Below are 232,009 nucleotides of genomic sequence, written 5' to 3' on the forward strand. Positions count from 1 at the left end.
CCAGAGAAGCAGCTCACTGCCTGTTTAATAACATTTTAATTTCATGAGGGACAACAACATCCAAAAATCAGATGCTTTGTGAATGTTTGAGTATTTTAGGTAGGATAGTTTTGGCATAACCCAGGTAAGGGGCAGCCCCCTGACCACAGGACTAGGAGGCTCGAACCCCGTTCTTAGGGAGGGGTTAACCGAGAGGCACCTGTGAGGTCTGGATGGGGTGAAGGAGGCATGCATGAGACAGATGAACAGAGGTGTTTTTATTAAGTATATACAGCTAATTTCAGTAATGTTCATGAGTTGGAACAGCTGGGTGAGGTTAATTCCAAACTTCAGCTAATAACATCCATGTAAGAAACATAAAACAGATTATAATTTGTTATAAACCACACAATTTGTTGAACCCAGTGTTGACTTCTGAAGATGATGGACACTCGGGGAGGCCTGAATTCCATGTACACATTCAGAAAGCTCAGTTGGTATGTCTTGAGCACAGGCAGAAAAATTCACTCTGGCCACCAGTGACCCCTACGGGCTGCTTTCCCACATGCAAGACAAGAGTGTCCACGAGACAAAGCTGGAAGAAGGAAAAAAAAAATAAAACAGATCTTGCCAACCATTTCAGTAACCTTTTCCATTTCATATTGTTCCACTGAACTGTTGTTCCGCTGTTCCTTTCTCGTAATTCAGTGCAACCTAGACAAGGCCACGTTGATACATGAGTCATTGCAGCTTTTCTACAGTTCATGGTGTGGATCTGTCTACAATTTTTTCAGCATTTTCTGTTTAAAAAGAGGCTACACACTCACAATTAAGGACATTTTTTCTCACAACTGCACATCATAAATTAGCTTCGAAATAAAACAGCACTTACTGTTACATAATCCAGGGATTTCCTTTTAAAACAACAATCCAAATTAACTAACTTTCATTTGTCATGCAACAAATGCAAACACAGTATTTTCTCTGTGTGTAAGGTTTGACCTGTCTGCAAGCTTTTCCTTCACAAAAAAACATGCTGTACAGAGCCACAAAGAATCTGATAGGCTGAACAAGCATATCCCTGTCTCACAAATATGGAAATCTGTAGAAAAAAACAAAGGTGAACTTTAAATATACCACTCCTAAAATGTGTGCTTCTCTAATACCATGTTGGGTACATAGAGGAGGTGTTTTAAAGTATAAAAGGGTGCTTGTGAAGAACAGTAAGCAGATCAGATAGAGAGAGAATTACTCTGTCACTCAGATCTCCAGGAGGCCACTTTGTTGCTAAATAAACCTCTTTCAGCTCTTCACTGAAATGCGCTGTGACACAAAGCACCGGTAGTGTTCTCGAAGTACATAGAGAAATCTACCAACCTAACCAGGATGTTTTTAACAGGTGGGAAGAATCACTTTCTGAAAATCCCATAATCACAGGGTAGTATGAAGGCACCTCCCAGCCAGGTCCCCAGACCAGAACCCACTCTAGGACTGTGAGGTAGCAGTGCTAATCAGCATGCCTCTGTGATGAATAACACACAATAATCAAGTACACCACATTGTACTAAACAACTTGTTACCCATTGCTGAAGCCCAGCAGAGCAACATCTGCAAGAACCTTCCCTTGCAGCCGAACACTGGGCTGCATAACTAAAACTGACATGTAGCTCAAATTCGCACATATGAAATGGTTGGAAGGTAGAGAAAACTTCAAGATTAATGGCCTGTGGTGTAACAGCTGCAGTGGAAGTTGGTGGTCAGCACACCACAGAGAGGCAAAGAGCCACCTTTTCAAAATGTTCCTGTCCATAGAAAAGAAATGTGGAACAGTTAGGGCTCTTTGAGCAAGATCTTCTTACCTGGCCTAAAACCTCTCTGAAGAAGCAGAGCCATAACAAGGCACAAGAATGTTGAGCCAGCTCCGAAACTGCAGGATAAATAATAAAACAGTTTTCACAAAGGCAAAAAACAAGCTTCAAAATCAAACTATGGTTTTTCAGCTATTTTAACCCCAAATCCAATATGATGTTAATACTTCTGCCTTTGCCCCGAAAGATGATAATCCAGCTTCTAGCATTCTAACAGCAATTATTAAGAAAATAATTTCCTCAAAATAGAATCTAGTTTTTTTTTGTGGGCTAATGTTCCTCTGGTTCTACATAAAGCTGAAATGTTAGAAGTGGGAAAAAAAACACAATACTGCCTCTAGGAATGATATTTTTGAACTTGAGTCCTGAAAAGACCATCTTTAAAAAATAAGCTCATTTATTAATGTCCACTTCTTTATTGATGTCTTTTGGATCGATACACCCAGAATACGTGCATTTGTATTTTCTCTGAAATGAGAGGCTTACAGACTCCATAGCCAACTAATTCAAAAATATCTATAAGAAACTGATTAACTAAGGCATTTTTTCCTAATGCACATTAATTACCTTTACAGAGATTATATAATGTATTGTCCATAAAAATGGGAGCATGTGAGCTCAAGCATGCCTCTATTAATGCCACCCTATGCTTATCTGTGAATGATCATCAATGAATTAAATCCACACCACAAACAACCTGAGAATGCTAAGTAATTAATTCAGACATCTGCCAAAGAGAATTGAAAGTTACGGTCATAAGCCTAGTCCGATCGCTGGAGTTAATTAATGTAAGGTGTTTGTAGAGGTGGTTCAATTAGACAACTTCCTCTTGAATGATTGTATTCAATGATTGGACCATTTCATTGTGCAAAGGAGTGTGACAAAGTAAGTTTGAGAACTTGGTCTTTTTTCCAAGAATATGGAGAAGAACATGGTCCCTTTGTCCCTTGGTCCCTTTTCCAAGAATATGCAAATCGGGGGTCAGCCCAGGCCGTGAATAATTCACAATTGTGTCCTGTGTTCTGTGCGTTGCTTCTCCTCCGTGGTCCCTATAGAGCCAAGGGGAAAACAAAACGCAAGCCTCACCTCGCCACCCACCCCCTCCAGTTTATTTCTCCATAAAGGATTCCAGGAAGAAGGAGGCTTTGACTGGTCTCGAACAGAAAAGATGCTTTGAGAGTGAGATCTCTGGCGCTGAGGTTCCACCCTTCAGTGAGCCGCCAGCCCGAGAGGTTTCCAAATTGAAATACCACCCTGAAAATGAGGCGATCAGGACATGTCTGGCCTCCATCTGCTCTCTATTGCTACAGTCCTTCCAGGGGCAGAAGCAAAACTCGAGGGAGGCATTTTCAACCACTCTACAGCTGAATGATACAACACTGCATGTTTCATTATTATTTATTATTATTGACAATATAATGAATAAAATTAAAAAAAGCTAGCAATGGCCTCATTATTGGGTTACAGTGAAGTGAAATTTGAACTCATGCAACGTCTTATCTTTCACAGCAGCAGTAGAATCTTCCAGAAGCTGCACAGCAGTTTACATCTGTTGATCTAAAACTGTAGAAACGGAAGACGAAACAAAAGTACAGATGAGATGTTTTGACTTCTGTTTTTTTTTTTAACATTATATTATAAAAACTGGCAATAGAGCCCGGAAATGCTTAATATCTAGGTCTCAAATCTAAGGCACTTAAAAAAAATTCCCTCTTAGACATCTGTGGGTGCTTTCTTGTGTAATGTTATCTTCATACACACAGTGATTATTTTCAGTGCACATGAAAACACTAGCCTATCACTTCCAGTACAGGTCAGTGATAAAATACAGATCCTTAATTTGATAATTCAGTGAATTACCACCAAATAAAATAATTTAACTGTTTCTCATGACATAAACCTATGGTGCAGCATAGATAGAAGGGTTCTGTATAGGGGGAATGGGGCTGTCAAACATATACTTTAAGATTGCTTATATGAATAGTAGTTTGGGTAACAACAAACTGAGAAGCATTAAAAAATGTATTTTTAGTACTCAGTACTATTTTGATTTATAATTCATTGCTGGCTCAGAAATCACTGAAGTAATTATACATAAATCCTTTATATACATAAAATATAATCCTACATGAAATACTACTACTAAGCATTGCAGCACAAAGGTGTTCTTCAAAAGCATTTAAAAAAACCCTGCTACGACAGACAACAGCCATCACCTCATCAAAGTAATATTAGCTGCCTGTCCATTAACACCTTTTAAATACTTCCTCCATCGGTCCAGGGAGCTGAAGCTCAACCAAAGACCAGCTTCAGCTGCCCCAGGACTTCATAAACACACACAGCAGGTCAGCAGGGAACTTTCCGTTCCACCACAGCTCTTCGAAGAGCAAAAATAAACCTCACTCAGAACAAACTGCCCTCATCGCAGTCACACAATCCATTTCACAGAGGTCTTTTCATCGGTGGATACCTCAGAAAACACATTAGGAGCCATGCCTTGTTTTAAAAAAAAACATTCAAAAGTTTGCACTGACTGGCGTGTGAAACAAATAGTGCATTTGCTGAGTTTCGAGAAAAAAAAAACATACATATTACAGCTTGCGTGTAGCACTCTTCTTTGAAACATTCCACAGTGCTTTTATGCTAAAAACACTTTCAAAATCAATTAGCTTCACACACAGGCAAAGAGGAAATACACTTTACTACGCATTTCAGATAATACGTTGCATATTACTGCTTTCCACAGCTTGTGCAGTTTGGAGAGCTCCCTTATGTCTGCCAGTCACCTGAGCTTTCAGTGAATTGTCAGAGAGAGGTGAGCACCTGACTGTAAAAAGGAACGCTCTGTCTCTATTGCAGCTGATTAACTTGTCCTCGTTCAAATGTGTTTGGGCATAAAAGGGACCGAGCTGAAAGTAAATCTTTGACAGAGATTAACTTGATCCATTTGAGCAGGTTCAAGTATGTCATGTAAATGTTCTTATCTGCCCTCCAACTCAGAAGAATTTGGCCCACTCCTGCAGTCACTAGAGCCAATGGTCACAGACTGAGCTGAAATATTACCAGCTGACACATTTCTCTGGTTTTCTCCTTTGGCGAATAGTTAGGATGGTGATTTTATTCATTCGGTAGACGCTGGACGTTCTGCACCATATGAATTACAACAGTTCAACAGCTGGAGGACTGGATGCTCAGACTAAGCCCCTCACTGGCAGTGTGGAACTGGCCTGAGCACTGCAAGGCAAGGCGCTGCTGGGATCACTACACATACGTGACTCCCATGGCTGGGCTGCGCTGTGTCCGTGATGAAGGCTTCAGCCTGTCTTCCATCAGACACTGAAGGACTCCAGACCCCAGCAGCAACTCATGGGCTTGGCAGGTACTGTGTATGCCAGGGATACCCAATGCCAGTGTGAGAAGGCCGCCGTGCCTGTGGGTTTTCGTTAAAAACCCTGGGTGAACTGAACCATAGACTTCACTGGAATAGTTACAGTTGCCCAGGTTGTAAAGTTCTACCTCCATAAACGGATCAAGAAAACCTGCTGGAAAACAAAGAATAATATAGCATGGGATAAAAAAAAAAATCCCAGAGCTTCAGTGAACCAAAGATCTATGCAACTTTCCCTCCATTACCATCCCTTTCTTCGGATGGCTGATCCCTTTCGAATGGCTGTTTAAAGCCTGCGCACATTAATAGCAACACAATCCTGTCTGCCGGGGCTCAGCAGAATTAACAAAAACCCAATGCAAACACACGGAGGCAACGCTGGCTCTTCTCCTCCAACACGCTAGCGTGCACAGGAACAGTTTGACGGATTCGTGGGATTTAAGCATGTTTGAGATGTATTAGGGAAAAGCGTCTGCAGCCATATAAAGGAAGGAATGGCTGGTCCTCCTTTGGGGGGCTGATAACGGCAGCAGAGACTCAGACCCGCAAGGCGAGCGAGGGCCTCACCCCTGGCGCAGTCTGCCGTGCAGAGGGAATTACGGAACACCTTAAACACCGGCCAAAACCCACATTCTTCAATTCTGCACCGCGCTAAAAAACAATATTATGAAAACATTCCACCCTCCGTTTGGCTCAGCAGGCTGCCTGTTAATCGCTTACAAGTGTCCCTTAACGCCCCATAAGGTAATTCAAACAAACACGAGAGCCCAGGCCCTGCCTCCTCCTCCCTTTGAAACTCGGCTCACCGTCCAATCTGTGCACCTTCCACAGGGCGGAGGTGCGTCTCGCAGGATCGCAGGACAATTTGGCAGCCTTTTCACAGAGCAAACCCTGTCAGCTGTCGTCAGCTCCAGCACCACTACACTGGAGACAGCAAACCAGGTTTTCTGTCTTTCTGATTAGGAAGAGGAGAGGGGAGAGTTTCTGAATCGCATTCAGCAGCTGTCAAATAAAACATTCACGGGGGTTTGGTGCAGAGATCTGGTACGAATAGTCAAATTCGGATATAACCATATCCACTCCTATACCGTTGCATGATGTTCTACAACATATAGTATGGATGGTTAAGTAACATAAGTAATTCAAGTACTCATGCATTGGCTTTAAGTAGAGTAAAACAACATTGGTCAACTAAAACAGACAACAGTAATCACAAACATACAGTAATCAGCTACAATAAACAACACAATGTCTGTATTGCTTTGCCTCTGTGATCAGCACACTCCACTGTAATGAAAAGGGTAGTGAAACTGTCAGTGAGCTCACACAGAACCTGGAGCGTTTGTGACAATATAAGAGCAAGACCATGTTGAAACGTGGATGGTGGGTGGTGGGTACTTGGGCAGGGGGCAGGGGGCAGGGAAAGGCTCACTCACTAGCTAGATTCGTCTCACGACCTTAGTGTGTTGTAGGGCTAATTTGAAAGTTGTGACTAACAACCTTCGGCCCCGTTTCATGCCGCTCCGCTGTTCATCCAAGCAAGACCCTGTCAGCCTGTCCGAATCGCGAGTAAGCAAATTCGCGAACCTTATTATCGCATACGCGGAGACCCCACTGACTTGTCAAAGTAGTCTGACTATATAAATGAGTCAGGAATGTGGCATTTCGAATACCTACCCCCCCCCCCCCCCCCAAAAAAAAATGCTTCCAAGCCTTAAAACATTTTTCTTTCCTCCTTTTTTCAAAATTGCTGGAGCAAATGCGTTAACACAATAACCAGGGCTGTACAGACAGGAAAGGATTGACCTTAATACCGAGATGATAAACAGGCTGGAAGTACAATTGTATCAGGCCTGGCGCCACAGCGCAGAGTGAAAGGGGTCATCAGACATCACTGTGACGAACTCCGGGAAGATTGATGAGGATGGATTTCTCCCTGCCACTTCACCCTGATTGCTCATTTAGCGCTGGCTGGAGCTGCAGTAATGGGAGAGCCGCTCCGCCGGCGCTCTGATCACACATTTCGGTTCTCTGCCGTCAAACACCACAGTCTCGGGATCGTGATGAATGCGGTGTCTGAGAAAGCAGGGGTACTCACACCAGAAGAGAAATTGACAAATCCGTCTGTTCAGACTCGCAGCAGCTTGCTTGATAGAGGCTTCTCGTGCAGGCAGCGCCGGTGATGAAAAGGACGAGACTGATTTGGAAAAAAATATTGCATTGAGCACACTGAAGCATCTTCACCTGCCTTCTTAATGGCACAGGAAACTGGAGATGAGTCGCGGCTCTACATCTTATCACCTGAAACATGACAGACAATGGCTGAAATCTATTCTAAAGATGTACACTACCCAGACTATGAGCAGCTGGGATGAAGATGATAACATCAAAGATTTAATGCAAGGAAGACGATTTGCACTCGAGATGAAAATAGCTAAAACAGATGCTGAAGTTGCTCTAGATTGCTCTCATATATTTACAGTGGATTTTAGTCAATTTCTGAAATTGAATGAATAAGGGATATTATTTTTCAACAAGTCATGTATGACACAAAAGCCAATACTATTTAAACCTTTTTGTTTATTGCACATCCTCTTCAATATTCTTCCATATTCTCTTGTAGAAGTCCCTCCTGACAATCCCGAAACATATTCTGTGGCAGATGGATGTTGTGGAGTGGTTAATCGTGCACGCGGAAAGATAAAACCGTGATCTCTGTGGGCCTCAGTGTGAAAATTGGGGGTCATAGTAAACATCTGAGAGGAAGTTAAGAACCCTTTTTTCCCTACCAATCATCCGTTACCACTTCACCATCAACATGCCTTATTTGCTCTGCCTTTCTATTGCACTACCACTTCAAAAACCAGATGCCATCTCTTTGCCCAAGTGGGTTAAAGCCAAAGACATTTCAAAATCATTTGCTTTATGCAGGGCTTGTCTAACCACTGAAGCTTCATTAAGAGCACAGGGCGTCATTGTTTTATTGTTTTTCTTCCTCTTCACACTTCCGTGGAGATACTGTAAGTCTTAAACGAAAACTGAGTTATGCTAGTAGCAGCAACAAAGGACTACAACGAGCACACCTTATTAGGAAAGCAAACTGGTTATTAAAACAAGCCTCTGATATTTCGTAGTCATTTTTAAGGTGAGACCATGTGTCTTAAAAAAAGTGTTTAGTAAGCTTTGCAAAATATAACAGTGATACAAGTAAAAAATGCTTATTATTGGAAAATCTATTAACAGAACGCTGCTAGAAATAGTAATCCAGACTGCTTTACTCTGAAGTTGACTGTGGCTGTTCTGCTGGATACAAAAAAACATTTGTCAGCTTGTTTTATTAGCTCCCATCCATTTACCTTGTTTTTTAGCAGCGATTTGTCCGTTTCCTTTTTGAGGGGGCATTTACCTGTTCTGCTTATGTTTTGTGATTGTACAGCAGGTTCAGACAAAATGGAGGCCTCGTCTGGACCCTATTTCCCAGAAAGCTGTTGTCAGTGAGCTGCTGTCCTCTGTCACCTGACCAGTTGCTGGAAGACAATTTGTCAGCTGACAGTTTAAAAACCAGGTGGCAGAGGGAAAGGAGAAGAAAGTGATCGACTATGGTATAAACTTGTAAGACTACTGTATTGCAAGTTCGGTTCAAGACTTATACATTCAAGAGTCTCAGAGTGAGACTGAAGTTTTGAAGGATTGCTTGTTTTGAGGCTGGTAAGAAGCTTAGCTTCCTGGCTGTGCTAGTGAGGGGCATTGAAGAAGTCCTGTGAGCCCAAACAGTTTAGGCTTTTGTTTTAGTTTTCTGCACTAAGAGAGCACTTGGTTTGTAATTTATGTCTGCATTTGTGCATCATACGTTTTCCCAATTTTAAGATCCTGTTACGGCATAACCAACTGGGGTGTCACACTAGGTAACATGCATCTGAATGAGGTCCAAACATGAACCCAGGTCCTGGAGGGACAGTCAAGACAACCTAACATTAATAAAAAGCATAGTCACAACAGAGCCCTCTGTGTTGAAACAATAGAGAAGTAAGCAGTCACTGCTTTCAGTAATGCAATGAGAGAGCAAGGTTTTGATAATGTTTTAAAGCACTGCTAGTTCTTTAAATGGACACTTGTAACTCGTTGCCTCTTATTGAAAAACACAGATGCTAATATAAAAAAACATAACATCGGTATCGTGTCATGCTCTGTGGTAGTCCAGCTGCGTTTGTAGGAAAAGAGTAGCACGTTAATACTGATGTATGTTTTCAGTTATAACAGCAAAATTACGTTTTTTTTTTGCTTCATCTGCCAGTTCCATTCAGAATAGATCATTAGTGTATGGAAGATTTTGCATAATATCAGTAGCTAGCAGGTATGGATACTCTTATTGGTGTACTGGAAACATCAATTACATCAGCTGTGAGAGTCTCAGGAGAAGCATGAAAATCTTTAAAGTGTTATAGTTCTCCCTTATTAACATTTAATAAATAAGTTCAAGTGGAAAGTTACAGCACCATGCGGTGGCTGCAAAAAACAAGTAAAGGTTAATTTCGTGCTGAAAAGTAGAAACAAACCTTTGGCCACTGAATCTTCCTCAGGTTTCAGGGAGAAAAAAAGACAGTAGCAAGGATGTAAAGCACAGGAGAACAAAGAACGGACAATTTACAGTATAACCAAGAAACTTTAAATATGAAAAACCTCAAAGTCTATTTTGCTTGCAATATAACCAGTGTGAAGCTCAAAAAAGCACAATCTTAAAGGACTGCATAGATTTCCTGTATCTTACATTTTTCCTGTATAAAACATCTAGATAGGAATTCATAGAACCCTTATTGTCTGACATTAACATTCTTCTGAGAGAAATGGTGCTGTTAAACATCAGAGCTGATAAAGGACAAAACTGGCTGTTGCATATCTATTACAGTCTGCAATCTTCACACAGCTGAGGGAGGCAGGGCCATTTTTTAGCTGCTACAAGCGTGAGTATAGATGTGGTGCACAGCAACTTTCTTTAAAGTTTTCTTCTTTACCCGATAAAGTCCTCTCTTTAGGATTCAGAATTGTGGCTGAAATATAAAAATAAAGTGAACTGATGGGGGCAAGAGTTGAACTGTAAAAAGTAAGTAGGTAAATTACTGTGAAAATATGCCTGATCGAATTCAGCAAAATAAGATTTTAACTTATTAAGATATCATTGAGCTGCAATGTTCTCCAAGTGTAACCTGCCATCCAGTCTAATAGTGTATCATATTGCCACACCTCAGACAGTATTATTGTTATAACTGGCATGGGTCAAGCCTCAGAGCTAGGGCTGAGCCAAGGTGGACCCAAGACATTCACATCCATCCATCTTTTAACCACCTTATCCAACACAGGGGGGCGGGGAGTTGGAGCCTGTCCCAGAATGCAATGGGAGCAAGGCAGGATACACCCTGGATGGGACACCAGCCCAACACAGGGCGCGCACAGACACAAACACACCCACTCACAATGGGGTCAGTTAACTGAGAAGCCAATTAACAAAACAGTACGTCTTTGAACTTGAACTGTGGGAAGAAACCCATGGGAACAGAGGGAAAACATACAAACTCCATACAGATAGGAAAACATACAAACTCCAAACCCAAGGTCTCAGTGCTGCGAGGCAGCAGTGCTAACCACTGTGCGACCATGCCACCCCAGTTTTTACATCTGTGTGGCAAACCCCACATTGATGTCGACATGAGTTTATGTACGGATTTTATAACCCATTCATTGCTTCGATCTCTGGACCACTTCTCCAAGGACATTCTTTCTTAAAATAAAAAAAAAAACAACACAGCACTAACCTTGGGCAAAATTTTGGAAAGACGAGCAGAATCTCTTGGAACAAACAATTTGATACGGTTTCAAAGCGAAGTCAAAAATATCTGATATTGCTGATCTCCCTGCCAAAACAATTTTATCCCTCTGGACAGGAGATGATTGTGATGAGCCTTGAATAAGTCAGAAACACAATTCAGCAACACCAGCCCTAAACTAAACAATCTGCCTTAGAAGAAAAACAAACATTTAATCTCTCTCCAGTGGTTACTTTAATTAAGAGTGAAAGAAAAAGCTGAGAAATGAAACATGAAACTACCGGGAAAGCACACCACAAAAACACAAAGTACAAGATTGCAATATATTTAGTATTAAAAACTATGCACGGATTGAATTGATTTGTCTGTTGCCTTTCTCAAACCTGACTAATATTTGTATCCATATACACACCGTTGCTGGGTGTTTTACTGAAAGTTGGAACTTCAGTGTGATACCTGGGATTTGAGCTCACAACCTTTGAGTCTGCACTAAATCTTAGATTTTAGAAATACATAAAAATATATATGGTATGTAATAATGTCATTATTAAGATGGGACATCATAACATCATAATTTCCCACTGATAATAAACTGTAATACCAGTACAAAAACACATAAGCAGAATACATTTAACAGAAACATGACAATCCAAAATGAAATTGTAAATTTGGATACAATTGCATAGTAAAAAATAAAAGATAAAAAATAATTTTAGATTTAAAGTACACTACAGCAATTCTCGATATGTTACTGGCCCCACCAGATTGAGTTTATCAATAGTACTGAACTTCAGGGATAAAACAGATGTGGAGCACCGAGGAAATGTCTTGCTCCTGTGAAATTTTAGACCACTTATATGAATAACCCTTTTGTCGTCTTTAATGTGTCTGCAACGTTTCTCCCTTGCTTCTCGCACATCTTGTATAATATTTGCATTACACGCTGCCACTGACTCCAAATTTAGTTATAACCTAAATTCAGTGTAAGTGAGAGCTGCCTTCATTTATTTATACAAGTACACATTTTCAACAGTTGCTGGAGAAGGTTCTTAGAAGACGAATGAAAATATTATTGTTTAGGCTTGAAAGCAAACAAAATGTTTTTGGAAGTTCTTATCACATATAAAATACTGAAACAGCATAATATGATCAGAGCTTGAGAGAGCTGATTTTGTTCCATGCTTTTTACAAGCCTTGTAAATAATTGTTGTGATAGGTGACATGTTTTTGCTACCAGCAAAATAATAGATTATTGTGGTTAAATATACAGTTTGACCTACAAAAAAACAATTTCCTTGTTTTGGAGTGATTTTTAAAGGAGAGATGCACTCATTTCACACTGACAATGTCTGCCCGTTTGCAACATTCACACCTATTAATGTTCAAGCTATTTAAAAAAAAATGATCTTAGTGAATGCCAATTCAATACAGAGATAATTGAAGAACAGTTTCCAGACTCCGGGATTCTGTCTGAGTACTTCAGTGGTTAACTTGACCCCAGCTTGGAAGCCACAGCCCAAAGCAGAGGGACACACTTGTAAGAAAGGGAATATCAAGAACAGAAGAAGAAAATAATTTTGCCACAGTGGGATTAATCACCCAATGTATTTTGGAATTTCTTTCCCACTTCAAAGAAACAGGCTGCTATAGAGAAAAAAAGGCAGAATTGAACTCAGTGGACAACCCTGATCATTAACACGCACTGACTCGCATTGTTTTACTGCCTTTGATGTCTTGGTGGTGGGACAAGCTTGAAATTCATTTCCTTATTCTAAATCAAATACAAAGTCTCTGAACCGGTCTTTTTTCTTTGACAGACAAGCTGGAAGGTACAGTACATAAGTTAAAGGGTGTCTTATGACATCAGCTCAGCTTTGTGATCTTGAGCTTTTATTTTTTTAATCCTTTTCATAGCTAAGCAGGGCACTGACACCAGCGCTAAATTGCTGAACTTCAGCTGAACTTTGTCCAAGACCCTGCTATAATCTGTAAAGGTTTAATTCAAATAAAATGTTGGCGTTCTCGTTTCTAACAATCAAGTTTTAAAAAAAGGCCCCAAAATTTTCAGTGAAGCCGAAATCGGTCATTTTTTCAGTTTTTGCCAGTTTGGTTATGTGCAGTGTACTTTTAGTTACCAAAGAAAGGTTAACACGGACAGCACTGTAACAAAATGCAAATTTTAGCACCTATTTTCTGTTATTCCAGAAAACCTTCCAGTTGTGAGGCCAGAACCCTAAACACTGTTGGACACTACTGCCCTTTTCTGCTCTTACCAGTCTGTTTTATAAAACCCACTGTACATCCCAACCTTTCACTGCGAAGACTGTTGTGTTATTTTACTGAACAGAGGCGGCTATGGGTTTTATCAAGATGTACTACAACGTCTGCAATTTTGTCCTTTTCTAACAGGTTATTAATTATCTCAAATCTTCTTAGAAACTTGAGTCTTAGTGCCAAGATCTCCAGCCAATCTAACTTAAAAGCCAAGCTCATCTTTAATTTCCTTTTGTATTACATAGGCCTAAATAATTTTAAGAATGGTAATACTGTTTAACATCATGTAGGTGTAACAGTTTGAGAACTTTATACAATCCATTAAATACTCACATACTGGAAATTGTTAGAAATCATGTGATGAAATACCTAGGTAGGTTGTAAACAGAATTAAATCTTTTCCTTGTTGGCATGTGATTATTGTTATACTAATGCAGCAATTATTTTTTATTGCTTAATGAAAGCATGTTGTTACACTAAATGGAAAATGAAAAGAAAAGGTATTTTAAGGATGAATTTTTAAAGACGCTTTTTTTTTCCGAAGAAGAGAAGCTGTTGCTACATGACAGTATGTTAAAAGTCAAAAGAGATTATACCTTCAAGACGATAAGAGCCAAAATCCTGCCCCTGCCCACACATTTTCTTTTAAATAATCAAGATTATTCTAACTTTCAAATCAAAAATCGATCCTAAAAGTAGGCAAACAGCCATGGAGCCAGACAGAATCAAGATTCTGTGCTGTACCCTGTGAACGCCATGAAAGCTGCTCATCACCTGCAGCTACAGGGCCGACAGATCTGTCATGTTTTTCTGGGAGCTGGGAATTAGGTTTTGGCAAGAGAATTTCAGGGAAGGGCACAAATCTGTTGGCCTTTAAGCTCACAGCCTGGAGAAAAATTAGATGATGTAGCAGCAAATGGTATTCTAGACAGGACTGGCAATCTGTCAGGCCGTCGTGCAAAAGTACTTTGGAAGTCCAGGCACACGTGCATGACTCGCTTCACTATGCTAGGGATGCAGCTGTGATAAAGCACATAAACTATTCTTTTTTTCCCCAAGATAAGCAACATAATACTATTCATTATAATCAACACAGTTCACATATTTCTGCCTTAAAGAGATATGTAATCACAGCAATCATTCTGACAACAGACCAAACCTAAACAGCTGCCAGAACAGTGCTGGCAACTGAATTATAAAAAGTAAAGTGAAAATGAGAAATGAGCCCACAAAAAAAGTGTACATGAATTCCCCTTCAAAATGATTTGCTGTATTATAAATTCTTTCAAACATTCGCATTGAAAAGACATTTTCAAGTCAAACTATGCACTGATATGAAGAAATAAGAGCTTCAACATTTCAACATCCAGTATGATTTTTTTTTATTGAACTGACTTTAACAATAAGTGTAAAACATTCCCTACACAGCTTTCTGTTGAGGCTGGGGAAGGACAGTGTAAAAGAGTCGACTGGACTGGTGGAGGTGCATGCTTGGAGACTGGAGTCTCCTGTGTTGGTTTCGCAGAAGACAGCTCTGTTTGTGCCCTGTGGAAACAAAAGACCACAGCTTTAAACAGACTGATCACCAGAAGCCTACTGTACCTAAACTTCAATTCAGGAGCGAATTACTTTAATAGCACAGGACTATGTCAACATAGATAATTCTGGTTGACATATTGAAAAACACAACAAAGCTTAAGAAAACCTAGGCTATAATATCTGGACTATTTATACATTCTTTATTTTTTATAAAATATACTGGCTTAACTAAAAATTACTAAAATAGCTAAGATCGATTACCTTTCAATCACCTAATTTTTTATGCTTCCAGGATATAATACTTTTACTCAGATGTTTGTCCATTATGAAAGATTTCAAATTATTTTAATTTCTCAATTCTACAATTGCAATTATTATTTCTCTATTGTGCTCATGGAGTCTATCTTAACTAAAGTAAAGTGATGACCATTTGCATTCTGTGAAGTATTTGGCAAGGACTGCTGAAAAGCTGACAAACTGTTCTCTACTTAGCTGCAACAGCCAAGACTTAAAGATTACAAAAACAACACTGGAGCCTTTGAATGCCAAAAGTTTGACAGATAACCAAAAACCTCTCTTCCTCCGAGCTACACAAATTGACTAATTTAGTAACAGCTCTTCTGCACTTGAACCTTTGATGTCCTGGGGAAACTCAGAAGTAAGATCCCAGGAAAAAAACACTTTAAACAGGCTGATAATTCCAAAAAGAGTTTAGAACGAAGGACCCAATGAATGAACCTGCATTTCAATAATGAATCTTTCAGTTGTTTTTTTTACTTTAGCAACAAGATCATGAATAGTTTTATCTTATACTGAAGAATGTTTAGAACCAGTAGCATTATTTATATTCCACAGTCATTTATCTGTGGAGCAGAGAGAGCCAAGGGATCATGCATTAAGATCTGTATTCTGAGACCTCCTGCAATACCATCTAGGGACAAAATGAGATAATGGAGACAAAGCAGCCCTTCTCCTGATTGACGTGTTGGCACTTTTTGCCAGAAGAAATAAGAGTAGATCCTACCGACAATCAATTTAAATGCTGTTTTTCAGAACATGGTTTGAATTATACTGTGTTTCTTGGCAGCCTGATTGACTTTTACATGCTCTATCTAACTGTAAAAACAAGTGGTTATCATTAGAGAATCAGGTTCTAAGGGTTTTTAAGCAGGGAAACTGTTGTGGTATAGTACGTGTTTCTCTAAGGGAGTTGAGAAATGAAACTCAAGTGGAGGCTGGAGCGTTTGGACTAGTTACATCACGGACATAGATAAAACATATGCTCCAGGATCTTTTTGCATTAGTAAAATACACTTTAACTACCTTTTTTATCCAAGAAATGAATGCTGACATTCTAATCCGCGGGCAAGACACAACTCAGAATGAGTTAAATGGTACACAACTGAAAGTAAATCAACCCTTTGAGGTTTTAGTTTTCTCCAACACTTCTACAATAGTAACAGAAGGCAGCTTTTCAGAATGAAGCACCCTGAAGTTGCAGCACCTCTCAGCTGTCACTAACAGTTCAGTGGGCTTGGCAGTAGTTTGGCAGAACAACCTGACTATCATCCTGTGAAAGAGTGTACCTGAGAAGCAGCTGTTATTCATCAATGTACTCAAAGGGCTCTGGAGCCTCTGGTTCCTGCTCTTCCTCCTCAATCTTAGGGCCATGGGCAGCAACTGGCTCCACCAGCTCCTCATCTTCCTCACTGGTGTCCTTCATGATGATGATCCCGCCAGTGTGCAGCTGGTGGGAAACAAGAGATACGCACAGAGTGTTAGGGGCAAATACACAAAACAAAACCCCCAAACACTTGTTGTGCACAGGGTGTATTTTAATTTTAAGTTAGAATGTCAGTTTCATTGCACACCAAGCCCAATACCCTGTTTAGATGAGGTTCTATCAAATGAGACTTCAGTGCAGTATGCAAGTTTGGGAAAAATGCTGAAGATCAGCCGAATGACCTTTTGTTTCAGCAGTTACCTAATTTGTTTTCAGACAAGAGGCCTCAAGTATGTCCTTACTGCAAACCTCTCAGGCCACATATGGACTGCTATTGTTTAGAATTTACAATGTTTTAACATCTTCAAGGAATTAAAGTGATTACAAATGTTAAAGGTTAAGCTGAATAAGCAGAATGTAGTAAACCCATACTGAAGGACTTAAAAGCGGGTGGAATACACAAAATTAAAAAAAGAACAGGAATAATCTCTCCAGGTTCTGCAGGAAAATGAAACTTCTTCTGCTTTCATCGTTACAATATAGAATTTGATTCAATAATTAATTCAATGAACATACACTTGAAATGTCTATAATTTCCGAGTCTCTCAAGGAACTGCTTTGTTCCCATTTCAGAAAGCTATTTTAGTTCTTGTATGGTTATTAAGCCTACAAAAACACTTGCCAGTTTAACATAATTAAACTGTCTAACTTTTTACACATTAAAAGGCATTCTTAAAAGACAGCAGAAATAGATTATTCTTATTCAGCTAATTAGTTTCTTTATGTCACTTGCTAAAATTCAAATCAAAACCATTTTAAGGGGCCCTTTAGATGCAAGTCACTTTTAAAAGGCTAATACCCTGGAACAGAAACCCATAACCCTATTCTCTATTAAAAAAAATCCTCTTTGACATTAGGTTCTTAATTTGGGCATTCACACAGCACCAATTTATGCATAAAAGAAACATTAGCTGAGGGGTCCTGACCCCCATTTCCCTGCCAAGAATAAAGAGTTTAGATCTCATGATTGTAATTAGCATTGCAAGATGCTTTCCTCCCCATCCCTTGCAGCAATTATTTATGTTATCACTTCACATCCCTGTTACACCCAAGTTTATATACAGAACCAGCTATAGCACTTGGCGTGTACCACTAAGCAGATGACTACTTCTGGGTATACACAGTGATAACGGCTGCTTCACCGCTGCTCCATTCTCGGCCTTGTATAACAGGCACACACACTTTGTGGACCACTTTCATGCTACAGTATGTCTTCTATCTGACCCTAGTCGTCACTACATAAAACTTTCCTGCACATAGATTGCTGGCAGACCAATCTTGAGAAGCATACAATATCTAAATATATTAAGTTGTTCCTACTGTGCCTACGTGACCTAGTGCCTGTCTGCACCAACAACGTGTGTTGGGACAGCAGTGCTACTGTGGGTGGGAAAAACCTACAGGCTTGAAGGGCTGGTAGCGGCAGGTCTCAGGCATGGTGAGCACTTTAAGCTGAGCAGGCATGACCCGGGCAGGGTTCTCCAGTAGCTGGAAACTGGGCTCTGGTTCTTTCTTCTTTTCTTTCTCTTTCTCCTCGTCTTTCTTCTCCTTCTCCTTCTCCTTGTCAGCTTCCGTCTCCTGCAATTCCAGAGAACCAGGGCTCATGAGGAAGCATCGGCACTTCTTACCGTTTAAACCGTATTTTACAATTCGGCACAGTAAGACTCTGACACAAACTGGAATCTAATAAAGCAGGCAAGGAAATAAGAGATGGAAATAATGAGGGGCCCTATTTTCTTTTTCATGTCTGGCTCACATCTCTGAAATAATATATATTTTTTTAAATCTGTTTCAAATTTGAAACACGAAAGCTGCAATTTGAAGGTTATTTATATACCTACATTCTATGCAAACGTCCATCAGTAATACCGACACCCAAATTACACCACGTTATTCCACGAGACCAGCAAGAACGCAGTTCTGCCTTTCAGTGTTCTTAGCTAATTGGAGGGGGGAATATAATACAATTATAATGTCAATGTCAGATGGCTTAGTGTCAGAGGTCAAAACAACTGTCAACATTTAACCTGGCATTTACGATCAGGAAAATATGGCAAAAATACTCTTTTCATGTCAGAGATGTCAAAAATGTGAAGCCAGAAGTAAAAAAAATAAGCTTCATAGCACAAGACTGAAGCAGAGCCTCAGTTTCAGGCTGAGCCACAGGACTGAGAACTAAGTTTTGGGCTGTTATGCAAGAATGTACCAACTACACAGGAAATCTTACACTCTGCATTAAGTCTGAAGAGAAGCAGTGTAATTGCTTTAATAAGCTCACAAGCATACGAATCACAGAAAGGGTTTCTAGCATTTGTGCAGATGTACAGATGTAGGCAGGGAAGGTTTAACTGCACAATGCTTAACACGTTTTTTTGCATGGATAAAATTTAGTTCACCATAGAAGGAATCACAACCATGCAAGATCAAAGTAAAATGCGGTAGAGATTGTCTCCTAGTACCTTGTGTTATACAACCCCAGAGATCTCAAGTCTGCAGGCTGCTGTAAAGGATGCTAGACTAGTGCAGCTTCAGTGGATTGTGAGTATCTATAGCACTGCACTGAGAACAAGCCTAGGTGTTCATTGTTTCCCTTGATCTTCCACAAGAAACAGCCAGATGACACTGGTGTGGAGACGGTGATGTCATTCACTGGGCTGCAGGACTGTGGTGTGGAGAAGCTTGGAGTTTTAATGAGATGTATTAAACAGCGGGTCAGCATTATCATTGTGCCATATCAACCACACAGCACTCTTACATTGCTGTTGTGAGATAGAAGGCATGGTGCTTGTTTCTTAACTTACGTGTAACTGAAATACAACACCAGCCTTCCTGAAAAGAGCGAACTCTCCAGGCATGGAAAAGGTCATATCTGATATGAAAGCAATCTGACTACTTCATTTAAAATGCAGACATGACATTATGCAGTATACTGAATTTAATGTTTGTAACAGGTGTAAGAATAACTTATTTAAACAGTATAATAAATATAAAATGTCACTGGCCCCTCATTTACCAGAGCTTATGCAAGTAATTAAAGTGTGTATTAATCTGATTTTTATATCTCAAAAGCATTTAAGTAGGACTGAATGGCTGAATGCAGTTGACAACTGCTCGCTGTAACCTGATGTGTTTTTCAGTTCAAGGGTTCATTTTCTGAAGTCATGGTTGGAATATTCATATCGGAGGAGGACTTCAAATTCCCTACCAGAAAACAGAACCAACAAGTAATGTCCAGATGCCAATCTCAACCTGTACAGACTTGAACTGATGAAAGATGGATATACACAGAAAAACATGCAAATATTCACATAAAAACTCATGCAAGCAATGTTTATATATAACAACTTCAATAAAAAGACCTACAGTTTGTTAAATGTGTCATTCACAGATTTTATCAAGAAAAGGGAAAGCTACCATTAAAACATGTGAAATGAAGATTTAATTGCAATACATCTTTTAAGCTTCAAATTGAAGCATTACTCCAGTACAGACTGCTGGACACCTCAATAGTACATTTTGCACATGCACAACAAACGTAAAGGTCTCCTATACACTGCTTTATAGCTTATATAAAACACTTCTGCTGATCAAGATGCCTAATAATATATGACTTTTAATTAGAAAATAGATTTTGCAGTTCCATTTAAATGCTCGACTTTTCAAAAAACTCTGAGTAAAAATGTTCACTAGCAGCCTGCTAACTCTGAAATGCTCCACGTGATTAGAACACATCACTTCCATGGAAGCACATACCACATTTAAAATGCTCACCAGGAAAAATAAAGCCGCTTAATAATAATAAATGACACTTCTTATCGATCTGTCATTTTGGGACAGATCTGATCTTAGTCACTTTTACTGTAATGACCACAAAGCCGGAAGACCAGAGACTTTGTGGGTGCAGGGGGGCAGGGCTGCAGCAGGGTGCAGACAGTGCATGGGCCCTTCTCAGGGCCTTGGGTGGGGCACGCAACAGTCAAGCAGCTTCCATGAGGGACATCTGGGGGAAGAGCCCCTCATGAGGGGATTCAGCTGGGACAAGTGGGGTCTTTTCCCAGTGTAACAGCCCCTAGAAGGCATTCTTCCCACATTCACTGAGTCTGGGTGAATATCAGGGGCAGTGTGCACCAACTGTTCCTTAACATTATTCATCTTCTGCCTGGTATGCGATTTCTCTAATAAACCTGCTGAACTGCATCAAAGAAACGTGGTTATATCACGTTACACTTAATAAATGTCATCATTATAATTATTTTTTTGTACAAAACATGTTCCCCAGGAAAAACAAGTCTGTTGCATAACATTTTAAATGGGTTTTGTTTGTCACGGGAAGAACAAATTACGTTGGCATTTCTTGAATGTCTTGGCCACATCGCACATTAGAGTGCTGGAAACGTGCCAGAGGACATTTTACATGGCAAGCGCTTCAGAATTATATATCAACTGTCCAATGAACTTCAGAATGCAATCTGGTAATTAAAAAATGGGGCAATTAAAACAAGCAGGTATCCTTATAAACAGACAATTTTATCATAAGCTTGTAAAGTTTATGAGCCTTTTAATCTCAGCTCCTCGAACAAATTAAAAAATCCCATGAAGGTGTGTTTATGTGAAGAATATGTTGTCTGTTTGATATAACTCATGCTGAAAACCAGACTATATTATTAAAGGGAGGCCAACTACACCCATTACGTACCACTTCCATCTTCTCCTCCTCTTTCTCTTTCTTCTCCTTCTCCTTTTCCTTCTTCTTGGCTTTGGCTGTGATGGAGAGCACGGCAGTGGAAACCTGAAAGAGATCGACAGAGTCAAACAGCCGGCGGAGGGTGGACCACACCCGGGCCCTATCCTCGAGGGGTCAAAGACGAGAAACTGGCCAATGCAGCACATTTAAACACTCAGGGACAAACAGGCACGATTGTGAAACAGGCTTGATTTTCTAAAAACTTTTCACAAATATTTTGGAGTTCCATGCAGCAAGGAAACAATGTCAACGTCAGCTAACAGAAAGAACTTTTTACAGTATACCGGAATATATAATGCATAAAATCGACCTAATTCTGCTTCTGTGCAATGCTACAACATGTGCATATGAAAATGGTCCAACAACCCTAGGAAGGACGGTCATACTCTCACCTTCTCCTTTTCCTTCTCTTTGGGCACTTCCAGAGCAGGAGGATATGCGAACGTAGATGGTTTACAGTTGGATCTGTACTGTACTTTGGGCATCTGTAAGATTGAGACAACTTATGTGAATCTTTATCATATCCAGCAATATAACTCATTACTCACATACACCAAAAGTAATCAAAAGAGTTCAACTGTCAATATGTTCAGATCTGTAAGTATTTTATTTTAAATTGCAAAATGTGTTCTTATTTACACTGCAGAACACTGCACAACAAAACACCGGATGATGCATACAACAGAATAAATGCAGAATTAAATTGTTAAACCACAAACTTTTTCATTAGCAGTGACAGCAGAGTTTTATTAGCCCTGATTACTCTTCGCCGTTTCCAGTACAAAACGATAGAATCGTTTCCTTCCTTTCAATGCCCTGTAAGTGGTCTCTGCAGCCGAAAGAAAGAGGATTGTAAATGGTTTCAGTCTACGCCACCAGAGTGACATTAACAACAATAAAACAGACCGGCACACAAAATGGGCTTATTGTTAGAAAGCAATATCTTGCCTCAACAGGCCAGACCATACTACTTCCAATAAATCAGCTGCAGCTTTACTTTTACTATAATCACAGGAATATGAAGACATTTGCAATAGAACTAGGAAATATACATAGACTGGGTGACAAAGTCCAGTAGCATTTCAGCAGTTGCTCGACAACTTTCATCTAAATAATCACTGCATTTGTTGTCCCATTTTTAGGGCAAATGGGTTTCTTGTAATGCCAGCTGAAATTGTCATTTTTTATGTCCACATTGACCTTCCCCTAACACAGGATGGTAATAACTAGCAAAATAACCCTGAAAAAGTTTAGAAGGCACCAGACAGGTATTACTGAAAAAAGCAATTGCCTCGCAACGTGACCTTTCAACAGGAGGAAATGTGGCGCTGTTGCTTCACATATCAAATTGGACAAATTGTATCAAATTGGACACAGCAGGGGAAAAAAGCTAAAAAACATTTCAAAGGATGAGCTGCCATCAGTTACTGCCAATACAGACAATCTGAAAATGTTTTCAAAGCCTTCATTTGTACCGGTATAACACTCTGTGATTAGACTTTAGATTTTTTAATGGAAGTCTTTCATGGTGAGAATTCCCCATTTGTTTCTTATTCAACAAACTGAAAAAAGGTGGATGTTTCTTCACCGATCCAGGCTGTCAGTGCAACCTCGGCCCTACCTTCAGGTCTTTGTTGAGGCCGATGATGGCAGTCGGAGTGAAGGCCAGGGACAGGAAGTGAGAGAGGGGGAACCAGAACCAGAACTGGGTGAAGACCAGGATGCCCACCACAGAGGGCATGTGAGTGTGTCCCGTGCGAGACTGCAGAGAGATGGTCACGTTGCGCCCGCCTGTAGGGGAACAGACAGCAGACCTGAGGCCTCACGGACGGTAAAGAGAGCAAAGGGCCAAGCTGCCTCACTTTATGGTAATCCTGGAAATGGCCTTGTTTCACCAGATTACCCAGCGGCGGCCACAAACCATCAAAAAGCTCTTATCCAGCCATTATTTATCCGTTTCTAGTTAAACAAAACAAAGACATTTTGCAAATTCGTTTTAGCCCTTTTACTTATCCTGTTCATTTCTGAGACAGCAGAGATAAGTTTTCATTTAAGGATGCATGGATGCGTCAAGAGCGAAGGTTAAAAGGGGGAGATAAAAAAATAATAGCAGCTCTTCCGTTAGGAAAAGGGAGGAAAAGGGAAAATGGGCTCAACTCAGGGAGGGAAGAGGTGTGCAGGGTGAACATAAAGAAGAGAGACAGGAGCCAGGAATATAAAACAAGGAATGAGATGGATCAGAAGCCAAAACATTAATTTACCAGTTGTCAGGCTGACAATTTCTATTATTTTTGAATACCTTGAATTGTGAATAAGTCACTAAGCACCAGAAAACAAGGAAGCTGATAATACAACAGGGCTTATCTTTTCTGTCGCATATTTTGTTAAAAGTTACTTGTCTGAAGATGAATGGAAATAATCTGTCATAGGCAATGCTAATTTGTGACCTTACTTAAATTACTTCATATCATTTCCCAGCCTGTAATCCATATTCTTCAGCTCTTGAGCAGACAACCGATTCTTTGTTTTATGCAGCAAAAATATCCAACGTCCTCAACAGCTAAACTAGCAGTCAAATGTGGTTTTCTTCAATATATCTGTGAGCAGGAAATGTCGAGGCAAATATGTTTTGATGTTTACACTTGGTTTCATAGTCACAAATACTTTCAGATTCAAACTATTTAAAAACAAAAATACCGGATGTACAGTGTTTATTATCCTAATTAATGGTATGCTTAATATGCAAGTGCATTTTTTTGGTTTATTTTTGTTCTGAATCATACCATTTGAATCTGTTACATTTTTAAATTTAGACAATATTAAGTTCTCTACAGTCAACCTACTGCTGCTGTAAAATCAGGCACACTAATACATCCCTGACAATGCTTTCCACTAGTATGCTTGAGACTTTTTTATCCATATAAAACACAGATAAAATTATAATTACGTTTTTTCAATACTGAGAGAAACGGATTGCACTAGTCCAGGAAGAAAAGGAAAAACTATTTCCATGTCAGTATACTTCTATAATAATTAACTAAAAAGAAAAAGCATAAAAACATAACAGTCTTTGCATGCATATTTAATGAAAAATAGAAATACAGATTTTGGAACATGATTAAATGTTTGGCATTTAACAGTCATATCATATATCACTGTCCTTGATGCATACATAAGACACAAACCCTAAACCACCTCATTAGTGAGTTGTTAATTGGGCAATTGGGTTAAACAGGTGATTTAACACTTTGAATATTAAGCCTGGAGAAAATCAAGAAATAAAAACAATGAGGAGCCAATATGCTCCAATTACGAAGACAAAAATGCCTCTGTGCTATTGGTATATCGATGGCTAGACTGATGCAGTACACTTTTGCTCAGCATCAGAGCCAGTAATTCTAACCTGGCAAAACGTAAGAGCCCAACAGTCTGTTAATGATAACGATCTGGGAGATCACGACTCATTTGCCAAGATCAATGTGGCAGTGTAAGTTCTAGTCGCTAGAGAACTTAACCTGTAGTGACTGCTGGCAACCTGACTGCACAGTGCTACTTTGATCAGGTCTCACTTTCTGTGGCACCAATGGCTAAGAGGCACATATTTTTCAGAGCACCAAAAGACAGGACACAAGAAAAAAAAACATGAAACACCTGGTGCAAACCATGAACTATAGATACTTTTAAGCTGGGATTTACTTTATTTTTCTTAATGAGAATAAAGTTTCTAATGTGTCCATGAAATGCTTGCTGTACTCTACTAAGAACTTGCAAGCCATACAAAATGGCTGTCTCTGCAAAATAAATAAGTCAATTGAAAGCACACCCTAGACAGCCAGCCCACTGGCTTTCTGAATGCAACAAAGTCAGCAGACTTTAGCAAAAACAAAACAAAAATGAAGCAAACCACTTAAATGCATTACTTAACTAAAAGCATAAGTGATAGAATTTCTTTCATATAAAATTACATTTTGTGGTGCCAGATATTTCTATTTCTACACTGACAGACAGCAAAGTCTTGCCATTCTGGCATGTTGATAGTAAGTCTACTCGCATAATTTTACAGAATATCTTATGCTTCAGTAAATTAAAGCTTCTGAAATGCCTAACCTGCAGATTACTGAGGCACAGATAAATACACTGCACCGTCTTGTCTCTCATGTATGGTTCTGTCATTTAATTGGCTGAAGAAACAGCAAATACAGAACAAAGTATCATGTTCATAGTGATTGATTCTGAGATTGAAAAGAACAAATAATTTAAAATATTGTGCGACTCAAACAACGTGTAAACCATTTAACAGGCCTACAGGATTGTACCTGCCTTTCCCAAAAGCAATATCTACCCAAGGCTCAAAATGAATCAAAAATATGATCTACCTGCTAGTTGCAAATTCTGAATACATTACTGGTTGCTTTCCATTTTTTCATGGATGGTTGCTTTCCATTTAGCAGGCTTGTTATGTCTACCCAATTGAAAGCTGCCATTATGCAAAGAGCATGGAATTAGCTGTCAAAGTTTTAATTTAACCTGGGCCCAATGCGATATACCAGTTCTCTTTTAAAAGGGTCTTTTTTATGGTTTCATCCTATTCGCCATGTCATTTATGTGCCATACTATGGGGCTTTAGGATGTAATATATTAAGTGATATGCACAGCTGGACTTTTGTCACACCTGTTCATTGACTGTTTAAGGTCTTGTTCCATGTTCCACGCAACATGTTCTAACTCAAAAAGACAAACTAAAAGCAGCGTTCGATCAAACAGAGACTGTTGGCACACTCATCCCTCCACTACTGGCTTCTGCAGACACAAATGTGTATTTATGTGCTCAAGCCAAAACACTTGTTTAGCTAAGAAAAGAGCAAAAGGCAATCTTATTTTAAGATCTTGCCTTACTTCTCAAATGGCATAGTGGTATGTGTAGTTCTATTTTGCCACTTATCATTACTTTAATCAGAAAAGAGCAGAAATTTACAAAATACATAGTATTAATGTTGATTATGTTTTAGGATTGAATTTTCCAATGACCAAGTCTTAAGATCATGGAGATACTGATTACCAAAGATATGTGCTTTATTTTTAGATGTATCTTTTTAATCCTTTGATATCCACAGCAATACTGAGTTTTAGCTCAATGCCTCTGAGAAGAAAAAAGCTTCCGGACATATATATATACATATGACTGTTTAAATGTGCTTTTTTCTCAAAATTCAGAAAGTCACTGATGGAAAGAGTGATGAAAGACTGCAATACCCCTGGGTTTTCTCAGGATTTCATACAGGTGTACATCCTAACCTTATCGTGCTGGGTGTCACATGCATATTTATCTGAAAGAGCGTCTGGAATATGTGTGTGCACATCTGTGCTGGGGCCAGCCTTGTGGTGTGAATGACTGCTGATATGACAGTATAGATTTCTTGAGCCAGGAAGGTTCACAGAGAAATAACACTTTCTGTATGTTACACATCACTAAGGAGATAGTCACAAGTAATTGCAAAGCAGTTTTAAGAAAAAAAAATGCCACTTCACCAATGTTTCTCATTTGGTTACTAAAAAGCTTAATTGACCCTGTTATCCCACCTGCTTGTTTCTTGGCAAATGGCAAATAAATAAGCTTTAACAAAATGACAGGGCACATCATTCCCCATGCTTCCAAGGAAGTGCTTTGTATTCTCAGCCCTAAATACACCTCCTCTGAATATCCGGGGTACATTTACAAAGTAATACAGAATATGCAAAATACTATGGATTTGTATTAATACAATTAAATACATTAAAAGGATTAAATAGATTTTATTTTCCCCATCGAAAATCTCTGGAAAAACACTTACCAGCATCCAGAATACCCTGTGCCAGGATTGCCCCAAACTTGGCCATGACATCGTCGTGCTTGTCGTTGATGACCTTTGCGTAGAGTTGTCTGAACTGGTTGACCTATGAGGAGATAACAGGATCTTAAAGTAAGAGACCGGTAAAGCATAGTATGACCATAACTGAACAGAGGACAGGCATAAGTCTGGGGTTAAAAATGCAATGCATTTTATTAAAAAAACAAACTACTCTGGCAAATTAAAACAAGCTATGGCTAAAAGAGCATTTATTTTCCTTAACTTGGCTTAGAACAATTCAGGCCAATAGTTTTGCAAAGAACAGAATAGGGAAAACCTTCAATTTTTTTTCTCTTTGGTCTACAGGTTATAAAATATACAGACATACACAGAAAGCATTAACAGGCATGCAGACCAAAACCTTCCCTTTTCCATACCATCAAACCTAGATATCTTTGGCACTCCATTTTTAACAATTTGAACTCTGTATGTATAGCATTGCTTCATACAACAAATCTTTAAACATTTCTTCAAATAATTATTTCTAAACATCCCTTTGAAGTGCACTTTAACGACTCAGCTACATTCCTGTGTTACAGGTTCTTTAGCTATTACTCGTCAGTCTTCTTGAATCCATTCTGTCAGCAAATAGTTTTACAGTGATAGTTGCTGTCATGTCCATTAAGTGAATCTGGTTAGCTTCAATGTGTTGGACAAGGCTGAGCTGCCATTCGGTAATTTAACTCACATTAATTGTATTCTTATTTAAAGCCATCTTAGGAAAAGCTTGAAACTTGGAAGGATTCCAGCAAAACCACTCATGCTGGTGGCTATCCCAGCTTTTAGTTATTTCAGACTTTTCCTTCATGGCGAGAACTGCTGATAGAGTTACCTACCATTTTAAGGCCAATCAGTGTGTTCTTTTTTTGAAAGGCTCCACAGAACTGAAGCATCAATTACTTGGAGCACAGCAAGAATGGGTTGTCTAACACTCATGTTTCCTGACACTGACTTCGAGGAGTGCACTGTCAACATTGTGATGAAACATTTAGGGCCGTAAGTGCTTAACTGCATAAATCTCTAGTAGTACGCAAACAGCAGCAAACTGTTTCATAATTTATCTTTGACGTTACTATCATCAAATGCCTGATGTCTGTCTACGTCTACTGTAGTGTCTTGGACGTGTTTTATTGTGTGGTGACAAGAATCCCACTTCAAGGACTACAACTGGACCATCATGTAAACAGCTTGCAGACAAGAGACAGCGGGCGGCTTCACATTCCATACATTGGGTGTAAGCAATCCTGCTCCTAATGCCAAATATTTGTGCCACAGTAAGAAACAAAACCCATCAGGCTGTCACTAACATCCGGCACGCATAAATATAATACTTTTAAAGAAAGGCCTTATGAGTACCTTTGCACTGCAAAACAATAGCAGATCAATGTCTTTAATAACAATATTGAATTTTCATATAAATAAACCATGATAATATGAAAATATTTACTCAAGAAGATTAAAAGCATTTAAGTACGAAATTGAAGTATTTTAAGGAATGAGACTTCAAAAAGACACAAGTTCTTATTTAAAATGGAATCTAGATTTATACAAGAAAAGTCCAAACAAAAAGCAGAAGAATGAAAAAAAAAAACAGCTTTAGAAAAGCTTCTAAAAGCAGTTTCATAAGCACATAGCCCAGGTCCCTGCTGCATTTCAATGCACGTCCACTAAGCACCCATATGTTTCATGGTCATTCACATTTGGGTTGTGGAACTGCACAACTGGAAAACACAGCACCCAAAAACAGCTCCAATCCAGCATAAATATAAGAGTCATTTTAGATAACGGGGACAGATATTTTAGATCATAAATCCCAGACACCTACTGTCATCTCAACAGGTCCAATATTTGGTGTTATACTTGTGTATATAAAGGAAAACTCTAAAGCAGGTTTTGGTCTGAAACATCTGTTATTTCCTGCTGTGAATTATAAAGATTGATTTTTTAATACACTGAACAAAGGTGTGAGGTAGTGAGAGGTGGCTAAAGGGCAAAAATGTGACAACGCCATCCTAGGATCCATGAAAATTGCAGTCCCAGTCAGCACATCACATTCATGTTTTGCATTTTAGAGGCCTGTTGCCTTAATAGATCTCTTTTAAACAAAGTCACCTCTCACTACCTCCCAAAATGCTACACTATTTTCTTTATCCCGATTTATTTTCTTGGCATCTCCTTGGTATGCAGACTGTTCGTAGAAAAGATCGACCCATCTCTTCTCTTCTGTGAGTGGCAGTCACTTACCTTGGGACATGTGATTTCTGTCTGCTGGATCATGATCAAAGCAGAAGCAATGAGAGCTCCCTGCCTGACGTAGTTGACTGGGTCATTGGTCATGGGCTCCAGGAGGTTAATTGCTTCCTAAAAAGAAAAATTGAGACAAAATAAGATTACTAAACATCGCTTCTGTTTCAGCTGTGCTTTGTATTAAAAACCAGAGTACACATTCCCAACATGCCGAAGTACATATAAAGATGCATGTTTTAATTTTGAAAGGCTGCATCACGTTCTGGATCAAGTAAATGCCACAAAGACATTTCCACTTTTAAATGATTCGCCTCACTAAAGGTACTTCTCAACTTGCTATGTGGTATGATCCACACCTTGCAAAAGAATACAGCACTTTTGTAGCGCCTTATTAACCCCATATTCATTTTCATATGAAACATTATATCTATTTTGGTTAACTGTTACTGCTAAGCGGTCTTTTGCTTATGTTAAAGGAATTAAAATAAAGGTTTCAAAAAGGTAAAAAAAATACAACGCATCCACAAATATATAAAAGGTGTCAGTTTCACAGTAATGCTGTAAAATCCCATGTGTGCTGTTCTACAATATATCAATCCAGTAGGGTTTATCATTTAAGAAAATACCATGATACAACCTCATATTATTTTTAATTTTGAATTGCCAATTAATCTTTATAATGTCTACCAAATTTGGAACTGCAAACTTCTTTAAGAAGCAATGCCCCTGTACTGGGTAATATAAATCAGATTTGCTCTTAGAAATTTCTGATTGTCTCTAGGGGTCGAGAAGCAATTTTTTCCCAGGTGATTACTGTCCTTTTGATTCGAGGCAACAGTTTCGAAAGCCAACAGGATATAGCAGGAACATTTTTAATCAAACCACAGCAATGAAAATGTAAGAAATAATGAACGCATGAAAAGGGAGCTTAAGTTGATCAAGTTACAAACCATCCATGAGAATAAAAAAAAACTGAATACTGTGTATCGTACAGTTAGATGGTTTGGGTCATAGGTATGTGGTTTGGGGATAAGGGATGGAATATCTGAAAAGAAAAGAGAGAGGCTAGAAAAATCCATCCCTCGGCAGGGAACATGACTGCTCTCCAGCCTTTTTGGGAGAACCTGAGCATCGAGAGAAAATTCCTAAACATGGTGAGAATATGCCTGCCTCACACATACACCCCATGGTCAGGAAGAATAGAACCTTACAGAGCAATTTAAAACACAGGACTCACAACCATTACAGAAAAAATGCTGTTAAATATTCATTTATACAATAGCCTTTAAGACGATGGAAAACATTTTGATTTCACATTCATCTTACCCCCATTTGAACATAATAGTATTCAAAAACAGTGTTTTAGCCTCTGTAAATTACATTGGAAGGCAACCAGGGGAAAAAAAGTGATAAGATTGGGCTATATCTCTAGCAGAAAATAATATTGACATTCAGTCTGATTTCTGCCTGTTTTTCATTATTTTCATTTATGTGAAAATTGTGGATGTCTAAATAATATTAACTTAAAAACACAATTTGTCATTATTTAGGACATATATTGGGTTTAATTTTTAAAAAATCATCTCATCATTCCTTTTATATAAATCTATTTTAAATTAAAAAATACCAGATTAGTTCTAAAACCGTGTCTATATTTTTCAATCCAAAGTGAAGTGACCCATATACTTGCTTTGGCTCTGATATCTGAAAATGATCACGCCTGTGATCAGACTTGGCAGAATACACTTCCTCTCAGTGTTGGTGAGTGTTTTTTTCATTCGCTCTGTGATGTCTTCATGCCACAGGACTAAACTCTCTAAAGCAGCTCTTAACTACTACAATGAGATTCTGATGGAGTGCCGGGTTTAACAAAATCAAACAAACTATGATTGAGGCTCTCTTAGAAGGTAACCGTTCCATGTACACACATTTAATCCCTAAACCATCAGCTTCTCCAAACATCACAAAGGTTTGCCACAAGGAAAGAGACTGCAGCAATAAAATAAAGAGTCTTCCAAGGATTTCCAGGAACAAGTGATATTCCCATTTTTTTAAGAACGTCTGGGTCGTCTTCCTTGTTTCTCAGGGATTTATGGTAAATGGATTTAATGGCCATTTAAAACACCCAAATATAAATAAGAATGGTCTATATCAAGGTCAGTACTACCAAGCAATAATAAGATATGATTGAACTAGGCAGGCGTCTTATAACATAGCATCTCATAGAAGTCGCGGACATGGCATTTATTAATTAGTGATGCTGGCTCCCTGAGTGTTCTCATCTCCAATTTTACATCCCCAAATACTGCTTATGATGCTGCTAAATTACTACATACACAGTCCCACCTCTCATTAACAGACTGCAGAATTGGACAAAAATGCCAGCACATGTCAAATGAGTTCTCTGCAAGAAGAGGAAGAGGAAGAGGGCTAAAGAGTAGGAGCTACATGAAAGATTTGGCTCAAGTGCACCCATGGCGTATGGCCATGATCCAGCCTGTCATGTCCAAAATGAGAAGATTGACTTGTCATGTCCTCAATAACAAGATTACTCTTACTCTGTGACTTCTTTATGGCTGAGATGAGAAGGGTCAGGCTTCATCATCAGTTTCATCCTGGCAGTTAGCAAGACACAGCTGGCAAATTCTCATTCAAACGTATGAGAGCAGCTGGTGTGGAAAAACGCCTGTGCCAGACCCAGATGTCTGGTGCTTCTTGGAAGGGCAATTGTTTCTTTCCTTAGGGGCTGGGAAAGTGGTGGAGGTCTGAGACCCAGTGGCACGGATCCAGGTAAGTGGACTGGAGGTTTGCAAAATATAATCAATCTCCTCCCCTGAGCTCCCTGGTCTACATATAGCAAGTGAGTTCAAGCATCTAAAGGTTTTTTTCACACCAAAAAGTAGAGATGTGGAAAGAATTGCAGTTTATTGTCTCACTTGCTTCTAAGAACTGATTGTAATTCAGAATAATTTTCTGCTGATTGCGAAAATAAACTCTGTTTATTTCAATGAGAAGTTATATTGATGGTGGCTGCAGCGGTAATAAGACTTTGCCACAACTGCGCAGGAGAAAAGGAAAGAATCAGAATCTTCACATTGTTTAGATAATAATTAGAATAATAATTCCTTGCATTTCTGTAGCACTTTCCCTCTCCAAGGATCAGAGCCCTTGACATGTAGGAGGTGACCCACTTTAAACACCAATGAGGTAAAGCCCCCTCCTGGGTTCTACACAGAAGCCATTAGATACGAGCAACTCCGTCACATAGCAGATCAGGTAGAGAAGTGAGACGTTGCTTCAATTGAATTGAAGATAAACTTAAAGGCCAGAATGCATCAAAACAGAATTCAGCAAAGATACTGGGATAATGCTCCCCCTGCTCTTTCCAAAAGTATTAAAGCGATCTTCAATAAACTGTACCTCGGTTTAACTCCTTTTTAATGGGGCACTTGTTTTTGAAATTCTGATCTGGGGGGAAGAGCACCACTTACTGCTCCACCAAGACTGTGGCAATAAAGAGAAAGAGAAAGGGCTCACCTTGTTTCCTGTCCCAGCACAGCAGATGCCCAGGGCCATAGCTGCTCCACAGCGCACATGAGGGTTATAGCTCTCTGACAGCAGGGAGACCACACTGGGGCACTGCTCTGGAGTCCTGCAAGAAGAAACAAAACACACCACAAGCATTCACAAGCAAGTCCACTTACACCTCTGCGCAGCTGAAATGCACCAACACATTTCTGACAGATAGAAACTCCAGTGGGATCCCTCCCTCTTTTCCATATGCTAATATATATATACAAAAAACTTGCTTTAAATGGAGTTATCCAAGGGTACGTTCTTAGGGACTTTAATAATGGCTTGAGTCCATTAGATAATTTCATACTTTCATCCCACATTCACTATTGTAGGTGCAATTATGATGACAACCTACTAGTATTCCCTATATCATGCATCATAAAACAATGTATTTATAAGACGTTTAAAGCTGAACAACAATTGCTGACAAGTTTATCATTGTTAAACCCTCTGCATTTCCCAAACTTAACAAAAACTGGAGCTTGCACAATATTAAGCAAACCTGTTACAGTTGCTAGAATATCCTTACCTCCACCCAAGGAGTCCATTCCTAAAATGGAAGTTAAAAGCTATTGCTGCTATTTTATCCTTTATACTGTCCTTACAGAACCAGCCTTTTATAACTGTACACATCTCAAGCAATATGTTATCTTTCCAGGAAAGTCTACAGACTATTGCAAATAGAACTAAATACTCACACTTAACAGAATTACAAAGTTTAATTGCACAAAACCCCAAACCTAAACTTCCACGTGAATGGAAACATCAATTTCCTATGTTGAAAGAGAATAGCATAGCAATCTCCACGTATCTTCTTTAAAATCCCTCTAAATCTGATATCCTGTATATAGGAAAAGGGCATATTAGGTGCACTTAAAAGTAAAGCTGTCCAGGATATGAGATGCCATACACCCCTGTTCTGTACTCATTTACCACCTCAAAAGTCAACATAAGCACATGCCTTTTGAAGGATTCTACACCACACTCCAGATCAAAAGGACAGAAAAGGCACCTGTACACACAAGGAGACCTTCACCCCCATATGAAAAGTGGAAGTTACAGTATCTGCTCAAAGCAGCTCTGTGAGCAGACAGCTGGGTAAGGTGTGGAACAGCGGAAGCACATGGATGGGCCTTCAGCACTGCATGCAGAGCGATTCCACCATGACCTCTAAGGGCTCTAACACCACTCCCCTTACCCCATATCGCTACGCATCTGGAATTCATTTCCAGCTGCCAGGAATCCTTCAATACGAGATCTTCCCGGTTTGAATTAAATCAAGACTTAAAAAAAAGTCACATCTTCATTTATTCGCCTCAGTTCAGAAAGCTTACACATTTCCCACATTTTCACAGGTCGAGGCAGAATTGTCAAGATGGTGTATTTATGGTGTACTGTGCTGAATTTATCATGTAACCTCTTTCCAAGTAGCAGGGCTAATGCCATTAGTGCACAAATCTAGCGGAGATTTAAATAAGATAAACCAAGCATAAACCTATGCTGGTTTAGCATATTTTATAGAAACGTTTATTAAAAAACATTTGAGGACTTAAAACAAAAATGAATTTAGCTAATACTCCATGTGCTCAACAACAATTCACTCAAACACGCATACTGGAGTGGGGTAAAAAAATGAATATATAAGTTCTTGGGAATTTTACTTATCTTCTATGTGTGCCGGATAATCAGCTATGCCAGGTTTGTTATTGAGAAATACAGCTGGCACTGGGTTTGCTTCATGATGACTTGCAATTTAAGAGAGGCACAGTCTAGAGCAAAACCCACAAGTGAATTATCTGAATTCAAAGTGAATTTAATGTGGTTTCTTTGTAAGCTCTGATTTGGAAGTTAGGATTTAGGGAATATGCAGGTCACTGTGGTCTGGTTCTTTTATTCCAGCACATACATTCTGAACAAGAAAGTAACAGAGGCCACAGAATGATTGGGGTTATTAATGAGCTGTTGTAAAAGCATAGAAAAACAGAGCTAATTACTCTATACTAACAATTATCATGTTGTAAACACAACATTTAAATAGCCAAGGAAAAAAGCATGAGAACTGAAATTAAAAATTGCTCTGAACACAAAAGTATTGCTACCGGATGTCTGACAGTGCCACTAGCTCTTCTCTTTCTGGACAGGAAAAATTAAAAAGGGAAACGGAGATGACTGTCAATGAAAGTGTTTCTGAGATGCTGCAAACCAGAATAATGGCTTAAACAGCATGCTTGACCTTTTCAATCCAACTGTGGAGAAGGAGGGGATTTAAGAAACTAATATTTAAGAAAATATAAAGAAAATACAGTCCTGCTGTGTAGACAAAACCAAGCTACTTATCTTTACATATTACTTGCATTTCTTCACAGAACAAATTATCAAGGCAGGTTATAGGATAATATGAATAACTTAAAAACAACTGTGAAACATGAAAGTTGATACAGCAGACAAACATTTCACATGTCTTATCCACAAAACCATTTGCTGTTGCATCAACAGGTCTTGTGAACTCTACATTTGAACATAAAGGATTATGTCTAAATATGATACCATTGGTTGTCTTTGGACAGAGATGGTATATTTAAGTAGTTATAAGTGAGAAAAGGAAAAAAAGCAGAGAATATAACTCATAATGTCTGAGTTTAAAAGCATAGAATATATTTACAGAGAACAATTACTTTGATAACATCTAAAGAGGAGAAGTTAACTCGCCATTAGCACTATGTAAATAGGGAGAAGTAATTGTTTTTCTTTTGCTGCTCCTAAATAAGAGACAAATTCATTAAGAATCACTAAGAGCACGGTAATACTGTTACTAATAAGTGGCACGCAAAGCAGGGCTTTACAATTCCAGAAGACAGTACCAGGACAGAGCTATTTAACAATGGATAATTTGGATGACTCCCAGGAGATGGTGATATTCATCTTATGTCCTTGATATCAGATGCTTAGGAATCTTTGTAATCTGTGCAATCCCAGGCATTGAGTTATCCTTAAAGAAATGTATTACAGTCATCAAGAACAGCAGGTTTTTTTCTGTGTAACTCCAAGCCAAATCCATTTTGTATCTGGATAATCTCATCATTTCTCCATTATGTTATTTTTTTTGTTTACTTTTCTGTACAAAACTTTCACCAACAATAAAAAGGCTAACAATCTCCAGAACCATAACTAAGTGAATGACATACCTATCTCCTAACAAATCTGTCAAACACTATATACATAAAAACAGAAGTTACTGAAGCATATTATGTAATTATGAAAATAATGATGAACATCAATAGCATTAGATAATTCACCATCAATTAATCTCTTTTAATGTAGCATACACACATTTAGAAACTGCCTTTTAGCCATTAGTGTCTATTTTCAATTACCCACCAAAATAAGTAGAAGTTACATGCTGATAAAGCATGAAGAGATGAAACCAAAGAAAGACTTCACTGGATTTGTCAAAGATAATGTCTACTGCATTAAGAACTTTACCATTTTTGAGTTCACAGTATTTTCACAACACAGCCTAATGTTTAATTTTGTTGTGTGAAGGTTTTGACTTTACAAATTAGGCAGATTTGATCAGTTTCTGTGTATAGGGGTTTTCTACCCACCATCTAAAAAACTGTAACACAGCCCACTAGATTTGGAACGTTCTTGTTTTAAAAGAAATAATAGCAAAGGCAGTTCTTAACTATGTTAATTAAAAATATATACATTATTATACAAAGAATAACTATGAAGAATAACAGAGAATAATGAATTGAAAGGAAGCACTGGACATAAAAACATTCTTCAAATGTTAACATTATATATTTGAAAACTTCTTTATAAATGTTGTATGCAAGTCTGAGTATAAATTATTTTGTCAGATTTAGATCCATCAGCTTTCCAGGTATCAGAACTCGTTCACCCAGCACTGTAAGGAAGCATTACAAACAAATGACTTAGTATGAAGGAACTGAGCTCATGTACCAAGTACACTGCCCTTGGCTATTTGATATAGAAAGCACATGAAAACATTTTTTCCAGACAAGGTAATTCACCTGAATGTTCACTATCCATTAAGAAAACAAGGAATTACCTAATAACTTCTGTAATCACCAGCCAATGCAATGAATCAAATGGCCTTTTTACATCAGTCTTTACTCATTGCCTAATGCTACCTTTTTCTATGAATACTGCTCATTTGTAATACACTTACAATATATTATCAAAGTTTAAACTGAGATCTCAAATTATTTTTCCTTTGCATTTAACTCACATCAGAGAAAATAAAAAGTGAGACAAAATGAAAGTTTAAAATTTCCAGATCTAAAGAATCTTCTAATTCAATAGGAGTCTGTACCTTTGTCAAAATCTAAATTGGGATATTTTATAAGCAAAGTGGGATTGAGACAGAGTTTCAGCGACATCCTCTATTGTCAAACAGAGCACGTGACTCTTACTGTCAAACTTACTAAACTTACTATCTCAGGTCCCTCGAACACGAACCAAGTTACCTACAACTCTTCAGACTGGATAAAAAAAAACGAAAACAATAAGAGAGCAAAGGATTAGCTTGTAAACATATCTAGCAGGACAAAAAAACTGTTCCACTTCATGACATTATCCAATAACCAGGATGTAGGGACTCTCACCTTTCCATTGATATCTTACAGGCTGTGTTGTGGCCAGTCACTACCGGGGTAATCTGTGCCCTCTTGCCCCCCTTAACCCTCTTTCCTCCCCAAACCACCACCTCCACCCTTGCTTATCCCAAGAGCGTACGGAGCAGAGAGTGACAAGTATACACAGCAGGTCTGCTGCGCCGAAGGAAATTACCTCCCAGAGCTGCTGGCACGCATCCAGCTAAGAGACACTCATCTGTTTTCTTGCAGCCTGAGTCACAGGCAAACTAAAGAACGAGAGGGAGGGCAAAGAGAAAGCGCGAGTGAACTGGAGACAGAGAGAGAGAGAGAGGGCGAGTGAGGGAATGAAGAGGGAGAGAGAGAAAGGACCACAGACAGACCGCCGCAAGTTTTAAACCTGAGCCCGCCATAGGTGATGTAAAGTCAGACCACGATCATTTACGCAAGCAAGGACCGAAAGTAGCCCTTTAAGGATGGAACGTACAGAGAGGAGACCCCGCTTTTAAAAAAAAAAAAGGTGAAGAAAAAAAGCTCTTAGAACTTGGATTCTTTTCATTAAAAAAAGCTGATGGCTTCATGGATTTCAAAAACACAAGGAGTTACCGTCTTGACTGATACAGGGAAGCCAGAGGTAAAGAGGCAATCCAGGCAGTGACGAGGGAAACTCTGGAGTGATTAAGTCAAAACAGATTCTACTGTACAGCACCTCTGAATGAATTTTAAGGAATGGCCATTGACCAATGAGGAATGTATGAAAGGTACTGAAGCAATAATGGTAACGGTAAGGACATTTTTTTGACCAAATAAATACCTTTGCTCAATGAAAAATTATAATGCAACTGATTTATTAAACTTTGATGTTTTAAAAAATATTAGTGCTGTATTCTTACATCATTTCCAGAAAGGAATTCCAACCTCTACAGTTAAAAAGGTAGATTATATAAAGCAGTAATTATGTGTAATGAGAACCATTGTATTTTTTTTAGAAACAGCATCAAAACAACTGCAAAAATACAGACAGCCCTGTTTCTATTCTGAGTAAATCAATTTGCTTTGCAAATCACTTGCAAAACTGCTCTCTATTGCCAGGTGAAAATGCAATGGAAGTCAATTACGTAATTAACTGGAGAGTGAAATGATTTGTGTTTCTAAAATCTTTTGAGTAACATCCCAAAATAAAAAGGGGATAAAGTATAATTCTTTAAATTGCATATTCTTGAAACAAAGAAAGTGAATCAGTAAGAGAAAAAAATTCTCAGCAACTACATATAGTACATTATGTTCGACTCAAGATTTTCTGGTTTGGTCACAAGCACTCTTAAAGACATTACTTATTTCCCCATCAGGGCAAGTAATTTTACATGCAGAAAGCAGGCAACTATAAATACACACAATAAAGTTGATGGAATGGTATATTAGACTGTAAATCACATAGGATTAACTTCTGTGAAGAGAAAATTACTATATTATATTAATGGGTCAAGGACTTAAAGAGGCCAAATTCGTTCTCACCCTGCAGAGTAAGATATTTCTTACAATAAATTCTGGATTAGGTGGAAAAAACATTCGTTTTCAGATATCAAACAAAAAAGGAAAATCACTTAAAAAGTAAATCTGCACATACTGTATATTTCAGCACACCTGTTCTTAAAAAAACAATTAGGTTATAACTGAAACTTACATTAAATAACTGAAAATTTGTATTCTGACACATTGTATTCTGATTAAATCAACTATTATAGTAGTTTACTCTGGGGGGTGAAAGTCTAAAAGAATGCCAAAGGATTCTGTGAGTAGGGAAAGAAATTAAGGTAAAAAAAAATTAAATAACCATGCTGTTAGATGGGCTGATTCTTTTTTTGAAACAATGTTTAAGATAAAATGTTAAATATAACATTATATTTAATAATGTTAATCTAAAAAGAATAAATCACCAATGAAAACAAGACTGTAAAGACTGCAATAAAATGCCTTCCGACATTACACATAATTTAATGGGACAACCAAAACCAAAAGTTTAATTTAAATGAACAAAAAAGGATGCCTTACTTTCAAGTTAGATATTACTAAAAATGACCTACCACATTTTAAGCACATTTTTTGTGTTCCATGGTTCTGAATTAAATTGTGGAATTGTGAAGAAAACAACGCACAGCGCATTTTGTTCTTGAGCTGTTCTAAAAGGTTTTTTTTTTGCAGTACTGCTCATTATTTATTACCAGCACCACCTCAGCTTTTTTTAAAGTGCTAATTAGCTTGAACACATTGTTCAGATAGAAAAAAATAACACTGAAGGACTTGTAAACTGAATTCAAATGAGGTATCCCAGGTTCATATCACACAAGCAATTTTTAACAATTACATGAATATTTTGTTTGGATTTAACATATTTAGCTCTAACTAGAGTGAACGATTTTGTCAAGCTTCAGTACAAACAGTGAAGAAATGCTGACGTGGCTACTCCATGTACTAATAATGTCCATTTCTATTTAGGAAAACTGCCTGATCAAGAAACACCTTCCATATACTGTTCAGCACTGTACATGAAGGCACCTGGAATAAAAGGAATTTAATCATTTTGTCACAGGCAGTACACAACTTGTCCGTGCCTTATTTTTAAACACTGTCTAAATGAGAAGACGTTTCAGAGCTCTTGCCTGTGGAAGTACAGTACAGCGAAGGATTATTATTGAGCGCCATGGAGCTACATGTTGAAGAAGAGGGCTACTGATTAAGAAAATAACACGATAACCAGAAGAACAACCTGTTTTCCACATCACCACCCTATTCTATAGTCACATGATAAAAAATCATGGGTTCCTTATTGCTGGAGTTGTAGCGACCCTGTCTCTCCATCTGCCCGTGGGACCCTGTGACCATGCTGGCCAAGCTCCAGGTTACTGTCGCACCAGCTAAGACGAGGAAACACACGCGGAACATCGACATGCCTGACCAAGACTGCATTGCTCCTCTACAAGGCACGCATGTGCAGAGTCCCTACCTGTTGGCACTGAACACTTCAGGGCTAGCCAACAGCTCTCTGCCTGACATGGGAGAGGGCTCCAGGCAGTTGCAGTTGCGCTGGCCCTCTTTGCTCATCATCATGCTCATCATCCCCACAATAGGGGGCAACATCCTGGTCATCCTGGCTGTCTCTCTGGAGAGGAAGCTACAGAATGCCACCAACTTCTTCCTGATGTCTCTGGCAGTGGCCGACTTGCTGGTGGGGCTCTTTGTGATGCCCATCGCCCTTGTCACAGTGCTTTTCAGTAAGTAACCCTCCTTAATATCACCCCCTGTTGGACTGTAACAAACCAAGGCAGGCAGCCTCGATAAGCCTAAAGATCAGTATCAGTAATATTTCCTTCCCCGATACCTCTTGAATTCCCTTTAATCAAGTCAGACCTAGTGGGGATTTAAGAATCCATCGTGGGCAAGGATATATAATAATTAACCCATTGTAATGAAGGACCCAGGAAACCACAGGCAAACGCAAACTCTTAAGAACTAAAAAGGAGATCTTCTATATTTTTTCAAATTATCAAATTTATAGAAAACAAAATTAAGAAAAACATCACCTTTTAAATGTTAAAAATCAAGTAGTAAGAACAAAATGAATGAAATTTACTCAAGCGGTGAGATCATAAATATTATAAGTATTGAACCATAATGTTGAAGGAGATCTGAAATTTAATATGAACAAAGACAGAAATAGATTTGAAGATATCCGAGATCAGATAATGCAGATTGTTGACACATGGCAAAGGATTCTATGAGAAAAGACAAAGCATAAAAGTGAAAGAAAATGACATTATGTAAGAGAACCCAAATAAAATATACTATTTGTAAAAACAAAAGAGATACTGTCTTCACGAACCCCTCAGGCCCCACCCACTACCACTGTAAACAAATAACTTCTTTTACATGAAGCAAGGGCTAAACCAACAGACAGTACAGCAGATAATTCACATGCCTGTTTGACATTTTAATTAAATGTCGAACTTCCTGAGCACTGTATAAAACTAATAACTGAAAATGACATCAACTTTTAATCAATTCACCCACTGAGCACAAACCTATTAAACCATGATTTTCTTACAGTGGCAGCGTATTAAGACTTTTCGGAAGTCTTTGCCTCAATTATAAAAAAGGGCAGATGAATAAAGAAAATGTGTGATTTTCCCTTATTAGCTTAATGTAGGCTGTGCAGAAGCTATAGAGCAGAGAGCTAAAGTAATATATATACCCCATCTTCACTTAACAAAGCTTTAATTAGCCAATGCATTACTCATTATGATTACTATAATTTTGCACTAAAAATTTTAAGCTTAAAAAATAAATTTACATACAGTTACAAAACCAGTTCAGTCAGTTTTTTTGTCATTAATCAGTACTTTGAAGAGGTAAAATATCCATTAGGATCAATTAAATAGTGTTAGTGGTTATCACTAGGCTGGAGAAACAGACCGAAGACTGAGGAAAGACGACACGGCAAAAAAGTTGTACGCTGAAATGGATTTAAGCAGATATATTTTCATACATTAATAATCTCACGTAATGCCAGTCTATCTTTTTGAATAACCTTTCTGCCAATGTATAACTCGCCATATATATAGTGCCGTCAGTATAACAACGGACCTACACTTCCCCAGTCTTGGAGAAATACTGAGACAGAAAAGTTGTTTTATTACATCATATTAATGTACATTTCCTTGTGAATATTTTTAGATATTGTCCACTGTTAAGAAAATCTGCTTAAAAATGTGGCATGAGGTCTGTCCACTGAACGCACTACATCAAAAAATTTTAATAATGTTACAGGCAAGAGTACATAAACCTTCATCAGAACAAAACTGTAGTACCTACTGAGAAGTATTAAAATGCTATTAGGTCAAACACCCCATTTTTGTGCATTTTAATGACTCTCAGTACTTGCCATATACATTTTGCAACATATAAAAATGTGACATACTGTATATTTGTAAAGGCACAGCCCATCCCAATGTGCTAACGGTCTCTTAAGAAAACAAATTCTTTCCTGAATGAAACATACTATGGTGGAAAAATAAGCTGAGACTTTAACAATTCTTTTAAGAGAAAAAACAAAAGAGCAGCTTTATATACTGACATTTTTAATCAAATAAGGAAAAGTGGTTATCAGTCATCTAGTGCTGATTAATATTGTAGTTTTTAAACAGACTTGTAAAGATAATTTACATTATTTCTGAAATATTTCTGTTCATTAATGGCTCATTACTATTATAGTCACGTATTTCTGGATCAACATCACAACAAAACGTCCCGAGACAGATCAGTATTTTTTGTCAGATAAAATGGTAATCAAAACATGTAGATGCAAACATGGTTTACATTTCATATAATTATAGATAATTAAAAATTATACATAATTTATGACTAATCTCAATAATTTAAATTGTTCTTGTACACAGTGAAAATCTACATGACTTCTTTTGCAATTTATATTTCAGAATTGCCTGTTTTAACTTCTACTGGATGTCTTGAATATTTTCCTGGTTTTAGAGTTTTCTTAACATGCATTCTTTTATTAAAACTTTATCATCACGGTTTAAGATGACTTAAGTATGCTGTTTTAAATAAGTGTTGAAAATCCCCATTTCCTGTTTAAAAATACATAAAATATAAATATAAAATATTTCAAAGCCAGTGCAATTACGATTTCAAGAGTCAAAAGCAAGCATAAGCACCAAAAACTTTTCGGCACAGAAACTAGATTCCAAATAGCATCTTTACTCCATTCTTGTGTCTCTGCAGATTAGTTTAGGCGTATATGTTTTTTGGCACAAACATTTGTCTAAAACCCTCTCATAACTTTAAGAAACTGAATTACCTTGAACATCTGCAAGGCACATGGTGATCTGGCTTGCTGGCTAGTTAAAACGTTTTGTCAGTACCTTGAAAAGTACGATGATAGTGAGACGGATTTGGGGTGCTCGAGCATGCGGCATTTCTGGCTCGGGTGGAGCCACCTTAATGAATCTCCCATATCCAAAACCAACAGTGGCTTTAGACAATGTCTTTCCAATATTACTACACACAGATGGGTCTTTGGAAATATGTAAATGATAGAACCATTTCCCCCAAATGACCACATCCTACTTTATGCTTATCTGAAGAACACAAAGGCTTTTACACCCATGAACACTCCATCTACTGTAGGTGGCATGGTGGTGCAGTGGTCAATATTGTTGCCAAGCAGCGCAGGGGACCTGGGTTAAAATCAGGACATGGGCTGCTCTCTGCGTGGATTTGTATGTTCTTCACATGTTCCCACTGTACAAAAACACACTGGTGTGTTAATTGACTTCTAGGAAAACAAGCCCTGGTGTGAGTATGTGAGTCTGCCCTGCAATGGACTGGAGTCCTGTCCAGGCAGAACACTGCCTTGCTTTCTGGGATAGGCCCTGGCTCCCATGCAACCCTGAACTGGGCAAAAACTGTAAAACGCTATTGCAAGCAGCCCCTTTAAATCCTCCTGAAACTGCCACAACAGCCACATGCACCTTAAACAAAAATACTCTCTACCTTCTAATTTAACAAAGTGCACAAAAGAGTGTGGCACACTCTTACAAGTAGACGCAGTAAGAATACACAGAGAAAAACACTGCTCCAGTGTGTGACCGTACTTCCTGATTCCAAGAAATGGCCTCAGGTTTCACGTGTGCCAAGATCTGTGATGTGGACTTCAATGTAAACAGGCTGAATAATTTAACAATAAGAAAATGCAATGAAGCGTCAACCTGTTTCAACACACCCAATACAAAAGCTATTGCTTTCTTAATTTGAAGATGCACACCTCTCTGGAACTTGTCATGTAAATGTCCTGGAGAGCTCTAGTGTAGTGCTTCATTGTCATTTTGATGTACCACAGAAACCTGCTAGAGAGTGAGGTTAAATGACAGTCATCCTGTAACAGTAAAGCAGAGTGCTGGCCACCTGGCTTGCTGCACTGCCACCCCAAGAGAAAGCTGTTCTCTGTAGTAACTCTCCCAATTACCACATCAAAATAGAACGGGGATGCCACCAGATTTATTCCTATTTAAAGAGGTATCGGAAAGAGAAGTCATCTTTTCACAATGAAAATACGATTTCTTTGGTGTTTGCCACGAAAATGTACTTTAGGAAACCCAGATAATAAAGAACTATACCAATAAAGAACAAAAAATCAAGATGCAAGCTTTTCAGCCCAATTTTTTCAGAAGATATTTATGAACTGAAGGAATGCTTTGAATGCTTTATAAATCTGTCAGCTTCGGAGAAACCCCGAGCACTGACATGGCAAATATCTCACAATATTTTGGCACTCCCTAAAGACTGGTGATAAATAAATCACAGGACTTACAAATTCATTGTGATTGTCCCTCAGTACATTCTTGAATTTAGTAAAACCAATTTGGTTGTGGGAGCAAAAGGTAACTTGGGAAACAAAATTTTCCCTGAATTTTTCTTATAATAAAAGAGATAAAAAAGAAAAATCTTTCAATGATTTTATTTTTTGGCTGTCTAAACAAACTTACATTCTTAGAGAACGATGTTTCTATTAAAAATAAATGTAAGTTAGTGCATATTTGTGACATTGGATTTGACATGCTGCCTTTACTGAAGGAGCCAGGAGCTGCAGATTATTTGAATAGATCCTCATTTTATGAAGCTTAGAGCATATTAGAAGCTTCTATCAATATTTTGTTTTTATGAGTAACATCGCACTGCATTAAGATTTAATACTGGAAATTTGGAATACGTTTTTGTTCTAGGAATAAGCTGCTAGTACAGAATCTGCTACTTCCTATTAAAACTAAAAAATAATCAGTTCTTATACATTAGGCCATTAGTGGCATTACTATACACACAAGGCTCTGCACATTGTATCTCACATTAGCCCAGCGGCTGAAGCTAATTAAAGTGTCCTGTAAAGCCAGATTACTTTAAAAAAATTACAATTATTTAACTTCAAAGATGATAAAACACAGTCCTTGCCTATTTTGCTACATTTACTGTACAGCAAGAACGGTGCACTCTAATTAGGAAACCAGAGGTTTCCTCTCAAAGGCTACAATTTGTACAAAGTTAAAAACGTAAGAGGGCCAAACACTACTTCTTATGGTTGATGTAAATGACTTCAGGTCACACCCTCAGTACTGTATTTGCTACAGAATCTGAATGCAGTCTTGTAGCGAGCTGTCACTCGTGAGATCTTAATTAAGATATTTCATAATCTGGAAATGATCATTCAGAGCTCCCTCGCTTCAAATGTTAATCTTCCCATTTTCTAACTCCACCGCCTCAAAACTGTCACTATGTAACCTGCTACAACTTGCTAATTAGGAGCAGGTTAAAAAACATTACTCCTCAGGTATTAAGCACGGAAGATGTAAACAGAACAGGATCTAGATAAAAGCAATTCCTGGAAGGAAAAGTTGCCAGCTGTACTATCCCCCAGGCTAGGTCTGACCTTAATGTGTTAAAATGAACAGATTATTTCCTAAGGCTTTGTCAGACAATGTCCCCCCCACAAAACACCAAAATAAATTTAAAATAAAAAAAACACGCTGAAGTAAAAAAACACTGCTTCTGCAACACTGATGTGCCAGCTCTTGTTCAGTACACACAGATGTCTCTAATTAAGGAGGCTCCACAAAATATATACTTAGGAAAATACAGTACGTTTCAGAGTTTATTTTAAAAATTCCACTGTACACATTATTGTATTGAGGGTGAAAGCCTTGGAGTTCGTAGTTAGATAAGCTTCCTCACCACTGGCTGTTTCTCGCTAGGACAAAGGCTAATCCCAATGTAATGTTAGACGAAATAAATTTAGCTGAATTTGTAAAGCATTTCCATAGACTATTGTTTTCTTCTCTTTACCCTTGAACATTTAATTCATACTTACAAGAATTAGGAAATTAAAAAAAAAACATTAGTACTATTCCGAATGCCTCATGTCTTGAAGGAGAGTGTTTCTAACATTTTTGACAAACTCTTTCTTCATTCATTTGCTCCTATCAATTGGTCCTACCCATTTTACCCACTAATGTTACTTCTGTGACCCTAAATAAACAATGCTCTCTGGGAACTTTGGTAAGCGACCAATAATCAAGTTTGCCATCTACTGAGCTTTCAGCTCCTTAAAAAGTAATAAGAAGTAATAACAGAGGTTGATTTCCAGTAAATTCATTCTTTGAACACACGACTTATAAAATAAACAGTGTATTAACAATACAGCAGTCTTAAGCCTTGGGTATTGAAGTTAATCTATTCACATAGTTGGCATGCAGAAGAAACATTCACAACATGTTCTGCAAAGAGCCTTAAAGACAGTTACACAAAACAAGCAGAACAGTCAGAAGAATTTACCATATTTTTCCATTTTGGAAAATTCCAAAATAAACTAGCTTATTTTTTATTAAACATAGGATGGTGATTAAAAAAGTCAAGCAAAATAATTAGAAGATATGAAACATTACAATAGTTAAACTCCTACAACAGGGAGACTGACATGGATTTCCATTATACAATTTGAATTAGTTCAAGTTCAAGTTTATTGCCTTTATACTCATATACAGGTATAACGAATTGCTATTTAGCTAGTAGTACAAAAAAACAACAATACAATTGTATAATAAAAGAAAGACAGAGACAACAGGCAGTGTGCAAAACAACAAAAGGTAACAGGTAATGTGCAAAACAACATCAGATGTGCAAAAACAGGCATCAACAGAATGAAATAAAGGATAGAAAATTATGGGGAGTGAGCTTTTTGACATGTGAGGTAGAGGTAGATTTCAATGTGTGTTTGGGTTTTTGGTAAGAAAGAAGGCACTGTGAGGTTCAGATCATGGGTGAGAGGTAAGGTGAGAGGTAATATGAATGCTAATATTTTTAGGAGTGGTAATTATAGTTTCTATGATAAACCAATATTTGCTGTCACAAACCCACAGAAGCTGGGTGCAGTACATGTCTAGACAACAGAAATCGTAACGGCTCCTGCTTTGAATGTTGTGATCTAAACAGCAATAAAACTGTCAATAATTTAGCTGGGGCAATAAAGCCAAATATAAACTGTTACTACATTTAAATAACGAAGAACAGGATGGTTCATGATACAACTGTTTTTATACTACCAAAAAAAAAAACCCTCAAAAGTCAGTATTTAGGGTGTGAATGTCTACAAGCAGTTTACGGCAATTAAAAAAAGTGTTTTTTCTCTGTACTGTTAACATACTGATTGTGGACCTTTTGCATTTCTCCAACCTTAGAATGAACCAAACGTAAATCTGGCTAGGAGCTTACTGCTAATTTAGGACTCTGCAACAAAGCAATGCTCTCTTTCTCTCTTTCAGACTCCAGCTGGCCCCTATCCAGGTTCCTCTGTCCCATCTGGTTATTCCTGGATGTTCTGTTCTCCACAGCCTCCATAATGCACCTCTGTGCCATCTCGTTGGATCGCTACATTGCCATCAAGAAACCCATCCAACACAGCCAATATAAATCCAGAGCAAAAGCTATGGCAAAAATTGCAGCCGTTTGGCTCATATCCATTGGTAAGCAGACCGACAAGGCTGAATGCATTCTTGAGCTCGTGTCAAACCAGACGTAGTTTATCAGTAAAGAAAAAGAAAACACGTTTTTCATCCCTGCTCAGTGAAGTCACAACACTCTTCCCTTTGGCAAATAGAAAACAACATTTTTGTGGAAGACATCAATGACATATCATACTATTCGTACTATTCCAAGCTTCCTGCCAGTCATTTCCTGACCATTCAATCTAAGCTCATGTTGAAGCCATTACGAGAAAACATTGGCACAGTTGCCATGGCTGGAGTTGGACTTGGTATGGCAGTAAAATCTTTGCAGCAGCTCTGCATATGAAACTTCTTAGGAAGGAGAGTTGACCTCATAACACAAAACAACTGGAGTGATTGCTTTTCAAATAAAAAGATTAAAAAGCACCAGAAAACACCAATGAGGATGAGAAGTCACTGAAATACAGAGGCACATTACCTGTAGAAAGTAATTCCCATTCAGTCTTCTTTCCATCTGAGAAGAACACAAAATTCTGCCAAGAACACAGCTTGGTAGTAGTGCTTTCTCAGAAAAACAAATACAAAGTAATTCTACATTTCAAAATTGGATATTTGGAAAAACTACAACACAGTTAACTTGTCAGGGCTAGTTTACATCCAGAACTCCAATAAAAAGTTATGCTTACCAACTATAAAGTTTCTGCTCCTAAACCGATTATCAATGTCAAGATGAAGCTCCTGCCTCTGTGGTTTAGAAAAGGTCATTTTACAATCCAGAGAGTTGCATGCAGCATCACCTCCACAGTTCTTAAATCAGAATTAAATCTGGTTCTAGCATTAGTCTTACTCAGGCATGCACATAATCATGAGGTTCACTCACAGCAGAACTGCAAAGTTCAACAGCAGTTAAAGAGTTCAGCTTCCTACAGATTTTAGTGCACTTAAAATACTGTATAGAAATACTGTTAAGTTACTGTTCCTTCATTTTTTATTTGATGAAAAGAAAGCACTTGTGCACTCTTATACAGTAGTTCTAGGCATTAGTTGATTGGACCAGATTCCGGGTTCCGATGCATTTCACAAGATCACACACAAGGTGGTTCTTTCATCTGTGCACACAAGTAAATCCCACAGCTTTTCTTTGTGCAACAAAATCAGAATGTCTTCCACTCCCCTAACTGCACAAGCCTTGCTTGAAAAACTTATTTTTGACAGTAACATATGAATTGGCTCAAGCATTTTCTAAGCATTAAACTGGGTTAGGCTTAGTAATGCGCATTGTAATGTATTTTTTAGCAAAACTTTCTCACCCTCCTGCACTGCAGAATTTCTTATTGCTTAGCATTTTATGCCTTATTTTGTCTATTTTTCACTGTTTATGTTGAACTGCATCTTCTTGTGGTTATTGTTTAAAATTTTATTTAAAATTTATTCCACGTTCTTTATGTTAAGTTAAAAAATGACAGTAGTGTGTATTGTTAAAAATGTTAAAGAAAAACGTGGTCTCATCCTCCTCTGCTGCAGAATTCTTATTGCTTGGTGATATAAATACTAAGGCTTATTATGTGTGATCTATTTTTTCCGCCATTTAAAATGATCAGAAAAACAAATTCTGCAGAAGTAATACATTCAAGCTAATAATATGACCCATACAGAAAAAAACACCTTCTTTCTTGTGAATCGGAACTCTCGATTCCCTCACCCTATTCTTACTGAACCAAAGGTAGACGGCGCGTTTTCCAGGAACACGCGAACAGTATCGCGTTGGACCAGACGTGCCTGTATCTACACAGTGGTGTTTATGGCGAGGCTACTGAGGGTATGCACACAGCAAAGAGCAACTTCCACAAAAGACAAGGCAGCTTCACTTCATCTCACTATTACAAAGCCATCTTTGTGAAATCACGGGAAGCATTATAGTTTCAAATATTGTGAATACTCAAGATGCACAAAAAATGCATATCTGTAAGGAGTGTTTTTCACTCACTAATAGTATAACAAAGTTAAAAGAAATGAGGAAAAGAAAGCAATACTAAAATCAAAGTACATGTCAGCCTTTCAGGATAAATGCAAGTTTCAAGCCATGCCATGCTTATCGTAAGAACAACCAAATTCCAACACAAACACTACGAAATGTGAGAACTGCATATAAAGATAAGTGGGTAAGACTTATTGCTGAACCAAGCAATTAACAAAAAAAACTTGACATTTTAGTTTGGAAAGTTAGTGGTTAGGTCTCTGCACTCGTAACAGGTGGGAGGTTAAAATACCAATACTAGTCACTGCTGTTGTATGACTGAGCTACCCAGATTACTTCAGCTAACCCAGCTAAATATATGGGTACCAAAATGTGCATGGAAAAATATGGACATACAATATGTGACTTCCCACAGTAAAAAAATAAGGCAGACGGTAAATTTGCTTTTCCATGTTAGAGCTGAATTAACACAAGACAGAAATTAAGCTTTTATTTCTACAGATCAAATCTTCCTATTCTCTCCAAGCCACTCACTCTGAATTCAAGAATGACACCCATCACTCATAAAGAAAATCAAATATTAAGTTAAGCACGCATATAGGCCTGACTCCAAAAGACATTTTACTATAGCCCCTGGTGATAATACAATTCTATAAGCAAAAAAAGGAACTGGCATTCTTCATTACTCTTCAGCACTGGCTGAGCACTGAGTATTTCTAAACAATTACTTTTAATTTAATTTTTAAATATTAGCTTCTACAGCAACATATAAAAACATATAGCAACATATAAAACACACTGCACGTTTTATGTGACAATAACAAGCCAGGCAGTGCTACTGGCAGGGAATTGGAGGAGAACAAGGTGAAAACTGTCCTGTGGCTGCAAGATTTCACAGTACTCTAAAAAGCTGTTGTTCGTCTTGGCATCGGCCACATGTTCTAGTACAATACATTCTATAAAGCCAAAGGAGTACTGGAACAAATTGTATTTTAATCAATTAAATCTTGATCAACATAATTAATGTCCTTTGTCTTTTCACCTTTTTAAACAGTCTTAACCATACTGTCTTTGAGTGACCTTTTGAAATGTTTTTTAACACTCATTAATGGTAAGCAATTAACCAAATAATTAATTACACACTGCTTTCCCCCAATTCAAATATTGCTGGCATAGGCTGAGTAGGATCCCAGATACAAAAAACGATCACTAACAAATTTCTCTTTCATGTTTGATGAAAGCAAAATCTTGGTTAGTAGCCATTATGTTCATATAAACAATTAATTAAAATGCTTTCAGATAGGAAAATAAACTTTCTGTGACAGTTTATGAGCATGCCATAAGTCCTTCGGTTTTTGACTGCACAAAAACCCCACCTACAAGGCAAACTATTTGTAACCAGACACCAGTTCCAGTCCACAGTACAAAAAAGGAAGAAGCTACAATGGTTTCATATGATAAAAAGTGAAATTTACATAAGGTTCTATTTTAATCCCACATAATTCCATTCAGACATATCTGTCTTGTCCATGGGCTTTAAAGAAATGAGAGAACTAAGTTACCGAAAAGGCTTTGTAAAAATCAAAATAAATCTTATTTGCTTTCTCCTAGGTATTGCCTTACCCATTCCAATCAAAGGCCTTAAAAATGATCATAACACCTTCAACAACGACACCTGTCTACTGAGGATTGACTGTTTCAGGGAATTCATCCTCTTTGGCTCTTTGGCAGCCTTCTTTGTTCCCCTGACCATCATGATGATTATTTATCTGCTGACCATTCAGGTGCTGCAGAAGAAAGCCTATCTGCTCAAGTCCAGGGCATCCCAGCGCTTCTCCAAATCAACAGTGTCTACTGTCTTCCAAAGAGAGCTACCAGCAAGCTCATCCCCAGAGAAGGAGAATGTAGCCATGCTTGATGGCTCCAGAAATAATCAGATTCCAACCAACACAAATGCTGTGACGGGGGAGGAAATTCCCATCAGAAGAATGTCTGCAATGGGCAAGAAGTCCATGCAGAATATCAGCAATGAGCAACGGGCATCCAAAGTCTTGGGCATTGTCTTCTTCCTCTTTGTGGTCATGTGGTGCCCATTCTTCATCACCAATGTTACTTCAGTTCTTTGCAACTCATGCACTGCTATTGCTGGCAGGCTGATGGATATCTTTGTATGGGTTGGCTACATCTCCTCTGGTATCAACCCTCTGGTGTACACGCTCTTTAACAAGACATTCCGGAAGGCTTTTAGTCGCTACATTACTTGTAACTATGGTGGGACTAGGCCTCCTAAAGTGCATCGCAGGACACCGGCCCGGATTTCCTTTCGCTCATCTGTGACAGAGAACTCAAAATTTTTCATGAAGCACGGAATGAGAAATGGGATCAGTCCTGTGACATACCAGAGTCCATTACGGCTGCGGTCTCCACCTATGCAGTCTTCTGCGGCCATTCTTTTAGACACGCTGCTTCTAACTGAGAATGAAGGTGGCAAACAGGAGCAGGTCAGCTATGTGTAGCTCAAGATGTAGTGTCTTTTAGGCTTAAAAGAAGGAAAGGCTAAAGTCCTTTAGAGTGAAAGCATTCTTGTCGGTTTGTGCACTCCATATATCAAAAGAACTGCATGAATACATTATGGATGTCAGTCTCAGTGTTACTTGTCACGACATTCTAAGGACAAGCGGCACTTAAGCTAATGTGATGGAGCTTTAACTTAATGTCACAGGTTTCTGTAGACAAGAAACAGCCAAAACGAAGAGCCTTAAGAAGAGCTCTTTACTATTAAGAAACAAGGTTGCATTTTAGTAGCAATCGAAGCAAGGTATTAAAATGAAACTTGGAACTCTACATGGTTCAAACTGCATAATTCCCATAATATTCAGTATTTACCTGGTTGAGATTTTATATCTGAACAAGACAAAGAATAGGTATTCGCCTAAATGTATCTATCTATACTGTATGTCACAATCTGATAGATCTTTCTATACAAATCCTTTCAACAATCACAGGACACCAACAGGCTAATGATTGCAAGGAAGACTCAACCACAAGAATTTGCCTTTCCAGTGCACTCCTCCTGTTGTAATAAGATTTTCAAAAAAGTTTACGTGCCTTTTTGAACATGTTTTCTTAAATGCTGGAAAACATCAACAGTAGTTAGATGACCCCTTCTTATCTTTGCTTTTTACTGAGATACTGTTATACAAATATGATCAAAAGCAGATGTTTCCAATTTCCATACAAGGAATAATGCCAACATTTTTTCATATTTGACTAAAAGTCAACTTTTATAGACATACTTGTCTGAAAATAATGCTTTAGTGACATTATAAATATAAATATTCTGTGTAGAGGAGATATCGATTCAAAATTACACATAAAATGTGGCAATGTCGAAAACCAGATTCTGCGTTTTATTTTGTCTGTCCCAATTCAATGCCAGAACACTCACATAGGCGATTAGTTTATTGTAGCCAATTTCATTAGGAATGAGGAATTTCAAGACAGCAGAGATGAAGGGCAAAAAGGAAATGTTTCACCCCAAGTCTTGTAGTGTGTGTAATCAACATTCACAGATAATTGATCTGCTCTAAGAGATCATATAGAAGATCTGCTGACATGCAGTTATTGTATGATTATTTACAGTAATTATAGACTTAGATTTGGGACCGTGTTTTAATGGTGCAATGCTGTTGATTGTTAAAGTACACAAAAATAACTAGACACTCTGTAATTACTGTGCCTAGGATTACATATTTTTGGCTGCTTAAGTACTGCAAGTAATGTTAGTCAAAAATCACATTTTTTGCCAGCTCTTTACACAAACCCTTTTACCAAGTCACTCTTACCAAATCAACTTACAGCAACAATCTCAGTTCTCCAAAACTGGACCCAGGGCCTCCTTATAAACAAGTCCGGGTGAAACACAGCAGAGCTCCACAGAAAATGTGTCTGCTGCATGCTTTAGATCACGATTATGAATCAGCACAAATCCAAACAGTACATTTTAATTTGAAACTGCTATACTTAACAGCTGTTCTAAAAAAATGAATACTATACTTTTTTCATAAACAATGTCATGTGTTAGCTTTCAATATCAATCAGAAAACAGGTCAGGAAACTCACGTAAAATTATACATTTTATACATAAGGTCTATGGCCAAGATTGGACAGTTATTAACCCAGTCTTTAACCTTAAGGCCTTTTTTTGCACTAATGAAAATGAGAAATGCTTTAAAAAGTGAGGATGATAACATTACCACACTCATTAACCATTCTTTGAACTTTGATCAAGCCATCTGTGTGAATAATGGAGAGCAAAAGCACACTAATGGGACCATTTGCAGAGAGATTCCATAATCCCACAAACACAAAAAACATCTTTTAAACAGCATCTGTAATTTTTCAGACTCCAGGCTAAATGGTGAGCAATCCCAAAAACAGGTGAGTATCAAATATTAAAAAAAAAAATGGAAATCAAAATGGGAGCAAAACTGAAGTATTATAGTATTTATTCAACGAGTATGATTCAGGATAAGGCAGCAGCTCAATATTAACTATCAAATCTCAGTTAAGGCAAAACTTGCACATGATGAACAAATACTAGCATGTACTGTTTGAGAAACTGACAGCTGAAAAGTTATTTCTTTTTATTATAAGTGTTTGACTTTCCGGAAACGGTTCTCACTGCCAAATGAAACTGGTCCAAAGATGTGTAAAGCAGAAGGTGAGAAGGAAGATCTAGTGCCACCACTAAGGCCAGGAAGCAAAAAAGAGGAGTTACAAAAACAGTCCTCTGACTGACCTCCCCCCTTCTCCTTCAAAAACTATCGCCACCTTGGCAGTCAACATGAAAGGACTCCAGCACCCTGCAGAACTGTAAGGAGCCTGAACCCAGGGGAAGTTCCTCATTCCCGCAGTCCAGGAGGCTCTCTAAACACTGGGATGATTTAGAGCAGGTTTATCTTACAGCCCATTGATCATATGAATATCGCATGCCCTTTTTTGGACTTAAAAAGTCCCCCAGTTCCTCCACTTGGCCCAGTGCATTGTTTAGTATTCCTGTACTGCTGAAGGGGTACATTTACATAGGAAGATGATGAAGGATGGGGTTTTATAAACAGATAAAAAGAGGAACGCGTGACTCAGAGGTTAACCAGAAGCACAATGCATTTCACTGCTTCACTACCTTTCAGCACTCACTTGAAAGCATGATGTGCCAAGCTGAGGAAAATGACATGGAAAGAAATCCGGTCTATTCAATTTTCTCTGAATCAGGGATTACAAGCCTGTTTTTACTTCCATGTGTGGTCCGTTGCTACAAGACTAGACACCCTATAAAATGCCCTTCATATAGTAAAGTTCAATAATGAATAGCAGCTGTAAGACTCTACTGTTTTAAAATCTAAACGTAACATATTAATTACCTTAATCTTTTAGGTCACTCTCAAGGCATTTATTTAATGCTAGTTATTGGATTATACTGTAGTTGAACAAGGATACAAGGCATGCTGAGAAAAGCAATTTCCATTATTTCTTTTGCATGTTTTTCAACCTTTAGAAGAACTTGAATGTAAACATTAACAACAAATCAAAGATGAAAATAAGCCACCTATTTAGTCCTTTGGTTCTTCTGAAAGGGTCTTGAACTCTTTTATGAATAACCCTAAATTCTAAGAGTACTGAAAACAAGGCAAATACAGAGTAAGAAAAGCATAACAGGGAGTTTAGTGCCTGAATGATCACTTTTAAATGTTTTAGTTTTGTCTTCCATTGTATGACTGACCCTGTATTTGAATATATAACAAAAAGCAAATTGAGTTTCTTTACCCTTACAGATTCTGGAACAGTCAATATGATCTTTCACAGTATGAAATGTATGTATCATTTAATCTTGTATACTGGCATCTCGACAGGCCATTTTTGCCAAACAGAAATAAGAAGCAAGAATGTTCCTTTTCATACGAAAGTGCTCCAGCAGTCAAGACGCTTTTTTCTAATTTCTATGTACAGTAATTGAAAAAGCCATAGTAAAACAGTTTGTAAGTATTGAAATGATTATGAGGCAAACGTCAAGACACTACATACTGCTGTGGCCATAATGGGAGAGAAATATTGCTCTTGCAAAGAAACAGTATTCTCATGTCAGCTGATGTTGACTTTCTATGGAAGCCTAATCCTACACAAAGAAAACTTTCAAAATCTGTGCAAGTTTTTTTTTCTAGGCAACATTTCAAAGCAGGTGTGGTTTCCACCCCTTTACCACAGTAATCCAAACCACATTTCTAATGTCTCAGTAACAGAGGTAAAGCACTACAATTTAACTGAGCTTGAAAAACGAAGGTTCACTGTGAGCTCTATTACAGGTTTATCCAATGAAAAATGTATTTGAAAAAACTAAGACTTACTTCAAAGAGCATGAAGTATGCATCTTCAAACATATGATGCAACAAACTACTGCCATAAAACAGCATAGCTTTGTGGTAGCATTTATACAGTATATTGTGGGGGCTAAAATGATCATTTTGTAGCTTTCCTGTACAGGCAAAAGAAAAAAAAATAGTACTAAACATTGGTAAAAAGACCTACTGCCATATTGATCAAGAGACAAGAAGCATCTCACATTCTAAGAAAATTAACTAAAACACCATAAGATATCAACAGAGATCAATATAAAATGATAAAGGACTACTGATATACTTTAACTATTTTATAGCTTTTAATTGTAACAGTAGTAACTGATTCATTTAAGCAACAATGAGATGCTTTACATACAAGGAAGCATTACAAAAGAACAGAGGAAAAATGAATGCACTGGTTCGGTACAGACATGGAAGTTTTGTTGTTCCAAAGAAAAGACCTGACCTTTTGACCAATTATTCAAATTATGCAAACCTCCAGTGCTAAATGAATTTAATGAATATTTTTCATTAGTAATATTTTGAACACGAAAACAAAACAGACTACTTTTCATGTCAAGATTGACATGAAAATGACAAAAAAAAGCTAATTGCATTTCACAAACAATAACATAACAGTGCATGGAAGGATTTTTTTTAACATAAAAGTATTTTCATTATAGATATGCCTAATTTAGAAACACCAATAGTTTTTCAAAACCTTTTGAAAAGGAGAATGTGGAAAGGTAATCCTCACAAAACAGAGGAGCAGCACGTGTCACCATGACATCAGTGCAATCCCTTAGAAGTCCAGAAAGTCAAAAGAGTCAATGTTCTTCTGAAAGGACCCTGGCAGACTACCATCAACCCTATCCTACCACTTGAGGAATCCTGAATACAGCCAGCCAGTGGCATGATGACTCAGGCATGACTTGCGGATACAAGCCATAGGGTTCAAATCTGATCTTGTCAGTTGAGCGAGTCAGTTTCTTTTCTGATTTCACTATACAAGAAGGTCACAAAAACACAGCATTAACTTCAACTAAGCAACACACGCAAGACAAAGACACGGAGTGGAAATGAGCATAAAAGAAACTGAAGCAGTGTTTCAATCTAAATCTACCAAACTCCACAAAAAAAAACAATTTTTTGTATATAAACCTGTCAAAGTTTTTACTATCAAAACATATACTGGAGACTTTCCATCAGTAGCTTTTCTAAACTCCCATGCTGTTGTAAGTTAAGACATTTAGTATCCTCAGTTTTGCAAGACTAATGGCATTTGACAATTTTCAGTTTTTGAAAACTGCTGATGTCTACTATTAAGGTACTGTGAATAGTGTATACAAATGCAATGAACGTACCGCTCATTCATGTTAAGTACAGCTGTCATAAAGGACATCTGTTTTTGTCCATGAAGAGTTTATTCAATAGGGTTGCTTTTCTCACACATAGAAAGGGACTAAATATTTTAGTAGAAGGAAGTGTAAAAAATTGAAAATTTCAACAATGACTAAAATATTTGTGAGTAAAATGAAGAGAAAGTCATAAACAACAATCAAATTGAAGATGTAAAGACAAAGACCAACATTCATATTCTGCCCTTAGGAGCACAACTATTAGGCAGAATGTCAGTCCCTATTTTCACTAGTCCAGGGATTCTCAATCCTGGTGCTGGAGGGCTCGTGTGTCTCCAGGTTTTCCAAGTCTTTTTAAAGCCCCAGAACCCAAAGAGGTGGGAAAGCTGTTAAACTGGTCCTATTAAGCTGTTGACAGGTGAAGATGTTAAGAGGCCAGCTGGAATGAAAAGCTGTAAACACACAGGAATCCAGGAACAGCACTGAGTCCCTTAATTAGCTCATTTTGTAAAACGTTTTTAACGTTTCTCAAAAACTACTAACCCATTCTGGTACCGCACAGACCTGTTTCCATCTGGGCCAATACTATAAATCGCAACGAACATGGTCTGTTTTGGTTAGAAATAAGCACTGCCAATCCAGCTTTTATCAAACACAAACACGTTAAAGATGCCAATAAAAATTACTGGGCAGCAAAGCCCAAACGTTTACTTGTTCAGCTCCCCATGTTAGAACAGATCACCAGAAAGAATGTCACAAATGAAAACGAAAGTTTCAAAAGAAATCACAGAGCGGGCAGAAGGAAAACTGCATGTTTATGGCAGCCAAAGGTGGGTACAGTACGACTGGCACGCGGCACTGGAAAATCCATATCCATAAATCACTCCCCTGAGAGGAAGTGATCAATTCAGCTGTTTGTTTTGGGTGTTAAAAGAAAGACAAGAATATAAACTGTGGTACAAAACCATGTGAAGACACACTGTCAAAACGTATTTGGAAAATATTCCAAAACCATGGGAGGAATTTTCCCTTTGTGTATACACAGATGGGCCAATTCATCAAACCTGACACGGTACGAGTCAGAATGTTGACTTAGCAGAGACGCTCCGTGGGCACAATGAGAATGACAGCAAAAGGAAAAACAAGACTGTACCTGAACATAATAAAACCAATGGACTCCACTGCCGCCCTCCTGACATCATCGTTCACATCGCTCACCTACCAGAAACACAAAGGAATAGTTCAATCCGAAACAGGTCGTTTGACAAATTAAAATACAAAGGCAAATAATCGCATCTTCACAAATAAAATCTGAGATTTAGTACACGTAAGAATCAGACTCTTCCCTTGATTTGACTTCCAAACACTGCCATCTACAGAGAGAGAAAAGAAAGGCATACTCTCTCTGTATACCAAGACTATGGAAAAGCAGAAATTTCACTGACACTAAATAATTACCTATTTGTTATTGTAGAAAATTTAAAGGCAGAATCACTATACCCCATGTGAGGAAAGCAACGAAACACTCCGGTTATTATATAGCTGTGAAAATTCTAAAATGTTCTTTGGTTTCTATTTTCACTAGTAAAGAATCACACACCATATTATACAAATATCTGCAAACAATCGTTAAATATTAGCCCAAGAGAGAAAAATGATTAATTTGAGGACAAATCTCAAATCATAAGAATACACATTCATTAAAAAGAAAAGGTGAATGTGAAAAGTTCAAAAATCAACATACCAGATATGTGTTCATGATACAACATTGTTCTGTGCTTAACTACATTAGGACTAGCAGCACTAAAACTGGAGCTAATTTTACCTTGAAGGCCTAGAGCTTGTGGAGAGCAGAAAGAACCAAAAGGCTTTTTGTATTTACAGATAACTGGACTGTAGCTACATTGTTCCATTCTATTACTACAACATGAAATTTCCAACGTTTAGAATGAAATTAGTGCTGAGAAAAGGACAGGATATCAGACAGCGCTCAACAGAGAAGAATAATCACTGATTAAAAGGCGACAATTAATAGTTGGCATGAAGGAATGGATTATTTTCATCAACACTGCATCTGCTACTTTGATCAGTGTTCCTGGTATGGCTTTATGCTTTGATCCCCAGTATTATCACGGCCAACAATTGCATTACAAATACGCATATTTTTCCTAAACAATAACTGCAGACTCACAGCAACATGAAGCAGACGTCTAATGGCTTTGTTGTTTCCAGAGCCGCAGTACGCCATGCCCACGGTGTACATTCCTGAACGTCGAAGGATAGGGTCCTGGGAAAAAAATGGTAACATTATTGCCTTCTATGCAGTAGTTCGAATTATTTTTAATGAAGAAAAACCGTTAAGGTGGTCCGTGGAAAACCAATTAAAAAGGCCGAAAAGAATATTTAATTTGTTATAGTTGAACTTAACAATGCGGAAAAAAAAAACTTTGAAAGGATAAATTTTATATTATAAATATAGATGACATAACTATAACTTTACATTTGATTGTAACCCAAAAGCATATCGTGTAAGGAATAAGAATAAGTTTCATAGCAGTTTCACTTCACTCTAGATCAGGCAGCAGGATGAACTCTACAGCAGCAAGTGCAACTTGAGAGCTCAAAGCCAGACTGCATACTGGAGCTGATCTGGAGGCCTCCAGGCCAGTCTGTCTATATACAAATATGGCCATCACAGGAGCCATGTGTACCTTATCCCTGCACAGGCTCTCGATGAGCGTGTCGGCCTCCTCCATCCTGCCGTACATCACCATCGCAATGCCCACCGCCAGGCCGCGCAGGATCTTCTCGTGCTGCGTCTCCTGGGCGTACCCCACCATGTCCTCGATGGCCTGGGCCGATTTCGAGCCCAGCATCACGAGCCCCAGAGCCAGGCCGGCCGCCTCTCCTACACAGCACGCATGCAGTCAAAAAGCAGGATCAGCTAAAAATTCCTTATTAGTTTTACTCTTCTATGGCTCTCTTCTACTTGGTTTTCCTTTGGGTCATAATTCTGCTTTAACTGTACTAAATAATGATACTAACAATGCCCAATACCTGAATAATACTTACAGAAAAAGTTCTAAGGGATAATCAAAACTAATCTTTTAAATCTTACAAACATTTGGCAAATCTAACATATTTCAGATAATGGTAATATCATTTTTCATTATAAATTAGTATACAATATGAATCAGGCAGTGCTTCATAGGAGGTCCCATACTAATAGAAAGCAACATCACTTTGACAAATATTTACAAAGGTAGAACAGAACTTGTATTTGTTTTATCAAGGGACAGAAAAAAAAAACAATCTGAAGATAGGTACACCTTTGACCTTTGACACACCTCCGCATTAATGTTTTCTTTCTAGGATGCATCAAAAACGTTCATTTTTTTGTGATATATAATATTTGAAGGGGGAAATCCGGCAAAAAATATTAATCAAGGAGTCCACACTGAGGTGTGATTTTGGTGATCAACACTGTGGCATTAATTAAATGTATTCTTTGGCTTTTTAAACCTATTTCTATATAAAAATCACATCCCTGAGTCTCATACAAATATATATTAATATAGAAGCAGAGAATGTGTTTCTCTTTATAAAGATTCTTAATCAAGTAGCACATGTATTAAGAAATTGTATGATTTAATTATATTAATATTTTCTAATAACCTGGTGTGACTATGTCCAGTAGAGGAATGTATGGACAGATCTATACATTTCTTTCCAGTTTTTTTAGGCATGTTGGGCCTGGTGTGGACCAACATGTGGCAACTCCAATTGTACCACTTTATTGAGTGTGAATGGAGCTTGAATGTGAACATTAAACCTTGGTAAATCTTCTCATTAACTACGGGTATGATCATCCTAATCACCCTTTCTGAGTAAGAACATGGGAAATGCTAAAACCATTTAATGACACAATCAACACGGTAGCATAGTTTTGTCTTCAGTTCTGGCTGGCACTGAATACCTGTAACAGCGTCATCTTGGTACAGGTTGGACTTGAGCAGATCATAGACATCCTGGCGAGCAGTGCCAAGAGCTGCCAAGCCCAGTCCCAGGCTGCCCCCATGACGGACAATCTGAGGGGAAAGAGAAAAGGACTGAGAATTAACAATACGACAAACAGGGCAACGAACGTCAAGGCTAAGGCTACGGTGCAGCAGGTTGTTCCTTTCACGTTTTATTCTTGAACAGCACAAAACGCTTCGAAGGAACATACTCTTTGACTCCCCCCCCCCGACACTCACATCATTGCTGGCATTCTTCAGCTGGCTGAGCAGGTAGTCGATGATGTCACCCCCGTGATTGGCATGGATTAGCCCCAGTGCATACAGGCCCCCCCCCTCCTGATAGGCTGAACCTGGGGAGGTGTCCTTAGGCAGGTAAGTGGCCATTAACTGCAGCGCCTCCTTTTCATGACCCTGAGTACACAACACACACAGCTTTTAAAAATAAGCAACAATGCACTACACAATAATAAATAAAAAGCAGAAGTGTAGCGCAATATATGGTTATTGCTGCAAAAGTAGGTAATTGTTTTTAGATTATTTTAAATAAACCTGACTTGATTATTATCGATTACTATTGGTGCTCAAAAATAAACAGGGCCACTCCTGAAAGAGCATTAAAAGTGCATAGTAAAAGGCCAGAAAGCCACGAAGATTATTCTGAATTACAAGTACCATTTACTTGGCTGGTCTTGATTTTTTTTTTTATTTTGTATCATGATATGAAAGTCCTGAAAGTTCTAATGATCTCTGTCTTTATAAAGATAAAATAAAATTGTGTCAGTTGTACAGGAGTATGGAGTCTGCAGGAAGTGAATCAGAGTGTTTGAGATTTAAAATGTATCTGCCAGGGAAGATCTTGTAGACTGCTGATGGAAATAGCTTCTCATAAAACACATATAAAAAAATATCTGTGAAGACTCATGAATGCTAGAAAAATGTCACTTGCCCTGTGGATGACTCCTAGGCTGGCTGTGGCAGTAAACTTGGCCCAGTTGGTGGCTCTGGCTAACCACTCCAAATTCTCTCTAAATCAACAGAAGAAATAAAGTCACATGATTCAAAGTCAGAAGACCAATGCTTTGCGAATTTACCTCATAAAAACTGATATCATACTAAAAGATGGATGGCTTCAGTTCTTCCAAGAACCCAAGAAACAAAGCATACATATTCTTTGCAGAAATTAATGTAAAAAAAAAAATCCGCTGTCTACATGTCTTTGCCTGTCTGAAAATATAACAATCCAGAGTAGGTCTGTAGAAAAGACACCATCAAGACAAACTGTGGAAAAACCTCAACCTAAAAGCAAAATGTCAGCAAGCTCATGCACCTGAAAATAAGGCATCAAGAGCCTTTGAGTACAGTAGAATTGCAGCCAAGTTTAATGGAGTGGAATTAGCCTGATCTGCATCCATAACTGGACTTATCTTTGTAAGATCAACTGATTTTCTTAATTGCAATATCTTACAAAAAAGGCTGCCATTAAAGACAGATAGTCAAATCTGGTTGACTTCCCAGTGAAATGAGGGCTTGATATGCTATTGTACACTAAAGGTACTGATACATTAAGCAATGATACATGCTCATACCTGAGGAACTGGTCGCTGGTGGTTCCCGTATGCATGAAGGAGTTGGCTATAACTGTTGCCGTGTGGCACACAGAATTTCGGACCGCATCCTGTTATAGAGATGTTTGAAGATTTTCAGACGTTATACAATCAAGCACACAACACAGGGGAATATCATACTCCCTTCTACAAAATAATATTCTAGAAAAAAGAAGGTAATACTGAAAAGATTAAATGTCTATGGCAAACGTAGTGTCTATGTTACATGTCTGGGCTTTCTGTTGAAGCTTTCCAACTACATCTAGCTTCTTGAGTACAACAGAGCATCAACCTACAACTCAAAAAGCACAAGAAGTTTTAGGATATTATTACAATCCTTACCTTTGTGTTTTTTAGAATCATCAGGTCTGTGTTGTTGTTCCTGATGAGGAACTGAAGGTGCAGTTCAATTGCCATTTCCCCACTGAGTATTTTAATCATCTTTGAGTTCTGGTCTTTCGGTTCTTCCTTCTACAAGAGACAATTCTGTCACCAGCTACACAGCAGAAAGACAGTTTCAATTGTCAATAAAAGTTTACAAATAAGTGGGCCTAAATATGATAAAAAATACAGGATTGTATACTGAATGCATTACATTAATACTCAAAACCTTAACCATGGTAAAAGTTTACTCACAGATTCTGCCAGCTTTCCAGCAGGAGAGCTACCAGCTTTATCATCTGTTTCCATGGCATCGCTGGAAAACAAAAGAGAACAATGCATGGTCTACAGACATCAAGCATGAAATTAAAGGGAAATGTGGTCAGGCAACTCATGGATCTAATGATCTTTGAGAAGGTGTGAAAATTTAAGTTTATCCACTGATAACAGATGCTTCTGTATACTAACATTCACAATCGTGCTCTGTACATAAAGCAGAAATGATTAAAAGTAGATGACTTTTCTCTCAGATATAAATACCAAATAGGAGGAAAAAAAACACATTTGCAGATGGTTTGAGTACAGATCCACTGCCGTGTAATAAAATACATATCCGAAAAAGATATGGTGGAGTCAATCTCCTGTTAGACCATCTCAGTTACAAGGTCCACTCTCTCACTGCCCACCTGTCTTTTTCAGCTGTGGGCACGGTGCCAGTATTGGTGGATCCAGGGACAGCAGGGATGGGAGTACCCACAGTGCGCAGGTTCTGAATGACGGAGGAGAGGAACTGTTGGCTGGCACTCTCATACAAGTCAAAGCAGATCTGATAGGCCATCAGCAAGTTATCCTCCTTCACCAGCTTCTCCAGGATATCACTCACTGCCTGGGGGTCGTCCAGGAAAATCAGACACTGCAAGGAGATGGAGCAAGTTACTACACAGGATTACTTCTCTCCCAATCAACCTCAAAAGAAATACAGACACATTATCTATGAGAAGTAGGTGACATTCGATTTTGAAATGAGAATCTCTTCTCAGAAGGAGTACCTGGCAAACATTGATGAAGTCAGGTTTCTCCAAGTTCATGTAGAGCTTGACTAGCACTCTGAGCACCTCATTGCGAAACTGTTTGTTCTGCATCAGCGACATGCAAACCTTCAGGCTGTAGGCCAGCAAGCCACTGACATCATTCTGAATTGCAGAAAAGGGCAAAAGACACATGGTTAGTTTAGAAAAGGGTTAAATCTGAGCTTTAAATCCGTGTTGTAGCAGTGAAGTATCAAAAGATGTAAGCAAATTAAAACAGTCTTCTAAAATAAGCATAATTTAAAACTAACTATATAAAGAAAAGGGCAAACAAAGTTAGATTATGCACTGGTTTGAAGTAAATTTATTTCAGGTAAATTGTAGAGCCTTCAAAAGATGTCTGTTTGGGCATCATTTACATGGCTAGTCGTGATTTTGTTAATTTTGTATCATGATATGAACTACCACTACTACCAAGAGGAAAAATAATTTCCTTTCCCATCCCATGCACATCTTTACTAGAAAATGTTGGGAGAAGTGCAGGGAATACACATATCAATACCACTGGAAACGCAACAATTAAAATATTAGAACTTATTAATATAGTTTACCATAGAACTCCAATGCAACAAAACAATAAGAAATTACAGATTGTACTCCATAAACGATCACTAGGAAACAAAGCTGTAATAACGTTGTGTGTCCTACGTTAGAGAGACTAAAAAGTGTAGGATGCTACAGTTCAGCCAAGCGCAGTCAATGCTTACAGACTCCAGGATGGTCTTCTCGAAGATGTCCAGCCGGCGAGTCTCAAGGGCAATGCCAATTGCCTGTTTGTACTTATGGTCACCCAGGCAGCGCAGAAACATTTTGTTAACAATGCCCTCCAGTCGGGGGTCAATGCTTTTCCTCTCATCATCCGGCAGCTCTGCATTCTCCACACGCTGCTTTGTGTAGTAGTCAATACATTTTGCTGCATGAAAGAAGAAGCAATGGATTGAACTGCCACTTCCCAGCACTTCAGCTATGACCGCCAAATGCAGTTATACACTTGTAATGTATAAGCGTTAAGTGGAGGGATTCCTTTGTACAAGTGTTTCTTTTACGTCTTAATATTTTATCTTGTTTCTGGAAATATTCAAAGTGGCCCACTTTGACATAACTGTTACAGGGCAGGAAACAATTTAACAATTCAAAACAACTGTCCTGGTGTTACAACTAATTAGAATTAATTCTGAAATTCCACCACCTTTTCAAAAGAGACAAAGGTAAATCAAATATGCAGAAAGAAAGAGTAATAATAGGACACTTCAACATTTTCTAAACATTTACAGTCTGGTTCATCACACACTTCGATCACTATCATTAACACTTCGGAACTCACCGATGATAGTCTCCACATACTCAGAATCGTCATTGACATTGAACAGGTCTCCAGCTCCCAGAGCGTAATTCAGAGACTCTTCAAACGCACCCAGATGGTAGAACACTTTGGACGCTACCAGTGCTGCAAACTCCCTGCTACGGAACGTCTCATCTTCATAGAGAACCTCACTTAAAGAGGAACATAAAATGATCAGACCAAGAAATGTATATTTTAATTATTACACTGTAGCTGTAACAAACAACATATCTAGTGATAAGTACCCTAGTTTACACCCAAGGCACAATTAACTAATCAGACATCAACGGGATAGAAACAGTTAGCTCAGAGGAAGGTTTAATTATGTAACAAGGAAACCAGCTCCAAGCTTGTATAATGTAATATTCACGGCAAATAATTTCAGATGTATTTTTATATAAAACCTAATGATAATTGGAAAGGCTAAGCGTGCAGAATGATTTATGTATTTAACCATTCTTGATATGGCAAGAAAATGACATTTAGAGAAGAGACAAGTTAATCTGAGAATAACAAAGGTAGATGAGACCAAAAAAAAAAAGATTCTTACATTTTACCAACAGATTCTGAAATCTCAGCCCAGAAATCATTGACAATGGAATTCAGCTTGTGCAGAGCAAACTCCTGTATCAGAAATATTCAGGAAAACAACATAGGATACTTTCATGACATGCACAACACACTGCAGATTTCACAGAACTGCCTTTGGCAGGTTTATCGTCTCATACGATTATTATAGTCATGAGGAGAACAGTTTAACTGTGCTATACAATATAAATATGAGTCCTGAGGAATTAAATAAAATTCATAGTAAATTAAAAATCACAGTACAATTATATTAGAAGTTGGCATCATTAAAGTTCAATACAGTCCCAGGGCTAATATATGTGATCGATTCCCATAGGTACTAGAAATGAAGTTCAGTACTCCTGCTTATACACAACTATTATACACAAAGTGTAAAGATCAACAAGAACAGTGTGTTTCCGTGATTCTCAGATCAATGGACCTCTGTTTTTTTACAGTATATGCACAAGCTTATTTCTGCAAATAAGGTGTACTTAAGGCAAACAGTTCACCTTGAGCTGAGGCTCCTCTTCATCCAAAAGAGAGATTATTCCAGCTAAAAAAGGAAAGGAAATGTGTCTGAGTTGACAAATACAGCTACCAAAATGTTTAACACTAAACTGTAGAGAAGTGGATCTGAACACATGAATGACCTTTAAGTATACCACGTTAGTAAACAATCAATCTTCTGCTCCAGTAAAGGCATGTAAGAAGGTCATCGACAGATTAGTTACCAATGATAGCACTGCAATACTACTGGAAAAGGAGGTATAGCCTCATTATGTCTAGACGAAAAAATGCAATCTTTACAACAAATAATTGTATTTATAAGAACAAGACAAACGAATGTATGAAATCAAGTCTGTACACAATCTTACAAATGTTACGCAAGAGACAACTGCTCTACATATTTTTAGCTCCTTTGACCGATTGTCTAGAAATGCCATCCTATGATCGTACGAATGAAGTTGGATGGTAGACTACATCTACCACAGTTAGAATATACTCTGGTTGCACATCTGTACACAAGGTACATAGGAACCACAGAATCAGCGGGACGCGCTGAATTTCCTGTAAACAAACACAACTACAAGGCTACTAAAATAACTCGTCAGCTGCCATGTGGAAAGTGACCAACATTGTAATGGGAAACACAGTTATGTGTGTTTAAACAGGTTTGTTTACAACACGCGCAAATACACAAAGACTAGAAAAAAAACATTTTAGTAGTGAACTCGGATGGTCGTATTGGTACTTTTCCGACACACGGCGGACAATCGTGGTACGTTTGTTTTTCTTGTTATTCACTTGTTCCGTGTTATAACGAGATCAGCAACAACTGATTGTTTGTAAAATGTCCCATTAAGGGTTAGGGGGTCCAATAAAAATATTTTACATTGTTGTACTACGTTTCATAACGAGATACTGTTCAACTTAAAAGGCAAAACACACTTATTTGCATCGCTCAGTCTTTTGACTCTGTGACTCAGCTAAATCTACCGGGTCGCAATCAACTGCTTAAGTCACATCTGCATCCTCTCCTTACCCGCTGAAGTTATCATGTTTGCTGAAAATCCCTTATTACTCCTCCGGTCTCGACTCTTCAAACAATAAAATGTCTTCGAAGAAAAAAAGAAACACTTTCAGTCAGCAATTACTCGTCTCCCGCTACCTACTGTGCGACACTTTTCCTGCTAATTTTTGATTCACAAAGAAAGTCCTTTGACAACCGGGGGCCTTCCAATATGTTAAGACTGCCCAAAACTGTGCCAGATTATTATTAGATATACCTCATTTAAAATAATGAGTTTGATACAAAATTAATATATTATTCTAACAATAGTCACATAAAATGCAAGAATAAGCATTTTAAGATCACATTTAACACTTTAAGAGACGACATTTTATATTTTTTTAAACGGGCATATTCTTTTCACTTCCGAATACTGCTGACCAATAGCTTAACGACTTTTTTTTACTAGCGGTGATGAATTCTTAACATCGCCCCCTACACAAAGGAGGGTATCTGTTCCAAAAGTAAGGTATAAAGCTGTTCTTGGTTATTGTTTATCCTGCATGTAAACAAAAAGACATCAAGTAGAATACGCTACATAAAAACAGCTCTAGAATTTAACGTTTGACATATTAGTAGTAAGTAGTCCGGTGTTTACACGCACTATTTACAATATTCAGCTCTTAAATTCTCTTTCAGTTATGAAATCTTTTCTCAAAGAGAAGTACATTTCACCGGAATTTGACAACCATACCCAGTTCAATTTGTAGCCAAAAAAAAACTAATTTAGAATCTCCAGTTCCTCCTTTAGAATAAAGTAAATGTTTGGTAAAATGACACGTATATCTGTTTCACTATACCCGTTGCATAGCTTTTTTATATCAGTACTAAATTAGCATTTGACAATGTACCTTGGAATGCTTCATTGTTTAACACTTTCCCCTTTAGAAAATGGAGATAAAATAGCAGAGTCATACAATAATGACTCATTTTCAACTGCCTGAAAAGTATGACTAGCTTAACATTAACAGACCCTATAAGGCACCTAATTTCTCGCTGTTCAAATGGATTTTATCGTCCTTATAAGACATATTTCTGAAGATTAACTGATGAATTCAAACACTTCAAATATTAAGAAATACATTGGGAAATTTCTGTCAGTGAAACATTTTCATTGTAGAAAGTTGAATAAAGCACAAAATGTAAAGGGAGCTTCTAGTACTAATGACATGGAAATTAACTGATACCTTAAAGCTGCTAAGGCTAAAGAAAGCCATAGTTATGTCTTAAGCCATTAAACCTGTTGTAAATTGTTATAGGTTGTATGTTTAGAAGTGCTAAGCAATGAACAGTGAAGTGACATGGGTATAGCACTCAGGATAACTGATTTCCAGCATTAAAAGCATAGCAGGAGCAAAGCTGGTGAACTTTTAATTTATCACAAGTTTGAAAAGGAACAAACAAGACACCTTTAAAATGTGAATTTCATTTAATTACACCATTAGCAGCATTTTATAAATTATTTAAAACAAATTGATCAAATATTAAAACAATTTTATTAAAACAACACAAAATAATAAATCTTGAGACTATGCAAGTAAAAATAAAAAACTGCAAAATAGCTATATAATCTTTTATTAGTTGAATCCATTACTTCTATCCCCACATAGATTGACAAAAAGCAAAATAAAAAGGAAATGTTCACAATAATTTGGAGCTAATAAAAAAGATTGTCTGTTTTTATAGCACTGATTATTATTTTAGAATGCAATGCTAGCATAAACTTCACTGGTGTTACATATTACTGGGTTAGCATTATATCGTACTGTAAGATTACTAAAGATTAAAAAATACAAATGACAATATACAATGTTCTTCAAGTATAGAAGCATCAGTAATTAAAACCTAATCAAATATATAGTACTTTTACTGTGTTTATATTTTTAAAATAAGATTTAGTTATCTTAAACTTCATCATTTTTTAGTCTATATATTTTTAAAGATACATAAATATTTACAATAGGTAAGAACAAAATAAAGGTTACAAAGGTTCATTCGGTTCAAAGGCCATTAGGTTCCATATATATCAAAATGAAAATTTATCTAAAAAGCCCTGAGTATTATCTAAGAGTAAATAAAATTACTTTAGGTGCTAAATACATTAATCCTAATGGATTCACGCTCTTGATAAACCATAACTAAAACTTCATTTAACAAGGAAAAGTGCAGGTCTACCAATATTTCAATATTTAAAAATTAAAATGATAATGTATGAAAGGGAGAACTGAATATGTCATTTCCATAACTGTGCAAAAACAATTACATCCATTTTCTAAATACATGATGTTCAAAATTATTTTCAGTATTTTACTTATCTGACAGCAATTTGCAATTTGCACCAGCGATCATTGTAAACTAACTTTGAGATGAATCAGTTTTTCAGCTGATATCAGAGAAATTAAATTAAACTCAATATTTTTTCCTACAGGTATCTCAGTTTCAATTAATTGACCTTGTTAGAGAAATTGAGATACAGTACCAATGTGCTAAGAAAGCTGCAGAACAAATCCCTAGAAACTAGTCCTTGACGGTTTCACAGGTTTATCGCTTTCCTACTAAGGACTAACATCTGTTTGAATCCAAATCTTCTTTGCATTTTAAGATTTCAATATTTAAGTTGTACAGTACTGTATTTACTGCTTAAAACAACAGTAAGTAAAATACTGTATCGTGTAATATAGACTAAGACAGCAGTGTGGAGCAGTGGTCAGGGTTCTGGAGTAATTGGAAAGTTGTGGCTTCAGATCCCAGGAGAGACGTACTTCACCTAAATTGCTCCAGTAAAAATACATTTCCAGCTGGGAAAGTTGCTTTGGGTATAAGTGTCAACCAAATAAATTAAAAATACAACATTTTGTAAATATGGACAATGTTGACAGGGACACAGATGAACCACAGAAATGAAAGCTCATTTCTAAAGGGGCTCCTGCCCTTTGTGATTGCCAGAGATTTCCCAATCCTTCATTAATATTTCTACATAACACACTGGCACGTGTGATTACTCCAGGAGATGTGGAGAAACTAAACAAGTCTCCTCTTCATGAAGACGGATGTGATGATGCATTTGTAACAGACCAGGGAGCTGCAGACAATATATCTGCTGAGGAGTCTCCTGATCTTACACACACTTGAAGGACAGCATTAACCTTGTATTTGTCCTTTATATCCAGCCTGATTCATTTGAGTTGGTCTTTTTCTTCAACTTCTCCTGATGAGAAGAAATACAAACAATCAACCACTCACTAAGGTCTTATAAGACTGTCATGCCAAGAAATCAGTTTCCAGTTACAATTTTCTGAGAACTGCAGCTATTTTGTCTGTAAACTGGCAGTGAATGCCTTGTAAACGTTAGTATCTTAAGCTGAGGTCAACACTTTTACCCCAAATCACAAAAGATTGCTCATTGGCTCAGTTTTCCGATGTCAGTTACACTGTAACTGGGGTTGTCTTCAGGCCTGGCTCTCAAGACTGTTCACCATGGAATCAATCTGTCGGAGGTCAGAGATGGAACTTGTCAGTGGGATTCCTTCTTCCGTATCCCTTAGTTTACCTAAAGGAAAATCCAGAAAGACAAATAATTCAGGAATGTCCATTCTTCTCACGCAAACTGCAAATGCCTGGATATGAAGAAAAAAAACAAGGAATGATCTAAATCACAGACCTCGACTCTAGCTCGCCTCTGCATTTTAAAAGAAGTACAGTACATTGGCACTTTTCTGTGCCCCTAAAACACTAAAAATGTAGCGTGGTTGGTATACAATTTAGAGAAATATAAAAGAAAATACAAGCTGCACTCTGCAGTCTATGGCTAGAATTTGAAAGGCACTTGTGAGTAAATGTTGTAAGAGTAGACTAAGGAAGAACACTCCTCTAAGCAAGATAATGCCAAATTCCTTTCATTCTTATTCGATTTTTACACGGCACCCTGTTTTTAAATTTTGACATGTATCAACTGAAATATAATGAATATCAAGTACAATTTCCTTCTTTTACGTCCCCGACAACGAAAAAAGCTCGTATCGCTTTGTTCTTGAAACATTATTAATAATGAATTGTCTTAAATCAAGTGTTATTCATTTCTTTTTGGAGGCAATATACAATATTTGTTATATGTGTATTTTGTATGCAGTAAATCACATTTAATACAGTACAAAGCTAGAGTCGAGTGCAAATTAAACCTGAGTGGTTAGCGGAGATTTGTATAAAACTTTCACGTTCTCCGGAAGAGTAAACCACATTGGCACAGTTCATGTTCCAAGAAAAAAAAAAAAGATTTTCCCTTTAAGATTTATCCGTTTAGAACAGTAATATCTATTTTTTTTCTTTCGAGAGTTTTATAAAGTATTTTTCCTTACATCCCTCATACATATTTCATGCATTCCCTGGCACTACATCAGCCGGTACCAATAAGGATATATTATTATCCTCATTATCCTCAACATATTATTATACTCATGCTATTTTTAACCCGAATGTAATACTGCACTGTTTGCAATACACCCAAGACAAAAACTTAATACCTGTGCGAGGAGACGCTTGCACTGCTTTGCAGACGTTTCTCTTGATCTCCAGCATTCCGTCCCCTTTGTTGGGTATGAAGTGCCCGACCCACACCGAATCGGGGGACTGTTTTCGGAACACCGTCCGCATTGAGCGCTCCAGAATCCGGACCGACTCGCTGGTCTCTGCGGTCTCGCTCCTCGAGTGAATCAAGCCGAGCACAGCTGGCAAGTCGTCCGCTCTCCGGCTACGAGCTTTCACGTCCTTCAGGATCTCCTTCAGGCAGATTCGGTTTGCTTTGCAAGACACAAACTCGTGCCTGAAAATAAAGATTATAACAGGCGAGTCTATGGCCCGCTCTTTGGCCTGACAGGCTTTGCCAATTTTCCAGCGTGCCTTTCTGCCCTGCTGAGTCCGGTCGCTATCCACCCCAGGGGTCATGCGATTGAACTCCGATCCTTCCGGCCTCCCAGTAAGAGATGTTTCGTCCTTTTCGGGAACGTGTTTTTGGGACCTAAAACAAGCTACACGGTCGTTTCTTGTAGCGTTACTAACCGTACCATTACTGTTATTGTCAGGTATGCTGTCAGCTCCGCATCTACGCATAGGTGGCTTATAAGCAGAAGGAAACATGTCACTTAAAAACTCTTCCAGCACCGAAGACATTCCTTGCTGACAAACATCACTTACCAGGAAAATCCTCTCTCTACCCCCAATTTCGCCCAAAATGTGCTGAAACTCAGTTTCTTCCATCTGCTGTTGTGCATCTTGATTTGCAAAGTCTTTCCGTGCCGACATTCTGAAGTTGATAACCTCGCCACAAGCGGGCAAACAATGATCACTATCCGTCAGCAAGAGGTGAAATGAAAGTTTGGCTCCAAAAAAGAGTAAATTCTGGCGGATCTTTTAATTTAAAGAACACTTCTCCCATTAGATGAATCCGTCCACAAGACAACCTCTTAGACCTCATTACCTCGGGGGAAAGGGGTGGGCGGTGGTGCAAGACCTGATACCATTGGCCGTATTAAGAAGAGGCGGATTCGTGGTAAACTGGAAGACTATTTAGCTACACAACGCGTGACGTTGCCCGTGGCAATAAAAAAGAAATGCAATATGAAATGCGCATCTATATTAAGAGTGAAGAGATAGACCACAAGAGCATGTAATATTTTGAAATAGAAAAGATACGATTATCGAAAAGGACCCACTGTGTTTCAAACTGCGTCTACATTTGATTTATATACATACATTTTATCAATGGGCTTCTTTATCAAACAGAAGAAGGAGTTTGACAAAGAAAAACTAAGTTTTTAAATGAATTACAACTATGTATGCATCTAGTCCAGGGCGTATTCCTGTCTTGCGCTCTGTGCTTCCAAAAAAAGTGGCGAATGTATGTAAAAATATACAAATAATGGATCTTTGTAAGTCCTTCACATAGAACCATTTTTGTGATATTAGATTTCGCTACAATATAATTTTCGAGCGTAAAGCGATGTTCTTCACGTACTAATAAATGACACGTTATTTGTCAACAGAATTCGATACGAATAACTGACACTTTTAAATTGTGCTGAATATTTTATTACTTTATTATTTTCGCTGTCGTTTATAAAAATACAGATAGAAATAGGCTGAACTCTGTCGATCTTATGTCTGCTGCCTCCAGCAGCTGACGGAAAAGGTGGAGCGGGTATTTCCGAATAGCCCTTCCAACAAAATGAATTTTAACACATTGCAGACTGTTAGATCTTACTTAAAACGGTAATCATGTTCATATTTAACAAAATCCCTTGTTTTTCTTCTGCCGATAGGTTTATGAATCAATTATAAGAGAGCAAAGAGAGTCTGAAATACTTCAACGTTAGGGAACATCATTTCTAATCAGGATTTCCTTTCCCGTGTTATATATACTGTACGCGTCTGCCTATCACACCACGTGATTTTTTCTCTACACTAGGTTGACAAATAGAAATACCTCACTGTTTGCATTTACTGTTTGTTAAACATACCTGTGTATCTTGTATAAACAACAGGAAACATATTAGCCATAAGAAGGACACGGTAATTGGACAACTATTTTAGATGCAGTACTACCTTAATGTCTGCAAATGTGTGCCTTTCAAGAGATACATTTAAGCAGTAACGTTATTTTTGTCGTGAAAAAAACAGGATTGGATATCCCTCATTACAATTACATTGCTTGATGCCCATTCAATTAGCAATTTAATGAATTGCTAAATTGTCTGAAGACACTTTTCTTACAATGTGAAGTGAAACAACGTCACCTAATTTAACAATGGAATTTAATCACCGAGTGTGTACGTATTTGAACAGCTTTAACCCTGCTTATGTGATGTAATAATTATAATAATTAATAATTGCTTACACTTATCTAGTGCTTTTCTTGACACTCCACACGAAGCGCTTTACAGGTAATGGAGACTCCCCTCCACCACCACCAGTGTGCAGCCCCACCTGCATGTGTTTAAAGGAGTAGTAACTGCTACTCTTACCTTGCTCTCCAGATTGTCCTGGGAGGTGAAAAGTAACAAATCAAGCAAAATGATGGCTCAGTCATCATATAAAGTTAAAGCTGAACAGGTGTGAGCCAGGCCAGGATGGGAGACCTCCTGGGAAAGCTGAAGTTGCTGCTGGGAGAGGTGTTAGTAGGGAACACTCACCCTGCGGTCTGTGTGAGTCCTAATGCCCCAGTAAAATGATGGGGACAGTGCACTGTAAAAAAGGCACTGTCCTTTGGATGAGACCTACAACATAGGTCCTGGATATAGTCATTAAAAATCCCAGGGCATTTCTTAGAAAGAGTAGGTGTGTCCTGGCATCCCTCCCAATCATACCAATCATTCCAATCATGGCCTCCTAGTAACCCCCATCTATGAATTGGCTTGATCACTCTGTTCTCCTCCCCACTGGGAGTTGGTGTGTGGGGAGCACATTGGTGCACTTTGGCTGCTGTCACATCATCCAGGTGGATGTGGAGTCCTGATTGCCAAGTGTCCACAAAAGCGCTATATAAGTGTAAGAAATTATTCATTTATTATAGACTAATAAAATGTAAAGAACAAACTCTTGACATGTAAGACAAGAGGAATCGGGGTGGGAGGGTGGAGTTGTGATTAGGACTGCAGGCCCTGGGTCCAACAGAGAACACCACTGCTGCGAACTTGAGCAGGGCCCTTCCCCCACACTGCCCCAGCAAACCCAGCTGTGGAAACGGGTACCACGTTTTGTACAACTTAGAAAATTACTGCCTCTTTAAGTTATATTGGATAAAAACATTTCCAAAATAAATTAAAATTAAAGACAAAGCACAGAATTGATTTTTTCATGTTTCTGGAGAGTGCTCATCAGTTTGGTTCAGTTGTCCATACTTCGGCCTCACAAGACATCTGGCAGAAAAGGCCTTCCTATTTATTCCAGGACTTGAGAGAGGGCCCAACTTCAAAATGAACAAATCCCAACAAAAAAAGCCATATAAAATAAAAAAAAACTTATGCTGTTACATTCTGCTTCAAATCAACCGAGACAAGGAAAAGAGTAACTGTAAGCCACTGTTAGATCATTTATAAACTTTGTGTCGATTTCAACACTGTATCAACATATTTGTTTCAGTGACTGAAACACCCCGTGCTTGATCCTTTGAACTACGTTTGATAAGGTCTGTCTCTTGCTGAATGAAATTATGTTTACGTCAACATAACCTGATACTTTTGTTTAGCCTTCAGACTCAGTGCCTAAAAAATAAGCACTGGATCAAAAAAAGGGTTACAGAGTATCACTTATTGTACTCCACAAATTATATCACCCTAATTGAGGTATTCACCAATTATCTGTACTTATCTGTTTCCTATCAACCAATTCGCAGTCCAAACACATATTTTGCAACATGCCTGTAATTTGAAAATTAATCTAGTGTGAAGAATATTTGTCAAAAGCTTCCCAAAAATCAAAATATACCAATTAGATACTGTGTGTACTGTAAATACATTATTGCTGTTATTTGTTGTGGTGGCAAGCTTTCTTATAAATATAGATAAGGAGCAAAATGTTTTTATAAAGCTTACTTGTTCTTGTCAATTAAGAACCATCAATGATAACAAAACAATACGTATTTCAATATTACCGTTAACTACAGTTTACGATTTATTTTACTGTAACTATGACTAATAATAAATAATGAAGTTATCTCAATGCCTTGTGTTATTGAAGCAATTAACGAAGTACTATAACGTTTGATATTGATTAAAACAACGTTACCACTTTTCCAAAATACAAGTTTGTATTCGGCGCCCTCCAGGGACGAGAAACCAGCGTTTACACAACGTGCGGCTGAATTACTTTGCAAGAAACACAAGGAAGCGAAAACACAAAAGGTCATCATTGTTATACTTTTGCTTTCGGATCAAGGCCAGGAAAGGCAGTTTTTTTTTTATTACACCAGAAAGGTAGATACTCAGGTACGATTTAAACTCCAGAAGTTTGTATTTAAGATCATAATAATGAAACGTTTTAGTTTAGAACAATACTGGCTCTCTTTTGGATTCGTTTTCATCTGGAAATTGTAGTCTTGTGTAAATACCGTAATACGGGATTTAATGAAGGGAATTATTTAAATTCATGCTCGTTAGAGAGCGAGATATCGCAGAGTGTTATCTCTGCATTTGTTCATACGTGTACAGCTACTGGTTTTCTGTGTTTGATAGTTTGGTACTTCACTGCTGACGGCCCTTGTCGGAGCTACTTGTTTACTTGTTTGCTTTGCTTTCTTGTTTGAGTAGCTCAGAATATTTCGAACATCAATTAAGATCAGTTTTATGTATGTCTCACTGCACTGCAATTTTTAGAAGTACATTTACTGTCTTGTTAACACTTTGTCAAAACATTTCATGTACTATTCTTCCAGTTAGACAATGAGCGACAGTGATATCAGTCCGTTCACCGTGATCTGTGTGGGATCGAGTTTCGCTTTCTCCGCGCTCTTTTATCACTTATACAAGCAAAAGAGAGAAGAAATTCAAAAGCTTAAGGTAAAGTAGCAAAGTGCTTTTAATTTACGATTGTGCCAATAACCGCGTTGTCTTCATGCACTGAACAATATGACATTTAAAAGTAGATTTAACAGTGACTGGAGAAATGGGTGTTTATATGTGTTGCATTAATTTCCCACAAAAATAGATTTAATTTGGAAAATCGTTGTTGTGCATATGCTCTATCTTACGTAGCCTGAATTTGAAATTGGCGTGGCAGTACTACATAAAAGATATTCATTAATCAATTTTTCTTTCTTTATAAGGCGATACCGAAGTTTCAGCCTAATGAAGAGTTACTAAAGATTGTTAAATCCTCACAGCACAAATATCTCCAGTATGTTGCAATTGAAGGTAAATTATTTTATTGCTGAACCATACTAGCTTTAGTCTGCGACCACATTTCCTTCAATTATTTTTTTTGTCCGTGCTGATATTGTAACAAGACCAATTCAGTATTTTCATTAATTCCCAAGTATAAGATCTAGACCTAAAACATTGAAACCCTCAATCCCAGTTCTGGCTTCCCTTTTATCTGACTTCAGACTTAATTAACATTGAGTTTTTAATGTCATGGCCTATTTACCTTTGCTCTTGTTGGTATGTATTTTATCCACTCTCTTTAAACACAAGGAACCCTGCTGAAGCTGGTTGGTACCACACTTGGAAGATTTGATTTTGGAAACATTGGTATAGTATAACGTAATGTAGCACTGTGGGAAGATAAATTTGAAGCTGAAGACACTCATGACTGTACCAAAAAATACATCCAATAATTTTCAATGTGGAATCACAAGGCAAAGGTGGTGAGAACACAGCACCCCTGATGAAAGCCGCACAGTATTGTGTAACACTGGCCTTCCTTATCGGCCTAGTGGCAGTAAGGGCTGCTGTTTGTGTTCCAGGACATGTTCAACCAGATGGTGAGCCTCTGGCCAGCCAGTATGTCCCACGATGCTTTGGGGTGATTCAGAGGGTCGCTGTGCAAGAGCACTGGAAAGTGTGGAACTCCATCATGAAGACATGGTCAGTACACAGGGAAAATAATCCACCCGTCAGGCCCTTTCAGTTTCAGCAATGTCCACTACAGCCTCATCTTTCTGTGTGAAAATGGTTCTTCCTCTTCCAGTTCTTTTTATTTTTGCTGTATTGCAAGCTTTATTCCAGTTTTTGCAAGCCAGCTAATTACCAAAAACCAGGTTCAGATGACACGAATTAGTCTTGTTCCTTCACATGCTTTCCATAAACATTTAGGACCACTTTCAGGAAAAAGGGGAAAAAATAACTGAAACTTTGAGTGAAAATGTGCCACTTCCCATAAATATTTTTCAAAACCTGAAGATAAAATGTCTGGTTATCTGACATTAATTTAAATGTTAAATTCTGCAAATAAAAACAAATACGGCGAAAGTTTTATCACTTGTTTGTCCTCTTTTTTTTTTTTAGATTTTTATCCCCAGGAATCAAACATCTAATGTTACTGCAGGTGCAATTTGTGATACTAATAAATAAACAGTTGTAGTTTTCCCAGTGTTAGATTGAAACAGAACCTTGCTCAGTTTATGGCGTAAAACTATTAGACCACGAATTAAAAGGCTTTGAGAGGTGAATAACACGGCTTTAAAAGTCAGATTGAGAACTGAATTGAAAATATAGCAGATTTTTGTAAAAAAAAAAAGCTTTGTTCTGACGTTTTGGCGCCCTGGGCTTACCGCTGCTCCTCCTTTAGGGCTCACACGAGGAAGAACCGCAAGGAGTCAATGAACACCGTGCCCTTCAGCCTGGCGTCCTCCAGCAGCGCAGTGGCGGTGAGGGTGACGTCTCCGCTGCAGGCCTCGGGCCTGCACCTGGAGACGGTGCACCAGCGCGTGCGCGAGCCCCAGGAGGGCCTTGTGGACCTCGTGGTGCAGGGGCTGTCCGGGGAGAAGCCCGCCGGGCTGGAGGAGAGCGAGGAGCTGCTGCGCGTCGGTGCCATGGCGACAGGGTTCGGGGAGCTGGTCCTGGAACAGGGCCAAGTGCTGAAGCTTATCCCTCCGCGGGACGGGAGGGAGTACATCCTGGTTGCCACGGACTACAGAGGCTTTTTGCAGAAGCATGAGGGGTCAGCTTCAATGTGGAAAGTGCTGACCGCTGCCTTTGGGATTGCAGGAGCTGTCCTCCTGGCACTGGCCATTTATAAGGCCTACTGGAAGCAGAAAGACAGGAGGGCTGATTAGTTCTTCCGGGGGAGTCTCGTCTTGAAAGAGACACCTGTGAGAGTTGCAGTGATCTCCTAATCTTCTTGGCAAGGGGCAGTTAAAACCCAGACCTTCCAATTTTGCTAATGAAAAAGAGCTTCCAATCAGTATGGTTAATCAAGCCATTACAGAGATGATCAAAACAAACTGCTGTAAGTATATGGATTGTAAGGCCCTGTATTTTAAATACCTCTATTCTAGATCTCTTCCTGTCATTACAATACAGTATATAGTCTGGAGAAGCAGCATCAATGCTGGACTAGATCAGGACCCCAAATAGAAAGCAGTGAAAAGTTAAATGCTTATAATCATCATTGTAAAATTAAGGGTTTCAGAGAGGTAGTGATGTACTTGGTGAGCCATTCAACGGAGCCTGTCTGAGTGGATAACACCTGTTAAGACAGAAGAGCTCAAGAATATTGGTGCATTGGGTGTTTCACATGTCTGGAGTCACTTGCAACTCTCTAAGAACTTCCCAGTCATTGCTTATAGAAAATCAAAAAAAGAAATTATCACTGATTACTCACTGCTTTTTGAGGGGCTGGATATTTTTTTTTTCTGGTAACTGCCTCATACGGTCACTATCCTATTCCCTCATTGAACTTGTGCTGATTGACAAGGCTGCAAATCAAGTTGGATTTTAGTGAAAAGATGGGTGTTCAAAATCAGACATTAAGCTTTAAGACACTTGTGATTCTGAAAAACGGTCACAGCAGAATAGGGGTAACAGATGCAACTCAATCTAAACCTGAACTCACAAGAACTGTTATGTTTACACTTTTTATGCATTTAAGCGATCAAAAAAGATAATGCAAAGTGTTTTTTAAAGGAAATGCACAAATAAAAATTCTAAACAAAACTTAAAAGTGTTTTTTCCAATAAAAACATTTATCAGCTATTCTGCTATCTGGTCTTTATCCTTGCCTTACCTAGTTTCCAGACTCCTTCCTCGACCAGCTGTCCGTTAAAGGGCTCAGTGCTTTGTCACTTCTGCTTTGCCATCATTGAGTCACAGGGAGTGAAGCCTCAGCAGCTCACCTTTTCCTTTATTTGATAGTTTCTTGGGATCTTATCAGCCCAGTGTATTTCATCAGCCCCATAAAAGCCAGGATGAGTGATAATTCGGACACACAGGACCTTTTGACTTGATGAGAACTTAAAAGAGTTTCTTTGTTTATAGTTATTTAACCTTTCAGTGCTCCCATGTGTCAGAGACTTCCAGAGGCAATTTCCTCCTGGAACGTCCCCTTAAACATTTTGTAATAACTTTGTAGTATAGGCAGTCCCGTTTCAGGATTTAAATTCAAGCTAAAATATAATGAGGCATAGAAAACACACCAAATGCTATTGGCACCAGTATTTAGTTGTTGTCATTTTATAGATCGAGTACTGCTTCTACTGGGCACAGGTAATTGAGAAACATTGTTGTGAGCTGTTCTTAAAAGGATTCATTATCCGATAGGTTTTTCTCATGCATGTACTGGAGCATGTTAGTACTGTCTTTGTCAAATACTGTATTTTAAACAAATGCTGCCAACACTGAGTAATTTTAATCATTATCTCTGTGCTTAGTCTAAGGATCTGGAAAGTAACTAATCATTATGGCTAAGATAGAAAAATTATCTTCTTTGCCATCAAATACTACATTTGCGTGAGCCACAGAGACCATGTGGTGCTAATTGTTCTCCCATCTTATAAAACTTGAATCAAAAACCAAACACGTCAATCAAAAGTTCAAGAGTCTGACCTTTTCTTACATCAGGGTAGCGGTAAAAAAAAGGCTTTTTGACTTATTCCCACCTACCACAAAATGGATAACAAAGAAATGCATTGTTTTATGTAACTATTTGCATTTTCAATGTATTTTTCCCCTGAGAGTTTTTCTCTTCATGTCCTGACTGGCAGCTCAGGAAACACTGAAGAGCCCATGTGAAAATGGAAACAAGGCATAAGTTGGTTTCAACAATGACTACAACAAGGCAGAGGAAAGTGAGAAAGCAGGTCAGGGGCACTGTCACCTTGTTCAACAAATCTTAATGTTGGAGGCTTCCGTTGTTAGCAAATCTCTTTCAGAATGGAAAGCAAACCCGGTCTTTCTTCTGTACCTAGTTGATATATAGAAAAGAGCGAGCATTGATCAGGACGTTATTAAAATTGTACATTGTGCCACCCTTCTTTTCTTTTGTTGTAGTACAACATATTGGTGCTACAAATCATTTGACAAAACAGGGTCAAAACAGACCACTGTAAACATAGTGAGATATCCCTAATGCATAATTATAATAGATTTAAATTATGTTAAACAGTTGTTTACATTAGAGCTAATGTAAGTTAGCTCTATCATTGGAAATTAACTGTAAATACAAAAATACAAGTTAAAACGAGTCTGCTGTAAATTCTGTTCCTTCACTATTAGATTTTGTCATTTTTACCTCTCAGTCCGTTTCTATGGAACAAGTCATTATCCATTTGCCCTTTTATTGGTTCACCTAGTATCACCTTTTTACTGGCTCTGCAGAGTATTTTTGATCTCTCATTCATGCAATTCATCAGGAGACATCTTTCAGATCTCCCAGCAGCTCAGACAACATGATCAATGTGGAATAAATGTCTGCATTCAAGGTATGTCCAATCTGTGGTGATAATGAGCATCAAAAAGTAAGTTATTATTCTACACCAGACCGTTGCAGTGAAAAGAACAAGTCACTTGATGCTGTGTACAACTCGAAAATGACACACGAGTACTTTGCAAAAGGGTTTTAATAGTGAAGTTTAATATATAGTATTTTTACCACAAAGAAATGGCAAACACAAAATTCAAGTAAGAATGTTTGAAAATAATCTATAAATGCATGACCCAGTGCCAAAGAATATACTTAGTATGTGGTTTTCAGAATTTTGCCATTTACTCGATACATCCATCCGATTTTGAAATGATCAATTTTGTTTTTCAGGTGTCAGAGAACAAGAGAAATCAGTAGGGAGACTCTTCTGAGCTGCCCACCTCCGAGCTGTTTGCTTGTAACGCATCGCAGGCAGCACAGCCCCATACCCCCATGCCAGAGGGTCAGAGCTGAACTGTGGAGAAGCTCCTCCCTCACACAGTGCACTGCAAACCTCCCAGGGGGGCCACAGGGGTAGCTGACATTGCCGAGAATCCAGGGCACCCTGGCGACTCCCACCCTCCCCTCAGTACTGCCATAGTGCACCGCTGCTTGGGAAATCCCAGTCACTGCTGGCTGGTGACATGACCAGGCTTGAACCCACAGAGCTCAACTTGTGCATGGGAGGCCTCCACTTTAACTTGAGTATTTTTAGCATGCATGTGTTTTTATAATGCATTACCTTTGCGGCATATCTTTTATTTCTTTTACATTCACGGATATGGTCTCATTAGAAAGGAGAAGTTGAAAAATGTCCCTTCATTAAAATTATAATGTACACTTCTCCTGAGAGCAAAGCTGAAACTCTCAATCCACTTTCCTATACAAATGGAGCAGATTGGAAGAACTATATTTCATAATAAATAAATTAATTCATGAAGCACTGAGTGAAGAGCTATTTTCATTCAAGACCACAGCCCAAGCATTCCTTTGACTGCTCTCCTCCACTCTGTCACCTGTGACCACACAGACACAGAGACATTATGCTGGTCCGGACAGGACACAGCTTCTGGCGGTAGGAATGACTTCACTCCCCGTCCTCTTCAGAAGATTCATCCTCTGCTTCTTCCAGCCACTTGATGAACTTCAACAACTGTGATGACAAAGGATCATAAGTGTACCACTTGCTGTACCCACTGAGGCATTGAGTTTCAGAACAGAACTATATCTTCTAGCAATATTAGGGGATTGTTCTAGAATTACAAAAAGTTTTATTTTTCCCCATAAAAATATATTCTATTTGCATTTACTAAAACGACTTCCAAGTCATTTCATCACCATGGTTTTTAGAATCGCAATTATTTAAGATGATGTTGATCAGAATTTTTTATTACTAAAAGGGTGCTCTAAGTTAGCACCCAAATACCTATCACTGTTTGTTTCTGTTAAAACATCACTCATTTCCTTCAATGCAAACATGAACTGTTGACTCTCTCATATGCGCTGTTCAATTCAACTGTGATGCCTGTGTTACTCTCCAACCCCAGCCCACTTGCATTTCAACTGCACATCCCTGATCAGGATGAAGATTGTTGTTCAACCTGAAACCTTTGCTCCCATGGTGGCACAAGACCTGCTATTTCCTTTGCCAACTGACTCACCCCCTGGTTCTTGCGCAGCTGCCTGCCCTTTTCTGAACTCACACCTTTGGAGAACCAGCGCAGTATGGCTTCCTCAGCTAGAATTTCCTGCTGGTAGGCATTCATCAGAACCTGGGAGCAAAAAAAGTGCAAAAGAAAATGACCTAAAGAAAAATGCATTGCCAATGGATCAACAAAGATAAACAACAAAAATGGAATAGAATTTGCATTGCAACTGAATGTGAATCTAAGCATGCATGCAGTTCAGATAAATCTCCACCCAGTAACATAATGAGCCAGAACTTTTGCTTAATAATTTACAGTCATATAAAATCATCATAACCCAGGTGAATTGTACATGATAATCTTTTCTGTCTGAATGTGATATGTACTTGAAATTTTCAAATGTAAATATTGTAATAGTAAGATTTTATGCAAAAAGCTTTTCCTCTTATACCTTATTCTTATAAGGTAGCATGCAGGCGTGTTTTACTAGTCAGACAGAGGAAAATATTTGCACAGAGACATACAACCAGTGATAGGTTTCAGTGTGAAATTCATTCTTTTCCAGATTACAGCATACTATATGGATGCAGTAATGCAAAATAGACCCTTTATGGTGTAAAAGAATGACTGAAGAAATACATCTGATGGAATTTCATGATCTTAACAGGAAACTGCAGCAAGTTCAGGGAATTAATACAAAGAAACAATTCCAGCTCAAACGGTATAAAAAAAGTATTAATGATAAAAGAAAGCACAAGGGTGTTCTAAAAAAAGAATAATATTAAGAGTCAACAGACTCACTTTAAGCATCGCTCCCCAGTGAGTATCATACTCCAGGAAAAATTCCTCAATGGCAGCCAAGCAGTCCAGGTGGTCTTGAGCTCTTTTGACGTAGTTTTTAAAGACAAGGGCCCATCTCTTTAAGAGCTGAAAAGATAAAAACAAATCTCAAAGCACATCTTGCTACAGACTACAATTAAAAGGGGACTGCTTGGATTCCTTTGGGGTTCCTTGCTCAGCTTTTAGGGTCTGAAATCCAGCACCTAGGTAAGCATCTTAAAATTGTTGGAGGATGGTTATAGGTTGATTGAATTCTTCACTTAGCTGCAAAGCAGTTAATGACTCATGGGGTTATAGGCAACCTGCCACTTTATAGCCCCTGAACCCTAGCATATACTATTTTATAGCACTGTGCACAGTGCCATCAAATCAAATGACTTCAGTTTTCAACACAAATCTGTTTTCAGCTATATATCACACTTAAAGCTTTTAAGTTCTCTTGACACCTTGATACCTCAACCTGACAAATGCTTACAAAATGAAAGCCTGATTCGATCATTCACAACTTCTTGTACAAAGGTTAGGTCCGTCCGAAGTCAGGGATGAATTAAATTGTATCCTGACAAAAATATTAAAGAAACACACCTGAATGACTTAAAAGAAGGGTTTTTGATGGAACCAAACACTAAAAGTTTAAGAATTCAGAAAATTCTTAAAATTGTAAAAGCCAACTAATTTATTTCATTTTTCACAATTCTCCTTTGCAGCTATACATGTTGCAGACAGGCACGCCATGATTCAGTTTGTGACATTTGCGGATGTTCAGTGTTGGTCACCTACAGGAATGAGCCGAGAGCCGTACTGAGAGGTGGTTAGCTGCTGCCCTTCCTGCTGGAAGGGAAATTCCAAGACCACTTTAGTGAGTATTTGCATCACCTCCTTCAAGGTGATGTTATAGGCGTATCTGTGGAATAGAAAAAAAGGTGGCCATTAGTTGTTAAAAAGATAACTCCACTACTTGAGACATGATTTCAGGTAAGTGTGATTTGGTTACATCCTTTAGACTGTATACTATCTAATGCTTTACCATTTTTTTAAAGCCATAACCCTATACTCAATTCTAAACACATAAACAGAAAACTTTACATGACCATTGGCAATGCAGTATATCTCTAATTTTGACAGCACCGTAAGTGTAAAAAGGATTCTGTTATGTCACAGGAGTTCAATGAAATGTGTATCTCCAAGAATATTAAATATTACCCCCTTTATTTCACATCTAAGATGAGGAACGTACACTGTTTCATGAATTATCTGGTATATCTGAGATCTGAAAGGGACTGGGGAGGAAGGGAAACTGTCTTACTTTAGAGAGTTGATCTCCAGAACCAGGTTGTCACAGCTGATGTTCTCTTCTATTCCTCTCTGAAGAGTTCCCTGTACCTCTGCCTGGAAAACTGCCATCAAAAACCACATGACCACATTTTCTCAATGCTGCTGTTTGAGAAGACCAGCTCACATCATCAGAACCATTTTCAATCACCTGCTAACATCACTGGATTTCAGACCTACAGTATATCATCATTTTAAAATGAAAGAACACGTAAAACATATCACAATGACTTAAATTAAAACCGGACCTTGGCAACTTTAAAAACTTGAATGACACAGGGAACAGAGCTACCATTGTTCCCAGAATTACTTTGCAAATGGTATTAAATAACCTTATCCAGTGATAATCCTACATAAGATGTGCATGGAAATGTAGTCCATTATCTGATGGATGAAAAGATGATAAACTGTTGGAAGAGAAAGTTTTTTTTATGTTATTATTTAAGTTATTTGAGTTTCAACAGAAGGTGAGATCTCATTTTAAAAAAAATAAAGTTTTAGTTTCACATTATTATAGAATAGGCTGAATAGAACTTTCAAATATATACAGTACCTATTAATCCAAATCTGTTAACTTTAGAGATGTTCAAAGATTATACAGTTGTATAATTTTTTTTTTACTGGAGCAATTTAGGCGATGAAACTTAAGAAGTTATTCAAGGGGAAACATAATAAAATCAAACATCTTCCGAGATGTAAAACAAATACAAAATCTCAAAGCTGCCCACTGTGAACTATGACCTTTCTGTGGCCTCTCACCTTTGACATCATCCAGCTCAGGAGATGCACCCCGGCTGTCCAGGTCGTGAGAGCCCTCACTGACCTCACTGTCACTCTCACTCTCCGGGTCGGGGTTCAGCACCATACCTGCCAAGACACTCCTGATGAAGCACAGCTCCAAAACACTCAGCAGTTAATGTAATGATTAACGACTGAAGGTTTCTTTTTTAACAAGCAGCATACCATAAATTTAAGCTGAAAATACTGCTTTTCACAGATTCTGAAAAGTAGTGAGGCTGGCATATGCAACAACACATGTTTACTTTTTAGTGATTAAGTTATTTGGTAATGGGATTATTCTGCATGTTCAAGTATTCACTGTAGATAACGTCATGGAACACTGAGTAACTCAATAGTTTACTGTTTTTATGTGAAATATGAATTCCTACCCCACAAAGACTGGGACAACTCATCTTCTTCTGCCTCTGTCAGGTTGCTTGATCTCCAAATGTAACCTTTGCCTTCTGACCCAACCTCGGCAGCACTGAAAGCTTAATGTAAATTATGTTTAAAGCTAGTAGGTTTTCTTTTTGAAGAAAAAACAATCATACATATCAGAAAGACATTCATTCACAAAGTGCCCAAAAGTTCAATTCCCTAGTAGGTTTTGTAAATATGTATTTTGGAATTATCTACTTTTCAAAAGCAATATGCACCCATACCTCTTTTTATGAATGCAATTAGTTCTCAGAAACCCTATTGTACAGCAAAAATGTGTACGAAGAAAAACCTTTTTCCATTATTTGCAATTATTTATCATTTCCAAATATTATGGAACCCAAAATGTCACCCTTACTCTTACTTTCTTCACCAAAAAAATGACAAAAAAAACAATAACTACCATTCATACTTTGTTTTACGTAGTTAGACATCATTAATCATACCTAGGTACAGTACTGTACAGTAACCACTTCGTTTGCTTTATGTATTATTACACACTCACAATTTTCTTAATATCTTTAGGGTCTATGATAAAGTCTAAATCACAACGTTTTTTACACAAAAAGTAAGAGCTCACACAATAATGAACAATGCATGAAGCAAGAAGCTGTGAACTGTATCAAACATGCCTCTCATGCCACTCTGTGCCAGCTCTCACCGATACTAGTCAGTCCAATGTGATCCGAACACTCAATACGAAATGAGTCTATATGATGCCTTCCTCGTCACTCTCAACATTTGGTGGAGGTTTTGAAAATTTTCTTTGTAATGCTTCTTTGTAGTTTTGAAATTGACTTTTGTTATTCGAAATGCGGGTGAAAATTCCTATAATTCGTAGTATTGCATTTTCATAAAAAGAACATTCATAAAAACAGGAACTGGTGTATACAGGTTAGGTATTGCATTACCATGCTGGCTAAAACAACAATATCTATGGAGGTGCAGTTCTGAATCTTTCAGTGTTACCTTAGGCTTTACAAGCGCAAAGTGTAACGATGTGTAAGGGTATTACAAAAGTAAAATCACACTTTCCTAGCCAGCCTTTATCTCCTGCCACAAACAGGACAAACTTAAAAACCAAGCTAGCCCACAATACAGCCCATCTATTTAACCAAGACTTTATGTACTAATCTTTCTGACAACTTCTAAGGCACAGGATTTCTGAAAATACATTCTAGGAAATAAATAAGCACACCTATTTTGTGTCTCTCTCCATTATCCACACAATTAAAGAGCCCAAGGTTTTGCATACATACTATACATATGCATTTCTAAATAAAAAAAACTTTAACCAAGATCACCAAAGGAAAAAGATTACCTTTTAACTTTGCTTTGGCTTGGCTGCTGCTGACCTCTGCTTCATCACTCAGGAACTCGTCTTCATCCTCCTCATCCTCCTCGTCAGGATGGTGCATTGACACAACTGTGCCTTCTGGGAGTGTCACACTGGGCCCAATGACCACCTACCACAACGAAAATCACAACCCAAAAGGCTCACCAATAAGAATTAGATCTCCCCAGCATATTATAATCCACTATGTTACTTCCATTGAAAACAATAAGTAAAAAAATGGCATTTTCTTAGAGCTACATTTTCACATACTCCATCATGACAATCAAGATTAAGAATATCAATCCAAAGTGAAATAGCGCCTCTCCCTGAATCAAGAAGAGCTGCACTTGAAAGATCTTCCAATATTTTGTCAGATCTAGGCATTCAGTATCTTAAAGATCTACAGACACAGTAACTGCTGGCAACTACTCAACTAAGATGCAGGTGTAGACTCACATTAAAAGAAAGGACACACTGGCGATTCAAAATGACATTTTCCTTCACTTCCACGTTATCGCAAAGAACCGACTGCTTGATTTCTGAGTTGCTGGCGATGCAGACGTTATTCCAGATGTAGGCCCTGTCCAATACCACATTGTTCCCTAGAAAAGGGCAAGATATGGATTAGACTATAAGTGGGTGCTCTTACATGAAATAATAAACACAGTAGGCAAGCTTCAACACTAACACAGACGGGTATTTCATTTATAAGTAACTGAGAATGCAGAGTGTTATAAGTAGCTCAGTTACACGGCTCTGCTTGTGAAGTCACATTTGGCTAGTGACATGACCCAGATTCGAGCCCAAAATGCTTGGATCACAGAGCATTTACTGATTGAGTCGCCCATATTAAAAACTTGAAACTATCCTTGAAGATTTTGGGACCAAACCCAATCTATTCTCGCATCAAATTTACGTGGGGGTACTTCAGGCAGACATAGCGCTACATTTAAAATAATTAAAGGGGAACTGCAATGCCATTGTAATATTTCGGGGTTAGAAAGAATCAGCATTGATGAGTACATTTCAAGAGGCAATAAAAGTAAAATGTAGTGAGCAGGAAGGGCAGCTTCACGTCACAATTCATGGGAACTCGAAGGCGACTTACAGTACCTTCACAAAGTTCACGATTTTGTGCTTAATTCATTTTTTTCTCATTTTGTTTTTCTATAATGGCAATGAATTTATTTTGTGACCGAGATTTAAAAACTGGTCTGAGAAACTGGGACCGGTGGTCGCCTTTGAACTGCAGGTCCAATAACTGCAGCTTCCTTTGCTCACAGCCACGTTGTTTAAAACTTCTCTGGGTGCCGGAATATATCTAACTTTGATCAGTTCAAGCCAGCACCCGTCAACGTTTCTGGTAGCAGCCCGGCCCGGAATGGGGGGGGTTTGCAGTCGGCGCCGTACCGATGGTGCAGCCGTTCCCGATGACGCTGTTGGAGATGTGGCAGTTGGTGCCGATGCTCGTGCCCTGGCCGATCAGCACATTCTCTTCCATGTGGCTGCCGTGGCCCAGGCTGACCCCTGCGCCGCGGTACACGTTGTGCCGGGAGTGAGTGCAGGCCTGCCCCTCCTGGTCGGCGAAGTTCACCTCGGGGGTGAGCGGGAAAACCCAGCGCCGCACGATGTCCGAGGAGACGGTGTCGTACATCAGCAGGTTGGACACTCGGGCTCCGTACTCATCCCCGGTCACGTGCATGTGGATCTGGTTTCCCAAAATCTGGAATGCCAGAGAGGCACAGACTGGAAAAAGGCCATCACTCGCCAGATTTGCATATCAAGGAATTTACAGTGGTGTGAAAGTGGCAGCTCATCTGTCTCACATGCAGTGTATTGCGTCTGCTTCTGGGATAAAATGATTATGAAGGATCAAACTGAAACATAAATTGTTGTACAAACTGATGTGAGAGCGATAATTTCCCCCAATGCTTCTATCCCCTTCTGGTCAATTACTGGATATCAAAAATTAAAACATGTTTGGTTTCCAAATTAATTTCAACTTTATAAAAAATTGTTTTCTTAAATTTAGAAGCACCAAGTATTTTGTTAATCTAGTTATAGAACAGCCAACTGTGTGTTTGCGTGTCAGAGCAGGACTAGGAACCTTGCAACTTCAGGTGCAGGAAAGGTGTGTCCTGAGCTCTTTTACATATGGACTCAAAACCTTCTTCTTCAGAAAGGCTTTTATTTAACTGATGTCTGTGTCTAACCTTTTGCATCTTCTGCTGAACTCCAAAGCCTCCTGTTTCTCCTATCTTCATTACAGTTTTTGTTGTTTTAATTTTTTCTTTTCTGTAAAGCACTTTGAGAATAGGCTAATTAAAAAAGTTATTATTATTAAAAATGTTACCTGATGGAGGCTACATAAAAATCAACTCATTAGTATTTCATAGGAAACTTTTGCACAATGTCATCAATTAAAAAAATAAAAAATGTTTTTACTTCCAACCTGGCACCTGTTATACTTTTCCCCGGCTAACACTTGAGATGATCACTAGTCTTTGAATCATACCTCTTCGTTGACCAGGATTCCACGGACAAAGTCGTTTCTTGTCTGGTAGTCAAAATTGTCAGTGAACAGCTCTGCAACCTGGAAATGAATGCTGATTTGGAGCAAATCAAGCAAATTTGACTTTTGCGAGTGATGTCACCTGCATGGAACACGTCTCTAGTTTTCTGTCTTTTCTAGAAATGTACAAACCTGTGGGGAGCAGATACTAATGTGGCAGTCGAGCAGATCATGACGAATTTCAATCTCATCACTTCCACCGTGGAACAGATTCTTGGAAACAAAATACAGGGTGGATGAAACACTCTGACTTCTGCACTGTAACATTTTATGTTTAAGTAATCAATTAAAACAACATACTGTTAACTATCATTTTGTTTAAAAAATATATTTTCAATATTCTGCAATTTATATATTATAGGATACAGTTTTAAATTTTTACTTTTAGAAGACTGGAAGTGAAGCTTCAGACTCTTTTTCTTCATCACCTTATTAGCACTGCTAACAACTGCTTACCATTGGGAAACGGAGTTTCTTTAGCCCATGAGTCTTCTGGTAGTGAAGAACCCGCTTGCTCTTGCTGTCCACAGCTACAATAACATCGTCTTCCTCACAGCGTGACTTGTGACCGGGCGACGACTCCTTGAAAATCATGGTCATCACAGACACGTTCTTTTCTGCCTTGCGACGATTCCTACGCAGAAGAATGATTGTGGTTCATTTGTGACTTGTGATCCACAAAATAGAACGGAAGAAAACACATCATAACTAATGCAGTTCTGGAACGCAAGAACCGTGCATCCCTCTTGAGTGAGGAAAAGCGGAATGAAACTCACTTTTTTATGCAACAGCCAACTTGCTATGAACCTACAAGAATCCGGCTCCTGGAAGTCTAGCATGTCAGCAGCTCTTCATTCCAGCTCAACTAGCAAATGCCTCAAGCAGCTCATCATTGGCCAATTTAACAACTTCTCGCAGTGCTTCAGGTGACGCTACCGTACGCAGAGAAAACCAGTACAGACACCTGCCCTCCAGAACCAGACATGGAGAGCCCTGGCCTACAATCCATCCATACAGCAGCTCTACATGAAGCTACATACACCCTCAGGAGTTCAGGGGCTCTACCTGTGTTCCTGCAGGGCTTGGGTGACATCGATGTTGGACACCACGTCCCCATAAACAAGAAGGAAGTCACCACGGACGAGAGACTTGGCATCGACGTCCCTCAGCACGTCCCCCAGGGAACGGTACAGGTCTGACGTGATGACGTGTACTGTGTTTGGGGAGGTCGGGCGGCACCATTTTGACTTCCTAAGGAATAAAGATGGAAATAAACACAACAGATACCAGACAGCTTTCTGCAGAGTGACAAACTTAGACGGGAACTGCAGTCCCCATTCCTCAGGACTGGTAATTGAACCTCAGTAACAAAATAAATTGACTGTGTTTGCAAAATTTGACCAGTTCTGAAACAAGCACAAAATTGTGAACTTTAAGAAAGTGCTGGATAGTTGCCATGGTGTGGCAACCCCCCAGTATCCCCAGGGGGAGAGAGCAAGAGTTCCCACAAATTGCCATGTGATGCGGCCCTTCCTGCTCACTAGTCTCCACAATGAATATTGTAATGGGATGTACGAACATATAAATACAGGTTGTACAGCAGACATTTAATTGCAGAAATGTTCCAAAGTGATCTGCATGCAGAGTTAACAGGTACTGTAAGTAGTATTTGTAGCAATATCGTGAAGTGGATAACAATATTTCTGTTGGATTCAAATAGATGTGTTCACAAGTCCGCATGATCACAACATCGTAGCGCTGCTTCATCTCATCGGACGTTTTGTTGCCTTGTTCTGAATTACAGAATATGGCACTGCGCACACCTGGAAATGTTATCTATGTTGTGATGTAAATTGGAGCTTTAACACGTTACTGTGTATATTCTACTTTCATTGGATCTTGAAATGCACTCATCAATGCTAATTCCTTCTAATCCCAAACTATAAAAATATCCCTACAGTTCCCCTTTAAGGTTGAATTTAAACGTAATATGTAGTTCCTGTGGAAAAAAAAAGCCATAAAACCTCACTGCAGATGAGTACAAATCAGTCTGAGATGTTGTGAAAACAAATCTCTTTTTACAAAGAAGGGACGTTACTCACAACAAGTGCTCTTTGATTTTATTCGACATCCAGCAACAAAAGACAAACGTTTCCTGGACACCAGTGGCGGTGAGGCATTCCAGTGTATAGTCAATCATGGCCACATTGGCCAGTGGGAACAAAGCCTGAATGACAGAAAAGCAACTGTCAAACAACCACTTCACATAAAGCATAAAGTTAAATATTCAATATTAAATATTCAGTAGACAGTAGGATGATTAATACAATTCAGAAACCAAACATAGTTGTAGCACTGATATATAAGAATGTCAGTCAATGTTTCAAATATATTTGTTTTTCCCCCCCCAAAATCAACATTATACCACTTTACAATCTTAATACTATAATTAAACATACTTCTGGGAAAATGAACATTTGCTATACTATCATACCACTATTATGAATTAATGTGAATTCGTGTGAATGTAATCAGTGGTTAAGGATCCAGTTGCCGTTTCCTGAGTAAGAGATAAACAATACCCATACAGGGAGATAAAGTGAAAGCGCAACATAGTAATTTAGTAAAATACTACTGGCATGAAAAACGTACGCAGGATTAATGTTATGAGCGTTTTAAACATAATTCTAAACCTAGAGTTAGTTTAGACCCAACGGGGTTTGAAAAAAGAACATTATATTTTGGACTAGAGCAAAAAAAACAAACATTATATGCTGTCCCGTCACAATAATTACTTAAAATTAGTTACAATGAAGCAACATGTTAACGGGATACAGTTTTACATTTCTACTTTTAGAAGACTTTTCTGTTGTTAGTTATGTATTTGTGTTGCACCTGTCCCTATACATAACACGAATAAATAAATTAGAAGGTATGGGACGGAGTAATTAGAATATACAGAAATAAGAGAAAACAGAGCACTTGCTAAAGTACTGTAAGTCAGTGCGATGAATACTAGGCGATGAAAACCTGATGTCAACAGTTATACGTAATACTTTTATTTAAAAATCAAGAAGCGTGCAGTCAAAAAGTAAAACACAAAATGAACGTTGTTGAGAAACCAGCTTTGCATTTCATTTCACACACAGCCATGTGCACACGCCACACTGACCCTGGGCTGATCTTTAGAAATGGGGAAAAATCTCCGGGTGAAGCTGTCGGCTATCAGAACAGCCTGAAGCGGCTGCTCCTCCTCTTCTTGCCCGGCAAGACCCTTTCTGTTCGCGCTGCCAGTCGCAGAGTTGGCACGGCTCTGTTTCCCAACTCTACCTGCCATGTTTCCTTGCTCGTCTCCTCTCCTGACGATCGCCAAACTACGGCAAGCGCGATGGGACAAACGTTGCCTTTGTATATGTGAAAGGGGAATACCAGAAAACTCATTTGAGTTTCTTTTTGTAGACCTTGGGTTAAAATAAGTCACTTATTTGTCAGACCAAATGCTAAACATTTAACATGATAACTATAAGATTGGGTAAAAGATATTGGGAAATATGTACAATGCAAACAACATACTTTCTTTTTTACTTGTATAGGCTTTGAGGATTATAAGATACTAAATGAACTACAACTAAAAAAGTTAAAATAACTACAATATCTTGGTATCAGCGTAATAATGTGAAAAAAAAATGTGTGGGTTCATATATTGATAAGATCATAATTTAATTTTAAATATTCTGTGCCACATATACAGGGCAGCATGGTGCTTACATGTATTTACTTATAATTGCTTACACTTACATAGCACTTTTCTGGACACTCCACACAAAGCCCTTTCAGGTAACAGGGACTCCCCTCCACCCTCACCAATGTGCAGCATCCAGAGTGATGCAGCCACTACATAGATGGGGATTATTAGGTAGCCATGATTAATAAAGGCCAATGGGAAATTTGTCCAGGATGCCAGGGTGATGCCTCTACTCTTTTCAAAAAACACCCTGGGATTTTTAATAACCACAGAGAGTCAGGACCTCCGTTTTACATCTCATCCAAAGGACAGCACCTGTTTACAGTATAGTGTCCCTGTCACTACGCTGGAGCATTCAGACCCACACAGACCGCAGGGTAAGCACCCCGCCTGGCCCCACTAACACCTCTTCCAGCTGCAACCTCAGTTTTTCCCAGTAGGTCTCCCATCCAGGGACTGACCAGGCTCACACCTGCTGAGCTTCAGTGGGTTGCCAGCTGCAGGGTGATACAGCTGCTGTATGCATGTCCTCCCTCTGTCTGTGTGGTTTTTCACCTTCTACTCCAGTATCCTCTAACCTAACCAAGACATGCAGGGCAGGTTTGATTGGGTGTCATAAAATACAATATCTGTTTTATTTATCCCCAGGGAGGGTTTTCAAGGAGCTTCATACTTTTTGTGTTTATTCCCAGTAGGGTACTACAGAGAATTTTTTTAATTACAAGAATTCTTTCTTATTATTCCAATAATATGAAATCCAATACACTTTCAGTAGTTTTCTTACTTTAATTAAGTAGAAAGTGAGTATTTAGCTGTAAAGTAAACCACGTAGGTCCTTTCCATGCTGAAAGGTAAAAAAAGAGACACAATGTTTTGGCTGTTGGAGAGAGGAGAAGAAGGTAGCAGAAAATAAGGCATAGGAGGAAAAAAGAAAGAGTAGTTAAGACGGAGCGGTGATCAAGGAGGAATAGGGCATGTTGCAGGTGAGAATGAGTATCCAAACTCAGGATGAACAGATGGAGATGTGTGAAAAGCCAAAATCTGCAAAAGAATAGAGGGGATTTAAAGGGGGCAAAAGGGGGCAGGTGTGATCCTAATTTCAAGATTATTTTGGTTTCGGATGTCTTTCTGCAACAGGAGTTGGACCCTTACCCCTCTGTGAGGACCCAGACAGAGAGATCAGTGTGATTGTAGCGGAGCTAGTTCAGACACGGTGACGTCATTGCCCTCACTGCGCGTAGCAGGGACCTCAGCTGCCTGGGCTGAGGGAGGTCTCCTTTAGCTCATGCGGCTGGTTCCCTGTGGCGTTACGCCAGTGACTCAGGTTCGCGCCCCAGGTGCTGTGGCACGAAACGGGGTGGCGGAGGGCACAAGCCCGTGTGGAACCACGACGGTCACATGATCATGGCTGTCGGAGTTGAAACGGGGAACTACGAGTTTGGAGAGATCTTTGATCCTTACGGCCCTGACATGTTCCCTGAAACGGTCTCCTAGTCTCCTTCCTGCCTCTTCGGCATTCGGAATCGGCATTTTCTGCATTAATGAGGTTGCTGGAAATACATGATGTCATCTGAGTGAGACGGAACTGTCCAAAGGGGCCTTGATTGTGCATAGTATTGGATATGTATTTGCAGGAGATGCAGCTGGTTCTGTTGCAGGGGAAAGAGTCTGGTGTGAATGGTTGCTGTGGGAGGTTAAGGGAGCTGTGAAGAAGAAGATTGTGCAGATGAGGTGGTCAGGGATACGAGGAGGTCAGTGATGGGGAGGTCAGGAAAGAGGGTAACAGCAGAGGGGTCATCCTGTAAGATGGGTAAGTTGTTATTAATGGTCCTGGGGATAGAAAGGGTGTTGGGGTGGTAGGGCATCACCACTGAAATGCAGATGTTCGGTACTTCCTATATGGGTTGATGATCTGAAGACCATTTTGGCTCGAGTGAGAGTCCTGTCAATAACATGCATAGGGTATCCTCTGTTAATGAAAAAGAGTGCATTCTGAGGGCTTGGTTATGGAAGTCCATGTTGTCTCTGCCTGAGGTGCCCGAGGAACTGTGAAAAGGCGAGAGAGTTTTTAGTATGTGTGGACTGAAAGGAGTTGTACAAGAGATAACTACGTGAGCCAGTGGGTTTGTAATCGACAGAAGTAATTGGTAAGGGAATGGAATTGGTCAGATAAAACATGTTTCAATAAAGCAAAACAGAATGCAATATAGACGAAGAAAAGTTAGGGAACTAAATTAAAGCCTTATGATGAGATCTTAATAAAGGTTTAAATTACATTCAATTATGCGCTTGCTGTAGACAATAGTAAGTCAGGGTAGTAGTCTGAATCCTAAAATTGAGTATCTCTTGCTCAGAGTTCTAGGTTTATATGAGTTCTGCCCCTGCCCCCACAGAACGAATGTAGTTCAGTCCAAGATGATGCTGCTGATCAGAAGAAACCCTTATTGTAGTACAGTACAAGATCAATGGACATTCAACCACTCACTCTTTTGCCAGCTGCTTCATTCGATTCAGTAAGCTCGCTTGACACACACAGGCAGACACACACACTCACAACCAGGGTGTACAACACAAATAACTCACACCTGGAAGAAACTCACACAAACAGGGGGAGAACATACAAACTCCGCACAGATAACATCCCAGGTCTGGAACTAAACTCAGGGACCCCAACCACTGTGCCACAGTGCTGGCCTTATTTCTACTATTTATTCAAATATACTGTAGTTAATTGACGTAGCTACATTGTGCCTGTTTATAACAAAGTACAGTATATGCAAAGGATGGATGTAATTAATTGAAGACTGCTTTGTATTTGCTGGAACAAATACTTATGTAAATGTACTTATTTCATACAACCAATGAAATACACTGGATCAACCTGAACTGAATTTAATTTCATCCAGACCTCCTGAACAAAAATCTTCTGAGGAGGCCATTAAGACAGGGAAAGCTTCCGTCTAATTCCTTTCAAGGACAGTGAAACGTTGTTTTGCAGGTGGTCTCCAATGATGCTCTTAATCTGAAAGAAATTAGACCTCGTTATTTCCTTTTTTTAAAACTTTTTATAATCAATCTGGGATTGGAAATTATTTCCTTATGTCTCCTTTACAACGTCTATCCAGAGGGAATGAACATGGGGCAGACAAGCTCCTCTGACCTCCATCAGAGACAAATGGCAGTCAGTGCAATGATCTGACTGCAAGGCTGCAGGCAACCAGCCAGACACAGGAGCTGCTGTTCCATTGAGAGCTGAGCGAGTGCTGGGTGGCTAATCACAATGATTCCTGAGATGACTTTCTGCCAATTGTGCATTGTCACTTAGTAAGTCACAGTGAGCTAGGGATGAAATCCGGGCTCAGGTGTGTTACTTGTGGGTCATACAGCTCAATGTGAGCATCATTATTGGTTGAACCAATCAGAATACTGAAGTCTCAATGTTCTGAGGGCATAAGAATTAATAAGATTTTAATGAATAAAGTCTGATTCATAATTCAGTAAAATCATTCAAATATAAACCAAATCCACAGAATTTTCAATAAATAATTGTAAAATCTCAGTATTGGAGCAGATGGCAATTCTGTAAGAACCCCTACTCTCTTATTTATACATTGATAGCTGTGTCCTTTAAGTTAGTTCTATCCCTTTACATTTAGCCTAATTTAAAAGTACGATGTTATCATATTTTAATTCTATTAAATTTTAAGCAATATGTCCTTGGACATCCAACTACTACATTAATGCTCTTTCTTGTTTAAATTGCTGTTAATGAGGTGTTAAAACAGCACCTTCTAATTAAACTCATTGTGTTAGAAAAGATTGTTAACCTTCATGGACCTATGTTTGGAAACTTAAAATGTGAAGCTTCCAGAACAGGTCCATGAAGAGCAGCTTTGCCAGCCACCTCTGCCTCTACAGACTGCTGTACTTACCCCATTTAAAATAAGCCTTTCTGCTTCTGCATCAATGTTTGAAAAAGCAAGAAGAGTCAACTCCATCCTTACAGAGGCAGGCGTCACCACTGTTATCACAGGAGAAACAAACAAGTATGCCATATCATGAAAAACTATAGAACAAAAATAAAGGAACTAAAAATGTTCTGATTTATGTTCAGAGCTTTTGTTACACTACTCCATTAATGAAACTGTAATCAAAAGCAAACATTAAAATGGTAATAATGGAAAAGATTATAAAACAGATTTATATCTAGCAGCCTAAAACATACATTTATTATGAAACCAATATGATTTAATGCTCAGGTTCTACTACTAAAAATAATAAAAGGTGTTACCTGGAATAGTAACTGTGGTTGCTTTCTGTGCTGTTGTTAAAGGGAATGTTGTGGTTGCAGTTGAAAACGTTGTTGAAGCTGGAGATGGTGTTGTAGTCATTGTTATAGTTGTAGTTGGAACTGTTGTTGTTATTGGACCTATTGTAGTTGTAGTGATGGTTGTTGTAGGTAGAAATGTTGTTGTCGTTGGAGTTGGAGGTATTTCTGTTGTTTTTGTGATGATTGTAGTTGGGACTGTAGTTGAAAACATTGTAGTTGTAGCTGTGGAGGTTGTATTTGGAGCTGTTGTTGTAGTTGGAGCCTCTGTAGTTGTAGCTGTGGAGGTTGTAGGTGGAACAGTTGTTGTAGTTGGAGCCTCTGTAGTTGTAGCTGTGGAGGTTGTAGGTGGAACGGTTGTGGTCGTTGGAACCATTGTAGTTATGCTTGGAAAGGTTGAAGGGAGAACTGTTGTTGTAGGTGTGATGGTTGTATTTGGAGCTGTTGTTGTAGTTGGAGCCACTGTAGTTGGAGCTGTGGAGGTTGTAGGTGGAACAGTTGTTGTAGTTGGAGCCATTGTAGTTGGATCTGTGGAGGTTGTAGGTGGAACAGTTGTTGTAGTTGGAGCCATTGTAGTTGTAGCTGTGGAGGTTGTAGGTGGAACTGTAGTTGTAGCTGTGGTGGTTGTAGGTGGAACTGTAGTTGTACTAAGAGCCACTGTAATTGTTGTGGAGTTTGTAGGGAGAACTGTTGTTGTAGCTGTGATGGTTGTATTTGGAGCTGTTGTTGTAGTTGGAGCCATTGTAGTTGTAGCTGTGGAGGTTGTAGGTGGAACTGTAGTTGTAGCTGTGGTGGTTGTAGGAGGAGCTGTTGTTGTACTAGGAGCCACTGTAATTGTTGTGGAGTTTGTAGGGAGAACTGTTGTTGTAGCTGTGATGGTTGTATTTGGAGCTGTTGTTGTAGTTGGAGCCACTGTAGTTGGAGCTGTGGAGGTTATAGATGGAACAGTTGTTGTAGTTGGAGCCATTGTAGTTGGATCTGTGGAGGTTGTAGGTGGAACAGTTGTTGTAGTTGGAGCCATTGTAGTTGTAGCTGTGGAGGTTGTAGGTGGAACAGTTGTTGTAGTTGGAGCCATTGTAGTTGTAGCTGTGGAGGTTGTAGGTGGAACAGTTGTTGTAGTTGGAGCCATTGTAGTTGTAGCTGTGGAGGTTGTAGGTGGAACTGTAGTTGTAGCTGTGGTGGTTGTAAGAGGAGCTGTTGTTGTACTAGGAGCCACTGTAATTGTTGTGGAGTTTGTAGGGAGAACTGTTGTTGTAGCTGTGATGGTTGTATTTGGAGCTGTTGTTGTAGTTGGAGTCACTGTAGTTGGAGCTGTGGAGGTTGTAGGTGGAACAGTTGTTGTAGTTGGAGCCATTGTAGTTGTAGCTGTGGAGGTTGTAGGTGGAACAGTTGTTGTAGTTGGAGCCATTGTAGTTGTAGCTGTGGAGGTTGTAGGTGGAACTGTAGTTGTAGCTGTGGTGGTTGTAAGAGGAGCTGTTGTTGTACTAGGAGCCACTGTAATTGTTGTGGAGTTTGTAGGGAGAACTGTTGTTGTAGGTGTGATGGTTGTATTTGGAGCTGTTGTTGTAGTTGGAGCCACTGTAGTTGGAGCTGTGGAGGTTATAGATGGAACAGTTGTTGTAGTTGGAGCCATTGTAGTTGGATCTGTGGAGGTTATAGATGGAACAGTTGTTGTAGTTGGAGCCATTGTAGTTGTAGCTGTGGAGGCTGTAGGTGGAACAGTTGTTGTAGTTGGAGCCATTGTAGTTGTAGCTGTGGAGGTTGTAGGTGGAACTGTAGTTGTAGCTGTGGTGGTTGTAAGAGGAGCTGTTGTTGTAGTAGGAGCCACTGTAATTGTTGTGGAGTTTGTAGGGAGAACTGTTGTTGTAGGTGTGATGGTTGTATTTGGAGCTGTTGTTGTAGTTGGAGCCACTGTAGTTGGAGCTGTGGAGGTTATAGATGGAACAGTTGTTGTAGTTGGAGCCATTGTAGTTGGATCTGTGGAGGTTGTAGGTGGAACAGTTGTTGTAGTTGGAGTCACTGTAGTTGGAGCTGTGGAGGTTGTAGGTGGAATAGTTGTTGTAGTTGGAGCCATTGTAGTTGTAGCTGTGGAGGCTGTAGGTGGAACAGTTGTTGTAGTTGGAGCCATTGTAGTTGTAGCTGTGGAGGTTGTAGGAGGAGCTGTTGTTGTACTAAGAGCCACTGTAATTGTTGTGGAGTTTGTAGGGAGAACTGTTGTTGTAGCTGCGATGGTTGTATTTGGAGCTGTTGTTGTAGTTGGAGTCACTGTAGTTGGAGGTGTGGAGGTTGTAGGTGGAACAGTTGTTGTAGTTGGAGTCACTGTAGTTGGAGCTGTGGAGGTTGTAGGTGGAACAGTTGTTGTAGTTGGAGCCATTGTAGTTGGAGCTGTGGAGGTTGTAGGTGGAATAGTTGTTGTAGTTGGAGTCACTGTAGTTGTAGCTGTGGAGTCTGTAGGTGGAACAGTTGTTGTAGTTGGAGCCATTGTAGTTGTAGCTGTGGAGGCTGTAGGTGGAACAGTTGTTGTAGTTGGAGCCATTGTAGTTGTAGCTGTGGAGGTTGTAGGTGGAACTGTAGTTGTAGCTGTGGTGGTTGTATTTGGAGCTGTTGTTGTAGTTGGAGTCACTGTAGTTGTAGCTGTGGAGGCTGTAGGTGGAACAGTTGTTGTAGTTGGAGCCATTGTAGTTGTAGCTGTGGAGGTTGTAGGTGGAACAGTTGTTGTAGTTGGAGCCATTGTAGTTGTAGCTGTGGAGGTTGTAGGTGGAACAGTTGTTGTAGTTGGAGCCATTGTAGTTGTAGCTGTGGAGGTTGTAGGTGGAACAGTTGTTGTAGTTGGAGCCATTGTAGTTGTAGCTGTGGAGGTTGTAGGTGGAACTGTAGTTGTAGCTGTGGTGGTTGTAGGAGGAGCTGTTGTTGTAGTAGGAGCCACTGTAATTGTTGTGGAGTTTGTAGGGAGAACTGTTGTTGTAGCTGCGATGGTTGTATTTGGAGCTGTTGTTGTAGTTGGAGCCACTGTAGTTGGAGCTGTGGAGGTTATAGATGGAACAGTTGTTGTAGTTGGAGCCATTGTAGTTGTAGCTGTGGAGGTTGTAGGTGGAACAGTTGTTGTAGTTGGAGCCATTGTAGTTGTAGCTGTGGAGGTTGTAGGTGGAACTGTAGTTGTAGCTGTGGTGGTTGTAGGAGGAGCTGTTGTTGTAGTTGGAGCCACTGTTGTTATAGCTGTGGTGGTTGTAGGTGGAACTGTAGTTGTAGCCATGGTGGTTGTAGGTGGAACTGTTGTAGTTGGAGCCATTGTAGTTGTAGCTGTGGAGGTTGTAGGGAGAACTGTTGTTGTAGCTGTGATGGTTGTATTTGGAGCTGTGGAGGTTGTAGTTGGAACAACTGTAGTTGTAGCTGTGGTGGTTGTAGGTGGAAGTGTAGTTGTAACTGTGGTGGTTGTAGGTGGAACAGTTGTTGTAGTTGGAACCGCTGTAGTTGTAGCTGTGGAGGTTGTAGGGAGATCTGTTGTTATAGCTGTGATGGTTGTTCAATACAAACACACATATGTCATTCATGTGAAGTATAGTGAAAGAAAATGGAAATATCAGAAAGAACAGGAAATACAAGATAAGACATTGCAGAATGAAAATGACCACACCCTGATTATTATCATTTCTACAAATTGTAATAGCTTAAAACAAGTAATTCTCGTACAGTATAATGTAATTCTCAATAAAGTAAAACAGTGTGATATTCCTGAAACAAATTAGATGGTTTAGGATTTCTAATCAAAACAAGTTACAGTCACACAGTACTGCTTAAAGCAAGCAGTGGAAATACAAATTAAGATATAAGAAAATGTATTAACCATTACAACAGAAAATTCTCAAGTCTAAGTTTTAGAAGTATTTTTCTGCCAACTATCCTTAAAAAATTCACACTCTGTTGTTTGAAATTATACCTGCGAGCACTACAGGTATTCTGTAACACACCTCAAGATGTCAATGGGGATAACATCAAGGCACACAAGATTCCCTGTTCCAATTTCAAAACTTGTTATTTCTAATATATATAAGTAATTCTGGCTTTCATATGTGTTTAGACTTCTCCCACAGATGGTATTCCTACATGTATTACATAATGTTTTAACCAAAATGATATAATTGAAGTTGTCAAATAATTTCACATTAAAACAAAACAGATTTTGAGTATTATTAAAAAGTATGGATTGCCTCAATTCATTAGCTGCTCAAATGCACTTTCTAGAAAACACACGCACATGCATATATGTGCAACTAAATCTACTGTATAGCTGCAAACAAACTACTATTCTATGTGTTATTCAATGTTATACTTTATGCTACAGTATGTTTACATGGAATGGAAAATAAATTGTTGTATATGGTATTGTAGTTGTGTAACATAGAAGAAGAAGAATGTTCTAAATAAATCCAATTAAAACTTGTTCTGATATGCTTATTTACTTATCTCCAGAATAACTAGACTTTGAGATACATTTACTACACTACCATTTTTCAACTTAAAAATGTTGAAAACAACCTTAAAAAAGAATATCTAAAAAACATTACCTGAATGTGTTATATATTATTAATATGAAATGTTTTCAACATAATACAGAAATACAAAATGAGTACTTTATATTATTGTAAATATCTCAACCTTATTTTATCCCCCGGCACTGGGATAATTCATTTGAGCTGAGAATGAACAGGCAAAAATCAGTAATAATGAGATCTCATCTCCACGGTTGTTTCTGACAGTTTCACATATATTTACATTAAATATCATTTTAATGCATAATTATCCTGCTAAACAGGTGTCATCCTGGTAGAATTGTGAACCTGATTCAGTTATAAAAATATTATAATCACACCTTACCTGAATTTTGTCCAGAAAACAAACAAAGCTCAAAAACAAATACAATTAGATAAAAAAATGTAACAGCACCCCTTCTGGAAGACATCATTGCCTTGGAAAGCCTGATCTAAGAATGGATCTGAACTGGCTGAAGGGTGTGTGTTTCACTGACACCACCGGGTTAGTGTTGGTTACAAGAAGTGGGTGTTACCAGCTTGCCTGCCATGCCAGTAATGGGCTTTTGTTTTTCAATAACTGTTTCAAACATGAGGTCAATTGCAAACATGTTTAGACAGACCTACTGTAGGAACCAATATTTGCTAAGCTCGCATTTCAGGAACTGGTTTTTCTTCTAACATTCTGGGGTGATGACATTTTATGCCAAATGAAATGCGTATGAAATCAACACTTTGCCTCTATAGATAAATTTTCTACTAACGCACTTAATATGTAGTTAAAAATGAATAAATTCATTAAATTAAAAATAAGGATAATATGTTTTAGGAACAGTTTGCTTCTCACGATGAAAGAATGATCCCAGATCAAGAGATATACAGTATAATGTGTCAACTATTCTGTCCCAAGGAATTTGAAAAAATCATTAATAATTTGCATTGAACATGTGATAATCATTCATATTTGCCTACTTTGTATATCAAGCAGCGCTGATATGTTAAAAATGCATGAACAAAAATTCCCATTTATACAGTTCATGAATTTTTGTTAGCTATCTATTGATCTCTGAGCTTTTTGGTCTAGGACAACTTGAGTCAGTTTTGTATTTCACTGTTTACATTTATACTTTTTTTTCTCAGTTTTTCAATGGGTAACCAGTATATATGAAACCTAATTTCAAACATGTTTCTTCAGATCTTGTGGACAGTATTTGTTAAACTTGGATTTCTTGGAACTGAGGGGTTTTACATTCTGGGCCCTATTCACAAAATATTGGCATCACATTTTCAGGCTCACTTATGCCACTCTACAACTTAAAGAGAAAATCTTTGCAGTGTGGAATTATGGAGATGTGTTTTTTGGGCGGTATATAGTAGTTTAGATTATACAATAAACTAAAATGTTGTGGGTTTCAATTTGGTGAAGTTTTTATTTGAATATCTTCCCTTGTAAACCAGTCCTTTAGACCAGCAATATCTGTAACTGATTCTTCTTAGTTGGTCAACAGCTCTGGAAGAAATGAAAACATCAAGCACTGGGCATCAAGCAAGAAGATAAGATTTTTTAAAATACTCCTTTAATGGTGGTATTCAATTTGTGTTCTTCCTTGTTCAGTAGAGGTTGAATATTTATATCACACATCTGAAGAAAAGAGGCTATGACAGGCAGGAAAAGCAGATTCAGACCAAGGACAATACAGAATGTTATTATGTGCGTTTATTTATTTAGTTTGGACATGTCTGACATTGATATAGTACAAATACAGAGCATGGTATTAGATGCATTGCAAAAACATGTGTATTAATGTGAGGGTTTTAATTTACTGTAGCAATCAGAAGTTGTAACAGCAAATTCCAGGAGTACTTGAAGACTTTTAGGAATCAAACACAATAATTTACAGTCTCACAAACAGATTCTAAATATACAAATGACAATTAATTGCTTTAAACCAGATACATGCATAAGAACAGCTAACGTAATATAATACATCTGTGAAACAACCTGCTGTGATACAGCCGTCTGATTGTTCACCCACGGATTACAAAGAGTTAATAACTTCAGAGTTTAAACACATCGACTATAACATATGATATGGCCTATCTTCCAGGTTTTATCAGTCTCATATAATGAGAAATAATAGTCTGTACACAGCAGGCTTCTTGGGTCCAGCTGCAAGGTAGCCAATCTGCCCTATATATCATTAGATGGTTCAGATTGAATGTAGCTTTATGATGCTTCTTATCAGAGGAGCCTAATACCACATTCTTCTGCACTTCAAGAGAGGCATCTACTGTAGCTGCTTAGTAAAGGCAACACAAAGATGATTAGAAATTAACAATTAATTTTAAGAGATATAATATGCCCTGATGTTACATGTCTTAGCTACAGGCAAATTTCCTGGTGTGGTCATAGATGACAAATCATACCTAAACCTAACATAAATTACAATCCATGCAGTTAAAGCCTAAGTGCAGAAATCTGTTTTTAAAATTAAAAAAAAACTTTGTTATTTACATTTTATGAGGATTTCACAACTTTAACTTTAGAATAAAATAAGTTATCTGTGATGTTCAAGCATGTTTTGCAAGCTGGTCAGACTAATCTGTGTTTGAGAAGCAGGACAGAAAAAGGAAAAGCAGAATTACAAGTTGGTTTGGAGAAGAGTGACTGTGATAATGAGAACAAACAATACTTATGTAGGAATCCAGCTTGACAGTTACCTCCTACTATCTTCGAATAGCAGGTTTCATCTGGAATGTTAATGTTGTATTAGAAAAATGCGAGAGAGACATTGTTTCGAACAAACACAATGTATGATGTATACTGTATAGGTCAGGTATGTATTATCAATAGTTTATGGTGTCAAGAGTTTCCGCAGGAACATGAAATACTACACTCATGCCAGATTATATTGAACTATACCAATTTGTCCATTTAGGGATGGCATTTTAAAAATAAAAATATTCATTATTCTGTCCACTAGCAGCAAAGCAATGTTTTAAGAGATAAATATTGTATGCTTTAGCTGAAATACCTTGCAGTTCCTCCATTAGAATATTTTAAGTTGTGATCTTAATTAGTCTTTCTTCTTATTCCTTTGACAGCTATATTAAACTTCATGGTCTCAATGTAGTTCTGAATCGTTGCATTAAGCTGCAAAAGATTTAAATCACATATATAAGTGGATTTTCATGAAGCTGTTTTAACTGAAATCATTGTATTCAACTTAAAGGTGTGCTTATTGGAAATTGAAATATTCTGTTTTCATGTGGAATAAAAGTTGTTTGTTGAGTGACATAACATTGTCATTTTTATATAACATTCTATATTCACATAACATTTTTAGGACATAAAATGTGAATGACATAGCTTTTTACTTTTTTGTGAATAGATAAATAAAAATAAACAAGTCACAATGACGATAAAAACTAGAAATGCCTGTAAAAACATTTTGAAATGAAGCAATAAGAGAAGCTAGCTCAGGACAATTCCGACCTTAACAGCTGCTTATAAAGTGGTGCATGACTTCATCAATTGCAGATTATTTTAATGCACTGGTCTCTACTGCTTGAAATAATATTACCAGCAGCATACAGTTCAGTGATGTCTGTATTTTAACAAGTACTGGATCTCAATCAGCTTTTTGCCTCACATTTTCCAACACATTTTTAGAACACATATTTAAACCATTGTTTAACAACAACAACAACAACAACAACAACAACAACAACAACAACAACAATAATTAAATTCATAAAGTGCCTTTCCAAACCAAACAATACTGTACTTAGGGATAAAGAAAAAAAACTTCAATAAAAGTTTAAAAAAATAGCATTAAGGTTTATACAGATATGTTTAGGGCAATCAGACATAGGCCCTGGTATGAAGGTAACTTTTGGTGCTGAATGTGCTCTTTTGGTTGTAACCTTCCTTATGTTCTTAAGCAGCACTACAACAACACAGTGAGAAAAAAAAGAGGAAATCTGAACTTACCTCGTGTAGGAAGACTTCTTGTACGCTATCAGTAATTTCGATAGAACTCTGGACTAACAGCTGAAGTCTTGCTGTCACTGGAAATCCTGTAAACATGAAAAAAATGGGGGGAAAACAAATTGAAAGGTTTAATAATCCAAACGGTTTTTAAGATGTGAATAAAAATAAAATACAATAGCATACTGTATGTGTGTGAAGACAAACTGCTCTGAGGTTTACCTAGAGCATCATTAATCCTCACTGTCATGAACCCTTGTCTAACTAGACCTCTTTTGCCAGTTATAATCTTAGCATACTGTGAAGATAAATTGCCACTGCCTTCGCCCCAGTTGGTAGATGTTAGGAGAAAAGGGCTTTAAATACTACTTAGTCACATTCATTTGCTGAGACTGGTTGGCTAGTGTATAAAGTGTGTGTAGAAGGGAGGCTTGTTTAATTAGAACAATTTTCTTTCTTGTATTCTTTTACTTAATCTACCATGATTGCGCGGTTTTATTGTTTATTGTATTTTTCTGTATTTCAAAATCAAGTAACCATGGTTCACATGCAAACTAATATTAACCCACAAAGGAGCAGAAAATGTGTATTTGTAGTTTTTACTCATTATTTAGAAATCATTCCAAGTTTATCAGAATACATTACAACCACATCCGGTTTGTATTAATATGCACTTTTGAAATTATATGGAACTATAAGACTGTCATACTTGAGTTTTTTATACCTGGTGGTGCTGTTGTTCTTTCTGTAATTGCTGTGGTTGTACTTGGAGATGTTGTTGTGGAGGTTATAGTAATTTAGACTAAAAACACCTGCCTCTGTGAGGTTCCTTGGTCAGGCAGTGAATTTCAAGTTAAGACTCAACCATGAAAACTCAGGAGCTTTCTGACTCACAGATACAGTCATTGACAAGCATGGAGGAGGAGAATGGTGGAAAGAATATAAAAGTCTATGAATATGAGCAGTCTGTCTAACCATCAAGAAATGGAAGTTGCAGCTTTCCAGCGGTTACTGCCTAGATGTCCCTCCAAACTGAGCACCTGGGCAATGAGGAAACTGCTAAGAGATGCCACTAGGAGGCCAACAACAATTTTGAAACAGCTACAGAGTTAATTTGAAGGGAATGCTTCTTCTCTGGAGGGAGTGAAAAGCTTGCCAATAGGGTGTAAAGATAGATGGAGCATAGTTCTAGCAAAAACCTACAGAAAACTCTATTTCAGACCTAAAACTGGGACGAAACTTAATCCATTTGGATATTAATCCAAACTACAGGACAGGAGATACTGTAAATGTAGCATAAGAATAAGTGAGAGTATTAGAGTGACCCAGTCACTGACTTTAATCTTAGAATCTGTGGAAAGGCTTAAAAACTGTTGTTTCACAATTGCTCAAGCAACAAGACAAAGCATGATCAAAAGAATGAGCAAAAACTGCACCACGATAGTATGCAAAGTCAATACAGATTTACCAAGAACAAGTTGCGTCTGTAATTGCTGCCAAAGGGCTTTTAACAAATATTTGTTGATTGGTCTGAATATTTAAGCATTCAAAGCTGAATTATTTTCCTTTCCTTTTATCCATCCATTTTCTAACTGCTTCATCCAATTCGGGGTCATGGGGGGAGACGGAGCCTATCCCGACAAGTAACTTGTGCAAGGCAGGATACCAAGGTGGTGGTGGAGGAGAGTCCTCATTACCTGTAAAGCGCTTTGAGTGGAGTGTTATTATTATAATATTATAATATTATTATTATTATTATTATTATTACACCCTGGACAGGATGCCAGTGCATCATAGGGCACACAAACACATTCACACCTAGGACTAAAATTTAAGAGAAGCCAATTAAACGTCTAGCATGTACTGGACAGTGAGAGGAAACTGGAGCACCCAGATAAAACCCATGTGAACATCAAACTCTGCTAAGACAGTACACCAGGTCCAGAATGTAACTCAGGGCACCAGCACTGCAAGGCAACAATGCTAACCACTGCACCACGGTGTCGTCCTTTTCTTTCTTTCAAAATAATGTATTATAAGCCCCAGAAAAACTTTCAGAACTTTGAGGAACACATTGATGTAAAACAAATGTGTTATAAACACTGCTTGATGAGACTTACTTGTTGATTCTGAAATTGAAAATAGAGGCCCTACAGTAGCATTAAATTAAGTCAGTTAATAACAATGTTAATAATGTTTCTTTATTAGCCCTATACAATTTCTTGCATTAGGAATGTGTCTTTTCACATACCCCAGCTTTTCTCCAGGGAGACACAGACACAGAGACAGGGAGAGAAGCTTGGGGTCAGATTGCCATTGTACGGCGCCCCTGGAGCAGTTGGGGTTAAGGGCCTTGCTCAGGGGCCCAACAGAGTAGGATTCCTCTGCCGGCCGCAGGATTTGAACCAGCAACCTTCCGGTCACAGGCGCAGATCCTTAGTCACAGAGCCACTGCTCCACCCCGTTTGGTTTGGTTGATTGAGAAAAATATCATTGAGGTTCGGACCTAATAAGTTCTTAATTTCAGAGATACTGCACTCACCTGTAAATGTTGTGATGGACACTGGAGACCCTTCAGTAACATTGTCTGCAGCTACGGCAACAACTTGCAGGGAGTAATTGCTTCCAGGGCTCAGCCCAGTGATCTCAACTGATGAAGTGCTCACTGTCAGAGACTGAGCAGTCGGTCCACTGACTTCAACTCTGTAACTCCCTACATTTCCAGATGGAGCTTTCCAGCTCAGAAGCAGGGAACTTGTGGTGATGTTACTTACAGTCAAATTGATGACGGGACCAGGCACTGAATGAGAGAAGAAAGACATATTGGAGGATGAGGATTCTTGAAATTTTTGACATTACAGAAGATATCTAGATAAATTGATCATGTTGTTCCATTATATAAACTGCCAGGTGAATTGTAAGACATTTTCTAAGAAAAGCCTGGTTTTAAAAAAGCCAAGATATTTCAGTACTCTTGATCATCACTTTATTTAATATAATAGAAGATAGAAGGGTGAAGTTAGATTTAAAATGATATGTCCTTCTTTATGTGCTTGTTTGTGCATTTCTTTTTCATCTATTTTATGATTAAATCTCAGAATTACAAAACTGATATTAATGAAAGTGAATAATGACTGAGCTTTGGACATTTATTTAACATTTTTCACTTTGAACTTATTGCTCTCACCTGTAAATGTTGTGATGGAAACTGAAGCCCCAACAGTAACATTGTCTGCAGCTACAGCAACAACTTGCAGGGAGTAATTGCTTCCAGGGCTCAGCCCAGTGATCTGAACTGATGAAGTGCTCACTGTCAGAGACTGAGCAGTCGGTCCACTGACTTCAACTCTGTAGCTCCCTACATTTCCAGATGGAGCTGTCCAGCTCAGAAGCAGGGAACTTGTGGTGATGTTACTTGCAGTCAAATTGGTGATGGAACCAGGCACTGAATGAGATAAGGAAGATAATGTTTCATGTCATTGACTTTTCAGAAATTACAGTATATTTCAAAATTAATCTCCTGTACGTGAGTGAAATTGTGGTGATGTTAGTTTTGAAAAAAGTTAAATTTGTTTTGGTTGTAGTTGGCACTGTTGTATTTCTCAGGGGAGTGGTTGTAGATGGTCTTGTGGTTGTAAAACTATTGGTTTTGTGGTTGCATTTCAAGGTACTGTATAAAAGTTGTAATTGTCCTGAAAACTGTTGTGGCTGTAGTTTGAGCTGTTGTGGTTGTGGAAAATGGATTTGGTGATGGGATGTCGTTGTTGCTAATACCATGGCAATTGTGGTTGCTGCTGTATGTGGAGCAGTTGCTGTCAATGTAGTTTGAACTATCGTTATGGTTGGAGGTGCTGTAGTTACAGTTGTTATTGTACTTGGAGCTGTTATTTTGGTTGTCATGGAAGCACTTTTGTTTGAAATGGGAGTTGTTGTGAATTTAGCTGGAACTGCTGTTGTCAACAAGGCAGTTATGGTTGGCACTGTGGTAGAAGGCAGAGCCAGAGAAGTCACTGGAGCTGTTGCTGTTGTTGTTTTTATAGGTGTATTAGATCTCTTGCTGTGGATGGTTGTGCTTGAGGTTGTAGTTGGAAGTATTATTGTGGTTGCAGTTGTTGCAAGTATTGATGTACAGGGAAATGCTGTGACCCTGTTGAAGTTTTTGGAGAAAAAATAGATTAATAGAAGAGAAGAAAAATAATTAGGAGTTTGGAATAGAAGAAAAGTACATCATTATATCTATGAATATTCTATCCTTTCATACATTATTATACATTTCATAAAGTTACCTCCTTTAATGTATGGTTTTGTGCCTCAGTTACAGGATAAATTCTACCAGATAAATAAATAGAACCTCACTGTGCCGGAGGCGAAAACATATTCCAATATGTATTACCACTCAGTTTACCCTTACAAAAGGGGTGTATATTTTTTTGGATGAATTTCTTGGAAAGCAAGTTGTTGTTAGGATCTCATTTCATTCCTCCCTTTATTCAATTATTCCTAATTGTAACAATATACCTATGTATACTGTACATAACTAAAATACGTTTTTTTTTAAAGCTGTACACAATGTTTAGGTGATTAATGATTACTGCTTCAAAAATATTTAAAGGAATCTTGATCTTCTAAAGCAGCACTGCATTTAGATTGCCCCATTGTTGAATATTGAGTTTTAATTTATAAAATATATTTTTAAACTTAAAAAATAAAAAGATAATATCCTGCATTCATCCTTGTTTTTTTCTGAAAACACAAAATGTTGATGGAAAAAAAATACTAAATCATATTTTTTCCTTGTCCTCTGGTTATTATAAATATTTTAACTTGAGTTCAGTAATAAGCAATAATTGTTCTATCACGGTTTCTACTTGGCACTGAGATGTGTAACCACACATACAAAGCATTTGTCAACTAAATGTTGTTCTCCATAATAAACCATACTCATCTTTGTTGAATTGTGAATCAAATCAATTATAAAAATGTCAGGATTGTACTCCACCTGCTGTGGTTTGTCCAAAAACCAAATGTAGATTATGTATAAAAACAGTGCTTCAGATTTGCAAGGCATTGTCACTTCAGAAAGACCATTGTAACAGTGATTATCTTTCACAGATGAGTCTGAAGAGGCAGGAGTTTCCAGGTTGACATTTCCTAAAATTGATTTTCTTTACAAAATGCATGTCAAAGATCGCCTCACAATTTTCAAGTATGGTTCTTGAGTTGTTATTAAAAACGGTGAGAGTGCACGTGAAATCCTGAAAACGTCACTGAAGGTAAGTGTTACAGTTCCGCCATCCGGCCACCAGAGGGCACCCCAATGCCTGCTCCGACTGCGCAACCAAGGCGCAGACGTCTGTGGCCAATCGTTACTCGCCTAGAGTCCCTAACTCACCGCGCCCCCCCTCCTCCAGCCTACTACAACCCTGCTCATGGTTCAAACAGTGTTCAGTATTGTTGCATTGTTGTCACTTCTTTGAGTGCTAGTTTAAGACTTTCGTATATTCTTCCCTGGTTCCTGTTTTTGTCTCTTACTCCTGTTTACCTTCCTGTTCATTGTTCACCTTTCCTTTGCTCCTGGGTTGGTTTTCTTCAGTTTGGTGTTTTCAGCCTTTGATCTTTTGTTTTCTTCCTGGACTGCTGACCTGGGTTTTGGATTTTGGCCTGCCCCTTGGCTCTGACTTTTTGGATAGTGTTCCTGGACCTGGATTCTTGATTTCTCCTTCTGGCTCTGGACTCCCTGCTTGCCTTTTGACCCTGGCCTTGGATTACCCTCATTCACTGTTTTGGTTCTTTGTGACCTTGGAACCTGCATAGGGTCCATTCCTTTGGACCAGCCTAACAATAAGCAGCATCAAAGGCAGAGCCAGACCAGTTTTGCTCCACTAACGGTATCTGGAGTCCCGTTTCATTAATATTAGTATTTCATTAACAATGTAATTGGAGGGATTACAAATTAGTGGCAAAAAATAAAGGATGTACAGATTCTCCAGAGACAATACAAATCTACATGACTATAAACAAATGTTTGCAGGGCTATGAAAAAATAAAAGTATTTTCATCCTGAAGTTATGGGAAATACTGTGGCATGTGCACCTGTTGAATGTACAGGGACACATAACTTCTAATCAGCAGACAAGGGCTCTGGGTTCATTTGAAACCATGAGTAAATTGATATTGTGACACTGATAGCCAAAGCCACTTGTCATCTCACCTCTTGTAATTCACACTAGCTGAGTCACATTATTTTTTTGTGTTGTAAGTAGTCTGTCTTATCTCATCATCCAGGGAAGACTGAGTGTATGTCTTGTTTCTGGTGGCCTTCCCTGGTCTGTTCTTACCACATCAGCAACTTAGAGATGACACAACACACTCTTACGTTGACACTAATTTACCAAGGCACCTTTTTCCCTTCCAGTGGTCTTTTCCGGTCTGTTCTCACAACACCAAAAATTCTAATCATCACAACTCATTACACTCTTATCTACACTAATTAATCAGAGCACGAAGTATTGACTTCATCTTTCTCTTTGTTTCACTAAACACTCCACCGGTTTGGGTACTCCATTGTTGAGTATTTACTCTGATGCACTTCTTCTCTCTTCACACACGCTTTTTCCTGCCGATCCTGTTTGGCCAGGAATGCTTCTTCATAACCATCCCTGACATCACTGACAACAGTAGCTGGGTTTGCTGTTTTCTTGGCTTATTCAAAGATGGCATGTCTGTCTACAGCTCTAATGACACAGGTAGATGCTATAACTCAATCCCTGTGCTATCTACTCTCGCTTCCTTTCTAGACAACTAAAATTAAGTCAAGAATGTGTAGCAGCAAGACATATTAATACACTAACTTGAACTTGAACTTGAACTTTATTGCCATATGTAACCGGTACTGGTACAATGGAATTCTTACTTACAGAAAGTCTCTCGATTGTAAAACAAGTGTAAAAAACAAAACAAAGTGCAAACAGTGCATCAAGACAATATACAAACAAACAGTAGACAATGTGCAAGTAAACATGTAGACAGTTTGAATGTAAACAATAAAGACGTGTAAACAATGACTGGAGATGTGCAATAGATAAGAAATCATAAAGAGGTAGATGGTGATGGTGTGGGTGTGGTCCGAGGGGGATGGCTAAATGTGTTCGCCAATCTCACTGCTTGTGGATAGAAGCTATTGAAGAATCTAGTGGTAAGTGTCCGTATGCTCTTATATCTCTTGCCTGAGGGCAGTGGGGTGAAGAGCTCATGCCCGGGGTGGTGACTGTCCTCTGTGATGGTCAGAATTCTACCACGGCAGCGGTCCTCATAGAGCTGTTTAATCTCGGTGAGACCGCAGCCGATGATCTTCTGGGCCATATTGACCATTCTCTGCAGTGCCTTTCTTTCGTGCGAAGAGGTGTTGCCGTACCACACGGTGATCCCATTGGTGAGGACACTCTCGATGGTGCAGCGGTAGAAGTTCACCAACACATGTATTGGCATCCCCCATCGCTTGAGGCACCTCAAGAAATAAAGGCGCTACTGAGCCTTCTTCATGATAGAGTCAGTGTTCACAGTCCAGGTTAGATCTTTAGAGATGTTAATTCTCAAAAACCTAAAGCTGGTGACTGTTTCCACTTCCGTTCCATCAATACTGAGTGGGCTGTGAGTATGTGGCCTGTGTCTCCGAAAGTCCACTATTAGCTCTTTCGTTTTGTTTACGTTCAAGTCCAGGTTATTGCTATGACACCACCTAAGCAGCTGTACGACTTCATCCCTGTAAGTGGACTTACCTGGTTTACATGTAGGAACATAGTCCTGGCAGCAGTCTGAAAAATGAATGCATGCTTCATCGCAATAGCAGCGTTTTGCTGGACAGCACTTAGACTGTACACATGAATTGTTCTGGCCAGGACAACACTTATAGCCATCACAGTGACCTGAAAAAACAATATTTTGTAATTATATGAATAATGTCTGAAGCAGAAGAAATGTACCAGAACACAGATCTAGTTACTAACATTAGTACGTGCGTATGATCATCTTCTGAAACAAGGGTGTTACCTTATTTACTACATGTAAAAATATTGTGAAATAATTCAACTTGGCAGAGGGTTATTGCGGAATTCTGAGGAATGAACAGCCCTAAAGATATTTCCACTGACTATATCTGCATCTCAAATTAGTGAAAACATTTTTCAAAACAGTGTTCAATTTCAAGATCTTATATTCAAGAAAGAAAAATATGTTTTGAGGTGTTGCACTATTTAAGTCATTTCCTTAAATCTAGTTGTTATATTTATACTTGTACCTCTTGCAGATGCTGTTGTTTCACTGTTGTTTACAGTTGTTGAGGTTGTAGATAGAAATAAAGAGGTTGTGAGGGAAGATATAACTGTAGATAGAGGGATAGTTGCAGTTGTGGGGGCTGATAAGGTCGTGGTTCTTGAAAACGGAGACGAGGCTGTGATGGAACGTGTAGTTGTGGAAGGAGGTGTAATTGTAGTTGTAGGGGGAGTTGAGGTTGTAAGAGGCGATATAATTGTGGTGGTTGAGGGAAATGAGGTTATGGAGGGAGGTGTAGTTGTGGTTGTGGAAGAAGATGAGGTTGTTGGTGGAGTTGAGGTTGTGGGGGGTGATGGAGTTGTGGGAGAAGATGAGGTTGTAAGAGGAGGTGTAGCTGTGGTTGTGGGGTTCATTGTAGTGGTGAGGGGAGACGTGTTTGTAGGAGGAGATGTAGTTGTGGTTGTGAGGGGTGATGAGGTTGTGGAGGGAGGAGTAGTTGTGGTTGTGGGGTTAGTTGTAGTTGTGAGGGGAGATGTGGTTGTAGGAGGAGGTGTAGCTGTGGTTGTGAGGGGTGATGAGGTTGTGTAGAGAGGTGTAGTTGTGATTGTGGGGTTAGCTGTAGTTGTGAGGAGAGACGTGGTTGTAGGGGGGGAAGAGGTTGTGGAGGGAGGAGTAGTTGTGGTTGTGGGGTTAGCTGTAGTTGTGAGGAAAGTTGTGGTTGTAGGAGGAGGTGTAGTTGTGCTTGTGAGGGGTGATGAGGTTGTGGAGAGAGGTGTAGTTGTGGTTGTGGGGTTAGTTGTAGTTGTGAGAGGAGATGTGGTTGTAGGAGGAGGTGTAGCTGTGGTTCTGAGGGGTGTCGAGGTTGTGGAGAGAGGTGCAGTTGAGGTTGTGGGGTTAGTTGTAGTTGTCAGGGGAAATGTGGTTGTAGGAGGAGGTGTAGTTGTGGTTGTGAGGGGTGATGAGGTTGTAGAGGGAGGAGTAGTTCTGGTTGTAGTTGTGAGGGGAGATGTGGTTGTAGGGGGAGGTGTAGCTGTGGTTGTGAGGGGTGATGAGGTTGTGGTGGGAGGTGTAGTTGTGGTTGTAGGGTTAGTTGTAGTTGTGAGGGGAGACGTGGTTGTAGGAGGAGGTGTAGCTGTGGTTGTGAGGGGTGATGAGGTTGTGGAGGGAGGTGTAGTTGTGGTTGTGGGGTTAGTTGTAGTTGTGAGGGGTGATGTGGTTGTGAGGGGTGATGAAGTCGTGGAGGGAGGTGCAGTTGTGGTTGTGGGGTTAGTTGGAGTTGTGAGAGGAGACGTGGTTGTTGGGGAAGATGAGGTTGTAGGAGGAGGTGTAGATGTAGTTGTGAGGGGAGACGTGGTTGTAGGGGAAGATGAGGTTGTAGGAGGAGGTGTAAATGTAGTTGTGAGGGGAGACGTGGTTGTAGGGGGAGATGAGGTTGTAGAGGGAGGAGTAGTTGTGGTAGTGGGGTTAGTTGTAGTTGTGAGGGGAGACGTGGTTGTGGGGGAAGATGAGGTTGTAGGAGGAGGTGTAGTTGTAGTTGTGAGGGGTGAAGTGGTTGTAGTGGGAGATGAGGTTGTGGAGGGAGGAGTAGTTGTGGTTGTGGGGTTAGTTGTAGTTGTGAGGGGAGACGTGGTTGTGGGGGAAGATGAGGTTGTAGGAGGAGGTGTAGTTGTAGTTGTGAGGGGAGACGTGGTTGTGGGGAAAGATGAGGTTGTAGGAGGAGGTGTAGTTGTAGTTGTGAGGGGAGACGTGGTTGTAGGGGGAGATGAGGTTGTAGAGGGAGGAGTAGTTGTGGTTGTGGGGTTAGTTGTAGTTGTGAGGGGAGACGTGGTTGTGGGGGAAGATGAGGTTGTAGGAGGAGGTGTAGTTGTAGTTGTGAGGGGAGACGTGGTTGTGGGGAAAGATGAGGTTGTAGGAGGAGGTGTAGTTGTAGTTGTGAGGGGTGATGTGGTTGAAGGGGGAGATGAGGTTGTGGAGAGAGGAGTAGTTGTGGTTGTGGGGTTAGTTGTAGTTGTGAGGGGAGATGTGGTTGTAGGAGGAGGTGTAGCTGTGGTTGTGAGGGGTGATGAGGTCGTGGAGGGAGGTGCAGTTGTGGTTGTGGGGTTAGTTGTAGTTGTGAGAGGAGACGTGGTTGTTGGGGAAGATGAGGTTGTAGGAGGAGGTGTAGATGTAGTTGTGAGGGGAGACGTGGTTGTAGGGGGAGATGAGGTTGTAGAGGGAGGAGTAGTTGTGGTTGTGGGGTTAGTTGTAGTTGTGAGGGGTGATGTGGTTGTGAGGGGTGATGAGGTTGTGGAGAGAGGAGTAGTTGTGGTTGTGGGGTCAGTTGTAGTTGTGAGAGGAGATGTGGTTGTAGGAGGAGGTGTAGCTGTGGTTGTGAGGGGTGATGAGGTTGTAGAGGGAGGAGTAGTTGTGGTTGTGGGGTTAGTTGTAGTTGTGAGGGGTGATGTGGTTGTGAGGGGTGATGAGGTTGTGGAGAGAGGAGTAGTTGTGAGAGGAGATGTGGTTGTAGGAGGAGGTGTAGCTGTGGTTGTGAGGGGTGATGAGGTTGTAGAGGGAGGAGTAGTTGTGGTTGTGGGGTTAGTTGTAGTTGTGAGGGGAGACGTGGTTGTGGGGGAAGATGAGGTTGTAGAAGGAGGTGTAGTTGTAGTTGTGAGGGGAGACGTGGTTGTGGGGAAAGATGAGGTTGTAGGAGGAGGTGTAGTTGTAGTTGTGAGGGGTGATGTGGTTGAAGGGGGAGATGAGGTTGTGGAGGGAGGAGTAGTTGTGGTTGTGGGGTTAGTTGTAGTTGTGAGAGGAGATGTGGTTGTAGGAGGAGGTGTAGTTGTGATTGTGAGGGGTGGTGAGGTTGTGGAGGGAGGAGTAGTTGTGGTTGTGGGGTCAGTTGTAGTTGTGAGGGGAGATGTGGTTGTAGGGGGAGATGAGGTTGTGGAGGGAGGAGTAGTTGTGGTTGTGGGGTCAGTTGTAGTTGTGAGAGGAGATGTGGTTGTAGGAGGAGGTGTAGCTGTGGTTGTGAGGGGTGATGAGGTTGTGGAGAGAGGAGTAGTTGTGGTTGTGGGGTCAGTTGTAGTTGTGAGGGGAGATGTGGTTGTAGGGGGAGATGAGGTTGTGGTGGGAGGTGTAGTTGTGGTTGTAGGGTTAGTTGTAGTTGTGAGGGGAGACGTGGTTGTAGGAGGAGGTGTAGCTGTGGTTGTGAGGGGTGATGAGGTTGTGGAGGGAGGAGTAGTTGTGGTTGTGGGGTTAGTTGTAGTTGTGAGGGGAGATGTGGTTGTAGGAGGAGGTGTAGCTGTGGTTGTGAGGGGTGATGAGGTTGTGGAGGGAGGAGTAGTTGTGGTTGTGGGGTCAGTTGTAGTTGTGAGGGGTGATGTGGTTGTGAGGGGTGATGAGGTTGTGGAGAGAGGAGTAGTTGTGGTTGTGGGGTTAGTTGTAGTTGTGAGGGGAGATGTGGTTGTAGGAGGAGGTGTAGCTGTGGTTGTGAGGGGTGATGAGGTTGTGGAGGGAGGAAGAGTTGTGGTTGTGGGGTTAGTTGTAGTTGTGAGAGGAGACGTGGTTGTTGGGGAAGATGAGGTTGTAGGAGGAGGTGTAGTTGTAGTTGTGAGGGGAGACGTGGTTGTGGGGAAAGATGAGGTTGTAGGAGGAGGTGTAGATGTAGTTGTGAGGGGAGACGTGGTTGTGGGGAAAGATGAGGTTGTAGGAGGAGGTGTAGTTGTAGTTGTGAGGGGTGATGTGGTTGAAGGGGGAGATGAGGTTGTGGAGGGAGGAGTAGTTGTGGTTGTGGGGTTAGTTGTAGTTGTGAGAGGAGATGTGGTTGTAGGAGGAGGTGTAGCTGTGGTTGTGAGGGGTGATGAGGTTGTGGAGAGAGGAGTAGTTGTGGTTGTGGGGTTAGTTGTAGTTGTGAGGGGAGATGTGGTTGTAGGAGGAGGTGTAGCTGTGGTTGTGAGGGGTGATGAGGTCGTGGAGGGAGGTGCAGTTGTGGTTGTGGGGTTAGTTGTAGTGAGAGGAGACGTGGTTGTTGGGGAAGATGAGGTTGTAGGAGGAGGTGTAGATGTAGTTGTGAGGGGAGACGTGGTTGTAGGGGGAGATGAGGTTGTAGAGGGAGGAGTAGTTGTGGTTGTGGGGTTAATTGTAGTTGTGAGGGGAGATGTGGTTGTAGGAGGAGGTGTAGCTGTGGTTGTGAGTGGTGATGAGGTTGTAGAGGGAGGAGTAGTTGTGGTTGTGGGGTTAGTTGTAGTTGTGAGGGGAGATGTGGTTGTAGGAGGAGGTGTAGTTGTAGTTGTGAGGGGAGACGTGGTTGTAGGGGGAGATGAGGTTGTAGAGGGAGGAGTAGTTGTGGTTGTGGGGTTAGTTGTAGTTGTGAGAGGAGACGTGGTTGTGGGGGAAGATGAGGTTGTAGGAGGAGGTGTAGTTGTAGTTGTGAGGGGAGACGTGGTTGTAGGGGGAGATGAGGTTGTAGAGGGAGGAGTAGTTGTGGTTGTGGGGTTAGTTGTAGTTGTGAGAGGAGACGTGGTTGTGGGGGAAGATGAGGTTGTAGGAGGAGGTGTAGTTGTAGTTGTGAGGGGAGACGTGGTTGTGGGGAAAGATGAGGTTGTAGGAGGAGGTGTAGATGTAGTTGTGAGGGGAGACGTGGTTGTAGGGGGAGATGAGGTTGTGGAGGGAGGAGTAGTTGTGGTTGTGGGGTTAGTTGTAGTTGTGAGGGGAGATGTGGTTGTGAGGGGTGATGAGGTTGTGGAGAGAGGAGTAGTTGTGGTTGTGGGGTCAGTTGTAGTTGTGAGGGGAGATGTGGTTGTGAGGGGTGATGAGGTTGTGGAGAGAGGAGTAGTTGTGGTTGTGGGGTCAGTTGTAGTTGTGAGAGGAGACGTGGTTGTTGGGGAAGATGAGGTTGTAGGAGGAGGTGTAGTTGTAGTTGTGAGGGGAGACGTGGTTGTGGAGGGAGGAGGAGTTGTGGTTGTGGGGTTAGTTGTAGTTGTGAGAGGAGACGTGGTTGTTGGGGAAGATGAGGTTGTAGGAGGAGGTGTAGTTGTAGTTGTGAGGGGAGACGTGGTTGTGGGGAAAGATGAGGTTGTAGGAGGAGGTGTAGATGTAGTTGTGAGGGGAGACGTGGTTGTAGGGGGAGATGAGGTTGTAGAGGGAGGAGTAGTTGTGGTTGTGGGGTTAGTTGTAGTTGTGAGGGGAGATGTGGTTGTAGGAGGAGGTGTAGCTGTGGTTGTGAGGGGAGATGAGGTTGTGGAGGGAGGAGTAGTTGTGGTTGTGGGGTTAGTTGTAGTTGTGAGGGGAGACGTGGTTGTGGGGGAAGATGAGGTTGTAGAAGGAGGTGTAGTTGTAGTTGTGAGGGGAGACGTGGTTGTGGGGAAAGATGAGGTTGTAGGAGGAGGTGTAGTTGTAGTTGTGAGGGGTGATGTGGTTGAAGGGGCAGATGAGGTTGTAGAGGGAGGAGTAGCTGTGGTTGTGGGGTCAGTTGTAGTTGTGAGGGGAGATGTGGTTGTAGGGGGAGATGAGGTTGTGGAGGGAGGAGTAGTTGTGGTTGTGGGGTCAGTTGTAGTTGTGAGAGGAGATGTGGTTGTAGGAGGAGGTGTAGCTGTGGTTGTGAGGGGTGATGAGGTTGTGGAGGGAGGAGTAGTTGTGGTTGTGGGGTTAGTTGTAGTTGTGAGGGGAGATGTGGTTGTAGGAGGAGGTGTAGCTGTGGTTGTGAGGGGTGATGAGGTTGTGGAGGGAGGAGTAGTTGTGGTTGTGGGGTCAGTTGTAGTTGTGAGGGGTGATGTGGTTGTGAGGGGTGATGAGGTTGTGGAGAGAGGAGTAGTTGTGGTTGTGGGGTTAGTTGTAGTTGTGAGGGGAGATGTGGTTGTAGGAGGAGGTGTAGCTGTGGTTGTGAGGGGTGATGAGGTTGTGGAGGGAGGAGGAGTTGTGGTTGTGGGGTTAGTTGTAGTTGTGAGAGGAGACGTGGTTGTTGGGGAAGATGAGGTTGTAGGAGGAGGTGTAGTTGTAGTTGTGAGGGGAGACGTGGTTGTGGGGAAAGATGAGGTTGTAGGAGGAGGTGTAGATGTAGTTGTGAGGGGAGACGTGGTTGTGGGGAAAGATGAGGTTGTAGGAGGAGGTATAGTTGTAGTTGTGAGGGGTGATGTGGTTGAAGGGGGAGATGAGGTTGTGGAGGGAGGTGTAGTTGTGGTTGTGGGGTTAGTTGTAGTTGTGAGGGGAGATGTGGTTGTAGGAGGAGGTGTAGCTGTGGTTGTGAGGGGTGATGAGGTCGTGGAGGGAGGTGCAGTTGTGGTTGTGGGGTTAGTTGTAGTTGTGAGAGGAGACGTGGTTGTTGGGGAAGATGAGGTTGTAGGAGGAGGTGTAGATGTAGTTGTGTGGGGAGACGTGGTTGTAGGGGGAGATGAGGTTGTGGAGGGAGGAGTAGTTGTGGTTGTGGGGTTAGTTGTAGTTGTGAGGGGAGATGTGGTTGTGAGGGGAGATGAGGTTGTAGAGGGAGGAGTAGTTGTGGTTGTGGGGTTAGTTGTAGTTGTGAGGGGAGACGTGGTTGTGGGGGAAGATGAGGTTGTAGGAGGAGGTGTAGTTGTAGTTGTGAGGGGAGACGTGGTTGTAGGGGGAGATGAGGTTGTGGAGGGAGGAGTAGTTGTGGTTGTGGGGTTAGTTGTAGTTGTGAGGGGAGATGTGGTTGTAGGAGGAGGTGTAGCTGTGGTTGTGAGGGGTGATGAGGTTGTGGAGAGAGGAGTAGTTGTGGTTGTGGGGTCAGTTGTAGTTGTGAGGGGAGATGTGGTTGTAGGAGGAGGTGTAGCTGTGGTTGTGAGGGGTGATGAGGTTGTGGAGGGAGGAGTAGTTGTGGTTGTGGGGTTAGTTGTAGTTGTGAGGGGAGACGTGGTTGTTGGGGAAGATGAGGTTGTAGGAGGAGGTGTAGTTGTAGTTGTGAGGGGAGACGTGGTTGTGGAGGGAGGAGGAGTTGTGGTTGTGGGGTTAGTTGTAGTTGTGAGAGGAGACGTGGTTGTTGGGGAAGATGAGGTTGTAGGAGGAGGTGTAGTTGTAGTTGTGAGGGGAGACGTGGTTGTGGGGAAAGATGAGGTTGTAGGAGGAGGTGTAGATGTAGTTGTGAGGGGAGACGTGGTTGTAGGGGGAGATGAGGTTGTGGAGGGAGGAGTAGTTGTGGTAGTGGGGTTAGTTGTAGTTGTGAGGGGAGACGTGGTTGTAGGGGGAGATGAGGTTGTAGGAGGAGGTGTAGTTGTAGTTGTGAGGGGTGATGTGGTTGTAGGAGGAGGTGTAGCTGTGGTTGTGAGGGGAGATGAGGTTGTGGAGGGAGGAGTAGTTGTGGTTGTGGGGTTAGTTGTAGTTGTGAGGGGAGATGTGGTTGTAGGAGGAGGTGTAGCTGTGGTTGTGAGGGGAGATGAGGTTGTGGAGGGAGGAGTAGTTGTGGTTGTGGGGTTAGTTGTAGTTGTGAGGGGAGATGTGGTTGTAGGAGGAGGTGTAGCTGTGGTTGTGAGGGGTGATGAGGTTGTGGAGAGAGGAGTAGTTGTGGTTGTGGGGTTAGTTGTAGTTGTGAGGGGAGATGTGGTTGTTGGGGAAGATGAGGTTGTAGGAGGAGGTGTAGATGTAGTTGTGTGGGGAGACGTGGTTGAAGGGGGAGATGAGGTTGTAGAGGGAGGAGTAGTTGTGGTTGTGGGGTTAGTTGTAGTTGTGAGAGGAGATGTGGTTGTAGGGGGAGATGAGGTTGTGGAGGGAGGAGTAGTTGTGGTTGTGGGGTTAGTTGTAGTTGTGAGGGGAGATGTGGTTGTAGGAGGAGGTGTAGTTGTGATTGTGAGGGGTGGTGAGGTTGTGGAGGGAGGAGTAGTTGTGGTTGTGGGGTTAGTTGTAGTTGTGAGGGGAGATGTGGTTGTGGGGGATGATGAGGTTGTAGGAGAAGTAGTAGCTGTGGTTGTTGGGGATGATGAGGTTGTGGAGAGAGGTGTAGTTGTTGTTGTGGAGGGAGGTGTAGTAATGGAGGGAAGTGTAGCTGTTGTTGTAGGAGGAGATGTAGTTGTTGTGGTTGCAGGAAAAGATGGAGTTGTTGTTGTACGTTCTGGTATTGTTGTAGTTGAAGGGGGTGATGTTTGTGTTGTGGTTGTAGAAATTATAGTAGTTTGGGTTCTGGGAAGAGAAGTACTTGATCCTTCTGTCGTAGTTGAGGTTGCTACGAGAAAAAGATATGCTTATTTGGAAACGTGATGAATATGTTTTCAAGCAGCAAGTTTACATAAAAACAATTGCCATACAATCAGATTGTTAAGGAATGCATAGCATAGTTTCACACATGTATTGTTTAGGTGATAATTTTGGTTATTAATTGATTTTAAATAACCAATGATTAATCAATGATAAAAAAAATAAATTAAGTTAAATGACAAAATTAAATTAACGAGTCACACAATTAGTTGAGTTTCCTCTGTGTGCAATAATAGTGGTAAATATTATATTAGAATAATGTAATAATAATGAAGTTACCTTGTTCGCATACAGCAAAATAATCATCACAACAGTCTAAAGGTATAGTGCATGCTTGGTCACAGTAGCAGTCTTCAACATAGCATGAAACGTTCCTGCCTGGACAACAGAAATGCCCAGCACAACGCCCTAGAAAAAAGAACAATGGTTTGTAACAATTACATGAGTAACGTGCAAAGCAGATGAAACTTTCTAGAACAAAAGATGTAGTTGCAAACAATACAAGAGTCATCTGAATTAATTACAAGTAATAAACATTGCATAATGTAATAACAGAATTCAGAAAAAGGGATTGATAAAATGTCCTTGTATTTAATAGAATTTACTCTTGAAAAATACTTCATTTTACTTTTTGAAACGTAATATTTTGTGTTACATTGGCACTGATACAGTGATGTTGAAGTTCTTGTTGTAAACTGTATATGATTGCATTTATTTTCGATTTTCACCAACTTATTCTAAATCACTGAGTTCACAGTTTCTTAATGTATTGATTGGCGGGATAGCAATGAGTTTGCTAGATAGAAATTTTGAAAAAGAAAAAACCCTTTGGCTTCTCAATGTTTGGTATGTGGGGAATAAGGAAACACAGGAACAAGGAAGGAAATACAAATTATGCAAAGCAGCAAAGTCAGGTGACATTTACAAACTATTATATGATTTCAGCAGAAAACAACTGAACCAGTTGGATTAGGGTCTGCACTAATGTGGTCCTTCACACTATTTGAACAGCACTTCAATAACAACATTAACATTTCAGTTACATAACCGCATCCTGACAAATAACCTTTTTGAACCCCTCCAATCTGGCTTCCATCAACTTCACAGCATGGAAACTGCCCTGGTCAAAGTCACTAACTAACTTCTAATAGCTTCTGATTCTGGTTCTCATTCTATACTCATCCTTCTTGATCTCAGTCCTGCTTCTGACACTGTTGACCATGACATCCTACTTTCTCGTCTTGAGACTGTGTTTGGAGTTTCTGACACTGTTCTCAAATGGTTCAAGTCTTACCTCACTGATCGCTGTCAGTTTGTCTCTCATAATGGGCATAGGTCTGAAATTGGTCTTGTTAAGTCTGGTGTTCCTCAGGGCTCAATACTGGGCCCCTTGCTCTTCAGCATTTACATGTTTCCACTTGGTCAGCTTTTAAGATCACATGGCCTCAGCTATCATTTCTATGCTGATGATACTCAAAAATACATCCAAACCAAACTTGACACTGATGTGGCTGTCTATTCTATCTAATTGCATCTCTGACATAAAAACTTGAATGACTCAAAATTTACCTTCTTCCTAACTGTGACAAGACTGAAGTCATGCTTATTTGCACCCCCCATCAACTTCGTAAAGCCAATCCTGTAACCCTATCTGTAGATGGTTCTGTACTTGAGCTTCAGTCTAAGTGATATTCGATTCTGGATTAACATTCGACCCATATGTGTAGCATATTGTCAAAACATCTTTTTTTCACCTCAGAAATATTGCTCGACTATGCCCTATGCTATCACTAACTGTCTGAAAAGCTGATCAACACATTTGTGTTCTCTCAAATTGACCACTGTAATGCTCTACTTGCTGGGGTATCTAAATCTACTTTGAACAAACTGCAGTATGTCCAAAATTTAGAAGCCAGAATCCTGACCAGGTCCAGTGCAAGTGTTCACATTACTCCTATCCTGGAGTCCTTGCACTGTCTTCCTGTCAAATTCCGTATGGGCTTTAAAATCCTCATGCTCACTTATAAGGCTCTGCATGGCTTGGCACCTCAATACCTGTTGAACTATTATCGCCCTACTCCCCACCTTGCAACCTTCGCTCTTCAAATTCTGGTCTCTTTACTGTTCCCCAAGCCCATCTACATTGTATGGGTGACAGGGCCTTCTCCTGTTATGCCCCCAAGCTCTGGAACTCTCTGCCCAAGGATATCGGAGAGTCACCTTTTCTAAACTCACTAAAATCCAGACTCAAAACCTTTTTCTTTAGAAAAGCCTTTACTTAACTGGTTCCGTTCTTTACCCCTCTGCTTTTCTTAGTACCACCATCCTCAGTCTCCTCCGTATATTGTAATTGTTTTATCTTATGTATTCTTTTTATTTATTGTTGACATTCTGTAAAGCACTTTGACAAGCCACCTTTAAAGGTGCTATATAAAATGAAGTTTATTATTATTATTATAACACTGCCTTTTGCACTGTTGTATGTGCTCCTAAGGAAATTGAACCAGGTCTTTGAACTGTCTTGAATACATTGGTAACATTCACTTACTGTAATCATTCCAAATCAACAATCTCCAGAGGTTTTGTCACAGTCTGGGAGTAGTGGACAAAGAGCTTGATTCCCAAATTATGGTTACAGTGTGAGATGATTATTCCAAGGCTTTCCCATGTTCAAAACCTTTCCATAGATCTCATGCCAAGGAAGATGGAAGAAATTGCTTTGCTTACTAACAAAAAATCTTATGTTTGGCTGGCAAACATCTTGACCTTTTAGACATATCCAGTGAAATGAATAAGCTGGTAAGACTATGCAAGGAGAAAGCACTAGTTTTATTACAAAGGAAGAGGTAAAGGTTTATTCCATGCTTAAAGGAAAAGAATAAACTACAAGAATAAACAATAAGAATAAAGTACAAGCAATCTTTGTGCCTAATTTCATTAATGATGCAGAAGCTCGAACAATGTGGGAGTATTGTACCACACAAATGAACAATTACTAATTAAAAAAAACATATCACCATGCAGGAAATAATAAATGTTTGGTTACGACCCCAAGTGTCTAGGGGTAAAAGGGTGTAACATTTAGGATGGTTTTGGACGCAGGTGGGTTTCTGGTGAGGGATTTAGGAAGCAGGACAACAAGTTTGGTGCAAAAGGGATTTATTTTAATGTGAATAAGTGTGTCGAATACAGGACACAATAACACACAAGGAAAAGGGATCTAGAGTCTCAGTTCCTGGGACGTGGGACATAACAGTCTGGAAAGTATTAGCAATGGATGAATGGAATTATTTGAAGGGTTCCTTTTGTTTGCTGGAACAAATACTGTATTTATTTCACACAACAAATGAAAGACACTGGTTCAACCTGAATTTAATTTAATTTCATCGGGACCTCCTGAAAAAAAATAATTTGAGGAAGCCATTAAGACAGGCAAAGCTTTCTTCTAGTTCCTTTTCAAGACAGTGAAATGTTGTTTTGCAGGTGCTCTCCACTGATACTCTTAATCTAAATGAAATTAGTTATTTTTTTCATTTTTGTTTTATGTTTTACTTATTATAATCAATCTGGGATTGGAAATTATTTCTTCATGTGTCCTTTACAACATCTGTCCAGAGGGAATGAACAGAGGACAAACAAGCCACCCATCAGAGACAACTGGCAGATCAGTGCAATGATCTGACTGCAAGGCTGCAGGCAACCAGCCAGACACAGGAGCTGCTGTTCCATTGAGAGCTGAGCGAGTGCTGGGTGGCTAATCACAATGATTACTGAGATGACTTTCTGCCAACTGTGCGCTGTCACTTGGGGAATCCGAGTCACAGTGAGCTAGTGATAAGATCCAGGCTCAGGTGTGTTACTTGTGAGTCATACAGCTCAATGTGAGCATCATTATTGGTTGAACCCATCAGTATACTGAAGTCTCATGTTTCAATATTCTGAGGACATTGTAATGCCGCAGCCGGTTACAGCCACGTGGGTGGTGATGTCCGAGAACCCAAGTACAAGAAACCGGAGATTGGAGGAACACCCGAGGAGACGTGACTTATTGAGGCCTCGATTACTCTAGGACAGAGGGAAAGTGAAGGTGAACTGGAAATGGAAAAGTGAGAATACAAAACTTGATTACTGGCCGGCGGGGCTTAATCAGCTCATCCCAGACAGTAATGGAACAGAAAATGGAAAAAAGTAAAACAGAACTGGCCCCAGCTCGACAGCAAGAAAAGAAACCAAGTGAAGCTCAACGGTCTTTGAGATGCCGGCTCTCTGCTGCACAGAGAGAGGCTGGCATGGCAAAGTGCCAGCCCCAAGTTAGACTGCTCATCCCAGCCTGCCAACTTGAATCTGGGACCCCCGGCAATGGGACAGAACCAGCCACTGAGCTCCTAGAATGAAAGAGGGCCACACAGATCTGGAAGGCAGCCCTCCATGTAGCCAGGGGTGCAGGCCAGTAAGCTCACTGGCCGATACACTGGACAGGAAAAGGAAAAAGGAGTCCCCTCAGAGCACAGCTGTGCCATGCCCCGGATGCTTAACACCAAAGTCGATGAGGCTGGCAACCCCCACACAGTGGTCCAACCAGAGTGCCCAGGAACTGGTGACTCAAGGTGCATGCCCTTATTGTCACGCCCTCTGCAGCCAGAGGGCGCTCCTTCTCTGTCCTGTCCCTAGTTTCCGGTCTGCTGTTCTTCCTGTCCCTCTCTTTCACTTGGGCTATATATTTCCGGGTCTTGCACTCTGTCCTCGCTCAGCATTGACGTTCGGATGTCCTGAGACCCGCCTAGCACCAGGGTGCCCCACGTCCGCTCCCTGAGGGCATAGGTTTCTATACGGCATTCCCGAACTCTTTGCACTAATGAGCCCGGGCCTTTTTCCCGTCTTGCCGCTATGCATATGGGTCTTTTTCCGCTCTCCTACTCCCCACGGTTAGTCCCTTTGGACGTCCGTGACACTTATGGGCTGTCAGCTTGGTCTCCCAGGTTCCACTCTCTGACAGGCGCCAGGGTTCAAACAGAATCAGATATCCAGGCATCCTCTGGACCAACTGGGGGAGTCATCTGCGATGGATAGCAGGCAAAGCATGTGTCCTAAATTCCCTTGCAGCTCTCAGAGGCCTGGGTCAGCACACCTGCAAGGTGCAGTCCCAGTTGGAATCCTCCAGGCCAGGCTAACAGAGAAAAGCTCTCCATACAGAGCACACAGAAGGCTCCTTGGGAGGCAGGAAGGAGACTGAAAAAAGAAAGAAAAGTTACCCTGAAAGCCCAGGAGAAAACAGTGGGGAAGATAAGAGCTCTGTTCAAGAAGAGAATGCCACCCCAAAGGGAAGCTGGAGGGGCAGTAGGTAAGAGGACAGAAAAGGAAAACTAAAGTGCAAGGGCAGGACACTATGGGACAAAATCAGGATAGGGCTGCATGAGGGGAACCCTGGGGTCCTGAATATACCAAGCTGTCTAGTTGTTAGCATTTTCATCAAATGTCTCAGCAGGTTTCTCAGATCCTCGAACCCCTTTCTCGTTCTGTAACTGACATTCATTCCCGTCTGCTTAAGCTTGAAATCTCCTTCCATTAAACTTCCTCTCCTGCTTCAGTCTCCAGTCTCCCTCTATCTGCCCCTGTGTCAGATTTCACCCTCAGCACAGCTACTGTACTGCCTCATGCTCTCAGGCTTCAGCTACAAGCCATCGTCATACTCTCGCTCCTCATTTGGACTACCAGAATCTCAAAGGTAAAGACGTCAATTTAATTGGCTTTCTCTATTTTCAGAGATAGTATCTGTCCTGTCTATCCTCTCGGGCACCAGGAATTGGACTATTACATGCACTATATTGCTGATGTTTCCGTTCATTAAAGTGACCTCTTCAAGTTCCAGAGTTCCACAATCTTCTGTTCGTCTAGAATCAGCTCTCTCCATCCAGCTTTAATGAGCTTGTTCCTAGATGTTTGCAGCTTTATCTCCATCTATCCATGCAACCTACTCTTCTGCCCGGACAGCATACGCCACCTACTGTGCATTCTACCGTCTGCCTTCAACTCTTTTCGAACGAACTTTTCTTGTCGCCTTTTTCTTTCATATGTGTTCAGACTTCAGTTCTCCCACAGATGGTACTCCTGTGTGTATTTTAAATGTTGAAACCAAAATAATATGATTGAACTGATACACGATTGAAACTCTGGACTATAAGAGGGATCACTGCCATATAATATGTACCATGATGAAACAGAATCACTTGAAAAACTTTATCACAACAATATAAAATGGAAAAAAAGACTTCTACAGATACCTCCAAATTAGGCATTATGTATTGTAAATAGCTGGGTAAAACAACCAAATACAGAGCAAGTTAATAAATTCCCTGACAATTGTATAGCTTTATACCAGCAAAGCAACCAGAAGAAAATAATATCAAAACTGTATAATAACATTGAAGATATGAAAAGAGATTCAACAGAATATCTAAAAATAAATATGGAAAAACAAAACAATAAAACAATTTCTGCAGAACAGTGGAACAACGTATGCAGATTTCAAGAAAGCTCCACCAGTTCACAAGTTTGGAGACATTTCTGTTAGACAATTTTGACTTGTTTTTTATCAGTCCTAAAATTTAAGTAAAACAAAAAGGAAGTAGTTCACAATGCTGGAGGTTATGTGGAGAACAATAGCAGCTCATTCACACATATTCTGGTCAATATAAAAATATTGGAAATTCGTACCCTTTGTGCTAACTAATGTAGCAAACCTAGAAATACTATTTGAATTCTCTGTTATGTATTTGGGTACATTAACTTTTGACTACATGAAACTAAAGGATAGATATACTAGGAATTCTTTTAGCTGCTGGCAAAAAAAAAGGAGGAAATGGTTTACTGAAAAACCCCAACAGCAGAACAGTGGATCAATGTTGTGAAGGCGATTTACATAGCGGAAAAGATCACCTTTTCTCTTAGGTTACAAGTGAAACGGCTTGGCAAATACTGGCATTGCCTTGATTGGGTTTGTGGCATTAAGACTTGATTTTGTCTGTGAAAGAAGATGAAGCAGTGTTTTGTCTAGATTGTTGGTTATTTGTTGTATTTTTGCTGATCATATTTTTAAATGTACAGTAACCTCCCATTCATGCTGGCATAATGTATGTAGTTAATTATATTTAAACATAATAGAACTGAAAAATCAAAGATGGAAGCAGTAAATTATTTTACTTTGTATATGTTGTATGTGTACATCCCTTCATCGTAAAATAAAAAAGTTTAAAAAAAGAGATACATTTACTAAACTACCATTTTTCAACTTAAATATTTCAAAACAGCTTTAAAAAAGAATTTCTACAAAACATTACCTGAATGTGTTATATATTGTTATTATCAAATGTCTTCAACATAATACAGAACACAAAATTAGTACTTTATACCGTATATATTGTATATTTCAATCGTATTTTATTCCTCAGCATTTAGATAATTTATTTGAGCTGAGAATGAACAGGCAAAAATCAGTAATAATGAGCAGTTGTTTCTGACAGTTTCACATATATTTACATTAAATATCCAACCTGTCATAACAATATGCATTTTATGCGTCATTATCTGTTCTAATAGGTGTCATCCCTTTCAGTTATAAAAATCTTACAATCACACCTTACCTATTTTTTGTCCAGAAAACAAACAAAGCTCAAAAACAAATAAAATGAAATAAAATAATGTAACAGCATCCCTTCTGGAAGACATCATCACCTTGGACACTTTGGTCTAAGGATGGATCTGAACTGGCTGAAGGGTGTGTGTTTCACTGACACCTCCAGGTTAGTGGGCGTCACCAGAAGGAGGAGTTACCAGCCTTTCCTGATGAAGTGGGACGTAAATATTGCATATACCCAGCATTGCAGTATTACTACTTAACCACATTGTGGAAGGTATTGCTGGGATCTGTTCATTTAGCCTTCACCCAAAGTTATACTAAGATAAAACAAAGCTGACTTGCTACAGTATAGCACCTCCAGCAAATTACAATACATAACAATAAACAGGACCAGCACCCACAGACATACCATAAACAGGATATAGCAGATCAATGTCTGATGCATATCAAAGGACAGGACTTTGAACAGAACAAAGCAGATCAGCTTATGCTGCTGCCCATATAAAAGAAAATCAGCACTTTGCCTCTACAGATGATTGTGCTATTATTAACATGCTTAAGTTATTTCTAACATGTAGTTAGAAATAAATATATTTATTAATAATAATAATACACTTTAGGAACAGTCTTCATCTCTGGACATAGACAAGATAAAAGAATGATCTAAGATTAAGAGATATATGATGAGTCAACTATTTTGTCCCAAAGAATTTGAAATGAATAATTTGCATTGAACATGTGATAATCATTCATATTTGCCTACTTTGTATATTAGGCAGTACTGATATGTAGCTATCTGCTGTATATTGAAATCTGATGGCACCAGATGGGTGATTCCATACGTACAGAGAGCTATAGCTCCACAATAAACACCTTTTTGGTCTAAGATAACCTTTTGTCAGTTTTGTATTTCACTGCATACATTTATACTTTTTACAAATTTATATTTTTAAATTGGTAACCAGTTCACTGTACTGTATGTCAAACATAATTTCATACATGTTTATACAGACCTTGTGGGCAGTATTTGTTAAAACATGCCTTTCTGGAAGTGAGCATTTATTTATATTCTGGGTCCTATTCACACAATACTGGCATTCCATCATCGGGTTACTTACAGTATGCCACTCTACAACTTAAAGAGAGAATCTGCAGCAAAAAAAAAAACAAACGTCATATCTGCAGTCAAGACTGGATTAGGTCATTGTACAGTGTATGTATGCTTCAAAACAATTCTGAAATGCCACACTCAATCTCAGAAAAAGTAAAAGAGGTGTAGTTTTCTGATCCATGCAAACATATATACTTGACAGCACTGATGTCAGTGAGGCATATTATTCCCAGGGATGAAGCAAGAATTCTGTGTTGACGCACCAGCAGGGCTGTCTCTAATCCATCACTAGGTGGCAATATTCTGCACTGAGATTGGCTGGGTGGAATTATGGAGATACGGAGATTATGGAGTTTTTTGGGCATGAAATGGATAATACAATAAACTAAAATGTTCCAAGGTTTAAATTAGGTGAAGTTTATGTTTGAATATCTCCCCTTTAAATGTCTCTATTTTTGACGACTTGCAATCTGGTCCTTTATACCAGAGATGTCTGTAACTGATTCGTCTTTTGTTGGTCAAGAGCTCTGTAGAAATAGAAACCAAATGTTGTTCTTCAATACTATGAGTAATTAACAGTATCTTGGGGATTCAGCATGTGGATAATGACACATTTTCTAAAATATTATTTTAATGGTGGAATAAAGGTATTCAATTTGTGTTCTTCCTTGTTCAGTAGAGTTTGAATATTTATATCACACATCTGAAGAAAAAAGGCTATGACAGGCAGGGAAAGCAGATTCAGACCAAGGACAATACAGAATGTTATTTGTTGCGTTGGTTTATTTATTTAGTTTGGACAGGTCTGACATTGATATAGTACAAATACAGAGCATGGTATTAGATGCATTGCAAAAACATGTGTATTAATGTGAGGGTTTTAATTTACTGTAGCTATCAGAAGTTGTAACAGCAAATTGCAGGAGTACTTGAAGACTTTTAGGAATCAAACATAATAATTTACAGTCTCACAAACAGATTCTAAATATACAAAATACAATTTATTGCTTTAAACCAGATACATGCATAAGAACAGCTAACGTAATATAATACATCTGTGAAACAACCTGCTGTGATACAGCTGTCTGATTGTTCACCCACGGATTACAAAGAGTTAATAACTTCAGAGTTAAAACACATCTACTATAACATATGATATGGCCTACCTTCCAGGTTTTATCAGTCTCATATAATGAGAAATAATAGTCTGCACACAGCAGCCTTCTTGGGTCTAGCTGCAAGGTAGACAGGTTTTGAGGAACTGAGAACTCAGTTCGTCCCTGCTATTGATTGGTGCTGAATATGCTCAGACATTCAGGATGTTGACATAAAAGAGTTCAAATGTCTTATTTCTTTGATCAGGAGAAAATAATAGTGGGTTCACAGACACAAGATTTCTTCTGTTTCAGGAAGAATACTTTGGGCAGAATTCTGTACTTTACTCATTCTCTTGCCAGTTTAGTTGGAGAGAAATGAGAAGCCAGTGAGTTCAGCAACGAAGAATGAATTGGGTGCCAGTTTTTAAGGTATGATATCACAGTTGGTAAGTTGTTGAGATGCTACCAAGTATAGTCCTGGCACCTACTCTGCAGCTCCCCCAGTGATGGATCTTCCTTTGGGTGATGAACAGTGACCTTGGACCCATGGTCTTGGCAAGAAACTACAGACTCAATGGAGCCCATCTGTCTTATAGTGTATATCATCAGACGGTTCAGATTGCAAACAGCTTCATAGTGTCTCTTATCAGAGAAGCCTAAAACCACATTCCTCTGCACTTCAACAGAGGCATCTTGCTGCTTGGCAAAGGCAACAAAACCATTATTGGAAATTAAGAATTAACTCTAAGTGAAATAAAATGCCATGATCCTACACATATCTTATCTAAAGGCTAATTTACATCACTAGTGTGGGGATAGATGACAAATCAAGGAAAAATAAAACCTAAATACATACCTAAACCTAACAATCCGTGCAGTTAAAACATAAATGCATAAATCCATTTTAAAATAGATATTTAACCCTTATTTAAATGTTATGAGGATTTCACAACTAAAACAAATATTCAAATTAGAAAAAATAAGTTGGCTGTGATGTTCAAGCACATTTTGCAAGCTGTTCTGAACAATCTGTGTTTTAGAAACAGGACAGAAAAAAAGCAGAATTACAGGTTGTGTGGAGAAGAATGACTGTGACAATGAGAACAAACAATACTTATGTAGAATGCCAACTTGACAAGCTACCTCCTCCTATCTTTGAATAGCTGTTTACATCTAGAATTATAATGTTGTATTAGAAAAATGCAAGAGTGACATTGTTTCGAACAAACACAATATGTGAGATACAGTATACTGTATGGGCCTGGTGTGCAATAATCAATAATGACAAGGGTTTGTGCAGGAACATGAAATACTACACCAGAAAATCAAGAACAGAACCAGACAGACAGACTATATTGAACTATACTACGTTGTCCATTATGCATGAAAATTTTAAATAAAAATATTTAATTATTCTGTCCATCAGCAGCAACATAAAAATTCTGAAACCAGATTTTTAAGAGATAAGAGATAAATAGATAAATATTATATGCTTTAGCTTACCATATTACTTTCTGCACATTATAATTGGCTGAAATACCTTGCATTTTCTCCATTAGAATGTTTTACTTTGTGATCTTAATTATTCTTTCTTCTTATTCCTTTGACAGTTATGCTAAACTTCATGCCCTCCATGTATTTCTGAATGATCGTGTTAAGCTGCAAAAAATGTTTAATGACATATGTTAGTGGATTTTCATGAAGCTGTTTTAATTTAAATCAATGTATTCAACTTAAAAGGTGTGCTTATTGGAAATGGAAATATTCTGTTTTTATGTGAAAACAATTGTTTGTTTTGTGACATAACTGTCATTTTTATATAACATTCTATTCATTCTATTAATTATTAACATAACATTTTTATAATATAAAATGTGAATAACCTAGCTATTAACTTTTTTTGTGAAAAGCGAAATAAAAATAATCCAGTCCAGGCAATGACATTAAAAGCTAGAAATGTGTGTAAGAAGCCTTTTAAAATGAAGTAATAATATAAGCTAGTTCAGGATAATTATGACCTTAAAAGTTGCTTTTAATTCATAAAGCACCTTTCTAAACCCAAGGAAGCTGTAAATAGCGATAAAGAAAAAAGTACAATAAAAAGTACAAGAAAAAATCAACAGGAGAATACAGGTTTATACAGATGGATTTGGGGCAATCAGACATAGGGCCTGGTATAAAGTTAACTTAAGAGCTTGAAATTGAAGAGAGTCAAATCATTTGAATTAAAAGAATCTGAGTCATTCCATAACACTGAAGCATTGACAGAGAAGGCACTGTCACCAAACGTCTGTGACTTAGTCCTGGTAAAGTGAGCAAAGGACCAGCCTCAACTGAACGAAGACTATGGTAGGGAGTATAAATATGGTGGAGTTCAGGGATTTATGATAGAGCAAAATTATTTAGAGCCTTGAAAGTCAGTAACAAGATCTTAAATTGAATATGTGAGTTTACTGGCAACCAATGTAGAGTTACGTTTAGGAGTGATATGCTGCCAAGGTCTAGTCTAGCTGCTGAGTACTGGACATACTGCAATCTCTTGAGAAGAGTGTTAGGGAACCCATTCTTTGAGACAAATAGGGACAAGATGTTTTGATGTTGTTTCACATTTGACACTAAAAGGATTTTAGGAAAAGAAGTGGAGTTTTTCATATTTGTAAGCAATTTTAAATTCCCTTATGTAGTAAGTATATAAAGATTTGATTGATCTTTTGATCTCTGGACCTACTATTTGATGTGTTTTGTGTATTTTGAGGTATTGTAAATTTTATAATTACTTCTCTTTTTAAAGTACTGCCTAACCTTTCTGATCCACCATATTTCTCACAGAAAAGACACATGACTCCACTCAATATTCCTATCCTGTTTTACGGGCAAATTTATTACCTAGCTTTAATTTGCTTATGCTCTGCTTGTGACAGATCTGACAACATGATCAAAATAATGGTAAACAAACATGATGCTTTTTGTAGAAGGATTAAAATGGTCAGAATAAGAATGCACATTTGGAAACTACAAAAAAGTGTTGAAAATGAGGGCACCTCTTTTCACAAAAGGTTGTGGGAGTGTGGATAATAAACTGCCCAGCCTTTCTGTTGGAACTCATACCCATTCGTCTTTCAGAAAATTGCTAGAGAAGATCATGAGATCAATAGTGTATTAAAAACAAAATGATCCAGATGTGTTGAATATGCTCTTTTTGTTTCTAAGCTTCCTTATGTTCTTCTTAAGCAGGACTGTACAACAACACAGTGAGAAACAAAGAGGACATCTGAATACTGTGAACCTACCTCCTGTAGGAAGACTTCTTGTACACTATTATTAATTTCGGTAGAACTCTGGACTAACACCTGTAGTCTTGCTGTCACTGGAAATCCTGTAAACATGAAAAAAAATGGGGGGAAAACAAATTGAAAGGTTTAATAATCCAAACGGTTTTTAAGATGTGAATAAAAAATAAAATACAATAGCATACTGTATGTAAGACAAACCACTCTGAGGTTTGCTTAGAGCATCATTAATCCTCACTGTCATGAACCCTTGTCTAACTAGACCTCTTTTGCCAGTTATAATCTTAGCATACTGTGAAGATAAATTGCCACTGCCTTCGCCCCAGTTGGTAGATGTTAGGAGAACAAAAAGGCTTTAAATACTACTTAGTCACATTCATTTGCTGAGACTGGTTGGCTAGTGTATAAAGTGTGTCTAGAAGGGAGGCTTGTTTAATTAGCCTCCTTTCTTGCATTCTTTTACTTCATCTACCACAATTGCGTGATTTTATTGTTTATTGTATTTTTCTGTACTTCAAAATCAAGTAACGATGGTTCACATGCAAGCTAAAATCAACCCACACGGGAGCAGAAAATGTATTTGTATTTGTATTTATTACTCATTATTTAGAAATCATTCTAAGTTTATCAGAATACATTACAACCACATCTGGTTTGTAATAATATGCACTTTTGAAATTATATGGAACTATAAGAACTATGGACTGTCATGGACTTGAGTTTTTTATACCTGGTGGTGCTATTGTTCCTTCTGTAATTGCTGTGGTTGTACTTGGAGATGTTGTTGTGGAGGTTATAGTAATTTAGACTAAAAACACCTGCCTCTGTGAGGTTCCTTGGTCAGGCAGTGAATTTCAAGTCAAGACTCAACCATGAAAACTCAGGAGCTTTCTGACTCACAGATACAGTCATTGACAAGCATGGAGGAGGAGAATCGTGGAAAGAATATAAAAGTCTATGAATATGAGCAGTCTGTCTAACCATCAAGAAATGGAAGTTGCAGCTTTCCAGCGGTTACTGCCTAGATGTCCCTCCAAACTGAGCACCTGGGCAATGAGGAAACTGCTAAGAGATGCCACTAGGAAGCCAACAACAATTTTGAAACAGCTACAGAGTTCATTTGAAGGGAATGCTTCTTCTCCGGAGTGAAAAGCTTGCCAATAGTGGTGTAAAGATAGATGGAGCATAGTTCTAGAAAAAACCTACAGGAAAGCCTATTTCAGACCTAAAACTGGGACGAAACGTAATCCATTTGGATATTAATTCAAACTACAGGACAGGAGATACTGTAAGTGTAGCATAAGAATAAGTGAGAGTATTGTATAACCCAGTCACTGACTTTAATCTTAGAATCTGTGGAAAGGCTTAAAAACTGTTGTTTCACAATTGCTCAAGCAACAAGACAAAGCATGATCAAAAGAATGGGCAAGAATTGCACCACAACAGTATGCAAAGTCAATACAGATTTACCAAGAACAAGTTGCGTCTGTAATTGCTGTCAAAGGGCTTTTAACAAATATTGAGATCATGGGTCTGAATATTTAAGCAATCAAGAATTTTACATTTTTGAGATCGGGAACAGCATTAGACGATTTCAGTTTCAATACTGATGTTATAAACAAAATATTAAAATATTAAAATATGTATGCATCATCTTGAAATTTCACAAAACACCACGGGAAGAACCTGAATAATTTTGCAAGGCACTCTATGTTCAAATAGTTTTATTAACACAACATTAAAAACAAGAAGGTTGATTATGATAAATAACCTGTTATATTTATTCATTAAGTAACATAATTTGAAAAGTCTAAATATAAGATGAGACTATTTGGATCCATTTGTGATGGCAACAATATGATATACAGTATATAAATATATATACCATAATTAAATCTGAGTAAAAATGGGAAATATAAAAACAGTAAGTTCAACCAAAAGTATTTTCTCCTTCCCATATACGTATCCATCCTTTACATACTGTAAAATTTGGGGTCGTGGGGGACACAGAGAAAAAATGAGTGGGAACACTTTGATATAAACAAATGTGTTATAAGCACTGATTAATGTGACTTACCTGTTTGATTGCAAAAATATCATTGAGCTTTGGACCTGAATTAAAGTTCTTGATTTCAGAGATACTGCACTCACCTGTAAATGTTGTGATGGACACTGGAGCCCCTTCAGTAACATTGTCTGCAGCTATGGCAACAACTTGCAGGGAGTAATTGCTTCCAGGGCTCAGCCCAGTGATCTGAACTGATGAAGTGCTCACTGTCAGAGACTGAGCAGTCGGTCCACTGACTTCAACTCTGTAGCTCCCTACATTTCCAGATGGAGCTGTCCAGCTCAGAAGCAGGGAACTTGTGGTGATGTTACTTGCACTCAAATTGGTGATGGAACCAGGCACTGAATGAGAGAAAGAAATATATATTTAAAAAGAGAGGATTTGACAAGTTTTTCACACTACACAAGATATTTAGATAAAAACTGATAACATTTTATGTTGGAAAAAATCCAATATGAATCATAATGCATTTTCTAGAAAAAGACAGATCTCACAAAAGTTGGCATGTTTAATGAAAGCATTATTCAACGTGAATTTATTTGATATGATAAAAGCTAAATAACAAGAGTGAAGATCGATATACAATAATATGTCCTTTCCTCAAATCATTGTCTTATACATCTCTAACATGAAAATATGACAATTCAATTTCAGAATTCCAGAAACTGATATTCTTGAAAGTGAGCTAAGGACTAAGATTTGGATGTGAATTTTAAATTCCTCGTGTTGAACTTCCTGCACTCACCTGTAAATGTTGTGATGGAGACTGGAGACCCAACAGTAACATTGTCTGCAGCTACGGCAACAACTTGCAGGGAGTAATTGCTTCCAGGGCTCAGCCCAGTGATCTGAACTGATGAAGTGCTCAATGTCAGAGACTGAGCAGTCGGTCCACTGACTTCAACTCTGTAGCTCCCTACATTTCCAGATGGAGCTGTCCAGCTCAGAACCAGTGAACTTGTGGTGATGCTTCTTGTAGTTAAACTGGTGACAGAACCTGGCACTGAAAAAGAGAAATGGGGAAATAATTAAGGTTGTTCCTTTTTCATTTTGTTGACATTTCATAAGATACCTTTTAAAAAAATCATAAGGTTGCTTGACTTGTAGACTTCATTGATAAATGCAAGGCAGTACTCTCAGACAATGTGTGATCTAAGTAAAATCCCAAAATGTTTCTAAAACTATTATAGGTTAATGATGAATTAAATATACACAAAACTGTAATGAGAAAATGAGTTTAAAAATAATATATGATTTACTTAAAAGCTTCTTTTAGACTTTTCCATTAAAGTTTAACAACAGTAAAATAGCTTAAATGGAGCCACTGGACTTATTTGAATGTTTCAGACATGACTGAGCTTTGCATATGTATTACCATTTTTGACTTCAAAGATGTTACCCTCACCTGTAAATGTTCTGATGGACGTTGGAGCCCCAAAATTAATATTGTCTGCAGCTATGGCAACAACTTGCAGGGAGTAATTGCATCCAGGGCTCAGCCCAGTGATCTGAACTGGTGAAGTGCTCACTGTCAGAGACTGAGCAGTTGGTCCACTGACTTCAACTCTGTAGCTCCCTACATTTCCAGATGGAGCTGTCCAGCTCAGAAGCAGGGAACTTGTGGTGATGTAAGTTGCACTCAAATTGGTGATGGAACCAGGCACTGAATAAGAGAAGAAAGACATTGAAAAGGGGAGAATTTGAGAAGTTGTTGACTACACGCAACATATCTAGATAAAAATTGACAATATTTTATGTTGGAAAAAATGCAACATGAATTATAAGGCATTTTCTAGAAAAAAGGCAGATTTCACAAAAGTTGGCATATTTAATGAAAGCATAATTCAATGTGAATTTATTTGATATGATGAAAGATAAATTACAAGAGTGAAGATCAATATAAAATAATATGTCCTTTCCTCAAATCATTTTCTTATGCATCTCTATCAATGAAAATATGGCAATTCAATTTCAGAATTCCAGAAACTGATATTCTTGAAAGTGAGCTAAGGACTAAGATTTGGATGTGAATTTTAAATTCCTCATGTTGAACTTCCTGCACTCACCTGTAAATATTGTGATGGAGACTGGAGATCCAACAGTAACATTGTCTGCAGCTACGGCAACAACTTGCAGGGAGTAATTGCTTCCAGGGCTCAGCCCAGTGATCTGAACTGATGAAGTGCTCAATGTCAGAGACTGAGCAGTCGGTCCACTGACTTCAACTCTGTAGCTCCCTACATTTCCAGATGGAGCTGTCCAGCTCAGAACCAGTGAACTTGTGGTGATGCTTCTTGTAGTTAAACTGGTGACAGAACCTGGCACTGAAAAAGAGAAATGGGGAAATAATTAAGGTTGTTCCTTTTTCATTTTGTTGACATTTCATAAGATACCTTTTAAAAAAATCATAAGGTTGCTTGACTTGTAGACTTCATTGATAAATGCAAGGCAGTACTCTCAGACAATGTGTGATCTAAGTAAAATCCCAAAATGTTTCTAAAACTATTATAGGTTAATGATGAATTAAATATACACAAAACTGTAATGAGAAAATGAGTTTAAAAATAATATATGATTTACTTAAAAGCTTCTTTTAGACTTTTCCATTAAAGTTTAACAACAGTAAAATAGCTTAAATGGAGCCACTGGACTTATTTGAATGTTTCAGACATGACTGAGCTTTGCATATGTATTACCATTTTTGACTTCAAAGATGTTACCCTCACCTGTAAATGTTCTGATGGACGTTGGAGCCCCAAAATTAATATTGTCTGCAGCTATGGCAACAACTTGCAGGGAGTAATTGCTTCCAGGGCTCAGCCCAGTGATCTGAACTGGTGAAGTGCTCACTGTCAGAGACTGAGCAGTTGGTCCACTGACTTCAACTCTGTAGCTCCCTACATTTCCAGATGGAGCTGTCCAGCTCAGAAGCAGGGAACTTGTGGTGATGTAAGTTGCACTCAAATTGGTGATGGAACCAGGCACTGAATAAGAGAAGAAAGACATTGAAAAGGGGAGAATTTGAGAAGTTGTTGACTACACGCAACATATCTAGATAAAAATTGACAATATTTTATGTTGGAAAAAATGCAACATGAATTATAAGGCATTTTCTAGAAAAAAGGCAGATTTCACAAAAGTTGGCATATTTAATGAAAGCATAATTCAATGTGAATTTATTTGATATGATGAAAGATAAATTACAAGAGTGAAGATCAATATAAAATAATATGTCCTTTCCTCAAATCATTTTCTTATGCATCTCTATCAATGAAAATATGGCAATTCAATTTCAGAATTCCAGAAACTGATATTCTTGAAAGTGAGCTAAGGACTAAGATTTGGATGTGAATTTTAAATTCCTCATGTTGAACTTCCTGCACTCACCTGTAAATATTGTGATGGAGACTGGAGATCCAACAGTAACATTGTCTGCAGCTACGGCAACAACTTGCAGGGAGTAATTGCTTCCAGGGCTCAGCCCAGTGATCTGAACTGATGAAGTGCTCAATGTCAGAGACTGAGCAGTCGGTCCACTGACTTCAACTCTGTAGCTCCCTACATTTCCAGATGGAGCTGTCCAGCTCAGAACCAGTGAACTTGTGGTGATGCTTCTTGTAGTTAAACTGGTGACAGAACCTGGCACTGAAAAAGAGAAATGGGGAAATAATTAAGGTTGTTCCTTTTTCATTTTGTTGACATTTCATAAGATACCTTTTAAAAAAATCATAAGGTTGCTTGACTTGTAGACTTCATTGATAAATGCAAGGCAGTACTCTCAGACAATGTGTGATCTAAGTAAAATCCCAAAATGTTTCTAAAACTATTATAGGTTAATGATGAATTAAATATACACAAAACTGTAATGAGAAAATGAGTTTAAAAATAATATATGATTTACTTAAAAGCTTCTTTTAGACTTTTCCATTAAAGTTTAACAACAGTAAAATAGCTTAAATGGAGCCACTGGACTTATTTGAATGTTTCAGACATGACTGAGCTTTGCATATGTATTACCATTTTTGACTTCAAAGATGTTACCCTCACCTGTAAATGTTCTGATGGACGTTGGAGCCCCAAAATTAATATTGTCTGCAGCTATGGCAACAACTTGCAGGGAGTAATTGCTTCCAGGGCTCAGCCCAGTGATCTGAACTGGTGAAGTGCTCACTGTCAGAGACTGAGCAGTTGGTCCACTGACTTCAACTCTGTAGCTCCCTACATTTCCAGATGGAGCTGTCCAGCTCAGAAGCAGGGAACTTGTGGTGATGTAAGTTGCACTCAAATTGGTGATGGAACCAGGCACTGAATAAGAGAAGAAAGACATTGAAAAGGGGAGAATTTGAGAAGTTGTTGACTACACGCAACATATCTAGATAAAAATTGACAATATTTTATGTTGGAAAAAATGCAACATGAATTATAAGGCATTTTCTAGAAAAAAGGCAGATTTCACAAAAGTTGGCATATTTAATGAAAGCATAATTCAATGTGAATTTATTTGATATGATGAAAGATAAATTACAAGAGTGAAGATCAATATAAAATAATATGTCCTTTCCTCAAATCATTTTCTTATGCATCTCTATCAATGAAAATATGGCAATTCAATTTCAGAATTCCAGAAACTGATATTCTTGAAAGTGAGCTAAGGACTAAGATTTGGATGTGAATTTTAAATTCCTCATGTTGAACTTCCTGCACTCACCTGTAAATATTGTGATGGAGACTGGAGATCCAACAGTAACATTGTCTGCAGCTACGGCAACAACTTGCAGGGAGTAATTGCTTCCAGGGCTCAGCCCAGTGATCTGAACTGATGAAGTGCTCAATGTCAGAGACTGAGCAGTCGGTCCACTGACTTCAACTCTGTAGCTCTCTACATTTCCAGATGGAGCTGTCCAGCTCAGAACCAGTGAACTTGTGGTGATGCTTCTTGTAGTTAAACTGGTGACAGAACCTGGCACTGAAAAAGAGAAATGGGGAAATAATTAAGGTTGTTCCTTTTTCATTTTGTTGACATTTCATAAGATACCTTTTTAAAAAATCATAAGGTTGCTTGACTTGTAGACTACATTGATAAATGCAAGGCAGTACTCTCAGACAATGTGTGATCTAAGTAAAATCCCAAAATGTTTCTAAAACTATTATAGGTTAATGATGAATTAAATATACACAAAACTGTAATGAGAAAATGAGTTTAAAAATAATATATGATTTACTTAAAAGCTTCTTTTAGACTTTTCCATTAAAGTTTAACAACAGTAAAATAGCTTAAATGGAGCCACTGGACTTATTTGAATGTTTCAGACATGACTGAGCTTTGCATATGTATTACCATTTTTGACTTCAAAGATGTTACCCTCACCTGTAAATGTTCTGATGGACGTTGGAGCCCCAAAATTAATATTGTCTGCAGCTACGGCAACAACTTGCAGGGAGTAATTGCATCCAGGGCTCAGCCCAGTGATCTCAACTGATGAAGTGCTCACTGTCAGAGACTGAGCAGTCCGTCCACTGACTTCAACTCTGTAGCTCCCTACATTTCCAGATGGAGCTGTCCAGCTCAGAAGCAGGGAACTTGTGGTGATGTTACTTGCACTCAAATTGGTGATGGAACCAGGCACTGAATGAGAGAAAGAAATATATATTTAAAAAGAGAGGATTTGACAAGTTTTTCACACTACACAAGATATTTAGATAAAAACTGATAACATTTTATGTTGGAAAAAATCCAATATGAATCATAATGCATTTTCTAGAAAAAGACAGATCTCACAAAAGTTGGCATGTTTAATGAAAGCATTATTCAACGTGAATTTATTTGATATGATAAAAGCTAAATAACAAGAGTGAAGATCGATATACAATAATATGTCCTTTCCTCAAATCATTGTCTTATACATCTCTAACATGAAAATATGACAATTCAATTTCAGAATTCCAGAAACTGATATTCTTGAAAGTTAGCTAAGGACTAAGATTTGGATGTGAATTTTTAAATTCCTCGTGTTGAACTTCCTGAATTCACCTGTAAATGTTGTGATGGAGACTGGAGACCCAACAGTAACATTGTCTGCAGCTACAGCAACAACCTGCAGGGAGTAATTGCTTCCAGGGCTCAGCCCAGTGATCTGAACTGATGAAGTGCTCACTGTCAGAGACTGAGCAGTCGGTCCACTGACTTCAACTCTGTAGCTCCCTACATTTCCAGATGGAGCTGTCCAGCTCAGAAGCAGGGAACTTGTGGTGATGTCAATTGCAGTCAAATTGGTGATGGAACCAGGCACTGAATGAGAGAAAGAAAGATATATTGAAAAGGAGAGGATTTGACAAGTTTTTCACACTACACAAGATATCTAGATAAAAATTGATAACATTTTATGTTGGAAAAATCCAATATGAATCATAAGGCATTTTCTAGAAAAAGGCAGATCTCACAAAAGTTGGCATATTTAATGAAAGCAGTATTCAACATGAATTTATTTTATATTATGGAAGATAAATGACAAAAATGAAGATCGATATAAAATAATATGCCCTTTCTCAAATCATTGTCTTATGCATCTCTCTCAATGAAAATATGACAATTCACATTTAATGTCCAGAAACTGATATTCTTAAGAGTGAGCTGAGGACTAAGATTTGGATGTGAATTTTAAATTCCTCGTGTTGAACTTCCTGCACTCACCTGTAAATGTTGTGATGGAGACTGGAGACCCAACAGTAACATTGTCTGCAGCTACAGCAACAACCTCCAGGGAGTAATTGCTTCCAGGGCTCAGCCCAGTGATCTGAACTGATGAAGTGCTCACTGTCAGAGACTGAGCAGTCGGTCCACTGACTTCAACTCTGTAGCTCCCTACATTTCCAGATGGAGCTGTCCAGCTCAGAAGCAGGGAACTTGTGGTGATGTTACTTGCAGTCAAATTGGTGATGGAACCAGACACTGAATGAGAAAAAAAAAGATATATTGAAAAAGTGAGGATTTGAAAAGTTTTTCACAGTACACAAGATATTTAGGTAAAAACTGATAACATTTTATGTTGGAAAAAATCCAATATAAATCATATGGCATTTTCTAGAAAAAGGCAGATCTCACAAAAGTTGGCATGTTTAATGAAAGCATTATTCAACGTGAATTTATTTGATATGATAAAAGCTAAATAACAAGAGTGAAGATCGATATACAATAATATGTCCTTTCCTCAAATCATTGTCTTATACATCTCTAACATGAAAATATGACAATTCAATTTCAGAATTCCAGAAACTGATATTCTTAAGAGTGAGCTAAGGACTAAGATCTGGATGTGAATTTTAAATTCCTCGTGTTAAACTTCCTGCACTCACCTGTAAATGTTGTGATGGAGACTGGAGACCCAACAGTAACATTGTCTGCAGCTACAGCAACAACCTCCAGGGAGTAATTGCTTCCAGGGCTCAGCTCAGTGATCTGAACTGATGAAGTGCTCACTGTCAGAGACTGAGCATTCGGTCCACTGACTTCAACTCTGTAGCTCCCTACATTTCCAGATGGAGCTGTCCAGCTCAGAAGCAGGGAACTTGTGGTGATGTTACTTGCAGTCAAATTGGTGATGGACCCAGGCACTGAATGAGAGAAAGAAAGATATATTTAAAAAGAGAGGATTTGAAAAGTTTTTCACACTACACAAGATATCTAGATAAACTGATAACATTTTATGTTGGAAAACATCCAATATGAATCATAAGGCATTTTCTAGAAAAAGGCAGATTTCACAAAAGTTGGCATATTTAATGAAAGCATTATTCAACATGAATTTATTTTATATAATGAAAGATAAATGACAAAAATGAAGATCGATATAAAATAATATGCCCTTTCTGAAATCATTGTCTTATGCATCTCTCTCAACGAAAATGTGACAATTCACATTTAACTTTCAGAAACTGATATTCTTAAGAGTGAGCTAAGGACTAAGATTTGGATGTGAATTTTAAATTCCAACATGAATCATAAGGCATTTACTAGAAAATGGTAGATTTCACAAAAGTTGGCATGTTTAATGAAAGCATTATTCAACATGAATTTATTTGATATGATGAAAGATAAATAACAAGAGTGAAGATCGATTTAAAATAATACGTTCTTTCGCAAATCATTGTCTTATGCATCTCAATCAATGAAAATATGGCAATTCACATTTAACTTCCAGAAACTGATATTCTTAAGAGTGAGCTAAGGACTAAGATTTGGATGTGAATTTTAAATTCCTCGTGTTGAACATCCTGCACTCACCTGTAAATGTTGTGATGGAGACTGGAGACCCAACAGTAACATTGTCTGCAGCTACGGCAACAACTTGCAGGGAGTAATTGCTTCCAGGGCTCAGCCCAGTGATCTGAACTGATGAAGTGCTCACTGTCAGAGACTGAGCAGTCGGTCCACTGACTTCAACTCTGTAGCTCCCTACATTTCCAGATGGAGTTGTCCAGCTCAGAAGCAGGGAACTTGTGGTGATGTTACTTGTAGTCAAACTGGTGATGGACCCAGGCACTGAATGAGAGAAAGAAATTTATATTTAAAAAGAGAGGATTTGACAAGTTTTTCACACTACACAAGATATCTAGATAAAAACTGATAACATTTTATGTTGGAAAAAATCCAACATGAATCATAAGGCATTTACTAGAAAATGGTAGATTTCACAAAAGTTGGCATGTTTAATGAAAGCATTATTCAACATGAACTTATTTTATATCATGAAAAATAAATGACAAAAATGAAGATCGATATAAAATAATATGCCCTTTCTCAAATCATTGTCTTATGCATCTCTATCAATGAAAATATGACAATTCACATTTAACTTCCAGAAACTGATATTCTTAAGAGTGAGCTAAGGACTAAGATTTGGATGTGAATTTTAAATTCCTCGTGTTGAACATCCTGCACTCACCTGTAAATGTTGTGATGGAGACTGGAGACCCAACAGTAACATTGTCTGCAGCTACAGCAACAACCTGCAGGGAATAATTGCTTCCAGGGCTCAGCCCAGTGATCTGAACTGATGAAGTGCTCACTGTCAGAGACTGAGCAGTCGGTCCATTGACTTCAACTCTGTAGCTCCCTACATTTCCAGATGGAGCTGTCCAGCTCAGAAGCAGGGAACTTGTGGTGATGTTACTTGCAGTCAAATTGGTGATGGACCCAGGCACTGAATGAGAGAAAGAAATTTATATTTAAAAAGAGAGGATTTGACAAGTTTTTCACACTACACAAGATATCTAGATAAAACTGATAACATTTTATGTTGGAAAAAATCCAACATGAATCATAAGGCATTTACTAGAAAATGGTAGATTTCACAAAAGTTGGCATGTTTAATGAAAGCATTATTCAACATGAATTTATTTGATATGATGAAAGATAAATAACAAGAGTGAAGATCGATTTAAAATAATACGTCCTTTCTCAAATCATTGTCTTATGCATCTCTATCAATGAAAATATGACAATTCACATTTACACTTCCAGAAACTGATATTCTTAAGAGTGAGCTAAGGACTAAGATTTGGATGTGAATTTTAAATTCCTCGTGTTGAACTTCCTGCACTCACCTGTAAATGTTGTGATGGAGACTGGAGACCCAACAGTAACATTGTCTGCAGCTACGGCAACAACTTGCAGGGAGTAATTGCTTCCAGGGCTCAGCCCAGTGATCTGAACTGATGAAGTGCTCACTGTCAGAGACTGAGCAGTCGGTCCACTGACTTCAACTCTGTAGCTCCCTACATTTCCAGATGGAGCTGTCCAGCTCAGAAGCAGGGAACTTGTGGTGATGTTACTTGCAGTCAAATTGGTGATGGAACCAGGCACTGAATGAGAGAAAGAAAGATATATTTAAAAAGAGAGGATTTGAAAAGTTTTTCACACTACACAAGATATCTAGATAAACTGATAACATTTTATGTTGGAAAAAATCCAATATGAATCATAAGGCATTTTCTAGAAAAAGGCAGATTTCACAAAAGTTGGCATATTTAATGAAAGCATTATTCAACATGAATTTATTTTATATAATGAAAGATAAATGACAAAAATGAAGATCGATATAAAATAATATGCCCTTTCTCAAATCATTGTCTTATGCATCTCTCTCAACGAAAATGTGACAATTCACATTTAACTTTCAGAAACTGATATTCTTAAGAGTGAGCTAAGGACTAAGATTTGGATGTGAATTTTAAATTCCTCGTGTTGAACTTCCTGCACTCACCTGTAAATGTTGTGATGGAGACTGGAGACCCAACAGTAACATTGTCTGCAGCTACGGCAACAACTTGCAGGAAGTAATTGCTTCCAGGGCTCAGCCCAGTGATCTGAACTGATGAAGTGCTCACTGTCAGAGACTGAGCAGTCGGTCCACTGACTTCAACTCTGTAGCTCCCTACATTTCCAGATGGAGCTGTCCAGCTCAGAAGCAGGGAACTTGTGGTGATGTTACTTGTAGTCAAATTGGTGATGGAACCAGGTACTGAATGAGAGAAAGAAATATATATTTAAAAAGAGAGGATTTGACAAGTTTTTCACACTACACAAGATATCTAGATAAAAACTGATAACATTTTATGTTGGAAAAAATCCAATATGAATCATAAGGCATTTTCTAGAAAAAGGCAGATTTCACAAAAGTTGGCAGATTTAATGAAAGCATTATTCAACATGAATTTATTTTATATAATGAAACATAAATGACAAAAATGAAGATCGTTTTAAAATAATACGTCCTTTCTCAAATCATTGTCTTATGCATCTCTCTCAATGAAAATATGACAATTCACATTTAACTTCCAGAAACTGATATTCTTAAGAGTGAGCTAAGGACTAAGATTTGGATGTGAATTTTAAATTCCTCGTGTTGAACTTCCTTCACTCACCTGTAAATGTTGTGATGGAGACTGGAGACCCAACAGTAACATTGTCTGCAGCTACAGCAAAAACCTCCAGGGAGTAATTGCTTCCAGGGCTCAGCCCAGTGATCTGAAGTGATGAAGTGCTCACTGTCAGAGACTGAGCAGTCGGTCCACTGACTTCAACTCTGTAGCTCCCTACATTTCCAGATGGAGCTGTCCAGCTCAGAAGCAGGGAACTTGTGGTGATGTTACTTGCAGTCAAATTGGTGATGGACCCAGGCACTGAATGAGAGAAAGAAATTTATATTTAAAAAGAGAGGATTTGACAAGTTTTTCACACTACACAAGATATCTAGATAAAAACTGATAACATTTTATGTTGGAAAAAATCCAACATGAATCATAAGGCATTTACTAGAAAATGGTAGATTTCACAAAAGTTGGCATGTTTAATGAAAGCATTATTCAACATGAATTTATTTGATATGATGAAAGATAAATAACAAGAGTGAAGATCGATTTAAAATAATACGTCCTTTCGCAAATCATTGTCTTATGCATCTCTATCAATGAAAATATGACAATTCACATTTAACTTCCAGAAACTGATATTCTTAAGAGTGAGCTAAGGACTAAGATTTGGATGTGAATTTTAAATTCCTCGTGTTGAACTTCCTGCAATCACCTGTAAATGTTGTGATGGAGACTGGAGACCCAACAGTAACATTGTCTGCAGCTACGGCAACAACTTGCAGGGAGTAATTGCTTCCAGGGCTCAGCCCAGTGATCTGAACTGATGAAGTGCTCACTGTCAGAGACTGAGCAGTCGGTCCACTGACTTCAACTCTGTAGCTCCCTACATTTCCAGATGGAGCTGTCCAGCTCAGTAGCAGGGAACTTGTGGTGATGTTACTTGCAGTCAAATTGGTGATGGAACCAGGCACTGAATGAGAGAAAGAAAGACATATTTAAAAAGAGAGGATTTTAAAAGTTTTTCACACTACACAAGATATCTAGATAAACTGATAACATTTTATGTTGGAAAAAATCCAATATGAATCATAAGGCATTTTCTAGAAAAAGGCAGATTTCACAAAAGTTGGCATATTTAATGAAAGCATTATTCAACATGAATTTATTTTATATAATGAAAGATAAATGACAAAAATGAAGATCGATATAAAATAATATGGCCTTTCTCAAATCATTGTCTTATGCATCTCTCTCAACGAAAATGTGACAATTCACATTTAACTTTCAGAAACTGATATTCTTAAGAGTGAGCTAAGGACTAAGATTTGGATGTGAATTTTAAATTCCTCGTGTTGAACTTCCTGCACTCACCTGTAAATGTTGTGATGGAGACTGGAGACCCAACAGTAACATTGTCTGCAGCTACGGCAACAACTTGCAGGGAGTAATTGCTTCCAGGGCTCAGCCCAGTGATCTGAACTGATGAAGTGCTCACTGTCAGAGACTGAGCAGTCGGTCCACTGACTTCAACTCTGTAGCTCCCTACATTTCCAGATGGAGCTGTCCAGCTCAGAAGCAGGGAACTTGTGGTGATGTTACTTGTAGTCAAACTGGTGATGGACCCAGGCACTGAATGAGAGAAAGAAATTTATATTTAAAAAGAGAGGATTTGACAAGTTTTTCACACTACACAAGATATCTAGATAAAAACTGATAACATTTTATGTTGGAAAAACTCCAACATGAATCATAAGGCATTTACTAGAAAATGGTAGATTTCACAAAAGTTGGCATGTTTAATGAAAGCATTATTCAACATGAATTTATTTGATATGATGAAAGATAAATAACAAGAGTGAAGATCGATTTAAAATAATACGTCCTTTCTCAAATCATTGTCTTATGCATCTCTATCAATGAAAATATGACAATTCACATTTACACTTCCAGAAACTGATATTCTTAAGAGTGAGCCAAGGACTAAGATTTGGATGTGAATTTTAAATTCCTCGTGTTGAACTTCCTGCACTCACCTGTAAATGTTGTGATGGAGACTGGAGACCCAACAGTAACATTGTCTGCAGCTACGGCAACAACCTCCAGGGAGTAATTGCTTCCAGGGCTCAGCCCATGGATCTCAACTGATGATGTGTTCACAGTCAGAGACTGAGCAGTCGGTCCACTGACTTCAACTCTGTAGCTCCCTACATTTCCAGATGGAGCTGTCCAGCTCAGAAGCAGGGAACTTGTGGTGATGTTACTTGCAGTCAAATTGGTGATGGAACCAGGCACTGAATGAGAGAAAGAAAGATATATTTAAAAAGAGAGGATTTGAAAAGTTTTTCACACTACACAAGATATCTAGATAAAAACTGATAACATTTTATGTTGGAAAAAATCCAACATGAATCATAAGGCATTTACTAGAAAATGGTAGATTTCACAAAAGTTGGCATGTTTAATGAAAGCATTATTCAACATGAATTTATTTGATATGATGAAAGATAAATAACAAGAGTGAAGATCGATTTAAAATTATACGTCCTTTCGCAAATCATTGTCTTATGCATCTCAATCAATGAAAATATGGCAATTCACATTTAACTTCCAGAAACTGATATTCTTAAGAGTGAGCTAAGGACTAAGATTTGGATGTGAATTTTAAATTCCTCGTGTTGAACTTCCTGCAATCACCTGTAAATGTTGTGATGGAGACTGGAGACCCAACAGTAACATTGTCTGCAGCTACGGCAACAACTTGCAGGGAGTAATTGCTTCCAGGGCTCAGCCCAGTGATCTGAACTGATGAAGTGCTCACTGTCAGAGACTGAGCAGTCGGTCCACTGACTTCAACTCTGTAGCTCCCTACATTTCCAGATGGAGCTGTCCAGCTCAGAAGCAGGGAACTTGTGGTGATGTTACTTGCAGTCAAATTGGTGATGGAACCAGGCACTGAATGAGAGAAAGAAAGATATATTTAAAAAGAGAGGATTTGAAAAGTTTTTCACACTACACAAGATATCTAGATAAACTGATAACATTTTATGTTGGAAAAAATCCAATATGAATCATAAGGCATTTTCTAGAAAAAGGCAGATTTCACAAAAGTTGTCATATTTAATGAAAGCATTATTCAACATGAATTTATTTTATATAATGAAAGATAAATGACAAAAATGAAGATCGATATAAAATAATATGCCCTTTCTCAAATCATATTCTTATGCATCTCTCTCAACGAAAATGTGACAATTCACATTTAACTTTCAGAAACTGATATTCTTAAGAGTGAGCTAAGGACTAAGATTTGGATGTGAATTTTAAATTCCTCGTGTTGAACTTCCTGCACTCACCTGTAAATGTTGTGATGGAGACTGGAGACCCAACAGTAACATTGTCTGCAGCTACGGCAAACACTTGCAGGGAGTAATTGCTTCCAGGGCTCAGCCCAGTGATCTGAACTGATGAAGTGCTCACTGTCAGAGACTGAGCATTCGGTCCACTGACTTCAACTCTGTAGCTCCCTACATTTCCAGATGGAGCTGTCCAGCTCAGAAGCAGGGAACTTGTGGTGATGTTACTTGTAGTCACATTGGTGATGGAACAAGGAACTGAATGAGAGAAAGAAATATATATTTAAAAAGAGAGGATTTGACAAGTTTTTCACACTACACAAGATATCTAGATAAAAACTGATAACATTTTATGTTGGAAAAAATCCAACATGAATCATAAGGCATTTACTAGAAAATGGTAGATTTCACAAAAGTTGGCATGTTTAATGAAAGCATTATTCAACAGGAATTTATTTGATATGATGAAAGATAAATAACAAGAGTGAAGATCGATTTAAAATAATACATCCTTTCTCAAATCATTGTCTTATGCATCTCTATCAATGAAAATATGACAATTCACATTTACACTTCCAGAAACTGATATTCTTAAGAGTGAGCTAAGGACTAAGATTTGGATGTGAATTTTAAATTCCTCGTGTTGAACTTCCTGCACTCACCTGTAAATGTTGTGATGGAGACTGGAGACCCAACAGTAACATTGTCTGCAGCTACGGCAACAACTTGCAGGGAGTAATTGCTTCCAGGGCTCAGCCCAGTGATCTGAACTGATGAAGTGCTCACTGTCAGAGACTGAGCAGTCGGTCCACTGACTTCAACTCTGTAGCTCCCTACATTTCCAGATGGAGCTGTCCAGCTCAGAAGCAGGGAACTTGTGGTGATGTTACTTGTAGTCAAACTGGTGATGGACCCAGGCACTGAATGAGAGAAAGAAATTTATATTTAAAAAGAGAGGATTTGACAAGTTTTTCACACTACACAAGATATCTAGATAAAAACTGATAACATTTTATGTTGGAAAAAATCCAACATGAATCATAAGGCATTTACTAGAAAATGGTAGATTTCACAAAAGTTGGCATGTTTAATGAAAGCATTATTCAACATGAATTTATTTGATATGATGAAAGATAAATAACAAGAGTGAAGATCGATTTAAAATAATACGTTCTTTCGCAAATCATTGTCTTATGCATCTCAATCATTGAAAATATGGCAATTCACATTTAACTTCCAGAAACTGATATTCTTAAGAGTGAGCTAAGGACTAAGATTTGGATGTGAATTTTAAATTCCTCGTGTTGAACATCCTGCACTCACCTGTAAATGTTGTGATGGAGACTGGAGACCCAACAGTAACATTGTCTGCAGCTACGGCAACAACTTGCAGGGAGTAATTGCTTCCAGGGCTCAGCCCAGTGATCTGAACTGATGAAGTGCTCACTGTCAGAGACTGAGCAGTCGGTCCACTGACTTCAACTCTGTAGCTCCCTACATTTCCAGATGGAGCTGTCCAGCTCAGAAGCAGGGAACTTGTGGTGATGTTACTTGTAGTCAAACTGGTGATGGACCCAGGCACTGAATGAGAGAAAGAAATTTATATTTAAAAAGAGAGGATTTGACAAGTTTTTCACACTACACAAGATATCTAGATAAAAACTGATAACATTTTATGTTGGAAAAAATCCAACATGAATCATAAGGCATTTACTAGAAAATGGTAGATTTCACAAAAGTTGGCATGTTTAATGAAAGCATTATTCAACATGAACTTATTTTATATCATGAAAAATAAATGACAAAAATGAAGATCGATATAAAATAATATGCCCTTTCTCAAATCATTGTCTTATGCATCTCTATCAATGAAAATATGACAATTCACATTTAACTTCCAGAAACTGATATTCTTAAGAGTGAGCTAAGGACTAAGATTTGGATGTGAATTTTAAATTCCTCGTGTTGAACATCCTGCACTCACCTGTAAATGTTGTGATGGAGACTGGAGACCCAACAGTAACATTGTCTGCAGCTACAGCAACAACCTGCAGGGAATAATTGCTTCCAGGGCTCAGCCCAGTGATCTGAACTGATGAAGTGCTCACTGTCAGAGACTGAGCAGTCGGTCCATTGACTTCAACTCTGTAGCTCCCTACATTTCCAGATGGAGCTGTCCAGCTCAGAAGCAGGGAACTTGTGGTGATGTTACTTGCAGTCAAATTGGTGATGAACCCAGGCACTGAATGAGAGAAAGAAATTTATATTTAAAAAGAGAGGATTTGACAAGTTTTTCACACTACACAAGATATCTAGATAAAACTGATAACATTTTATGTTGGAAAAAATCCAACATGAATCATAAGGCATTTACTAGAAAATGGTAGATTTCACAAAAGTTGGAATGTTTAATGAAAGCATTATTCAACATGAATTTATTTGATATGATGAAAGATAAATAACAAGAGTGAAGATCGATTTAAAATAATACGTCCTTTCTCAAATCATTGTCTTATGCATCTCTATCAATGAAAATATGACAATTCACATTTACACTTCCAGAAACTGATATTCTTAAGAGTGAGCTAAGGACTAAGATTTGGATGTGAATTTTAAATTCCTCGTGTTGAACTTCCTGCACTCACCTGTAAATGTTGTGATGGAGACTGGAGACCCAACAGTAACATTGTCTGCAGCTACGGCAACAACTTGCAGGGAGTAATTGCTTCCAGGGCTCAGCCCAGTGATCTGAACTGATGAAGTGCTCACTGTCAGAGACTGAGCAGTCGGTCCACTGACTTCAACTCTGTAGCTCCCTACATTTCCAGATGGAGCTGTCCAGCTCAGAAGCAGGGAACTTGTGGTGATGTTACTTGCAGTCAAATTGGTGATGGAACCAGGCACTGAATGAGAGAAAGAAAGATATATTTAAAAAGAGAGGATTTGAAAAGTTTTTCACACTACACAAGATATCTAGATAAACTGATAACATTTTATGTTGGAAAAAATCCAATATGAATCATAAGGCATTTTCTAGAAAAAGGCAGATTTCACAAAAGTTGGCATATTTAATGAAAGCATTATTCAACATGAATTTATTTTATATAATGAAAGATAAATGACAAAAATGAAGATCGATATAAAATAATATGGCCTTTCTCAAATCATTGTCTTATGCATCTCTCTCAACGAAAATGTGACAATTCACATTTAACTTTCAGAAACTGATATTCTTAAGAGTGAGCTAAGGACTAAGATTTGGATGTGAATTTTAAATTCCTCGTGTTGAACTTCCTGCACTCACCTGTAAATGTTGTGATGGAGACTGGAGACCCAACAGTAACATTGTCTGCAGCTACGGCAACAACTTGCAGGAAGTAATTGCTTCCAGGGCTCAGCCCAGTGATCTGAACTGATGAAGTGCTCACTGTCAGAGACTGAGCAGTCGGTCCACTGACTTCAACTCTGTAGCTCCCTACATTTCCAGATGGAGCTGTCCAGCTCAGAAGCAGGGAACTTGTGGTGATGTTACTTGTAGTCAAATTGGTGATGGAACCAGGTACTGAATGAGAGAAAGAAATATATATTTAAAAAGAGAGGATTTGACAAGTTTTTCACACTACACAAGATATCTAGATAAAAACTGATAACATTTTATGTTGGAAAAAATCCAACATGAATCATAAGGCATTTACTAGAAAATGGTAGATTTCACAAAAGTTGGCATGTTTAATGAAAGCATTATTCAACATGAATTTATTTGATATGATGAAAGATAAATAACAAGAGTGAAGATCGATTTAAAATAATACGTCCTTTCGCAAATCATTGTCTTATGCATCTCTATCAATGAAAATATGACAATTCACATTTAACTTCCAGAAACTGATATTCTTAAGAGTGAGCTAAGGACTAAGATCTGGATGTGAATTTTAAATTCCTCGTGTTGAACTTCCTGCACTCACCTGTAAATGTTGTGATGGAGACTGGAGACCCAACAGTAACATTGTCTGCAGCTACAGCAACAACCTCCAGGGAGTAATTGCTTCCAGGGCTCAGCCCAGTGATCTGAACTGATGAAGTGCTCACTGTCAGAGACTGAGCATTCGGCCCTCTGACTTCAACTCTGTAGCTCCCTACATTTCCAGATGGAGCTGTCCAGCTCAGAAGCAGGGAACTTGTGGTGATGTTACTTGCAGTCAAATTGGTGATGGAACCAGGCACTGAATGAGAGAAAGAAAGATATATTTAAAAAGAGAGGATTTGAAAAGTTTTTCACACTACACAAGATATCTAGATAAACTGATAACATTTTATGTTGGAAAAAATCCAATATGAATCAGAAGGCATTTTCTAGAAAAAGGCAGATTTCACTAAAGTTGGCATATTTAATGAAAGCATTATTCAACATGAATTTATTTTATATAATGAAAGATAAATGACAAAAATGAAGATCGATTTAAAATAATACGTCCTTTCGCAAATCATTGTCTTATGCATCTCTCTCAACGAAAATGTGACAATTCACATTTAACTTTCAGAAACTGATATTCTTAAGAGTGAGCTAAGGACTAAGATTTGGATGTGAATTTTAAATTCCTCGTGTTGAACTTCCTGCACTCACCTGTAAATGTTGTGATGGAGACTGGAGACCCAACAGTAACATTGTCTGCAGCTACGGCAACAACTTGCAGGGAGTAATTGCTTCCAGGGCTCAGCCCAGTGATCTGAACTGATGAAGTGCTCACTCTCAGAGACTGAGCAGTCGGTCCACTGACTTCAACTCTGTAGCTCCCTACATTTCCAGATGGAACTGTCCAGCTCAGAAGCAGGGAACTTGTGGTGATGTTACTTGTAGTCACATTGCTGATGGAACCAGGTACTGAATGAGAGAAAGAAATATATATTTAAAAAGAGAGGATTTGACAAGTTTTTCACACTACACAAGATATCTAGATAAAAACTGATAAAATTTTATGTTGGAAAAAATCCAACATGAATCATAAGGCATTTACTACAAAATGGTAGATTTCACAAAAGTTGGCATGTTTAATGAAAGCATTATTCAACATGAATTTATTTGATATGATGAAAGATAAATAACAAGAGTGAAGATCGATTTAAAATAATACGTCCTTTCTCAAATCATTGTCTTATGCATCTCTATCAATGAAAATATGACAATTCACATTTACACTTCCAGAAACTGATATTCTTAAGAGTGAGCTAAGGACTAAGATTTGGATGTGAATTTTAAATTCCTCGTGTTGAACTTCCTGCACTCACCTGTAAATGTTGTGATGGAGACTGGAGACCCAACAGTAACATTGTCTGCAGCTACGGCAACAACCTGCAGGGAGTAATTGCTTCCAGGGCTCAGCCCATGGATCTCAACTGATGATGTGTTCACAGTCAGAGACTGAGCAGTCGGTCCACTGACTTCAACTCTGTAGCTCCCTACATTTCCAGATGGAGCTGTCCAGCTCAGAAGCAGGGAACTTGTGGTGATGTTACTTGTAGTCAAATTGGTGATGGAACCAGGTACTGAATGAGAGAAAGAAATATATATTTAAAAAGAGAGGATATGACAAGTTTTTCACACTACACAAGATATCTAGATAAAAACTGATAACATTTTATGTTGGAAAAAATCCAATATGAATCATAAGGCATTTTCTAGAAAAAGGCAGATTTCACAAAAGTTGGCATATTTAATGAAAGCATTATTCAACATGAATTTATTTTATATAATGAAAGATAAATGACAAAAATGAAGATCGATATAAAATAATATGCCCTTTCTCAAATCATTGTCTTATGCATCTCTATCAATGAAAATATGACAATTCACATTTAACTTCCAGAAACTGATATTCTTAAGAGTGAGCTAAGGACTAAGATTTGGATGTGAATTTTAAATTCCTCGTGTTGAACATCCTGCACTCACCTGTAAATGTTGTGATGGAGACTGGAGACCCAACAGTAACATTGTCTGCAGCTACAGCAACAACCTGCAGGGAATAATTGCTTCCAGGGCTCAGCCCAGTGATCTGAACTGATGAAGTGCTCACTGTCAGAGACTGAGCAGTCGGTCCATTGACTTCAACTCTGTAGCTCCCTACATTTCCAGATGGAGCTGTCCAGCTCAGAAGCAGGGAACTTGTGGTGATGTTACTTGCAGTCAAATTGGTGATGGACCCAGGCACTGAATGAGAGAAAGAAATTTATATTTAAAAAGAGAGGATTTGACAAGTTTTTCACACTACACAAGATATCTAGATAAAACTGATAACATTTTATGTTGGAAAAAATCCAACATGAATCATAAGGCATTTACTAGAAAATGGTAGATTTCACAAAAGTTGGCATGTTTAATGAAAGCATTATTCAACATGAATTTATTTGATATGATGAAAGATAAATAACAAGAGTGAAGATCGATTTAAAATAATACGTCCTTTCTCAAATCATTGTCTTATGCATCTCTATCAATGAAAATATGACAATTCACATTTACACTTCCAGAAACTGATATTCTTAAGAGTGAGCTAAGGACTAAGATTTGGATGTGAATTTTAAATTCCTCGTGTTGAACTTCCTGCACTCACCTGTAAATGTTGTGATGGAGACTGGAGACCCAACAGTAACATTGTCTGCAGCTACGGCAACAACTTGCAGGGAGTAATTGCTTCCAGGGCTCAGCCCAGTGATCTGAACTGATGAAGTGCTCACTGTCAGAGACTGAGCAGTCGGTCCACTGACTTCAACTCTGTAGCTCCCTACATTTCCAGATGGAGCTGTCCAGCTCAGAAGCAGGGAACTTGTGGTGATGTTACTTGCAGTCAAATTGGTGATGGAACCAGGCACTGAATGAGAGAAAGAAAGATATATTTAAAAAGAGAGGATTTGAAAAGTTTTTCACACTACACAAGATATCTAGATAAACTGATAACATTTTATGTTGGAAAAAATCCAATATGAATCATAAGGCATTTTCTAGAAAAAGGCAGATTTCACAAAAGTTGGCATATTTAATGAAAGCATTATTCAACATGAATTTATTTTATATAATGAAAGATAAATGACAAAAATGAAGATCGATATAAAATAATATGCCCTTTCTCAAATCATTGTCTTATGCATCTCTCTCAACGAAAATGTGACAATTCACATTTAACTTTCAGAAACTGATATTCTTAAGAGTGAGCTAAGGACTAAGATTTGGATGTGAATTTTAAATTCCTCGTGTTGAACTTCCTGCACTCACCTGTAAATGTTGTGATGGAGACTGGAGACCCAACAGTAACATTGTCTGCAGCTACGGCAACAACTTGCAGGAAGTAATTGCTTCCAGGGCTCAGCCCAGTGATCTGAACTGATGAAGTGCTCACTGTCAGAGACTGAGCAGTCGGTCCACTGACTTCAACTCTGTAGCTCCCTACATTTCCAGATGGAGCTGTCCAGCTCAGAAGCAGGGAACTTGTGGTGATGTTACTTGTAGTCAAATTGGTGATGGAACCAGGTACTGAATGAGAGAAAGAAATATATATTTAAAAAGAGAGGATTTGACAAGTTTTTCACACTACACAAGATATCTAGATAAAAACTGATAACATTTTATGTTGGAAAAAATCCAATATGAATCATAAGGCATTTTCTAGAAAAAGGCAGATTTCACAAAAGTTGGCAGATTTAATGAAAGCATTATTCAACATGAATTTATTTTATATAATGAAACATAAATGACAAAAATGAAGATCGTTTTAAAATAATACGTCCTTTCTCAAATCATTGTCTTATGCATCTCTCTCAATGAAAATATGACAATTCACATTTAACTTCCAGAAACTGATATTCTTAAGAGTGAGCTAAGGACTAAGATTTGGATGTGAATTTTAAATTCCTCGTGTTGAACTTCCTTCACTCACCTGTAAATGTTGTGATGGAGACTGGAGACCCAACAGTAACATTGTCTGCAGCTACAGCAAAAACCTCCAGGGAGTAATTGCTTCCAGGGCTCAGCCCAGTGATCTGAAGTGATGAAGTGCTCACTGTCAGAGACTGAGCAGTCGGTCCACTGACTTCAACTCTGTAGCTCCCTACATTTCCAGATGGAGCTGTCCAGCTCAGAAGCAGGGAACTTGTGGTGATGTTACTTGCAGTCAAATTGGTGATGGACCCAGGCACTGAATGAGAGAAAGAAATTTATATTTAAAAAGAGAGGATTTGACAAGTTTTTCACACTACACAAGATATCTAGATAAAAACTGATAACATTTTATGTTGGAAAAAATCCAACATGAATCATAAGGCATTTACTAGAAAATGGTAGATTTCACAAAAGTTGGCATGTTTAATGAAAGCATTATTCAACATGAATTTATTTGATATGATGAAAGATAAATAACAAGAGTGAAGATCGATTTAAAATAATACGTCCTTTCGCAAATCATTGTCTTATGCATCTCTATCAATGAAAATATGACAATTCACATTTAACTTCCAGAAACTGATATTCTTAAGAGTGAGCTAAGGACTAAGATTTGGATGTGAATTTTAAATTCCTCGTGTTGAACTTCCTGCAATCACCTGTAAATGTTGTGATGGAGACTGGAGACCCAACAGTAACATTGTCTGCAGCTACGGCAACAACTTGCAGGGAGTAATTGCTTCCAGGGCTCAGCCCAGTGATCTGAACTGATGAAGTGCTCACTGTCAGAGACTGAGCAGTCGGTCCACTGACTTCAACTCTGTAGCTCCCTACATTTCCAGATGGAGCTGTCCAGCTCAGTAGCAGGGAACTTGTGGTGATGTTACTTGCAGTCAAATTGGTGATGGAACCAGGCACTGAATGAGAGAAAGAAAGACATATTTAAAAAGAGAGGATTTTAAAAGTTTTTCACACTACACAAGATATCTAGATAAACTGATAACATTTTATGTTGGAAAAAATCCAATATGAATCATAAGGCATTTTCTAGAAAAAGGCAGATTTCACAAAAGTTGGCATATTTAATGAAAGCATTATTCAACATGAATTTATTTTATATAATGAAAGATAAATGACAAAAATGAAGATCGATATAAAATAATATGGCCTTTCTCAAATCATTGTCTTATGCATCTCTCTCAACGAAAATGTGACAATTCACATTTAACTTTCAGAAACTGATATTCTTAAGAGTGAGCTAAGGACTAAGATTTGGATGTGAATTTTAAATTCCTCGTGTTGAACTTCCTGCACTCACCTGTAAATGTTGTGATGGAGACTGGAGACCCAACAGTAACATTGTCTGCAGCTACGGCAACAACTTGCAGGGAGTAATTGCTTCCAGGGCTCAGCCCAGTGATCTGAACTGATGAAGTGCTCACTGTCAGAGACTGAGCAGTCGGTCCACTGACTTCAACTCTGTAGCTCCCTACATTTCCAGATGGAGCTGTCCAGCTCAGAAGCAGGGAACTTGTGGTGATGTTACTTGTAGTCAAACTGGTGATGGACCCAGGCACTGAATGAGAGAAAGAAATTTATATTTAAAAAGAGAGGATTTGACAAGTTTTTCACACTACACAAGATATCTAGATAAAAACTGATAACATTTTATGTTGGAAAAACTCCAACATGAATCATAAGGCATTTACTAGAAAATGGTAGATTTCACAAAAGTTGGCATGTTTAATGAAAGCATTATTCAACATGAATTTATTTGATATGATGAAAGATAAATAACAAGAGTGAAGATCGATTTAAAATAATACGTCCTTTCTCAAATCATTGTCTTATGCATCTCTATCAATGAAAATATGACAATTCACATTTACACTTCCAGAAACTGATATTCTTAAGAGTGAGCCAAGGACTAAGATTTGGATGTGAATTTTAAATTCCTCGTGTTGAACTTCCTGCACTCACCTGTAAATGTTGTGATGGAGACTGGAGACCCAACAGTAACATTGTCTGCAGCTACGGCAACAACCTCCAGGGAGTAATTGCTTCCAGGGCTCAGCCCATGGATCTCAACTGATGATGTGTTCACAGTCAGAGACTGAGCAGTCGGTCCACTGACTTCAACTCTGTAGCTCCCTACATTTCCAGATGGAGCTGTCCAGCTCAGAAGCAGGGAACTTGTGGTGATGTTACTTGCAGTCAAATTGGTGATGGAACCAGGCACTGAATGAGAGAAAGAAAGATATATTTAAAAAGAGAGGATTTGAAAAGTTTTTCACACTACACAAGATATCTAGATAAAAACTGATAACATTTTATGTTGGAAAAAATCCAACATGAATCATAAGGCATTTACTAGAAAATGGTAGATTTCACAAAAGTTGGCATGTTTAATGAAAGCATTATTCAACATGAATTTATTTGATATGATGAAAGATAAATAACAAGAGTGAAGATCGATTTAAAATTATACGTCCTTTCGCAAATCATTGTCTTATGCATCTCAATCAATGAAAATATGGCAATTCACATTTAACTTCCAGAAACTGATATTCTTAAGAGTGAGCTAAGGACTAAGATTTGGATGTGAATTTTAAATTCCTCGTGTTGAACTTCCTGCAATCACCTGTAAATGTTGTGATGGAGACTGGAGACCCAACAGTAACATTGTCTGCAGCTACGGCAACAACTTGCAGGGAGTAATTGCTTCCAGGGCTCAGCCCAGTGATCTGAACTGATGAAGTGCTCACTGTCAGAGACTGAGCAGTCGGTCCACTGACTTCAACTCTGTAGCTCCCTACATTTCCAGATGGAGCTGTCCAGCTCAGAAGCAGGGAACTTGTGGTGATGTTACTTGCAGTCAAATTGGTGATGGAACCAGGCACTGAATGAGAGAAAGAAAGATATATTTAAAAAGAGAGGATTTGAAAAGTTTTTCACACTACACAAGATATCTAGATAAACTGATAACATTTTATGTTGGAAAAAATCCAATATGAATCATAAGGCATTTTCTAGAAAAAGGCAGATTTCACAAAAGTTGTCATATTTAATGAAAGCATTATTCAACATGAATTTATTTTATATAATGAAAGATAAATGACAAAAATGAAGATCGATATAAAATAATATGCCCTTTCTCAAATCATATTCTTATGCATCTCTCTCAACGAAAATGTGACAATTCACATTTAACTTTCAGAAACTGATATTCTTAAGAGTGAGCTAAGGACTAAGATTTGGATGTGAATTTTAAATTCCTCGTGTTGAACTTCCTGCACTCACCTGTAAATGTTGTGATGGAGACTGGAGACCCAACAGTAACATTGTCTGCAGCTACGGCAAACACTTGCAGGGAGTAATTGCTTCCAGGGCTCAGCCCAGTGATCTGAACTGATGAAGTGCTCACTGTCAGAGACTGAGCATTCGGTCCACTGACTTCAACTCTGTAGCTCCCTACATTTCCAGATGGAGCTGTCCAGCTCAGAAGCAGGGAACTTGTGGTGATGTTACTTGTAGTCACATTGGTGATGGAACAAGGAACTGAATGAGAGAAAGAAATATATATTTAAAAAGAGAGGATTTGACAAGTTTTTCACACTACACAAGATATCTAGATAAAAACTGATAACATTTTATGTTGGAAAAAATCCAACATGAATCATAAGGCATTTACTAGAAAATGGTAGATTTCACAAAAGTTGGCATGTTTAATGAAAGCATTATTCAACAGGAATTTATTTGATATGATGAAAGATAAATAACAAGAGTGAAGATCGATTTAAAATAATACATCCTTTCTCAAATCATTGTCTTATGCATCTCTATCAATGAAAATATGACAATTCACATTTACACTTCCAGAAACTGATATTCTTAAGAGTGAGCTAAGGACTAAGATTTGGATGTGAATTTTAAATTCCTCGTGTTGAACTTCCTGCACTCACCTGTAAATGTTGTGATGGAGACTGGAGACCCAACAGTAACATTGTCTGCAGCTACGGCAACAACTTGCAGGGAGTAATTGCTTCCAGGGCTCAGCCCAGTGATCTGAACTGATGAAGTGCTCACTGTCAGAGACTGAGCAGTCGGTCCACTGACTTCAACTCTGTAGCTCCCTACATTTCCAGATGGAGCTGTCCAGCTCAGAAGCAGGGAACTTGTGGTGATGTTACTTGTAGTCAAACTGGTGATGGACCCAGGCACTGAATGAGAGAAAGAAATTTATATTTAAAAAGAGAGGATTTGACAAGTTTTTCACACTACACAAGATATCTAGATAAAAACTGATAACATTTTATGTTGGAAAAAATCCAACATGAATCATAAGGCATTTACTAGAAAATGGTAGATTTCACAAAAGTTGGCATGTTTAATGAAAGCATTATTCAACATGAATTTATTTGATATGATGAAAGATAAATAACAAGAGTGAAGATCGATTTAAAATAATACGTTCTTTCGCAAATCATTGTCTTATGCATCTCAATCATTGAAAATATGGCAATTCACATTTAACTTCCAGAAACTGATATTCTTAAGAGTGAGCTAAGGACTAAGATTTGGATGTGAATTTTAAATTCCTCGTGTTGAACATCCTGCACTCACCTGTAAATGTTGTGATGGAGACTGGAGACCCAACAGTAACATTGTCTGCAGCTACGGCAACAACTTGCAGGGAGTAATTGCTTCCAGGGCTCAGCCCAGTGATCTGAACTGATGAAGTGCTCACTGTCAGAGACTGAGCAGTCGGTCCACTGACTTCAACTCTGTAGCTCCCTACATTTCCAGATGGAGCTGTCCAGCTCAGAAGCAGGGAACTTGTGGTGATGTTACTTGTAGTCAAACTGGTGATGGACCCAGGCACTGAATGAGAGAAAGAAATTTATATTTAAAAAGAGAGGATTTGACAAGTTTTTCACACTACACAAGATATCTAGATAAAAACTGATAACATTTTATGTTGGAAAAAATCCAACATGAATCATAAGGCATTTACTAGAAAATGGTAGATTTCACAAAAGTTGGCATGTTTAATGAAAGCATTATTCAACATGAACTTATTTTATATCATGAAAAATAAATGACAAAAATGAAGATCGATATAAAATAATATGCCCTTTCTCAAATCATTGTCTTATGCATCTCTATCAATGAAAATATGACAATTCACATTTAACTTCCAGAAACTGATATTCTTAAGAGTGAGCTAAGGACTAAGATTTGGATGTGAATTTTAAATTCCTCGTGTTGAACATCCTGCACTCACCTGTAAATGTTGTGATGGAGACTGGAGACCCAACAGTAACATTGTCTGCAGCTACAGCAACAACCTGCAGGGAATAATTGCTTCCAGGGCTCAGCCCAGTGATCTGAACTGATGAAGTGCTCACTGTCAGAGACTGAGCAGTCGGTCCATTGACTTCAACTCTGTAGCTCCCTACATTTCCAGATGGAGCTGTCCAGCTCAGAAGCAGGGAACTTGTGGTGATGTTACTTGCAGTCAAATTGGTGATGAACCCAGGCACTGAATGAGAGAAAGAAATTTATATTTAAAAAGAGAGGATTTGACAAGTTTTTCACACTACACAAGATATCTAGATAAAACTGATAACATTTTATGTTGGAAAAAATCCAACATGAATCATAAGGCATTTACTAGAAAATGGTAGATTTCACAAAAGTTGGAATGTTTAATGAAAGCATTATTCAACATGAATTTATTTGATATGATGAAAGATAAATAACAAGAGTGAAGATCGATTTAAAATAATACGTCCTTTCTCAAATCATTGTCTTATGCATCTCTATCAATGAAAATATGACAATTCACATTTACACTTCCAGAAACTGATATTCTTAAGAGTGAGCTAAGGACTAAGATTTGGATGTGAATTTTAAATTCCTCGTGTTGAACTTCCTGCACTCACCTGTAAATGTTGTGATGGAGACTGGAGACCCAACAGTAACATTGTCTGCAGCTACGGCAACAACTTGCAGGAAGTAATTGCTTCCAGGGCTCAGCCCAGTGATCTGAACTGATGAAGTGCTCACTGTCAGAGACTGAGCAGTCGGTCCACTGACTTCAACTCTGTAGCTCCCTACATTTCCAGATGGAGCTGTCCAGCTCAGAAGCAGGGAACTTGTGGTGATGTTACTTGTAGTCAAATTGGTGATGGAACCAGGTACTGAATGAGAGAAAGAAATATATATTTAAAAAGAGAGGATTTGACAAGTTTTTCACACTACACAAGATATCTAGATAAAAACTGATAACATTTTATGTTGGAAAAAATCCAACATGAATCATAAGGCATTTACTAGAAAATGGTAGATTTCACAAAAGTTGGCATGTTTAATGAAAGCATTATTCAACATGAATTTATTTGATATGATGAAAGATAAATAACAAGAGTGAAGATCGATTTAAAATAATACGTCCTTTCGCAAATCATTGTCTTATGCATCTCTATCAATGAAAATATGACAATTCACATTTAACTTCCAGAAACTGATATTCTTAAGAGTGAGCTAAGGACTAAGATCTGGATGTGAATTTTAAATTCCTCGTGTTGAACTTCCTGCACTCACCTGTAAATGTTGTGATGGAGACTGGAGACCCAACAGTAACATTGTCTGCAGCTACAGCAACAACCTCCAGGGAGTAATTGCTTCCAGGGCTCAGCCCAGTGATCTGAACTGATGAAGTGCTCACTGTCAGAGACTGAGCATTCGGCCCTCTGACTTCAACTCTGTAGCTCCCTACATTTCCAGATGGAGCTGTCCAGCTCAGAAGCAGGGAACTTGTGGTGATGTTACTTGCAGTCAAATTGGTGATGGAACCAGGCACTGAATGAGAGAAAGAAAGATATATTTAAAAAGAGAGGATTTGAAAAGTTTTTCACACTACACAAGATATCTAGATAAACTGATAACATTTTATGTTGGAAAAAATCCAATATGAATCAGAAGGCATTTTCTAGAAAAAGGCAGATTTCACTAAAGTTGGCATATTTAATGAAAGCATTATTCAACATGAATTTATTTTATATAATGAAAGATAAATGACAAAAATGAAGATCGATTTAAAATAATACGTCCTTTCGCAAATCATTGTCTTATGCATCTCTCTCAACGAAAATGTGACAATTCACATTTAACTTTCAGAAACTGATATTCTTAAGAGTGAGCTAAGGACTAAGATTTGGATGTGAATTTTAAATTCCTCGTGTTGAACTTCCTGCACTCACCTGTAAATGTTGTGATGGAGACTGGAGACCCAACAGTAACATTGTCTGCAGCTACGGCAACAACTTGCAGGGAGTAATTGCTTCCAGGGCTCAGCCCAGTGATCTGAACTGATGAAGTGCTCACTCTCAGAGACTGAGCAGTCGGTCCACTGACTTCAACTCTGTAGCTCCCTACATTTCCAGATGGAACTGTCCAGCTCAGAAGCAGGGAACTTGTGGTGATGTTACTTGTAGTCACATTGCTGATGGAACCAGGTACTGAATGAGAGAAAGAAATATATATTTAAAAAGAGAGGATTTGACAAGTTTTTCACACTACACAAGATATCTAGATAAAAACTGATAAAATTTTATGTTGGAAAAAATCCAACATGAATCATAAGGCATTTACTACAAAATGGTAGATTTCACAAAAGTTGGCATGTTTAATGAAAGCATTATTCAACATGAATTTATTTGATATGATGAAAGATAAATAACAAGAGTGAAGATCGATTTAAAATAATACGTCCTTTCTCAAATCATTGTCTTATGCATCTCTATCAATGAAAATATGACAATTCACATTTACACTTCCAGAAACTGATATTCTTAAGAGTGAGCTAAGGACTAAGATTTGGATGTGAATTTTAAATTCCTCGTGTTGAACTTCCTGCACTCACCTGTAAATGTTGTGATGGAGACTGGAGACCCAACAGTAACATTGTCTGCAGCTACGGCAACAACCTGCAGGGAGTAATTGCTTCCAGGGCTCAGCCCATGGATCTCAACTGATGATGTGTTCACAGTCAGAGACTGAGCAGTCGGTCCACTGACTTCAACTCTGTAGCTCCCTACATTTCCAGATGGAGCTGTCCAGCTCAGAAGCAGGGAACTTGTGGTGATGTTACTTGTAGTCAAATTGGTGATGGAACCAGGTACTGAATGAGAGAAAGAAATATATATTTAAAAAGAGAGGATATGACAAGTTTTTCACACTACACAAGATATCTAGATAAAAACTGATAACATTTTATGTTGGAAAAAATCCAATATGAATCATAAGGCATTTTCTAGAAAAAGGCAGATTTCACAAAAGTTGGCATATTTAATGAAAGCATTATTCAACATGAATTTATTTTATATAATGAAAGATAAATGACAAAAATGAAGATCGATATAAAATAATATGCCCTTTCTCAAATCATTGTCTTATGCATCTCTCTCAATGAAAATATGACAATTCACATTTAACTTCCAGAAACTGATATTCTTAAGAGTGAGCTAAGGACTAAGATCTGGATGTGAATTTTAAATTCCTCGTGTTGAACTTCCTGCACTCACCTGTAAATGTTGTGATGGAGACTGGAGACCCAACAGTAACATTGTCTGCAGCTACAGCAACAACCTCCAGGGAGTAATTGCTTCCAGGGCTCAGCCCAGTGATCTGAACTGATGAAGTGCTCACTGTCAGAGACTGAGCATTCGGTCCACTGACTTCAACTCTGTAGCTCCCTACATTTCCAGATGGAGCTGTCCAGCTCAGAAGCAGGGAACTTGTGGTGAAGTTATTTGCAGTCAAATTGGTGATGTAACCAGGCACTGAATGAGAGAAAGAAAGATATATTTAAAAAGAGAGGATTTGACAAGTTTTTCACACTACACAAGATATCTAGATAAAAACTGATAACATTTTATGTTGGAAAAAATCCAACATGAATCATAAGGCATTTACTAGAAAATGGTAGATTTCACAAAAGTTGGCATGTTTAATGAAAGCATTATTCAACATGAATTTATTTGATATGATGAAAGATAAATAACAAGAGTGAAGATCGATTTAAAATAACACGTCCTTTCTCAAATCATTGTCTTATGCATCTCTATCAATGAAAATATGACAATTCACATTTACACTTCCAGAAACTGATATTCTTAAGAGTGAGCCAAGGACTAAGATTTGGATGTGAATTTTAAATTCCTCGTGTTGAACTTCCTGCACTCACCTGTAAATGTTGTGATGGAGACTGGAGACCCAACAGTAACATTGTCTGCAGCTACGGCAACAACCTCCAGGGAGTAATTGCTTCCAGGGCTCAGCCCATGGATCTCAACTGATGATGTGTTCACAGTCAGAGACTGAGCAGTCGGTCCACTGACTTCAACTCTGTAGCTCCCTACATTTCCAGATGGAGCTGTCCAGCTCAGAAGCAGGGAACTTGTGGTGATGTTACTTGCAGTCAAATTGGTGATGGAACCAGGCACTGAATGAGAGAAAGAAAGATATATTTAAAAAGAGAGGATTTGAAAAGTTTTTCACACTACACAAGATATCTAGATAAACTGATAACATTTTATGTTGGAAAAAATCCAATATGAATCATAAGGCATTTTCTAGAAAAAGGCAGATTTCACAAAAGTTGGCACATTTAATGAAAGCATTATTCAACATGAATTTATTTTATATAATGAAAGATAAATGACAAAAATGAAGATCGATATAAAATAATATGGCCTTTCTCAAATCATTGTCTTATGCATCTCTCTCAACGAAAATGTGACAATTCACATTTAACTTTCAGAAACTGATATTCTTAAGAGTGAGCTAAGGACTAAGATTTGGATGTGAATTTTAAATTCCTCGTGTTGAACTTCCTGCACTCACCTGTAAATGTTGTGATGGAGACTGGAGACCCAACAGTAACATTGTCTGCAGCTACGGCAACAACTTGCAGGGAGTAATTGCTTCCAGGGCTCAGCCCAGTGATCTGAACTGATGAAGTGCTCACTGTCAGAGACTGAGCAGTCGGTCCACTGACTTCAACTCTGTAGCTCCCTACATTTCCAGATGGAGCTGTCCAGCTCAGAAGCAGGGAACTTGTGGTGATGTTACTTGTAGTCAAATTGGTGATGGAACCAGGTACTGAATGAGAGAAAGAAATATATATTTAAAAAGAGAGGATATGACAAGTTTTTCACACTACACAAGATATCTAGATAAAAACTGATAACATTTTATGTTGGAAAAAATCCAATATGAATCATAAGGCATTTTCTAGAAAAAGGCAGATTTCACAAAAGTTGGCATATTTAATGAAAGCATTATTCAACATGAATTTATTTTATATAATGAAAGATAAATGACAAAAATGAAGATCGATATAAAATAATATGCCCTTTCTCAAATCATTGTCTTATGCATCTCTCTCAATGAAAATATGACAATTCACATTTAACTTACAGAAACTGATATTCTTAAGAGTGAGCTAAGGACTAAGATCTGGATGTGAATTTTAAATTCCTCGTGTTGAACTTCCTGCACTCACCTGTAAATGTTGTGATGGAGACTGGAGACCCAACAGTAACATTGTCTGCAGCTACAGCAACAACCTCCAGGGAGTAATTGCTTCCAGGGCTCAGCCCAGTGATCTGAACTGATGAAGTGCTCACTGTCAGAGACTGAGCATTCGGTCCACTGACTTCAACTCTGTAGCTCCCTACATTTCCAGATGGAGCTGTCCAGCTCAGAAGCAGGGAACTTGTGGTGATGTTACTTGCAGTCAAATTGGTGATGGAACCAGGCACTGAATGAGAGAAAGAAAGATATATTTAAAAAGAGAGGATTTGAAAAGTTTTTCACACTACACAAGATATCTAGATAAACTGATAACATTTTATGTTGGAAAAAATCCAATATGAATCATAAGGCATTTTCTAGAAAAAGGCAGATTTCACTAAAGTTGGCATATTTAATGAAAGCATTATTCAACATGAATTTATTTTATATAATGAAAGATAAATGACAAAAATGAAGATCGATATAAAATAATATGCCCTTTCTCAAATCATTGTCTTATGCATCTCTCTCAACGAAAATGTGAAAATTCACATTTAACTTTCAGAAACTGATATTCTTAAGAGTGAGCTAAGGACTAAGATTTGGATGTGAATTTTAAATTCCTCGTGTTGAACTTCCTGCACTCACCTGTAAATGTTGTGATGGAGACTGGAGACCCAACAGTAACATTGTCTGCAGCTACGGCAACAACTTGCAGGGAGTAATTGCTTCCAGGGCTCAGCCCAGTGATCTGAACTGATGAAGTGCTCACTCTCAGAGACTGAGCAGTCGGTCCACTGACTTCAACTCTGTAGCTCCCTACATTTCCAGATGGAACTGTCCAGCTCAGAAGCAGGGAACTTGTGGTGATGTTACTTGTAGTCACATTGCTGATGGAACCAGGTACTGAATGAGAGAAAGAAAGATATATTTAAAAAGAGAGGATTTGAAGAGTTTTTCACACTACACAAGATATCTAGATAAAAACTGATAACATTTTATGTTGGAAAAAATCCAACATGAATCATAAGGCATTTACTAGAAAATGGTAGATTTCACAAAAGTTGGCATATTTAATGAAAGCATTATTCAACATGAATTTATTTCATATAATGAAAGATAAATGACAAAAATGAAGATCGATATAAAATAATATGCCCTTTCTCAAATCATTGTCTTATGCATCTCTATCAATGAAAATATGACAATTCACATTTACACTTCCAGAAACTGATATTCTTAAGAGTGAGCTAAGGACTAAGATTTGGATGTGAATTTTAAATTCCTCGTGTTGAACTTCCTGCACTCACCTGTAAATGTTGTGATGGAGACTGGAGACCCAACAGTAACATTGTCTGCAGCTACGGCAACAACCTGCAGGGAGTAATTGCTTCCAGGGCTCAGCCCATGGATCTCAACTGATGATGTGTTCACAGTCAGAGACTGAGCAGTCGGTCCACTGACTTCAACTCTGTAGCTCTCTACATTTCCAGATGGAGCTGTCCAGCTCAGAAGCAGGGAACTTGTGGTGATGTTACTTGCAGTCAAATTGGTGATGGAACCAGGCACTGAATGAGAGAAAGAAAGATATATTTAAAAAGAGAGGATTTGACAAGTTTTTCACACTACACAAGATATCTAGATAAAAACTGATAACATTTTATGTTGGAAAAAATCCAACATGAATCATAAGGCATTTACTAGAAAATGGTAGATTTCACAAAAGTTGGCATGTTTAATGAAAGCATTATTCAACATGAATTTATTTGATATGATGAAAGATAAATAACAAGAGTGAAGATCGATTTAAAATAATACGTCCTTTCTCAAATCATTGTCTTATGCATCTCTATCAATGAAAATATGACAATTCACATTTACACTTCCAGAAACTGATATTCTTAAGAGTGAGCCAAGGACTAAGATTTGGATGTGAATTTTAAATTCCTCGTGTTGAACTTCCTGCACTCACCTGTAAATGTTGTGATGGAGACTGGAGACCCAACAGTAACATTGTCTGCAGCTACGGCAACAACCTCCAGGGAGTAATTGCTTCCAGGGCTCAGCCCATGGATCTCAACTGATGATGTGTTCACAGTCAGAGACTGAGCAGTCGGTCCACTGACTTCAACTCTGTAGCTCCCTACATTTCCAGATGGAGCTGTCCAGCTCAGAAGCAGGGAACTTGTGGTGATGTTACTTGCAGTCAAATTGGTGATGGAACCAGGCACTGAATGAGAGAAAGAAAGATATATTTAAAAAGAGAGGATTTGAAAAGTTTTTCACACTACACAAGATATCTAGATAAACTGATAACATTTTATGTTGGAAAAAATCCAATATGAATCATAAGGCATTTTCTAGAAAAAGGCAGATTTCACAAAAGTTGGCACATTTAATGAAAGCATTATTCAACATGAATTTATTTTATATAATGAAAGATAAATGACAAAAATGAAGATCGATATAAAATAATATGGCCTTTCTCAAATCATTGTCTTATGCATCTCTCTCAACGAAAATGTGACAATTCACATTTAACTTTCAGAAACTGATATTTTTAAGAGTGAGCTAAGGACTAAGATTTGGATGTGAATTTTAAATTCCTCGTGTTGAACTTCCTGCACTCACCTGTAAATGTTGTGATGGAGACTGGAGACCCAACAGTAACATTGTCTGCAGCTACGGCAACAACTAGCAGGGAGTAATTGCTTCCAGGGCTCAGCCCAGTGATCTGAACTGATGAAGTGCTCACTGTCAGAGACTGAGCAGTCGGTCCACTGACTTCAACTCTGTAGCTCCCTACATTTCCAGATGGAGCTGTCCAGCTCAGAAGCAGGGAACTTGTGGTGATGTTACTTGTAGTCAAATTGGTGATGGAACCAGGTACTGAATGAGAGAAAAAAATATATATTTAAAAAGAGAGGATATGACAAGTTTTTCACACTACACAAGATATCTAGATAAAAACTGATAACATTTTATGTTGGAAAAAATCCAATATGAATCATAAGGCATTTTCTAGAAAAAGGCAGATTTCACAAAAGTTGGCATATTTAATGAAAGCATTATTCAACATGAATTTATTTTATATAATGAAAGATAAATGACAAAAATGAAGATCGATATAAAATAATATGCCCTTTCTCAAATCATTGTCTTATGCATCTCTCTCAATGAAAATATGACAATTCACATTTAACTTCCAGAAACTGATATTCTTAAGAGTGAGCTAAGGACTAAGATCTGGATGTGAATTTTAAATTCCTCGTGTTGAACTTCCTGCACTCACCTGTAAATGTTGTGATGGAGACTGGAGACCCAACAGTAACATTGTCTGCAGCTACAGCAACAACCTCCAGGGAGTAATTGCTTCCAGGGCTCAGCCCAGTGATCTGAACTGATGAAGTGCTCACTGTCAGAGACTGAGCATTCGGTCCACTGACTTCAACTCTGTAGCTCCCTACATTTCCAGATGGAGCTGTCCAGCTCAGAAGCAGGGAACTTGTGGTGATGTTACTTGCAGTCAAATTGGTGATGGAACCAGGCACTGAATGAGAGAAAGAAAGATATATTTAAAAAGAGAGGATTTGAAAAGTTTTTCACACTACACAAGATATCTAGATAAACTGATAACATTTTATGTTGGAAAAAATCCAATATGAATCATAAGGCATTTTCTAGAAAAAGGCAGATTTCACTAAAGTTGGCATATTTAATGAAAGCATTATTCAACATGAATTTATTTTATATAATGAAAGATAAATGACAAAAATGAAGATCGATATAAAATAATATGCCCTTTCTCAAATCATTGTCTTATGCATCTCTCTCAACGAAAATGTGACAATTCACATTTAACTTTCAGAAACTGATATTCTTAAGAGTGAGCTAAGGACTAAGATTTGGATGTGAATTTTAAATTCCTCGTGTTGAACTTCCTGCACTCACCTGTAAATGTTGTGATGGAGACTGGAGACCCAACAGTAACATTGTCTGCAGCTACGGCAACAACTTGCAGGGAGTAATTGCTTCCAGGGCTCAGCCCAGTGATCTGAACTGATGAAGTGCTCACTCTCAGAGACTGAGCAGTCGGTCCACTGACTTCAACTCTGTAGCTCCCTACATTTCCAGATGGAACTGTCCAGCTCAGAAGCAGGGAACTTGTGGTGATGTTACTTGTAGTCACATTGCTGATGGAACCAGGTACTGAATGAGAGAAAGAAATATATATTTAAAAAGAGAGGATTTGACAAGTTTTTCACACTACACAAGATATCTAGATAAAAACTGATAAAATTTTATGTTGGAAAAAATCCAACATGAATCATAAGGCATTTACTACAAAATGGTAGATTTCACAAAAGTTGGCATGTTTAATGAAAGCATGATTCAACATGAATTTATTTCATATAATGAAAGATAAATGACAAAAATGAAGATCGATATAAAATAATATGCCCTTTCTCAAATCATTGTCTTATGCATCTCTATCAATGAAAATATGACAATTCACATTTACACTTCCAGAAACTGATATTCTTAAGAGTGAGCTAAGGACTAAGATTTGGATGTGAATTTTAAATTCCTCGCGTTGAACTTCCTGCACTCACCTGTAAATGTTGTGATGGAGACTGGAGACCCAACAGTAACATTGTCTGCAGCTACGGCAACAACCTGCAGGGAGTAATTGCTTCCAGGGCTCAGCCCATGGATCTCAACTGATGATGTGTTCACAGTCAGAGACTGAGCAGTCGGTCCACTGACTTCAACTCTGTAGCTCTCTACATTTCCAGATGGAGCTGTCCAGCTCAGAAGCAGGGAACTTGTGGTGATGTTACTTGCAGTCAAATTGGTGATGGAACCAGGCACTGAATGAGAGAAAGAAATATATATTTAAAAAGAGAGGATTTGACAAGTTTTTCACACTACACAAGATATCTAGGTAAAAACTGATAACATTTTATGTTGGAAAAAATCCAATATGAATCATAAGGCATTTTCTAGAAAAAGGCAGATTTCACAAAAGTTGGCATATTTAATGAAAGCATTATTCAACATGAATTTATTTTATATAATGAAACATAAATGACAAAAATGAAGATCGATATAAAATAATATGCCCTTTCTCAAATCATTGTCTTATGCATCTCTCTCAATGAAAATATGACAATTCACATTTAACTTCCAGAAACTGATATTCTTAAGAGTGAGCTAAGGACTAAGATTTGGATGTGAATTTTAAATTCCTCGTGTTGAACTTCCTGCACTCACCTGTAAATGTTGTGATGGAGACTGGAGACCCAACAGTAACATTGTCTGCAGCTACTGCAACAACCTGCAGGGAGTAATTGCTTCCAGGGCTCAGCCCAGTGATCTGAACTGATGAAGTGCTCACTGTCAGAGACTGAGCAGTCGGTCCACTGACTTCAACTCTGTAGCTCCCTACATTTCCAGATGGAGCTGTCCAGCTCAGAAGCAGGGAACTTGTGGTGATGTTACTTGCAGTCAAATTGGTGATGTAACCAGGCACTGAATGAGAGAAAGAAAGATTTATTTAAAAAGAGAGGATTTGACAAGTTTTTCACACTACACAAGATATCTAGGTAAAAACTGATAACATTTTATGTTGGAAAAAATCCAATATGAATCATAAGGCATTTTCTAGAAAAAGGCAGATTTCACAAAAGTTGGCATATTTAATGAAAGCATTATTCAACATGAATTTATTTTATATAATGAAACATAAATGACAAAAATGAAGATCGATATAAAATAATATGCCCTTTCTCAAATCATTGTCTTATGCATCTCTCTCAATGAAAATATGACAATTCACATTTAACTTCCAGAAACTGATATTCTTAAGAGTGAGCTAAGGACTAAGATTTGGATGTGAATTTTAAATTCCTCGTGTTGAACTTCCTGCACTCACCTGTAAATGTTGTGATGGAGACTGGAGACCCAACAGTAACATTGTCTGCAGCTACAGCAACAACCTCCAGGGAGTAATTGCTTCCAGGGCTCAGCCCAGTGATCTGAACTGATGAAGTGCTCACTGTCAGAGACTGAGCATTCGGTCCATTGACTTCAACTCTGTAGCTCCCTACATTTCCAGATGGAGCTGTCCAGCTCAGAAGCAGGGAACTTGTGGTGATGTTACTTGCAGTCAAATTGGTGATGTAACCAGGCACTGAATGAGAGAAAGATATATTTAAAAAGAGAGGATTTGACAAGTTTTTCACACTACACAAGATATCTAGGTAAAAACTGATAACATTTTATGTTGGAAAAAATCCAATATGAATCATAAGGCATTTTCTAGAAAAAGGCAGATTTCACAAAAGTTGGCATATTTAATGAAAGCATTATTCAACATGAATTTATTTCATATAATGAAAGATAAATGACAAAAATGAAGATCGATATAAAATAATATGCCCTTTCTCAAATCATTGTCTTATGCATCTCTCTCAACGAAAATGTGACAATTCACATTTAACTTTCAGAAACTGATATTCTTAAGAGTGAGCTAAGGACTAAGATTTGGATGTGAATTTTAAATTCCTCGTGTTGAACTTCCTGCACTCACCTGTAAATGTTGTGATGGAGACTGGAGACCCAACAGTAACATTGTCTGCAGCTACGGCAACAACCTGCAGGGAGTAATTGCTTCCAGGGCTCAGCCCAGTGATCTGAACTGATGAAGTGCTAACAGTCAGAGACTGAGCAGTCGGTCCACTGACTTCAACTCTGTAGCTCCCTACATTTCCAGATGGAGCTGTCCAGCTCAGAAGCAGGGAACTTGTGGTGATGTTACTTGCAGTCAAATTGGTGATGTAACCAGGCACTGAATGAGAGAAAGAAAGATATATTTAAAAAGAGAGGATTTGACAAGTTTTTCACACTACACAAGATATCTAGGTAAAAACTGATAACATTTTATGTTGGAAAAAATCCAATATGAATCATAAGGCATTTTCTAGAAAAAGGCAGATTTCACAAAAGTTGGCATATTTAATGAAAGCATTATTCAACATGAATTTATTTTATATAATGAAAGATAAATGACAAAAATGAAGATCGATATAAAATAATATGCCCTTTCTCAAATCATTGTCTTATGCATCTCTCTCAATGAAAATATGACAATTCACATTTAACTTCCAGAAACTGATATTCTTAAGAGTGAGCTAAGGACTAAGATTTGGATGTGAATTTTAAATTCCTCGTGTTGAACTTCCTGCACTCACCTGTAAATGTTGTGATGGAGACTGGAGACCCAACAGTAACATTGTCTGCAGCTACTGCAACAACCTGCAGGGAGTAATTGCTTCCAGGGCTCAGCCCAGTGATCTGAACTGATGAAGTGCTCACTGTCAGAGACTGAGCAGTCGGTCCACTGACTTCAACTCTGTAGCTCCCTACATTTCCAGATGGAGCTGTCCAGCTCAGAAGCAGGGAACTTGTGGTGATGTTACTTGCAGTCAAATTGGTGATGTAACCAGGCACTGAATGAGAGAAAGAAAGATTTATTTAAAAAGAGAGGATTTGACAAGTTTTTCACACTACACAAGATATCTAGGTAAAAACTGATAACATTTTATGTTGGAAAAAATCCAATATGAATCATAAGGCATTTTCTAGAAAAAGGCAGATTTCACAAAAGTTGGCATATTTAATGAAAGCATTATTCAACATGAATTTATTTTATATAATGAAACATAAATGACAAAAATGAAGATCGATATAAAATAATATGCCCTTTCTCAAATCATTGTCTTATGCATCTCTCTCAATGAAAATATGACAATTCACATTTAACTTCCAGAAACTGATATTCTTAAGAGTGAGCTAAGGACTAAGATTTGGATGTGAATTTTAAATTCCTCGTGTTGAACTTCCTGCACTCACCTGTAAATGTTGTGATGGAGACTGGAGACCCAACAGTAACATTGTCTGCAGCTACAGCAACAACCTCCAGGGAGTAATTGCTTCCAGGGCTCAGCCCAGTGATCTGAACTGATGAAGTGCTCACTGTCAGAGACTGAGCATTCGGTCCATTGACTTCAACTCTGTAGCTCCCTACATTTCCAGATGGAGCTGTCCAGCTCAGAAGCAGGGAACTTGTGGTGATGTTACTTGCAGTCAAATTGGTGATGTAACCAGGCACTGAATGAGAGAAAGATATATTTAAAAAGAGAGGATTTGACAAGTTTTTCACACTACACAAGATATCTAGATAAAAACTGATAAAATTTTATGTTGGAAAAAATCCAACATGAATCATAAGGCATTTACTACAAAATGGTAGATTTCACAAAAGTTGGCATGTTTAATGAAAGCATGATTCAACATGAATTTATTTCATATAATGAAAGATAAATGACAAAAATGAAGATCGATATAAAATAATATGCCCTTTCTCAAATCATTGTCTTATGCATCTCTATCAATGAAAATATGACAATTCACATTTACACTTCCAGAAACTGATATTCTTAAGAGTGAGCTAAGGACTAAGATTTGGATGTGAATTTTAAATTCCTCGCGTTGAACTTCCTGCACTCACCTGTAAATGTTGTGATGGAGACTGGAGACCCAACAGTAACATTGTCTGCAGCTACGGCAACAACCTGCAGGGAGTAATTGCTTCCAGGGCTCAGCCCATGGATCTCAACTGATGATGTGTTCACAGTCAGAGACTGAGCAGTCGGTCCACTGACTTCAACTCTGTAGCTCTCTACATTTCCAGATGGAGCTGTCCAGCTCAGAAGCAGGGAACTTGTGGTGATGTTACTTGCAGTCAAATTGGTGATGGAACCAGGCACTGAATGAGAGAAAGAAATATATATTTAAAAAGAGAGGATTTGACAAGTTTTTCACACTACACAAGATATCTAGGTAAAAACTGATAACATTTTATGTTGGAAAAAATCCAATATGAATCATAAGGCATTTTCTAGAAAAAGGCAGATTTCACAAAAGTTGGCATATTTAATGAAAGCATTATTCAACATGAATTTATTTTATATAATGAAACATAAATGACAAAAATGAAGATCGATATAAAATAATATGCCCTTTCTCAAATCATTGTCTTATGCATCTCTCTCAATGAAAATATGACAATTCACATTTAACTTCCAGAAACTGATATTCTTAAGAGTGAGCTAAGGACTAAGATTTGGATGTGAATTTTAAATTCCTCGTGTTGAACTTCCTGCACTCACCTGTAAATGTTGTGATGGAGACTGGAGACCCAACAGTAACATTGTCTGCAGCTACTGCAACAACCTGCAGGGAGTAATTGCTTCCAGGGCTCAGCCCAGTGATCTGAACTGATGAAGTGCTCACTGTCAGAGACTGAGCAGTCGGTCCACTGACTTCAACTCTGTAGCTCCCTACATTTCCAGATGGAGCTGTCCAGCTCAGAAGCAGGGAACTTGTGGTGATGTTACTTGCAGTCAAATTGGTGATGTAACCAGGCACTGAATGAGAGAAAGAAAGATTTATTTAAAAAGAGAGGATTTGACAAGTTTTTCACACTACACAAGATATCTAGGTAAAAACTGATAACATTTTATGTTGGAAAAAATCCAATATGAATCATAAGGCATTTTCTAGAAAAAGGCAGATTTCACAAAAGTTGGCATATTTAATGAAAGCATTATTCAACATGAATTTATTTTATATAATGAAACATAAATGACAAAAATGAAGATCGATATAAAATAATATGCCCTTTCTCAAATCATTGTCTTATGCATCTCTCTCAATGAAAATATGACAATTCACATTTAACTTCCAGAAACTGATATTCTTAAGAGTGAGCTAAGGACTAAGATTTGGATGTGAATTTTAAATTCCTCGTGTTGAACTTCCTGCACTCACCTGTAAATGTTGTGATGGAGACTGGAGACCCAACAGTAACATTGTCTGCAGCTACAGCAACAACCTCCAGGGAGTAATTGCTTCCAGGGCTCAGCCCAGTGATCTGAACTGATGAAGTGCTCACTGTCAGAGACTGAGCATTCGGTCCATTGACTTCAACTCTGTAGCTCCCTACATTTCCAGATGGAGCTGTCCAGCTCAGAAGCAGGGAACTTGTGGTGATGTTACTTGCAGTCAAATTGGTGATGTAACCAGGCACTGAATGAGAGAAAGATATATTTAAAAAGAGAGGATTTGACAAGTTTTTCACACTACACAAGATATCTAGGTAAAAACTGATAACATTTTATGTTGGAAAAAATCCAATATGAATCATAAGGCATTTTCTAGAAAAAGGCAGATTTCACAAAAGTTGGCATATTTAATGAAAGCATTATTCAACATGAATTTATTTCATATAATGAAAGATAAATGACAAAAATGAAGATCGATATAAAATAATATGCCCTTTCTCAAATCATTGTCTTATGCATCTCTCTCAACGAAAATGTGACAATTCACATTTAACTTTCAGAAACTGATATTCTTAAGAGTGAGCTAAGGACTAAGATTTGGATGTGAATTTTAAATTCCTCGTGTTGAACTTCCTGCACTCACCTGTAAATGTTGTGATGGAGACTGGAGACCCAACAGTAACATTGTCTGCAGCTACGGCAACAACCTGCAGGGAGTAATTGCTTCCAGGGCTCAGCCCAGTGATCTGAACTGATGAAGTGCTAACAGTCAGAGACTGAGCAGTCGGTCCACTGACTTCAACTCTGTAGCTCCCTACATTTCCAGATGGAGCTGTCCAGCTCAGAAGCAGGGAACTTGTGGTGATGTTACTTGCAGTCAAATTGGTGATGTAACCAGGCACTGAATGAGAGAAAGAAAGATATATTTAAAAAGAGAGGATTTGACAAGTTTTTCACACTACACAAGATATCTAGGTAAAAACTGATAACATTTTATGTTGGAAAAAATCCAATATGAATCATAAGGCATTTTCTAGAAAAAGGCAGATTTCACAAAAGTTGGCATATTTAATGAAAGCATTATTCAACATGAATTTATTTTATATAATGAAAGATAAATGACAAAAATGAAGATCGATATAAAATAATATGCCCTTTCTCAAATCATTGTCTTATGCATCTCTCTCAATGAAAATATGACAATTCACATTTAACTTCCAGAAACTGATATTCTTAAGAGTGAGCTAAGGACTAAGATTTGGATGTGAATTTTAAATTCCTCGTGTTGAACTTCCTGCACTCACCTGTAAATGTTGTGATGGAGACTGGAGACCCAACAGTAACATTGTCTGCAGCTACTGCAACAACCTGCAGGGAGTAATTGCTTCCAGGGCTCAGCCCAGTGATCTGAACTGATGAAGTGCTCACTGTCAGAGACTGAGCAGTCGGTCCACTGACTTCAACTCTGTAGCTCCCTACATTTCCAGATGGAGCTGTCCAGCTCAGAAGCAGGGAACTTGTGGTGATGTTACTTGCAGTCAAATTGGTGATGTAACCAGGCACTGAATGAGAGAAAGAAAGATTTATTTAAAAAGAGAGGATTTGACAAGTTTTTCACACTACACAAGATATCTAGGTAAAAACTGATAACATTTTATGTTGGAAAAAATCCAATATGAATCATAAGGCATTTTCTAGAAAAAGGCAGATTTCACAAAAGTTGGCATATTTAATGAAAGCATTATTCAACATGAATTTATTTTATATAATGAAACATAAATGACAAAAATGAAGATCGATATAAAATAATATGCCCTTTCTCAAATCATTGTCTTATGCATCTCTCTCAATGAAAATATGACAATTCACATTTAACTTCCAGAAACTGATATTCTTAAGAGTGAGCTAAGGACTAAGATTTGGATGTGAATTTTAAATTCCTCGTGTTGAACTTCCTGCACTCACCTGTAAATGTTGTGATGGAGACTGGAGACCCAACAGTAACATTGTCTGCAGCTACAGCAACAACCTCCAGGGAGTAATTGCTTCCAGGGCTCAGCCCAGTGATCTGAACTGATGAAGTGCTCACTGTCAGAGACTGAGCATTCGGTCCATTGACTTCAACTCTGTAGCTCCCTACATTTCCAGATGGAGCTGTCCAGCTCAGAAGCAGGGAACTTGTGGTGATGTTACTTGCAGTCAAATTGGTGATGTAACCAGGCACTGAATGAGAGAAAGATATATTTAAAAAGAGAGGATTTGACAAGTTTTTCACACTACACAAGATATCTAGGTAAAAACTGATAACATTTTATGTTGGAAAAAATCCAATATGAATCATAAGGCATTTTCTAGAAAAAGGCAGATTTCACAAAAGTTGGCATATTTAATGAAAGCATTATTCAACATGAATTTATTTCATATAATGAAAGATAAATGACAAAAATGAAGATCGATATAAAATAATATGCCCTTTCTCAAATCATTGTCTTATGCATCTCTCTCAACGAAAATGTGACAATTCACATTTAACTTTCAGAAACTGATATTCTTAAGAGTGAGCTAAGGACTAAGATTTGGATGTGAATTTTAAATTCCTCGTGTTGAACTTCCTGCACTCACCTGTAAATGTTGTGATGGAGACTGGAGACCCAACAGTAACATTGTCTGCAGCTACGGCAACAACTTGCAGGGAGTAATTGCTTCCAGGGCTCAGCCCAGTGATCTGAACTGATGAAGTGCTCACTGTCAGAGACTGAGCAGTCGGTCCACTGACTTCAACTCTGTAGCTCCCTACATTTCCAGATGGAGCTGTCCAGCTCAGAAGCAGGGAACTTGTGGTGATGTTACTTGTAGTCAAATTGGTGATGGAACCAGGTACTGAATGAGAGATAGAAATATATATTTAAAAAGAGAGGATTTGACAAGTTTTTCACACTACACAAGATATCTAGATAAAAACTGATAACATTTTATGTTGGAAAAAATCCAACATGAATCATAAGGCATTTACTAGAAAATGGTAGATTTCACAAAAGTTGGCATGTTTAATGAAAGCATTATTCAACATGAATTTATTTGATATGATGAAAGATAAATAACAAGAGTGAAGATCGATTTAAAATAATACGTCCTTTCTCAAATCATTATCTTATGCATCTCTATCAATGAAAATATGACAATTCACATTTACACTTCCAGAAACTGATATTCTTAAGAGTGAGCTAAGGACTAAGATTTGGATGTGAATTTTAAATTCCTCGTGTTGAACTTCCTGCACTCACCTGTAAATGTTGTGATGGAGACTGGAGACCCAACAGTAACATTGTCTGCAGCTACGGCAACAACCTGCAGGGAGTAATTGCTTCCAGGGCTCAGCCCAGTGATCTGAACTGATGAAGTGCTAACAGTCAGAGACTGAGCAGTCGGTCCACTGACTTCAACTCTGTAGCTCCCTACATTTCCAGATGGAGCTGTCCAGCTCAGAAGCAGGGAACTTGTGGTGATGTTACTTGCAGTCAAATTGGTGATGTAACCAGGCACTGAATGAGAGAAAGAAAGATATATTTAAAAAGAGAGGATTTGACAAGTTTTTCACACTACACAAGATATCTAGGTAAAAACTGATAACATTTTATGTTGGAAAAAATCCAATATGAATCATAAGGCATTTTCTAGAAAAAGGCAGATTTCACAAAAGTTGGCATATTTAATGAAAGCATTATTCAACATGAATTTATTTTATATAATGAAACATAAATGACAAAAATGAAGATCGATATAAAATAATATGCCCTTTCTCAAATCATTGTCTTATGCATCTCTCTCAATGAAAATATGACAATTCACATTTAACTTCCAGAAACTGATATTCTTAAGAGTGAGCTAAGGACTAAGATTTGGATGTGAATTTTAAATTCCTCGTGTTGAACTTCCTGCACTCACCTGTAAATGTTGTGATGGAGACTGGAGACCCAACAGTAACATTGTCTGCAGCTACAGCAACAACCTCCAGGGAGTAATTGCTTCCAGGGCTCAGCCCAGTGATCTGAACTGATGAAGTGCTCACTGTCAGAGACTGAGCATTCGGTCCACTGACTTCAACTCTGTAGCTCCCTACATTTCCAGATGGAGCTGTCCAGCTCAGAAGCAGGGAACTTGTGGTGATGTTACTTGTAGTCAAACTGGTGATGGACCCAGGCACTGAATGAGAGAAAGAAATTTATATTTAAAAAGAGAGGATTTGACAAGTTTTTCACACTACACAAGATATCTAGATAAAAACTGATAACATTTTATGTTGGAAAAAATCCAACATGAATCATAAGGCATTTACTAGAAAATGGTAGATTTCACAAAAGTTGGCATGTTTAATGAAAGCATTATTCAACATGAATTTATTTGATATGATGAAAGATAAATAACAAGAGTGAAGATCGATTTAAAATAATACGTCCTTTCTCAAATCATTATCTTATGCATCTCTATCAATGAAAATATGACAATTCACATTTACACTTCCAGAAACTGATATTCTTAAGAGTGAGCTAAGGACTAAGATTTGGATGTGAATTTTAAATTCCTCGTGTTGAACTTCCTGCACTCACCTGTAAATGTTGTGATGGAGACTGGAGACCCAACAGTAACATTGTCTGCAGCTACGGCAACAACCTGCAGGGAGTAATTGCTTCCAGGGCTCAGCCCAGTGATCTGAACTGATGAAGTGCTAACAGTCAGAGACTGAGCAGTCGGTCCACTGACTTCAACTCTGTAGCTCCCTACATTTCCAGATGGAGCTGTCCAGCTCAGAAGCAGGGAACTTGTGGTGATGTTACTTGCAGTCAAATTGGTGATGTAACCAGGCACTGAATGAGAGAAAGAAAGATATATTTAAAAAGAGAGGATTTGACAAGTTTTTCACACTACACAAGATATCTAGGTAAAAACTGATAACATTTTATGTTGGAAAAAATCCAATATGAATCATAAGGCATTTTCTAGAAAAAGGCAGATTTCACAAAAGTTGGCATATTTAATGAAAGCATTATTCAACATGAATTTATTTTATATAATGAAACATAAATGACAAAAATGAAGATCGATATAAAATAATATGCCCTTTCTCAAATCATTGTCTTATGCATCTCTCTCAATGAAAATATGACAATTCACATTTAACTTCCAGAAACTGATATTCTTAAGAGTGAGCTAAGGACTAAGATTTGGATGTGAATTTTAAATTCCTCGTGTTGAACTTCCTGCACTCACCTGTAAATGTTGTGATGGAGACTGGAGACCCAACAGTAACATTGTCTGCAGCTACAGCAACAACCTCCAGGGAGTAATTGCTTCCAGGGCTCAGCCCAGTGATCTGAACTGATGAAGTGCTCACTGTCAGAGACTGAGCATTCGGTCCACTGACTTCAACTCTGTAGCTCCCTACATTTCCAGATGGAGCTGTCCAGCTCAGAAGCAGGGAACTTGTGGTGATGTTACTTGCAGTCAAATTGGTGATGTAACCAGGCACTGAATGAGAGAAAGAAAGATATATTTAAAAAGAGAGGATTTGACAAGTTTTTCACACTACACAAGATATCTAGATAAAAACTGATAACATTTTATGTTGGAATAAATCCAACATGAATCATAAGGCATTTACTAGAAAATGGTAGATTTCACAAAAGTTGGCATATTTAATGAAAGCATTATTCAACATGAATTTATTTCATATAATGAAAGATAAATGACAAAAATGAAGATCGATATAAAATAATATGCCCTTTCTCAAATCATTGTCTTATGCATCTCTATCAATGAAAATATGACAATTCACATTTACACTTCCAGAAACTGATATTCTTAAGAGTGAGCTAAGGACTAAGATTTGGATGTGAATTTTAAATTCCTCGTGTTGAACTTCCTGCACTCACCTGTAAATGTTGTGATGGAGACTGGAGACCCAACAGTAACATTGTCTGCAGCTACGGCAACAACCTGCAGGGAGTAATTGCTTCCAGGGCTCAGCCCATGGATCTCAACTGATGATGTGTTCACAGTCAGAGACTGAGCAGTCGGTCCACTGACTTCAACTCTGTAGCTCTCTACATTTCCAGATGGAGCTGTCCAGCTCAGAAGCAGGGAACTTGTGGTGATGTTACTTGCAGTCAAATTGGTGATGGAACCAGGCACTGAATGAGAGAAAGAAATATATATTTAAAAAGAGAGGATTTGACAAGTTTTTCACACTACACAAGATATCTAGATAAACTGATAACATTTTATGTTGGAAAAAATCCAATATGAATCATAAGGCATTTTCTAGAAAAAGGCAGATTTCACAAAAGTTGGCATATTTAATGAAAGCATTATTCAACATGAATTTATTTTATATAATGAAAGATAAATGACAAAAATGAAGATCGATATAAAATAATATGCCCTTTCTCAAATCATTGTCTTATGCATCTCTCTCAACGAAAATGTGACAATTCACATTTAACTTTCAGAAACTGATATTCTTAAGAGTGAGCTAAGGACTAAGATTTGGATGTGAATTTTAAATTCCTCGTGTTGAACTTCCTGCACTCACCTGTAAATGTTGTGATGGAGACTGGAGACCCAACAGTAACATTGTCTGCAGCTACGGCAACAACTTGCAGGGAGTAATTGCTTCCAGGGCTCAGCCCAGTGATCTGAACTGATGAAGTGCTCACTGTCAGAGACTGAGCAGTCGGTCCACTGACTTCAACTCTGTAGCTCCCTACATTTCCAGATGGAGCTGTCCAGCTCAGAAGCAGGGAACTTGTGGTGATGTTACTTGTAGTCACATTGGTGATGGAACCAGGTACTGAATGAGAGAAAGAAATATATATTTAAAAAGAGAGGATTTGACAAGTTTTTCACACTACACAAGATATCTAGATAAAAACTGATAACATTTTATGTTGGAAAAAATCCAATATGAATCATAAGGCATTTTCTAGAAAAAGGCAGATTTCACAAAAGTTGGCATGTTTAATGAAAGCATTATTCAACATGAATTTATTTGATATGATGAAAGATAAATAACAAGAGTGAAGATCGATTTAAAATAATACGTCCTTTCTCAAATCATTGTCTTATGCATCTCTATCATTGAAAATATGACAATTCACATTTACACTTCCAGAAACTGATATTCTTAAGAGTGAGCTAAGGACTAAGATTTGGATGTGAATTTTAAATTCCTCGTGTTGAACTTCCTGCACTCACCTGTAAATGTTGTGATGGAGACTGGAGACCCAACAGTAACATTGTCTGCAGCTACGGCAACAACCTGCAGGGAGTAATTGCTTCCAGGGCTCAGCCCATGGATCTCAACTGATGATGTGTTCACAGTCAGAGACTGAGCAGTCGGTCCACTGACTTCAACTCTGTAGCTCCCTACATTTCCAGATGGAGCTGTCCAGCTCAGAAGCAGGGAACTTGTGGTGATGTTACTTGCAGTCAAATTGGTGATGGAACCAGGCACTGAATGAGAGAAAGAAAGATATATTTAAAAAGAGAGGATTTGAAAAGTTTTTCACACTACACAAGATATCTAGATAAACTGATAACATTTTATGTTGGAAAAAATCCAATATGAATCATAAGGCATTTTCTAGAAAAAGGCAGATTTCACAAAAGTTGGCATATTTAATGAAAGCATTTTTCAACATGAATTTATTTTATATAATGAAAGATAAATGACAAAAATGAAGATCGATATAAAATAATATGCCCTTTCTCAAATCATTGTCTTATGCATCTCTCTCAACGAAAATGTGACAATTCACATTTAACTTTCAGAAACTGATATTCTTAAGAGTGAGCTAAGGACTAAGATTTGGATGTGAATTTTAAATTCCTCGTGTTGAACTTCCTGCACTCACCTGTAAATGTTGTGATGGAGACTGGAGACCCAACAGTAACATTGTCTGCAGCTACGGCAACAACTTGCAGGGAGTAATTGCTTCCAGGGCTCAGCCCAGTGATCTGAACTGATGAAGTGCTCACTGTCAGAGACTGAGCAGTCGGTCCACTGACTTCAACTCTGTAGCTCCCTACATTTCCAGATGGAGCTGTCCAGCTCAGAAGCAGGGAACTTGTGGTGATGTTACTTGTAGTCAAATTGGTGATGGAACCAGGTACTGAATGAGAGAAAGAAATATATATTTAAAAAGAGAGGATATGACAAGTTTTTCACACTACACAAGATATCTAGATAAAAACTGATAACATTTTATGTTGGAAAAAATCCAATATGAATCATAAAGCATTTTCTAGAAAAAGGCAGATTTCACAAAAGTTGGCATATTTAATGAAAGCATTATTCAACATGAATTTATTTCATATAATGAAAGATAAATGACAAAAATGAAGATCGATATAAAATAATATGCCCTTTCTCAAATCATTGTCTTATGCATCTCTCTCAATGAAAATATGACAATTCACATTTAACTTCCAGAAACTGATATTCTTAAGAGTGAGCTAAGGACTAAGATTTGGATGTGAATTTTAAATTCCTCGTGTTGAACTTCCTGCACTCACCTGTAAATGTTGTGATGGAGACTGGAGACCCAACAGTAACATTGTCTGCAGCTACAGCAACAACCTCCAGGGAGTAATTGCTTCCAGGGCTCAGCCCAGTGATCTGAACTGATGAAGTGCTCACTGTCAGAGACTGAGCAGTCGGTCCATTGACTTCAACTCTGTAGCTCCCTACATTTCCAGATGGAGCTGTCCAGCTCAGAAGCAGGGAACTTGTGGTGATGTTACTTGCAGTCAAATTGGTGATGGACCCAGGCACTGAATGAGAGAAATAAATTTATATTTAAAAAGAGAGGATTTGACAAGTTTTTCACACTACACAAGATATCTAGATAAAAACTGATAACATTTTATGTTGGAAAAAATCCAACATGAATCAGAAGGCATTTACTAGAAAATGGTAGATTTCACAAAAGTTGGCATGTTTAATGAAAGCATTATTCAACATGAATTTATTTGATATGATGAAAGATAAATAACAAGAGTGAAGATCGATTTAAAATAATACGTCCTTTCTCAAATCATTGTCTTATGCATCTCTATCAATGAAAATATGACAATTCACATTTACACTTCCAGAAACTGATATTCTTAAGAGTGAGCTAAGGACTAAGATTTGGATGTGAATTTTAAATTCCTCGTGTTGAACTTCCTGCACTCACCTGTAAATGTTGTGATGGAGACTGGAGACCCAACAGTAACATTGTCTGCAGCTACGGCAACAACTTGCAGGGAGTAATTGCTTCCAGGGCTCAGCCCATGGATCTCAACTGATGATGTGTTCACAGTCAGAGACTGAGCAGTCGGTCCACTGACTTCAACTCTGTAGCTCCCTACATTTCCAGATGGAGCTGTCCAGCTCAGAAGCAGGGAACTTGTGGTGATGTTACTTGCAGTCAAATTGGTAATGGAACCAGGCACTGAATTTATTGACATAGAAAATATTTCAGTAATAATTGACAAATTTGTTTGTTTGTACAAACTGCAATGGTATTTTTCAGAATTTGTTTAAGCAAAAGTCTGGTTTTGAGACTTTTATAAAAGCATTTATTCAATATCATAGACGATGTGCTGTAATAGCAAAGTTACATTAAAATTGAGTTAACTTAAGCTTCTCTTAAATTTTAATTATATTACAATTACATCTAATAATTTCAGAGACTTATGTTATTGAAAGTTAATTAATGATTAATATTCAGACAATAATTTAAAACTATTTACTTTGAACATATTAAACTCACCTGTTTCTGCCACTGTAGTTTTAGTTGACTCTGGATATGTAGTTGGTTGATCTGTTACTGTGGTTGCAGTTAGAACTGAAGTTGTTATAGTTTCAGCTGTTGTTGTTGTGGGAGCCATTGTGCTTGTGATTGGAGTTGAAGTTACTGCTTCTGTTGTGGTTGGAACGGTTCTGGTTGTAGTTGGATCTGTTGTGGTTCTTAAGGGTGTTGTGGTTGAAGTTGGATATGTAGTTGTTTGATCTGCTACTGTGGTTGTAGTAAGAACTGAAGTTGTTATAGTTTCAGCTGTTGTTGTGGGAGCCATTGTGCTTGTGGTTGGAGTTGAAGTTACTGCTTCTGTTGTGGTTGGAACGGTTATGGTAGTAGTTGGATCTGTTGTGGTTGTTAAGGGTGTTGTGGGTGAAGTTGGATATGTAGTTGTTTGACCTGCTATTGTGGTTGTAGTTAGAACTGAAGTTGTTATAGTTTCAGCTGTTGTTGTTGTGGGAGCCATTGTGCTTGTGATTGGAGTTGACGTTATTGCTTCTGTTGTGGTTGGAACTGTTATGGAAGTAGTTGGATCTGTTGTGGTTGTTAAGGGTGTTGTGGTTGAAGTTGGATATGTAGTTGTTTGATCTGCTACTGTGGTTGTAGTTAGAACTGAAGTTGTTATAGTTTCAGCTGTTGTTGTTGTGGGAGCCATTGTGCTTGTGATTGGAGTTGAAATTACTGCTTCTGTTGTGGTTGGAACGGTTATGGTAGTAGTTGGATCTGTTGTGGTTGTTAAGGGTGTTGTGGTTGAAGTTGGATATGTAGTTGTTTGATCTGCTACTGTGGTTGTAGTTAGAACTGAAGTTGTTATAGTTTCAGCTGTTGTTGTTGTGGGAGCCATTGTGCTTGTGATTGGAGTTGAAGTTACTGTTTCTGTTGTGGTTGGAACGGTTATGGTAGTAGTTGAATCTGTTGTGGTTGTTAAGGGTGTTGTGGGTGAAGTTGGATATGTAGTTGTTTGATCTGCTACTGTGGTTGTAGTTAGAACTGAAGTTGTTATAATTTCAGGTGTTGTTGTTGTGGGAGCCATTGTGCTTGTGATTGGAGTTGAAGTTACTGCTTCTGTTGTGGTTGGAACGGTTATGGTAGTAGTTGGATCTGTTGTGGTTGTTAAGGGTGTTGTGGTTGAAGTTGGATATGTAGTTGTTTGATCTGCTACTGTGGTTGTAGTTAGAACTGAAGTTGTTATAGTTTCAGCTGTTGTTGTTGTGGGAGCCATTGTGCTTGTGATTGGAGTTGAAGTTACTGCTTCTGTTGTGGTTGGAACGGTTATGGTAGTAGTTGGATCTGTTGTGGTTGTTAAGGGTGTTGTGGGTGAAGTTGGATATGTAGTTGTTTGACCTGCTACTGTGGTTGTAGTTAGAACTGAAGTTGTTATAGTTTCAGCTGTTGTTGTGGGAGCCATTGTGCTTGTGATTGGAGTTGAAGTTACTGCTTCTGTTGTGGTTGGAACGGTTATGGTAGTAGTTGGATCTGTTGTGGCTGTTAAGGGTGTTGTGGGTGAAGTTGGATATGTAGTTGTTTGATCTGCTACTGTGGTTGTAGTTAGAACTGAAGTTGTTATAGTTTCAGCTGTTGTTGTTGTGGGAGCCATTGTGCTTGTGATTGGAGTTGAAGTTACTGCTTCTGTTGTGGCTGGAACAGTTATGGTAGTAGTTGGATCTGTTGTGGTTGTTAAGGGTGTTGTGGTTGAAGTTGGATATGTAGTTGTTTGATCTGCTACTGTGGTTGTAGTTAGAACTGAAGTTGTTATAATTTCAGGTGTTGTTGTTGTGGGAGCCATTGTGCTTGTGGTTGGAGTTGAAGTTACTGCTTCTGTTGTGGTTGGAACGGTTATGGTAGTAGTTGGATCTGTTGTGGTCGTTAAGGGTGTTGTGGGTGAAGTTGGATATGCAGTTGTTTGATCTGCTACTGTGGTTGTAGTTAGAACTGAAGTTGTTATAGTTTCAGCTGTTGTTGTTGTGGGAGCCATTGTGCTTGTGATTGGAGTTGAAGTTACTGTTTCTGTTGTGGTTGGAACGGTTATGGTAGTAGTTGGATCTGTTGTGGTTGTTAAGGGTGTTGTGGGTGAAGTTGGATATGTAGTTGTTTGATCTGCTACTGTGGTTGTAGTTAGAACTGAAGTTGTTATAATTTCAGGTGTTGTTGTTGTGGGAGCCATTGTGCTTGTGATTGGAGTTGAAGTTACTGCTTCTGTTGTGGTTGGAACGGTTATGGTAGTAGTTGGATCTGTTGTGGTTGTTAAGGGTGTTGTGGTTGTAGTTGGATATGTAGTTGTTTGATCTGCTACTGTGGTTGTAGTTAGAACTGAAGTTGTTATAGTTTCAGCTGTTGTTGTTGTGGGAGCCATTGTGCTTGTGATTGGAGTTGAAGTTACTGCTTCTGTTGTGGTTGGAACGGTTATGGTAGTAGTTGGATCTGTTGTGGTTGTTAAGGGTGTTGTGGGTGAAGTTGGATATGTAGTTGTTTGACCTGCTACTGTGGTTGTAGTTAGAACTGAAGTTGTTATAGTTTCAGCTGTTGTTGTGGGAGCCATTGTGCTTGTGATTGGAGTTGAAGTTACTGTTTCTGTTGTGGTTGGAACGGTTATGGTAGCAGTTGGATCTGTTGTGGTTGTTAAGGGTGTTGTGGTTGAAGTTGGATATGTAGTTGTTTGATCTGCTACTGTGGTTGTAGTTAGAACTGAAGTTGTTATAGTTTCAGCTGTTGTTGTTGTGGGAGCCATTGTGCTTGTGATTGGAGTTGAAGTTACTGCTTCTGTTGTGGTTGGAACGGTTATGGTAGTAGTTGGATCTGTTGTGGTTGTTAAGGGTGTTGTGGGTGAAGTTGGATATGTAGTTGTTTGACCTGCTACTGTGGTTGTAGTTAGAACTGAAGTTGTTATAGTTTCAGCTGTTGTTGTGGGAGCCATTGTGCTTGTGATTGGAGTTGAAGTTACTGCTTCTGTTGTGGTTGGAACGGTTATGGTAGTAGTTGGATCTGTTGTGGTCGTTAAGGGTGTTGTGGGTGAAGTTGGATATGTAGTTGTTTGACCTGCTACTGTGGTTGTAGTTAGAACTGAAGTTGTTATAGTTTCAGCTGTTGTTGTTGTGGGAGCCATTGTGCTTGTGATTGGAGTTGACGTTACTGCTTCTGTTGTGGTTGGAACTGTTATGGAAGTAGTTGGATCTGTTGTGGTTGTTAAGGGTGTTGTGGTTGAAGTTGGATATGTAGTTGTTTGATCTGCTACTGTGGTTGTAGTTAGAACTGAAGTAGTTATAATTTCAGGTGTTGTTGTTGTGGGAGCCATTGTGCTTGTGATTGGAGTTGAAGTTACTGCTTCTGTTGTGGCTGGAACAGTTATGGTAGTAGTTGGATCTGTTGTGGTTGTTAAGGGTGTTGTGGTTGAAGTTGGATATGTAGTTGTTTGATCTGCTACTGTGGTTGTAGTTAGAACTGAAGTTGTTATAGTTTCAGCTGTTGTTGTTGTGGGAGCCATTGTGCTTGTGGTTGGAGTTGAAGTTACTGCTTCTGTTGTGGTTGGAACGGTTATGGTAGTAGTTGGATCTGTTGTGGTTGTTAAGGGTATTGTGGTTGAAGTTGGATATGTAGTTGTTTGATCTGCTACTGTGGTTGTAGTTAGAACTGAAGTTGTTATAGTTTCAGCTGTTGTTGTTGTGGGAGCCATTGTGCTTGTGATTGGAGTTGAAGTTACTGCTTCTGTTGTGGTTGGAACTGTTATGGAAGTAGTTGGATCTGTTGTGGTTGTTAAGGGTGTTGTGGTTGAAGTTGGATATGTAGTTGTTTGATCTGCTACTGTGGTTGTAGTTAGAACTGAAGTTGTTATAGTTTCAGCTGTTGTTGTTGTGGGAGCCATTGTGCTTGTGATTGGAGTTGAAGTTACTGCTTCTGTTGTGGTTGGGACAGTTGTTGGAACTGTTGTGGTTGTGAATGGAGTTGTGGTTGTAACTGGAGGTGGTGTTGTTTGAGCTGTTGTAGTTATTGGAGTGGTTGTATTTGGAAGTGTTATTGGAATTGTAGTTGTAGCTATTGTTGATGTAGTGGGAGAATCTGTGACCATAAAGGATTTGGAGAAGAGGAATTAGAAAAGTAAGATCAGAAAATAATTAGGAGTTTGTGATGGAATAAAAGTATATAATTGTTTCTATAAATATTCTGCTCTACCAGAAGAAACCTCAAGTGATTTAAAACCTAAACAACTTATACACCCACCATTCCGAACTTCACACAGCCTACATGCATTTGATAGTTATTACCTCACACTCTATGCATTTATTTTGTTAATTGAGAATAATTACTTAGAGTATATCAATGAGAGTTACACTTTTATTTTCATTGTACTATCAGTTTATTTCAAACTATTATGTTAAGTAATATGACCCAAGTGAAAGCAATAATTTGAGGCACATGATTATTAGCACGAGACGAGACTTGGCACAGGCACAGTTCTGGTGGAAGAGTAATAAAACAGAGCCAAACAACTACTTATTAGCAGTAAAATAACACAACAAATACCATTAAACAAAAGCACATACTGCATATATAAATCAATATGTTCTAGATTCTATCCCTTTAATCTAAAAATATTGTGCACCTCCTTAATAGGCAAAAAACAGAACAACTTTGCATCTTAATAAAAGAAGTTAACTCAGAGCTAAACCTCCATTCCTACAACATTGATGCCTAAGTGTGAAAGGGAATCAGTTATTCTATTCTAAAAATGGTTTGCCAAATTTGAAGTGTTTGGCTTTTTGAGTAAGGCCTTATGTAATGCAATCAAGATGTGAACTGCAAACAACACTCCCCATGGCTCATAACATAATCCATAACCATTTCAACTGGTTTGATGTCATGCGCGTCCAGTATATCAGTTTCAAGCTGTGTTGTTTATTTTAATAAAATACAGACTTACAATGCGTGTATCTTATGTGTTGAATAAAAACAATCTTCACTCAGACAGGCCTTCGTTGGAGTATTGAATAATATTGAAAAAGGAATACTCCTCCCATTTAAACAATATTTTAAAAGATTCAAGGTTTTGCATGGGCAAAATACTTCCAAACCTTCATATTTACACCACAACTTTACTTTAAGGCATTTCACAACATTTTAATGTGCTCCCAGGTTTCCATTTGAAGCTTAACATTTCTGTGTTTTACATACAGTATGACTAACACTTCTTTGCATACATTTTTCCATTCTTTACTGCACTCTCATTGTTTTCGAAGGATTCTTCGTAACATTAATACTTTTGATGTGCCAATTTGTAATGTACAGATAATAAATTGAATTTAATATAAATTAAAGAATTTAGGAAGTGAAGCAGAAAACCCTCTTCACCAAAAAAGCAACCCCAAATGTTTAACATTTTTTGTAAAATGATTAGAAAGAATTGTAAAAATTATCTAGAACTGAAGTAAAAGCTAGAGTCTATAGTGGTATCATAAATCGGATTAACCCTTGTCCCGTAAGGGGCTAGGAACAGCTCTTCCCGAAATCTAAAAATGTATATGGAATAGCACAAAGATTACTAATGCTGAAAGTGCAACCCACGCCATTGTTGCTTCTTTTACAAAAGTAAAAATACCTTTGAAAGCCAAGATAAATGCATCATTTCAACTGAATAAAAGGAAACTTTTTTTCAAAAGGTCCTTCCCTGTATTGTATTTCTTCTTCAGTTACTGTATGCATTGTTTTTTTCCTGTAACTGTAAGAAGGCGAGGTTCCGAAACTCAAAGGCTTGTAAATACTGCACGTGTACGAAATAGCTGTAGACATTTGTTTCAGTTGAAACGGACTTACGGATTTAGCACGCAGCTGCATACAAACTTTCTGAATACTTAACACGGCCCTGTCTTTGAGCTGAATTGCAACGCAAAACAAGCGGAATCAAGTGGGAGACCAGTTTAATTTGTGTTTGGTGAAGTGCTGAGGGCTCAGGATTGTTCTGATTAACACAGACAGCAGAGGGCTCTGAATCAAAGCATTTTCATGAATCTGAGCAGTAAATGAGCATGCCACATTAATTACCACGGTCTTATGTCTATCTAACTGAATGTCCCTGGCAAATTATTATTAGTTTTTAATTTAAGAGCTGATTTTATGCCAAAATATACCAGATGAGTGTACGTCACTACTAATACAGTACTCAATTGCAATTAGTCGCGAAACAAACAAGTACAGCAGCTTTGGGTTTGAATTTGAATATGCATCTTATTTGAGCAGCTTTTAGTTCCATTGATAAATTATATAGATTAATACAGAGATACTTCAGACGAATAAGCGAACGCCTCGTTCACGGCCTCGCCGCTGCCGCCTCAGGTCGGCCCCCACCGCTGTGGACTCGAACCCGGGCCTCTGGCTTCACTCAACAGGGACCTAAAGGGAAAACTCCCCTCAGACCGACGGATGCGGTCCCTGCTATTCACAGGAAAAGGCTCGAACAACCTGCAATGTCGGCCGTATTAATTTTCCTTTAATGTATCCATATATTTGCCTATACAACTTAATCGCTATACCGCGATTTCTTCAATATCCCTGAGAAAAGATAGTTCCATCACAATTAAAAAAACTACAACAAATCTATTCAATTTACAACCAGATGTGACAAATCACATTTAAGTCTTACTGTGCACCTCATTTAAATACCTATTTCCTTAATTTCATTTCTCTTCGCTCCTCAGGATATCTGAAAATTCATCATCTCACAGAAAAGGCTCTGTATATACATGTAATACAGCTACTAATATAGACATTAAACTTCATTATTAATAAATGCCACAATTAGTAACCACACGTGTAAATAAACTTAATTATTGAATGAATTATTTAAAAGCTGTTTTAGTTAAATATTATAATATTTTAATGTAATAAATTTTGATGCATAATTTCGTTAGTAATGATACTATTTCTACGATATTTCTTTGAACATTCTAATGTGATCCATTTTTCTGCTTAGTAGGCTACTAAATTGCTTGATCCATATGAAGAGTTGTTTTAAATTAATTACCTACATCAGTAACATCTAGAGGGAAGCAGCTGTTCCTTAGGTCTGTTGCAATTGAGAAGAGGTTTATTGCGTTGCAGCGGACTAATTTTGGACTAGCTCGGAGCTGCGTGCTAACCACGGGTTGAACTCCAGTTAGTGCACTGCTTTCTGTTCGTAGCAATTAACCCATTGTGTCTTGATGTTGTAAATACATTTTCGTCTTTTTAGGTTTGCCGCTTGTGCCCGAGAAAAAAAAAAAAGAATATATTCCTACTATCCTAAGTATTATGTTTTGGATTACTCAGAAAATAGGGGGTATATAAGTGATTTTTTTATAATGTATTGTACTTGCAAAGTAAATTGGTGTAAAGATCTCTGTTTTTTCAATTATTCGCTACTCTTATACAATACTTCAGTATACATAAAAAAGGAATGCACGTATTTTATGTTGTACACATCATTTAAACGTTCATAAATTATTATTTAGTTCATGTTTAAATTATCCCTGATCTTCAAAAAATGGCATCGACACTAACTTCCATGCAAAGTAGGTTGAAATTTTCTAAATACTACTAAATACTTAGTTTTGATGTATATATTTTCTAACTTAAATAAAAGTAAAGCTAATATCTTACATTCATCTGTTTTGCTGAAAAATATACTAAAATTTTTTTTTTACTAAAATCTTTTGCTTGTCCTCTGGAAATAAGAATAATCAGTAATGGCTTTACCACAGTTTTTAAGTTGTCACTGAGCTCTAGAAACAAGAATGTAGTCAACAATTGTATGTACATTTCTCCATAATAAACTGTACTCATCTTGGTTGAATGGTGAAACTAATCTATACAAATCTCAAGGTTGTACTCTACCTGTTGTTGTTTGTCCAACAGCCAAATGGAGATTAATGAAAATAAATAAAATAAAATAAAGCATTGCTTTGGTTTTGCTAGACATTGTCACTTCAGAAAGACTGCTGTAACAATGCTCATCTTGCCACTTCAGGAAGTATACAGCACTGATATCTGATATGTTTGAAGAGGCAGGAATTTCTTGTTTGAAACTTCCAAACGGTGATTTGTTTTTTCTCAAAAGGCATGTCACATATGACTTCAGGTATTTCAAATATGGTTCATGCATTTTTTTAACACAGAGGGTGTGCACCTGAGAAACATGAAAACCTTATGAACATGCTTTTGCTCCACTGAAAGGAATTGTTTGAAAAAGTTAATAGTGTATCTGCAGCCCTGTTAATTTTAGTAGTTCATTAGCAGTATAATTAAAACACCCACGTGATAAGTGAAAGCTTCTGGGGTTATGAAACTATGAATATTTTGAATATCGTAGCGCGCTCACCGGATGCTTTAGCGGCTACCAGACAGTCTGGGAACAATTGCCAAGGACAGACAGAGATGGCCCTCCAGACCTTTCTCAGGGCCTCGGCGCCGGAGGGGTTGCGATAGCATGTGCACTGGGCTGCACCGGTTGCCCTCGGACAGACCCTGGCCCTAGTCATGCGGGCTGAGGTTGTGTTCGGGGGAGCCGGCAGCTCCGGCAGGAAGAGTGCTCCGCGCCGGGCAGTGGAGAGCGCATCCGAAAACTCCAGGGAGGCTGCGATGGCGGGGAGGCGGCGGAGATACGCCTGCCCCGCTCATGCCACTGAGGGACGGATCGGCCACAGCTGGAGCCTGTACCTCCCCTGCCGGATTGAGAACAAGCCTTGCCTGGCCTTGATTGATACCAAGGTCCCTGTTCCCCTGGACCAAGCTTACCATCGGGGACCTGCTGCGGCGCAGCTGCGCTGGTCTCACCCGGGACCAGCAGTAGTACTGTAGTTATAAGCGCTTATCGCCGGGAACGAGGATCTGTTCACAGCAAGAGACGAGGACAGCTTGCGGATGACCCTCGTTCAGCATGCCATCGATACCGGCGACGCTCGGGCCATTTGGATTCTGTCCCGGTGCATGGCCCACGCAAAGCGAGCTGCAGCCGAGGAGCTGAGAGGTAGTGGCAATGGGGCTGATAGAACCGTCCAGCAGCCCGTTGTCAGCCCTGGCTGTCCCGGTCTGTAAGAAGGACAGAACGTGGAAATTTTCACCCCAGGCTGAAGCTCAACCCCAAGAAGCTGGTGGGAGGTGGCCTACCTGGGCCATGTTATCGGGGCAAACGGGGTTGCCACAGACCCAGGTAAGGTTGCGGTGGTTAGAGACTGGCCGGTGCCCTAGAACGTAGCAGAGCTCTGCAGTTTCCTCAGCCTCATGTCCTATTACCAGAGATTCATCAGGGATGGTAGTGTAGCGAGAAGGGCCAGCATTTCGAGTAGGACTCGAACTGTGATGCGGCTTTCCGCCAACTTCGCGAGGCACTCATGCAGGCTCCTGACCTGGCCTACCAGGACCCGGCGCTGCCTTATGTCCTTGACACCGATGCTGGTGACTCTGGGGTGGGTGCAGTGTTAGTGCAGGAGGGGCCGGATGGTGAGAAGGTCGTGGTCTATTTCAGCCAGGCACTGAGCCGAGTTGAGTGGAGTTATTGCGTGAGCCAGTGGGAGCTGCTGGTGGTGGTGCTCACTATCCGGTATTTCTGGGCCTAACCCTATGGGACCAGGTTCAGGATCCAGATAGATCACGCATCCCTGTCTTGACTTCTCAGCTTTAAGGAGCTGGAGGACCAGATGGTAAGGTGGTTGGAGATCCTACAAGAGTACGACTTCACCGTCGAGCACCAGGACAGGACACACTGCCGAAATGCTGACGCACTATTGCGGTGAACCTGCGAGGTGGTGGACTGTCGGTACTGGTCTCAGCGGGAATAGTGAGAGGAGGCGAACCTCGCCGGGATGGAGGTGAGTGCTGTAGCAATGACCCTTGAGGGGTCACTGGGTGTGGATCTCGCAGACTTGGCATGGCAGCAGGGGGCCGACCCCGACATCAGGCCAGTATTTCGTTGGAAGGCGGCAGGGACACGGCCCACGCGGGAGGACCTCGCCCCTCACCCCAAGGCCGTCAAGGCCCTCTGCTCCTTGTGGCAGACTTTGGAGGTCAAGGACTTGTTGCACTGGGGTTGGTGGGTACCCTCCAGCAGTGAAGTCTGGTGGCAGTTGGTCATGCTGCTGCCGCTCCGCGAGGCTGTGCTCCAGGCTGTGCATGGGTAGCTGGGAGTGGGGCACTTCGGCTTAGCCAAGACTCTGCGGTGACTCCGGGGCCATTTCTACTGGGGGCAGTGCCACTGGGACCTGGAATGGTACTGTACAGTAGGACCTGCGTGGTGTGCCTGGCAGAGAAGGGCCTACCACACCATTCCCAGGCTCCCCTAAGCAACACCAGGTGGGGGCCCCCATGGAGCGAGTCGGGAAGACATCATGGGCCCTTTCCCATGCACCAATGCCGGAAACTGCCACATCCCGGTGGCCATGGACTATTTCATGAAGTGGTCAGAGGCCTATACCTTGCCGGACGAAAGCACCTCCACTGTGGTTGATGCCCTCCTAGGATATGTGTCAGGCTGGGTGTCCCTGAGGAGCTGCACAGCAAACAGGGCTGCAACTTGGAGTCCCAGGTTTTCGTTAAAAAGATGCAGACCACCCCCCTGCACCCCCAGAGGGATTGATTGGTTGAGTGATTCAACCAAACACTGGCCACCTGGTCTCCCGGCACAAACGTGACTAGGACTGCCACCTTCCCCTAGTGCTCTGGGCCTACCGGACTATTGTCCAGGAGTCCTCTGGGTGCACCCCGGTGTCCCTGATGCTGGGGAGGGAGATCCACACTACAATAGACCTGGCCTTTGGGTCACCGCCCGGGGACGACCCTGCGCCACCAGCCAGCTTGGACTATGCCTTGGACCTGCAGCAGATGTACAGCTTTACACCGGCGGGAATCTGGCAAAAGCAGCACTATGACATGATTTGCAGAGGTCTCACCTTCAAGCCCGGAGACCTAGTCTAATTAGATACTGCACTCTGGTAGTCCAAGCCACTTCCTGTCTCACCTCCTGTAGCCTTTGGTACATGCATCGTGCTAGTATTGGCATTTTAAGTGGTCTATTTTTTTCCCCCACTTTCATTTTTTTTGGACTCTCTCTAAAATCCTAAATCGGGTCGGGTGTCAAGAACAATGCATCAGGAAACCTGGCCATATTTGTATGTATATCCACTGTTTTTATTGTTGTCTCGGTCAGGCCAAAAGGTAAAAAATTACCACGGTACTGTGATAATCATTCTGGTTAGACTAGACTAGGGATATCTGATTTAAACCTTACTCAGTGAGCTCCGATTAAGAAATGAAAACAAACAGGTTTTTAAACTAGGAGCAATTAACAATGGTTTGGGCATTAAACAAGAGGACAATGACATGTTCAAATACTTGCGGAATAAAGGTATTCAATTTGTGCTCTTTTGTTCAATTGAGATGGAATATTTAGATCTCACATATGAAAAGAGGCTACTATGGAAATGCGCATATTCAGACCAAAACAGATACAGAACAATATGTTCAAAACAGAACGTAAATGTGTTGTCTATTTATTCAACAGGGAAAGGTCACATATTAATATAATATAAAAATAAAGCATGATATTAGATGTATTGTGAAAACATGCATTATCTAAGAGCTCATTTCCATCACTAGAACGGTCATGGATGATAAATTAAGGAAAAATAAAGCTGAAATATATCCACAATCTAAGAAATTACAACTCATTCAGCAAAAACAAATTCATTTAAAAATACAGGATTTTTATTTTTACATTTTTGATTCACAACTTAAATATATATTTAAATTTAGAGAAAAAAAGTGTCCCTTTTGTTATTCAAATGTGGTTTGCAAGCTGATTCTGACTAAACCATGTCTATGAAGATGGGACAAAACAAAAAGCAGAATTACAGGTTGGTTTGGAGGAGGACTGAAAATGAGAAAACAATACTGATCTACAGTAGGTAGCCAACCTGTGGTCTCTAAATAGCTTCTTTAAACTGGAATGGTAATGTTGTATTATACAAATTTGAGATAAACATTGTTTTAAACAAGCACAACATATGACATATACTGCATGGGTGAGGTGTGCATTACCAATAGTTTACAGAGTCCAGCGTTTCTGCAGCTACTCGAGTATACAGGAAACGAACAAAAGAACCAGGCAAACAGATTATATTAAACTATACAAAACTATTTTTGAAAATGGTACAGTATAAACGTTTTTAAGCTTTTTTCATTATTAAAAAATCTTTCTATGATGAATTCAATCCTGACACCAACTAAACACTTAAACATTAAACACTTAAGTCTATCACTTACACTGTTTTGCAATGCTTTTATTGTGACACAGCAATTCAAAACAATCTGTAGAAGGGTAATTCTAACATCACATTTAATTATTCTGTCCAACAGCAGCAACATAAAAATTCTGAAACCAGAATTTTATGAGATAAGAGGTCAATATTATATGTTTTAGCTTACTATATTATAATAGTCTGAAATACCTTGCATTTCCTCCTTTAGAATATTTTAAGTTGTGATCTTAATTCTTTCTTCTAATTCCTTTGACAGTTATGTTAAACTTCAGGGCATCCACATATTTCTGAATGATTGTGTTAAGCTGCAAAACATTTTAATAACATACATTAGTGAGTTTGTCATGAAGCTGTTTTAACTAAAATCAATGTATTTAACATAAAATGTGTGTTTACTGGAACTGAGAAAATATTTTGGTTTAATGTTAGACAGTGTTGTTGGTTTTGTAACATAACATTGCTACTGTATATAGCATTCTATATTTACATAACATTTTATGTATTTCCTTTTTGTGAACCACTAAATAAATATAATAGTAAGCAAGTCACTGTAAAAACAAAAGCTAGAAATTTCTGTGAAAAGTATTTTAAATAGAATTAATGAAGCTAGTTCAAGGCAATGTTGATGCATAACTTTGTCACTTGTACTGAAGATTTAAATGCTCTGCTTTCTATGGTTTGAAGTAATACTGTCACACAAATACAAAACTTCAGCTCAGTGCTATCTGTGTCCTAACAGGTATCAAATCTCATCACCAGATTTAACAGCTTTTAGCCCCTCTCTGCGAGTGTAATTTAGGATTGTTTTTGAAATTATATTACTTACAGTACCTATTGTAATATGTTGAATATCTCAAGGTTATGTTTTGAGAAACTGTATTGTGGACACATTTGTTATTACTGCCTCTGTTCTTAAAAAGGGTTGCAGCACTAGTATTTGCACTTTTTGCACAGAGGGTTGTGGGAGTGTGGATAAAAAACGGCCCAGTCTTTTTTATTGGAACTCATACCCTTGCATTTGTCAGAAAATGGCTGGATGAGATCCTGAAATCAATCATACTGTACAAGAAACCCAATGATCTAGATGAGCTGAATGTGCTCCTTTTGTTTGTAACCTTTCTTATGTTCATAAACAGGACTGGATAACATCCCAGTAAGAAACAAAGAGGAAATCTGAATACTGTGAACCTACCTCCTGTAGGAAGAGGTTTTGTTCACTATAATTAATTTGGGTGGAACTCTGGACTAACAGCTGTAGTCTTGCTGTAACTGGAAATCCTGTAAATATAAATCAGGGGTAAAACAAATTAAAAGATTTAATCATCCAAACAGTAAAGATGCGATGACAAATATAATAATGTACTGTAGCATACAGTATCTATCCCTCTCCAACTGCCCTGGAACAAGAAATTTGCTTGGAGCATCATTAATCCTCACTGTCATGAACACTTGGCTACCTCGATGTCTTTTGCCAGTTATGATTTTAGCATACTGTGAAGATAAACTGACTCCTCTGTGCCGGATGATGTTAAAAAGAAGAACGAGGCTGTGCAGCCCCACAAATAGTCCTGATCAATGATGATTCCCAAGTTACTGTCTGAGATTCAGGCAGGATACTTATCTACATTGGGAGTAGAACAAGATGGCTTTAAACCCTGCTTAGTTCCATTCATTTGCTGAGATTGTTCTTATGGAAAGAAGTACTATTGTACTATTGCTGGTGTTCAGGTGGTCAAATGATTTCTTCATTACAGCCGGTTTAATTAGCCTTCTTATGAATGACCAACAAATTTTATTGTTTATTTGGTTGTACTTCAAAATCACAAAACAATGGTTCACATGCATGCTAATATTAACTTGCACTTTGGCAAAAAACGTGTAGTTGTATTTCTTTCTCCTTTATCGGAAAACATTAAAAAATTTAGAGGTTTCATTGGTTTTGTAATATGTACACAATATATAAAAAAAGAGTTATAAACACTACTTAATGCCACTTACTTGTTAATACTGTGACTGAAACAGGAGCCCCAACAGTAACACTGTCTGCAGCTACAGCACCAACTTGCAGGGAGTAATTGCTTCCAGGGCTCAGCCCAGTGATCTGAACTGATGAAGTGCTCACTGTAAGAGTCTGAGCAGTCGGTCCACTGACTTCAACTCTGTAGCTCCCTACATTTCCAGATGGTGCTGTCCAGCTCAGAAGCAGGGAACTTGTGGTGATGTTACTTGTAGTCAAATTGGTGATGGAACCAGGCACTGAATGAGAGAAAGGGGCAATATTTTTGGACAAAATTGTTCGTGTTATTGACTTTACAGAAGATATCATTCAGAATATTAGAAATTGTGTTCTTAACCTTTAACCTGCTTGACAACATGCAAGGTATTGATGTAAGACAAATGTCAAAGCTTAATAAAATCTGGAATATTCTTCTAAACTTTCATATGATAGACTATTACTGAAGAAAAATTAAGATGGAATATAAAAACAAGTTTCAATTGAAGATGCAATTAACTCAGATACCTCTCTGACCTATTTCAGTTTAGATTTAACAGATTAAATAATACAATGATACAAATTATTTGTTTGATTGAATACTTAAAATGTGATTCAGCTTAGGATCTGAATTAAAGTTCCTCATTTCCGACATACTGCACTCACCTGTAAATATTGTGATGGACACTGGAGCCCCAACATTAACATTGTTTGCAGCTACAACAATAACTTGCAGGGAGTAATTGCTTCCAGGGGTCAGCCCAGTGATCTGAACTGATGATGTGCTCACAGTCAGAGACTGAGCAGTTGGTCCACTGACTTCAACTCTGTAGCTCCCTGCATTTCCAGATGGAGCTGTCCAGCTCAGAAGCAGGGAACTTGTGGTGATGTTACTTGCAGTCAATTTGGTGATGGGACCAGGCACTAAATGAGAGAAAGAAAGATATATTGACAGACGCAGGATTTGAGAACTTTTTGATGCTACACAAGAACCGTAAGGCATTTTCTAAGACAGTCAGATTTCACAAGCATTGACATATTTAACGAAAGCATTATTTAACGTGAATTTAGTTAATATGAAGAAAGATCAATGATAAGAGCAAAGTGTAACGAACAGTTCTTTCCGGACGACACAGTCCGACGGAGTGGGGAAACACTGGGGAAACGTCATGCAGGAAAACGGGGCTGAAGACAGGGGGGCGTGTCCAAGGTGCGCTGGTGCACGGGGGAGGTGTGGCCGAGGCGAACAATCCCAAAGAGTAATCCTTAGAGTATCCAAAAACACATGAGTAAGCCCAAAACCAGGAGATCCATCAGAACAAAGAATTAAAAACCACGAAGGCCGGGTCGGGAACGGGGAACGGGGAACGGGGAACGGGGAACGGGGAACGGGGAACGGAGAACGGGGAACGGGGCCAGGCGCTTCCAGGTCCCGGACTCGCACGATATGGAAATCAGATGCAGAGCCCGGAAGAGCGTCAGCGCCTGGCTTTTAAGGGAGGCAGGGAATGGGAAACAGGTGCAGAGAATGAAATCTTAAGTGAAAGGGCTGGAGCACCCTTAAGGAGGGGGAACTATAATCGTGACACAAAGATCGATATGATTTTCTTATTCATCTCTATCAAAGAACAATTACATGACATTAACATTTTAGAATTCCAGAAACTGACATTATTGAAAGTGAGTTAATGACTTAGATTTAGATGTGAATTTTAAATTCCTCGTGTTGAATTTCCTGCACTCACTTGTAAATGTTGTGATGGAGACTGGAGACCCAACAGTAACATTGTCTGCAGCTACAGCAACAACCTGCAGGGAGTAATTGCTTCCAGGGCTCAGCCCACTGATCTCAACTGATGAAGTGCTCACTGTCAGAGACTGAGCAGTCGGTCCACTGACTTCAACTCTGTAGCTCCCTACATTTCCAGATGGAGCTGTCCAGCTCAGAAGCAGGGAACTTGTGGTGATGTTACGTGCAGTCAAATTGGTGATGAGACCAGGAACTGAATGAAAATAAGGATGATAAATGGAAGAATAACGACTGATGAACATTTAAATTTAACAGAAGATATCTGCAAAAACATAGTTATGTTGTTTGAGGTACAGTATAAACTGCTAAGTTAAGCTTAAAGCATTATTTAACATCAGTCAAGGTACAACAGCAAAATTAAATCAGATAATAAGGCTTTTTCTCAAACTCTTCTCTTATGCATTTCTACAGGTATGTAGTATATTAACAACATTAAAATGATTTTTCGGAATCCAGGTGGCTAATATTACTTAAAATGAATGACCGAACCTTGGATGTGATTTAACATTCTTCACTTTAAACTTCCTGAACTCACCTGTAAATGTTCTGATGGACACTGGATCCCCAACAGTAACATTGTTTGCAGCTACAACAATAACTTGCAGGGAGTAATTGCTTCCAGGGATTAGCCCAGTGATCTGAACTGATGATGTGCTCACAGTCAGAGACTGAGCAGTCGGTCCACTGACTTCGACTCTGTAGCTCCCTGCATTTCCAGATAGAGCTGTCCAGCTCAGAAGCAGGGAAGTTGTGGTGATGTTACTTGCAGTTAAATTGGTGATGGGACCAAGCACTAAATGAGAGAAGAAAGATATATTGACAGATGCAGGATTTGAGAACTTTTGACGCTACACAAGATATCTACTTAAAAATTGATAACGTTGCTTGGCTGTAAAAAATGCAACATAAACCGTAAGACATTTTCTAAGACAGTCAGATTTTGTAAGCGTTGACATATTTAACGAAAGCATTATTTAACATGAATTTAGTTAATATGAAGAAAGATAAATGATAAGAGCAAAGATCGATATGAAATAATAGGTACTATCATCAGATGGTTTTCTTATGCATCTCTATCAATTAAAATATGACAATTCAGTTTCAGAATTCCAGATATTGACATTCTTGAAAGTGAGTTAATGACTGAGATTTAGATGTTGTCACGATATTAGTTCCCCCTCCTTAAGGGTGCTCCAGCCCTATCACTCTAGACTTTATTCCATGCACCTGCGCCCTATTCCCTGCCCACCTTAAAAGCCAGGCGCTGACGCTCTTCCGGGCTCTGCATCTGATTTCCATATCGTGCGAGTCCGGGACCAGGAAGCGCCTGGTCCCGTTAAGGTTTTAACCCCCCTGTTCCTGTTCCTTGTCCCTGTCTGCCGGTTCCGACCCGGCCTTCGTGGTTTTTAATTCCTTCGTCGGATGGATCTCCTGGTTTTGGACTTACCCTTGCGTTTTGGATACTCTATGGATTACTCTTGGATCGTTCGCCTCGGCCACACCTCCCCCGTGCACCAGCGCACCTTGGACACGCCCCCTGTCTTCTGCCCCGTTTTCCTGCATGACATTTCCCCAATGTTTCCCCACTCCGTCGGACTGTGTCGTCCGCATAGGGTCCGGAAAGAACTGTTCGTTACAGATGTGAATTTAAAATTCCTCACGTTGAAATTCCTGCACTCACCTGTAACTATTGTGATGGAGACTGGAGCCCCAACAGTAACGTGGTCTGCAGCTACGGCAACAACTTGCAGGGAGTAATTGCTTCCAGGGCTCAGCCCACTGATCTCAACTGATGAAGTGCTCACTGTCAGAGACTGAGCAGTCGGTCCACTGACTTCAACTCTGTAGCTCCCTACATTTCCAGATGGAGCTGTCCAGCTCAGAAGCAGGGAACTTGTGGTGATGTTACGTGCAGTCAAATTGGTAATGAGACCAGGAACTGAATGAAAATAAGGATGATAAATGGAAGAATAACGACTGATGAACATTTAAATTTAACAGAAGATATCTGCAAAAACATAGTTATGTTGTTTGAGGTACAGTATAAACTGCTAAGTTAAGCTTAAAGCATTATTTAACATCAGTCAAGGTACAACAGCAAAATTAAATCAGATAATAAGGCCTTTTCTCAAACTCTTCTCTTATGCATTTCTACAGGTATGTAGTATATTAACAACATTAAAATGATTTCTCGGAATCCAGGTGGCTAATATTACTTAAAATGAATGACCGAACTTTGGATGTGATTTAACATTCTTCACTTTAAACTTCCTGAACTCACCTGTAAATGTTCTGATGGACACTGGATCCCCAACAGTAACATTGTTTGCAGCTACAACAATAACTTGCAGGGAGTAATTGCTTCCAGGGATTAGCCCAGTGATCTGAACTGATGATGTGCTCACAGTCAGAGACTGAGCAGTCGGTCCACTGACTTCAACTCTGTAGCTCCCTGCATTTCCAGATAGAGCTGTCCAGCTCAGAAGCAGGGAAGTTGTGGTGATGTTACTTGCAGTCAAATTGGTGATGGGACCAAGCACTAAATGTAAGAAGAAAGATATATTGACAGATGTAGGATATGATAACTTTTTGACACTACACAAGATATCTACTTAAAAATTGATAACGTTGCTTGGCTGTAAAAAATGCAACATAAACCGTAAGGCATTTTCTAAGGCAGTCAGATTTCACAAGCGTTGACAAATTTATTGAAAGCATTATTTAACATGAATTTAGTTAATATGAAGAAAGATAAATGATAAGAGCAAAGATCGATATGATTTTCTTATTCATCTCTATCAAAGAACAATTACATGACATTAACATTTTAGAATTCCAGAAACTGACATTATTGAAAGTGAGTTAATGACTTAGATTTAGATGTGAATTTTAAATTCTTTGTGTTGAATTTCCTGCACTCACTTGTAAATGTTGTGATGGAGACTGGAGACCCAACAGTAACGTGGTCTGCAGCTACAGCAACAACTTGCAGGGAGTAATTGCTTCCAGGGCTCAGCCCACTGATCTGAACTGATGAAGTGCTCACTGTCAGAGACTGAGCAGTCGGTCCACTGACTTCAACTCTGTAGCTCCCTACATTTCCAGATGGTGCTGTCCAGCTCAGAAGCAGGGAACTTGTGGTGATGTTACGTGCAGTCAAATTGGTGATGAGACCAGGAACTGAATGAAAATAAGGATGATAAATTGAAGAATAACGACTGATGAACATTTAAATTTAACAGAAGATATCTGCAAAAACATAGTTATGTTGTTTGAGATACAGTATAAACTGCTAAGTTAAGCTTAAAGCATTATTTAACATCAGTCAAGATACAACAGCAAAACTAAATCAGATAATAAGGCTTTTTCTCAAACTCTTCTCTTATGCATTTCTACAGGTACAGTATGTAGTACATTAACAACATTAAAATGATTTCTCAGAATCCAGGTGGCTAATATTACTTAAAATGAATGACCGAACTTTGGATGTGATTTAACATTCTTCACTTTAAACTTCCTGAACTCACCTGTAAATGTTCTGATGGACACTGGATCCCCAACAGTAACATTGTTTGCAGCTACAACAATAACTTGCAGGGAGTAATTGCTTCCAGGGATTAGCCCAGTGATCTGAACTGATGATGTGCTCACAGTCAGAGACTGAGCAGTCGGTCCACTGACTTCAACTCTGTAGCTCCCTGCATTTCCAGATAGAGCTGTCCAGCTCAGAAGCAGGGAAGTTGTGGTGATGTTACTTGCAGTTAAATTGGTGATGGGACCAAGCACTAAATGAGAGAAGAAAGATATATTGACAGATGCAGGATTTGAGAACTTTTTGACGCTACACAAGATATCTACTTAAAAATTGATAACGTTGCTTGGCTGTAAAAAATGCAACATAAACCGTAAGACATTTTCTAAGACAGTCAGATTTTGTAAGCGTTGACGTATTTAACTAAAGCATTATTTAACATGAATTTAGTTAATATGAAGAAAGATAAATGATAAGAGCAAAGATCAATATGAAAAATAGGTACTATCCTCAGATGGTTTTCTTATTCGTCTCTAACAAAGAACAATTAAATGACAATTACATTTTAGAATTCCAGAAACTGACATTATTGAAAGTGAGTTAATGACTGAGATTTGGATGTGAATTTAAAATTCCTCACGTTGAAATTCCTGCACTCACCTGTAACTATTGTGATGGAGACTGGAGCCCCAACAGTAATGTGGTCTGCAGCTACGGCAACAACTTGCAGGGAGTAATTGCTTCCAGGGCTCAGCCCACTGATCTCAACTGATGAAGTGCTCACTGTCAGAGACTGAGCAGTCAGTCCACTGACTTCAACTCTGTAGCTCCCTACATTTCCAGATGGAGCTGTCCAGCTCAGAAGCAGGGAACTTGTGGTGATGTTACGTGCAGTCAAATTGGTGATGAGACCAGGAACTGAATGAAAATAAGGATGATAAATGGAAGAATAACGACTGATGAACATTTAAATTTAACAGAAGATATCTGCAAAAACATAGTTATGTTGTTTGAGGTACAGTATAAACTGCTAAGTTAAGCTTAAAGCATTATTTAACATCAGTCAAGGTACAACAGCAAAATTAAATCAGATAATAAGGCTTTTTCTCAAACTCTTCTCTTATGCATTTCTACAGGTATGTAGTATATTAACAACATTAAAATGATTTTTCGGAATCCAGGTGGCTAATATTACTTAAAATGAATGACCGAACTTTGGATGTGATTTAACATTCTTCACTTTAAACTTCCTGAACTCACCTGTAAATGTTCTGATGGACACTGGATCCCCAACATTAACATTGTTTGCAGCTACAGCAATAACTTGCAGGGAGTAATTGCTTCCAGGGATAAGCCCAGTGATCTGAACTGATGATGTGTTCACAGTCAGAGACTGAGCAGTCGGTCCACTGACTTCAACTCTGTAGCTCCCTACATTTCCAGATGGTGCTGTCCAGCTCAGAACCAGTGAATTTGTGGTGATGTTACTTGCAGTTAAATTGGTGATGGGACCAAGCACTAAATGAGAGAAGAAAGATATATTGACAGATGCAGGATTTGAGAACTTTTTGACACTACACAAGATATCTACTTAAAAATTGATAACGTTGCTTGGCTGTAAAAAATGCAACATAAACCGTAAGACATTTTCTAAGACAGTCAGATTTTGTAAGCGTTGACATATTTAACGAAAGCATTATTTAACATGAATTTAGTTAATATGAAGAAAGATAAATGATAAGAGCAAAGATCAATATGAAAAATAGGTACTATCCTCAGATGGTTTTCTTATTCGTCTCTAACAAAGAACAATTAAATGACAATTACATTTTAGAATTCCAGAAACTGACATTATTGAAAGTGAGTTAATGACTGAGATTTGGATGTGAATTTCAAATTCCTCACGTTGAAATTCCTGCACTCACCTGTAACTATTGTGATGGAGACTGGAGCCCCAACAGTAACGTGGTCTGCAGCTACGGCAACAACTTGCAGGGAGTAATTGCTTCCAGGGCTCAGCCCACTGATCTCAACTGATGAAGTGCTCACTGTCAGAGACTGAGGAGTCGGTCCACTGACTTCAACTCTGTAGCTCCCTAAATTTCCAGATGGAGCTGTCCAGCTCAGAAGCAGGGAACTTGTGGTGATGTTACGTGCAGTCAAATTGGTGATGAGACCAGGAACTGAATGAAAATAAGGATGATAAATGGAAGAATAACGACTGATGAACATTTAAATTTAACAGAAGATATCTGCAAAAACATAGTTATGTTGTTTGAGGTACAGTATAAACTGCTAAGTTAAGCTTAAAGCATTATTTAACATCAGTCAAGATATAACAGCAAAATTAAATCAGATAATAAGGCTTTTTCTCAAACTCTTCTCTTATGCATTTCTACAGGTATGTAGTACATTAACAACATTAAACTGATTCCTCGGGATGCAGGTGGCTAATATTACTTAAAATGAATGACTGAACTTTGGATGTGATTTAACTTTCTTCACTTTAAACTTCCTGCACTCACCTGTAAATGTTGTGATGGAGACTGGAGACCCAACAGTAACATTGTCTGCAGCTACAGCAACAACTTGCAGGGAGTAATTGCTTCCAGGGCTCAGCCCAGTGATCTGAACTGATGAAGTGCTCACTGTCAGAGACTGAGCAGTCGGTCCACTGACTTCAACTCTGTAGCTCCCTACATTTCCAGATGGAGCTGTCCAGCTCAGAAGCAGGGAAGTTGTGGTGATGTTACTTGCAGTCAAAGTGGTGATGGGACCAGGCACTAAATGAGAGAAGAAAATTATATTGACAGATGCAGGGTTTGGGAACTTTTTGACGCTACACAAGATATCTACTTAAAAATTGATAACGTTGCTTGGCTGTAAAAAAATGCAACATGAACCGTAAGGCATTTTCTAAGACCGTCAGATTTCACAAGCGTTTACATATTTAACGAAAGCATTATTTAACATGAATTTAGTTAATATGAAGAAAGATAAATGATAAGAGCAAAGATCGATATGAAATAATAGGTACTATCATCAGATGGTTTTCTTATGCATCTCTATCAATTAAAATATGACAATTCAGTTTCAGAATTCCAGATATTGACATTCTTGAAAGTGAGTTAATGACTGAGATTTAGATGTGAATTTAAAATTCCTCACGTTGAACTTCCTGCACTCACCTGTAAATGTTGTGATGGACACTGGAGCCCCAACAGTAACATTGTCTGCTGCTACGGCAACAACTTGCAGGGAGTAATTGCTTCCAGGGCTCAGCCCAGTGATCTGAACTGATGAAGTGCTCACTGTCAGAGAATGAGCAGTCGGTCCACTGACTTCAACTCTGTAGCTCCCTACATTTCCAGATGGTGCTGTCCAGCTCAGAACCAGTGAATTTGTGGTGATGTTACTTGCAGTTAAATTGGTAATGGGACCAGGTACTGAAAGCAAAAAGGGGGAAAGTTGATGGAAGAGAATTGTTCACATTATTGACTTTTCAGAAGATGCATTGAATCTCCTGTACATCAGTGAACTTGTGATATTGGTTAACTTTTTTTAAAACAAAGTTGTTTTGTTTGTAGTTGGCACTGTTGTACTTCTCACGGGGGTGACTATAGATGGTGTGGGTGGCGTTTTTGCTTGAGTTGTGGTTGGTGCTGTGGTTGAAGTTAAAGCTATTGTTGTTTTTGTTGCATTTCAGGAGAAGTTGTGGTTGTCATGGACTTTCACAAAAGTAATGGATGAATGTTTACAAAGTACAGTATGTATGCCTTTGTTGAATTGTAGAATCCATACTATAAATAATGTTCTAAGAATGCAGAAGCCAGCATTAAAATTTTCTAATTATTCAAAATGTAATCTTTTCTTTGTTTTGTGACTTAACATTTTTGTTTCTTTTCCAGAATTCTTTGTGCTGCACTTTTTAGAAAAGTTTAGAAAAACAAAACATTATTTACCATCTGTAGTATATTACAGTATACTAGAGAGATTGTACTTGAAATACTGAAATCTTCATCGAAGAGAAGCAGCATTAAATGCAGTTTTGCTTTGTTAACAGCATCTGGAGTCCTGCAGCATTAATATTAGTATTTAATTAGCAATATAATTAGAAGGACTACAAATGAGTGGCAAAAATGAAAAATACCCAGATTTTCCAGAGAAAATTAGAACTCCACAGCAATATAAATTAATGTTTACAAAGCTTGAAAAAAATGAGAATATTTTCCCCTAGAAGTTACGGTAAATACTGTGGCATTTGCACCTGTTGAATGTACATAGACACATACTGTAACTTTGAATCAGCAAACGAGGGTTCTGGATTCATTTGACAGCTTGAGTAAATTGCTATTGTGACACTGCTAGCCCAACCCACTTGACATCTTACTTCCTGTAGCCCACACTAGCTGCATCATGTTATTTTTGGTGTTGTAAGTAGTCTGTCTTTTCTCACTCATTCATCTGGACTCTTTCTGGAAATCTACAGTAGATCTCTTACATTGGTCATTATCCAGGCAAGACTGAAGGGATGTCTTGCTTCTGGTGGTCTTTCCTGGTCTGTTCTTAACACATCAGCAACTTTTATAGCGATGACACAACATACTCTTATTTAGACACGAATTAACCAAAGCATGGAGTATTCAACCATCTTTGTCCCTTTGACTATAATCATCATGACTCAAAACACTCTTATCTACACTAATTAACCAGAGCATGGAGATTCTTTTATTCTTTTAATCTTTCTCCTTGTTTCACTAAGCACTCAACAATGAAGTACCTGAACCAGTGGAGTATTTACTCTCTCATCACACACTCTTCTTCTTGCTGATCCCATTTGTCTAGTAAATCTTCTTCACAACCATCCCTGACATCACTGACAGCTATGTTTTTTCCTTTCCTTAGCTTTCTCAAAGATGGCATGTCTGTCTATAACTCTTATATCACAGGTAGATGTTATAACTCATTCTCTGTGCTATCTAGACTCTTGCTTCCTTTCTACACAAGATTGTATAGCAGCATGCAAGATATATTAATACACTAAGAATTAATATTTTTAATTATCTTTCTGTTACACTGACCACGCAGCTTGGGCCTCTGTCTAAAATCATAGTAATGCAGTGAAAAGGGGGCTCTTCTGAAAAGAACCATTTTCCAGGTCTTTAACACAGACAAGTTGTAAAATTGTGCTCATTCTGAAACACTAAGGTATGATATAAGGTGCAGCCTGGCTTCCTTCAGACTGCTATCTCTCTTCTACCCAAGACAATGAGTCAGAGGTCACTGTCCATAGACTGCAGGACAAGTAACCAATAAAGGACCTGCGGAGTGGATAGTACCTTCTCTCTCCAGCTTAACTGGCAATCTGACTTTTCCCACCACATGTCTGCAAGCAGCCTGAATCAGGACTAACCGAATCAGGGTCAGTCAATTATGAACAGAATTCTGATTCAAGATATTCTTTCTGCAACAGAAATAATCCTGTGTTTTTTTAACCAAGTTATTTTTGCTTGAGCAATAAAATAAAGTCAGATGGTCTCTGTTTATTGACATTATAAATATCTGAGCATATTCTATAAAAATCTATAACTAAGATGAACCACATGTCTACAACATGTCTTACTTGCTGCCAGACCCAAGCAGACGATTGCTTCAAAAGATGAAGTTCAGCAACATGCTAACTTCCTTGCAGAGCTCTACTCAGCAATGCTAGGCAAAACTCTTTCTCTCTCTTTCAGGAAACAGCAAGCAGCACAAGAAACTGGATCATGGACAATTTTCTCTTCAGCAGGAAGTTCAAACTCTTTAGAACATGTTTGACCAGGGATCTTTGAGTATAAAATTTCTATTTTAACATTTTAATTCTCTAAAGCTACAGTAAACTATATTCCAAATACATGTTTCATAAAGTAGTTAATAAAATATAAAACATTATATTCAGCCATACTGCAGGACTCAAATTATATTTTTATATGTCACAACAGACTGCGTATTTTATGACAACTCTGCCTCGTACTACAGTAATTGTTATGGAGGAATTAATGAATCATAGAATTACTCATTGAGAAAGAACTTCATATTAGAGTAATTTCTTAAAATGCATTGTGTTACAAGACATTTGAACCAAAAAGAACTGCAAGCACTGTGTCATGCATTGCTTTAAGGCATCTGTGCCATCTTCCTTTTACTTTTTTCTGTGGAATAAGCAGCAAATATGTTTGATGATTAATCCATTATTAGATGTAGTAATAATGAATAATATATTTTATTTTACAATAGAATTTAATAATTATATTAGAAATGTTGCTTCTTTTAGATAATACAACTGTTTCTCTTATTTGTATGTAGAAAACCAACACTACTAGTAAAACAATTCTTATTAAAATTAAAATATTATTATAAATATAAAAAGGTTTGTTCTTTATAGGCAGGATTGTTTATGGTGTCATATGACAATGCAGTTGTTGCAATGTAGTAGGCTACAGTCTGAATTTAGCTAATCTAGTTTGCTTTTAATGATGTGCTTATTTTAGGTTTTTAACTTCAATAAATAAAAAGTGTGCTTCAATCATTTGATTCAATCAAGTGTGTTAAGGGAACTCCTTTTACACAATACCCACAGCACCATAGAAGGTATATTGTATTTCTTCTTTACTGAGCAAGCATTTTAAACACAGAGGCTGACATCTAGTGGCTATAGGTCAGTACTTTGGTGTAACTTTGGGACGAGATCCTAGAATGCATTACTTCTTTTCTGTTAAAAAAACAAAACCATTCAATAAAATCTCTAATGTCCTGTAGAAACAGTATTATAAATGGCCTTTTCTTTTTTAGCAAGAAGTTTAGAGATGTGATATAATTCATAATTGTGTTAACCCTCCATTACTTTGATCTGTTACCATTTTACATAGATATTGGAGTATACAGTTAACTAACCCAATCTAAATAACCCAACTCACAGATTTTCTTCATATAATATTTTATGTTTTCTTGTTAAACGAGATGATCACATGTCTAAAATTCTTTAACACTGAATTACCTGGTTTACATGTAGGAACATAGTCCTGGCAGCAGTCTGAAAAATGAATGCATGCTTCATCGCAATAGCAGCGTTTTGCTGGACAGCACTTGGACTGTACACATGAATTGTTCTGGCCAGGACAACACTTATAGCCATCACATTGACCTGGAAAAAAAAATACTTTTGTAATGACATCAATAATGTCTGAAGCAGAATAAACGTGCCAGAACACAGATATAGTTACAAACATTAGTATGAGCATCTTCTGAAACAGGGGTGTTAACTAATTTACTAAATGTAAAAAATATTATAAAATAAATCCACTTGGTAGAGGGTTGAGTGTTGAGGAATTCTGATGACCTGGGATATTTATTCACTGATTATATCTGGATGTCAAATTAGTGGAACAATGTTTCCAAACAGTTCTTAATTTCAAGATCTAATATTCAGGAAAGAAAAAAATATTTTAAAAAAACATTTTCTTGTTGCACTATATAAATCATAAAACCTAGAATTCATACTTATTCCTATACCTCTTGCAGATGCTGTTGTTTCATTGTTGTTCACAGTTGCTGAGGTCATGAGAAATGAAGAGGTTGTGAGGGAATGTATAGTTGTGGAGGAAGGTGTAGCTGTGGTTTTGGGGTTAGATGAGGTTGTGGAGGGATGTGTAGTTGTGGTTGTGGGGGAAGACAGGGTTGTGGCAGGAAATGTAGTTGTGGTTGTTGAGAAAGAAGACGTTCTGGAGGAAGGCATAGTTGTGGTTATGGAGAGAGATGGGGTTGTGGAGAGAGATGGGGTTGTGAGGGGAGGTGTAGTTGTGGTTGTGGGGTTAGATGTAGATGTGAGGGGAGATACGTTAGTCAGGGGAGGTATAACTGTTGAAGGAGGTATAGTTGTGGTTGTGGGGGAAGATGAGGTTGTGGAGAGAGATGAGCTTGTGGGGGGAAAAAAGATTGTGAGGGGAGGTGTAGCTGTGGTTTTGGGGGAAGATAGGGTTGTAGGAGGAAGTGTAGTTGTGGTTGTAGGTGAAGTTCTGGAGGGAGGCGTAGCTGTGGTTATGGAGGGAGATGTGATTGTGGAGAAAGGTGCAGTTGTAGTGCTGGGGGGAGATGGGAATGTGGAGACAGACGAGGTTGTGAGGGGAGATGTAGTTGTGGCTGTGGGATTAGATGTAGTAGTGAGGGGAAATGTGTTTGTGGAGGGAGATGTAAGGGAAGGTGTAGTTGCAGTTGTGGGGTTAGATGTAGTTGAGAGAGGAGATGAATTAGTCAGGGGAGGTGTAACTGTTGAAGGATGTGTCATTTTGGTGTTGGAGGGAGATGAGGTTGTGGAGAGAGATGTAGTTGTGTTGGGGGGAGATGCGGTTGTGGAGAGGGGTGTAGTTGTGTTGGGGGGAGATGAGGTTGTGGAGAGAGGTGTAGTTGTGATGGGGAGAGATGAGGTTGTGGAGAGAGGTGTAGTTGTGATGGGGAGAGATGAGGTTGTGGAGAGAGGTGTAGTTGTGGTGTTGGGGAGAGATGAGGTTGTGGAGAAAGGTGTAGTTGTGATGGGGGGAGATGAGTTTGTGGAGAGAGGTGTAGTTGTGGTAGTGGGGAGAGATGAGGTTTGGGAGAGAGGTGTAATTGTGTTGGGGAGAGATGAGGTTGTGGAGAGAGGTGTAGTTGTGGTAGTGGGGAGAGATGAGGTTGTGGAGAGGGGTGTAGTTGTGGTGTTGGGGAGAGATGAGGTTGTGGAGAGAGGTGTAGTTGTGTTGGGGAGAGATGAGGTTGTAGAGAGAGGTGTAGTTGTGTTGGGGGGAGATGAGGTTGTGGAGAGAGGTGTAGTTGTGGTAGTGGGGAGAGATGAGGTTGTGGGGAGAGGTGTAGTTGTGGTGTTGGGGAGAGATGAGGTTGTGGAGAGAGGTGTAGTTGTGATGGGGAGAGATGAGGTTGTGGAGAGGGGTGTAGTTGTGGTGTTGTGGAGAGATGAGGTTGTGGAGAAAGGTGTAGTTGTGGTGTTGGGGAGAGATGAGGTTGTGGAGAGAGGTGTAGTTGTGGTGTTGGGGAGAGATGAGGTTGTGGAGAGAGGTGTAGTTGTGTTGGGGAGAGATGAGGTTGTGGAGAGAGGTGTAGTTGTGTTGGGGGGAGATGAGGTTGTGGAGAGAGGTGTAGTTGTGGTAGTGGGGAGAGATGAGGTTGGGGAGAGAGGTGTAGTTGTGGTGTTGTGGAGAGATGAGGTTGGGGAGAGAGGTGTAGTTGTGGTGTTGGGGAGAGATGAGGTTGTGGAGAGAGGTGTAGTTGTGTTGGGGAGAGATGAGGTTGTGGAGAGGGGTGTAGTTGTGGTGTTGGGGAGAGATGAGGTTGTGGAGAGAGGTGTAGTTGTGTTGGGGAGAGATGAGGTTGTGGAGAGAGGTGTAGTTGTGTTGGGGAGAGATGAGGTTGTGGAGAGAGGTGTAGTTGTGATGGGGAGAGATGAGGTTGTGGAGAGAGGTGTAGTTGTGGTGCTGGGGAGAGATGAGGTTGTGGAGAGAGGTGTAGTTGTGGTAGTGGGGGGAGATGAGGTTGTGGAGAGGGGTGTAGTTGTGGTGTTGGGGAGAGATGAGGTTGTGGAGAGAGGTGTAGTGGTGTTGGGGAGAGATGAGGTTGAGGAGAGAGGTGTAGTTGTGATGGGGAGAGATGAGGTTGTGGAAAGAGGTGTAATTGTGTTGGGGAGAGATGAGGTTGTGGAGAGGGGTGTAGTTGTGGTGTTGGGGAGAGATGAGGTTGTGGAGAGAGGTGTAATTGTGTTGGGGAGAGATGAGGTTGTGGAGAGGGGTGTAGTTGTGGTGTTGGGGAGAGATGAGGTTGGGGAGAGAGGTGTAGTTGTGGTGTTGGGGAGAGATGAGGTTGGGGAGAGAGGTGTAGTTGTGGTGTTGGGGAGAGATGAGGTTGTGGAGAGAGGTGTAGTTGTGTTGGGGAGAGATGAGGTTGTGGAGAGAGGTGTAGTTGTGATGTTGGGGAGAGATGAGGTTGCGGAGAGAGGTGTAGTTGTGGTAGTGGGGGGAGATGAGGTTGTGGAGAGAGGTGTAGTTGTGGTGCTGGGGAGAGATGAGGTTGTAGAGAGAGGTGTAGTTGTGGTGTTGGGGAGAGATGAGGTTGAGGAGAGAGGTGTAGTTGTGGTGTTGGGGAGAGATGAGGTTGAGGAGAGAGGTGTAGTTGTGATGGGGAGAGATGAGGTTGTAGAGAGAGGTGTAGTTGTGGTGTTGGGGGGAGATGAGTTTGTGGAGAGAGGTGTAGTTGTGGTGTTGGGGAGAGATGAGGTTGAGGAGAGAGGTGTAGTTGTGATGGGGAGAGATGAGGTTGTGGAGAGAGGTGTAGTTGTGGTGTTGGGGAGAGATGAGGTTGTGGAGAGAGGTGTAGTTGTGGTGTTGGGGGGAGATGAGGTTGTGGAGAGAGGTGTAGTTGTGATGGGGAGAGATGAGGTTGTGGAGAGAGGTGTAGTTGTGGTAGTGGGGGGAGATGGGTTTGTGGAGAGAGGTGTAGTTGTGGTGTTGGGGAGAGATGAGGTTGTGGAGAGAGGTGTAGTTGTGGTGTTGGGGAGAGATGAGGTTGTGGAGAGAGGTGTAGTTGTGGTGTTGGGGAGAGATGAGGTTGTGGAGAGAGGTGTAGTTGTGTTGGGGAGAGATGAGGTTGTGGAGAGGGGTGTAGTTGTGGTGTTGGGGAGAGATGAGGTTGGGGAGAGAGGTGTAGTTGTGGTGTTGTGGGAGGATGACATTGAGGAGAGAGGTGTAGTTGTGGTGTTGAGGGGAGAAGATGTTGTGGAGACAGATGGGCTTGTGGGGGAAGATGAGGTTGTGAGAGGAGGTGTAGGTATGGATGGTGTTATAACTGTGGTTGTGGGGGAAGATGAGGTTGTAAGGGGAGGTATAGTTTTGGTTGTGGGGTTAGATGTAGTTGTGAGGGAAGATGAGTTAGTCAGAGGAGGTGTAACTCTGGAAGGAGGTATAATTGTGGGTGTGGGGGGAGATGAGCTTGCAGGGGGAGGTGTATCTGTGGTTGTGAGGGGGTTTGAAATTGTTGAAGGAGGAGTAGTTCTCATGTCGGAGGGAGATGTGCTTCTGGAGGGAGGTGTCGCTGTGATCGTTGAGGGACATGAGGTTGTGGCGGGAGATGTAGCTGTTGTGGTGGTAGGTAAAGACTGAGGAGCTGTTATACATTTTGGTGTTGTTGTAGTTGAAGGAGTTGATACAGGTGTTGTTGTGGTAGAAAATATAGTAGTTTGGGTTCTGGGAAGAGATCCTGCTGTCGTAGTTGAGGTTGCTTTGAGAAAAAAAAACATGATTATTTAGAAATATGAATATGAATATTCATGGAAACATGAATACATTTTCAAATAGTGAGATTACATCAATTAAATTCACCATGCAATCAAATTGTTTATGAATTCAATACAAATAAATGCTGCTACAAGGGTAACAGTGTTTCCCAAACTATGTATTGTTTTGGTGATAATTTTGGTTATTATGATTTCAAACAATCAATGATCAAAACTAAATTTAGGTGCATAAAGTTCCATTAATGAGTCACACAAAATCACAGTACTTGAGCTTCCTCTCTCTGTGTGCAATAATAGTGATAAATATGATATTAGAATAAATGGGGCTGTCTCTATGAGTTTCCTCAGTCAGGTAAGAATGTCAAGCAAAGATTAAACCATTGAGACCCTGGAGCTTTCTAAACAATCCAATGATAAAGCTATATAAAAGCACAAAAAAGCACAGGAAAGGTATCAATATTTTTCATACACACTCAATATATGACAAAGTCAATTATTAAGAAGGGGAAGGCAACATGGACCAGGCTGTCTCTCCAAACTCAGCTGCCAGGCAAAATAGAAACTGGTTAGGGACACAACTCTGAAACCAATGCAGTCTCTGAAAGAAATACAGAGTTCAAAGTCCTTTGCTGCTACGCATAAGGCCTCTACTGATCTCCATGTCATTCCACGGTATGCCCTTTCGACATCAGTGACAGTAAGTCATGCTGCAAACGTGGTAAAGTGTTGTGTTGGTCAGACAAGACGAAATTGGAAGTAAATGCAAAATACTGCATTATGTGTGACACAAACCACACAAACCCCAACAAAATATACCACTCATAAAACTGTTATAGTTCATTCCACACTGAAAGATAGAAAGAAGAAACACAACATTAGGCCTGTTGAGCCTTCTTAACTTGTTATATAATTTTTCAGTTGGTTACGACTTGCAGAAAAAGATTTGTGGCTGTAATTGCTAACAGGAGTGCTATAATAATCATCATAATCATAATTAAAAATAAGCAATTTATTATTAATAATAATAACAATAATAATATTGTTGTTATTAATAATAATTGTTGTTAATAATAATAATAAATTATTATTATTATTATTATTATTATTATTATTATTATTATTATTATTATTATTATTATTATTATTGCACAGAAAGATTTATGGATGTAATTGCTAACAAAGGTGCTTCCACTGAGTACTGAGAACTCATATCTGAGTTCTACAAATTTCAGGTTTTTCTGGTTAGTCTTTGCTGACTTTTACCACAACATATTTTATCAGTAGAAGTCTTCAGTTTAAGAATTTAGGTTGTGAAGAAAATATGAAGTTTAAAAAATGTATATGCATAATTTTGTTACTTCACAAAATAAGACATCATAGGAAGGGCCTGAATACTTTTGTAAGGCACTGTATGTACAATAGTGATTCTGACCTTAGGCCAATAAATATAACAATAACACATCATCAACATTCAACTATTATCTTAATTCACACTATAGATAATGGCAATTATATCAAAATGTGCCCGTGTTTCCATTTTCCAACTAGTAGATATACTGTATGGGAATTATCTCATTGTTCCAAAATCTACACATTGTAAATCACAGGTGTCTTGCATGTTTTCTTCATCACATTTGTTTTGTTAAAGTTTCTAATTGAAAGTTGAACAAGCAAGTTCTATATGTTTCTAAAATTCTATCAAATGGAATTACCTTGTTCACATACAGCAAAATAATCCTCACAACAGTCTAAAGGTATAGTGCATGCTTGGTCACAGTAGCAGTCTTCAACATAGCATGAAACGTTCCTGCCTGGACAACAGAAATGCCCAGCACAACGCCCTAGAAAAAAAAAAAACATGGGTTTGTAACAATTACACGAGTAACTTGTAAAGCAGATGAAACATTCTAGAACAAAAAATGTAGTTGCAAACAGTACAAGAGTCACCTGAAACAGGAGTAATCACTAATTAATTAAGTGTAATAAACATTCATTTTCCATATTTTTCATTTTCACAAACTTATTCTAAATCACTGCGTTCACAGTTTCTTAATGCATTGATTGACAGGACGACTTAGTTTTTTTTAAAACCCTTTGGCTTCTCAATGTTTGGTATGTGGGGAATGAGGAAACACAGGAACAAGGAAGGAAATAAAAATTATGCAAAGCAGCAAAGTCAGGTGACATTTACAAGCTATTACATGATTTCAGCAACAACAGTATCAAATGAATCAGGGTCTGCACTAATGGAGTGCTTCATTCTGTTTGAACAACACACTCCCTTTTGCACTGTTGCATGTGCTCCTTTTGGGGTGGTGTGGTAACACTGTGGCTAAGGATCTAAGGAAGGTTGCCGGTTTGTATCCCATGGCCGGCAGAGAAATCCTACTCTGCTGGGCCCCTGAGCAAGGCCCTTAACCCCAACTGCTCCAGGGGCACCACATAAATGGCTGACACTGTGCTCTTACCCCAAGCTTGTCTCCTTGTCTGTGTGTCTTATGGAGAACAAGTTGGGATATGCAAAAAGACAAATTTCTAATACAAGAAATTGTATATGGCCAATAAAGTGATCTTATCTTCAATTGAACCAGGTCTCTGAGCTGTCCTGAACACATTGGTAACGCTCACTGGTTGTGATCATTTCAAATCAACAATCTCCAGAGGTTTTGTCACAGTCTGAATCATGGTTACAGTTTGAGATGGTTATTCCATGGCTTTCCCACAGTCAAAGCTTATCCATAGAGCTCATCCAAAGGAAGAGGGCTGGAATTTCTTTGCTTAAAAAAACTGAACTTGCTGTATTGCTGAAGTATTATGTTTGACTGGCAAACCTCTTGACTTCTTAGACATATCCAGCGAAACAAATAAGCCAGTAAGACCGTGGAAGGTGGGAGCACCAGTTCTATTATCTAACATTGAAGAAAGAGGAAGTCAAAATATATAATTTTGCTATTAATAGTTCTAAATATAAGTTCAAATGGTTAATTTCATATTTATTAAAAGATATAACACTGTGGCATAAATAAATACAAATATGTCATAAAATAACTCATACATCTGCAGAAGATATTGGTAGTACCTGTGCATTTCCAGTTCGCACTCCCATACTTTTACAAAGGACGGGTCAGAGGTCCCAGTCCTCGGTGTTCATATGGACCCACCGCCTTCACCGGAGGAGCTCGACTGTCAGCTAACCTGCTAATCAAGCTCGCCACCGCATCAGTGCTCGGAGCTATTCTCTGCTCCCGTGGACATCCGAAAAACTTGCGAACCACCAGTTGCCTACGTTTTCTGCATCACGTCAAGCCATGAAGCATTCCCTTGCTTCCTAGTGCAAACAGTCCCCTAGTTTTCTCCTTCAGCATCGGTACCCTCCGACCTTCAACCGCTTCCCCATTCTGTCTGTAACTTCGGTATAACCATCAGTACAACCTTCCCCTTCGCCTCCTTCCGCCTACACCTCTCTCAGATTTCTCCGCCACCGCTCGGGCATTTCCGTGATCAAGCCACCCTTTTTTCCATCATCCTTGCGTCTCGCAGACGGATCCTTTCAGCAACGTATACAGCTTTCAGTCCGCTCCAGCGGCGGTTTCAGCCAGCCCGGAGACTCGGAGATGCGGTTTGGGGTTCCAGCTGGAATTTTTCTTAGAATATTCTGACATGTGGTCACGTACTTACATGCTGTATTTTTTACGAACAGTTTTCGTTTCACTGTTTGTTATGTAACACTATATTATATTTCATATTGTAAAATTACCTGGACAAACGTGCACCAATTATAAAATAATAGAAGGTCATTTCCGGAAGCGCATGGTTGTCATCAAGGAAAAAAACCTTGAGTTGAGTTATCTCATAATTACGAGATAGCAATGATCATTTCAGTGTATGAACAACCTGTTGCATTGTGCAATGACAGCACCTACTGTACAAGTTACTGATAGCTTTGATGGAACTGTGTGTTTAGTGCTCCTGACACTGTGCAACGGTGAATGTTGCGCACAGACTTAATTTCCCCTGGGGTTTATTCGTAATGAAATGTTACAGTGTGGCTTGTAAACAGGTTTAACCATGAAAACAGTCACACATAATCTCAAACAAGAGCAAGTGTGTCCTGGAATCGATTCCACTGTTTAAAAATGGAAGTCAGATAATGATAATGTAGGTATTGTAGAATTACTATCTCATAATTACGAAATATTGTGCTATTTTTTCTTTGGTGACAGCAATTCGCTTCCTTAGTTACTGTATATACTTAGTAGTAAAAACTACTAATGAGATTCAAAATCTTAGTTTGGAGAAAGGCTTTTCTCTATTGACGTCTCTAATAAAAACATCTACACACTGGCTTTGTACTGTGTATTTAGAATATACAATGAAAATTGTTTCTAAAAATGTCAAAGGAGGTAACTCGCTATACAGTATATACTTGTAAATACAGTACTGTACATGCTAGCACTCGAGCTAATTGATTATTTTAAATAAAAAATCTTATTGGATGTTGTTGCCCATTATTATTCATTAATATATAAACACAAATCACTGGGAAAATAAATTCCTGATGCAATTATAATGGCTGTCTCTTTTTTTTGGGGGGGATACACATTTTGAAAGAGCCATGATCTTTCTGTTTGCTCTGCAGTGCCTCTGTCACTTAGTACTGCTACAGTACAGTAGATATCAAGGGGGCAGGGTGATGGGCACGGTTTTGATCCCCTGCTGCACCAGTCTGGTGTTTATGCAGTGCCCACAGAAACTCATTAAAATGCCACTGCTGTCCTTGAATGAGACCCCTGCAACTGTATCACCACAGGTCCTACGGTGGTCCACTCAGTGTCCCCTTCAATGGCCTTGTGTAGCCCTTGGCCTGTTGAGAAAGGTGTCTTCTACCATCCTCCAACCCTGAAGAGCTTTTCTCTGGAGCTTCAGTTCATTTTGAAAGCTGCCTCTACAATCGAAAGACCTGGAAGAATTAGTTGGTGGTGCGATTGTCAACAGCCCCCGCATGAAGGCTAACAGCAGCAGCTCAGTATTTCCTACTCTGAGCAGGGAGGGGTGACGTTGGGCCACCAGGTGAAGGAGCCCACTCTTTCCGATGTGAGACATGGCCTACTGTCCAGTTTTTGGTTATGTCTCAGGGGTGGTCTTGAAATGCTAAAGCTCCAAGCAAAATCTGTGCACAGCTGTTCATAAAAGCAGACCACTCTGCTCTCCAGTACGAAAAGGACCTGATCAGCAGCTCTTTTCAGCAGTCTCTGTCGGAGCCACACCTCTGCCTCTTGCAACCAGGCTCCCTCCTGCGCCGCCCTGTCCAGCTGGCTTATGAACGACCCCAAACCACCATAGCTGGGCAGCCGCTCCTTTCCAGGGAGATTTAACTTGTAGACGGAGGGCCAAAGGCTCTGAACGCCAGCCCTCTCCTGCCTGCTTCACGAACCTTTGGTCAGCCTTGATCTCGCTGTTCTGGTGATCCTCACTCACCACTAAGGATAAAGCTGCTCTGTCCCTCTGCCAGCACTGTTGGCCCCCGACCAGGCCTCCAGGCTCCCATTTCTTTTATCTCCAACACACCAGTGATCGGCCCCATGTGGACTCAGGCCTTAACTTAATGCCCTTAATGAATATCAAGGTGGGCTGGGCCAAAACTGAGTAACTACAATACATGTCTGTATTACAATACAAGGACCCACTACAATATATATACAGTACTATATTTATACTGTAACTGAAAAGGGGTAAAAAAGCTATTTATGATGCAGACAAGCTTTAAATGATCTGAATAATTTGGGATGTTTCAGACAAAAATCCTTCCTTGGCTGGTTAGAGAGCAATGTAAACACAATTCAGTAAACATATTAAAACCTGATGTCATAACAAACCTGTACGTGGCCCTAATGACACAGGAGCTGCTGTTTTGCTGAGGTCCATGAAAGCCCAGTCAGACTAAATTCAGCCTGATCCCTAGTGTGATTGTCATGGTCCTGTGCGGACTTGTGCCCTCGCCGCTCCACCCCACCGGTTCAGTCTGCAACACCTGGGCGCGAACCTGGGTCTCTGGTGTAACGCTACAGGGAACCCACCGAGTGAGCTAAAGGAGACCTCCCCCAACCTGGGCGGCTGAGGTCCCTGCTACACGCAGGGAGGGCGATGACATCACCGTACTAAAACTAGCTCCTCTTTACTACCAGTGTTCAGCCAGTTCTGTGTTGCCACTTGGTCAATTTGGGTCCTAATCTGATATTAAAAAGTGGTGCCTCAGCTACAGAGTTCAACCTGTATTTAGAGTCATTGCCTTCAACGGCCTGAACCGCTCTGTATTCCACACAAATTTTACATTTATGGGAAAAAAAATCTTCAATTGCAACTTTTATTGAAGATACAGTACATCCAGTGTAATTTTCAGAAATACTTACCTTTGAAGTTCAATTAATTCAGTTTGAGTTAGAATGTTTTTACTGACCTTACACTTTTAATAATATACATCATCTTGTACAAATGTTCAGCTGATTCACTTAAACATTGTTAATGTGAGTATATTTAGTTCTGAATGCAAATCTACTAAAAGCTATATTTTTCTATTCTTTGTCCTGCAGTCATTCTTTTGTAAATATTCTTTGGTAGAGTTCAGAATAAATGTGTCAAACAGTATTGATTCAACATTAACTTTTACTTGTTATTACTGAGATATGTGCATGCATTTACATTTGGTAGTCTGTTATAAATATACATTTACTCAACAATTTAGAACATTTATCCATAATAAGCTACAGTATTTCATACTATTTGAACTATGAACCTACTAAAACTATAAAAATGCCGTACTATACCTATTGTTATTCGTCCAGACGCCAAATGTTTTTCCACGTCAAAATGAAGAGTAAGGAGAAATAAAATGAAATAAAACATTCCTTCAGTTTTGAGAAGCACTGTCTCTTCACAAAGACTGCTGATCCCCTTTTGGTTTAAAGATTGTATTTCACTGCTACCTGATGGTTGAGTTAAAATTCGTAGCCCAGCCTTTTCCAACATTTTTTTTTCTATAGGAATGACAAATATGACATTCAGACATGCTGTTTGTGCATTGCTATTGGACACAGGGTGGTATGTTAGGTTCCTGGAGCAGTGATGGATCTTTCTGACATTCTTAGATACCATGCACTTAAAAAAATTGGAAACTTCACTGAAGATAAGCAGCCCAAGTAAGAGTCTGACTGATTTTGTCCTGCAAGAATTGCTTGTGAATATGGACTTCTGCAGCATGAATTATAGTTTTTTTTTAGAAATAGATGTAGAATGATTATAAATCGGTGGTAAATAAATTGGAGCAACCTCAAAATGTACTGCAGATTTTCCAAACACAATAAACAGCACATGAATTCAAGAGAATATTGGCAGGGCTGTGAAAAAAGAATGCTCTCACATTGATATCATGGAGACTGTGGCAGGTGTACCTGTTTCACTTTACATGTACACACTACACAGCAAATAGCAGCTCTGGTTTAATTTGAAACAAAACATAAAAATGTAAATTCTTGGTGAAAAAGTAGGTTTCATATTGGGGTAGTGCAGGAAAAAAGTAATCAGAGGGTTAAACTGAACTTGATGTGGTATAAATGTGGCTGCACTTTGCACTATGTGTATCCTGTCTACAATGTCTATGTCAGTGTCCTGTCTGTCCTGCCTGTATTTCCACTGTGGACGAGGAGGAACAATATTTCGTTTCACTGTATACTTCTATATGGCTGGAATGACAAATAAACTTGAACTTTAAGTTTACAACATGCAACAGGATGAATGAAGGAGGCCTATGGTACCCAGACAGACAGTATAAGAAACAAGCATTTGTAAGTTTTCAGTAGGTCATAGATCAGGTTGGAAGATTCCCTAATACAGGCCTCATCCCCTTATCTACTTTAAGAAATATATCTGTAGCAGAAATTGAGGTAAGTAAAGTATAAAAGCCACAGAAAAATTGTACCCTCTATGTACTGTGGACTAAAGTCTTGGTTTTGAGGCAGTTTACTGAGTGTAAGTCACTTCACGTGACACCTGAATGGTGAAAGCCAGTTCTGCTGCCTTGATGACATCAGTGAATAAAACTGAAAAACTTCCTTATTCCCGTTTCCTTATAGCTATTTTTACCCCAATGGACTGTGAAGGGGGATTCTCTACAGCAGGAGGGTTAACTACTGTATCACCCTACAGATAGTCTCGAGAGTACAGTTTTTTTCCGGGCCTTAGGCACTAAAAAAACAACAATAAACAATATTACACAGAGGAAAAGCAAACATCTAGGAAACATTTCTAAGAAAAACAGGAGGATGACAGGCTGCATTGCTGGTCCTGAATAATGGGCAAATTTAGCCCCATTGATAGTTTTATCATAAACCATTGGGGCAAGTTACAATCAACTGTAACCCC

General features: G+C 38.8%; 10 protein-coding genes and 2 long non-coding RNA genes across 16 annotated transcripts; 2 read left to right on the forward strand and 10 right to left on the reverse strand.

The window, feature by feature from the left end:
• Positions 1–250: 250 nt before the first annotated feature.
• Positions 251–8,244, reverse strand: LOC148677040 (uncharacterized). Its single transcript, XR_015929572.1, has 4 exons — positions 7,334–8,244; positions 6,042–6,190; positions 1,839–3,410; positions 251–574 (listed from the first exon to the last, which is right to left on the reverse strand). It is a non-coding gene; the product is annotated as an uncharacterized LOC148677040 (long non-coding RNA).
• Positions 8,245–14,688: 6,444 nt separating this feature from the next.
• Positions 14,689–68,749, reverse strand: psmd1 (proteasome 26S subunit, non-ATPase 1). The gene is made up of 25 exons (XM_088617014.1): positions 68,571–68,749; positions 67,537–67,580; positions 67,008–67,081; positions 66,440–66,609; positions 65,823–66,028; positions 65,077–65,220; positions 64,714–64,940; positions 64,283–64,343; positions 63,989–64,117; positions 63,629–63,717; positions 62,989–63,067; positions 62,280–62,453; positions 62,000–62,111; positions 60,735–60,931; positions 60,215–60,310; positions 59,177–59,241; positions 33,070–33,184; positions 29,530–29,646; positions 27,229–27,331; positions 23,019–23,188; positions 21,790–21,882; positions 21,350–21,442; positions 18,055–18,231; positions 16,457–16,617; positions 14,689–14,876 (listed from the first exon to the last, which is right to left on the reverse strand). Exons 1-24 carry the CDS (start codon positions 68,584–68,586, stop codon positions 16,471–16,473), a joined length of 2,898 nt encoding a protein of 965 aa, XP_088473140.1. The 5' UTR covers positions 68,587–68,749; the 3' UTR covers positions 14,689–14,876; positions 16,457–16,470.
• htr2b (5-hydroxytryptamine (serotonin) receptor 2B, G protein-coupled) lies at positions 37,885–53,666 on the forward strand. Its single transcript, XM_088617024.1, has 4 exons — positions 37,885–38,511; positions 40,224–40,999; positions 48,110–48,310; positions 51,882–53,666. The coding sequence occupies exons 2-4, from the start codon at positions 40,609–40,611 to the stop codon at positions 52,784–52,786; spliced, it is 1,497 nt and encodes a 498-aa protein (XP_088473150.1). The 5' UTR covers positions 37,885–38,511; positions 40,224–40,608; the 3' UTR covers positions 52,787–53,666.
• A 2,140-nt stretch (positions 68,750–70,889) lies between the features above and the next one.
• LOC148677043 (uncharacterized) lies at positions 70,890–74,122 on the reverse strand. 3 transcript variants are annotated; one of them, XM_088617047.1, is made up of 3 exons: positions 73,118–74,113; positions 72,036–72,147; positions 70,890–72,004 (listed from the first exon to the last, which is right to left on the reverse strand). In XM_088617047.1, exons 1-2 carry the CDS (start codon positions 73,893–73,895, stop codon positions 72,047–72,049), a joined length of 879 nt encoding a protein of 292 aa, XP_088473173.1. In that variant the 5' UTR covers positions 73,896–74,113; the 3' UTR covers positions 70,890–72,004; positions 72,036–72,046. The 3 variants fall into 3 exon arrangements, with proteins under 3 accessions (XP_088473173.1, XP_088473165.1, XP_088473182.1); XM_088617039.1 differs by having other exon boundaries at positions 70,890–72,147; positions 73,118–74,110; XM_088617056.1 differs by lacking the exon at positions 70,890–72,004 and having other exon boundaries at positions 72,088–72,214; positions 73,118–74,122.
• Positions 74,123–77,391: 3,269 nt separating this feature from the next.
• On the forward strand, positions 77,392–81,280 carry mul3 (mitochondrial E3 ubiquitin protein ligase 3). 3 transcript variants are annotated; one of them, XM_088617099.1, is made up of 5 exons: positions 77,392–77,491; positions 78,022–78,145; positions 78,412–78,499; positions 79,051–79,171; positions 79,875–81,280. In XM_088617099.1, the coding sequence occupies exons 2-5, from the start codon at positions 78,029–78,031 to the stop codon at positions 80,359–80,361; spliced, it is 813 nt and encodes a 270-aa protein (XP_088473225.1). In that variant the 5' UTR covers positions 77,392–77,491; positions 78,022–78,028; the 3' UTR covers positions 80,362–81,280. The 3 variants fall into 3 exon arrangements, with proteins under 3 accessions (XP_088473225.1, XP_088473216.1, XP_088473206.1); XM_088617090.1 differs by having other exon boundaries at positions 77,416–77,563; XM_088617080.1 differs by having other exon boundaries at positions 77,417–77,575.
• A 1,855-nt stretch (positions 81,281–83,135) lies between these two features.
• Positions 83,136–95,318, reverse strand: eif2b5 (eukaryotic translation initiation factor 2B, subunit 5 epsilon). The gene is made up of 16 exons (XM_088617070.1): positions 95,102–95,318; positions 94,032–94,156; positions 92,995–93,180; positions 92,386–92,563; positions 92,062–92,142; positions 91,873–91,950; positions 90,768–91,080; positions 89,814–89,959; positions 89,343–89,487; positions 87,973–88,074; positions 87,563–87,670; positions 86,778–86,868; positions 86,252–86,375; positions 85,433–85,558; positions 84,647–84,757; positions 83,136–84,138 (listed from the first exon to the last, which is right to left on the reverse strand). Exons 1-16 carry the CDS (start codon positions 95,264–95,266, stop codon positions 84,073–84,075), a joined length of 2,145 nt encoding a protein of 714 aa, XP_088473196.1. The 5' UTR covers positions 95,267–95,318; the 3' UTR covers positions 83,136–84,072.
• A 4,986-nt stretch (positions 95,319–100,304) lies between these two features.
• LOC148677046 (uncharacterized) lies at positions 100,305–104,978 on the reverse strand. The gene is made up of 2 exons (XR_015929589.1): positions 104,877–104,978; positions 100,305–100,334 (listed from the first exon to the last, which is right to left on the reverse strand). It is a non-coding gene; the product is annotated as an uncharacterized LOC148677046 (long non-coding RNA).
• LOC148677047 (uncharacterized) lies at positions 100,692–101,485 on the reverse strand (the record flags this gene model as incomplete). Its single annotated transcript, XM_088644150.1, has 2 exons — positions 100,692–101,174; positions 101,208–101,485. Coding segments are annotated over 2 exons (633 nt in total), but the record flags the coding sequence as incomplete, so codon positions are not given.
• A 1,254-nt stretch (positions 104,979–106,232) lies between the features above and the next one.
• LOC148677048 (uncharacterized) lies at positions 106,233–123,967 on the reverse strand (the record flags this gene model as incomplete). The annotated part of the gene is made up of 6 exons (XM_088622867.1): positions 106,233–107,684; positions 108,525–108,610; positions 111,064–111,321; positions 111,709–111,966; positions 116,300–116,446; positions 116,818–123,967. Coding segments are annotated over 6 exons (7,980 nt in total), but the record flags the coding sequence as incomplete, so codon positions are not given.
• A 531-nt stretch (positions 123,968–124,498) lies between these two features.
• LOC148677049 (uncharacterized) lies at positions 124,499–140,516 on the reverse strand. The gene is made up of 5 exons (XM_088617114.1): positions 140,262–140,516; positions 138,111–138,196; positions 136,361–136,479; positions 125,256–125,384; positions 124,499–124,944 (listed from the first exon to the last, which is right to left on the reverse strand). Exons 4-5 carry the CDS (start codon positions 125,264–125,266, stop codon positions 124,620–124,622), a joined length of 336 nt encoding a protein of 111 aa, XP_088473240.1. The 5' UTR covers positions 125,267–125,384; positions 136,361–136,479; positions 138,111–138,196; positions 140,262–140,516; the 3' UTR covers positions 124,499–124,619.
• On the reverse strand, positions 139,094–227,581 carry LOC148677050 (uncharacterized). The gene is made up of 24 exons (XM_088622881.1): positions 226,671–227,581; positions 225,304–225,432; positions 219,829–223,575; positions 219,314–219,460; positions 215,463–215,720; positions 214,200–214,457; positions 213,535–213,792; positions 212,935–213,192; positions 212,270–212,527; positions 211,665–211,922; positions 211,024–211,281; positions 210,424–210,681; positions 209,278–209,535; positions 208,678–208,935; positions 207,599–207,856; positions 145,547–145,804; positions 144,887–145,144; positions 144,226–144,483; positions 143,566–143,823; positions 142,905–143,162; positions 142,245–142,502; positions 141,584–141,841; positions 140,924–141,181; positions 139,094–139,188 (listed from the first exon to the last, which is right to left on the reverse strand). The coding sequence occupies exons 3-24, from the start codon at positions 223,352–223,354 to the stop codon at positions 139,094–139,096; spliced, it is 8,670 nt and encodes a 2,889-aa protein (XP_088479007.1). The 5' UTR covers positions 223,355–223,575; positions 225,304–225,432; positions 226,671–227,581.
• On the reverse strand, positions 187,806–200,682 carry LOC148677051 (uncharacterized). Its single transcript, XM_088644161.1, has 8 exons — positions 200,522–200,682; positions 192,635–196,714; positions 192,056–192,163; positions 191,394–191,651; positions 190,074–190,181; positions 188,753–188,860; positions 188,091–188,198; positions 187,806–187,819 (listed from the first exon to the last, which is right to left on the reverse strand). Exons 1-8 carry the CDS (start codon positions 200,604–200,606, stop codon positions 187,806–187,808), a joined length of 4,869 nt encoding a protein of 1,622 aa, XP_088500287.1. The 5' UTR covers positions 200,607–200,682.
• Positions 227,582–232,009: the final 4,428 nt, after the last annotated feature.

The sequence above is a fragment of the Lepisosteus platostomus genome, chromosome 2, assembly GCF_059453375.1.
Source record: "Lepisosteus platostomus isolate fLepPlt1 chromosome 2, fLepPlt1.hap1, whole genome shotgun sequence".
NCBI lineage: Eukaryota > Metazoa > Chordata > Actinopteri > Semionotiformes > Lepisosteidae > Lepisosteus > Lepisosteus platostomus.

What these genes read in the sequence shown, in the direction of transcription:
- htr2b (XM_088617024.1), top strand. Translation starts at nt 40,609, where the DNA reads ATGCTGGCCAAGCTCCAGGTTACTGTCGCACCAGCTAAGACGAGGAAA. An exon ending in CCTTGTCACAGTGCTTTTCA is followed by an intron (nt 41,000 to 48,109) that starts GTAAGTAACCCT and finishes TCTCTCTTTCAG; the next exon opens with ACTCCAGCTGGCCCCTATCC. An exon ending in CGTTTGGCTCATATCCATTG is followed by an intron (nt 48,311 to 51,881) that starts GTAAGCAGACCG and finishes GCTTTCTCCTAG; the next exon opens with GTATTGCCTTACCCATTCCA.
- psmd1 (XM_088617014.1), bottom strand. An exon ending in GTATGTGGAGACTATCATCG is followed by an intron (nt 66,029 to 66,439) that starts GTGAGTTCCGAA and finishes TCTTTCATGCAG; the next exon opens with CAAAATGTATTGACTACTAC. An exon ending in AAGAGAAGGAAAAGGAGAAG is followed by an intron (nt 21,443 to 21,789) that starts GTGAGAGTATGA and finishes GATCTCTTTCAG; the next exon opens with GTTTCCACTGCCGTGCTCTC.
- LOC148677043 (XM_088617047.1), bottom strand. Translation starts at nt 73,895, where the DNA reads ATGTCGGCACGGAAAGACTTTGCAAATCAAGATGCACAACAGCAGATG. An exon ending in GCAAGCGTCTCCTCGCACAG is followed by an intron (nt 72,148 to 73,117) that starts GTATTAAGTTTT and finishes ATTTTCCTTTAG; the next exon opens with GTAAACTAAGGGATACGGAA.
- mul3 (XM_088617099.1), top strand. Translation starts at nt 78,029, where the DNA reads ATGAGCGACAGTGATATCAGTCCGTTCACCGTGATCTGTGTGGGATCG. An exon ending in AAGAAATTCAAAAGCTTAAG is followed by an intron (nt 78,146 to 78,411) that starts GTAAAGTAGCAA and finishes TTTCTTTATAAG; the next exon opens with GCGATACCGAAGTTTCAGCC. An exon ending in CCAGTATGTTGCAATTGAAG is followed by an intron (nt 78,500 to 79,050) that starts GTAAATTATTTT and finishes TTTGTGTTCCAG; the next exon opens with GACATGTTCAACCAGATGGT.
- eif2b5 (XM_088617070.1), bottom strand. Translation starts at nt 95,266, where the DNA reads ATGGCAGGTAGAGTTGGGAAACAGAGCCGTGCCAACTCTGCGACTGGC. An exon ending in TTTCTAAAGATCAGCCCAGG is followed by an intron (nt 94,157 to 95,101) that starts GTCAGTGTGGCG and finishes TCTGTCATTCAG; the next exon opens with GCTTTGTTCCCACTGGCCAA. An exon ending in GTTGTCCCAGTCTTTGTGGG is followed by an intron (nt 87,671 to 87,972) that starts GTAGGAATTCAT and finishes GTGTCTTGGCAG; the next exon opens with GTATGGTGCTGAACCCCGAC.
- LOC148677051 (XM_088644161.1), bottom strand. Translation starts at nt 200,606, where the DNA reads ATGTCTAGCAAAACCAAAGCAATGCTTTATTTTATTTTATTTATTTTC. An exon ending in AACTACAGTGGCAGAAACAG is followed by an intron (nt 192,164 to 192,634) that starts GTGAGTTTAATA and finishes ACACATCATCAG; the next exon opens with TTGAGATCCATGGGCTGAGC. An exon ending in CTCCATCACAACATTTACAG is followed by an intron (nt 188,199 to 188,752) that starts GTGAGTGCAGGA and finishes GCACTTCATCAG; the next exon opens with TTCAGATCACTGGGCTGAGC.
- LOC148677050 (XM_088622881.1), bottom strand. Translation starts at nt 223,354, where the DNA reads ATGAGAACTACTCCTCCTTCAACAATTTCAAACCCCCTCACAACCACA. An exon ending in GTCCATCACAACATTTACAG is followed by an intron (nt 214,458 to 215,462) that starts GTGAGTGCAGGA and finishes ATTTTCATTCAG; the next exon opens with TTCCTGGTCTCATCACCAAT. An exon ending in GTCCATCACAATATTTACAG is followed by an intron (nt 145,805 to 207,598) that starts GTGAGTGCAGTA and finishes TCTCTCATTCAG; the next exon opens with TGCCTGGTTCCATCACCAAT.